This window comes from Dermochelys coriacea, chromosome 1 (genome assembly GCF_009764565.3).
Source record: "Dermochelys coriacea isolate rDerCor1 chromosome 1, rDerCor1.pri.v4, whole genome shotgun sequence".
In the NCBI taxonomy this organism is placed as follows: domain Eukaryota; kingdom Metazoa; phylum Chordata; order Testudines; family Dermochelyidae; genus Dermochelys; species Dermochelys coriacea.
The window spans coordinates 96,387,077-96,609,873 of NC_050068.2; the positions used below are offsets into that span (position 1 = coordinate 96,387,077).

Below are 222,797 nucleotides of genomic sequence, written 5' to 3' on the forward strand. Positions count from 1 at the left end.
GGAGAGATTTATATACACACACACACACACAGAGAACATGAAACAATGGGTTTATCATACACACTGTAAGGAGAGTGATCCCTTAAGATAAGCCATCACCAGCAGCGGGGGGGGGGGGGGGGAAGGAGGAAAACCTTTCATGGTGACAAGCAAGGTAGGCTAATTCCAGCAGTTAACAAGAATATCAGAGGAACAGTGGCGGGGGGAGGGAGAAATACAAGTGTTCTCCAACAGAACCACTAACCCAGGAACCTATCTTTGCAACAAAGCCCGTTGCCAACTCTGTCCACATATCTATTCAGGGGATACCATCATAGGGCCTAATCACATCAGCCACACTATCAGAGGCTCGTTCATCTGCGCATCTACCAATGTGATATATGCCATCATGTGCCAGCAATGCCCCTCTGCCATGTACATTGGCCAAACTGGACAGTCTCTACGTAAAAGAATGAATGGACACAAATCAGACGTCAAGAATTATAACATTCAAAAACCAGTTGGAGAACACTTCAATCTCTCTGGTCACTCGATCACAGACCTAAGAGTGGCTATACTTCAACAAAAAAGCTTCAAAAACAGACTCCAACGAGAGACTGCTGAATTGGAATTAATTTGCAAACTGGATACAATTAACTTAGGCTTGAATAGAGACTGGGAATGGATGAGTCATTACACAAAGTCAGGTTTCAGAGTAGCAGCCGTGTTAGTCTGTATTCGCAAAAAGAAAAGGAGTACTTGTGGCACCTTAGAGACTAACAAATTTATTAGAGCATAAGCTTTCGTGAGCTACAGCTCACTTCACTCTCCTTACAGTGTGTATGATAAACCCATTGTTTCATGTTCTCTGTGTGTGTGTATATAAATCTCTCCTCTGCTTTTTCCACCAAATGCATCCGATGAAGTGAGCTGTAGCTCACGAAAGCTTATGCTCTAATAAATTTGTTAGTCTCTAAGGTGCCACGGGTACTCCTTTTCTTTTTACTGTAAGGAGAGTGATCACTTAAGATAAGCCATCACCAGCAGCAGGGGGGGGAAAGGAGGAAAACCTTTCATGGTGACAAGCAAGGTAGGCTAATTCCAGCAGTTAACAAGAATATCAGAGGAACAGTGGGGGGTGGGGTGGGGGGGGAGAAATACCATGGGGAAATAGTTTTACTTTGTGTAATGACTCATCCATTCCCAGTCTCTATTCAAGCCTAAGTTAATTGTATCCAGTTTGCAAATTAATTCCAATTCAGCAGTCTCTCGTTGGAGTCTGTTTTTGAAGCTTTTTTCTTGAAGGATAGCCACTCTTAGGTCTGTAATCGAGTGACCAGAGAGATTGAAGTGTTCTCCAACTGGTTTTTGAATGTTATAAATCTTGACCTCTGATTTGTGTCCATTCATTCTTTTACGTAGAGACTGTCCAGTTTGGCCAATGTACATGGCAGAGGGGCATTGAACCAGTTGGAGAACACTTCAATCTCTCTGGTCACTCGACTGACTGCTGAATTGGAATTAATTTGCAAACTGGATACAATTAACTTAGGCTTGAATAGAGACTGGGAATGGATGAGTCATTACACAAAGTAAAACTATTTCCCCATGGTATTTCTCTCCCCCACCCCACCCCCCACTGTTCCTCTGATATTCTTGTTAACTGCTGGAATTAGCCTACCTTGATTGTCACCATGAAAGGTTTTCCTCCTTTCCCCCCCCTGCTGCTGGTGATGGCTTATCTTAAGTGATCACTCTCCTTACAGTGTGTATGATAAACCCATTGTTTCATGTTCTCTGTGTGTGTATATAAATCTCTCCTCTGTTTTTTCCACCAAATGCATCCGATGAAGTGAGCTGTAGCTCACGAAAGCTTATGCTCTAATAAATTTGTTAGTCTCTAAGGTGCCACAAGTACTCCTTTTCTTTTTGCAATGATTTCTGATTCATTTCCAGGGGCAATTTAAGGTGTTGGTTATATATTATAAACTTAAATGGTTTGAGTCCTGGGTCACCTCAAAGTCATTTCTCACTGTACCACAACCACAGCCATTAAGAGGACCTGAAGTCCTTGATCTAACAACTCCCGGTCTTGAGGGAGCTGGACACAGAGCATTTTCAGTGAGGGGTTCTCAGCGGAATACATTTTCTGCTTTCCCTTGTCCAACCCTGATTTTTTTGAATTTCATGTTATGCTGCAAGGTCCAGTTATTGTCTTCCCAGGCTTTTCCTAAAAGTGAGGGAAAGAAGAGGAGGGGCATCAGTAGTAGAGTTCTGGTTTTGGAGACCTCCAGAAGATCTGAGAAGTCTCAGCTATTTAGACAAGGGTTGTATAATGTTGCACTTTTGTATGCTTGTGCCCAGAGCATGATTTGGGTATATTTAAAAACCCTAAATAGATATAAAAAATTAAGTTAAATTCTGTCAAGAAACATGCGTGTCCAGCTCCACATGACATCAAGCGTATTTAAACCAGGGAGCGATGCGGGCCTAGGGATGTGCTGACCGCCGCTTCCCACAGCCCCCATTGGCCTGTAACGGTGAACCGTGGCCAGTGGGAGCTGCGATCAGCCTAACCTCCGGACGCGGCAGGTAAACAAACCAGCCCAGCCCGCCAGGAGGCTTATCCTGGCGGGCCACTGGCCAAAGTTTGCCTATCCCTGATTTAAACACTTATCTGAGAGAGATTGCTTTGGTCCTTGATTATTGTATTTGTGTGTTTAAAAGACTGCAAGTATGAATGCAAGCTCAAGAGAAATTCAAAGCAGAATGAAGATATGTATGCATTTAAAAAGCGATCATAATTTATGGTTTCCACGATTGGCCCAGTCAATGGACACCTTTTTTGCACAATGAGTTGATTTAATCAGTATGTTCTTAGGCCCATTTCAAGTGTGCCTGGTGATATTTCTTAAGTTCTTTTTTTACTAATGTGATCAAGCATAGTTAAAAATAAACCTAAAGATAACCCTCAAGATAAAATTACTTGCTTGTTCTTTACCAGTCTGATTATCTGTGCCACACAGAACATTGTATGTTCATTATATATAATCATTAGGAGTGTGTGCAGTAATTTAATTTAGACTCCTTTTGGGGGGGCATGCTCTCCCCCCACCCATCATCCTGGCAGGAGGTTGCTCTTCCTTCCCCCCCACCCTGGCCCAGCAGGAAGTCGCTTGTCCTTCCCCTGCCCTGCAGCTCCCGGGGCTGGGAGGAGTTCTGTGCCCCCAACGTTTATGGAGGGTCATGCCCCTGCATACCCCACCTTGCACACGCTGCTGCTTATCTAGTTCCACAAATTTATAGAGCACTTCATAAACAAAAAAAGATATGATAGTAACAATAAAAGCGTTGGTATCCAACAAATGGTGTGAAAATGCACATGGGTTGGTTTTAGTTTTTATTAAACATATCTTTGAATAATGTAATAAAATGAAATAGGGAATAGTAATTGTTTATATAGGATTTTTTAATGTACTCATTTAACAATCCTAATATAGTTAAGTTGATTTTATCATGTATACACATGATCACCAGAGTAGTCAGTTTTATCTGAATTTAGCCATTTTTGCATGAAAATTGTTTTAATCCACCCTGGCAAACATTACTACAGTAAAAATGTTAGAGTCAATAGTATGTTTTTACTGAACTCTTCATTTTAGGTTAAAGAGATTAATTTATATCAATATACAAAATATAAAAGTCAGACTATTAATTGCCCATATAAACTTTAATAGCTTTCTGCAAAACAAGTTCAGTTGCCAACTATATTTTAGGAATTGGCATTGGTATGCTTTTATACGAGCATGCCTGTAGCAATAGCAGTATTTCATGTTGTTCACATGATTTTCAATTAAGTTCCATAGGATTACATATTTCATGTGATTAATGATTTGTCTATTTGAAGTTTTAGATCCATAGTGTAATACAGATCAGGATCTGTGCTCTGATGTTTCCTTCCCTTTTTGTTTGGAAATTCAGTAAGCTATCAGGACAAAGTTCTCTTCCAACAGTTATGTCTGTTCAGTTACAAAGAAGACAAACATCAGCATTTTCCAAGATGTTAACAGATTAACTTTTAATTCTGCCTTGAACTTCTTAAATAACTGATTAACTTTTTCCTCAGAGCTTAACTTCAGAAATGTTACCTATCAGCTCTGTGTTCTTGGGTACCAGGGTGCAGTACCCAGCCTGTCTGACTCACAAAAGACCTCACCCTCCTTCCCTGCCTCTGCTTGAACCAAAGCTGATCAGAAGGAAGACTTACAAAAAGCAATGAAAAGGCAGCGGGAGACACACTTAAACCCCTGGGACAAGGATTAAGGAAACTCCCCTAGCCTCATCTGCATCGAAGATGGGACAGAGAGGCATCTCCATTAACATACAGAATGGAGAATAGCGATTCCAAGGCAAGAACCGCATCGAACTCTGGGACCAGAAAAGCAGGGAAGCACTGCATGATGGGGGATCTCTGCTTCAGATGTTAATGAACCCACGCCTGCACACACCCAGCTCAGTAGTCATCAGACCAATTCTAGTAATAAATCCTTTATTAGTATCCAAAATAGTGAAGCTCCCTAATTGCATTGTGAGCTCCGTCCAAGGAACACTGCCCATAGGCGGGAATGATCAGTTCCTATTGTCTAGCCTGAACAAAACGTTGGTATACTCCCTTGAGCCATCAGTTTACCCATAAAAAAAATCTTGTGTTCTCTTTTGAACCATTGTTGTTTCCCTACAAAAATCCCTACCAATGCTCAAGTAAGAGCTCTGATGCCTGGATCCAAAATCTGCATCAGTTCCATTGGGACTTCATCTTCTCCTGACTGATCGTGCTGGGGGGTTCTGCCTGTCTCCAGCACTCCGGACCACTCCGAACCACCACCAGAAGGGAACCCAGATCGATTTAAGCTTCACAGAGTGGTGAGAACCCATCTCTCTCTCTCTCTCTCTCTCTCTCTCTCGGTATAGCCTTCTGACCCTGACTTGGTTGATCAGTTATAGTTTTCTAAACCTGACTTTTATAATCAAATTTAAGTTAGATTTAATATTATAAATGTTTCGTTTGTTTGGTTCCCCTATGGTTATTACCTGGCAATAAATAACTTTTATGGTTAAGCTGGTTGCTTCTCTCTCTCTCTCCCTTGAGTGGCTTTTCTGGCTTCCTCATTCGCTCTGCAGCAATGCTCCTCATACCTAAGTGAAAGATTCCTGCAGCGCCCAAAAATACTGTAGGGTTTGCTCATCAAGTGGGTTACTACCAGAACAATTGTAATGTGAAATCGGGGATAGGGACATGGTGAACCTGGGACATATGAGGGTGGCAGCTTGGAAATGCTGCTCGACCCAATCTACTGAGTCCAAGGACATATAAGGATCAGCTTGGGAGTGCGGATTAACCCGGTTTTGAGTGAGTGAGTGAGTGAGTGAGTGAGTGAGTGAGTGAGTGAGTGAGTGAGTGAGTGAGTGAGAGAGATTCTGGGGCTAGAAGAACCCTGCCCTGGGGAACCTAGGTCTTGCAGGATAGCTCCATTGGGAGGGAACTGTGAGAAGTAGAGTGCTGTATGAGAACACAAGTGACACAAGAAGAACATTGATAGAATTACAGAACACCCCCCCTCCCGCCAAAAAAGTAACCCTAATAAATGTGTGTCCGAAAATAATGGGCAAATCTGGTAACAGAAATGAAGGCACAAAATAGGATTGTTTATTTCTTACCACTTCTCACAAACACTTAATAAGGACACATTCTTGTTACCATGAACTCAGTGAAATTACTTACAACAGGGTAAAAATCACCATTAAATAGAGGATCAGCATCAAAGCTTATGAGCCAATTAAGTTCCACTTAAGGCCTTAGAATGCAGTTTGGGATTTAAATGGAACATAAGACTTGTGCAGGCCTGCAGTGAATATCAGTCAGATGATGGTGTATTCTGCACTCAGCAGAAAGGGCTAGATGCACAAAGACTTATTTAGGTAACACCTAACCCCCAGGCACCCTGCCACCAAGAAGAATCCACAGCTCTGAATTAGGCACCCAGGATGCTTGTGGTGAGTTAGACACCTAAGGAAGGGTCCTCAGAAGCCAGTTAGCTGAGCAGGGAGCTGCCTAAACTCGCCAGGAGTGAAATACAGAGAAAAGGGGCAGGATGTATTTAGGTATCTAGCTCCCACTGGTCTGGTCCTCTAGGCACCTGACTGACATGCCAGAGGGAGGCACTTCTCTCTGCTCAAGATTCCAGGAGAAGGTTCATGGCTGAGAGTTAGGCACCAAAGCCAGGTCAGCTGCTGAGATAGAGGCCTGCTAGGGCATGGGCTCTCATGAAAAGCTAGAGAAAGCACCAATTATAGCCAATAATCCAGTGGTCAGCAGTACCGGATTTACCATGGCGCCGGGCCCACGGTCCAAAGGGGGCCTGGCCCACTCTTCTCCGCCCCCTGCTCTCTCCTGTGGGGGCAGAAGCTTGATGCTGCCAGCTCCTGCTGCAGCAGGGCAGGCTCCGCCAGCAGCCAAGCTCCTCCCCTGCCTCTTCCCACAGCGTGCTACGTTCCTTCCCCTCCCCGTCTCCCTGCGGCCGATCAGCTGTTTGCTGGCAAAAGGGAGGGGGAAGAGCAGAGCCTCATCATGCTCACCGCTCCAGGGAGGAGGTGGAGAAGAGGCAGGGGCGGGGCCTTGGGGAAGGGGCTGGAATTGGGGCATACCCCCTTCAGCCCCCTGCCGTGAGCATCCCCATGACCCCAGCCCACCCTGACCGCTGCACCCCCTCACACCTCCCCAGCCCCATGCCCTAACTCCTGCACCCCCCACATCCCCACCCCCATCCTGAGCACCAAACGGGAGCTCCTGCATCCCCCCCATTCCCACCTGTACCCCTCGCACCAAACAGGGGCTGCCCCAGGTAAGCGATCCACACCCCAACCTCCTGAGCCCCCTCCCTCACCCTAGCTCCTGGCCAGACCCTGCACCGCAACGTTTTTTTTACAATATTTGGAAAGATCATTACATGGTCCGTCGAGACCCTCAGCGTTTTTCAATTTTCGATTTTCCCTCTGTGGAAAAAATAAGTTAGATTACAAAAACAACCAAGGTACCTCACTTTATTTTCATTTACTTGCTATTACTTATAGGAGGAGGATGAAGAAAAAAAGAATGAAAAACGGGGGTGGAGGGAGATAAGAGAAAATGCTCTTTTTCTTGGCTGGGTCCCAAGGAAGGCCCCAAAAATGAAACTGAGCACAGGGCCGGGGGCCCCACTAACTCTAAATCCACCACTGGCTGTCACATCACCTGGGCTGGGGATACTGTGTCGACTGATCCCCACGGTCTCCAACCTACCTGGGCAGTACAGCAGACATGGCCCTGTGGGAGGAGGGGCAGCTCAGTGCAGAGAGAGACAAAGAGAATGGGCTAGAACCAAGTAGGTACCCACTCTATGTGGGCAGGGGCAGTGGGGGGATTCTGTTTATCCCCTCCCCAGCCCTGCTGTGCTTGCAGTTACCGCGACCCCCTCCCTTGCTCCAGGGACCAACCCTAGCTGCCACCCCACTGTGCTTTTGCCCCCAGCCCCTTTTACAATCATTCCCCAGGGAGGCCCACAAATATGTTTGGCGCCGAGCCCACAAAAGGTTAATCCGGCCCTGGTGGTCGGGGCACTCCCCTGAAGCGTGGGAGATGTGGTTTCAAATCCTTGATCTGCCTGCTTTGGAGCAGAGACTTGAATCCACATCTCCCACCACCCAGGTAAGTGTCCAAGCCACCAGGCTACTGGGTATTGCAGGGCGGGCTATCACTCTCTCCTGTTGGAGCTGTTCTACTTCGTATAAATAATTAAATATTAATTAGGCCAGAGAGAGAGAAAATGACTAGTCCAGTGGTTAGGGCATTCAGGTGGGATGTGGGAGAGACAAAGAGACCTACCCCCAAAACACTCGATATTCTAGTGGGCTAGGGCACTGACTGGGGGGTCGAAGATGTGAATAAAAGTCCCTGCTTCAAATCAGGCAGAGCAGGGATTTGAATTTGGGCCACCTACATTCATAGATTCCAAGGCCAGAGGGGCCCATTGTCATCTCCTGCTCTGACCTCCTGTATAAGACAGGCCATAGGACTTCCCCAAAATAATTCTTGTTTGAACTAGAGCAGACGTTTTAGAAAAACGTCCAGTCTTAATTTAAAAATGGTCAGTGATTGGAGAATCCACCACTGGTAAATTGTTCTCATCGTTAAGTATCCTCATGGTTAAAAATTTACATCTTATTTCCAGTCTGAATTCATCTAGCTTCAACTTCCAGCCAGTGGATCGTGCTATACTTTTCTCTGCTAGATTGAAGAGCACATTATTAAATATTTGTTCTCCATGTAGTTACCTATGTATACGTCCCTGGTGAGTGCCTTACCCAGTAGGCCACCAGATGTGCACAATTGCCCCCAACTCGGTTTTATGACCAATATAATATTTTAGGTGGGCTTTGAGAATGCCTTTGGGATTGGGCCCCACTGGAGAGAGAGGCAAGGGAACACCTAGTTTAAGAATCCCTCTTTGGACGGCAGGGGCTTCATCTTTATCTTTCTAAGCCCTTGTTACATGTGGGGCAGTATCAGCACTTAGGTGGCTTTGCACATGCCTACTGGCTGAAACTTTTACTCCTATGGGACTTGGGCATCTCTGGGGTTAGGTGGCAGCTGAGCAGTGATTTTGAGAATGTCAGTATTGCATAAATGGTTGATTTAGGCACCTAAAGGAGCAGTTAGACACACAATACCTTTGTGGATCTGGCCCAAAGTGTTTACAGGACTGGGCTCCAGTAAGTTGTCATCTTGCTGTGGAAAGGGGTAGGAAGGCATTTCTAGTTGTTTTAAGTTCATCTTAGTTATAAACAGTAAATGCAACATCTCTTACCTGTGATAACTGGTTAGATAAGTATGGAAACTAGTGAGGCAACATCTGTGCCTTCAGCATCTATATTGACTACTTCACTAAAGAATGGACAACCATTAATGTAGAATAGCTTGTTGCTTTGGGGAAAAAAAAAGACATCTCAGGTCCTGAAGATACATCTTCATTGGTTCTCTCAAGTCCCTGCAAGAATCAATATAGTCCCTAAGAAAAGGTGAAAACCTAATAGTTTTGTATGGCCTAGATAGATCAGTAACATAATATTTATCCCCAAGGATCTATTCAGTGATGGCATATTTAAATAGTCTCCTCTATTCCATTAGCATTGCAATGCAGAAGAATATGCATAATTTTTAAAGGTATACTTATCTTATGGCACATAGCCTATTATTGTATTATCTGACAGTGAGGTGGAATTGAATTCTTCCTGTCTAAATTTACTCATCCTCACTGTTAGAACAATCTGTTATAGGATGTTATTTTTGTATTCAATGGCAATGCTGTCTGTCATCTCTTTAAAAGTAGGTATATTAATAAATACTTTCCATTTGTACTTGGAGTCTGGCAGGTTAATCTATTCATAAGTCAAGAAGGAATCCATTCTCACAGTTTAATTCTGTGTACAGATTTTTCATCTTCCAAAATACAAAGGTGCAAACACAGTGCCTGCCCCAAAGACTTCACAATCTTAAAGACAGAGCTACCAGTTCAACTACTGCTGACAAGTTAATTTATTTTAGACTCTTAAAATGTTTTGCTACATCTGCTAATGAGTACTGAACAATTTGGACTCTGCACTTTTTTCTAGGGTTGTTAAGTTTCCAATTAACTAAAAATTAAGCATTAACTAGAATACCAGAAATGAGAAAAAATATAAAAAAATGAAGTTCATTTTTAAAATTAAAAATTAATTTATTGATTTGTAACATCCATCACTAATTATCTAAAAGAAAAAAATCACCCTTTTTGTTTCTCTCTAAATGTCTATGGTGCCTGGCAAATGCATGAAAAATGTCTTGTCCCCATATTAACTTTCTGCAACACTTGTTTAAGTGTAATTTGCTTGTGTTGTACCTATTGCTTACCCAGATGACTGAAGTACTCTCCACTTACCACACATTGACATTGCTAATTGTCCAGGATATAGTGAAAGTCAAGAAGGATGTTAGGGATACAGATTTTAGCTTTGATATTTTGCTTTGGTGGAATAGGAGCTGTTATTGCTGCCACTGCGTCAAATGAGTGGAAAGTAACCAGCAGAGCAACATCAGTTATCACTGCAACTTGGGTTTTCCAGGGTCTTTGGATGAACTGTGCAGGAAATGCACTGGGTGCTTTTCATTGCAGACCTCATTTTACCATCTTCAGACTAGAAGGTAAGTAGAGGTAATTTTACTCAAACTATGACAGTGCATGAAGAACTACATCAGTACAGGGTGATTAAGTAACATTTACAAATAATTCTGAGAATTTCAAGATGTGAGCCTCAGGAGGAAGAGAATGATTTTGGTTTGTACAACAGGGTATAACTAGAAACAAGGGTATAACTTTAACAAAAGGAAAATATAAAATTAATATTGGAAATAATTTCCTGACAGTAACATGCATTCCTCTCCTGAGGAAAGATGTAATTCCACTAAGAAAGACATTATAAAAAAACCAAAACACTCCATACTGGGCAGAATTCTGGCAAATATACTTTTGGTAACAAACTTCTGTTGGCAGAGGTGGACTAGACTACCTAGTAGAAATTGGAGATGAAAAAGGCCTATGTGAAACTAAATATACTGCTGACCAGAGGGGGTAAGTTATGACAGGATCTCTGACACTTACCAGAACTTCTTACAATAATTAGGGGCCTGGTCCAATGGTGCATTTGTATATATTCTTCACTATAAGCACATGAGTGTAATGGAACTATGGACGTGCTTAGAGCTAAGCACCTAAACACCTATGTGTTTCCAGGATTGGGACATGACATTTTACATTTTAAGTTATAAAGCAGGATACTGTAGAAGGTGAGTTAGAGAGAGAGATGTATTGTACATCATCTATTGATTTGTAAAAAAGTAAATGTAGGCAGCTCAACTACTGAGTGAAGATGGGAGGGGGGTTTTCTCTGTATAGAACAGCATATGGAGAAGCATTTGGTTTAAAATATATGTAGTACTAGTTAAACTTTGAGACACTAAACAATAAAGTCCTTTCTAGAATTTGCATAGTAGAACTACTCAGCTACCAGCAATCATGCTCCTTCTTTCCCTTGAGGACAAGGGCAAAGGAATTTGCTGAACCTGGGCTCTCCTGGATGACTGGGGCAAATGAACAAGGTGGAGTAGGTCCATCATAATCCAGTGTGTGGTGGGGGACGGTACTAAAAAAAAAGACACCATTAGTAATTTCATGGAATCAGGGAAGAAATCCAGGCCAGAGGCAACATTGCAAATTCCTCAATGAGAGCTACAAGAATCACTAGTGGGAGTCACTCGTGGCCTGTGGGTCATACAGGTCAATTCCTGGACCTACTGAAGTCAGAAGTTTTGCTGTAGACCTCAGTAGAACCAAAATTTGGCCCATCATGAGTACCTATGAGTTTATACATCTACTCTGCCTTCAGAGCATTTATCTGCTTTGAATACTAGAAATCCATAAAGGTAAAGTTGATTTTCAAAATGACATTATGATGATGATGCAATTATGGGCTTGATGTTGCAGTCTTGGTATAGGCAAAGCTCCCAGTAAGATCAATGGAACATTTATGTCTCTTTGTACATATTTTATCAGACAGTCCTCAGAACTGCAAAAAATCATGTACTAATTATCTGAATCAGTGAGAAACCTTTAACTTATGTTACAATGTAGCTAAAATTAATCAAAAATGGAAAAGCGCTATAAAAACTCAAGCGTACTATTTAAAAATCTGTTCTCTTCTTTTTGAATAGTTGTTTATGGAGTGTAATGCTTATTTTTTCTTGACTTTTTTTAAAAGAAGAACACTTTCCTTTCAGGAGTATAAGTTAAATCTGTCCTTTAAGTACTTCAGTGACTATAAACTCTCATTATTATAATAATTGTTGGGAAAGTTATTTTCAATATAATCAATCACATTTGTGACTTAAAATTTTACTGCTTTGAACCATTTAATCATTGACTGACTGCAACTGGCATAATAAATATGATATGAATATGTATGAATTTTTTAAACAATGTATGTACAAATCCCAATAAGCTTTTATAAGTAGTTTATAATAATACAGATATGAAATTAACAGCTTTGAGCAACATGTTCTTATTAAAATGAGATGGCAGCAATAATATGAATTGACATTTAGGAAAACTAATTTTAATCAGCCAGTGCAAGCACCTCCAAGGTGTCATATTACATGCAGAGAAAAATATATATGCAAAAATAATGAAGCATTTTGTTTTGTAAAATTACTTACCATCATGATACTTTGAAGAAAACAAGAAATTTGCTGGAAGAGCTTTGCACATAGTGCTATATTGTAAAATATTAATCCACTATTATTCCAAAAGTAACAAAAACTGCTAATGTGTCTTCCAGAGCCCAGTGGTGCTGGAACAATTTTTATAATTGGGGTGCTGAAGGTGGAAACCATGAATTTGGGTTATTATTACTACTTCAAACCAGAGGGTGTGGCTGTACCCTTAATTCCAGCACCTATGCCAGAGCCTCTATATATCATCATAATTGTTAAAATAGTGACTGTGGGCAGGGACTAAGAAATAGCTTTACTATTGCTCACTTATTTTATAACATTTATTTGCAGTTTGTTATAGCATAAAATACTAAACTGGCTATGCAAGCTCTTCATTTCTTTAGTAATCTTTAGACAATTGGATGGGGGATCAGGAAGAAACAATGCGTTCTAGTCCAAGCTCTTCTTGGTATTAATAAACTTCATGGCCTTATCATTTAGCAAGGTGTCTTCTTTCTAAATTAAAAGGCAGGCAAGTATCTTTCCACCATTTTACAGATGGTATAGCTGAGAAGTTCCAGAACTGGAAACTAAATCCTATCTGTAGCATAGCAGACCCAGTTCTCATTCACAGCTATACTGTCTTTCAGAATGGAATTGCCAAACTTATGTGTATGGCAGAGATGTCTGTAACCGTTTTTACTGCCATCATCTCTGCAGCGAGGAATAGTACCCAGGAATCTTGACTGCCAGTGTTCCACTAGGGATCACCAAATGAAATTAATAGGCAGCAGGTTTAAAGCAAACAAAAGGAAGTATTTTTTCACACAATACACAATCAACCTGTGGAACTCCCTGCCAGAGGATGTTGTGAAGGCCAAGACTATAACAGGGTTAAAAAAAGAACTAGATAAATTCATGGAGGATAGGTCCATTAATGGCTATTAGCCAAGATGAGGAGGGATGGTGCCAGAATCTGGGAATGGGCGACAGGGGATGCATCACTTGATGATTACCTGCTCTGTTTATTCCCTCTGGGGCACCTGGCATTGGCCACTTTCAGAAGACAGGATACTGGGCTGGATGGACCTGACTCAATATGGCCGTTCTTATGTACTGGCTAGCAAATAGTTGTTTAAACCACTGGTATAGTATGTACATGTATGTATCTCCTTCTTGTGACTAGTTTACCTTGAGGATAATAGCCTACTATTACTACCAGGTACTCCATTAGCTCAAGTGGTAGATGTCTGTGTAACTCATGTAACGGTTCTGGGGTTCATAACTTGAACTCATTTTGGTTTAAATATTAGTTATTTAAAAAACATATGTTTAAAAAACATTAAGGTTGCAATCAAGCACTGAAAACCTTAGTTCAGCCCCATTATGGAGTATGGGTTTGTCTAATTACACAATCACATGCTTTCTGATCTACTGGATTCCTGCTTCACCCAGTGCACAAGATGGACAGTGAATGAGGCAGAGGGTTGCAAGAAGGACAGGGATGTTCTCTTGTGGTTAAGGCACTGGAATAAAACACAAGAGAGCTGGGTACTTTTCCTGGCTCTGTCACATCTTTGTACTGTATATGAGGTTGGGCAAAACTCTATCATACACAAGCATTAGAAAGTCTAGAACTTAACAGAGAAGGCCCTGATCCAGCAGAGCACTTAAGCACTGAAATAATTTAATGCAATTCTCACTCTCCCCAACTTACGCTACTTGTCTATGTTTGCCCCTTAGCATATGCAATGGTTAAAATAACAAATCACTATGAGATTACTAAGTACCATTTCCAATAATCTTCTAGTAACAAGTAAAATTAAGTATGTAGAATTTTTGTAAAGAAAACGTAACATTGGTCTGAGATATTAGCTGGATACCACTGAAACACTCTTGCAGCTTTAATTTGTTCATAACAAAGGTATTTTGGGTTTTTTGGGGGGAGGTGGGGATTGGTTTTCTTTTAATACTATGCTAAGCTCCACATTCTGTATTATTGATTCTTCTGCTGTGTTAAAGTCTCCTGATAAATCCTTGCTTTTGTTCATTAGGGTGTACTATTTTATACCATAAAGTAGATATTTTATTAATCTTATGTAGCAACATTTTCCTTGAAGACCCAGAAGTCTTCTGTTGAAGTTTTAACTTCTAGCTCCTAATTTTTGAAAAGGCGAATCGTGAAGATTTAGCTAGTTCAAACCAATGGATTTCAACAGCTAAATCCACCCACAACTTACAGTTAAGTGCAGTTATTCTTCTCAACTGGAAAGCCTTCTATGAGGTTTTCCCCACATGCTTTCAATTTTTTAAAATATTCCATGTTGTTCTACATAAATCAGTGACACCAACATGCATAACTGTTGATATTTTCATAACAAAGGAAATCAACTAAAATGTGGTATCTTATTTAACGTGAGGCTCTTCTTCTACAGCTGACAATCAGATTCAAGACATGTCTAAGATTTATATTTGGTTACACAGTACGTTTGTTCAAAGTGATGAACACTGATTCATATTTCCAAAGGAAATGTGAACTTAGGAGTTCTGTATTTCTTTTCCCGGATGGAGATGTTCCAAAATGCTCTCCTATTTGTAGACTGCTTTTCCTTTCTCCAAAAGTGACATTATGATAAGACAGAATGAAAACTACTTCTACTGACATCAATACCCTGTATACAGCAGAAATAGGAGAACAAGTCACACCAAAAAATAGTGAAAAGTGACTCACTGACCCCATTTTAACATGTATTTAATTGACCTACCAGCCAGATTCATCTTTCACAGGGACATAAGCACCCTCTCAGCTACAAGGCTGGCCGAAAAAACAAACAAAACAAAGAGCTGTTCAGAGTCCAGCCTCCAGGGCAAGCCTTGCAATGCACAGGTCAGCTCTATTTTAAATTCCAGAAGTGGCACAAGCTAGGGGAGGATAATTAATTAAAAGAACAACACATACTACCACCACCACCTAGCTCTAATAGAGTGCTTTTCATCCAGAGATCTCAAAGTACATTACAAAGGAGGTAACACCATTATTGACAGTGGGTTCAGAGGGAGACACAATTTATGGTCTGATTTTACTTCCTTCCCGCATCTTTGGGCTTCACAAAACCTAAGGCCAGCCCTGCTCTGTTGCTATGAAATAGCTTCTCATATCCTGGTTACATAATATTTTCGCTAATGCCCCAGATGCTTGCATTTAATCTATACAAAAATTAATGATTTTACAGTTAAGCATCCTCCTTTGTAATTTGACAACAATTCAAGGACTGTGTTCTGGATCTGCCAGCAATGCAATAGCAGTGTAACACACCTCCTCTATAACATAAAGTCTCTGAATTACTCACAGCCACATGGATATGGATACTCATGTGCATGAAGGGGTTCTACCTGAGGGGTAAATTCTGCCTACAAAATAAACTTCATCTATTCAAAAAGCCAAAATGAGACACCATTCCCAGCAGATGGTACAGATGTTCTGTGCACTCCAGTGGGTAGACTTGGGCAAAAAAAATTCAGCAAAAAGTAAATTCACCCCACAAAAACTGCATTTTTCTGCGAACAGTTTCAGCTGAAAAACAAAACATGCAAAAATGTTGAAACAGTTTGTTTTAGCCATTTCAAAAGGAAATGTTTTGACTTTTCATTCTTGAAATGGCATTTGTTTTCAAAAGTTACTAAGAAGAAGTGAAAGCCACTGAAAACAACCTGAAATAAAGCACCAAAAGAGTTGTTTTGGGTCAAACAAAATGTTTCATTTGACCCAAAATGATTTTTTTTTCATTTCAGCAAGAAAAAACAAAAAAATTCCATTTGGGTTTGGACAGAATAATCAATTATTTGCTCAACTCTACTACTGGGCTCCCCTCAGTGTGGTTTGGAGGGCCACAGGGCCCAGAAACTGCACATGGCTGCCCTGTTGTCCTTCTTGGTAACATAGTTATTCTTCCATTGACTGCCTTCTTTCCTATCTGTGCAGCAGCAGCTTCAAAGAGCATGAAGAGGCAGCTAACGCTATCTGGAACAGCATTAACTCCCAATCACCCACTCAGATATCTAGGTGGGTTGCAGGAAAGCAGACTGGAAAGAGTAACTGCTCCCCTATAGCCCTGTGTAGGACTATTTTTTAATCTCGCTCCTGTCCCATCCCACCCCACAATACCCACTCCCACCTGCATTGTTTCTTGCATTTTTTCCCCACTCCCACCTGCAAAAATCTTAGATCCCACAAATCCCGCAAGAGAGACAAATTTCCCCATGCTACTAAAAACTAAAACCAAACAAACAGGTTGATTAATATATTAGATATATAAACGGAATTCAGAATCAACTTTTACCAATAAAAGAATAAAACAAATCTTGCTTAAACCATGTAAAAAAATACTTCAACTCCTGTTATAACAGAAATCTAGTCTTTCTATCCCTCACTATAATTTAAGTATTAAAAACTTTATTTAAAAAAAAGAAAAACTTGCTTTACATTACTGAAAGTCTATTTATGACAAACTGATGAGTGATGTTGTGGTTTCCCACAAAATTACCGCTGTCTAGTTTTTTGCATATCCAATCCCGCCCAAAGAGACGATGCTGGGGAGCGGGGAGGTGGGAAGGGTTGGCCACCTGCCCTCCCCAGAAGCCTGCTCGGAGCACTTGACTCAGTAGCCAGCCCCAGCTGGGGAGAGGAAGGGGCGGGGCCAGAACCCGAAGGGAAAGCGGGGCCAGAGCCTGTCCTCTTCCGGCCATGCTGCCCAGTGCAGCGCAGCGGCTGCCCTGGGGCTCAGCTTCTCTAGGGACAGTGGCTGAGCAAGCCGGAGCCCTCCCCGGCATGCTCAGAGTCAGCTCCTGTCCCCAGAAGCTGAGGCTGGGCAAGGCAGGGAGCGGCGACAGCGGCAGTTCTCTCCCTGCCCAGGCTCAGCTTCTGGGGACAGGAGCCAACTCTGAGCATGCAGCGGAGGGTGGGGGGACTCTGGCTTGCTTGGCCACTGTCACCAGAAGCTGAGCCTGGGGCGGCCTGCGGGTTAGGGTTAGGGTTAGGGCTAGGGCATGGCTCCAGAGCCTGGCTGCCAGAAGAGTAGCCAAACAGCCAGAGGAAGCCAGGCCGGCACAGCAGGAGTACAGAGCCCAGGTAAAGTGGGATGGGGAGTATGGGACACGGAAAGTGTGGGGGCCCCGACCTGGGGGCAGTGCAGGGAAGAGTCACGTGGGGGTGTCACCTGCCCCCCCTTAGCTGGTGCCCCCCTTTGTGTCCCTCCCACTAGTCACCTCTGCCTGCCCATAACAAACTATATTTTATCCATTCCCACTATTATAGCAGTGGATCCTGCAGGACCCACAGGATTCCAATCCCACTGCAGGGCTCTACTCCCCTGCTCAGCTCTCTCCCTAGAGAACGACATCTTATCCCTGCAGTTGACCGAGGGCTCATAAAATACTTCTAAAGAGTAATTTTTTGCTTTAGGAATGCATCATATGGCGGGTATTTTCCAAAAAAACTTCCAGAGATCTTCACTCTCCTCCCCCACTTCAGTCTGTGCAAGCTGAACTCTGTGTGCTATCGTATCAATACAGTCACTGTATTTTACAGGAACAAAGTAGAAACATTTCCAGCAAATGTACTTAATACAAGTGTGTTTGCCAAGTGACTCTGCAGCCTTCTTTGGTTATGATTTGGAGAGGTGTTTTTGTTTAAATGAGAAACCAAATGGAAAGGTTTCCTATTCCCTCACCCTTCCTGTCTGCAAATACTTGCTTCCTTGGTACACAATCATTATAAGATATGGGAGAAAATAGTGTGATCCTGTTGGTAAAATGCTGGCAGTAAGTACTTCACTTGCTTATCGTCCACATTCCTGTCTATCATGTAGCTTAAAATAAGAAAATGTTCAACTATCCCCTTTAGGATCATGGATTAATATATCCCCTGCAGGGTCACTATGGAGACCCTTCCCGCTCCCAAATGATCTTAAGAACGACAATGGGGAGCAGGAGAAAGATGTAGGTCAGTGGCCTGGGCCATCAGATCAGATTCACACCCATTCTAAGACCTTAAGGAGCCAGTGTCAGTGGTGATTAGCCTAAATGGAAGCAAAGCCAGGAAGAAGGTAGGATCAACTTCCTCCCCTTCTCCTATTTACCTGGAATTTAATAGGTCATGGTCTGGTGGAATATGTGGCAACAAGTAGTTCCAATGTGGAACCACTTGGGCAAGAGATCATGAGACTGAGCTAGCAGAGAATGTACACAGCAGCAGCTACTTGAGAGCAAATTGGGTAGCCTTACTGCAGTGTGAAATTAAGAGACTGGGGAAATTAAAAGGCTGAGTCACATGGAACCTGAGAAAAATGTGGGGGGGGGGGGAAGCAGGGAGTAGAGCAGGCCCAGACAAGACCTCTGCAGATCTATGGATGGAATCAGAACTGGGACTCAGTGATTAGAAAAGCTGTCCAAGCAGAGCAGTGGTAACTAGCCTGGAGTCGGGGCAGAGGCAGCACTGGGAGGCAGGCACGGTCCAGAGGAGTATTACCCCACTAATGTATCCAGCCCCTGGTGCTCTGTTCACTAATGTTTGTAGTTGGTAAAAGGAAGTAGAGGAGATCTGGGAAGCAACTCATGTATTAGTATTAGTGTTATGGTGCACTCTCACCTCTAGAAAAAAGAAAAGGAGGACTTGTGGCACCTTAGAGACTAACAAATTTATTTGAGCATAAGCTTTCATGAGCTACAGCTCACTTCATTGGATGTATCTGATGAAGTGAGCTGTAGCTCACGAAAGCTTATGCTCTAATAAATTTGTTAGTCTCTAAGGTGCCACAAGTCCTCCTTTTCTTTTTGCAGATACAGACTAACACAGCTGCTATTCTGAAACCTCTCACCTCTAGGGAGCTCCTAATACCTGTTACAAGGAACTTCACCTCTTTTGACCACTTTTGACCCTGGAGTGGCCTGTCTCTCTCCAAATCTTCCATGGCCTGGCCCTCCAGCCAGGTCACCTTTTAAGTGCTTTAAAGTGCAAGCCAGCCAGCAACAGCCATTTCAAATTGTGACTATTGTCTCAGTGCTGCTCCCACTGAAATGACTTTTTTTTTGCCACTAGGCTCACTCCTGTTCCTGTTGAAATCAAAGTTCTGTCTACAATCTTAGCAAAGGCTAAATATTAAAACAGCAAAAGTTAGACCATTTAAAAGAATTTTTGATATTTTTATTAATGAAAAGCAGAAAAGTCTAAAACAACCGAGAGAACACGGTCAAGGTATTTTCAATACTTTATCTTCATTTTTTAAACTTTATGTCCTCAGGGAGTTTGAAACAAAAATCTGTAGGAACAAAAAATGTAGCCCATACTTATACAATGGGACTATCTGCAAAGCAGTGACTCTGAAATAGGATTTGGGGTCATAATGAATCATCAGCTGACCAGGAGTTTCCAGTATTGAGATCACATAGGCTAATCTGACCTTTGGATGTGTAAGCTGCAGAATCTTGAGTTGGAGTAGGGAGTTTAGATTACCTCTGTATTTGGCACTGGGACAATCGCTGCTAAAACACCATGTTTTGGTGTCCACAATTCAAGAAGGATGTTTATAAACTGGCAACAGTTCAGAGAAGAGCCAGGAGAATGTTTGCAATTTCAGAAAATATGCCTTATTGTGATAGAGTGAGCTCCTTGAGTTTATTTTGCTTAACAGAGACAAAGTTCAGGGGTGACTTGATCAGTCTATAAGTACATATGTGGGGAGAACAAATTTGATAACAGAGCGCTCTTCAATTTAGCAGAGAAAGATCAACATGATCCAATGGCTGGAAGTAGATGCTCGGCAAATTCAAAATTGTTTTTCTAAAAGATATGCTCTCATTAAAACAGAAATTAATTCCGGCAAGTTTTATGGCTTATGTTATACAGAAGGTCAGACTAGATCATCACAATGGTCCCTTCTGTCTTTATAATCTATGAATTTACAACAACAGAACTCCATGTATGATGACCTTTCTGTGAAGATGAAAAGTCTGTTTCTAACCAAGAATAGTTGTTGCTGTGCGTGAGTCATAGAGAGTTACTTCCTGAGACAGAGACTTTATTGGCAAACTTCACTTCTCTCCACTAAGGAAAAACAATAGTATTGTTCACCAAAAGGAAACAAAATATGCTCTTTTAGGTCTTAAGTGTTTTGTCTCTTGTTTGCTTTTATTTTAATTTTACTAATTAGCCGATTTTCTATATAGCTTTATAGTTTTCTTTCATTTTCTTTGTTCCATGAAGCTGTGTACTAGTCATCGTTAAGCAACTGTGAAATTTTACTATCCATGCCAAAAACCTCACAAGCTACCACCCAAAGTTTAACCTCCTTTTTCTAAGTAAGTTAGTCAAGAAGCCAGCAAAACCACCTTTCAGCACCATCTGTCAGCATTATGGATTCTTTGAGGCAGGCTTCAGGCCAGGGCATGATACAAAGACAGCACTTGTTGCTCTGGTGGATGGTCTCTTCCTGTCCATAGACAAGGGAAGTACATCCATGTTCATCCTGTTGGACCTCTCTGTACCATTTGATAATGCAATGCTGATCACTATATTCTCCCGACCCATTCCCAAGCAGGAGCAAACAGAGTACCCTGAAATGGTATTCTAGTTCTTCCACCTCCAAAGCGCTCATCTCCAGCATCCCATAGGACACTGTCCTCTCCTTCAGATAATCAGCATCTATATGAAGTAATTGGGAGAGCTGGTGAGCCAGCGTGAGCAGAAGTGCCAGTAGACATCTTCTTTATGTGTAGAATTAGATTGGTATCGGTAAATGTTGATTCCACCATTCACACACACAAACCAATGGACAAATATTTCCATTGATAACAATAGAAATCTACAGATAAGCAAAGAAGGAAAAAAGTCTGCTTAACAACTTTAGTTAGGGTTTGATTTAAGGCTAAAATGTTGACATATGATGTTGACAATTTGTTGTAACTGTTATCAAGCTTTAAGTTGTTGAATCTCAGCATCCGTTCTCATTAAATAATTATTGTCTCATCCCCTCCCCATTGTCTGACCCTCCATAATTTCCCACAACTGTAAAAATTTAAATATATAAAAATTGGGAAAAAAAACCTTAAAAACAAAGATCAATATTATCTGTCAAAAATACAAATCTAATTCTACCAAGCCTATTTATATCAACCATAAACAGCACCATCTCCCTGCTCTATCAGGGTTTAACTAAAGTCAGCTCCTGGATAATGAGAAGCTGGTTAAACCTGAAGTCAGACATAATTAAAGTGATGCTGGTAAACCTGAGACAGAGAAACACCTACAAGATCTTTATCAAGAATTCTTAAAACTACAATAGGGGAAGTGAGGAAACAGATTGACAGAGCAAGATGGGTACCCAGAAGTCACCTACTGCAGGACAGGCCCAACAAGGAAAATAACAGAACACCAATGGCCATCACATACAGCCCCCAGCTAAAACCTCTCCAGCGCATCATCAACGATCTACAGCCTATCCTGGAAAATGATCCCTCACTCTCACAGACCTATGAGACAGGCCAGACCTCGCTTACAGACAGCCCCCCAACCGAAGCAAATACTCACCAGCAACTACACACCACACCACAGAAACACTAACCCAGGAATCAATCTCTGTAGCAAACCCCATTGCCTACTCTGTCCCCATATTTACTGTAGCGACACCATCAGAGGACCCAACATCAGCCACACCATCAGGGGCTCATTCACCTGCACATCTACTAATGTGATATATGCCATGTGCCAGCAATGCCCCTCTGCCATGTACATTGGCCAAACTGGACAGTCTCTACGTAAAAGAATAAATGGACACAAATGAGACATCGGGAATGGTAACATACAAAAGCCAGTAGAAGAACACTTCAATCTCCCTGGACATTCAATAACAGATTTAAAAGTAGCCATATTTCAATAACAAAAAGAACTTCAAAAACAGACTTTAAAAAGAAACGACAGAGCTACAGGTTTCAGAGTAGCAGCCGTGTTAGTCAATATTTGCAAAAAGAAAAGGAGTACTTGTGGCACCTTAGAGACTAACACATTTATTTGAGCATAAGCTTTCGTGAGCTACAGCTCCGTCCAATGAAGTGAGCTGTAGCTCACGAAAGCTTATGCTCAAATAAATGTGTTAGTCTCTAAGGTGCCACAAGTACTCCTTTTCTTTTGGCAGAGCTACAATTTATTTGCAAACTTAACACCATTAATTTGGGCTTGAATAGGGACTGGGAATGGTTGGCTCACTACAAAAGCAATTTTCCCTCTCTTGGTATTGACACCTCCTCCTCAGTTATTGAGACTGGACCACATCCACCCTGACTGAATGGGCCTTGTCAACACTGGTTCTCCACTTGTAAGGTAACTCCCTTCTCTTCATGGGTCAGTATATCTATACCTGTATCTGTAATTTTCACTCCATGCATCTGAAGAAGTGGGGTTTTTTACCCACGAAAGCTTATGCCCAAATAAATCTGTTAGTCTTTAGGGTGCCACCGGACTCCTCTTTGTTTTCGTGGATACAGACTAACACGGCACCCCTCTGATACTTGCAACCAAGAAGGGAAGGCCCATGAGTACAGGAGACAGACCTTTGATGGAAACTGAACATAGACTAGAGAATTCACTTCTGCAAGAGGGCACTGCCTGCTCCCAGAACTGAATGTGTAACTCATTTCTCTTACACAACTTTTCTGTGGTACATTCACTATATACACAAACAAAAGCTCTATAAACTGATCAAGTTTCTCCTACAGGCTAGGACGGAAGGAAATTGTTATTTTTATTTCTATTCCTGAAAGGTACTCCAATATGATGGGGATGGGACACACCACCACACAGCCACTGGATGCTCCTTCCACTACCATGCATTCCAACAGCACATAAGGAGAAGGAAGAAGTGGTAGAAGGACAAAGTTGCTACAATGCTGAAAGGTAGCCATGTAGAGGCTCCAACCTCCTCTCTTCTCTGCCAGTACCTGCCTGCCTACTCAGCTCCAGCCTGGACTTTGAAGCACTGTTACTGAGCCTCCTCAGGCCCTTCGTTACCAGCACTCCCAGCTATCTTCGAGACACCACTGACTTCCTGAGGAAACTACAGTCCATTGGTGATCTTCCTAAAAACACCATCCTAGCCACTATGGATGTAGAAGCCCTCTACACCAACATTCCACACAAAGATGGACTACAAGCCAACAGGAACAGTATCCCCGATACTGTCACGGCTAACCTGGTGGCTGAACTTTGTGACTTTGTCCTCACCCATAACTATTTCACATTTGGGGACAATGTATACCTTCAAATCAGCGGCACTGCAATGGGTACCCGCATGACCCCACAGTATGCCAACATTTTTATGGCTGACTTAGAACAACGCTTCCTCAGCTCTCGTCCCCAATGCCCCTACTCTACTTGCGCTACATTGATGACATCTTCATCATCTGGACCCATGGAAAAGAAGCTCTTGAGGAATTCCACCATGATTTCAACAATTTCCATCCCACCATCAACCTCAGCCTGGACCAGTCCACACAAGAGATCCACTTCCTGGACACTACAGTGCTAATAAGCGATGGTCACATAAACACCACCCTATATCGGAAACCTACTGACCGCTATTCCTACCTACATGCCTCTAGCTTTCATCCAGATCATACCACTCGATCCATTGTCTACAGCCAAGTTCTACAATATAACCGCATTTGCTCCAACCCCTCAGACAGAGACAAACATCTACAAGATCTCTATCATGCATTCCTACAACTACAATACCCACCTGCTGAAGTGAAGAAACAGATTGACAGAGCCAGAAGAGTACACAGAAGTCACCTACTACAGGACAGGCCCAACAAAGAAAATAACAGAACGCCACTAGCCATCACCTTCAGCCCCCAACTAAAACCTCTCCAACGCATCATCAAGGATCTACAACCTATCCTGAAGGACGACCCATCACTCTCACAGATCTTGGGAGACAGGCCAGTACTTGCTTACAGACAGCCCCCCAATCTGAAGCAAATACTCACCAGCAACCACACACCACACAACAGAACCACTACCCCAGGAACCTATCCTTGCAACAAAGCCCGTTGTCAACTTTGTCCACATATCAAGTACTGCTTTTCTTTTTGCGAATACAGACTAACACAGCTGCTACTCTGAAACCTGAGAGTGAGCCTGAAACCCTACTATCCCTTAAGCACCATCATCCATGAGATACACACTCCACAGGACCTACCCCATCACCAAGGGCAATCACCTACAGTCTAGAAAGCTCCACCCATTCTACAAAAAACAAAGGGAGCCTGCTCTCTACTTGACCAATTCTCCCACAGCCAGAGGTCACAGGGAAACCCCTCTGATACCACAGAGGCCAGCCCCACCGCTCCAGTGCGGAGCAGCTGACAAGTAGGGGAGTTCCATGGCAAGGACTCTTAGAGGTAGTGAGTAGGGGGATGAAAGAATGTATGGATTGGGGTGGGAAGTGATGGAGCACAGAATGGATGGACTTTTGGGGGGGAGTGTTTAACTTTCAGAATGTCACAGGCTGACACTGAACATTTTTGAAGGAGTGCATTGTTCAGATTTTGGCAGCATTTCCCTGGTTAGCATCAAATAAATTATTCATAGTAGCTAAGATAATGATAACAAGATAAACAGAATTTTTCGGTCAAGTCTGCAACTAAATGATCAGCAAGCCTCATTTAAAATCCCTCAGTGTAACTGAGGCATAATTACATTTCTAATCTTACTGTGAGTGAGCAATTCAGTCATAGGTGATGAGTAAGTTACACTGTATAAAGAAAAAGGGATCTCTGGGTGTAATTCAAAATTATTTTTGAATTGCTGGTTCCAAGAACCCAATGGCAAAACTCTAGAGATTCTGAGCCTGATCAGTCACTGAATTGCTCCAGTTTTATGCCAAGGAAACTCCAGTTTTGATAGAGTCAAACCAGCCTACAGCGGAAGTAAAGAACTGGTAAATCCGGCCCTTATAGGCTCGGGAAGTAGGAGTGCAGGGGGTGCTGCAGCACCCCCAGGTTTTATGCAGGTTCCCGGCTGTGCACATGGGGTCCACTACTGGCCTCACACCTGCCCCCAGCCTCGGCCCCCTTATCCCTGTCCATGTCCCTCAACCCCCACACTTGGAGATATGGCCCTGCTCCTGGCCTCAGCTACAGGGAGGGCAGGGGAAGGGGGGAGAACGGAGGACGACGAGGTGAAACATTTGGGGATAATTTTGCTGGCTTTCAGCACCACCACTATAAAAAGCATTCCAGCCTCAGACTACAGAACTACTTAACTGCTATTTGAAACAGTAGTGTTGCCAAATATTTTAGAAGAGGGGTTTGGGATCTGTTTATAGAAGAATAAACATTCTTAACAAGGTGATCTAATCATACTCTTTCACTTAGGACAGATTGTCAGCAACTAGTCCCTGCTTGATTGCTTTATTCCAGTTATCAAATGTACTTCCCAAAATAAGATACATTTCTAAATTAAAAATAACTTCAAACTACCTTTATCATTTTCCTAGCTTTGAAGTACAGAAAAAGAATACTAATTGCCGTCTGATAATCTGACACATTATTTGCTACTTCTTTCTGATTATCCCAATCACACCTTATGTAAGTGATGTGGGAGGGAGGGGCGAGGCGGGGTATTCTTTTAACATTACTTAAATCTACCCAATGTGAATATTATATTTCCCCGCACTTTTTGATAACTAGTGAACGGTCAAAGGGGGAGGTTCAAAGAGGGGAGTAGTAGGGGAAGGGAATGTTGCCAAAGGGTGGAATGATCTGACCAAACTATGAAGCTGCAGTTCATAAGAGAGATACAGAAAACTTTTCAAGAGTTGAGCAAGTTATATATGGTACCAGAAAACTTCATTCATTAGTTATTTACTTCTCCTGGTCAATAATCTAAGGCCAACATTTTCAAGGTTGGGTGCTCAAAGTTGGGCATCTAAATCCATATTTAGGCACCAGAACAAGTGGCCTGGTTTCTGGGGTGCTGAGCATTCATAGCTTCCACTGTCATTTGTGGGAGAGAGCAGCATCTCTGAAATCAGGCCACTTTATACTGATACTTATATATGAATTCGGGAACCTAAATCACATTTAGACTGGGGCTATTTTAAGGCCCTTTTGTGCTTCCAGAGCAGTGTAAATATACTTTACGCCCACATAAAGGCTCCTTTAACACTGCCAGAGTGGTTTAAAGTGGCTTTAGCATAAATAAGAATCAAGTCCTCATGACATAATTTCAGGCACCCAAGTTTTAAACTTTGGCCTAGGGTCTCGCTCTCTTGGTTGAATTGTGTCTTCTCTGCACTGGCGTACCCAAGCGGGTGCAGTAAGCTTCGCCCACCCAAGGAATCCACACAGACCCAGACAGAATGGGATAGAGTACCCTTTCATCTTAGAAGGCCACAGGGAATATGATTTTCATATTCAAATTTGGCAAGCTAGCCGACAGACCCCTCAAATTACTACACCCACATACTTGGATGTGACTTGTGCACACACATCAGGCAGTTAGATCTCTATGCATTTTACTTTTTTGTGTCAGTTTGTACTGATCATTGAAGGTGAGTTCCTGATGGATACAATAGTTATTACTTTTTAAGAGCCAGATTGTGACTCCTCCTCCCTTACACTGCTGAGCAGTTGCTCACATGAATTGTCCCACTGAAGTCAAATAGGAGTTCTTATGTAACTAAGAAATGTGTGTAGGACACCTCATAGCCCAAGAATAAGGGACAGATTCTGTGACCTACAGTACGCTCATGTTGAGTGGTGCCTTACACCCACAGGTAATCCCAGTGAAGTCATTAGTAAGGACAGTAGAATCTAGCCCTAAATAAATACTTTTTAGAAAGTACAGGATGCGTAAGCTCCCACTTATGTGGTCATGCAGAGAGAGGCCTGGTTGAGACCATATTGAAAAACTGGCCAATAAAGTGTCCAAAAGTAAACTTCTATTACAAATCACTTCTGATGGTTTGTTATCTTCCCTTTTACAGTCTCCTGTATCTTCCATATATTTTCATTCCAGCACTAAGTGCCAGTATCCTTCCTGGAAGGGAGAGAATCAACTTGAAATCCTATTTCCATCTGAAAGTGTTGTGCAATACCTCATTATTACAAGTAACCACTAAGACTTTGAAAAAGGTTAGAGGAAATATTTTTGTTATTTCAGTTTGTTTTCTTTGTGTATTTGGCATCATTTTGTGTAATTATTTTCACTGTTCTGCAATGTGTCATAGGCTGCAAGGATGATGTTTTCATGCACTGCTCTGTAGGGGAACTGACATTCATGCTCTGCACCACATTCTGCAAGACGGCATTTAATAGGAACTGCAGCAGTGACACTGAGACTGGCATGTCATTTATTATTTGTATTGTTGTAGCACCCAGGTGCCCCTATAATGGAGGAGGGCCCCATTGTGCTAGGCACTGTACAAACACGGAACAAAAAGTTAGTCCCTTCCCCAAGGTGCTTACAATCTAAGTAATAAACTTATGAAACGTCAGGCAGGCATATTCATAGAGAATGGGGGAAGGGAAGGAAGAGCAGGTCCAAGCTTGTTAGGTAATGTTGCTCTAAACATCAGCAGAGGAGAGAAATTCTCTATTTTTAAAGAGTCAGGATATACTATTTAAAGATGCTCTAACCCACTGACAGAATTCCTTCCAATACTGTATGCAAGCTACTTCAGCCATCTTAAGATCCCCTAAACCTACTCAGATCTTTGGGAAGCTGTTGCTTCAAATTTTTGGGATGTACTTCATCTGGCTCCACTGCTTTCCCCCTCCCCCCCACCCAACTTTTAATTATTTTGGTCTAGTATCTAGTATTATGCAAATACAATACCTAGCCCTTCCTTTTTAAAGGTATTTTACATTGCTTGGATATCCTGTGTCTAGAAAAAATGAGTTAGAATGACAAGTCAGGCTGCACCCAAAAGCTAAGAGGTAAGAGAGCTATTTGCAACATTCAGTACCATAGGTGCTGACTTTTATTTTTCCCTGGGGGAGCTCCATCCCGAGACCCTGCTCCCATCCCACCTCTTCCCCCAAGGTCCTGCCCTCAGTCTGCCTCTTCCTGCCTACTCTGCCCCCTCTCACCCTCTGAGGGCTCTGCTCTCTTCCTGAGGCCCCCACCTGCTGCTCTCCATCCTCCCCCAAACCTCTCTCTAAGCCACCGATCAGCTTGTTGGTGGTGCCCCCGATCAGCTGATCGGTGGCAGTGCCGAACAGCTGTGGCTGGTGGGTGCTGAGCACCCACTATTTTTTTTCCCATGGATGGTCCAGCCCTGCAGCACTCAGGGAATTAGCACTTATGTTCAGACAGGAACTGCCAGATAGGATACAGTATGTACAGTAGCCGTGCTCTGTTGCATCACATGGGAGTTCAGAGTGTGCTCCCTAGGACTAGTCATTAGCCTTGAAGGCTTTGGTGGTGTAGCGTTAGCGGTTTAAACTGCTATGTAGAAAACCTGCATTTCATTCCAAGTCCTCTTCTTACTTAACTATAGTTTCTACCGGGTGCACACAATCTTGAGGCATTTCAGTAAGGGCCTGAACTGAGGCATAGATTTTGTCCTAGCCTTCTGTGCAGGGTTGAATTTTGCCAACATAGCCCATAGTCTTAAATGTTAGTATGAATTTTGTATGAACATCTTAATTTCCTTCGCCTGATGACTCGCATATGTAGTTATAAGGAACATTAGTTTGAGCAGGGATAGAAGCTCTTAATACAGCTGGTTGCACCTAAACAGATAGATAGTCTGCAGTACTTCACCCAGATGAATTAGAGGTTTGCTTTGGTGGCAGAGTTACATTTGATTTTAGCCTCTAGAAGTAACCACCAATCAGTTAGGGGATGTCTATACTACACAAAAACACCCTCAGTTGGCCCATGTCAGCAGGGCTGTTAGGCTATAAAAGTGCAGTGTAGACAGGGCTTGGGCTGCAATTTTATAGCCCCCAGCACTAGCCCCATGAGCCCACCTCAGATGACACGTCCAACCATGTTTGTTTTACTGCAGTATAGATTTAACCTTGTGTCCCTACTTAATGTCCATTGTTCTTTTTTCTATTTGTGTCCACTGCTAGAAAAAGATCATTCAAACAAACATCAGTGAAAGGAGAATCCATGCAGAGAGGTGTCAGCAACATTCCAAATCCAATGTAATAATGCTGTGTCATTTCTTATTCTTAGAGTAATCAAGATAAAAAGGCTAGTAGGTCTCTGAGACATTCAGCAGCTTAATGTTAAAGAAGAGTTCATTAATTCTGAGTCAGTGACAATGGTGGCTGTAGAGAAAAGTTAATTTGCATGAGACGTTGAGCCCAGTTTAAAAAAAAAAATCACTAACTAGAATTGCAGAGCATCCCCCTCTCTTCAAACACCATTTCAAGATCCAAGCTGATGCAACGAACCCATTCTTATGTAATCCTGGAGAAGGGCCTCTCATTCAAAATGGTTCTTGATAAATAGCAATTATTTTATAAAACTAACAGCCCTAAGGTAGAGCAAATTTACAGCAACATGAATCAGCGACCTATAAAGGCCAGATTTGCATTCTAAACAGACAACACTTGTAAATAAGAGCAGAGTTTAAAAAAACCTGCATAATTACAATACCTGTTTTGTAGACTGTCAGCAACAAAGTAGTTTCTATTTGCTACTTAGTTCTACAACCTGAAATGAATGACTTAAAACTGTTTAGAGAAATTCGAAGTGTCCTTGTAGATGCTAAAGAGAACAGGAGAGTGGCGATAACCCAGGGCTAGAAGAATAACTAACGTTCATTTGTGATATGCAGTGTAGTTGTAGCAATGAAAAAGAGCTCTTTATAAACTCAAAAGCTTGTATCTCTCACCAATAGAATATTTCCTCACCCACCTTGTCTCTCTTATGTTCATTTGAGATACAGTTGGGGCCTCCCTGTAATAAATTGCCTATAATATCTGAGCTAAACACTCCGTAATAGCTTATATTTATGCTATTCCAAAAGAATCCAATGGTTTTCTATTCCAAAGGAACCCAATGTCTTTGGAGCACTTCGGGATGATCCTGCTATCTTTACTGCCACAGAATTCTCAATGAATTGGGATGTGTCCACTGAATGAGAGTTTCTCATGAGAAATACTGCAGGACCAGGCCTTATAGATAGAATAGATGGGATAGACACACAAAGGAATCACTTCACCCACCGCTGAAGTGCAGCTACCTTGGGAGTGGAGCACTATACAAGTAGTAGCTATGGTGCCTGCTGTCAAATCTCAGAGAGTCCACAAGGTTATTTTTCGAGAAATCGTTACAGCGACAAATAACTCACTATGCTAGCGGCCGCAAAAGGGAGTGTGCAAACTCCCATTTTTTCCACATCACTCTCATTTGCTCCATAACTTATGCCCCAACTCAGGAAATCAGAAAAGAACATGTTTAAACTTTCAGCATACGCTTAAGTCTCATTGATTTTTATGGACTTAAGTTCATGCATGAAGCTAAGCACATGCTTAAGCGCTTTCTTGAATCTAGGCCTCACTGTCCTCTTTCCTGCTTTTTCAATCCTTCCTTGCATCTTTTATCCCATTTTCCATATAAAGAATGTGAGAATGTATTTAATGGTCATGGCAGATGCACGAGGGCACTTGGCAAGCCAAAAGGCCTCTGGCTTAAATATTGCTCCTTGTGGTTTGGTTAAATTATCACATCAGAATAGGGGAACTTTATGAAAGGCCGTCTCCCCTTTTTTCTGATGCCCTCTGCAGTGTTGAGTGCTAGGAATGCTATTTCAATACTAATGCTACCAACAGGCCCATCTTGCTGCACTATCAACAACCCTGGCTCATCTCTCCATTACACACACACACAAATATCAATGAAAAGGTACTCTCTGGAATTTGAGGCCTGCTTGGCTGAACTATTGGATCCGGTCTTAATCTATCACTCCCAATGTCCTGTGCCAAAGGATTTCTGACCTCCCAGTGGCAGGATTATGCATCTTTTGGGTTAAAGTTGGTCACTGTGGAATTAGGACTATTTAATGTGCTCTTACTGGTGCAACAATGTGGGGATAGGATAACAAATAACTTTTCTTGACTGCATGTGCACTTTTGGTGGGGGAAGGCTGTTTTGAAACCCTGGCAGCTCTAGAAGTGATCACCAGGCCATAATAATAAGACATCCTGTCAGCTTTCCTAGTTAACGGAATTGGAGATTCCTGCTTTCATTTCTGTTCACCTCCCCACCCCCACTAAGCCATACTGATAATAAGTGCTGACAGCACTCTATGGCTCTGATTCAGCAAACCACTTTAAGCATGTGCTTAAGCTGGTCCCTATTCTACAAAGCAATTGAGCAATGATTTAAATGGGCTCAAGCACATACTTTAACGCTTTGCCAAATCGGGATGGACTTAACCACATGCTGCCTACATGAACTGGCAATGGCACCCAAGAGACTGTCTGCCAGACAGCACCACTCTCCAGTCACTCCTCCTCCCCATCACTGATGTGCCGTTCCCGGCTGACTACATGGTCCGTATACCTGGGGCTGCAGGGAGTGTGGTATAGAAGCCCACTACCCTGGTTGTGTGCCTCTGGGGAGTTAGTCACTTTCTATACAGAGGAGGGCAGAGAATCTTGTCCAGGAGGTTTTTGCTGTGAGAACACAGGGAGAAACTGTAGTAACTTCAAACACCACAAACTAAATACAAATAGTAAAATTATTTGAACAACTTTATTGTGTGTGTTAGAATTAAAAATAAAAGTAAAAGTACTTGCTACTTTGGATAGTTACCCTGAATAAATACATTTTGAAATTGTTCTCCATTCTAGAAGATTGCTTCAAAAGATTATTTTCCATATGATTTTCTTTGAACTATGTAAAATCTAAAAACTACCTGCCCAATGAGACTTTTGTGTTTTTCCAAGGAAAGAACCTGGCCTTAATCTTTCTATTTGACTTTTAAAGACAGGACCAGATCATCCCCTTTACAGGTAAAAGTCATGCAGGGCCCAGGAAGTTTCAACTCACAGATTTTCCTTCAAACTGTTCTATCTAAGCAGGGAGGGGGAATGTAGATCCTGCGGGTCTTAGAGTATCAACAGCTCCACTGCACCCTACCACCCTCAATCACACCTTCCTCCAAAGCTATGCTCCCATGGCTCTCTGCCACTCCAAAACCCTTCTCTTAGAGGGGTTTCTATATGTGGAGGAAGAATTATTTTGGGGAGTTCTATGGCCTGTGTTATACAGGAAGTCAGACGAGATGAATACAACAGTCCTTTCTGGCCTTGGAATCTATGAATCCCTGAAAGATAATGCAGAAAGCTTTTCCTACATTGGCAACTTATGATAACTTGCTTCTGACTTTTGTTGTGTGAGGGCTTTCATTCTAGAATGAATGAAGAAGATGCTCATATTTGGAATGCTATGGTCCAAAATAGCGAAGGGGCAAGGAAGTCAGGTATGGTTCAGGAATTTGGTTGGTTGGAGATCTTAAGTTCTCTTGACATAACATTTCTTCCATCTCCTACATAAAGGCATCCTTTGGATCTGCTTCCCCCTAATGGCCATGTAAGTTATTGTAATACGTACGGCTACTAGTAATAACATTCAGGTCTCAATAATAAACAAGTCAATATTTGTGTGCATTATTTGGGTTCTTGGGGGCGGGGGTTTCTAAGAAATACAGAAGCAAGTGTTTAAAGTTTAGGGTGACCTGATTGTATAGGGACAGACCCGATATTTGGGGCTTTGACTTATATAGGCGCCCGTTACCCCGCCCCGATTTTTCACACTTGCTGTCTGGTCACCCTATTAAAGTTAGTCTTTTATAAGAAAAAAGAAGGAAAAGGATTTACATCAAGTACCAGATTTAAGTAGAGTTTAGTAGTGTGTAACACTTTTTATCATGAAAATACTTCCAAAAAACATGATTTAATTAATTCATACTCCTTATGCAGCAGTATCCCTATTTTATAGAAAGGGAAACTGAATCAAAAGGTGACATATTTGTCCCAGGTAGAAGAAGTCATTAACATCACCAGACTTAAAATTAAGGTGTTCCTGATTTTAAGTCTTGTGCTCAAACCATTAGGTAATATCATTCTATGTACTTTTCAATGTCTTCATAGTGTTTGGCTGGGAAGTACATAGCAATAATACTATTCCAGTTTGTGTGTGTCATTTTAAGTAAGGAAGTTTTTTGTATACACTTTGGGAGGAGTGTACCTGACCTCAGATGTCAGAAAAAGAAGGGTTTTCTGTCACAGATGTTAAATAGAACTATACCCAGGATGTTAAGTTAGGGCAAAAATATCAGAAATAGATGCAATAAGCTGAAAAACATTTCTCTACTGGAAAGTGACTGGCAACCAAGATACCTCACTATAATAATAGCATAATATAATGACACAGGGAAACTGATAAGTTATACCCCTACTACGGCATCAATGATGGAGAAATATAGGATGGGATTTTCAAAAGCACCTAAGTCACTTAGTCACGAGCCACAGTTTGGCCACCCCCGGTCTATAAAACCACGAATGGTATGGGGAAAGTTAATAGGGAAATGTTATTAATAGAACACAAGAACCAGGGGTCCCCAATGAAATTAATAGGCAGAAGATTTAAAACAAAGATAAGGAAGTACTTCTTCACACAATGCATGGTCAGCCTGTGGAACTCATTGCCAGGGTATGAAATAAAGGCCAAAAGGATAACTGGGTTAAAAAAAGAATGAGATCCACCAATGGCTATTAGCCAAGATGGTCAGAGATGCAACCCGATGCTCTGGGTGTCCCTAAACCTCCAACTGCAAGAATCTGGGCCTGGACTACAAGGGATGGGTCATCCAATAATTTCCCTGTTCTGTTCATTCCCTCTGAAACAGTTGGTACTGACCACTTTCAGAAGAGAGGATACTGAGATAGACAGATCATTTGTCTTACCCAGTATGGCTGTTCTTATGTTATGGTCTTAGGCACTCCAAAGGAGCCATAGTGCACCAGAGGATCTTGCTGACTATTGTTATTGCCCAACAGCTTCAGTCTTCATCACCACCATCTCAAATCCCTGCCATATCTGACAGCACCAATACAGTGTAATGGTGAGGACATAAACACAAAGAGCCATGCTTTAAGCAGCAATTAGAAAACTCCCTAACCAGGATGTTCCTACATTTGTTAAGCTCTTCGCTGCAACACATCCTGGTCCTCTCTGATAACTGTGGAGGTCCAGGAGCTCTATAACGACTCTAAGTTTTAATCTTTTATTACAAAGAAAGGGAGATGTAAAGTATAAACCAATGTATGTACACAGACGAGTTCAATATAAAAACTTATAATTCCTTAAAGCTATTTCCATAGTCCTGAGCAGTATTCAAAGACCTGATCTTTAGAAGGTCTCTGATCAATCTTCCAGACCATGAACTCACTTCTGTTGAGTTTGTGCATCAAACTTCCCTGTGGAGGGGACTTATTTCCTGACCGAGTACGTTTAGGTCCCAGATCCTATCTTCATTGTACTTGGAAATATTGAAGATGAACCTGATTCCTCCAGAGAAGTTCTTTTAGAGTCTCCACTAGGTAGGATATGGGAGTTTAACAGTTCCAGATGTCTGGGAGCCTTTGAGCCAAACTTTGTCCCATGGTCTCAGCTCAGGTAGTGCTTAGTTCTGTGCCAAACAAAAGTTTTCTTGTTGCCGAATTTTTATTTTCCATTTTTGAAATTCCTTCGGTTTAAGCTGTATCAGTGCCACAGCTAAAGGAATCCTTAGTTGTCTTAGACAGTCCAGACACAAGTGGTGTTGACTATATGCAGGCGTGCTTTATATTGGTCCACTGATTTTTGCAGAAGTCAATGTTTAAAATCAAAGTCCAGAACAAATGCTAGGAATGTTACAGAGGTAAAATGAGGCCTATTATCAGATGGGTATATGTACACAGAAGTCTTCCTAAGTGTGGTCGTTCTAGAAAAACAAGTTTGTGGCTACTTGCTGCAAACATGTGTCAGGTAGCTTGAGAGAGTAACGGTTGGCAATTGTTTTGGGGATTTTCTCCCCTGTTACATATCTTGCACCCCTTACTATGGTCTGAATTTGCCGACTCAGTCCAGCCCACCATATAGATTGCTGTGCTCATGCCACATTGTTTATACCCTCTCTTTTTTGAGGTTCACAGGGATAAGAATGCATAGTCCTTTCAGAAACAGGCCTTCAGCCATGTAAAGCTTATTTTGATAGGTGGTCTGTTGGAAGTTCGCTCCTTCGAGCACACCCTTTTTGGCAGAGCTGAGTCAGTTTCTGGCAAGTCTCATCTTTTAGTTGTTCATCTCTAATTTGCTGAAGTTGGCATATGCTAGAATTGATGCCAGAACAAGGTCAGTGTAGGCTTTGACATCTCTCTCTAAAACTTTTTCTTTTTCCATTGGTGAATGCTCAACTGGGGCTCAAGACAGAGTGCTTTTCCTGGTATGAGTTCAGTGGTGAAAGAAAAAAAATCACATCAGCCATAGTCAAAAATCTTTGAATCCTAGATTGAAGGTTATCCAGTGGTTTTCAACCCATAATGCCAGAACTGTCCCTTGGGTACGGCAAATCAGGGCAACTGCCCCGGATCCCACACTTTGATAAAATCGCGAAGAGGCAGGTGGGGAGGTGAGACGAGAGGGTGGGGTAAAGAGGCGAACGGGGAGGCAAGTGGTGGATGCGCGGGGGGGTGTAAGGAGGATCGCCCTACCAGAACCTTCCTCTCCCCCCCAGCACCTCCTGCCCATTGGTGGGCCCCGCTGATCAGTGCCTCCCCCCCTCTCAGTGCCTGCCAAGGATCAGCTGTTTCATGGCATCAGGAGGCACTGGGGGGAAGGGAGAAGAGTGAGGGCGCAGCGTGATTGAGTGAGGGGGCAGAACTGGGCAGGGAAGAGGCGGGGCGGGAAGAAGCAGGGCAGTGGTGAGGCTTTGGGGGAAGGGATGGAGTGGGCGCATGGCCTGTGTGGAGCCAAGGGGGAGCACCCTCTCGGCAGATTAGAAAGTTGGTGCCTAGGTCCCGGGCCCTACACCCTCCTAGGGATGGTCCTGCATAATGCCACTAAGGGCTGGTGGTTGGTTTCTATGTCAAAATTCAAGCCGAATAGATATGCACGGAGCTGTTCACAGGCCCAAGTGACTGCTAGCGTTTCCTTTTCTACTTGAGTCTACCACTGCTTGGTTTCTATGAGGCTTCTTGCTATGAATGCAAAAGGTTCTGGTCTCCTCCTGGCTGCTTTTGTGTGAACACTGCTCTGAACCACATAAAGATGCATCTGCTAGTACGGTTGTCGGATAATTTACTGAATATTGTGCCTGATCACGTGGAGATGTCAGTAGTCCTTTTGTTTTATTGTGTGTGTTTTATTGTGTGCTCCCTACATCATATTGTGACCATTCAGAAGATCACTTAAGGGTTTTGTTAGAGGAGCTAAATTTGGTAAGAATTTCCCAAAATGATTTGTCAAGCCCAGAAATCTTCTTACAGCAAACATATCTTTGGATTCAGGTAAGGTAATTAATACTTCCAATTTGTCTGAAGCTGGCTGAGTTTGCTAATTATGTGTTCTACATATTTGATCTGCTCCTTTCCAAATTCACATTTCTCATTCTGAGTGAGGCCAGCTTGTTGGAAGTATCACAAAACAGCATGCAGTCACTCATGTTCATTTTTATCTCTGCCATATACCAAACACCTCATCTATATAGCAAAAGATGCCAGGCAAACCTGACAAGATCTGAGAGATTCTCAGTTGAAGATAAGGAGTACTTGTGGCACCTTAGAGACTAACAAATGTTAGTCTCTAAGGTGCCACAAGTACTCCTTTTCTTTTTGCGAATACAGACTAACATGGCTGCTACTCTGAAACCTGTCAGTTGAAGATGTTCTGATGCTGAAGATATGCCAAATGGAAGATGGTTGAAATAGTACCATCCAAATGGGGTGATAAACGTAGTTAATAGTACAGATTCTTTAGCAAGGGGGAATTTGCCAGAAGCCTGCTATAGCACCAAACTTTAAGTCTTTAGCTTCTGATAACTGAGCGAATGACTCATCAACTGCAGAAAGCTGGCATCTTTCTCTTTTTATTAAGTTGTGTACAGTCCACACAAATCCAGATTCTGTCATTGGGTGACTGTGATCCCCCACACACCAGTCAGTGGGTCTTTCTGTTATGGGAAATAACCCTCATATCTTCCATTTTCTTTAATTCTTCTTTGACTTTCCCTAGCAGGGACGTTGCACTCCATATGTTTTATGAAAATATGTTTATAAGTGTGAATATGATGTAACTGGAATATACTTCATGCAAAAGATCTCTTGTAAGGTATCATTACAAATCTTATAATCTACTGAGTGTGTTAATCCTATTTGTATGAATGTATCATTCTTGTATATGAAGCGAGAAATATGAATTAGTATTCTGAAGTCCTATTGTAACTATGCAAAGTGTGAGCCATTAATGGTGGCTTGAAATCTTGATGGCTCCCATTAACTAGGACAATTGGTTGTAAATGGCTCTTTTTACTTGCAAGCCTTCCTGTATACATGGGTGCCATCCAGTGAGTAATGAAGTCTCACAGGACATGTGAATATGTCACATGATACTGAAATCCCTCTTAAACCTGGTGCTTTTCCATTTAGAAGGAAGGCTGAGAACCCAGAGAGAGACAAAGGATTCCCGTCTTGTGACAAAGATATAAAAGGGAGTGGAACAGAACAAAGTGGGCTGCCAGTCATGAGAAATCCCCTAGTTACCATCTGAGCTGGAACTAACAAGAACTGTACCAGGGGAAAGGGACTGGGCCCAGACTAAGAAGAAGTCTGGTCTGTGAAAGGTTACTGGAACATCTCTGAGGGCAAAATTTACCTGTATTCAGTTTCTTAGATGTATTAAGCTTAGACTTGCGTGCTTTGTTTTATTTTGCTTAGTAACTTACGTTGTTCTGTCTGTTATTACTTGAAACCACATACATCCTACTTTTAATACTTAATAAAATCACTTTTGTTTATTTGTAAACCCAGATTAATACCTGGGGGAGTAAACAGTTGTGTGCATATGTCTCTATCAGTGTTACAGAGGGCGGACAATTTATGAGCTTACCCTGTCTAAGCTTTATACAGAGTAAAACAGATTTATTTGGGGTTTGGATCCCATTGGGAGCTGGATGCTGGAGATAGGTGACTTGCTGAGCAGTTTTTGGTTAAAGTCTGCAGCTTTGGGGGCATGGACCTGACCTGGGTCTGTGTTGCAGCAGGCTAGTGTGTCTGGCTCAACAAGGCAGGGTTCTGAAGTCCCAAGCTATCAGAGAAAACGGGCTCAGAGGTAGTCTCAGCACATCAGGTGACAGTCCCAAGGGGGTCTCTGTGACCAAACCTGTTACAATGTCATTGATGGCACCAGTTTTATTTTATATTCCCCTAGTCACTTTCCTAGCCATGTGAAGATATCTCTTCAGTTTGCTTTTTTCCATTAACACATTCCAGTTTCTCTGCTAGGTGTAGTCCTTCTATTGCTGGAACCTAGAGGGGGAGTCATCAGTCCTTGCATTAGATATCTTGTTTGGTGAAGAACTTTCCATCCTTTCTCCAGTTTCCCAAGGAACTGGCCACAAACATCCAAAGTAGTGTTGCAACCTCCCCATAGAATCTTATTTGGTTTTTGCAGTTCTCTATCTTGGGAACAACTTATAATTTTGTTTTTTGGGCAATTCCAGTGATTTCTGTCCCAGCATCACTTTTAAATTTAATGTTTTTGACCATTTAGATTCATGCTTGTGTATTAAGGTGATCATAGAAGATTAGGGTTGGAAGAGACCTCAGAAGGTCATCTAGTCCAACTCCCTGCTCAAGGCAGAACCAACACCAACTAAATCTTCCCAGCCAATCTTTCTATTGAGAACATAGTCCTTAGAACTGTGGACTCATCATCTGATAACATGTCCTCTTGGTTTGTTTCCACTACTCTTAGTGACCTGCATGTTACTGTCACCTTTTGGGGCATCTCCTATATTCTGCCTCTTAGCTGCACAACCTTAGTAGTTGTGGCTGGGTGTCTTACCACATCTACCACAGATTTTCCAATCTTCCCTCTTATTAAGTTTCATTGGTCTCCCACTTTCTAACTAAGCACTGTTCTTAAATTGTAAGTTTGGTCTGACTGCTCTTTTCACATTTGTGATTTCTCTTTACTGATCAATATTGGCTGATTCATTTTCCCCTATGCTGCTAGCACGTAAGGCACAATGCCAACTCCTTATGGTTTCTTGCATTCCCATTTCTGCTATAGCTTTTGCGAGAGTGAAACCTGGGTCTAACTGAAGTGATGATGATAAGTTGGTGTGTGACAGGGCAATACTCTGTTCCCATCTTCTGATGCCCCAAAAATTACTCAGATCCACTTTCTTTCAGCGTTCAGTCTGTATTTTATTCCAAACCGTTTCACCCTTTCTTCCAATAGTGGGCAACAGCACGGTTTCTAATCCCCATGTCTTTCAGCCCTTCTTTAATCAGGGCCTTAGCGGGAGAGATTGCCCTGTTTTGGGAGTTGTTTGGGTCTTCACTCAGCTAGCCCTGACCTCTTTCCCCCCCCCCCCCCAACACTTCCTTCCTGGCTTTTATCAGGTTAGCCAGTTGAGGGCTAATTAGTTCCTTACCTCCCCAGTCTCTGCTGATTAGCAAATTGCTCCATCAGCTGTCACTGGGGAAACTAATTGAGGCTACAGTGATCAGAGATCTGACCTGTCAGGCCTCAGCAATCTGTCATACAGCGTCTCTTATACTAACAGCTATCCTGTCTCTTATTCATACTTCTTTTCACATTTCATGTTTGCAATGGTTAGCAAGAACATGAAGATCAGTAACAAGTCTAAGCTGTTTCTCCTTTTTCCCAGCATCTCCTTTTAAAGCTGACTCTTTCATATACAATATTCTGTCTGCCTATGAAATGGGTATCACAAACCTCTTTCACTCTGGAGCATTCTCGCTTTTCCTCCTGAGTGAGGGGGAGAGCAGCAGCAGCAGCATTACCCCTGGCAAATATTAGGGCATTTTCCTGGTATTCCCATGCTTTCTCTGTTAAACCAGAAGCCATCTGGAATTGCTCAAATCTACAGATGCAGCAAGGCCAACTGCCTGAGTTGCAAAAACAAAACAACCCACACACCACACTTCTCTAACAAAGCCATTTGTGCTGTGGGTGCCATTGTTGCACTGAGACAGGGACCTTCCTCCTTCAGGCTGCAGCTTTCACATATTTCCTCCCTCATTTTCTGCTTTCCTCACTCAGTAACTGCTCTGGTGGTCTGGGGTGTGTGGTCTTTTCTTAACTTCTTTTTTTAGGAGAGGGAGTCACTCACTTCTGACCATGTCATGTGAAGACAGAGATACAAAGAGCTGTGCTTTAAGCAGTGTCTACAGAACTCCTTAACCAGGCAGTTCCCCCATCTATTAAGTTCCCTGCTACAACAGGGTCCTCTCTGGTAACTGTGGAGGACCAGAACTCTGAAACCTACAGTATGGGGTCTCATACCTCCCTTAGTGTACACACATTATTTCCATGAACACAATAGGAGTTACACATCTATTAAAAGGAAATAGGCTTTAAAAAGAAATTATTTCTTCGCTCTGTGAATGAGTCCGTTGTCATCCTGCAGAGTCTCCTAAGGCAGACAGAAACAGCTGAATTTTAAACCACCTCTTGCAGTTTATAATGCCTCTTTGCACCAGCTCAGAATTTGCCCTAGTTGGTTATGTCTGAATATTAGCCCCTTTTTATTGAAGATGTACCTTTTTAGTCAGTTACTCTGCCTCTCTCCCTTAAACCACTCCCAGTGTAAGCCCTCTTAAACCTGTTTCTGCTTTGTTACACACGGCTCGCCAGCTGCATTGCAACTTTCTGCACCTACTGCCACTGTTACAGAGGATGTTGCTTCATGCACCTCACTTCTGGATCTAGCCCATAGATGTAAAGCCCAGACAAGCAACAAAACATCACAAATATAGGAAGATTTTCCAGTATTGGTGAGTCAGAATTTTTTACCAAAGGCGTTTTGGAACAGCTACAAACCAGTTTTGCAAGAATTCTGTCCAAGCTATTCACACAGACAAATAGCCTTGTCACCGGTAAGAGGAGAACACAATGTTAAGTAAAGTGAGATATCCTTATTTAAAGTAAGTATTATTTTACAAAAAGCATTATGTGTTTTCTGTATGTAATGAGTAAAATTTACATTAAAAGTAGGAATGTACAACCAGATAAGATTCTTTTCCAAGAAGGAAAAGTAGCTCAAAGAAAAAAAACCCACCACAGAAACAAAGAAATATTTCCAACCAGATCTTGCCACTAATTTCTGTAGGAAAAGGATCCTGCACTGAAAAAAACAGTTTAGAAACTGGCTTATTTGAAACACATTGTTTTTAACAAGAATTTTAGACTCTATTCTCAAAGATGTTTGTGCATTAGATTTTATTCTGATTACTAACGGTTAACGGTTCAGTGATTTTCTTGTTTGACTGAATGTAAATAGATTGCAACTAGATTTTTCCCTTCTGTTCCTTATCAGATAGGCCATTGTTCTACAAATATGAAAGAGAATTCTTTCTTTCTAAGTAAATTTTATATGATTGGAAGATACCAGATTGGTTGGAAAGCTAGTCTGTGTCTATTTTGCGGATAAATAGGGAACTTCTGTCTTCTGGGGAGAAAGTCATGCCACTGTGCTTCAATCCTGCTCCATCTAGACCACCTCTGGAAGGGAGAAGTTAGATAAGTTTCCATGCCCAGCAAGACTGGTAGTCAGGTGCTGTGGATCTCAAATACTTGACAATCCCACTAACCTGTAAGAGTCTTACCCTCTCCACCACAAGGTCAGACAAGGGAACTGAAACTAATAGTTCACAACCAGAGGCTACATCCACCAATTCAGCAGGATCACATGACAATCAGCAGTTTGCTGATTGGACATCACTTAATATAAAGCTTCCTTTTCTTGCCCCGCCTCTTTTCTGAGCAACTCATCTTTTGGCCTGTTGCTGCCCAGACCCTTTGAGACCAAAAACTGCTGCTGCCCAAGCCAGTCTTTTGACCTGGCTGTACCCCATCCTGACCAGCCTGTCCCTGCATCTTGCCTGTTCAGCCATCCTCCCATGACTGATATCCTGGCTGCTGAACATGCCTATACCCTGGACTATGAAATCTGGCTCACTCTTCAAACTACCATCCCTCCTTGATCTCTTGGCAAGGTCCAACTAATCTCTGACCAAGCGCATCAGCAACACCCACCAGCCACATAGCCTCAGCCCCTAATCTTGAACCCCAGGGCCCTGTTTGCTCATAACAGGCCATGTCACCAGAATATCAAATGAGTGGTTTTTACAGTGATGGTTAGGGATAGCTGGTCATGTGTGTTGTTGATCCAGTTCAAATAATTGTATGTCTGATCTGAAAGGACTAATTCTACGGCCTAGATGTTCTGCTCCCTTTCTGCGGTGCCATGAGAGTGGCTGGGTTGTTAAATCTGGAGCATTAGTTAGGATGAAGGAATTGGGATGCCTAATTTTTGTAAGTCTTTCGAGCTAGTTAAGTGCCTGAGAGTCCACGACCATAGCTGACTACTTGACAAAGCTGAGGACAGAGGGGCACTTTGTTCTTCCCTAATCCTGGGGTCACCCTATATTAGGCCAGTTCCCCAGCACATTAGAGTAATTTACACCATCTGCCAATGGCCCTGGCAACTGGGAACTGCTGGGGCAGAGGGGAGCCCTGGCCACAGAACCTTCCCCCAAGCATGCCCCCTCCTTGGCAGCTGGTATAGGGATAAGAAGAAGAGTGTAATAAAAGTTGCTTCCGTAACTATGCCACTCCAGGATCCCCCTCTCATGGGATTTGGGGCCACTTTGCAAAAGTGGAGTGGCAAAAAGTTCAGTGCAGTTCAGGAATGGGATGTTTTAAACTCATATTGCTCTGCAGGTGTCTTTTGTTCTTATCAGTGCCTATAAAGAACACAGATTTCAGAACTAAAGCACTGATTGGTCCATAGACAGCCATGGGGCGTGTGTTTATGAAGGAGTGTTGGGGTATCATTCTTAAAATCCAGTCTATTAAATATTTTAGGGCAGCTACCAGATACTTGATGAAGTTTAGGAAGTCAGAGATATTGTGGCCTTTGAGAAAGATGTATTGACAGGGAAAAGATTAATCTGAAATTAATTTAAAAGAGCTGAAAAAAATGTTGAGTAGTGCATTCTAAATGGCATATGGCTCAGATGTGTGAAAAGGGAGACAGGATAATATAGAATTAGGGAAAGAAAATGTTTCCAAGTAGTAAATATTCTTAAATTGTGTTGATAGGCTAGAAAAAACCACCACCACCACTGGAGAGGTGCTGCTTGGAAGATTGAATACTGGAGATCTAGAGTGGAGTTATATCCCAACATTAAGACTCATATAAGCCTCTAAAAATTAGCAAGAGAGTTAGACTAATTGTCTAGCTGGAAAAATTGGAGAGACAAGGTAGGTAAAGTAATATCTTTTATTGGACCAACTTCTAATGGTGAGAGAGACAAACTTTTGAACGTACTCAGTGTCACAGCTAAATACGAGGTTTCTCTTTGAAGAAGAAGAAGAAGAAGAGCTCTGTGTAAGCTCAAAAGCTTTTCTGTCTCAAAAACAGAATTTGGTAATATCTTTTATTTTATCACCCACTTTGTCTCTCTAATATCCTGGGAGCAACAGCTACAACACCACTGCATGGAAAAAATTGAGTGGATGTAACAAATTGGTAATATATTGTACACAGACCCATGTTAAGCATTTCACCACGGCTGGAGACAAACTCAAGCAGAGAATTTACCCCCCCAGAAGGGAGGAGTGTCAGAGACTTATAGGGGTAGTCCACTAGGGAATTTGTTCTGGCTGTCAATTTTACATGGAGGTTCTCAGATACTACAGTGATGGGTGGCAGTAGAAGAACTTAAGAAAACTAATCAAATAGCCATTTTAGGCTAACGTCAGCTACCCTCATCAAAAGGAGACTGAATCTCCACCTGTAGCAAACTCTCACAATCTTCTAACAAATAGAATGCATCTGAGACTGATGAAACCTCAGGGGTAGAAAACAATTTTCCTTGTAATGGACAACATTTGAAAAAAATTGCAGTACAGTCAAAGAAAACTGGGTGGTTTGAGGTAGAGAAACTGATTCAAAGACAATTTTGAAATGGTAAAGCCAAAGTTGGGCAAGCTAGTATTAAGAGGAGACCTGATACAGATCCTTGATTAAGGAATCAGCTTTATAGTAGGAGAGAAATGATGTACTAAATATACAGGAAAAACAAAATGGCCTTGTCATGGGATGGTCCCCTGAAAGTCATTTCAGGCCTTAATCAGAGACCATAACCACTCCAGGTCTCTTTCACCACCACTGTGTTTTACTGTATTCTTTCAGCAGGCTACAACCTTTAGTGTTATTTACAGGCCATAGCCAGCTTCCCCACTTTCTTCTAGGGAAGGCAACAGTACTAGCAGCAACCAGGCCAACCTACCCCTACCTTCCTTCAGGCTCCCAACTCTTCCTCCTATACTTCCTTCCAGTCGCTTATATGGACCTAGCTGCTGGGGTTACTTCCACCAGTTTTGACCGTCAAATGTATCCCCACTCAGTTAACTGGCCTCCTGTGCCAACTGCCTGTCTTTCAGCCAGACTTCAATTAGTGTGGACAGGTGGGAATTTGAGTAATAGGGTATTGAGTTAACTCCTCAATCAGCACACCCTGGTGCAAGCCTACAAAAAGATAAAAAGTAGGCTGGAAAGGAGCAAAGGATATCAGGTGAAATGCAGTGAGGAATCTTAAAAGATATCCAGCAACCTAGTATCTACCAACCCCACAGAGATGCTATGAGGCTTACTTAGTGAGCGTTCATAAAGCACAATGAGGTAATTTAATTGAAGAGCGCTGTCTAGGCCTGATCAACAAAGGTGCACCATCCATTAACTTCCTGGGACTCGCTACATAAATGAGAATAACTCACATGAGTAAGGTTTGCAGGAACAGAAAGACAGAAGTAAAAAAAAAATTATTCTTGTTTTTGACAAGACTGTATGCATTGGGACTCCCACAATAGCTGCATGTCAAACAAATACACAAAATGGATGCTTCCACAAGCATGACTAAGTGCATTGAATAAGTCTGCTTTAGAAACTCTAGTATTTAATCCTGCTGTTTAAATGAGAAAGATATGGCAGTGTATTAATAAATTGTGGGGGCAGGGGTGTCAAAGCTACAGTATAGTAATCTGATAATGGAGCTACTTCAGGTGTGAAGCTTAATGGGGTTTAATTACCTCCCAGAGCACCTTTCATCATCCCCCCTACCTCTCCACAAGGGTGGCAGGGAAGAGTTAGGAGAACCAGCCCCAGGAGCATGAGCCTCCCATTACCCCTCACTTAATGGGAGGAGAGCAGCTAGAGCTACACCAGATGGCAGGTGGGAGAGGTGCCATGGTAAACATATTCAGTATGGTTTGCAATAGAGTGAAATTTAGATGCACACTGTACATTACTATCAAATATCATAGAGCGTCATAGATTTGCCTGGCATCTTACAAATATACAGTAAAACACATTCTTTGCTGCAGATAGCATGTAAGCCTCTCAGGAAACTGGAGAAGAAGTAGTAAAATAAAATAAACCAAAACAAAACAAAAACAAAAAAACCCCCACACAAACACAGATGCTCCTTCGCACTGATGCGCAATCTGCAGGATTTCTACCTTAAAGGATAAAAGGATTATCTGTTGTTCCATGTGCCATCTGCAAGGGACAAGAAAGATATGTAAAAGGCATGTGGTTTTGCAGAAAGCATATGTATGCCCAGCACAGATAACTTTCATAAACCACGAGCAGTAAAGGGTGATATACATTTTTTTTGCATACACCTGTTCTATCTGTCCTGACGGCATGACTGATGCGTTAAAACTTATCTAGCTCTGAAGTGCAGGGAGATGTGGGTAGTACTGTGGGATATCAGAATTACTAACAGCCAAATCCTGCCATCCTTATTCAGGTTGAAAAATACCTGACTCTGCAAGTAGTCCCATTGAGTTCAATAGCACTCCTTCTGGAATAAAGTATTACTCAATGTGAATGAGATTGGCAGAACATGACCCTAAGGGTATGTCTATATGACAATTGAGAGGTGTGTCTGTAGCCTGTGTAGGCATATCAGAGCCATCTTTGATCAAGGCAGCTGCTAAAAATAGTGTCGTCACAGTGGCACAGGCCAGTCGTCAAAGTATGTGCCCAGATTCCTGGGCAAGATGATACTCAGGCCTATGCTGCTGCAGCTGCCCTGCTATTCTTAGTGAGCTGGCTTGATGAAAGCTAGCTCAGGTCTGAGCTATCCATGTGGCCATTGCCCCTCCCAGTTGCAGTGTGGACATACCAAAAGCGGGTGAAGTGTTTAGGCCTCTGGCACATAAATCACAGGTTTCAAATCTTATGTCATGCATAGTTCCTTGCTACAAAGTGACCAACTCTCATTTCCATTGTGCCTCCCTGGCTACACACCATAAGAGGCGGAGGTGCTGCATGGACAGCAACCATCCCCAAACGGGTCCATTTGGCATATTATACACAAAATAATAATATCACTAAATGAGAAAGATATGGCAGTGTATAATTGCTGGCGGTGACACAATACAGTGCAGCAAGAAGCTAACATGCCAATATAAGAGTCACTAATCCTCTCTACATATGTATTGAAAACACTATCATTGCTACTAACCTACTCACTTACTGTCCTGCCCTCATGAGTGTCCCTGACACAAGCTGTCTGCTGTGGCACAGTGCACCACTAATCTTGCTGCCCTTGTGAACACCCGGGCAGAGATCATCACTTCCTTTGTGCCTACTCCTATGTATCATGTTTATGGTGTTTCTGCTGGTGCTTAATGCCACCCCACAGTGGTGTTGCACAGTAGAAAGCCACTCACTCAGCTTTCCCAATGGACCAATGCTTCCCCCCTTGCAATCTCTTTCCCCCAGGCCTTTTTTCACTCCCCGCTGAATTCCCCTTCTCCCCATTAGAACCTCTGCGCATACACACGCACACACCTTCCATGCAGACCAATGAGATATGAAAAAATTCCTAATTCGCTTTCATTGCTAGATAGGGAGGGCTTTCTGATGCAACGCTGCTACAGAGGATTCATTTCCCAATGAAAGTGTACCTCTTGTCAATGGAAAGTCTGGCTACACCACTATGGAAAGCACGTGCTTTAAAGCATGGGAATCCTAAAATAGTTTAATTAGCAAGCAAACCAAAACAGACTTCTCTTACCCAGGAAAGCCCGTCATGCAGCACTAACCATTGATGCTTGCCATATCCAACTGATGAATTTCTCATTCAGATGCTTCAGAGTAAAGAATATGAACTTCCAAACTACATCATTAAAAACTCTATCAGCTGGTAGAAAGAAAGAGGCAGACATTGAGACAAAAGGTACCGAACAAGTGCAACAGGGATAGTTAACTTCACAAAACAGATCTCACTTGTTTTTAACCAGAAAAGTTTGTCTTTATACTGAAACTAAATTGATTGGAGTGGACTGGACTGATTATTTCAGTGACCTTTTTCAGGTCACTAGCCAAGATTTGGGCCAACATGTTAGTGTCAATGTTAATATATATTGTTGGCGTATAAGAGGTACAAACAGTAGTTTGGCATCTCTTCTTTTTTCAAATACAATAAGGTCATTTGTTGACATATGTGGTTAGCCAACATGTGCATTTGAGCGATCAAATATTCAACAAGTGGCCATGTAGCACAAGGGAAAACAAAAGACATTATAAAAACCTATATTGAGATCATGGGAACCAAGAGCTTTGAGGGCTAATTACTTCCTTTGATTTTTTTTACTATGTAAATAAGGATGCTAACTAAGCAACAACACATGATTATAATTCAGACAAGGTCAATTTTGAGAACAGGATTTAGACTACAGCCAAATTCCCCCTTCTTGCACAAAAGTTTGGGGACTCAGAGGATGTATTAGGTGATTCTTAATGTAGCATACATGGGGCACAAGGTACCTAAAATGTTGTCCCATGTATCTGTTCTGCACCTGTTGAAGTTCGGGACAGTCGATGTTGGGACTGAAATAATATTGTTTCCTGCTGCAAAAGTACAGAGGCTTCAGTATGGAAAGGGTTAATTGCTTATTTATTGATAACGAGTTTAACATTTTAAAAGCTGAAATTATCACCATCTATTTGTCTGGCATTGCTTTACTGAAAAAGGCCCTACCTGACATATTTGAACCTGTTTACTGAAGTAAATATGTGATGTAGCCCTAGCAGATGACAGTTCTTCCTACAACTGAAGGGACAAACCAGTGCCTTTTTACTTGCTTGTCATTGCATATTACCTCTGATTATGAGCTCGGAACTATGTAATTCAAAACTAGGTCCGTGGAAGCCAGCTGAATTATGCCACCGTAAAACTGATGTGAGATCATATTCAAACCCATCAGATCACTTGCTCTCTCAGCTAAGCAAGCAGGTGATGGTTCTTTTTTCTTCATTGTGCATTAATTGTCCCTAAGAGGATTCACTTCAGGGTCACATTCACTGAGATCCTAGACAAATTATAAACATCTGGGGAGTTAGCTGCTAACGATTTGGAAGTACAAAATACTAGTATTCATAGAACATCAAAGTGCAGGAAATAAATTAAGGGTGGGATCCATGAAGGTACTTAGGCATCAAAGTCTCAGGTTTAGGTGTCTAATTCCCAGTTTTGGCTCCACTGCAATCCACAAAATGCCAAACTCTGTAAGTGTTTAAACTCACTTGGTGCCTAAATTTTTCAAAGTAAAAGTTCCCTAGCTACCCATGTTCCTGATTCTGGGCATGCACCCTGCTGCCTCACTCTAGGCATCCATGTGCCTAGCTCTTATCTAAGCCTTAGACCGCATCCCATTGCTACTGCTGCATCTGTCACCCCTTCAGTAATTTTTAGCCCTGTTGTTAGAGTACTTGCCTGGGATGTGGGAAAGCCCTGTTCAATTCCCCTCACTCTCTGCTTGAGGGGGAAAAAGGATTTGAACAGGGGTCTCCCACCTCTCACAAAAGTTCTCCAACCATTGAACCATGGGATAGTTTCAGAGGGGCCTCCCTCAATTTCCCTGTTGAAGGAGTTGCACTCTGGATAAATAATGAAAGAGTGGTTAGAGCAGGGAGATTGAACCCAGGGTCTCACACATGGGTGCCCTGCCCACTGAGCTACAGAGTCATCTCATTCTCTTACTCTGTCTTGCCCAAGTATCTATCCACAGGGGAATACTCATTGAGAGGGAGAGAATGAGGTAATTATTTAGATGTTCTAACTGATTTTTCCAGAAGAGGACGCAAATTTCATATATATTAATATTAAGTGTGTTGCTACTGGCAGATGTTTACATTTAGCAAACAGCAATAAGAATGGTTTGGTTTGGGTTTTCAGCACTGGAATGGCAGTGGAACATGGTGTGTCTTGTTGCCTTTTGTCAGATTCAACCCCATTTTATTTACTGCCGCTCAGGAGTAGTTTAATTGTGGCTAAACTAAGTATAACTGAACAGTTACTATAATTTTAGGATTAGGTTTTCAAGAGCGCTCAGCTCTCATTCAGAAATCTAAATGACATGCTCAGGGCACTTGCGTAAGCTGTTCTAAGAAGTCTGGCCACTTTCTTTAGGTACCTAAATAAGAGCTGAGCTCTTTTGAACATTTGGCCCCAACTGCAGATGCCGGCCCTTATGATTTTATTGTTCTTTTACTGGAGAATCACTGTGATGAGACTCTTTCAAAATTCAACCTGTTTTGGTGTGCAAATCAAGGTACAGAATAGTATTTCAGACTCCAGTGTAAAAGGATAATCTAGCTTGTGTTTACATAATTGCTGTGGCTGAGGCCTTGCCTTCTGTGTCATTAGTAAGTCCGAGTTCCTACACAAGGTTCAGATTTCAACTTATCCACATATACTGTTTTTTAAGGCAAAGATCTTTATGCCAATGTCAAGCCTGAGTAGCTCTGCAGGGCAGGGGGCAAATGCTCTGGGAAGATGGAAGACAATGCTCCTTCCATACCACCTCATTGAAGCAACACAGCCTCCTACACACACACACACACACATACGCATTCCTTGTGCAGCACAGATGGGAGCAGCATTTGCCCCTGGGTGTGTAGTGCGCTGCAAGCGAAAAAGTAATTATCCACTTGTTAAAAAATATAAATTAGAATAAACTTTTGAATGTCCTAATTACTTCATGGTTATTAATAGTGCCCAGCGGTCCTAGTCAGGATGAAGTGTCCCTTTGTGTGACACATTTTACAAGAAGATACTAGGGATTGTAACAAACAATAGGAAGGGAAGGGGGAGGGAGTATGAGAACAACATGATTGGAATATCCTGTGACAAGGTCTGCTATTGCATAACCCGGTGGGTTCAAATCATTATGAGAGAGAGAGAGAGAGAGAGAGTGTGTGTGTGTGTGTGAGTGTGTGTGTGAGTGTGTATATAAAAGGAAACACACACACAGCCCCTTTACTTAGCCATTATCAGTAGGCACTTTCTTTTAGACTTCACGGTACAAGTGGATCTTGAGGAAGGGTTTGACATTTGCATTCGATTCTCCTCCTAATTAATGTTTCCTCATGACTATTCACAAAGAAAGAACGATCATTCATGGGGTGATTATTCAGAAGAGTGATTCATTTTCAAAGAGTGTATGTGCCGTGCAGAGAGTATCATCTCAGTTTTAGGCGATGTAATCTTCAGTTCCTACAGTAGCTTTATGATTTATATCCGCACATGGCTTTCAACTTGAAGTTATAACCCTGACCTTTAAACAAATGTACTGTATACCCTAAGGGGCTACACAATAGTCATCCACCAAAAATGCTTCTATAATGTGGCTCTCCCATGCAAGTTACACCAGACTGGTGTGCAGAATATGCTGCACATTTTTGGCCACATTCAAGTAAAGTGAGCAGGTTACATAGTTGTACTCTCCTTTTGCGATATTGGGGGAGCGGGGAATACTTTGCATTTCTATAGTGTCTCCCATCCAAAGACATAAATGAGTTTGGCCTCAAAACACTCCTGGGAACTAGTCATTATCGGCAACTATTTAGTAATGGAGCATTTAAAATAAAATTATAAACAATGAAGACTTACATACATACACACACAAAAACATGTCCAGGAATATCTGTATGTATATAGCAAATTCATCCCTAATTTGTCACAATTTAATGCTTCACTCAGAATACTGCTTGACGACAGTAGAGACCGGCATTGGTATGTTTGGGAGGCAAAAAGTTGTCACAGAAGCATCTGCATTGAAATATCTGTTGATGCAGGTTCACATGTGAGTTGGGATTGCCCTTCAAAGTGATTACTCACTGGCATTTGGTTCCAAAGCACAGTACCAACCCACTAGAACCATACACAGACTTATAAAGAAATGCTGGTAATTAGTTTTGATAGTGAATGGTTTAATTAATAGGTTTAATGGGCAGAAATCAAACAAGGTAGACCATCAATCACTGGAAGCTATATTACAGAAATCACTGTTAAAACCACAATCTACACTTCAGAAGATGATAATCAAATTGGAAAATTATAAATCAAGTATGAAATTAAGGCCTGCTAAGGAGCGTCTTATAGCAAACGTGATTTCAAGAGTACCAGTACCCAGTGAAAGAAAGGACTTCCAGAAAGATTAATTTGAAGTTAATATGAACCAGGTAGTCCCCACAATATTGTTAACCTCATGTGCTCAAAAAAAAAAAAAATCAAGGGCCTGGCAAAAAAAAAAAAGAATCACAACATTTCAAAAATAATATATTTTAGGTTCTTTTTATTTGCCTTCTGTTTTTTTGTTTTTTTTTTGTTTTGTTTGTTTTGTTTTTACTTTTTAGGATAAAACTTGGGTCACATTTTTAATTTTTTCTCTGGGCTAGAAAGAAAGAAAGAAAGAAAGAAAGAGATTCTCATGAAATAACATTACTCCAGGAGCTGAGGCTTTAAGAAAAACACTAGATATCATAAGACTCGCAATAAAATCCCAAGAGTTGACAACACTATGACCATTTCTGAAACAAACTCTGACAACTTCAAATAAGAAACACAAAATGGCCTAACCTTACAAGAGTGTAAAAGATTAATTTTAGGTGGCTGACAGAAAAAGCTCAGGCACTTCGAAGCATAAAAGGATATTGGGATGACAGCGATAAAACCCCTCATTGCATATGATGGATTCTGTACACAGAACATTAGATCACAGCATGAGGTCAGAAATGCAAAACATAATCCATAGCATCCATCTAGGTGTTAAGAAGTGTGAGAACATTAAGATGTATGTATTAACATTATGAAGTCCCATTCTGGCCTGGCACGAATGCTACCATTACAGAGAAGCAATCCAAATGTAAATTCTGCAATAAACATTGGAAAGAATATAAGAGACTCACTGAAATCACATGAAATACCTCATTGGGCAAAGGTCAATTAGAAACAAATGGGGAGAAATACCTCTTAGTGGACTATTACTCAATATTTAAAAAAAAAATCGAGCTGTTGCAAAAGCTATCCAACTAGCAATACAAACAACACATTGTGGAATTTTGAAACTGCAGTTTACAGGAGTTAACAGACAATAGCCCACAATTCAGAAGTGGCTGATTTTGGCAATTCTCTTTGCTATACAAGCTCCCACTATGTACAGTCAAATAGGTTAGCAGAAATGTCAAGGCAAATATCAAAGAACTTGATAAAAATCAAGCCTTGGTAGTTGATGGAATCTATATTTAGCATTGTTAGAGTATCGCAACACACTTGAAGTATAGACAATTCACCCTGAAGCAGTGACAAACAATATGCCAGGACACTAAAACTGAAGAAATACTGATAAGAATGCCAACCAATTGCTTTCTACTCTCCCCTTGCAAGTGCTAGATTTCAAAGTGGATGCCCCCCAGCCAAGGTTACAGTTATACCATCCACATCAAGATCTTGCACTGTAATGACACCTGCAAGTCAGACCAGCAGGAAGAACAAGAGACATCCAAACAAAAATGGTGATGCCACTGTCTGTTTCTTTAGATCATCCAAAATGCTACTGACAGATCTCATGCACCAGCAGAAGTAATATGTCCAACCAGTCACAAACAGACAAAGAAACCAGGAGCAGCAAACACAGGCTCTAGATGACAGATCTACCTCAGCTGATGAACAGGCCATTGCAGAAGTATTCTGGGGTGCGTCTCTCTCAATCTCCACTTTTGAGACTGTTCCACAATAATATTAATTGTGCCAGAAAGCAAGTAAGAATACCCAATAGCCTGGTGGTAAGGGTATTCACTTGGGTCATGGGAGGCTTGAGTTCAAATCCCTGCTTAAATCAGGTAGAGTAGGGATTTGAACAGAGATTTCCTATCTCTCAAGCGAGTGATCTAACCACAGAGCTATGGAGTATAAGGGACCATTGCTGAGTATTATGCGGTTTAAGCATGCTTAGAGCACACCTACCAACTCACACCCCCTGGACAGGGGAACATCTAGTTCAAGGGTCTCAAACTCAATTTACCTTAGTGCCAGTCCTCAAATCCTCCTCCAGCGGGCCAATAATGTCACTGAAGATGGTGTTCAGAAAAGAAAACATTTATATTATATTTTTTATTTCAAATTTCTTAGAAATAATAATTCTTCACCTGCCAGAGAGTTTTTAATGTTTGCCAGACACCTGGCAGCACCTCAGTTCTGTCAGTTTGTTGTTGTTCGACCTCAGTGACTGAGCAGTTGAAACCTGCAGGATTGCAGCAAGGTGGGCATCAGGTAGTTGTGTTCAGTATTTTGACTTGTTTATATTCATTGTGGAAAAAAGTGACGCTGCCTTCACGGTTGACTCTGTCCAGCAACTAATGATGGCATTTCTGTCCCTCTCTCCCAGCCAATGGGAGCTGTGGAAGGTGGCACCTGCAGCAGACATTGTCGGCAGTGTGTCTGCCTGCGTCTCTCCTCCGCAGTAGGGAGGTTCTTAGGCTCCAGATAGCCCATGGGCCGGGAGTTTGAGACCCCTGGTCTAGTTTGTGAATCCTGCTGGGTCTTAAATATGACTAAGGCACCGAGCAGCTCAGCAGTGTCAGGACTTCTTATGGCTTTGTATGTGGTACTTAGGTTCCTACAGGATTAGGTGGCCAACTGAATGGTGGTTTTATGAATGCCAGTCATACCTAAATTTTAGCTTGAGACACCTAAAGTGGCAGTCAGGTGCTTAAGTCCCTCTTGCAAATCTGACCCATAATAGTCACAGATATGTCTAACAAGAGAGAAGAATCCTTTCATCTGTCCAAAGAATTTGAGTTGTCCACCCTCACCTCACCTGCATCCTAAGCATACGTGTATTTCCTTCCTTCTGTTTCACTAATTGACTGTGTCCATTTGTGGTCATTGTTTTTGGGTTTTTCTGTTTGATTTTCATTTTTTAAAGAGGGAAGATGTAACAGTAGCAACCAGAATTAGTGGATAATGACCTCTGTGTCAATGATATAAACTTCTTGTAATTTGGACTCATATCATGTGCCTGGGACCAGGAAATAAAGACCTGTCTCTCACCAGCCCTTCTGTGTGTCACAACCTTTATTACAACATAGACTGACGCTTTGGTATTTTGTTTTCAGGCTCTTTTAGAGATTTTTTTCTTAATGGTGGTTTGCTTTTCAGTCTGCTTTAAAGTTAGGGGGCAAAACTTTGCTCTCAGCGATGCTCATGCTAACCTAATGACTTTAGTAAGTTTGCATGTATGTACCACCAGAATTTGTCTCCATATATTGAATGATGCATGTCCCACATAAAGGGATAAGGATGATTTCGTAGAATGATCAGTATGTGGCATGAATCATCCCATTAAGCATAGCTATCATTTCTGGTGTATTTGAAGGAAGTCTCCACACAGTTTGCTCAGTACAGTAAACTTATAGTTCTGAAGTTCAGACACACTTCTCACCAGAAGTTATCTGTGAATTTGAAAACATCCAAAAAAAAAAACCCCACCTAAACGGTGCCTGAAAAACTTGCTAGTATACCCATTGCACACACAACATTCATATTTATGAGTGCAAAATGGACAGTTGCAGGCAAACAGGTATTTATGTGCAAAACATTTAATTTAACAGAATTTGTTAGTGCAAGTGTAAATTATACAACAACATATTAGCCAAATTATCAAAAATTAGAATAATATTTTTTAATCTCATTTGGAATTTCAGAACCTTGCTGCTGGTGGAGGGTAAAAAGATCATTTGTGATACTGGCCTTGGTAGAGACTTACTTTAGAGCTATAGAAAGCAATCTGCATCTCTCACACACACACACAAGTGGTAGTCTTCCTGATATCAATGGATACCTGGTCCATTGGGAAAGGGGCTAAAATCAACAACTTATTTCATGCAGGCCACCAGTCATCAGATGTCAACAATTTTCTATTACTATGGATCTGGCCTGTATCTTACCTACATCACTGGTGTGTGAATCAGCTAGTTATGTTCACAAAGAACGCCTTTGGGATCCCAAAACTCCACTGCTAGACTTGAAAAAGATCTCACTGATTTTTCCTAAAGATGACAGTTTGCTCAGGGTTTCCCTTAGAGCAGCCTGCAGCTTTATTTTTAAGAGGAAAGTTTGCAGCTATGGGGAGATTTTACAATGTTGCCATTCCCCAGGTACTGTTGATGATTCTAGGGTTGCCATGGACTTCCTCCCAGATGGCTGTGCTAACTCCTCTGTCAAGGAGGAAGTATGATCCCTGCCTGTCTTACAGTTTTGTAGTGGTGACTATCACCATAGTATCTGAGCACCTCCTGTATTTATTAGATTGGAATGATGAAATTCCTAACAGACTCCATCCTCAAGCTCTTCTCCCTGCTGGTTACAGAGAGGTCTGCTTGAGGAAGGGTTTTTCTTGGGGTGGGAGGTAGGGAGGAGAGATGTCCAGGAAAAGTGGTCACAGATTCTATATTTACACAGACCCAGTGTATCTACTGCATCTCTGGAAGGTGCCCAGATAGCGCACTCATAGCCACAGTACAGGAATATACAAAGAATAGTGATCCCAGCACATACCACAATTGACCTTGAAAGGCTGTCCTCCATTCAGAGGATGGATGTTTACCTGCATTTCGCTCATCTTCTCAGCCTGTGCACTTTCCAGAGATACACTATATGTATTGGACCTGTGTAAATGTGAAACCAGTTATTTGGGCTTTATGCAGGTGAAATGAATTTTATCCAGGGTCTCTTTTACATTTTGTATTTATCAGTGAAATATGTGAAGCATTTTACGTTAGTAATAAATACATAAAAATACATTTGAATCTGTGTTTTTAAATTTGTATTGTACTTTAAAACATATTCAGTAGCACAACTGTGGCTGCTGCTGTTTATGTGCCTGATCCACCTCGTACTGAAGTTCCACAGGAGCTGCATCCTTTTGTGGTGGATTGTAGTGATACAGGCAAGTACAGTTTCCCCTTTAGTCCCCACAGTCAATCAAGTTGCCCATCTTCACCACTATGGATCAAACCAATGGCCACCTCCCCCAGGAAAGGAATGTTCTCCCTCTCAGAATCCAGTTTAATCCCTGCTTCTGGCAGATTCCTCAAAGTGAGACCCTTCTCAAAACGCTAAAATAAAACAGATTAAAATTCAGCAGTTCTTCATACCCTTCAAGGGTCACCTTCAGCAGGCTACTCACCCAACATCCACTCTGTTCTTCAGTTCCTCTGCCCCTATTCCAGGGCCACACTCTCCAGGTGATCTGCCTGCCTCAGCAGTCCCTCTTCAATTCCTGCACCCCTTCTTCAGGGCCTCCAGACATCTGGCAATTATCTATGCTTCTTACAACTCTTCTTCCACAGCCCTCACCTCAGGGCTTCTGCAAGCAGGCTCCTATAGTGTTCCACCCCCCATGTGGAATCCTACCCCTGCTGGGCTCCTTCTCATAGGAACCATTTTCCAGAATCAACCCTCTTTTTCCTCGGCTCAGACTCACCAGTTGTTCTCCTCCTTTGCCTAGGAACCTCTGTATGAGCCTTCTACTCAGCAGGGTTCCCTAGGTCTGGCCAATTCATCCGTTCTCTCTCTATAGTATCTCTCTTTCACCACCATCTCTCAAGTACTGCAGTTGCCAGTCTCATGCAGGGCTCTAAAAACAACTCCCACCATTTCCTTCCTTCTCACCTTTCTCAACTGCTGACTGGATCTTAATAGGGGCCAGATGGCCTCAATCTGGCCCCATCAGGAGGCAACTAACTAGTCACAAGTGAACTGAACCCATTCAGTCTTAAAGAGACCATCAGTAACAGAGTCTTTCTATTGACTTCAGTGGGCATCTGACTGGGTCTTATGAGAATGATGGGGTAAAGTACTAGTGTACCACTTTTTTAGCCCTAAAAATTAGGGGATTTTCCCCATATATACATTAAAAAGTAAATACTCTCCATGGTACAGCAAAAATACCTTGTTACGCTGTACATCCTAAGGAACACCTTTTTAAAAGAGCTTTCACTTCAAGTTCCACTTTAGCAGCCACCATTACTTGTGGGCACAAAAGTCATATTTCAATATCTAGCTAGTAATTACACTGGTCATCATTAAAATCATTTTTCCAACAGTTACCATAAAGTGCTGTCAGACACCAAAGACAATTGCTATGGCAAGCATAGTGGAAACAGTGGTATCTCAAATAGCTGTTGGCATTTTGTTGTCTTATTGTTATTGTTCAATCTACAGACCACATTGCTGGTTCACCATGAGACTCCTGAAATACATGAATTTATTGCCAGGATCATTTCTGATTCTACTTCCATGTGACACATATGATGGCCCAACTAAAAAGGATATGCAGAAATTTCTGTTGTTGAGAAGAATGATTATTTTATTTTCTCATTCTCCTACACAATGCTACAATAATGCTGCAGGGAAAGGTTTACATTCAAACAAATGACTGTTATGATAAAAAAAAGAAAATGTACATGGGTTTTGTAAAACTTTCCCTTCCATTTTTAAAAAACTGAAATTGAGCCAAATCTATTTGAGAATCTCCCTTTTTGTGATTCATGGAAAATATTTTAAGTTTTAATTGGATTTAATACAAAACCTCTTAATGTGAGGGTTAGTCAATCTCCTCTAAATCCAGAGTTAAATTCAGGAATCCAGAACTGATTCCAGAGTGATAATCCTCATTCAAAACTTTTTTCATCTAGAGAATGAAATGTGAATAATCAGGAATCAGAAAGAAAAGAGAAAAAAATACAGCATGATTCTGAAAATATATGGTCATTGGCAAAACTGTTTCTCTTTCTCATGGACAAGAACAAAATGAAACTACTGTAATAATGGAGGAACATTATAAGCAGTACATGAAAATCATACTGAAATTGTAACTATTTAAGTAAAGATCAGTTGGATTACTCACAATATGTAACTTAAGCATGTGCATAAGTCCTTGCTGGATCAGAGCCCTAATGAAAACCAACATATGCCACAAAGTGCTAATAATTTAAATGATTTGATTTAATGATTTAAATTACAATTATAGAGGGGCATACTCAAGAATATAAAGATAAAGATTGGATAAAGATTCTGAAGTGGAACTTTCCCTATCTTTGTGTGTTCCATTTCAAGGTTTCTATTACAAATATAGACCTATGTCATGAAGTTTGACCATTCCACATTCACAAATACAGCATTTCATTAAAACAACTTCATAAACATCACCCAGAATTCATAAATTGTACAGACAGATTCCCCACATTTTCACATCTGTACACCTACTCTCTCTACTGTTTATATTTCTAATATGCCCATCACTGTAAAATCTAGGCACCAAACACAAGGATCAAAGGAAGTATTACTGCTGAAGGGTCAAACGTACATTAATTTTCAAATGAACCTTAGTCTGCACTGGACTCACACATTTAAACAATTGTTTTGCATAATTTCCATAGTCTCTCTTGTTTCCAATCTGAGAATGTGATTCTAAGTCAAATGTTAACTCCCCTTTGTCACTGTAAAGCTGCATGCAGTGACTGAGAGCATGGGTACCAACCTCAGGGCAGACTGTTAGGAACCAGGGCACAAACCCCAAATTAGTTGTGAATTCTGTATTTAGATTTCATCAACCAATTAACAAGTGTAAACTCCTCAGGCCTAAACATGGAGTTACAGTCCCCTTCGGTACTCTGCTCTATTTTGCCATCCAGTTGAGCATACCTTTGTGATAGATGGTCCCTTACACCAAGGATCACAACATTATTCAGGTTACTTCCAGTTCCAAAAGACCAGTTACTTACCCCAGGTCCATTGCATCTTAGATGTCACACTAAAGACAACGCTTGTAGCCAATCATATAATAAACTATATAAAGATTTATAAAATAGCAAAAGGAAATTAGAGAGTTACTTACAAGGTTAAAGCAGCCAAAAATATATGCACAAATGAGTTACAAACTTAAGTTTCAAAAAGTAATAGATGCTTCTATAATAAGTAAGTTTTATTGTCCTTTAGGACTAACCTAGGCTAAGACACTGGGGCTCTCTTGCTTATGCCTAGTATATCTTGTCCATCAGAATCCAAGCAGCATAGAGATACAGTTTCTTCTTGTTAGGGGGTTTTATCCCCCTCTTCTTTTGTGCTCTGATCATCAAATTCAGCTGATGGGAGGAATCCCCTTGCATGATTCATCCTTATGGCGTGCGGAGGGAAAAACAACCAACCATCTTTTGTCCTCTTTATCATCCCTCAATAGTCCGTCTGGTGTCAATAGACCTTTCCTGTCGGGCAGGACAATAACGCCTTCTGTTGGAGATCAGCACTTCACACTAGTTAATGTCTCTCTCCTGTCTGGTGATTTACACAGTCACAGAGGCTCAGAATACAACTGCTCAAATATTACCTTACAATATGGGATACAGATATTATAAGTGAGATTAATGCACGCAGCAACTCACAAACCTTCAATAAAGTCTAAACACATTCTTATAATTCTAATACCTATTTTAACACATAAGTGAGCCAGACTGATTCCAGCTGTGTATTAGTCAGTGTTCAGTTGAGACATGGGGACCTTGGCATAAGCTGGCACGTGGTCTGCTGGCATCAGTCACTGTAACTATTCTGAGCCCAGCCAGACCAAATTCAGATTAAGTCACTGTGCTCAAGGTTTTTGTTATAATGTGCTGGAAGGACCATGTTCTGTACTATTAACAGTGGCAGCTGATGCCCAACATCAGCAGTGGGGCTGAAGGTATCAGTCGATAACCCCCGCCTCCCCTGACTGATCATTTTCAAAGTGAAAAATGGGGACATTGTGGTTGTGAGGGTGGTGGATGGGAGGTCACAGGGAAGCACTTTGTTTGGGCATATGGGAGGTACTATCCCCTCCCCTTTTCAGAATGAAAAACTGGACACGTAGTAAAGGGCAGGTTGTGAGAAAACAATATTAATCTCTGCTAGCCCTTCACCAGTCACTCCTATTTCTTACCTCTCCCTTGTCAATCTAGCCTCTGCCGTACCATCCCCTCACCACACACGCCACCAATTCACTCACAACCTTATTCGGTAATTGACCCTATCCCACTTGCGCTCAACCCAAGCCATCTCCCTCCCAGCTCAACACCTCCCCAAACCACCTTGGCTCCCTCTAACTCAAGCCACAGTTACACAGAAACTTCCACTATCTATCTCACAAGGCTGAGAACCCACCTCTCTAGAGCTTGGATCCACCCCCTTCAGCGCTGAACCCTATGTCACCCAACATCCCTAGGCTCAGAACCACCCCCCACCATACAGGCCCAACTCTCCAGGCTCAGAGCCTTTCCCACTCCTACCTGAGCCCCCACCCACTACCTCACTCAGAAGCCTCCTACTCTGCCCGCCCCCACCACAAACACACAGGCCAGAAGCACTTTTGAAGTAGCCGGTTATAGCCTCCAGGGCCTGAAGGAGGCATAGTCCTACCAGGAGCTCCCAGTGGCAGCAAGTGGTACTGCGCCCTACAGTACATTGGCCATTCTACATGCTTGTGACATTAGTGGTGAAACTTAACCTACTTAGCCCCTAATGGATAGCCATGCCTGACCATACAGGGCAAAGTCTAAAAAATGACGATCGATCCTTCAGTAACAACTTCCGAAGTTGGCCCTATCTTTGTAGTCCATTGGGAAGCTATTTGATTACATATGTTTCATTATAATTTTTTACACTGACTTCACTTAGATTTATTTTTAATTTCCTAGTTGTTCTGACACTTCCTATGGTAGCATCCTCCAGAGTTTGGTCAAATATGTAGAAACCAGCCAAAAGGTGTGGGGGAGGGGATTCATAGGAAATACAATAATTACTTGAAGGTGCCTTTTAGAAATAGTTTTGTCGGCTTATAAACTGATATTTGATTTTGTTTAATCAACTGTATATCAACCTTTTCCTGTTCTTCAAAGAAAAGGCAACAGGTTATAAATCTGTGCAGCTTTCAACTAGCTTGAACCAGCATTTAGTGATTGTTCTTGCAATGTCATACAAATATCTCATTATTTTCTAATGGTGCTCTGTTGCCTTTAGAAAACTAATATATTGATTAGATCTCCAGTGAAGAACATCTACAGTATAATCAGTTCAGGGGAGATTAGTTGAATGGCTAATATCCATACAGCCTTATATTCTTAGAAAGGTTCCTGGTACCAGGAAGCCTAAGGGTGCGGTAACCTCAGGTAAAGCTACGCTTCTCATGCTTTGACTCTCCAAATCTGTTATTAATTCTCAATTGACACTAGGAGCATTTATGTCTTAAGTATATTACACTCAATTAACTTCCTAGGTTTCCCCTGTCCCAATGCCGCAATTCAGACTGTAGGACTCAATAGCATTAAATCCACCTGGAGAAGGGGAACAGTGCCATGAGCCCCTGAATCCCCCACCTCAGCACTGACAGTGGAGAGGACAACCCAGGAAGGGTCAGGGCCAGGCCAATCAGGAAAAGTACTGATTCAATCTCTTTCCCAGGCAGCCTACCCCAGCAGGACTCCTGTGGAGGCACAGACAGAAGGTGTGAAGTCTCCTCTGGAGCAGCCACCTGCACATTCCACCTCCACGCATTCCTGGCTGAAAGAAGGCTATTCTTTTGATATACTTCGCTGCTCACCTGAGACATTCAGAGACAGCTCCTTTGCTGGATAAAAGGCCTATATGCTCCCTCCTCCTTTCATTTTTTTAAAATATAAAAAAAATACTGTCAAAAATGGTTGATCACAAAGAAACAAGCAATAGCTCCATGTGAGAAAACAAAATGTTCCTTTTAAAACAATTATGAATTGGCATAGTCTGCTATAAATAGAAACATTTTAAATATGGGTGAAACAATTTGAAAACTGGAATGATCTTTTCCTATATGCAATCACATCCAGTGTTTTGCAAGACAAGATTTTATAGTTGTTATCATTAGTGCAAAATGTGTTCACTCTGAAAACAAAAATACAGTAGTCCAAATTCATTCCCTGTGGAACTCCATTGACTTTAATGAAGTAACCCAAGGGATGAATTTGGCCCAGTTACTTTCTCTGGGTGACCTTTTGTTCAAAATGCTCACTATTTGGTTCTGACCCACTACATTTCTGTAAAGACCAGCTTTTTACTCACAGGTCCCTATATTAGAAGTGATGACTGGCTGTAGTAAGTGTAAAACAAGCAGTAAGCAAGGTTTATAACATGCAGCTTGAAAATTAGAATGACTACCTACCAAAGAAATTGTTCCTATAGTCATGTCCCTTTTTAAATTATGTTACAAGGCATAACAATGAGCCAACCAGATCTAAATTCAGACTTTTCCCTTAAATCTATTGTACTGGGGGATATTTGTAAGGAAGAACACTTGTAACTGATGCAACCCCAGTTATTTTACTCTACTGCTCCATACAGGAGTTATTTATAAGAGGAGTTAACTTGGCTTTTAGCAAAGACACCCTGAATTTTCTGCCTCTGAGTTGTGCCTCCAGAGACATTTACCAGTTATTATCTTGTAAGTCATTTCTATTTTAAAGTCATTTCTGTTTTTAAAGTTAATGTAGTGCTCAGGAAAGACACCAGATTGCTAGCCCTGCCCATTTATCTATGTGCTGCCATAGGAATTGAGGTTAGTAATTGCATATGAAACAACAGGCCTGGGGTTGGTGGCAGGGTATTCTCAGGAGAAGCTCCTCAGCTCTGGAATTCAACTACCCCACTGATCAGCATCAAAATCAGTTGACCTTTAGGACACATTATAAGGATCATCTCATGTTTCCGGAGGTTGGTAACTTCATATGGGCAATTGTGGGGGTTTTTGCGGCAGTGAAATACCCTATTTTCTTGTATGAGGCATTTTGTACATGCATTCTAACCCATGTTACATAGGATGTATTTTATAAATCAGTCAGTCAATAGATAAAATATTTCATCTGGGCTTATAGATTGTGATCTGCTTGGGTGTAGCAAGACCAAATTTTATGGTGAGAAAACTTCTGAAAACTATACTTGTGTTGTTTGCCAGGTGGAATGCACATCACGTAAAGCAAGAGATATATTTCTGCAGATTTCCTGTTCAGTTTGTTGAACAGGTTATCTATTTTTAAAAGCCTTGTATTTAAAAAGTTCTGGGAGAAACCCATGCTCTTTTGAACCAAGTAAGGCAAGCTGTAAAAAAAAATTAATGCATTAATCCTAGTGTCAAGGACTGAAGTCTTTCACTTCAAAATAGACTGTACAGCATGCAAAATGGGATGGAAGGAAATTTAGCAACTTTTATGAAATCTCATTTTTAACTGTTTCTAAATCTTTTATTTTATCATTTTCAGTTAAGTTTAATCTTTGCTATGTAATATATGGACAATGTAACTGTAATCATTCTTGTCCTAATAGTTTATAAAATAAGAATGTCTACTTTAACATATGTTTTAGGATAATTTATCTTCTGATAGTGTAAAAAAACAATAGAAGTGGCCCTGTACAAACAAGAGTTGTTGATTGTTAGCTGATGGTTAAAATACTGTATTTCAGTTTGCTCCCACTATGAAGGATCTCGAAGCCGCACAACAAAGATTAAAGTAGGAAAGTCACTAATTTGACAAGACTCCTTTAGAGAGCTCTGCTTATATCTTCCTTCATTTTGGGAAGGGAGGATGTTTTCACTTTACAGAATAGCTTCCACTGGAAAACCTGCATAGTAGAATAGAATTTATGTATAGACAGCATAGTCTCTAGCCCGAGCTCTTGGACTGTTAAGGGTGGAATCTCCAGCTCCAAGACATCTCGTAGATCTTTCACTCTGACCTTAACCAGCAGGCTACACTAATGAGTCAGATTTCATTTCCTGCATTTCTGATTTCCCTTTTCAATACTCAATTCTTCAGAAGCACTCCAGAATACAAGGAGGCTTACTCCCCAGTACTGCACAAATAATATTTTTCTGTTTTCTTTGATCAGGTGCTCCAAATGCACCTTGAAAACCATGTCACAGGAAACAGTTTGAAGTGGCCCAGCTTAAAGACCGTAAAACTAAAAGAAAAACTTATCTGGTACACAGGTATGACGACCTTAATCTGTTTATACTGGCTAAAGAACAAATAATGCTATCATCCACTATTTAATTTATGAGTCAATAATAGTTGCTTGTGATTTTACTCTGCAAAAGTTTAAATGTAACTGTACTTCAGACTTGGCAACAAAAGTGTTTCTGACAGACTCCTCCATGCAAGGTAATACAATATTATTTTGTATATCATGCAAAACTATCAAACTGTTTCCGTCATTTGCAATCTATATGTAACAATAATCATATATTGTCTATGACACCTTTAACAAGAAATCAATAACAGTGCCTGATTATTTAAAAAGGAGACTGCACACTGCATACACAATATATGTGTAATCTACAGATACAGTTTTTACAACTGTGTATGTAAATGGAATAAATATATATATGTAAATGACTGTGGAAATGTACTAATGCAATTTTTGTGCAAATCAGACACAAACTATATACCTAACTTTTTAAAAAAATTGGCCCATAATTTGTCATAGCAATAGCAATTTACCCTCAAAACAGTGATAGCTTATCTACAATAGAAAGTTTTACCAGCAAAACTTCTGCCAGCATACTGCTATTGACATACCTGTTTTGGAAGAGTGCATTCATGTTTGATTGCCTTTGCCAGTGCAGTGTGTCCACACAACACCAGGTGGTCTTGGCAGAAGATGTGCAGCACTGTATCGGCATGCCAGTGTCGCCCAAACCACCATCCAGCACACAAGCTAGTGACAGATTTGCATATGTTACACAATACCAGCACTGTGATGGGAAAATCCTACAATCCCTCTGTTCCATCCCATAATCTACTTTTTTGCACTGGTTTTCAATCTCTCCACCATCTTGCCATCAAAAACATGGATGCTGAACAGATCAGCAGAGCTCTCTGGTCTGTTTCAGAGACAGGGCAAGTGATTCTTTTGTATTTGTGGAACTGCAACAACTACCAAGGCCATGCAGCAGGAAACTGAGAATACTGAGGAGGAATGGATGATATGGACAATGAATGAAACTGGCCAGCTGTGGCAGGTATTGCTGTACATTGGGGATAGACAATATTGGGCTTATGAAATGAGCACCGAGTGGTGGAATTAGCTCATGATGCAAACCTGGGACAACCAGGAGTCCTGCAGGATTTTCAGATGTGGATGGCCAGTTTGCTGAAGTCAGACAGTGTGATGCTTTGTTTTGCTGCAATACAGAGTAATTAGCTGGTGCATGAATTATTTCTTTGCTTAGGGGAGCTACTGATTTGTGGGGTTTGCATCTCTGTATTGTAAGACAAAGAGAATAAATCCTGGTTTTCACAAAATAGAATTGTATTATGCAACAATAAACAACACATAAACTACTAAAAAAGAACGTGCAAGATGCTAACAGCTCAGAGGCGCATCACAGATCACAGTAGGTGTATTCACAGCAGTTCTCCTTATTGTCCGCCGGGGCTGAGCTAAGGCATACTGCTTCAGGGAATGCTGGTGCCTTGAGGAGAAAGGTGTAGGGGAGATGAGGGTGGCCTTGGCCCCAGGAAGAAGGAATTGTTGTCCATGCAGTATATTGGCTGCTGGAGTGTACACTGTGGGTGCTCTACTCTTAATGCTTCAGAGCATCCAAATTTGATATCTGAGGAACTGCATGATGTGTGGGTGCACCTGTCCTTTCTCCAACATTCAGTCCCAGCAGTCTCCTGGGCTCTAGTCTCAGCAGTCTGGAGCAGTCCTGAGAACCTGTCTTCTCTTGTCTGTTTCTCTTTCCTGCCTATCATGGTGAGTCTCTCAGTGGGTGTAGAAGGGGCAGCCCTCAAGGATTCCACAACCGAGGTCACTGAAGACTACCAGGCAGAGAGCCACTGTTAGATGTAAGGAGTTAGCTGGCAGCACAAGATAATTAGTGCAACTCCCTAAATTTTTTCTCATATATGTAACCCTTCTGCCCATCAGAGTTGGCAGGAACAAGGGCCGGGTTCAGTATCTAGGGGTTCCATTCCAATAATACAATGCAAAACTGGCTCGAGCCCCCACCCAGTAACCTGGGACAAATATATACCATCCCCGCTGGGCGCCTCCAAGAGGCAATACTTCCCCTCTCACAAGCACATAGTCTGAGTGTAGCAAAAAGCCTTTTAATAAAGAGAGAAACAATGTGGCATTATGTTGGGGAAGCACCACCAACAGGATTCATACACAACCCATGAGCAAAAAAAAAAAACCCACCCCAAGCAAATTGGGCCGTGTTCTTTCTCTTTGGTTCTTGAGTCCAGCAACCCAAAATCACCCAAAGTCCCAAAAGTCCAATGACCCAAAAGTCTCTGTCCCTAGTCAGGGCAGCCCCAGAGTTTGAAAATTTATCTGCAGAGTTTTGCCTCCCAACCTGGGTGGAGATGGGGGGGGGGGTTAAGGGGCACCTTACATGGTCCAAAGCTGATTGCCCCACCTCTCCATGGGGCTCTGCTGTGCCAGCCGCCCCCATGAGCTGCTCCAGGCATCAGACAAACTGCTCTGCTCGCCATCCCGCAAACTGCTCTGCCATATATCTTCAGGCTCCCCCCCTACTTAACACAACACTCAGTAATTTCGGCTCTTAGTAAGTTTAGCTCTTTTGTGATTTCAGCTTGTAGCAGGGGAGCCTCAGTGCTGGTGCACTATTAGCCCAAAGTGAATTCAGCTCAGCAGCCTGTAACTAGACTCCTAATGGAATCAAAATTAGCTCTGATATTTCACAGTGGAGAGAGGAGGAATTGCAATTAGCATGTAAAGCCCTCAACAGAGGACCCATGCCACCAAGCATTAATACCTGTCCCAAGCCTCTCTCTATTCACTAGGTTTTGGAACCCATGACCCTTGCCTAGCGAGTACTGCTTAGTTGATGGTGAGTCCCTCCAGCATAACAAAAGTCCAAGTACAGTTCCACTGTCTTTGATTCACATAATCAGGATAATAGCAGTTTATTCCTGACCCAATAACATAGAAACTGGGGCTCCTACAGCAGTCAAAGTGACCATCTAGGCAGCGTGGGTGTGCCTATGCAAATGAGATCAGCCCCTGAAGTTCTTTTCCACAACCCACCATGACTCATACCAGATGTCAGGGAAGAGCTCATCCTGACTCTGCATAAAAAATATGTACAGGTCCACAGTCACTACCACTTAACAATACCCAGCATGGTGAGTACATGGGGTCACTTTTCAATCCCCCTATGTGAGGTGTGAACAGGACCTGGGGAACTTTAGGGACAGTGTAGTAAACATTGATTAACTTGTTACAGGCAGTGGTGATGTCAGCGGATCTATCACTCATGAGAATACTAAAGGCCCAGAGAAGGCAGCTGTTCAAGAGGATCTGTGGTTACTCGGAGCCATATGCTGCTGGGTTTTTCACAGCAATGGTCACCCAGAGCACCTTTGCAGAGTGGGATGGGAAGATGTCCTACCTGGTGGTAGAAAGAAGACTGCTCTGCCTAGGAATGTCTGGGCAAAGATCAAACACAACCTGCTCAAAAAGTTCTGTGAAATTGTCCCAGGACCAGGAAGCTGTTGGGGCCAAGATAAACCAGGGGCTCCATATGCAGCAGATTATGACTGCTGAATAGAGTTGTGAATCTGTCCAAGCCAAGATCTAACTACATACTGTTTCTATCTCTTTCCTGAAGCTAATCACAACATACAAGTGATGAGTTTTGGACTTGAAAACCACAAGTTTGAACAGCATGTGTAATGTGCTTTACACTTGAAAATCTGCACACTACAAGTGTACAATGCATTTTCTGAAAAAGCATAGTCAGAATGCCCAGTTGCTACTATTTTCTATTTTTAGTATATTTAATTTTATTGGTTAGCAGGCAAGCACTGTCTCCATATGTATCTGAATTCTCAGGTATTAGTTTGCACGTAACTTACAAGTGCTGGAAGCTTTTTTTTTTTTTTTTGTCTGTTTGCAATGTATAGAATTTTATTTGGTTACCTTCCCTGCAAAACTACATACTTTGAAAGCAAAATTATTTGCCGGCATTATGTATTTGTGAATGTTTCTGGCTGCTTTTCCCTGTTTTCTTTCTGTCAGTTTTGCCTAGTAAGGCCAGTGCATGCTCTTAAAATAAACCAGCTACTTTAAAGCAGAATTCCTTTGTTCCTTGTTCGCATGTGGTCAGCTGCCATTTTGAGAGGGGAAGAAGAGAAGTTTGGGAGACCCTGAAGAAAGTAAAACAAATGGCATTCATTAATGAGACCAGTGACTTATACCCACCTGAATTCCTTTCTCCTTCCTCAGTGGAGTTCAACCAAGTCTTGAGAAAGTCTTCACTCTCCATCAGCGCTGCATCATACATATCCCCCTCTTCAAAGAGTTTATCGTTTGTGTGCAGTTCAAGGGTTCCTTCTTCTGGACGTCATGAGACGTCCCCTGCCCATCGCGTAGAGCTCTACATAATAGCAGAAGCTGTGGGAGACAGCACTAGATTTTTTGTTGCTCTCCTTTGTCTTTTGGTAGGATTGCCACAGCTCATTCACCTTTGCCCACCATCGGAAATTATCTCTGTCGTACCCCAGCTTCTGCAACCTCTATGCAATATCTGCATAAACATCTTTATTCCAGTGGGAATTCCGCAGCTGTGCCTGCACTGCTCCTTCTCCCACAAACCCAGGGCATTCAAGACTTTGTTTCTGGACCAGTCAGCAGCACAAGGCTTAGCTGGAGTTTTCCATGGAGCTATACCTGTTGGCTAGCAAAGGTCGGCTAGTAGGAAAAGAGACATTGCCAAAACACTCTGGGGATTTTAAGCTGGGGGGCAGGCATGGGCTACTGGTCTTTGTGAACCCTTGGCAGCAAAAATTCAACCAGAGCAGTCACTCCCATGGGCACAATGGCATTGTAAACTTGTTGCTGGAGGACTGCTTGTACTGGTACCGGTATGTCAGCGTCCACACTGTGGTGTGGCACTGTGCTGGTCGAACACTGCTGCTAGAGGCCTTATGTCACTTGCGGAACTTGTTTAACTTTCACTGGCAAGAATTCAGAGTTTTGTTGGCAGGACTGAAAATTCAGGGTGGATACATGCCAGTAAAATTTTACAGTACAAACCAGGCCTAAGAGTAGAAGCAAAGTAAATCCCAAAATCCCATACTATATACAATAAATAGAGTCCCACAACAGTAGTACTAATAAGGAAACAAACGCCTGAACCATGATGGAAGGATGTAGAGGAGAAAAGAATTCCAGAATTGTAGACCACTGATTCCAATCCATTCCACATTTTACCTAGGAAAAACCAGGAGGGAAGGGATGAGCCAGTGCAGTGTGGAAAGATTGAAGTTGGAAGATTTGTGACTTAAAAAGGCCATAACTGAGGAAGTTTTAGCATCCCAGAGAAGATGTGATGAATAACTGGTAAGAGGAAAAAAAGAAATGTATAAAGAAATCACCCCTTAAAAGAATAGGATGAATAGTATCATGAAATATTTAATATTTATATCAACCAAGTAATGTATGAAAAATACAAACACCAATGGGAGGAATACCTATTGTAACTGGCCCCCTCCTCCTCAGCTCAGAGAGGGGAGGAACACAAAGGGGAACTGGTTGCTGTTAACTGGTTGCCAATCTCAGTGATTTTATTCTGGATTTACACCAGTGTAATTGAGATAGTCTCACCCATTGTCTCTATCTATATTTTTTTAAAAAGACAAAGATAATAAAGTTCTTATTATTATCTCCAAATATTTTTCAGAAGAGATTTTTTTTGTAGAACAGAATATTCAGTTGAACAGAGGAAAATTGTTTCTTACAAACATCTGGGGAAAAAGTAACTACCTATATCAAAGAATGCAGATTGCCTTTAATAATTGTTCTGCCACATTCTGGACTAGCTTTGGCTTCTGAAAGGTCTTAAATTGTAGCCTCAAGTGGCGTGCATCACAGTAGTTTAATCTCAAGGTGCAAAGACACAGAAAAATGTCACCAGGTCCACATCTGAAACAAGACATCTATGACAGAGTGCTGGACAACAGCAACTGATTAACCACTCTGATCACTGCAACTTCAATTAGTTTCCCAGTGCTCACCTGAATATGGGAACTGTATCAAACTGATCAATTGGCAATAGGCTGAAAAGAGTAAAAAGCTAATTACCTCATTAACTCAGAGGGTAAAAAGGCACAGGAAGGAAGCACAAAAGGGAGAGAGAAAGTGAAGGAGCTGAAGGCTGATAGAGCTAGGGCCACAGAAGGTCTCTGCCTTACAGCCCCAGGATACTATTAAAGCTGCTGCACGATCTATAAAGGTGGTGGGAATGAACTTTGTAAATAAATAACTAGGTGTTTGACTTGAAGAAAGTCTCTGAATAGTTTGCTTGTCTTGAAAGAGGCAAGAGTGGAGCATGTCCCTGCCACAAAGTTATACAATTTAGCAAGCAAAGATGGAAAAAGGTGTTCTTCAGGGCCAGTATCAGGGCACACAGTAATAGCTTTGGGTCTAATTAGACCACTAAGTTGTGAAATTAATTCACAATCAATGGCTGCACAGTCGGTTTGCCATGCTGATATAATTCTAGTCAATTCTTGTGTTGCTTTCCCAAACCTACTAATGTTATCTCAGCCTTATCCAGGCTGAGCCTCAACCAGCTGGTCCTCATTCAGGACCCAGTCTCCTGGTCATCCATTACCCTGCACCAAAGGAATCAGCTGTAAGGAGAAATAAAGCTGGGTAACATTCACCTAGTGCAGACATTATATGCAGCCCACAATCTCTTTATTAACCTTCCTAAAGGTGTAATACACATATTGAAAAAATGGGTGAGCAATACAGCAGAACCCTGCAGTTCCTAGCACGAGAGAGTCTTTGGGATGGATGAACAATCCCTTTCTGGTTCCTCTCTGATATTAAGAAACAAAGCTAATTCAGCAGTTCCATCCATTTCTACTAAGGACCATGGCATTGTCATCAGCACCTCATGATCAACCATATCAAAGACAAGGGACAAACAAATAAAGTCACCATGGACATTGTGGGCCTGGTTCTCATTTCACTGTCATTGTAAAACAGACCTTAAAATATGGATAATTTACATTTATACTCATTTTGAGGACTATTTACTCTGCCACAGTGATGTAATAAATAAAAAAGAATCAGATCTAGTATACAGAAGAATCAGATCTATTATGTTCATCTATAAGCCGGAGATCATTGACCAGTGCCTGCAGTTTTTGTCCCATACCCAAGTCTAAATCCAGATTTACTAGCAAGAAGAAAATCTTAATACTGGTAACATTGCCATAGCTGCTTCATCACCATCTTCTTAATGATCAACTCCCACAAAGCGGGAGAGCCAATACCAATAATGTGTTGGTGAGACCATCAGAAACATGAGTTGATTTCTTGAGTAAAAGCCTCACTGACGCATCTTTGAACACACCTAGCATCCAACCCTCACACAACAAAGCAATGATAATTTCCTCCAACAAAGGACCCGCTCTCTCACTACTGGCCTTTACCAGCCTGGAGTGACATAGTTCCCAATGCCCAGGAGGAGGCCCAAAGGACCCTGAACACTTCCACACCTTCAGGGAGAAACACTGACCAAAGCACAAAGAATGATCTGCATTTGTCTTCCCCAAACCTTATCCTGCATCCATGAATTCAACAAGCTGCATCTACAGCCAATAATTTTATCAACATAGTAATCAGCAAATTCCTTACAACAAAGAAAAGATTCGATTCAGTTTCCAAGTGTGGGTTGGAATCCACACTTAATCCAAGTGTGGATTAACCAAGCAATCCACTACCCAAAACAATTCAAATGTGCATAACACTACAGTACTATGATGGAGATAAAACTTACCCTCTCCTGCACAGCTTCCAAATAAGATCTTTTAAAAATGATTTATGTCATATAGATCAGACTTAGTCTAGGACTTTGTCCACTGGTATTATAACCTTCTTCCCTCTCCTTTCATCCTCTGCAAGTCATCTGTGAACCACTGTGACCTGGAAGGGCAAAGTCAGAGCAAGGGCATTCAGGAACCATTGTATCAGTAGCTGTGGACATAGATCTTGATAATATCCCCAGACCATCAATACAGTGGGAAACTGGCAACAGAGTACACTCCCTCAGAGACTTTCTGAAACATGTCTGCCTACCTAACTGTTGCAGGCTTTTTAAACTGCTATATATCAATGAAGTAATTAAGTTAATGTTAATAACCACTTGGTGAAAAGCAAAAGAACACTCATTATAAAAGAAAGACGTAAAGGCTTGTTCTTTCCCTACAACCACTTCCTGTTTGGCAAAAACATAAAAGATAATGTAACAATTGTTTCAAAACAAATAAGAGAAAAGACAAATTAACTTGTGTTCTTTTCATGTCAACTCCAAAGGCATTGTTGAGCTTTCAGAGGGAAAATAAATAACTATTGACCATAGGAGAAACCAGGATGTAGAATTATATTAATGCAAATGCTGTCTTGTGGAATATCATTCTGTTAATTAAAAAATTTGCAGGTAGAAAGTTACAAGTTCATCACATAATTAAAAAGTTGGGACAACAATATTAAAATGTCTGGCATCTAAGCTCGTTTTCAGAAAAATCAGTAATAGAAGGGAAACAATTCAAATTGGGGGCTATTTTTAAAATGTTTCTATGAGTTTATACATGTTGCCTTAGCATTGCCCTGGAAAACAAGTTATTCTTTATGCTTGATAAACACATATTTTTACATGCAATGTTTGAAACCATATTTTATTCAAATGTACACTGGCAAGGATTTTTCTCTGTGTATGTTGTGTATGATTAAATGGAGAAATACATATCCATATATTTCATTAAAATATAGATTAGGTTGCTATATGGAGTATAGGAATGCTCTTGTTTCCCATAGCTAATAAATAAGGCTTGTCAAAGGGCAAAAAACCTTTGGCACCAATTCAGATATTTCTTGTGGGGAGGGCAAATTCTGGTTCCCCCTCCTTTCCCCTGGCAGGGATCCCGGGCACCCACTTGACTTCCCCACTCCTTCAGGGACCCCAGGTATCCTTTGGCCAGGGAGTCTCCCGTCTCTGTTAACCACTCACAATGCATGAGCCAGTGCCACCAGGAGCCAAATTCTCTGTGGATTCCCCTGTGCTCTACTGTACAGTACAGGAACAGAGTGTCCGCATGCCAGGGCATAGCACTGTTTGATCCAGCTGCCCTTCCATCAGTACGGAGGGGCAGCTGGTCAGATTTCTGTGGCATTGTGACCACCCATTTGGAGTGTCACTTCAGACTGCTCCGGCAGCAGCTGCACAGACTTAGTACAGGACCTCTGCTTAACAGTGGCTCCACAGCCAATGCAAAAACCTTGGGGGTGGCACTTGCACCATGCACCATGCCCCACCCCCAACTAGCACTACTGCAACAAACAAAGCTAGAAACTAAACTGCTGAGAAAATATTAAGAAATCTCCCCACCTACTATCATAGAATATCAGGGTTAGAAGGGACCTCAGGAGGTCATCTAGTCCAACCCCCTGCTCAAAGCAGGACCAATCCCCAATTTTTGCCCTGATCCCTAAATGGCCCCCTCAAGGATTGAACTCACAACCCTGGGTTTAGCAGGCCAATGCTCAAACCACTGAGCTATCCCTCCCCCACCCCGTTAGTGACAGCCCCCCTATGTCTGCTAGTGAGAGCCCCCAAAACTCTCATATTCACAAGAGAATACAAAATGTGATTTCCGAAAGTGTTTCTCCTGGTCTTTTTCATTATTATAAAGAACAACCCCCTTCCACCTCCCCCCACCCAAAGAAACCCTCCAAACAAATCAACAAAACACCCTCTTATAATCGTTTCCATCCAACAATTAGACTTTGCCTATCCAAACTACAGCAGAGCATTACAAAGCCTTGATTAGAAATGCTGGATAGACAGGAATGTTTCAATGGATCTACAACCCCTCCTCTAAAGCCTTGTCGACTAGCCAAAATTGAGAGGAATAGCTACTGCGAAATAAGATATAAACACATCCCACAAACAAATTACTCTCCATAGGAGAGATGAGCGTATATACATTGCACTGTCACCAATCCTAGCGCCTTCTCGCTATCTATAGGCTAGCAGCTCAATACCACATTAGTGTTTGCCCTTACTAATCAAAGGAAGACCATAGCTCTGCCTAACCTATGTGGGCAGGCAGGCGGACAAAGAGCATAAGGTATAAGAAGCCCCAGAAGCTGGCGCAGAGCATGATGCATCCTGATACAACAATATTCTGGTGTTTTGGGATCTGGATTATTCTGGTGGACTAGCAGAAACTGTCTATGGACTGGTTTCAGAGTAGCAGCCGTGTTAGTCTGTATTCGCAAAAAGAAAAGGAGGACTTGGGGCACCTTAGAGACTAACACATTTATTAGAGCATAAGCTTTCACGAGCTGCATCCGATGAAGTGAGCTGTAGCTCACGAAAGCTTATGCTCTAATAAATGTGTTAGTCTCTAAGGTGCCCCAAGTGCTCCTTTTCTTTTTGTCTATGGTCTAAATTTTAGATGTTAAGAATGGAGGGTAAGTGGCCAACAGATATCCAGATCCTATAGGACACAGATGGCAAAGCGGAGCGTTGACTCCAGAATATGCTGGGTGCCCACTGTTTGGTGGAATAGTAGAAACAGCCATTACTGGGTTTGTGGCCACGATCTGGCAGGATCCAGATGCCACATCCAAGTTTTTGCAGCAGGGTTGCACTGGGGTGCAGCCGGGCCCTGATTGAAACACAGGCTAAACACCTTCTGCTCTCCATCTAGGCCGTGGGATCGGTGGGCTCCCAGTGCCTGCGTCAGCTCCAGCTGCCAGACCCGAGGGTCGGCGGGGCTGTCATGCTGGGCGGCGTCACGGCCCAGTTTGTACTGGTGCAATCGGAGCGTCTACCCGTCTCCTCTATTTAGCCATTAGCCCGGGGGGGGGGGTCGTGGGTTCAAACGCTGGCAGGGATCCGGCGCGGTCGGTCCCTTTGTGGTTTAAAAGCAACACTCCCCCCCCCACCCCCCAGCGCAGCCGCGGCTGCTGAGAGCAAAGGGAGGGCTGGGAGGAAAGTTAGGGCGAGCGGCGACGAGAGCGGGAGAAAAGGGGCGGGAAGGGGCGCCGGCCTCCCGGCGCGGCAGGGGGAAGGCGCGAAGCTCGCCCCGGCCAGGGTTTCGCGGGCAGGGGGGAGGATGCTCCGCGGGCGGCAGGGGTGGGGTCTCTGGGGCGGCAGCTCCCTCTGCTGCTGCGGCTGCGGCTGCCAAGCGGGGCGGCGGCCGGGCCAGGGTGCTCTGTGCACTTCCTCCCGCGGGCGCCTGCTGCTTCGGGACCGCTCCCCGCTCGCTCAGCGTCCCCCATGGCCAGCCTGGCTGCGGAGATCGTCGCCTTCCTGCTGGCCGTCTCGGGCTGGGTGCTGGTCTCCTCCACGCTGCCCACGGACTACTGGAAGGTCTCCTCCATCGACGGCACCGTCATCACCACCGCCACCTTCTGGGCCAACCTCTGGAAGACCTGCGTGACCGACTCCACCGGCGTGTCCAACTGCAAGGACTTCCCCTCCATGCTGGCGCTGGACGGTCTGCACCGGCCCCGGCTGGGGCTTCTTATCCCCCTTTGCTTCTCTCTCTCTCTGTCTGCCTGCCTGCCTGTCTGTCCGCCCGCCCGCCGGCCAGCCGCGGGGCTGGGGTAGGCGTCCAGAGGCCCCCCCCCCACCCCCGGCTTGTAAGCAGACCCCCCCCCCAAATACTGGCCTCCAGCGAACAGGGGCTAAGGCTCGTTGTGTGAACTATACGCATCCCCAGCTGCAACACAGCTGGCGAGGCGTCCGAGAGGGGTTGCCGATGAGAGGAGCTGGCATTGAGGTGACCCGCTCTAGCCAGCCTCTCTAGTGAGCTGCTACAGTTCGGGAGGCAAGAGGTTAATGATTTGGTGGGAGAGGTTACGGGGCTTTGTTTGCTGGGGTCGGGAGCGTGCTCTTGATTACAATGAAATAGACCAGAAGAAACCCTTTCAGAAACCATATTTTGGCCTCTTCAGCTTCTGAATGGGAGAGTTTGGGGGGATGACAGTAGCAGCCTTGGTTAATGGAGGGATTTCTCAGAATATTCTCAGCAGTTTAATCTCTATTTGGTGCACTTCCAGTCTGTTTTTGGCCCTTCAACAAGTCTTACTTACCTGCCATAGGAAGCATTCTTTTTCTTGGCATATCAGCATAATCTGTATTTTAATTCAGTGCATCAACATACTATCTATATAGAGGGAAACAATCCTTGCCAATTTACAGTTGAATAAAATATGGTTTCAAACACTGCATGTAAAAATACCTGTTTATCAACCATAAAGAATGCGCTTGTTTCCCAGGAGAGTAGGGAAGCAAGTTTTATACACACATTGGAACATTTTTAAAATAGCCCCCAGTATGAATTGTTTCCCTTCTATTATTATTTTGCTGGAAATTAGACCTTAAATGCAAATTTTAAATATTACTTGATAAACTTGTAACTTTCCTCCGGCAACTTTTTAAATTAACAGAAAGATATTTTGCTAGATACAGTTTATATTAATATAATTCTACATCCTGCTTTCTCCTGTTATCAAGAATTATTTATTTTCCACTTGGAAGCTCAACAGTGCATCTAGAGTTGATAAGAATTATTATTATTTCTATTCTCTTATTTGTTTTTAAACTAATGCTATATTTTCCTTTATGTTTTTTGCAGAGATTGGAGGGAAAGAATCTAATTCTTCTGTAATTAATGTTCTTTTCCTTTTTATTAAGTGGTTTTAAACTCAGATGTAATTACTTCACTGATATATAGTGGTTTAAAAGCTTGCAACAGGTAGGTAGGCACAAATTGCTTAGTTTTGAAGGGATCAGCAATACAGAATCAAAACTTTCAATTTGAACACAGTGTTTAAAGCTAAATATTACTTTATTGCTGCAAATCTCTACTTTTGTGTAATTTAAGAGGAATCATATACACTCTTTAGGCAGGAAGGATTTTTCTTAAAAAACCTTTACACCATGTTGAGTAAACTGTATAGACAATATGTTGGTTGCTACATTACTTGTTTCAGTGCTTAATCTATTGCCTGGGTTATATTTAACTGTTGCTCAACTTTTTATTTGAAAGGTTGAAAATGATGCAGGAAATTTAGGCAATTTCTGAAGTTCTAATGACATGCTTATTATCACAGTGCAATGGTCAGACAATGTATCCCACCAACACTACAGATAATCTCTGAGATAACCTGCTGATATTCAAAAAACAGAAAGTGTTAAAACAGGCATGATCATTTCTGTAAAACAAATTAGGATCGACAGGTTTCAGAGTAGCAGCCGTGTTAGTCTGTATTCGCAAAAAGAAAAGGAGTACTTGTGGCACCTTAGAGACTAACAAATTTATTTGAGCATAAGCTTTCGTGAGCTACAGCTCACTTCATCGGATGCATTTGGTGGAAAATACAGAGGGGAGATTGATATACACACACAGAGAACATGAAACAATGGGTTTTATCATACACACTGTAAGGAGAGTGATCACTTAAGATAAGCCAAATGCATCCGATGAAGTGAGCTGTAGCTCACGAAAGCTTATGCTCAAATAAATTTGTTAGGATCTACAGTATTTGGTATATTAGCACTCCCCCTTTTGACATGTGGCTGTGAGAGAAGGTAATAATATTTCTGATGTGAAAACTGCCTTTTTAAAAATTATTGGGAGCTGAATGGCTATAAGGGATTAATAATGAGATATAAAACCTTTAGCTTATGTCTCCTATAAAAGGTATCTCTAAAGCTGATCAGAGATACAGTGCCAGGTTAATGTAGGTCACCTTGAACTACTCTTGCTTATGCTGTTCCTCATTTATGGACAAATAGAGGAGTTCACACTCGAATCCTGCCACTTGTTCCATGCGAGCAGACCACAGCACCTGTGTAGAGTCAGTGGGCCAGATCCTCAGATACTGTAATTTGTCTTGGCTCCATTGATTTAAATGATGCCAGGATAAATTACATCAGTTGTGGATATGGCTCACTGACTTCAGTAGGGTTTGGCATTGGTGCTGTGATCCTCCTCATTGGAGTCAGTTGGAGGATCATATTCAAAGGCTGCAGCCATTCGGTCATCTTTAAAAATTACTAGGGCTGTCAAGAGATTAAAGAAGTTAATCGTGATTAATCGCACAATTAAAAAATTACTAGCACTGTTTAACAATAATAGAATACCATTCATTTAAATATTTGGGGATGTTTTCTACATTTTCAAATATATTGATTTCAATTACAACACAGAATACACAGTATACAGTGCTCACTTTAGATTTATTTTTTATTACAAATATTTGCATTGTGTGATACAGCATGGCCAGAGGGCAGCAGGAGAGTGTTAGAAGGGAGCCTTATTCCCTGTAGAGGGATGAAAGTTTGCTATAAATTAATTAAAGCACCTGAAGCCAGTTAGAGCACCTGAAGCCAGTCACATGATAAAACCCCCCCTGCTTCAATCAGACAGGAGGAGTTGAAGCACAGTTGATTGGTGTTGGAGCAGAGAGCAGTTTGGAGGAGTTGAAGTAGAGTGGATTGGTGTTGGAACGGAGAGCAGTTTGGCGGGAAGCAGAGGAGAGTTTGGAGAAGTGCTGTGGTGGGCTAAGAAGACCAAGACCCTAGGTAAAGGGACTTCTGGTTTGTGCAGAGAGAGGGCAGGAAGCCCCACAAGCTGAAGAGCAGGAGAGGGAAGTAGACCGAGGAAGGAACTGCTAGTTCTAGTGGTTTACTGCTATCCCTAGGGCCCCTGGGATGGGACCTGGAGTAGATGGTGGGCCTGGGTCACTCCCCCTCCACTCCCCTCCTCTAGGACATTAGTGGGACAGTTAATACCCCAGTTCAGGGGCAAGAAATGGTGCCCTTAATCACCCCTCCCCCCCCGAGAAGAGAAAGCATGAGACCCATCATAGTAGTGCTGGCAACTTGCCACAATTGTAAAAAACAAAATAATTGTTTATTTCAACTTACCTAATGGAAGTACTGTAGTGGAATCTCTTTATCATGAAAATTGAACTTACAAATATAGAAGTATGTAAAAAAAAAAAAAACAACAACCCTACATTAAAAAATAAAATAATGTAAAACTTTAGAGCCTACAAGTCCACTCAGTCCTACTTCTTGTTCAGCCAATCGCTCAGACAAACAAGTTTGTTTACGTTTGCAGGAGATAATGGTGCCCGCATCTTGTTTACAATGTCACCTGAAAGTGAGAACAGGCATTCTCATGGAACTGTTGTAGCCAATGTCACAAGATATATACATGCCAGATGCACTAAAGATTCATATGTCCCTTCATACTTCAACCACCATTCCAGAGGGTATGCATCCATGCTGATGATGGATTCTGCTCAATACTGATCCACAGAAGTGCGGACCAATGCATGTTCATTTTCATCATCTGAGTCAGATGCCACCAGCGGAAGGCTGATTTTCTTTTTTGGTGGTTCGGATTCTGTAGTTTCCGCATCGGAATGTTGCTCTTTTAAGATTTCTAAAAGCATGCTCCACACCTCGTCCCGCTCAGATTTTGAAAGGCACTTCAGATTCTTAAACCTTGGGTCAAGCGCTGTAGCTATCTTTAAAAATCTCACATTGGTATCTGCTTTGCATTTTGTTAAATCTCCAGTGAAAGTGTTCTTAAAATGAACAACATGTGTTGGGTCATTATCCAAGACAGCTATAACATGAAATATATGGTAGAATGTGGGTAAAACAGAACAGGAGACATACAGTTCTCCCCCCAAGTTCAGTCACAAATTTAATTAACACATGATTTTTTTAACGAGCGTCATCATCATGGAAACGTCCTCTGGAATGGTGGACAAAGCATAAAAGGATATGTGAATGTTCAGCACATCTGGTGTGTAAATACCTTGCAATGCTGGCTACAAAAGTGCCATGCAAATGTCTGTTCTCACTTTCAGGTGACATTGTAAAAAATAAGTGGGCGGGCAGCATTATCTCCTGTAAATGTAAACAAGCTTGTTTCTTTTAGCAATTTCCTGAACAAGTAATAGGACTGAGAAGATTTGTACGCTCTACAGTTTTCCATTGTTTTGTTTTTGAGTGAAGTTATGTAACAAAAAAAATCATGCAATTTACAAATGTAGTTCATGATAGAGAGATTGCACTACAGTACTTGTATGCGGTGAATTGAAAAATACTATTTCTTTTATTTATCATTTCTACAGTGCGAATATTTGTAATAAAAATAATAATAATAAAGTGAGCACTGTACACTTTGTTTTCTGTATTGTAATTGAAATCAATATATTTGAAAATGTAGAAAAATATTCAAAAAATATTTAATAAATTCCAATTGGTATTCCATTGTTTAATAGTGTGATTAAAACTCTGATTAATTGTGATTCATTTTTTAAATTGCGATTAACTTTTTTCAGTTAATTGCGTAAGTTAACTGCAATTAATCAACAGCCCTAAAGATTACTAAATCCTCCTTTTTAACTGGGTATTTAGATCCAGGCTTACTTTTTATTAAGGTATGTAAAATCAACAATAAAGCTTGTGGGATCAGGAATATTTGGTCAATCAGAATTCCAAAGGGGAGAAAAGATAGGACAGAAAGAAAAATTTAAAATACAAGATCAAGAAAACATGGACTATCAGGTAGTTTGCTTCACTCTCCCTAGCAAGCGCAGTTCAAATTAACTGATCTGCAGCTGAACGTTTAGTTTTTATTATGTAGCTACAGCTCACTTGGGCACAAACTAGTTTGAAATGAAAAACTTACAAGGCCTGATCTGGTCAACATGACAAAATTAATAACTTAGAGAGGAGCAGGAATGCAGTCAATAGCTTTAATAATAAACAACATAGGGTCAAATCCTGGTTGCAGGACACAACGTGAGTGAATGACAGGGAGTGTTAGGAGTGGCATCGTGCCTCAAAGCCAGGGCAGGATGTGGAGTGGCTGAGGAGCAGCTATATAAGTCTAAGGTTCAGCACATGGATCTGAGTAGCAATGGATGCAGCAGCCAAACCTATGCCCACATTCCCCTTCTGTGGGGGGCTGGAGAATCTGCCAAGGATCTGTGTTCCATAGTGGCAGGGGTATGCGTTCCCCCTCCCAACAAAGCAGAAGTGCACAGGCTGTACTGCACTTTGGATATCCCATGGGTCAGGAAGGTTTCTGCCTCAACATAAAGTCAAATTCTGCCTAGCTCTTAGGATATGTCTACTCTGCACTGTAAGCCCAGAGTTAGTAGAACTCGAGTTAGTAGACCCTGGATTTGTGAACCTAGGCCTTGAGTATCTACACTTATTTGTAACTCAAGTTAGGAATTGTTGAACCCTGGGTCCCAGAGTCTACACTGCATTATGCATGCCGGAGTACAACCACACATATTCCAGACTTCCTAGTTCCTAAAATGTGGCCACTGAGACCTTATGTTCATGGTGCAGTGTGCAAACCAACCTGTAGACTTTCAAGCCCTAAGTTAACAAACCCAGGATCTTCTAATTCAAGTTCTACTAACCCTCGGCTTACCTTGCAACATAGACAAACCCACAGAGTCAACACCTTAGGCTAAGGACTTCCTAAATGTTGTTTAATTTTAAGACTGTTTTGATAACTAAAATTATTGAAAGAACAGGAGTGTCTGTGGGATTGATGGACTCCCAGAACTTGAGGCTGTGTCTATACTGCAAAGCAATAGGTCTTCAGCCCTGGGTCCTGACTTGACTCAGGCTTGAGCCCTCCACCCCCATGGAGCCCTGGGACCCAGGGTTTGAACTATGAGTTAGTGCAATTTGTGTGTAGATGGGAGGGGAGTTAGGCTTGAGCCTGAGTTCAAACCCTGGACTTCCATTGCAGTTAGGCATACGCTTAGAGAGCTTCCCCCCATCTGCCCTTGCACGGCCTTCCTAAGACTAAACTGAATTCCAGTTCCTATGATCAAGACAATCTAGGAACTGCATCCTCCCTATTCTCCTGGGTAGGGAAGCATGAGGGAGTGAGGAAGAAAGGAGGTGGATCAATTGCTCCATCACCATTGCCCGGCTCTAGCAAGCAGAGCTACCCAGCCCCATGAAGAGAGAATGTGCTGCACTCTCCATGAAGGTGGGTAGCAGTGTCCATGCTCCCCATGCACTAACTGTGTGTGTGCATGTGTGTAAAGAAGAGATTAGCGTTGGGGGAGTCTGGGAAGAACACCTTTGCTTTCCTTTGGGACAATGCAGCTCCATAATGCCTCTTGCTAGGCCCTATGTATAATGGGCACAATATAGTCCATCGTGTTTAAGCGCCCAATCTGACACTTCTTACACGGGCAAAATCATCATGTGGTGTGGAGTGGAGGATTGCCTGAGTAAGGAAGGCACAAACAGGCCTTTAATTTACCACCGTTTTAATTTTGTGTGTTGCTGGTCACAGACACACAAACAATAATATTATATAATAATGATCTTTTTATATCAATAATATAAACAATAATAACACAACTAAACAACATCAGCATATCATTTACAGCATTCCACACCAGTGGATCAAATGACAAGTTAAAATAACGTAGCTGAACAAGTATGTACTTATGAAATAAAAGGGGCATTAGAGCTTAGAACCACAAATGCTATAGGTGTGTGTTTGAAAAGGGAATCTGTGCAATATCTATAAAGCAATCTCACCGTTTCAAATGATGCAGTCTTAATGATACCACAGCAAGTATTTATTTTATTTATTGAAAGCACGCATCCCCAGAGCATTGTACATTTTTCCGTGTATTATACTTAATAGATGTGTGAGCTCCACATAACTTTTTGTCACACATGACGGCAATGAGACACTAAAGATCATTACCTAACGAGATTCTTTGGAATGTGAGACAAATCATATTTGTTTAAAAAAAAAAAAAAGCCTGAAATAGTTTTCTATCGGAATGTTGCTGAACATGTACAATGTAGTGAAAACTTGTTAGATGCTCCTAATAACTATTTTGTTTCTACTCTATTTAAAAAGTGTCACTTTCAGTCTGTTTTGGCTCTTGTTTATTTGGATGCCCAACAGATGGTATATAATTATACCCCAGTGCCAAATAATTCATGGTGACAATATGCGTGTGGAAACAGTGGATTTCTGGCCTTCACTAGAAGATACTGAAGAAGTACACCTTGGCAATCTCCTCTTTGACTTGTTTGGCCTTTCTACATTTTATTGAGCAATGTCATGGTCATCTTAGCTAGTTTGTGTCTAAGAAAAAATCAAGAAAGCAAAAGATGTGTCACTGTTGTAACCAAACACATTCATATGCAATACGTTTAACTCTGGTCCAAGCAAGCAGAAGTTGGACTTGATAAAATGATCATTACCCTGGTTCTCATTTCCAAGTCAATCTCTAACACATCTTCTGCAGCTAGCTACATGTTTTGCAGTTTTCTATATCACCCAGCACCACAGTAACTAGGTAACTCCCAGGTAAATTAGAGCTGTATAATGAGGTCTCTAGTGGAACTCATGGAATCTTCTCCCCGGCTCCCTTGTTTCGTTTACATTGTCAAAATTTTATTTTCTAAATTCTGCATTAAAAAACACCCTAATTGGATGATTTCTTTGTTGTGCTGAACTGAACTCAGAGTCTAGTTGGCCTACAAAACTGAGAACTTTTGGGCAACAGATTCCAGTGATATTCCAAGTCATGGTATTTCTGCTAATTGAAACTGCTTCCTTGTTTGAGTGAGTTAATTATTTCTTGCAGTCTCACTACCCTCTATTATTTCCAAAGTGTGCTTTGACATTTACTAAGGAATGAATCTCAGCCATGTTGGTTTTTTTTGCATAGGCTAGTTATTTTTGGTAAATGTTTAATATTTCTCCTTGGAGATTTAGCCATAAATTAAGCTTTAGAGTACCTCTGGGTAAATAAATCCATGCTTCAGCACCTTAATATGTTAATTAGCAACTAACAGTGGCAGTAAATTGTACCTGTCAAAAATAATGGCTTCCTTGGCCAGTTTTCACCTACTGCTTTACTAAAGGGTGTTACCGCAAAAACATTTCCAAAACAAGGAAAATAAGGTGATGAGAGATTATGAATAGTTATATTGCTACAGTTAAAAAATGAAGCATCTTATTAGCTACATATGTACATAATTGTGTATTTTTTTAAAGGACCAGATTCTGAAGTTCCTGTTAAAACTTCACTCCTACTAACATCATTGTCAGCTTTGCTTGAGTAAAGAGTGAATAAGAATGCAGGATTTGGCATAAAAACAGGAAGTTCATTATCAGTGGAATAGGAATTGAAACAATTTTAGACTCTCATTCTCCTTTTCTCCTGGCATTCTACTACTAATAAAATTTCACTCTATCCAAGTCAAGTATATGTGACTTTTACTACATAAACCCTCCCACAAGTGGGCAAGCCTTTTACAATATGTGCCAGCGCAGTCTAGAAAATAATTCAAATTACTCACTGTTAGGCATACCCAAATAGTTTGGTTCATTCTCATAACTTTTAGTCACTAACTTCTTTCTGGGTTTTGGGAACAACCCTAAACATTTGGAGGTGCTCCTATGCTCTATTCAATAGTGGTTTAGCACTGATCATATTGAAAGAATTTCTCCTCTAAGGCTCAATAGAGCTGTATGTGGGAATTTGATTGCATTCTTAGCTCTACCTACATTTGCTGATGAACTCCATCAATACTAAACATCTTCTATAGTTACTTTGAGTCAAATGTGTGTATGTGAAGCAGACGGGAGAGATGAGAGGCAATGGCACTCTGGCTCTTGAGTGAGCTGCGTTGCCAGGAGGGTGGGGCTGGGGAGATAAGAGAGGGGTAGAGCCCTGCACAGATACAAAATTTGTATCCACATCTGATCCACAAAAATGGTCCATGGATAGCCACAGATTTGCAGGGCTCTACAGAGTGGCTCTCTCAGAACATCCTACAGGATCTGCAGAGCTGGAACCAGTTTTTCCACTTTCCTCAGGCTCTAAAGGTTTCAGGGAACATCGCTTATCCTCCCTGGATGGTCATTAACTCTATCCCCAGAGGAGAATATCTCTTAGGTCTTCTGTCCACTTTTTAGTATCTGCCGCTTTTCTGCAGATAGGGGAAAGGGGAGAAAATAGACCTTACTTTAAAAAAAAAAAAAAACCCTCTGCTCCATCTTAAAATGCAACATGTTCTGCACATAGGAATTCCAGAAGCAAACTAGAAAAATGATATGTGAGTATCCAGCTATTTCACAGTAATGTAGGTGTAACTACTCTGGTAGCAAGCTAAAATGTCTGGGGTATGCTTTTTTATGCATTGACTTTTTTTATACATTTACTTTGCCACATTTATACATGTGTATACATGACTTATCATATATCAGATGTTTGTAAATAGTTCAGATTTATTCAGATTAATACTGTTTTCCTTCAGTAGACATTTTTCACAGGAATGCTATATAAATAAGAGATAACTATGTTATAGGCAGGGCTGGTATAGCACCATTTATTTGCCTGGCAGTTCCCATTATAAAATCCTGTTTTCAGGTATAATTTTGCCAAACTTTAACTGTGTCTACCTCACAAGTATTTGGGGGAGGCAGAGGGGACTAAAAGATAGGGAATTTCAGCCAGAACAATTCAAATATTTCTTAGAATGAGGCTAGGGAAAAATACATTGTTTTGCAACATTAAAAAAATTCTGGGAATTTTTTCTTTAAGAAGTTTTAGTACTGCCATGCATTGGAGCACGGACTTGAAAGGTGGCAGGGGAGTGGCCTTTGTTTCAGGGATGTTCATCTTGTTATCCCTGTAAAAACCAGCCCACACTGTGATTGAAAAAAATCACAGTTCACACATGCTCAGTCGAGACTTCTTATAGTTTAGTAAGTTAAATCGCTGAAGACTCTTCCCTCGCTAATCATGCTCCAGCATCTCACAGCTACTAAGCTAGTGCTGACATGACTGCATGCATCAGTCCTACAGAGTAGGTTCCCTCCATCCTAAGGCTACAGGGGCAAAGCCACACTTCCCCTGCTTTTGGCTGGTTGGGGCCGGGGTGGGACCAGACATTAGAACTGAGAACAGGGAAATTGTCTCTCCTGTGCTGTCAGTGACCACCCGGCTGGTGCTCAGGCACATTGGAGGAGGAAGCCACCTGATTTGAATGCAGAAGGCATAGGCGCCGACTCTGTGGGTTCTCCAATAGTGGGTGCTCAGCACCCATCATCAGCTCCACGGATCAGTTCCTCCTCCTCCCTCCCAGCCCTCCCACCTGCCAGTGGGCCCTGCCAATCAACTCTTCCCCCTCCCTCCCAATGCCTCCCGCCCGCTGTGATCAGCTGTTCAGCAGCATGCAGGAGACACTGGGGGAGGGGTGGGGGGGAGGAGTGGGGGCAGGAAGAGGCAGGGTGGGGGCAGGAACAACAAATAGATGTGAAACCTACTGGCAAGGTATCCGAGCCCTTTCTCCTACTGGGCCAATTCGAGAATAACTCCCTACTGCTACTGTTCACTCCTTTAGCTCAAGAGGCAGACGTCTATGCAGTGGATCTAAAGGTTCTAACCCTGCTAATGATCCATGTAGGTGTCAATATGATACCACATGATGGAATTTGTTTTTTCAGTTTACTTTTTTTTTAAAAATTGCCTTAAAAATACATTATTAAGATTGCAAAGTCAAGCACTCAAAAGATAGGAAATATCAGAAATAAAGTTGTCTATGCAACCTTAACTTGGCTCCTTTGTGCATATGTATTACGATACATGATTACATGATCTTTATTGACATGATCACATCTTTTTTCTACCTTATTCTGGGGCTGAATCATAGTAGTATATCGAAAGATGTCTTGAGGACCCCATCTCATTTGTTTCAGAAGTTGGAACGTCTGTAGTGAGTTAGTCAGTGGACTGCAGAAAGAGAAAGGATGATGTCATAGTCAAGTAGAAAAGGAGTACTTGTGGCACCTTAGAGAATAACAAATTTATTTGAACATAAGCTTTCGTGAGCTACAGCTCACTTCATAGTCAAGTAGGGTTGCCAGTTTGGTTGGACATATTCCTAGAGGTTTTCTCAGATGGCATAATCTTTAATTAAAGATTAATCTTTAATTCCTGTAGACTCAAGGACAATCCTGGAGGGTTGGCAACCCTATCAAGGCAGCTGCGTGCTACTCTAGAGCATTGGATTCTATCTCTGATTCTGTCACACAGTTCCTAAGGAATGCTAAGGAAGTCATTTAACCCAGACTTTTCACAGGTTGTCACTAATTGTGGGTGCCTCGTTTTCTTGGTGTCCAATACAAGTCTCTAGGGTCTGATTAGCAGAAGGGCTAAGGACTCACAGATGCAACTGAAGTCAATACGCGTTGAACATACTGAGCTATATAAAAAAAAATGAGGGCTTAAGTGTCTCAAATTGGGCACCAAAAATTAGTGGATATTTTGGATATTAATCTCATTGTGCCTCAGTTCCCCAGCTGTAAAATGGATTAATAATATCCCCTCATCTCATAGCGGTGTTGTGCAAGTAAATCCATTAATGTTTGTGAAATGCTCAGATACTGTAGTGATGACCACCATAGAACACCCTATGAAGAAAATTAATAATTCTGTCTTCAGAGAAGGATTTGAAAAGTGTACAGTAAATAAGGCCAGGGGCCACACACTGAACAATGAGGAGAAAATAAAGTATTTAATAGTTGTTCATTAAATGAGCACTGTCTCTCTCTTGTGCATCAAATAAGGCAGGGTCTTGTGAAAAAAATATGTGATCACATCATTATAGACTGTGTCATAATGCATACAGACAAGAAGATCCAATTAAGTTTTCCCAGGCAACTTAACTTCTGCCATTTCCTAACTTTTGAGTGTGTGACTTTGCAATCTTACTAATATTCTTTTAATATAGCTTTTTCATGTTTAAGGTATATAAATAGTGAATAGATAATTGCCATTAGCTGGTTTTCAAGACTACATAGGATAGTTCCTGAGTTCTGTAGGATCAATAAAACTTGGTGTACACTGCAAATGGCTTCTTGTGTGTTACTTTTTACATGGAGCTCTAACCAATAAGCTTTTAAAATATTTTGATGAATGCATGTTCCATTAATTATGTACTTTTATACAGGTTTCCTGTTTATTTGGTATATATCATTAAGAAATCTATTAAGGCTGTGAGGGAATGGATAAAGTGTAGCATGTTCGAATAGTAATAGAACCAGAAATGTTTCACACACACACACTGCCCCCCTGGTATCAAGATGAAATAAATAAAACTAATGCAAGTGTATATTCATTTTAAATGAAAGCCATAATATGTTATGAGGAATAATCTCTTATGGTGATTACTTAACTGTACAATATTGCATTGCCCACCCAATAATTACAGAACTGTTTATCACAATATGTCAACTATAATTAATTTTTGGAAGGTAGAAAATAGTACTCAGTCTATCCAGTTCAAGGGCCTTACCTCTGTGAGGTACTGGGTGTCCTCAACTGCCACTGAAGAAAGGCCCTCATTCAACAAGGTACTTAAGCATATACCTAACTTAAAGCATACGAGTAGTTCCACTGAAATCAATACTCTGGTGCTTAAAGATAGGCACATACTTCAATATTTTGCTAAATCAGGGTCTTCGGCCCAGCTTCTCACAGGTAGGTAGACTCCTAATTTCCACTGAAATCAATGGAAGTTAGGAACCTAAATACCTTTGTGGATCTGGGCCTTACTGCTTGATCCAAAGCCCATTGCACTCAATGGGAGTATTTCCATTGATTTCAATGGGATTTGGATCAAACTTTAATGAAGATGAAGGGACTGATCATCTTGTAGGTAGTATACAGTACCCTGTATGGCCATGCTCAAAAATGAGATTAAATCACAAAAAAAGCCAGGCCCTAATTCTGCTTGCAGTTATTCCTGCACAACCATGGGCAGAGTCAACCAAAGGCACTACAGTGAAAATCATTAGTTAATGCTATTTTAATAACAGGATTACACATTGTGATTACAGGTTATATCCAAGCCTGCAGAGGACTCATGATTGCTGCTGTCAGTCTTGGATTCTTTGGCTCCATATTTGCACTGGTTGGGATGAAGTGTACGAAAGTTGGAGGCTCAGATCAGACTAAAGCTAAAGTCGCTTGTTTAGCTGGGATGATTTTCATACTTTCTGGTAAATATGCAATTCTAACTTTAAATATATATTTGAAGTCACATAAGCCCTCATCCTACTCCCAAAGAAATCAGTGGCACAGTTCCCAGTGGCTTCACTGGCAGTAGCAGGGGCAGCAGGTTTGTATAATTTTTGGTGGTGCCCAGAACAGGTCCAAGTCCTGCCCCCACACACCTGCCTTGTAAACTGATATATATTTTTTAAAATAATGTAAAAATGTGAGGGCTCTGGAGTGGGGCTGGGGATGAGGCATTTGGGGCGTGGGAGGGGCTCGGGCAGAGGGTTGGGGTGTGGGGATGAGGGCTGAGGCTGGGGATGAGGGGATCATGGTGCAGGAGGGGGCTCAGGGCTGAGGCAGAGGGTTGGGGTCAGGAGGGGTAGGGCTCTGGCTGGGGGTGCGGGCTCTGGGGTGGGGCTGGGGATGAGGGGTTCATGGTGCAGGAGGTGGCTCAGGGCTGAGGCAGATGGTTGGGCTGTGGGGGGCATGGACTCTGGGGTGGGGTGGGGCCAGGGATGAGGAGTTTGAGGTGCAGGCAGGCTACCCCGGGGAAGGGGCCAGAGAGGAGGACTCCCCCGCAGCCCTCTCCCCCCACGGCAGCACACTTACCTCACACCGTTGTCACTGCATGTGCTCCTAGGGCCCCTCTCAGGTCCAGGAAGCCCCCTCGCCTTCCCTGTGGTGGTGCCGGGGAGGGCTGCCATCATGTGTGCACCTCCTCCCCCTCACTGTAGCCTCACTGGGGGTGGGGGATGGAGCTGCCCTTGCCCAAAGTGAGGCAGGAGCAGTGACTGTGGGCGGCGGGGGGGGGCTGTGCTGGTGAAGGGTCCCGCTGAAAAGGGAAGGGTTCGTCCGTCCGAGGCAGAAGGGCAGGGGCAGGGTCAGCCTGGGTCAGCCTGCCCTGGCACTAGTGGTTAGGAGGCACTAGGACCCTGTGGCAGCAGTTGATCCCGGGAGCTGGTAGAATGCAGCACAGCGCCAGCTGCAGGAGGCAGCTGCCCAGGGCGCAGAGGGGAGGCACGCAGGGGTGGGCGGCGGGGCCGGGGGAGAAACCCAGCCCTGAACATTGGTGGAGCTGGGTCCCCGGGCCCTGAATATTGCTTGAGCACAGGCACCACGGGCCCATATAACTTACCGCCCCTGGGCAGTACAGTCAGGCCCATAATTATTATACTGATTCCACTGAATGATTTATTCATCTGGTGCATTTTAGGGTTGTGCTCTATGACTGGTTGCTCCCTGTACGCGAACAGAATTACATCTGAATTCTTTGATCCTACTTTCATTGCCCAAAAGTAAGTACTTTTTTATGCCTGTGAATTTTTCAAACAAATTAGGCCTTAGATTGTTTAAAACACATACCAAAGTATGTTTGTAAAAGGAAGTAGATGTTCCCAGTCCCAGACATAAGAGAAATGTTGGGTCTGTAACTTTCTTTCCTCTTATTACTCAAATCAAAAGTATGAAATTGTACATAGGAAACTTATTGGTGAGTTTAATGAACTAACAAAAACAATTTCTTATGTCAAGCCTTCCCATATCACTAGTAAAGCAACCATATTTCTCTGCCTAAAGGCATAAATATGTTCTACAGCAGGTGCAGAGGACTGATTCAATTTAGCTGAGCTGATTCATATGTTTATATTTGTCACTAATTCAGAAGAAAAATTTCTGAAGATTTATGAGAAGACAGAGATGCCCATTGAGTAGATAATTCAATATTCATCAACAGATGGAACAGAAATGCTCTTTCATGAACATTTCATAGAAAGTATCATTTTCACAAAGGGATAAAACCTTATCATAAATTCTAAATCATCTTGCAAATATTTTCTAAAAGTATTCTCCAGGGCAAATTTTTTCAATCCTGAGTGCCTAAAATTTGGCTTATAAATCCTTATTTAGGCCATGATCCTATAATCACTAACTTATATATTTAATAGGGCTGTTGATTAATTGCAATTAACTCAAAAAATTAATTGTGATTAAAAAAATTAATCTCAATTAATTGCAGTTTTAATTGCACTGTTAAAAATAGAATTCCAATTGAAATATATTAAATACTTTGGATGATCTTCTACATTTTCATATATATTTTATTCTGTGTTGTAATTGAAATCAAAGTGTATAGTATTTTTGATTACAAATATTTGCACTGTAAAAATGATAAAAGAAATCATATTTTTCAATTCACCTCATACAAGTACTGTAGTGCAATCTCTTTGTCATGAAAGTGCAACTTACAAATGTAGATTTTTTTTTGTTACATAATTGCGTTCCAAAACAAAACAATGTAAAACTTCAGAGCCTACAAGTCCAGTTAGTCCTATTACTTATTCAGCCAATTGCTAAGACAAACAAGTTTGTTTACATTTACAGGAGATAATGCTGCCCTCTTCTTATTTATAATGTCACCAGAAAGTGAGAATAGATATTTGTATGGCACTTTTGTAGCTGGCATTGTAAGGTATTTACATGCTAGATATGCTAAACATTTGTATGCCCTATCATGCTTTGGCCACCATTCCAGAGGATATGCTTCCATGCTGGTGATCCTCATTGAAAAATAATATGTTAATTAAATTTGTGACTGAACTCCTTGGGGAGAACTGTATGTCTCCTGCTCTGTTTTACACACATTCTGCCATATATTTCATATTATAACAGTCTCGGATGATGACCCAGCACATGTTGTTTGTTTTAAGAACACTTTCACTGCAGATCTGACAAAACACAAAGAAAGTTTAAAGTCAATCCAATGTTTAAGAATCTGAAGTGCCTTCCAAAATGTGAGGGATGAGGCATGCTTTCAGAAGTCTTAAAAGAGCAACACTACAATGAGGAAACTACAGAACCCAAACCACCAAAAAAGAAAATCAACCTTGTGCTGGTGGCATCTGACTATGAAAATGAAAATGAACATGCATCAGCCTGCACTGCTTTGGATTGTTATTAAGCAGAATCCGTCATCAGCATGACCCTTGGAATGGTGGTTGAAGCATGAAAGGACATATGAATCTTTAGCGCATTTGGCACAAAAATATCTTGCAATGCCAGCTACAACAGTGCCATGAGAATGCCTGTTCTCACTTTCAGGTGACATTGTAAATAAAAAGAAGGCAGCATTATCTCCTGCAAATATAAACAAAGTTGTTTGTCTGAGCAATTGGCTGAACAAGAAGTGGTACTGAGTGGACTTGCAGGTTCTAAAATTTTACATTGTTTTATTTTTGAATGCAGTTGTTTTTGTACATAATTCTATGTTTGTAAAATCAACTTTCATGATAAAGAGATTGAACTACAGTACTTGTATTAGGTGAATTGAAAAATACTATTTCTGTTTTTTTACAGTGCAAATACTTGTAATACAAATAAATATAAAGTGAGCACTGTACAGTTTGTATTCTGCATTGTAATTGAAATCAATATATTTGAAAATGTAGAAAACATGCAAAAATATTTAAATAAATGTTGTTCTATTATTGTTTACAGTGCAATTAATTGCATGTTTAATCACTATTAGTTTTTTTAATAACACAATTGTGATTAAATTTTTTAGTCGCTTGACAGCCCTAATATTTAATTTTAAATCAGTGGGACTATTTGTGGTCTTAAAGTTACACAAGTGTGTTTTTGTAGGAGTGGGACATAAGGCACCTAAATATAAGTGACCTGATTATCAGAAGTGATCTAAAAATTCCCATTTAAGACAATGGGCATTGCATGTGCTCAGCACCTTTGAAAATCAGGCAATTTATAGTTAGATATCTAAGTATGGATTAAGCAGCCAAATTTTAGACACTCAGATTTGAAAATGTTGACCTTAAATTATGTCTTATAGATTTTTCATCATTTTCATTTTCCTTTGTAATTTAACTTTATACTTAAAAACAAGAATTTCAAAAACCCTTTGCAGTGTTTCCAGTTTAGTTTCATGAGCAGTCACTGATTTTTCGAGCAACTCAACAGAAATCTTCCTACTTCCCAGCCTATATTCCATTTTGCAAAAGGAATGCTGAACATTCTCTGTCTTCTTGGTAAATACCTCATCCTTATTTTAGCTAACTTACTTAAAATCTTTAATGAGATCTGTGTCAGTACTAGGATTTCCACTCATTGTTCCTTTTTTCTTGATGAGTTAATATTGTTTTTTTTAAATTTCTGCCTCATCCAAAAACTGCTGAAATCAATGGGAGCCTATGCCACTGGCAGTACGATGGAGTGCTGGCTGGATAGCCCTGTGATAATTGTCCGTCAGACTCACACATACTAAGGAGAAACATCCTTCTTATTTCCAGAATTCCCATAAAAGGATGTTGCAAAGGCAATCCTGGCAAGTCAACAGGAACTGCCTGTGTAGGTGTTTTCTTCTAGAGGCAGGCAGATTTTCTGGTGGGACGTATGCAATGCATATTTGCACCTGTCAAAACCATTGTCTCCCTTGTGTGCAGCAGGTTGTTTTCATCATTCATAGCTCTCCATGAAGTTTTAAGGGTGATGGCATCCTGTCAAAGTTTTGGATGAGCTATAAGAGCCAACATACATAAATTAGATGTTAATGTGTGGGTAAGACAGCCACTAATGACATGGAGACTGTATTCAACTATAAATCAACGAGATGTGGGTGCCAACTTCTGCTCCCAAACTGCTGCATAATATTTCAGTGGAGCAAATACCAGCTCCAGTACTGAGGTTCAGAGCACATTTGCCTCTCCTTCTCAGGAGATTCCTGCTAGCTTCTGGATCAAGGCCGTGCAGGAAGCAATTTTTTTCTTTATATTTTCTAGATAAGGCCAGTATGTTAGGCTGTGATCCAGTTTGACTTCTTAGTAAGTGACAACTGTCTGGCAAGGGAGTGGATGATCCTCAGCATAGGATGTAAGGGGTTGATTACCAGGTGATTGTTGAGATGGAAAGTTGTGGCCATCATCTTAAACTTTCTTAGTATAAATCTCCACTGAGAAAGGTAAGTAGCCATGTCCTGGCTGAGTGAGCCTTTGATATCATGTAGGTCATTACACACATGAGAAAGACCGATCTCATCTGCATATACATACTTACTGGCCTTCGTTGTTGATAGGTCATAATGATATATGTTAAAAAGGGGAGGAGCTAGAATGGATCCTTGCAGGAATCCATTACAAAGACACCTTGGCTAGCTGACTTTTTCTCCAGTTTGCAAGATGAAGTTATGATTCATGATGACTTTCATGATGAACCAAACCAGGGGCCTCCAAGGAATAGTCTGCAGCAATGTGGCAGTCAGCCACATGCCAGACAGTGTCATATGCAACTGATAAGTACACCAGAACAGCACCAACGTTCTTGCTCTTCTCAAATGTCATCAATGTCTTGTGTTAGGCAAATGACTTGATCTTGGGCCAACCTGAACAAACGGCAGTTGTGGTTTGATAATTTTGCTGATTCACATCAGATTCAATCTATCCATAAACTTATATGTAACACAAAGGAGAGAGCTGGGTTGACAGCCCTTAGGATCTTCCAGCAGTTTTTCTGGTTTCACAATGACTACAACCTTTGCCTGCACCAGATTTTTGGGGATTCATTTGTCCTGGAAACATCGATTTGAGTAACTGAAGCAGACAGCTTTTCTTTTTTGGGCCTAGGTGAATGTTATCCAGGCCTGGCTCCTGTTCTCATAAGCTTCATGGTCAGGTATAGCTCTTTGTCTGAAAAGGGAGCTTTCAGGTTTGAATATGCACTCAAAGCCTACCACCTCTCTGTGATCTCAGTTTTGACTACACGACTGAATGACTTATCCAAGTTCTATGTACAGCCACTAGCTAGGACGCAACAACATTTTCAGTGACTAGAAACTCCTTTTTGACAAGGCTGGAATCTCCAGATAGACTGCCAGGCTTTCTGACTAGAATGAGTAAAGATTATCTTTGTGACTGTCTCTCTTCATTGAGCACACCTGATTTGATCCAACAATTGAATGAGTTCCTCTCTCTTATTAATGGCCTCCTGTTCATAACCAGCAGATGTGAATTCCTGTTTCCTCTTGTGACCACCCAGGAAAATCCTGTTGGCAATAGCCTCTGATTGATAACCTAATTCATGGAAAGTTTGGTAGGAATCATTTATGTTAGCTGGACATACTTGTCAAGATAACTAACTGACATCTCTAGTTCTTCGTGAAAGACCTGCCACCAACCTTTCCAAAAATTCCACTGCGCCTTCTGTAGACTGTTTGTTGTTGGTATCCACTAGCCCATGTGATCAAAGACAGCTGAGGCTAAAACTCTGAAAAAGCTTGAAACACATTTTGCTCCATGACCACTGGCAGCAATTGCCCGAAAGATGAAAAGGAGGTGTTAAGTGAAGAGTCAGCACACAAATCATCACATGTAAAGGGGAAGGCTGAGGGATACCAGAATAAAGCCAGTAAGGTTAGTTTTGTTTTAGAGTATGACTAGTGTGTCAGTTGACTGCCCTCTCTCCCTTTGCAACAGGTTTTGGTATTCTTTCCTTAAACATTCTTTCCTCTGTATATACTTGCATACCTGGGCCTCAGTAATTATTATTCTGCTGTTACAGGATGGCTGTGTGACTTCCTACTCTTCATTCCAGTGCCTAAAGTCTATCCCATCAATGTCTGTCGTATCATGCTTATCTGTCTCCTAATGGACAGCATTCAACCTATCAAGTTTTTATTTTTGTGTATTTATTGCTGTCCTACTATTTTTCTGCCTTTAAAGTGGTTTTGTTTTTTATTCACCTTCTTAGCATGATCCACACCCTAAACCATTTAAAATATACTTATCCGAATTTACTTGGCATACAAGCTTTTCCCATTTCTCTTTAAGCTGTGTATTGATTACCAGGCTAGAAAGGTTTAGTGATGTTGGACCATACTTTAAGGCTGTAAGAACCTGCAGGGGTGGAACCTAGGAACATAAAGACTCTGGGCTGCTAACACCTCTGCAGCACTAGTAGAGGCTTAGGCTTGGCTTCCACAGGCGGACCCTATGAGGCTGGGCTCAGCAGGTTGTACTTCCCAGCACGAGCTGAGTGGTGGCCTCATAGAGCCCACTGATTAGCCTGTGCCAATACTTAAACCAGGAAGTCATGAAGGGGAGCTGTCTGAGCAATAGCACCGAGTGCCTATCTGTCTCTGCTCCAGACCCTGTTTGTGATTAAACCCTAGGCGCTGGCTTGTCCTTGACTTTGCTCTTTGATTGCTTTCTGTAACCTAGTGCCTGACCCCAAGCTCCTGGTAAACTGACCCTGCCTGCCTCCTGCTGCCTGCTGTGACCATTAGGTCTGACTGCCCATGTCCTGGTTGTGTCAGATACCTTGCTGATGTAAGCCAGGCCTGAATTTGCTTTCTCCTGACATCTAGTGATGAACTGGGGGGAAAAGACTTCAGGAGCAGACCATGTTTAGATAGACACACCTACTCTGCCTGGGTGCTCAGCATGACAGAGCTGCTTTGCCAAAATGATCACTTTTGGCCGGTTTTGGGTTTCAAATCACTTAAGTATTGGGAGTGGGTGGGTAATGAAATTTGTTATCCTTATTGTGTGAGTAAAGGGCAACAGAACTGTACTTGCACCTCCACTTGCTCTCTGGAGTGGCCCTTGATCAGCCAGTCATCGAGGTATGGAAACTCCTGAACCTGTCACCCACGCAGGAAAGCGGCCACGACTGCCATGCATTTGGTAAACACTTGAGGCGCCACTGAGAGGCTGAACAGATGACTGTGAATTGGTAATGAATGTGGTTTACCACAAATCTGAGGTACCTCCTGTGGGACAGAGTGATTGCGGTTGAAAATAAGTGTCTTTTAGGTCGAGGGTGGCATACCAGTCCCCTCCACGGAAGGGCTGATGGAGGCCAAGGAGACCATGTGAAACTTCAGTTTCTTCATGAACTTGTTGAGATCTCTAAAGCCTGCCCTTGGCTTTCAGTATTAGGAAATACTGGGCCCTTAGCTCCTGAGGAACCTCTTCCATTGGCCCCAGCGATAGGAGTAAGTGCACCTCCTGTATGAGGAGTTGCTCATGAGAAGGGTCCCTGAAGAGAGACGGGGAACGGGGGTGGGAGGGGCGAGAATTGGAGGGAGTATCCCCTTTCTACTGTGCCAAGCACCAAATGGTCCAATGTAATATGGGCTTATGCAGGGTAGAAATGGGATATTTGGCACAAGAAGGTAAGATGGGGAGGATCCAGTGTTCGTATTGGTGCACCATCCTTGAATGTGCCTTCAAAAGGCCTGTTTTTGGCCTGAAAATGGCTTCAACTGGCCAGAACCCTGGCCTGAAGAAGGATGAGGTCTCTTTCTGGAGTTCCTTTTCCTCTATCGGGAGCTGTCTTGCCTGTTATGCGGCATGTAAAACCATGGCAGAGGTTGCAGCCTAACAGTCCTTGAGATGACTCTCTCCCAGCCACTTCAAACACAAAGCGTGCGGGTCGCTCTTGGGCATAGACTTACCACAGTCCTCACAGGCTTTAAAACTCGGGGGGGGACCAAGGCATGCCCTGGTGCTGGGAGAGAAAGGTGAAGGGGGGGATACCCCGAACTAAGTCTATAGACAACAAACTAATACTAACTGCTAACTATATGCAGAACAGGAAAAAGTTCACTGCTAAAGTGGGGAAGCTTGCCGAAGCAAGAGAACAAACATTCCAGCTAACCGTCACTGGCAGTAAGACAGAACTAAGGGGTGGTGGGTCTGCAGGGCTTTCTATTGAGCACCATGAAGGTGTGACCCCAGGGAGTGCCCAGGCTAACCCGACAGATACTGCTAGGGGAAAACTTTTCCGGCTGCTGTGCATGCAGCGCGCGCACACCTGATTGGAATTGACATGGGCAAGGACTCGAAGAAGAACTCTGTTGCTTAGGAATTCACTCCTGCTACACATTCCTCCCCTGAAATTGTACAGTTCTGTCTGTGACAAGGCAGTTGGTGCTGGGGGGGAGGACTGTGATACCATTAACTAAAAATTATGACACCGGGTGAGGAATAAGCAACATCATTTGAACTGGAAGAGCCTCACTCTATTCTTCTGCACTTCAGCAGTGTAATAGGTAGCGGGGTTCATAACAATCGCATACAGTGATGCAGGGACTGTGTTGACCCATCTTGATAGTAGGAAACAGAAACCTGCATAAAGCTGCTGGGTACCTTCTGCTGACTTACTGTGGTAGATACAGCTTGTTACTTCCAGCAGCATAGAGAGGTGGGCACAAATCTCTGGTCAGAGAGACTTAGTGGCAGAGACACCAAGGTCCTGCAGGAAGCCCCAGGAACAGCCTTGCTTAGGGAGAAACCTCATGCTGAGTTATGTTCTGATCATGTGATTATTTGCATTACCAATGAAGTCAAACTCTAGAAGAGGGTAAAAGTCTGACCTTCTAGGGCATGTGTAGACTGTTTGGAGCAGAATGTGACAGCAATCTGTGCACGGGCAAGGTTGATTGAACTTTTCCTAAGCCATCTCCAATAGATGGATCTCCCTCTATATCTGTAATAATGATGTTTCCACAGCTGATTTTTCTAATGTTTACACCAAATATTCCTTGTTGCAGTTTAAGTTCTACATCTCTAGCTGTTCTTATTGACTAAGGAGAATAGCTTATCTGAATCCTCAGTACAACTTCACTTTTCATATTTATAGAGTTGTCTCCCCTTAGCCTTCTTTTCTCTATACTGATTATGCACCATACTCTTAATTTTCTTCTTCACAGGTCTTCTTTTTCAAACCTTGTATCATGTTTGATGCTCTCCTCTGAGCTTGCTCTAATTTACCTGTTGGTTTTTTTAAATGTGGTGCTCAGCTTCAATGGAATATTCCAAGAGTAATAGTCAGTAATGAGTGAGCAGAATAATTAGCCTGCTTGTTTGCACATCCCTATTACAGCCCAGCACAGCTTTTGCCTTTTTTCCAACAGCACTGCATTGTTGATTCTCTCAGTTTACATAATTCAGATCTTTCTTTGAAGTCCTACTGTTCCAAGAATCATTCCCCATTTTATAGTTCTGAATTTAATCATTTCTTTCTGTACCAACCATATTTGCATTTGCCTTTAATTGCCTTTGCCTTTAGTTTACTGATTTGAATCTATTTCTCAATTTCTTTTTTAATTAAAATGATTTTATTAAAAAGGTGAGAGTATTACGTTTCTCCCCCTCCCCGTTTTTCTTTGAAACTGCTTAAGGCAAAGATAATAAAACCTACTACGCCAAATATTTATTACTTATTCAAGACCAGATTATCATTCAAAGAAACTGGCTAAAGATTCTGGCTTGCTCACTGCGGAGCATGCCTCATCTGGATACATTTTTCTTTGCTTGATTTAATCCTATATTAACTAGTCCTACCTTCTTGATTACATTAAATCTCTCGTTTTGAACACTTGAGGATGGTTTTCAGTTCATGACACTATTTACTGTAGCTTTTTCGTCAAGCTCTAGCTTTTTCATTCTTTTAATTTTTCTGCAAAAAGTCAGTGCTTCCAGCCCCTTAAACACTTTATTGCTCTTCTCTGAATTGTTCTTCACCAATTTCTCAGCAAACTGTATCAAGGTTATTTGTATTAGGGCCTGATCGAGCTCTCATTGAAGTCACTTGAAAGACTGCCATTGATTTCAGTGGAAGTTGGATTGGGCCCTTACGAAGCCAGCTAGTTTAATTTCTAAAGAACAAAGATCCTTTTTCATTTAAATATTCTTAACAACAAAACAAAAGGAAGGAAAACCAAAAATATTGAGAACTGTTTGTAAAGAAAGTGTTTTCAAAAATATTCAAGAGGCAACAAGGTATGTAATGAGTTTTAATATGGTACATAATGGATTTTGGATGGCAAGCTTTGAGGCTGGTTACTTAAGCACTGAAAAAAATGGATTAGATAAAATTCATTGTTCTGTATAGAGGTTGAGAGGATAGATCTTCCTTTTCCAACTAATTTCAAATAGGAGGAAGGTAAATGGCATTGAAAATTAGGTAGAAATGACTTAATACCAAATACTGGTGTAAGTCAAAAGAACTCTACTTTTGTAGGAAGTAGCGAAAGAATTTGGGGAAAATGCATTTTGTAACTAGAGATGAGGGATTAAATGGAAATATCAGAAAACATTAGTGAGGAGACTAAAATAATTTGTATAAAGCCACATTGCACTATTGTGCCACCCTTTGGACAGAAAAGAAACCGTCTATTAGTTAAATGTAGGGGAGAAAAAGTTCTATTCCTCTTTTGGGCAAAAGTGGAGGAAGATATCAGTAAAAGAAATTACCACATACAGACAAACTATATGGATTGAAATCTTAGAGGAAAGCCGGAAAAGCAACTGCTGTATCCTTGAACTTAAAGTGATGCACAATCATAATGTTAATGACTGGAATGTAGGCAGTCTTGCCAAGTAGTCAGGGCAGGAGTCAGGTCTAGTGGGCGGAGCAGGCATCCAGGTTGAGGAATGAAGCTAAGGGTCAGCACCATAATCAATTGCTAGTTACCAGAGCCAGGGGTCAAGCCAGAGACAGAACCAGGAATTGAAGCGGAGGATCAGAGCAGAGGTCAGCTGTCAAATACCAGAGCCAAGGGTCAACTGAGGTCGGAGGACAGGCAAGGGTCAAGCACAGAGCAGTAGCACGGTGGAAACCGGAGCAAAGGCAGGAGCAGAGCAGGAATCAGGAACAGAGTTGATGTAGGAAGCACAGTCCAATGCAGCCATAATCAGAAACCACCTTCTTGCAAAAAGAAAAGGAGTACTAGTGGCACCTTAGAGACTAACAAATTTATAATTTGGTAATCCCAAGCTTAGAAAGCTTAGAGCATAAGCTTTCGTGAGCTACAGATCACTTCATCGGATGCATTTGGTGGAAAAAATGGAGGGGAGATTGATATACACACACAGAGAACATGAAACAATGGGTTTATCATACACACTGCAAGGAGAGTGTGTATGGATGGGACAGCTGTCTGGCGACTACCAGGCCTGGATTCAAATCTTAGGACATCACCCATAAAATGTTTAGCGTCTATCAGCTCTTTTAATGGTGATGAGACAGACCAAAGACATTAAACCCCCCAAGTGGTGGTGTCAGATTTATTAAAGCACACATTTCCAATTCTAGACCTGATATGTTGTTGGATTGTGGGGGTCTGTAGTCAGCATGTTAATTGTACAAAACAACTGAAGCAATATGTGTCTGAATTTTAAAGTACTGATTTAGTTTTAAACCCCATTTTAGATTTTTATTACAATTTTTTCACTGTTTAGAAATATTTAAGTGCAAGATATCAAGAAATGTATTTAACTGTCTTGAAACAAAATAAACTTAATGTCTTGCATAAATTAGTTTTCTCTTTTTACTGGATGGCTAATGATATCGATATGACAGAAAGTGTGTTTGGCTTTTTATCACGAGTGCCATAAGATGAGGAGTATAATTGCACTAGCACATATTATATTGATTTCAAGTGTCTTTTCCATCATACAGAATATTTATCAAGTAAACAAGTTCTTACTATAGGTGTCAATTCTGGGTTGCACTGTTGCAGCTGAAATTTGGATATAATGTGACATTTCTACAATCAGCTTGATACTTAATGGGAGGAAGGACAGAAGCAATAATATAAGGATGATGAAAGGGAGATGTCAAAGGTCTAACCATTCCTTCATCCTCAATCATACCTGTTGATGGCCTGCTCTTGCTTCCCAGCTCTTCAAGGGAACGTCGGCTCTTCCTCCACCATTTTTGCAGGGGGAAAGACAAGGAAGTACCACCATGCCCTAGGTGGTATTTTAGACTCTGGATAACTTGTCTTTCCCAGTTCTCAGTTTTCAGCACTGAAACTCAGAAATGTTCCTCTGGGTCCTGCTATGGTCCTTTAACTTTAAAGCATGCAGGGGCTCAGGTGCCCTTGAGTGCACAGTGCTATTTACACATTTCCATTCCCACACAAGGGAGTCTTAAGAAAAACATCTTCACAAACAAGGGAAGGGATTACCAAATGCAGCACTAAAACCCACAAATATGAAACCAGCAAAGCAGCAGACAATAACTTAAAGAGGAACAATTCCATGTGGTACAAAAAACAAACAAAAAGGTGGGCGAATTTAGATATGCCACCTGGCCACTTTCCATTTTGAACTGCTGCTGCTGTAGTTTTCTTTCGTAACAACTTACCATTATAAATCTGGTAAGAACATTAATGCTGACATTCTTCTGTGTTAAATATCTGTGCTATACCTTACATAATCTAAGTTTTGATTAGCATTCTTAAGTGCCAGTGTAAGACTGACAGACCCTAGTTGTCAGCAGGCAGGATTGAACCTGGGCCCTCTGGAGCTAAATGCATAAGCCTCTACTGCATGAGTGGAAAGCCACATGGCTCTTAGCTAAAGCTATAGCAGATTCATTAACCTCTAAGTGGTCTCAGTGCCAGTAGAGGGGCCAGAACACCACACCCAGGAGGTAGGTGGGTTACACTATTGTAATAACAACACATTTATAAAAACATTCAGGAGCTTCACAGAACAGTTTAAGGGTGTTCTCAGCAGTATGTTTCACTTCATATTAAAGTAGGCATTGTTGACATGGAAATAGTATTCAGAATTAAAGCAAAAGTGTGCTGTCTCTAAACTTTCCTCTGCTTCACATCAAACAGGGGTTTCTATTGAACTGCCCTATTCATCAATGCAGATTTATGATAAGCGGCTCACACGTACTTCTCAAACATATAATCCGGTTACCACAGCAGTATTGTCAAGAGGGGAGGAGGGGGAAGGTAGGTTGTGGATGGGGAGGTCCCTATTCCCTGTTCTGAGCCCTGAGGTTGGGATGTAGGTTTTTAGGGCTCTCCATGGAAGATTTGAAAGTTATAACGTTCGCCCTGAGCCTGGTGGAGAAGCAGAAGTATCAACTGGGAAGGGATGAGGAGACCACTGAGCCTGCAGCCTTTCTGAGCCAGATCATCTTAACGAAGAGGCCAGCCTTGGACTGAGAAATAGGGAAGTGGAGGATGAGCAACCAGGGGTAGCAACTCTAATCTACTGCTCATCCTGACAGTTCAATATGGTTTTAAATTGGTAAAGCCCCCAGAGGAGTAGAGAAGGCGGTTTTCTTCCTAGATTCAGCTATCAGTAGGATCGGCTAGTAGCCTTTGGGAGATCAAGGGTCAAAAGATACTTGGCGGCCCCAGTCTATTCAGCAGCTCGTCTACCCAGAGCATCAGATAGGCATCAAATTTTGAAATGGCATCCACCTTCCAAAAGTCAATACAAAAACGGGGTAACCTGTCAGGTTTTGGCACCAACATGATGGGACTCCACCATTCGCTCTTGGATTCTTCAACTACCCTGATTTCCAACATAGCCTTCAGCTCCTGGCAGACCATTTCCCACATCTTCTGCGGTAGAGTGTGGGTTCTCCTGAACCTTCCTCCGCAGCTCAGAGGCTATGTGGTGCTGTACTACATCAGCCCTGACCAGTTGACATTCAGGGCAGGAGGTGCAATAACCTTTGACCTCCACATGCACCCCCCCAACCAGTAAAACCTGAGCCCCACTCAGTCCAGGGTCTTCTCAAGCCCAAGGTGCCACCCCAGAGGGTATCGTATTGGCCACATGCAGCACCTGCCCCCAGAACCTCTTGGGGGCCAGTAGTTGAGCTTGGGTCTTGCCTGTTTGTGCATGTTGGGTCATCTGATAACCGTTTCTCCTGCAATTCAAAATAGGACCATAACCACCTCGCCTACTGGGGATTAACTACCTCCCCATATATTTTGGTATGCTGTTCATAGGCCTGGCTCAGCGTTGGGTCCTCCTTCTGGGTGCTGATAAAGTCCATCTCCGTAGTCAGTTCCTCCCAATTTTGGGGTTTGTGAGCCTCTGCCTCCCTTTTGGTGACTCTAGGGCTGAGCGGCCTTCTCCAAGGTCATCATCATCATCCCTTCCTTGATCCAGGTTTCCTGCCTCTGGAGGGTCTGGTGACCTTCTTCTTCTCTGAATTTTTCAATCTCCCTGAATTCCTCCAGATCCTGCCCCAGGATAACTTGGTACATGTGGGTCTGTGAGACCCCCAACCAGGATGGATTTGATTTAAGTCACTAGTCAGATCATGGATTTCTACATAAATCATGGATTTCTACATAAAGTGCATTCTTGTTGCTTGTTATAACTTTAATACGTAGTCTTCACAACTCAGATAGATATAGGTTTCATTTTTAGAAGGTACACACTATACATATTTAAAGTGATTGATTTTGAAAACTTTTCAGAATAGTTTTACAGCAATATCAGAAAATGAATGATTGTTTGGTTATTTCATTTACCAAAGGTAATTGAAGCAGATAGTTCACCTCCCAATGATTTCATAAATATCTCCAATTCAACAGGTTAATCATTAATATTTGGAGGAGGATTTTCTTGCCATGCTGTATTTGGAGGAGAACATCACCAGACAGACATTTAAATTGTTTTATTTAACTAAAACAACAACGTTATGTGTTCTGGATTTTTTTCTTCAACAGCAAACATAATATTTTAACAAAACAAGCATATGAATTTTTGAATTTAGTTAAACATTCAAATTTTTTAACTTCAGGTTTGTTTTTGTTAAAATTGATTTTAACTAAAATAGTTAAATGAAATACTAAAAAAAAATTAAATCAGCTAGGTCAGCCAGGTCAACATGAGAAACTTAAAATATTGGCTTCTGCTGCTAACTCAGTTGTCTTCACCTTCATTTTCCTGTTTGTTCATAATCTGGAAAAGAAAAACAAGCTTTCCTGCTTTTTCAGGTCCCAAACCATTTCTCAACTTGGAATGAATTAGTCCAAAGAAAGACAATATTCTTGTCACACTGGCAGAAGAAGCTACTGCTGTTAAAAGTGAGATTATCACTTCAACGGTCTCTGAATCCAAGTGCTCAAGTGACTTCCACCAGTTCACTGGTGTGACTTTCTTTAAAACATCATCAGCAAACATATATTTCTTGAACGGTTCTTATTCCCTAACTGGGTTTCTTTTACGGCCTGCTGCCATTATAGGTTTTCCCTTCTAGTGAGAGAATGGTATGGTAGATCTCAAATCAATGAAGGCTACACTCAGAAAGACCTCGACTTCTGGAATATGCTGCTCAAACAGATTTGCTGGAATATGCTGCTTAAACAGTTTCACTTTTGTTTCTATTGCCTGTCCCTCCCTTCTCACATTTATCTCCAGACTTCTTCTCCTTGTCCAGATCTATTCCGCCCCCAACAATCTTCTATTCATTGAACTTTTTGAAATCTATACAGAAGCCTGGGGAATCCCATAAGATTGGGTCCCTAATCCACAAACTATTGGAACTCATTTACAAAACTTTCCTTGAACATTACATAAATATATTGTCTCACACTATAGAATTAGAATTTATAATCCCTATTCCATGATGAGATATCTTTGAGCTATAATGTATCATCTTATCAAAAAAATCCAATTTAAATTAAAAAATCCAATTTTTTTGATTTTTTTAAATAAATCATTGATTTTTGTCCACCCAGCCCCAAACCCATACTATCTGGACATGCCCCCTTATCTCAAGTTCTACGGCCCTCACGGGATACAGGTACACATCACCCTGGATGTGGGGTAAATCATATCCACAACATTTCCCTTTTCTACCAGCTGTCTCCAACCATGGTCCGACTGCACCTTGAGTCAATTAGCGTTGTCATGGACACTCCATTGACCCACACCGGGATGGTCTATTTGGCAATCCCTTTCTTCCTGACCTCACTAAAAGCCATATCCCACTATGGGGCAGCAGCCTTCCTCACAGCAGGGGACAAATCCACATTAGTAGGGGAGGGACAAAAGCTACACTAGATATATGGGCCAAAGCTAGGGAAGCACAGAGCATCTGAAATCAGAGAGAAGCCTGGGCTTGGGGCTTACACTGGCGACTATGGTGTGGAGCAGAACTCTTGTCACTCAGACCCATGTAGTCTAAAGCAGTATTTCTCAACCTTTTTGATATCAGGAACTGGCTTGCTGCTTTCCTAAACTGTGTCAGGAACGTCTCAGGGACTGGCACCAGTCCATAGACTGGTCATTGAGCAATGCTGGTCTACAAAGACCTACCTGGGCGAGGCATTCTCGGGCTGGCTGTGCAGACTGAAAAGTGTTGCCGTAGGCTGAACACTCATTCACTGAATTAAAGGAAAATACGTGAGAAGAGACTCGGTATTTGTGGTTAGTTTGTTGTTCATTTTGCAATTATATCTGTGTCATGTATTGAAAGTTATTTAGCAAAATATGTTCATTTATTTAGCTTGTTTGTATGTCTCACACACAGTTAAACTTAGTTTATATCCTGAGAAAACAATGTATTAATATATTTATGACTTTCCTGCAGGTATGAATTAGGAGCAGCTTTATTCATTGGATGGGCTGGAGCATCACTTTGCATAATTGGTGGAAGTATATTCTGCTTCTCAATAGCTGAAAACAGTAAATCCCCAAGGTACAGAACCCAAGTGGTTGCACTTATTTTATTGAAATAAATCAATATATTAGCAAATTTGTGATTATTAAATGTATAGAAAGGTAAACTATACAGCTGGAGTTTGATTATGCTTTCAAAACAATTCTACAACCAGCTTTTGAAAAAGATTGTGCAAAAAAATAGAATTTAAAGTTAATGTTTTTCTTTTAAGAAGTCACTACCAACATTCAGGAAAACCATGGTTTCAGATTACATGTACTTATAAAGTTGCTGTCATGTGTCAGAAACTAATGGAAAAGCAATCAGTTGCATAGTACAGCCAACATACCATATATGCATTCTGAACAGATGCATGTTGCCCCTTCATAACAGAAGTAACCCTAAGTTACTTGACTGTTAGACAATGTACACCAGGATTCTGCAACCTTTGGCACACGGCCTATCAGTGTAATCCACTGGTGGGCTGCGAGACATTTTGTGTACGTTGACCGTCTGCAGGCACAGCCCCCTGCAGTTCCCACTGGCCTCAGTTCACCGTTCCCGGCCAATGGGAGCTGCAGGAAGCGGCGCTGGCTGCAGGGACGTGTTGGCTGCCGCTTCCCGCAGCTCCCATTGGCCAGGAACGGTGAACCGTGCCACTGGGAGCTCTGGGGGGCTGTGCCTGCAGATGGTCAACATCAGCGAAATGTCTTGCAGCCTGCAATCAGATTACCATGATGAGCTGCATGCCGAAGGTTGCCAACCACTGAAGTACACATTATAAGGAGGTGGACTGAAGAAGAGGAAGATGTTGGAGGGGAAACTATGAAAAGTAGTAATTAGATTGAAATAGATGAGGTTTACATTAGGGAGCAGGAGTCTCTGCTGTCCTAAACAGAAGGTTTTAAATGCATAGCCACTGAGGTGTTGGTCTTGTTTGCTCCTCCTCTGCTGGTGAGAGGTGGCAAAGTGAAATTGATAATAGGTCTGTTTTTTGCTGGGAGAAAGCACGTGTTTTTTTCCTAGTTTGAATATTTTTTTTACACTCACACGTATAATTGTTACCTGTTCATAGAATGAGCCGTAAATGGATAGCTTTTTGTCTTTCAGAATGGGGTACACATACAATGGAGCCACATCTGTGATGTCTTCTAGGACAAAGGTCCACAATAGTGCAGCAGATTTTAAATCACCAAAAGGCCCTCCAAAGCACTTTGACAAGAATGCTTATGTTTAATTGTACTGTTCTATGATACAAAGCCAGTTTTCAAATCAGTTTGTACAGTTCATTCACAGAGTGATTTCCAGAAGAGTACCAGCATAATCACCACCAGGACAATGAATTTTTAAAATATTAACTTGCAGCATTTTACGTATTGATGATGTAAATTTTCTTATACAATATTTTGAGATTTATGTTGGTGTTATACATAAATTATATATCTGTAAATCACTTGCTGTTTTTGCTTTCTACAAAAAAATAAATCGGATATTTACAGATAACAGTATGTCACCTACTTCATTTGTATGATATCAAACGCACAGTATCTAATGCAGTACATCACAGCAGCAGCAGAGAAGCAGGTTCCAAAATAGGTTTAGTATTTGGAGACAGAAGTCAAGTTTTGTGCAGCTCCCTAAGTGAAATTTTTCACCAGTGAGAAACAAATCACTTAGAGCCTGATTTTCAGAAGTGCTAAGCACCTTGCAAGTCCAATTGAAGTCAACAGGGGCTGAGGTGATCAGCAGCTCTGAAAATCAGGTCCTCGTTTCTCCCTCAGGGTGCCAGTGAACAGAGGAACAGTGTGGAGGGAGGCTAGAGCTAATCATTCACATCCCACAGAAGCAAGAGAGGGAGACAGTTAGCAAGAGTTCAGGGGCTGGGGGAACCAGGGCTGATGAGGGAGCCTAGAGAAGAGAGTTGTGACCAGGATATTGGAGGGAGTCAGGGCAGACTGTGGGAGAGTGGTGTGTTGAGTCTAAGGCAACTTGAAAGGAAATTTTGGGGGACAGAGTGACAGCACCTGAAGTCTTGGGGATTTGTGTGGAGGGCTGGGGCAAGCTCCTCCATTCTGCTCCTCCCCACTTCAGCTTGTATCCTTTGATCCTGCCGCCATCCTTCCTCCAGTCTACCACTACCCCACCTGCCCCCCCTCTGTTTGTCTCTGTTCCCCTTTCGTTCCTTACTGCAGCTGCTAGCAAGCCATTTGTTCTGCCATTTGCTTACTCCTCCTGCAGACTGACTAGGTTCCAGGCACCAGAATGGCCCCCAGCAGCCACAAGAAGTGTTTACAGGAAAAATCTTTGCCAATGCCTGCAGACGACTTTGCAGATTCCAGGATGGCTATGGGAATGCATAAGAGGGCCACCAAATGCATGAATGGCACATGTAATTATGTGACACGTGGTAGCCCTGCTGGATGATCTTGAATTAGGCAAAAATTTCTAAGATCTCAGTTAAGAGGGGGAGAGTGAGCAGCACTGTTTTTCTTTCCACTTGGAACTGTGACAATTTTCAAACAGTTATCTGTATGATGATTCAATGAGTCAGATTTATCTAAGAGATTATGAATGACCACAGCACACCTTTTGGACATATGCCCTATAATTAAGGCTCCGTATCTGTCACGGAGGTCATGGAAGTTATGGATTCCCTGACTTCTGCAGCGGCCGGTGCGCCTGGCCAGAAGGCCGCCTGAGCAGCTCGGGCATCCCCCGGCCAGGTGCACTGGCCGTTGCCAGGGCAGTCTTTGGCGCCACCCCCCCCAGCAGCAGGAGTTTGGGTGTGGGGGGGCTCAGGGTTGGTGTGTAGGGCAGTGCTTATGTGGGGGGGCTCCCTGGAAGGGCAACAGGATCTCCCCATCCCTCAGCTCCTAGCTCCACTTGCTGTCTCCATCTGCAGGCACCGCCCCTGAAGCTCCCATTGGCTGCAGTTCCCAGCCAAGGGAGCTTGCAGAACCGGGGCTCTGAGCAGAGCAGAGGCAGCATGTGGAGCTAGGAGCTGGGGTCGCTGCTTCCCAGGAGGCTGGTAGGGAGCCTGCCCCAGCCAACATTACTCCTCCTGCCCCGAGCTCCCGCACCCCCCCACCCCCGGCACCTGCAATGCCCCCCGGGCCACATCCCAAGTTTTAGTCAGGGGTATATAGTAAAAGTCATGGACAGGTCATGGGCCATGAATTTTTGTTTATTGCTCGTGACCTCTGCATGACTTTTACTAAAAATACCAATGACTAAAATGTAGCCTTACCTATAATGAATTATAGTTTCTTCTTAAAAAAATCAAACCCATACCCTTCTTGAGGTTTGAACAGGCAGAATGGCTAATTTTGATCTATATCATTTGCAGCCATCTGTATTTTCCTTTTTCTCCAAGGTTTTTTTCATATCAAAGTAGGTAGGCATTAGTTTCAGCTATGCGGTTCACATTCAATCCACAACGATCTCGTTTCATGTGAAGCTTACTTATAAGATGTTCTTCATGACACTGGGGCCACTCCTGCAATCCTTTATTCAGGTTAGGACTTATTCTCATTAACAGCTCTACTGAAGCAAATGGAACTGACGTGACTACAGAGTATGGGTGACTCATAAGTAAGTGTCTGCAGTGTTAGGTGCACATTTAGAAGTGCCTTTAAATGATTATGCCAGCAATGGGGCCAAAGTCTGTCCTGATTTGCTCCCTGTGCAACCCCAAGAAAGATGGAGCCCCAACTTACTGCCACTGAAGTCAATAGCAAAATTCCCATTGAATTAAATAAGAGCAGGACTGGGTGTAGGATAAATCAGTCATTACCTATTGCAGCGGTCCCCCAACTTTTCATATGGTGCCCCCTTGTCCCTGTCTGCACCACCTCCTGGGAGCCGGTCTGTGACCTGGGGGAAAGGGGAAATGGGGGAAAGGTGACTGAGGCTGGGGATGGGTCTGGGGCCAGGAGTAGAGCCACAGCTAAGGGCGGGATTGGGGGCAGAGGAGGGCAGGGCTGGGAGCAGAGCAGGGCTGGGGTGGTGCTCCCTCCGAGGGAGCTGGCCCGGGCCTTGCTCCGCATCCTTGAACATTCCCCCGCGCCTCCTTAGGGGGCGCGTCCCACAGTTTGGGGACCACTGACTTATTGAGATGTACTGATTCTCCAAGATGAAGTCACCAACAATAACAAAAAATGAAGACCTTCAGAATTTCGGTGAACCAATTTTGGGAGGCAAGAGGATAAATATATAAAATATATCCTCAACAATCCTAGTTTTTAAAACTCAACATAATAGAAAAGGAATAGCTTGTATTACATTGTAATTAAATAAAAATAGGACACATCTAAAAATACAGTACTAATCATTCAAGCTTTTTTAAATTTAGTGTTTTATTACTATTTAAATTCAAAAGCAGCTAAGTCTTTTTTTATGAAGGCAGCTACCTTGGGAAATTAATGCAACTGCAAGAGCAAAAGTTTATTGAATATAAAAACAAAAAAATACAATTAAGTGTTCAATATCACATCTGTACCTTTCTTGTTCCCGTTCAAGTTGTCTAGATATATTTTTATAATTTGTAGTTTTATATGAATACACATTAAAACCTATTCTAATAAGTAAAGCAGAAACACTTTCCCAGTATTAAGTTTCAAGGCATACACCAACAAATCTGTAAACTATATCATTTTTCAGCCTTTGACACTTACTTTAAATCAGTGGTTCCCAAACTCGTTCCGCCGCTTGTGCAGGGAAAGCCCCAGGTGGGCCAGGCCGGTTTGTTTACCTGCCGCATCCGCAGCTTCGGCCGATCGCGGCTCCCAGTGGCCGCGGTTCGCTGCTCCAGGCTAATGGGAGCTGCTGGAAGCGGCGGCCAGTAAGTCCCTTGGCCCGCACCGCTTCTAGCAGCTCCCATTAGCCTGGAGCAGTGAACCGCGGCCACTGGGAGCCGCAATTGGCCAAACCTGCTTGCGGCAGGTAAACAAACCGGCCCGGCCGATCAGGGGCTCTCCCTGCACAAGCGGCGGAACAAGTTTGGGAACTAGTGCTTTAAATCATGCTGGGAAATGTTAATATTTTAATACAAAGAAAAAGTTTATTTAAAATGTTCACATTTTTATATAAAGTTCAGGATAAAATATTAAAAAATTACACATTGTTTAAAAGGCTTTAAAAATACTGATAAGTAACATTCTGCAGGAAACGGTTTATTAGTTAATGCTTCTGGGCTTTTCTAGAAACTGGTTTCAGTCTTACAAAGAAACACTAGGGTGAAATCCTGGCCCTAGTGAAGTTCGTGGGAGTTTTGCCATTGACTTCAATTCAGCCAGGATTTCACCCCAAGTTTCTAAATACTGAAGGGCTGGTTACATGTATGTAAATCCCCTTGTAAACTGTTCAAGGTTAAAACACAAACATTTTGTAAACAATCTTCCTTATTATTAATGTACAATTGAAAAAAAATGAATAAGAGTCAGAATCTTTTAGACAGGGTCTTTAAATCTGTATTATGATCTAACAGAAATGTCTGCCATTTTGAATTGAACAGTTATATATCTGAAGAGTCACTCCAATCAGTTACAGTGACTAAGCTGCTTTTTAATGTGCTTGTTGTATCAGCATCATTAAACCCTGTTAACAAAATAAATGAAAAAAATGAATTAGATGATAAAAACTAAACTATAATCAATCATAATTCAGCATTATTTTCCTTCTAACTGACACACAGGGTGAAATAAGGCCCCACTGAAATCAATTACAAAACTTCTATTGACTTCAACGGGGCCAGGACTTCACCCACAGGAGGAAAGTTATAAATAGCTATATATGAAGACTGCTTCCCTCATTACAGTAGGGACCATGATACTAGCTGTCAGTGCTAATATTGCAGGCCTTTCTGAAAATGACTTAAGTATCTTTTCTACACATAAAAATGACCATTTTAAAGTCCAACATCTTGGAACAGTCTAGGGCTAGAAGCAATTGTTTGTATCCCCCACAGGAAATATAAGAAGCTTTCCTTTCCAATGGTATAAAGCTCCCTTTTCAGCCTGAGTCACAACATATAAATCTTAAACTGCCAGAGGTCAAAGATTTAATATTATTCTCAAACCAGGTAATTTAGGGGGGAAATTCCACATTTGGGAGGGGAATGAGACATTTTTTTTCAGACAGGTTATTTTAAAAAGATGGCAGCAGCTTAAAGGTTCTCAGAGTCTTGGAATCTTAGAATCAATTTTGCATATTTTATATATACTTGTGACAAAATGTTTTAAGAAGTTATTTACATTCCATTGTAATTAGATATTGTGACTAAAACATTTTTATACTACACTTAAGTTTTTCTTTAACTATATCAGGTGCTTAAATCCAATTTTCCCCTCAAATACTGTAAATGTTTGAATATGTTACCTTCCTCTTTAGGAATATTTGCCTTAGGAACACCCCAGGCATGTACCATTGATGCGGTATTTGATTCATTATTCTTGTGAACTGCAGTTCCCTTCTGCCCTCTCTCGTCTTTTGCTAATAAGCAATTTTCTTCTTCTACAGATGATATATCCCAGTCATCATCATCAACTTCTGTGAACTAATAGGAAAAGAAAAAAACATGAGGGTTTTTTTTTTGTGAAGGAAGGGTTTTTTATTTTTATTTTTTATTTTCTGGAGTTCTTCTAAAGGTAAAATTGTTCATAAATCTACTTATGCAGATTTAGGAGCAGATTTAGGAAGGGGGACTGTCATAAATACAAAGGGAAGGGTAACCACTGTGTGGAAGTAAAACCCTTCTAAAAGGTCCCCTAGTGCACATGCATCAAGCGCTGTATAGTCCTGTGTCATAGCACCTTACTTTTATGTTTCCTTTCTTTTTAAGCCTACATACATACATACACACACACACACACACACTTTTAACCTATGAATATGCTGAATGCAGAAAGTTATGTTAATTCACTGTTAGAGTTGCACAATTAAAAATAATAAAAAGTGAAAAGAACTGCAAAAGTTAAAGGGCTAAATGCTAAACTAGTGGAAATCGCACAGTTCCATTGTATGAAGCTACATTGATTCACACCAGCTGAGGACCTAATGCAAAGATCACACTACAATGTTAGCTTAACAACAATGCATATCAAGTGTGTTTTATGGTATACCAGGGCTAACATAATGGGACCCTGATCCTTGACTAGGATTCGTAGGCACTACCATAATATAAATACTTCATTATTAATAAATAGCATATTAATTTAAATATTAGATTATATTACTTATAAGAAAAACAAATGAACATATTATATGCTATACATGCAACTTGGCAGAGTTTAGATTCCTGCAGAAACTTATTTGCTCTTCTTGACTTCTTGTTTTTCAATTATGCAACCTTAACAATGTGTGAAGGGCTTTTTAACATTTAAATTCCTTTATTTAAAGGGAAATAGGGGGGAAAGAGTGTTGAGAAAAAAGAGGGGGGGAAGGATTAAACATAACTGGGTTAAATAGTCACAGGACTTCTCTTTATCTAAATTTTGGCATGAAGCCTATCTTTGTGGTATCTTCCCTCCCTAAGAATTAAAAACACACACAATACCAATCTCTCCCTTGCTTCCTCACAGGTAGGAGTTTGGGTTTTTTTATTAGAATGCTGGGCTTGACAAATAGGGAGGAATTGGTTGTGAATCTGAAGGTGGAAAGCAATGTGGGTGAAAGTGATCATGATATGATAGATTTAATGACTGTAAGAAAAGGGAAAAAAAGTGAGAGCAGCAGAATAAGGAGAATGATTTTAAAAAAGCAGACTTTAATAAACCCAGAAAACTAGTAGGTAAGGTCCCACAGGAAGAAAATTGAAAGGAAAAAGGAGTTGAGGAGAGCTGGCAGTTTCTCAAGGAGACAATATTAAAGGCACAACTGCAAACTGGAAAAATAGGAAGGAAAAATAGGAAAAATAAGAAGAAGAATAAGGGGGCAATATGGCTCCATGAGGAGCTCTTTAGCGACTTGAAAATCAAAAACAAATCCTATGAAAAGTGGAAACATGGACAAAATCAGAAAGTTAAGGGACAAAATGAGTTAAACCTAGCAAGAGGCAGAAAAGGCAATAAGAAGAGGTTCTATAATACATTTGGAGCAACAGAAAGTCTAAGGAAAATATACATCTGCTATTTATCAGGGAAGAAGAGCTAATAACTAATGAAATCAAGAAGGATGAGATGTTTAATGCCTATTTTGCTTCACTAAAAAGGTTAATGGTGATCAGATACTCAACATAATTAATATTAACAATAAGTCAAAATAGGGAAAGAACAGGTTAAAGAGTATTTAGATAAGTGTGATCAGATACTCAACATAATTAATATTAACAATAAGTCAAAAGAGGAAAGAACAGGCTAAAGAGTATTTAGATAAGTGTGATCAGATACTCAACATAATATTATTAATATTGTTAATATTAACAATAAGTCAAAATAGGGAAAGAACAGGTTAAAGAGTATTTAGATAAGTTAACTTAAGAACATAAGAATGGACATACTAGGTCACACCAAATATCCATGTAGCCCAGGATCCTGTCTACTGTCCAATGCCAGGTGACCCAGAGGTAATGAATGGAACAGGTAATCATCAAGTGATCCATTCCCTGTCAACCATTCCCAGCTTCTGGCAAACAGAGGGTAGAGACACCATCCCTGCCCATCCTGGCTAACAGCCATTGATGGACCTATCCTCCATGAATTTATCTAGTTCTTTTTTGAACCCAGTTATTGTCTTGACCTTCACAACATCCTCTGGCAAAGAGTTCCACAGGTTGACTGTGAATTGTGTGAAGAAATACTTCCTTTTGTTTGTTTTAAACCTGCTGTCTATTAAATTCCTTTGGTGACCCCTAGTTCTTGTGTTACGAGGAGGAGTAAACAGCTGAATTAAGTCAGCAGAGCCTGATAAATTCATACCCTAGGATGAATTGTAAGGAATTTAAGAAATTAAGGAATTAGCTGAAGCAATCTCGGAACCATTAGTGATTATCTTTGAGAACTCCTGGAAGATGGGTAAGGTCCCATTGGACTGGAGAAGGGCAAACATAGTATCTATCTTTAAAAAGGGGAACACAGAGGACGTGGGGAATTACTGACCCATCAGCCTAACTTTGATACCTGGAAAGCTACTGGAGCAAATTATTAAACTATCAATTTCTAAGCACCTCGAGGACAATAGAATAATAAGGAATAGCTATCATGGATTTGTCAAGAACAAATCATGCCAAACCAACTTAATTTCCTTCTTTGACGGGGTTACTTGTCTAGTGGATAGGTGGGAAGCAGCAGACGTGATATATCTTAATTTTCGTAAGGCAATCCCACATGACATTCTCATAAGCAAACAAGGGAAATGTGGTCTAGATGAAATTACTATATGGTGGGTGCACAACTGGTTGAAAGACTGTATTCAAAGACTAGTTATCAATAGTTTGCTGTCAAATTGGGAGGTTGTATCTAGTGGGGTCTCGCAGAGGTCAGTCCTGGGTCCAGAACTATTCAATATTTTCATTAATTACTTGAATAATGGAATCAATAATGCAGCTGACACCAAGCTGGGAGGGACTGCAAGCATTTTGGAGGACAGAACTAGAATTCAAAATGACCTTGACAAATTGGACAACTGGTCTGAATTCAGCAAGCTGAAATTCAATAAAGACAAGTGCAAAGTACTTTACTTGGGAAGGAAAAATCAAATGCATAACCAGAAAATGGGGAATAGCTTGTAAGGTGGCAGTATATCTGGAAAAGATCTGGCAGTTACAGTGCATCACAAATTGAATGAGAGTCCTCAATATGATGCACTTGCTAATATCATTCTGGTGTGTATTAACAGGAGTGCAGTATGTAAGACATGGGAGATAAGAGTTCCTCTCTACTCAGCACTGGTGTGTCCAATTCTGGGCACCGTTCTTTAGGAAAGAAGTGGACAAACTGGAGACAGTCCGGATGAGAGCAAAAAAAATGATAAAAGGTTTAGCAACTCTGACCTATGAGGAAAAGTTAAAAAAATTGGACATGTTTAGTCTTGAGAAAAGAAGACTGAGGGGGACTTGATAACAATTTTCAAATATGTTAAGATCTGTTATAAAAAAGACTGTGATCAATTCTTCTCTGTGACCACTGATGGTAAGAAAATAAGTAATGGGCTTTATCAGCAGCAAGGGAAATTTAGGTTAGAGAGTAGCAAAAATTTCAAACTACAAGGGTAGTTAAGCTCTGGAATAGGTTTCCAATAGGAGGTTGTGGAGTCCCCATCACTGGAGCTTTTTACAAACAGGTTGGATAAACACCTGTAAGTGATGGTGCAGGTTTACTTGGTCCTGCTTCAGTGCAGTGGGCTGGGCTTCATGACTTCTCAAGATCTTTTCCAGTCCTATATTTCTATAAGAGGAACTTACTGAGAAAAAGCCAAGTCAAAAAGATGACATTGTACTTCATTCTGGATGCTGTAAGGTTCGTGATCATTCTTATCTCTTTGGCTAGGGAGTTACACAGTCTAAGACCAACTCCTAAAAAAAATTCTGTCTCTTGTGCTCACAGGTATTCCCCTATTTATCAACAGTTGTGTGGTTCTGTGCTGGAAATGTAGCTGTCATTGGAGGGCACAGCTGTGGGGGAGAGAGGTGATTTCTCACATAGCACGAATCCCATGAGGCACTCTGAATGTCCCCCCACAGAAAATGAATTCAGTGGCTTAGTTAGGCCAGTACCCATTTTGTTAAAAAGCAAGAGTTAGAAGCTATTCGCCAACAATTAAAGATGCATACAGTAAGAAAAAACCCACATGCAGTGCACCTCTCTCGAAATGCAAAGTCTGATGTAGTGCCATTTTTTGTAACGTCAGCTAAGCAACTTTTAACATTCATAACTTTGTTACTTTCAAGCCAATAGTTTTCAGTGTGACAGATCTGCTCACTGTGCTGTATTAACATACCAAATTTCAGTGTGTGTGAAAATGGTATGGTAATAATGGGAAAAGTGTATTCAGACAAATTCGGAACTGGCTGAGTAGATTTTCCTCAAATATTCATTCCCTTCAACCCCATACAGTCACATCCATAGTATTCAGGAAGTCTGGCTACAGGCAAAAACAAATGTAAAATAGGATCATTTTAACTGTAAAACATTTCTAAAATAGTTTCTGCAAAATGACACGTACAGAATAATAATAGTGTGGTGTAGTATAAAGGCCTAGCAGTACTCATTTGGGATTAACTACACCATTCATTAGTGCAGCCACCCCAAACTTATGTTGATAAAGGTAGGATTTTCAGAAGGACCTAAGGGAATTAGACACCCAATTCCTAGTGACATTTCAGTAAGCCCCGGGTGCCTAACTCTCATAGCCTCCTTTGAAAACCACAGCCAAAATTTAAATCATGCAATACCATCATGTGTATTCATACATATACAGCTAGAGAGAGACACACATGCATGAACACACATAACCACACAGGAGTATGGAATATATAAAGAGTCTGGGACAACTACAAAAGTGACAAAGCCCTGTGTAAGTCAGGCAGCTCATTGTAAATTTGTGCCAGTAAAAAGTTTATACCACAATTCACCAACAGGTGTTCAGTATATGCCAAATATGTTACAGAAAAACTAATTTCCAAAAGCTCTAGAGTGTTTTAAATGTTTGTTACAGGAATTATTTTTCTACATCCCTTTGCTTCTCAAGCCAAACTTCCCTAGGATTACATCTAATGGGACAGGGCTCTGTACAAGGACTTAAAAACCTTTAAATATACCCTAACTTAGCTTTTCGATACCCCAACTGTGATGATTTTATGCTCTAATATATTGGGCCCTTGCAGGACTAGCCCTATTAAACTGGAAACACACTTTGGAAATAACATTGGGCACTTTCTTCAACATTACCTCATCCAGACAGATGGTAGTGAAGGGGAATACATGACAGACTGCAAATTCTCCAACCTACAGGCAGAGACAATTGAATAAAAGACCATCTTCATGGTCACTCATAATAAGGGAACTAATCCTAAGGGTTTGGAATAAAGAGGTAAAGTTGCCTCAGTATCAATTTTAAATATTAGGAGGGAAGCCTATTCGTGGTCTAGACCATCCATTTCCATATCACCATGAAGAATCTACACAATAAAGGAATGGGAACCTATAGACTGAGACTCAATTTTCTCCTGAATGGCTCAGCATCCTGAAGTCTGCCCTGTAGGGATACTCTAAGCCAATTCATTTTCCGCCCTATCCACCCAATTAATTTTAGGATCTGAGATGTCAGAAAGACCTAGCCTCATACACTTTTGAGAAGCACCATTTGGAGAACATCCTCCAGGAATGGTAGAAAAAACGGTTACTAACCTTTCTGTAACTGTTTTTTGAGATGTGTTGCACACATCCACTCCAATATAGGTGTGTGCATGCTCCGAGCACAATTGCTGGCATTTTTTCCCTTCGTGGTATCTGTTGGATCAGCTCTAGTGCCCCCTGGCATCGCATGATCATAGCATTGGTATAAAGAGTCATGCCGATCCTGCTCCTCTTCAATTTCTTCTTGCTGACCATCTCTGAGAGAGGGGATGGAGGGAGGGTTTTAGAATGGTCATGTGCAACACATCTCAAAGAACAACAGTTACAGAAAGGTTAGTAGCAATTTTTTCTTCTTTGAGTACTTGCCCATGTCCATTCCAATGTAGGTAACTCACAAGCAGCTGCATTGGAGGTGGGTTCAGAGATTAAGGACATGCCGACTGTAACACAGCTTGGCCGAAGCCAGCATCGTCTCTGGTCTGTTGCATAATAGCGTAGTATGTCTTGAACCTGTGAACTGACAACCAAGTTGCCACCCTGAAGATGTCCTGAATTGGAACTAGTGCCAAAAAAGCGACAGAGGAGGCTTGAGACCTTGTAGAATGTGCCATTAGGTTAGCAGGGGGCATAATATGCGCGAGCTCATAATATGCTCTGATACATGAGGTAATTCACGACCAGAGTTTCTGTGCAGAAATGGGGAGATCTTTCATTCTTTCTGCAATTGCTATGAATAGCTGAGTGGATCTGCAGAATAGTTTGGTTCTTTATATGTAAAAAGACAGGGAATGCTGAACATCCAATGAATGGAGACGCTGTTCTTCTCTATTCGCACGTGGCTTAGGATAGAACATTGGCAGAAAAATAGCTTGACTGCAATGGAATTGTGAGGCCACTTTGGAATGAATGACGGTTGTGGTCTCAACTGGTGACATTACAATCCCCTACGTTTTGGATCCAGTTTATCCCCGTTTGAGGCATCCAGGAAATAGGAAAGGCAGTTGGAGAACAGGAAGGTAAGCCACATCCAAAACATAGGGGATTGTGATTTCAACCTCAAGCGTCTCATCAAAATAAGTGGTTGGATGACCTGAAGTGTTTGGGGGCCGACTGCATTGGGCCTGTCGAGGAATATTGGGAAGGAATTGGGATGTTCCTCCTTACGGGTTCCAGAAGAGCCACTGCATGGTAGGCAGACCCCATAACTATGATGGCCGAGCGCCCAGTGGTACTGAAGAACTCTGTGCCGACGTGGGGTAAGAATGGCCTGAGGAGCAGCTAGGTTGGCTGCGTCTACGGGGGAATATGATCCCTCTTCGAAGTCCAATGATTATGAGCTGCACTGCAGAGACCAGGTTCCGTGCCACTCAGTGCCGGAGAGGGTTGCGAGGAGATCATGCAGCTGTCAGTGAGTGTTTTCCCTTGAAAAGCAGTCATAGTACCAGGTGAGGAGCTGGTGTTGATTCCTTTACAACTGGGGGCACCAGTGGTGTTGAGTCCTGACTGTCTGGTGAGTCTAGTACTGGTAGGGTTAGAAGGTCCCTTGTCACAATGAAGGGTTTGGGAGTCAATGGCACCATAAACTGGCTGGTGTGCTGATCCAAAGTAAGCGTCACAGAGTGCTGCAGTGGTTTGGGTGTGGGTACCTGATGGTTAGGCTTCAAGGATGAAGAGTGGCCTGCCATGGGGTCTCGCTTTCTCCTTAGTCCTTCGGCATCCTAAATCTGCTCATCTTCTGGTGCTTGTAGTGTTTCTTCTTGCGCACCAAGGAAGATGATTGGTGCCAGGAGACCAGGATTGATGGAGAATACTCTGCACTGAGGCCGAGGTACTCGGTGCAGAGTCCCAGTGCAGCTCCAAGGCTGGTTTTAGGGCCGCCTCCATGAGGAGGACCTTCAGTCGAACAGCTTAGTTGTTCTGAATCTGGGGCTTAAACTCCTTGCAAATTTAGCAGTGGTCTTTCCTATGAGCTTCCCCTTAGCACTTGACGCAGCTCGAGTGTGGGTCACTCAAAGGCATAGATTTACTGCACAAAGCGCAAGGCTTGAACTCTGTGATCAAGGCATGACTTAGCATTGGGACAGTGGACAACCCCGCTATTTAAGAGCAGAGAAGCCCAAACTATCTAGAAACTACTAAAACTACACTAGCTACTAAAAACAACAACAACTATTTACACTAAAAACTGAGATGAAAACCACTAAGAGGAGGATTGCCTAGGCAATGAGGGTTCCAACAACCATCATGGGCAGCAAGAAGGAACTGAAGGGGAGTGGGGTCCGCAGGGCCCTTTATACCAACGTTATGAATGCACGACATCAGGGGGCACTACAGATAACACAAAGGGAAAAAGTTCTGGCAACTGTGCTTGGGATGCACACACACCTATACTGGAATTGATATGTGTAAGCACTCAAAGAAGAACTTACCTTCACATTATTGACTTTCAATAAGTGAAAAGAATTTGGATTACCCCAGCTGTTAAGTTCAGGTGAGCTACAGGTTTCAGAGTAGCAGCCATGTTAGTCTGTATTCGCAAAAAAGAAAAGGAGTATTTGTGGCACCTTAGAGACTAACAAATTTATTTGAGCATAAGCTTTCGTGAGCTGCAGCTCACTTCACCGTTCATCACTTCATCATTCATCAGGAATGCATCCGATGAAGTGAGCTGTAGCTCACAAAAGCTTATGCTCAAATAAATTTGTTAGTCTCTAAGGTGCCACAAGTACTCCTTTTCTTTTTTACGTGAGCTACAGAGACCCTTTCAAGAACCAGATTTTCAGGATTAGTTTTTGTGGGGCACTATAAAGAAGCTGTAGGCAGGATAGAAGTTTGGAGGACTGGGAAACTTCTGATTTATTTTTGTGCAAAGGTGTTACTCAGTTTTCCCTTTCTCTTTGTATTGTTAGCAACTGGGTGTGAAAGGGTTATGTTCTTTCAGGAAACAGAAGCAATTCATGACTCAGGGGGAAGTGTGGATATCCTTAAGGAGGTCACAAAGGAGTCAGAGGTGCAATTACCTCAGGAACTATGACAAGAAGGCCTGGTTTGATGTGGTCTTTGGCTTGGCAAGGTCAGTGAATGGGAACGAAGTCCACAGACTCTGGATGAAAAATGCTTTCAATGCCCAGGCTGCCATCTCTGAATCTGTTGCAAAACTCATGCTACTGAGTATTGCTCTTCAACTTGGCATATCTGATAAAACAATATTTTTTAATGACCACTCTCCTACTTGCTTCCCCAGTAAGTGAGATACCCACAAAGCTTGGATATGGCATTCTGCCCATAGCCTGAATTCTGATGACCCCTCAGCTCCCCAGAGTTTATTGATATAAGCAACATGTGCCATGCTGTCTGCTCGCATCAAGACAGAAAGAGTGCATACATGATCCCTCATATATGATCCCTCCCACTTGGTCAAGGTCTCTTAAGCTGATTCCGATTGTATTGTTGTTACACAATAACTGCAATTAAAGCGAGAAGGAAAACATGTGGAACAAGAGTTCATTAACAGTAACCACTTCAGGAAATGGAATTCCCATTCATTTCAGGGAGGAGTGATACAGTGTCCAAAGAAAATGTTGGATCTTAAACTTCCTCCTTTCAGACTCCACTGAGCTAGGAAGGAAGTGTTACTAAGCTCCATGGCACTAGTTTAATGATGAATAACATGATCCCTTGCATATGTATCTCTGTGAAGGGACATGCCCACCCACTAACCAGGAGGGGGTTGTTCATAAGCTCCTCTGGGCCTGTGCTACACTAATGAAGCCCAGCTGCACAGCTTGTTCCTCCTGAAGGAGGAGGAGGGGCTTAAAAGGGGAAACTTACAATAGGAAAGGGCAATGACCATGAAGTAGGCTGCTCCACGCAGAGACTGGTAGTAACAGAGGCAGGCCAGTCAAGGAGGAGACACCCACAAAACACACCACTTCCAGAGCTGCCTCAGCTGACAGCCAAGCAGCACACCCGAGGAAGAGTGGTAGGAGGAAACCCTGCAAAGGGGCAACAGACTTCAGAAACTGAGTCCATAAAGCCCTATCAAGGGCTGTCTGAGAGGCTGACCCCTGTTCCAGCCAGACTCTCCTCTCTTGAAGGGGAAGGGAGGAAGAAGAACCAGCCCTCTGCCAGGAAGCAACTGCCCCAGAGAACTTCCTACAAGTGCAGCCACTAGGGGAGTAGAGAGGGTAAATCTCCCTTGCCAAAGCTTAGAAAACACTGTGATTTGAGCTGCCAGAACTATTGTCTTGGTATCTTCTCCAAGTTGATCACAAATCCCAAGCTTGAAATAAGTGACATTCCAATATCTACTGCTGATTTTTTCCTTAGAGTAACTTGGGATCTCACTAAACAGTTTTTTGGATAAAGACCATTGTGTATCAGAGCTTTCATTCCACTACAAAGTATGACTGGGAAGACTTGGAATTGACGAAAGCCCGAAGGGCAAAGATCAGCACTGATAATGGTCTGGAGCTTGGACAAACTGCAGAGACAGCACACTGATATCAGTGAGAGATCTGCTGGAGTTTGAGCATGGCATGTAGTTCTAAATATCTATACCAACGTATAGATAATAATTAGAAAAGAAATTCAGTCCTCTTCAGAGAATGAGTTTGACACCTCTATACCCGACAAAGTTCTAGAAACAAAAATAGTTTAGCCTATGATGTAATCAAACAGATCTTTCCAAGCTCTCATTTCTAAGAACAAATGTGACTTTGTGGAAAAACAAGTAAAGAGAGACCCAACTTAGGTAAAACTCTGCAAGCGCATCGGGGATGAAATTTTTACTGCATCAGATTAATTTTACTTCTCCTAACATGGAATACAAACAGTAGCAAAAACAACAACAATAATAACTGAAGCGTGTCTTGGTATAGATAAATTTAATTAACAAATAATGTAATACCTTCAGTTCTTGTGCATCTTCTTTTTTAATAAATGCCTGGGTGACATTAATTCCTCCAGCTGGCTTATTCTTATTTCCATGGCTAGAAAGAGTCTTTTCAACTTGTTCAGTCAGTTTTTGGATAAGTGCACCTAAACAATCATTAAAAAAATTACAGGGATATCGTCAGTTTAAAAGAAGGGTATTTTAAAAATATCCCCCTTCTGTGTCACTGAGCAAGTCTTAGATTAATGAATGAAAGATATTAAAAACATGAATTTACTTTTCATCATTTATTATTATTTTTTTAAATTTCTACAGTACGGCAGTTTTTAAAAAAACAACAACAAAACCAGCAATTCTATTCAGAAAGGCGACTAAAGATGGTACTGAGGTTCCATGTTTATTGTTTCTCAATCATTAGGACATATAATATGCTCACTTTACAAATAAAGATGTTGTTTTCTACCTGCTGGTATGCAAATTCAGTCCAGGACATCTAAGTCAAGTTGGGTTCCTTCCTTAACGGAAGTAGTAACAAAAATTCTGGAAGCCAAATTATGCTCAGTGATATTGCAGTAATCTTATTGCTTTTTATGGGATTGCATAGGTGTAAATGATTGGTCCTGTAATTAAATGATTTCTTCCTTAATTGGAATTTAGTAAACAATTGTGTTGATGACACAAAAGAAGTAACACACACCAGCCCCCTCACCTATAGCCGTATTAACTCTGAAGGGCTAACAGGTGTAAAGCAGTAAAAATTCATTTTTGTCACTTCAACTTCCAGCCATTGGATTGTGTTGTGCTTTTTTCTGCTAGATTGAAGAGCCCATTATTATATTTGTTCCTCATGTAGATACCTATAAACTGTAATGAAGTCATGCCTTAACCTTTTCTTTGTTATGCTAAATAGACTGAGCTCTTTCGTGGCTCTTGAGAATAAGGTTATGTATTTAGGTGCCTAAACATGGGTATAAGAATGTAATTTTAAACACTACAAACTAAACACCAAAGCAAAAAACCCCAAACAACAATACATGTAACTGTAAACTCTGTCAATTAATCCCCATCTTGGTTTGCTTGTATATTATGACTACAGCAGTGTGTTTTTTGCAAATGCAAAATAATACAAAATAAAACAAAAAGCAACCTATAAAATGAAAAAATTGTATCATGACAGCACCTGCAGCTCCTGTTCTGAGGGTCTGGCCTGGCTCCCCACTCTGGAAGTTGCAACCTGGTACATGAGGTTGCAGCGCCCGCTCAGGTTTAGCTGAGCTAGGTCTCAATTATGATGGAGGGGAGGATGACCAAATTTGGGTGAGTGGTGCTGTGACTCTGTGCCCCAGGTCGCCCAACTCACCCCAACCACCAGGGCTAATCCCTCTCCCCAGAGCCTCCCACAGTAAAACAGAATTCCCAAAAAACAAAACAATTACAAAAAAGAATTTTACAGGGCTCTAGTTATAACCTCATCTCCAACTTTTTGTTTGTTTGTGTCTTTTCAACTGTAGGCCGTTCGAGGTTGGCACTGTCTCTCTATTAGCGTAAGTAGGGTCTGAGTGAGCCCTCTCCTGCTCTCTATTGATGAAATGGGCAAAAAGACCACAGAAGCAGATTGTATTTGCATAGACACACCTATTTTGCCGAGGTGATCAGCAGACAGACCTGCTTTGCCCAAGTAATCAAGTTTGGCTGTTTTGGGTTAAAATTCACTTTAGTCTTGGACACAGGAGCAATGAAATATTATTATTCTTATTGTATGACTAAAGGGCAGCAGAACTGTCCTTAAAGTCACCCTAACTTTAAACTAACTTGCTGAGTGTGGGGTAGCAATGCCAATGCCACATGGAAGCCTGAGGGGATGGAGACAAGGGTTCCAACCTATTGATGTGGCCTCTGTTTAAAGAGTCCTATATACCATTTGACCCTTCCCCTCCAGTGTTTAAGACAGATGTTCACACTCAGTTGAGAGTCCTTGTTTCTGCTCAGTAATCACTAGAGCAGCAATCACTGATGAACACGTCGAAGGGATGAATCTTAGAGTTGGTATGGAGACAGTGGTGTGATGAAAGTCAATGCAGAGGATGCAGCAGAGAGGTTCTCCCACTACCCAGTGAAATCACTAAGAACTGGGCTAAGTGGTAGAACCTCACAACACAGCATTACAGTGAGAGACAGAGTTGTGGAAGCGAGCAGAGCAGCAAGTGGTGGCAGAGACAGTAATGAACAGTAGCGAAGGTGCCAGTGGCAAGCAGTGCACAAATGACAGTGGTGGACAGCTACAGCAGCAAAGGCATTGTTTGACCCCACATTTCCCCTCTAAAGGTGTGGGAGGTGAACCCATCTGAATAGACCCCTGTATTCTGGGACTTTGCTGACTTTAGACAATCAGCTGTGAGTTGGGTGCAGCAGAGGGAAGGGGAGTGGTGTGTTAAAGGGACATTCATCCATTGGACTGTCACACCACAAAGTGGGGAACTGAGGCAAAGGGCTACTGCCCAAGATACCATGAGGTGGGTGTTTACTTATGGTTTGCATCCTTTTGAATCACTGTTGTGGTGTTTTCATAGAAGTTTTCTTTTGTTAGTCACATACTCAGAGTTTGTGAGTATGGAAATATTGCCTCTTACAAGCACCCAGGAGTGGTGTTTAGTTTTCCAAGATTTCTGGGGGTGGGCTCAAAAGCCCATTCTGTTTTGTAATGTTAAGTGGAACCCCTAGATATTGAATCTGGCCTTTGTTGCTGCCAGTACAACCTGGCAGAAGCATTACATCTGCGTTCAGACAGTGCACAGCACAATTGGGGTCTGATCTCAGTTGGGGCCTCTGAGTACTTCAGTAATATTAACAAAAGCAAAATAATAATATGTTATGAACTTGCATAGAGAGGAATATGCACAATAATGTATATTCTAGCTTTAAAGTGTTTTGTAACATATTGATTTTGTCACCTATTAGCTATTTTAAAATCATTTATACGTGTTATCTTAAATTATTACTCATCTACACAAAAATAATGATAAACCTTTTGAAGGCTTGGAAGGTGTCACAATGTCCTCCATTTCACTTTCTTCAGTCCAGTCCATATCACTTTTGCCTGTAACCATACCACAGTTACTCATGCTGTTGCGGGATGTTTTTAGCTGCAATAATTCTGGTGATATGTAAGAGTGCATAATATCATCATCATCCACTTCCTCTTCTGAGCTGAATGGTGGAGTGCTAAAACAAAAAAGAGTGTCAGATGAGGATTTAATGGGTTTTAGTATTAAACAGATGTGCACAACTTTGAGCTTCCTGTATTTTTTCCAATAAATTTATGCATTTTTCTATTTGAAAAAAAATCACCTACAGTAACCTGGAGTGCATATACAACTATTTAAAAATGTGAAATTATTAAATAACAAACTGACAACCCAAAATCATCCCCAAATGAATGTACTTATAACCTCAAATGCAAACATCCTCCCAAAAACAAAAGCCAGAGTATATAGTCAATCTTGCAAGATCAACAAAATGCTTTCATGGATCAACAGAGAAAACAAAGTTCAGGGTCAAAGATTTTCCACTAAGAAAATTCTGCTCCTGGTTCCTCCCAGTTAAAAAAATTAGGGACTGTTAGCAGCAGCTTTCTAGTTTATCTCAACTGGTCATCAGGCACCCACAGAAAAAGTGAATTCTGAGATAATGAGTATTCAGTCTATTTAGGACTTTACAAATCAAGCTTAATATCTTGAATGGCATTCAGAGACAAATTGGCAGCTAGAGCAATTTACAGAGTACGGGTGCAATATACATGACATGAAAAGCACCCAGAATACTGTGTTCAACTATGTACATATTGACAAAATGGAACAAAAATATTAGCAACAAAGTCTTTAAAAATTAAGGTCTCAACAGGCCAAGACATAATATGAGACAGACCAAAAAAAGTGACATCACCTCATGGTACTTTATGCTCCGCCTGCTCAATTATTAAGAATACACATGCTCAAATCAGAGCATGATCTCTGTTAGGGATTATAACAATGGACTCAATAGGTATTATACTTTAAGAAAAAAATATATGATTAATGTAGAGCTTTGATTTCAGCTTCATGTTTTTTGTGTATTAGCAATTTCAATGTCCAGTCAAGGGCAGTTCACTAGAAAACAATTTCTTCAAGACCAGAAATGAGTAAAACTTACCCAATACTAGATGTTTTTCTGGAAACCCCCTCTCGAAAAACATGCATCCTGGGTCTATAACAAACAAAACAAGGTTTTTTCTAGAATCCAACTGCCAACTACATATACAGTGAGAAATCTATTCCTTCATATATAAAAACAGTAATTCTGTGGCTAATTCCCACTAAATACTAGCCAGAAATGTTCACATCAACCCTCTTGTACATGAAAGGAGAAATAAACCTATAACTCTATTAGAAGAACACTAATGAGTTATTTATGGCATAAGTGCTAGGAAGTGCTGTCTCTTACTTTGGTGTAGATGTATTCTCAGCAGAAGTCATTCTTTGTCCAGCTGGGCATTCAGCTGTAGAAGTCTGCTTTGCTGGTTTTGGCTGCACTGTTGATGAGGAAGTTGCCATGTGAACCATCTTCTGTTTATCTATAAGAGAAGTTATGTTATCAATATGAATATTAAAAAGAAATGTAGATGTTGTTGCTCATCAAAAATCTTAAGTGAATTTGTGGCTATAAAAAAAACAACCTCTGAATGCTGCTCAAAGCAGCCATTGATTTTCTCCATTATTAGACAGAGACACTGCTTCTGTAATCAAATAAAAAGTAGAGGGCTTTTTAAGTGGTGTAGTGTAGCTGGCAGCTAAAACAGCTATTTATGTAAAAGATTACAAACACAACCATAAATAAATGCACACACAACTTTTACTTTAGGGACTATCGTACACAAACAGAATTATTTCAAAAAACCTGGTACCAGTAAAAAATAAAATAATTCTGAAATTTATCCAACCTTCTGAAGCAAGACGAGAGCTGGAAACAAGTCTATTACAAGACGATGATGATCTCTCCTCAATCCTGAAGCTAACTTGGCGTTCAAGATGCTCTCGAATTAGTTGAATGTCAGGCACTTGTTTCTCTTTCTCTTCTCTGGCATATTCAACAGAAACTAAGACTTTGTTGAAGTGGTCACTTGGGATACCACGAACACCCTGAAGAAATACTACAAGTTACTGTTTGATGGACAGCATAACTAACATAAAAACACAGTTTATAAACCATTGGCTTAGACTTTTTGACTACATCTAGTTTAAACCTTTCGTCTTCACACCTTCAAGGCCCTGTATAATCCCTGGAGGATTCTCTGCACCTTGAAGCCTTTAAACCATGATTTGAGGACTTCAATAGCTCAGACATAGGTGAGAGGTTTATCGCAGGAGTGGGTGGGTGAGATTCTGTGGCCTGTGTTGTGCAGGAGGTCAGACGAGATGATCATAATGGTCCCTTCTGGCCTTAATATCTATGAATCTATATCTCCTTTTCTCCTTCAGGTTTTACCATATCGCTTTCTACACTGTTGCTCCACCAATGATGCCATCCTCAATGCCTATTTGTCAGCTTCTGATTACCTTTTATGTAACCAACAGAAAACAATACTTTTCTAAATATATAGGTTGTAAAATACTTTTTTTAATGGCTTAGCAGCTGTTTTATAAACAATGCATTACTAGGGCATATTCTGTTGTCATTCAGAACAGAATGCTAATGCATATGTGAACTCTGGGATATCTCTTATCCTCTCAAGTGGAAGACACAGAAACCTTTCAGAAAAAGACATTTGACAATTGCTGAGACACAACAGGTCTCATATATTGTATGGGAATGGAAGTCAAAAACAGTTCTTGATTCCACAGTCTAAAACCTAATGAAACTTATTTAAAGGATGGTCCCTACATGTGTATATTGCTACAACTACTTATTTCCTGAATACCAACAGTATACTTGGTACTGTATGAACATATAACATGATACAGTCCATGATCCAAGGATTAACCACAATCCAATTCATACACAGACAAGGGAATTTACACACATAAAATGCACTCGGTGACTGCTCAAACTGTAAGAGAATCAGATCCCGTTTAGAAAACACCATTGAATGTTTTTGTAGAAGTGCATTTTAAGGAGGATTTGAAAGAAGAGAGGAAGATCATTTAGCAAGTGAGAATAGTGAGGGAGTGCCAAAGATAAGTTCCCCCACAAAAGAAAATGAAAGACAAAAGTGAGCAGAGGATACAAAAGGGGTGCTAGGAAGAAGGGAGGTAATGAGAATAAAGAACACAGGTGGAGGCAAAGCGACACAGGGCCTTTTATATAGTACTGCGAACTCAAAGAATTAAAAACCATGAGTTGGACCCCCAATATCATGAGTTTTTTCAAAATAATAAATTTTGGATTCTTTTTCTTTGCCTTCTACAGTAAGTCCTCACTTAACGTTGTAGTTATGTTCCTGAAAAATGCAATTTTAAGTGAAATGATGTTAAACAAATCCAATTTTCCCATAAGATTTAATGTAAATGTGGGGGGGCTAGGTTCCAAGGAAATTTTTGGGGGGCAGATAAAAGGCATTATATACTGTACAGTACTGTACTGTAGTTGGGAAGTGCCCCTGGCTTACCCCACACAGGTACAGGACGCTAGGAAGCACCTTCACAGCAGCAGTAGCAGCTTACCTGGAGAAGAACAGGTGCTGACTTTGCTGGGGGATGCTCCAGGCCCGCCTCTTCCCGTCCCTGCTCCACTCCAGGCCCACCTTTTCCCACCCCCACTCCACCTCCTCTCCGGAGCATGCTGCATCCCCGCTCCTTCCCTGTCCCCAGAAAGTCCTAAGCGCTGCCAAACAGCTGTTTGGCGGGCTTAGGACTTGCTGAGAGGGAGGGGGAGGAGTGGAGATGTGGCACTTCCCCACTCCTCTCCCTCCCTCCCAGAAAGTCCTAAGTGCCACCAAACAGCTGTTTGGTGGTGGGGGAAGTGCTGAGAGGGAGGGGGAGGAGGCGGAGAAGAGGAACTTGTGCAATGCTCCCTTGTAAATTCGCTGCTCTTCCACAAAAAATTTACAAGCACTGTACAGACCAGGCAGCCAAACAACATTATAAGGGAGCATTGCACAACTTTAAATGAGCACATTCCCTAATTGAGCAGCGACATAACTTTGAAACAACATTAAGCGGGAAGATGTTAAGTGAGGAGTTACTGTAGTTTCTGAACTTCTTAGGTGCACTCATTTCACTTTTTCAAGCACTGTTCAGAACCATTAGGGCTAGAAACTCTTTTTTTAAATGAGATTATCACACATCTTGATTCCAGCAGCTGCAAGCATTGACAGACACTCCAAATATCATGAGACTTGCAATGAAATCAAAAAAGTTCAACTGGCCAAGAGGACCAGATCCTTTGCCGAGTAAACTGGTGTAGTTCCACTGAAGTCAATGGAGCTATGATGACTTACACCAGCTGGGGATCCACCCCAGGAATCACTAGATGGATTCTGAATGAGAAAGGAAGTCAGCAAAGGGATTCAAAGAAAAAAGGGGATCCTCTGTGAAGGGAGAGATACATTATTTCAGCAGCAGAATTTTGATAAGATTGGTTGGAGGAGGGATGAAATGAGATGTGGGAATGGTAGAAGGAGGCTGTGTTGGTTTAGTTTAGAGATTACCAAGGTGCTTGCAAGCAGGTTTGTAGAAATTTTGGTGATGCCCAGAACACTCAGACCCGCCCCCCTGCAAACTCCCCACACACACCTGCCTAAGGCTCTGGGAGGGAGTTTGGGTGGGGGAGCGGGTCTGGGGTTCAGGCGATTGGGCTGCATGAGGGGATGGGGATGCAGGTTCTGAGAGGGAGTTTGGGTGCAGGAGGTGTGAGAGGTCAGGCTCTGGGAAAGAGTTTGGTGGGGGACGGGGTCTGGTGTGCAGGCTCTGGGATGGAGTTTGGGTGCAGGCTCTGGACTGGGGCAGGGGATTGGGGTGCAGGAGGGGTGAGAGGTTGGGCTCTGGGAGGGAGTTTGGGTGGAGGAGGGGGTCTGAGGTGCAGGCCCTGGGAATGAGTTTGGGTGCTGGGTGAAGGCTCTGGGCAGGGGTGTAGGAGGGGGTGGGTGTGCAGTCTCTGGAAGGGAGTTTGGGGACAAAAGTAGGTGCAGGGGAGGGGTGGGAGTGCAAGAGGGAGTTGGGGGAGGGGGTGTGGGGTGCAGGATGGGGGTGCAGGAGGGATGAGGGGTGCAGGCTCTGGGACGGAGTTTGGGGGCGAGAGTGAGTGCAGGGGTGGGGATGCAGGAGCAAATTTGGGGGCCAAAGGGTGTGTTTGCAGAGGGGGTTGGGGTGCAGGCTCTGGAAGTGGATTGGGGAGGTTCGATGCTAACCTGGGGCACCTGCTCCAGCAGCGGTGGGGCAGGCTGGGTGGGGTCTCCTCACGCTGCTGTCTCCAGGCACCGCCCCTGCAGCTTCCCATTGGCCACAGGGGCATTTGGGACAGGGGCAGTGCGCAGCAGCATAACCCCCTCACACAGGCTGCAAGCACCTGCCAGCAGCCACATGGAACGAGCGCGCGGGAAGCCGCTCAGCCCCGCTGCGCTGCTGGGTGGCGGTGGGAGCTTTCAGGCTGTTGTAAATCGTGCGGGGGCGGTAGGTGGGACCGGGGGAAGCGCGGGGGGAGTGTGTGTGCGTGTGGGGGAGGTGGGAAACTTTGCTGGAGCTGGGACAGGAATATTCCTGGTGCCTGGGCACCAAGGGCCCATAGAACTCGCTGCCCATGCTTGCAAGGGTTTAGTGGAATGGGTAGAGTACAAAGGACAGATTTCTCAGATTCCGCACAGGAAGAAACAGCATGGTTTGGCACCAACCTGGATGCAAGGGAAGATGACGGGGTGGAGAGAGAAACTGAATATACTGCTGAGGTTGAGAGTCTGGGTTATGGAAAGGATAGAGTAATGGAGAAGGAAGGGAGAGAAATGAGCAGGGAATAAAACTGGGCTGGTTTTAAGTTTGTTGTAGGATTTCAAGGATCATTCAGTTTAGTTTCTCTTAAAAGGCCACCACAAGTGTCACACCTCCCAGGATGAAGAATCCAGTGCTCAGTGAGAGCTTTAGCTTGGACCCAGTCAGTGCTTGGCTAATCATTGACGCTGAAAGGAGGCAGAAGATTCAGTTTCTTCTTCACTGTACTACAATAGCCTCTAAGCCTTGGGAGGAGAGCGGGGAAAATGCCTTCAGAGCTCAGACTGTGCATCTTTGTGACTGCCTGCAGCAGGACAAGGAAGGGCTCTAACCACCTCAGTTCTTTGGCCAGTGAGGATGAGGCCTGGGTTGCACAGTTTTAGTATTGATATGACTATGATAGGGGTATGACTCTTTTTTTTTTAACACTGATAATTACTAGTGCAAACAATTGTACTGGAATAAAGATGCCTTATACTAGTATAGCTTATTCCCTTTTCTATACAAGAGCAAGCTATACTAGTATAAGCACATTTATAACTATACTGGTATAGTTAAAGTGGTACAATTTGTGTGTGTAGACAAGGCCGAAGTGCTAGAAGATTGTGGGAAACTGAGAACCTGTTCTCTCTCAGGGGTGCTAGACATAAGTTACTATCTAGCAATGAAGTGTGAGCTGATTGAGATAAGCAGGGGAGCAACAAATGGGAACCTACTCTAGGAATCAGATGAACTCATTCTAGGTGGGGACCAACCAGGGCTTGTTAAAAAAATATGAGGTGAAGAGATACATCAAAATGCTGGGGACCCTGAAAAATCCCAGGATGGCAGAGGCATGCAGGGGAAGAGAGAGAAGTTAATTGTCTGCAATTCAGATTGCACTGGCAGCCACTGTAATCCTCAATCAATTAAACAACGTTGGCAGCCAAAAGAAAGTCAGAAATAAAACATTCTGCCTAAATTTTTTGAAACTCTTCCCACCTACACAAATTTAAATGCAATCTCCTTTCCCATGCAGAGACAAAAGTGAAACTGAGGTCCCAAGACAAGAGAAAGATTTTGTACTTGAGGATGGATACGTGGACCTTAGACTTTCTGCTAAAGCATTCAGTGACAGAAGAGCACAAGGAAAACACAGTGGATGTAAAGTAAGGGCCAATTCTCAAAGCAGCCCCAGGGACAAAGAGGAGGAAGACTAAGCCATATGTGAAATCTTTAATTTATAAGATCTAACTTGAAGAAAGGGGAGACCCTCAATTGTGAGGTACAACTAGGGTGATCAGATAGCAAGTGTGAAAAATCGGGACGTGTGTGTGTAAGTAATAGGGTTCTATGAGAGAGGGGTAATAGGATCCTATATAAGAGAAACCCTATAATATCAGGACAGTCCCAAGAATACGAAGGCAACTTGTCACCCTAGGCACAACTGGGTAAATAGGTAAATAGGTAAATATTCAGGGTAAATAGGCCAAATCCCCTGAGATGGGATATTAGATGGATGGGATCTGATTTACTATAGAAAATTCTTTCCTGGGTATCTGGCTGGTGAATCTTGCCCATGTGCTCAGGGTTTGGCTGATTGCCATGTTTGGGGTCAGGAGGGAGTTTTCCTCCAGGGCAGATTGGAGAGGCCCTGGAGGTTTTTTTTGCCTTCCTCTGTAGCATGGGGCATGGTTGACTGGAGGGAGGCTTCTCTGCTCCTTGAAGTTTTGAACCATGATTTGAGGACTTCAATAGCTCAGACATGGGTGAGGTTTTTCATAGGAGTGGTGGGTGACATTCTGTGGCCTGCGCTGTGCAGGAGGTCGGACTAGATGATCAGAGTGGTCCCTTCTGACCTTAGTATCTATGAATCTATGAATCTATGAAACTGCACCAAGGCAGCTCCAGATTGATTCTTGAAGGAATCTTGAATCCAAGCAGTCACACTGCCTTGGATGTGGCTGCCTGAATTGTAGTCAAGGAGCACTTGCATTGTGGCAAGTATTAGATCTAAGGTTTTAATTGAGAACCCCATATCACTTAACCTTATGATAATAAATAAGTTATTTATGAGTATTATAGTAGTATTAGTGAAGTTTACACAACTGGAGAGAAGTTAGCCCTGGAATACACATGTTAAACTACCAATACATACATACTGGTTCTGATTTTTCTTTATCGCAGGGAAAAAAGATAAAAAGCATTGTGAAAGAGTATATCAGGCCCTTTGAGGCCCCCTGCTGGAGGCCTTGCAGTCCTACCACACCCTGCCCTAAGAAAGGAGCAATGAAGGTGGGTCCTCCAGGCCCACCTACAAAGGCTGCAGGGAAGCAGCTAATCAGAGCACAGCCAACAGAGTTTGCCTCCTGCACCCAAACTCCCTCCCAGAGCCTGACCAATGAGAGGAAAGAGTGCAGGATCGTACCCAGCCAACAGGAGGCACTTACAAGAGGTGAGTGCACCCTGTCATAAGCATTATTGTGGGGTGTACATATTAGAACATCATTAAAACACCCACTATAATTTCCCTATAGGAACTACGGAAACATCCAACCTTCAATTAATGGGCATTAAAGATAAAATACATGATCTTGAAGATGAAGGGACATTTCACACTGGTCTCTAGCAACCACCTCTGGCTGACAAGGAGAGTGTCCTTCCTCTCAGGGGTGATATTTGGACATAATGGTCATTGAGAGTTGTCGTAGGCAAGTGAAGGGGAAGTGAAAAAAGGTGGGACAAAGGACCTTCTCCACCACTTAATGAAAAATAATCATTTAAAATAACCTTACTGCTTTAATTCCCAAGGATTCCAACTTCTCCACCAGGGTCTGCTCCAAAACCATTCGTAATTCTTTAGTTAATGAAGGATTAGTCTTCAAAGCATTTATTAAATGTTGCTTACTTCTGCCTGTTTTGTGTTCATTTTTTTCTATTTCTGTAATATGATAGGAAAATTACATTAACAAGTTATATTTTAAAAATGCAAAGTATCAATACACAGGATGAGACAAAAAGACAAAACTGAACCATGCGTTTTTTTATTTTAAAATATACATATGTGTATGATATTTTCTTTGTGTAGTGGTATTTTGTCTGCTCAATGCTGCCTTTTTCTTTTAACAAAATCTGGAACTAATTTACAGAAACATAGATCTACTTATTTCAGAGTAGCAGCCGTGTTAGTCTGTATTCACAAAAAGAAAAGGAGTACTTGTGGCACCTTAGAGACTAACAAATTTATTAGAGCATAAGCTTTCGTGAGCTACAGCTCACTTCATCGGATGCATTTGGTGGAAAAAACAGAGGAGAGATTTATATACACACACACAGAGAACATGAAACAATGGGTTTATCATACACACTGTAAGGAGAGTGATCACTTAAGATAAGCCATCACCAACAGCAGGGGGGGGAAAGGAGGAAAACCTTTCATGGTGACAAGCAGGTAGGCTAATTCCAGCAGTTAACAAGAATATCAGAGGAACAGTGGGGGGTGGGGTGGGAGGGAGAAATACCATGGGGAAATAGTTTTACTTTGTGTAATGACTCATCCATTCCCAGTCTCTATTCAAGCCTAAGTTAATTGTATCCAGTTTGCAAATTAATTCCAATTCAGCAGTCTCTCGTTGGAGTCTGTTTTTGAAGCTTTTTTGTTGAAGTATAGCCACTCTTAGGTCTGTGATCGAGTGACCAGAGAGATTGAAGTGTTCTCCAACTGGTTTTTGAATGTTATAATTCTTGACGTCTGATTTGTGTCCATTCATTCTTTTACGTAGAGACTGTCCAGTTTGGCCAATGTACATGGCAGAGGGGCATTGCTGGCACATGATGGCATATATCACGTTGGTAGATGCGCAGGTGAACGAGCCTCTGATAGTGTGGCTGATGTGATTAGGCCCTATGATGGTATCCCCTGAATAGATATGTGGACAGAGTTGGCAACGGGCTTTGTTGCAAGGATAGGTTCCTGGGTTAGTGGTTCTGTTGTGTGGTGTGTGGTTGCTGGTGAGTATTTGCTTCAGATTGGGGGGCTGTCTGTAAGCAAGGACTGGTCTGTCTCCCAAGATCTGAGAGAGCGATGGCTCGTCCTTCAGGATAGGTTGTAGATCCTTGATGATGCGTTGGAGGGGTTTTAGTTGGGGGCTGAAGGTGATGGCTAGTGGCGTTCTGTTGTTTTCTTTGTTGGGCCTGTCCTGTAGTAGGTGACTTCTGGGTACTCTTCTGGCTCTGTCAATCTGTTTCTTCACTTCAGCAGGTGGGTACTGTAGTTGTAGGAATGCATGATAGAGATCTTGTAGGTGTTTGTCTCTGTCTGAGGGGTTGGAGCAAATGCGGTTATATCGTAGCGCTTGGCTGTAGACAATGGATCGAGTGGTATGATCTGGATGAAAGCTAGAGGCATGTAGGTAGGAATAGCGGTCAGTAGGTTTCCGATATAGGGTGGTGGTTATGTGACCATCGCTTATTAGCACCGTAGTGTCCAGGAAGTGGATCTCTTGTGTGGACTGGTCCAGGCTGAGGCTGATGGTGGGATGGAAATTGTTGAAATCATGGTGGAATTCCTCAAGAGCTTCTTTTCCATGGGTCCAGATGATGAAGATGTCATCAATGTAGCGCAAGTAGAGTAGGGGCATTAGGGAACGAGAGCTGAGGAAGCGTTGTTCTAAGTCAGCCATAAAAATGTTGGCATACTGTGGGGCCATGCGGGTACCCATCGCAGTGCCGCTGATTTGAAGGTATACATTGTCACCAAATGTGAAATAGTTATGGGTCAGGACAAAGTCACAAAGTTCTGCCACCAGGTTAGCCGTGACAGTATCGGGGATACTGTTCCTGACGGCTTGTAGTCCATCTTTGTGTGGAATGTTGGTGTAGAGGGCTTCTACATCCATAGTGGCTAGGATGGTGTTTTTAGGAAGATCACCAATGGACTGTAGTTTCCTCAGGAAATCGGTGGTGTCTCGAAGATAGCTGGGAGTGCTGGTAACGAAGGGCCCTCCCACCCCACCCCCCACTGTTCCTCTGATATTCTTGTTAACTGCTGGAATTAGCCTACCTGCTTGTCACCATGAAAGGTTTTCCTCCTTTCCCCCCCCTGCTGTTGGTGATGGCTTATCTTAAGTGATCACTCTCCTTACAGTGTGTATGATAAACCCATTGTTTCATGTTCTCTGTGTGTGTGTATATAAATCTCTCCTCTGTTTTTTCCACCAAATGCATCCGATGAAGTGAGCTGTAGCTCACGAAAGCTTATGCTCTAATAAATTTGTTAGTCTCTAAGGTGCCACAAGTACTCCTTTTCTTTTTATAGATCTACTTAGAATCCACCACTTAAATAAACTTTAAGCAATCACTCTCTCTTGATTGACAATGCTTTTTCATACTATATCTATGTTGTAAAGATAGAAGCATGAATATGGAACTATGGAGAGTACTGTATGCACTTCTTGGAAAGGAAAATTATTTTGTGATAATTAAGTTCTCTAAAAGTAATATTTGAGGACAAAGCCAAACTCTGTGTCATGTCTACTAGCTTGTCAAATTTCCAATCAGAAATTTTTCTCATCTCCTTCAGAGTTCCCCAAACATTAAAACATTCTCCAATAAGGCATCAGACAATAACTCTTTCTTAACCTTTTGGAAGTGAAAAGGTGAATTTAAATATGTTAGTAAATACAAAAATATGGTCTGAATTATCAAATTAACAGAATACACATGATAAATATTGCATGTCTTAAAATCCCCTAGACCTGAATACAGGATTTTTTTTTCCTTCGAGGGCTGATGGCATCACACACACTTAAAGTAGCAAAGGTAAGCTGTATTTTTCATTCTTGCACTAGATGTCATTGAGACTCTTGCAGGAGAAATACAAACATCCTCAAATCAGACCCTGGCAGACAAGTAAAAGATTAAGGGCTAGATTTTCCCAGGTCCTACATGGCCACACAAAGGAGTTAAGGGAAGCAAAGCTCACCCCACCTGCCAGAAATGTAAAATCTGCCTGGATTGTGGCTTTGGCACAATAGGAACATTACTGGATACCTCTGACCTTCCCTCTGACCAAGTGGGAGGGGACCATGGCACCTACCTCCATCCTGCACTGGCCAACAATGCTGATAGGGCATTCAAGTGGAGCATATAACACCCCAGAAAGGGAATCAATTTGGACTATAGACTAAATGCAAGATTTTCAAAGACGAGCAGTGACTTTGGCTGCCCAACATGAGACATCTTAAAGGGGCCTGATTTTCAGTGGTGGTTGCTGAGCACTTTCTGCAATTCGGGTTCCTTTAAGGTGGCTCAGGCTTGGCATTCAAAAGTTGATGCACTTAAAATCATTAATTACTTCTGAAAATCTTGCCCTAAATGCATGTGAAACTGCAGCTAGTAGAAAATTAATTTACTAAAACCTACTTTTGATAATTTAGAGAACAATATTTTATACTCACCTTGCTTGTTATTCAATCTTATATCTTATTTAATAATTTTATATCTGATCTTGTCCTCAATAATTTATTCTGAATCCCTTTGTTTCTGTATTAATATTGTTTCTTAAAAGTATTCATTAACTTGCTGTTACTGTGGCTTAGAGCTATTTCCATTCTTATGCCTGAATGGAAACTTTATAATCCATAAAAAACAAAAATCTTTTAGGTACATTGCATAATCAGGGAATGGGGAAACCACAAAAAGTCTGCAAATTGTAAATTATTTCAAATCCTTGTTTAAACTTCTTGTTTGCTTCAATTTTCAGCTCTTCTGACACTCTCTGTGGACTCATTGTCCCAGAAACTTGCTGAAGCCAAGAACTCAGAAAGATTCAAAAAGGGACTGGACGTTTATAGGGGAATTAGAGGGGTTTCAGAGTAGCCGCTGTGTTAGTCTGTATTCGCAAAAAGAAAAGGAGTACTTGTGGCACCTTAGAGACTAATACATCCGATGAAGTGAGCTGTAGCTCACGAAAGCTTATGCTCAAATAAATTTGTTAGTCTCTAAGGTGCCACAAGTACTCCTTTTCTTTTTAGGGGAATTAGAGTATCCAGAATTGTTGTAATTAATTTGGAAGGGATACTAAACCTCATGGTTCAACAATTAAACCAATCTCTAATTGAGACGAGGATTATATTTATTGTGGATGGCAGATTTCCCCACATCTTCCCATTGTGGGGTTCTCACACTTTCGTCTGAAATATCTGGTGTTGACAACTGTCAGACAGGATACTGGACTAGATGAACCTTGAGTCTAATACTGTCAGGCAATTTCTATGTTCCTGTCAAAAAGTAATCTTTATGCCCAGCAATTTTCACACTCTCCCACACAGATGTCTGTGACTGAAAACAAGAACATACTGACCTTTCTGTCTTTTCAGACTGTTCTCTTTCTTTGATTTTAGTATTGCACGATGTGCTTTTGGGCAGATCAAAGGACTCAAGAATAATCGGTCAAGATAGAAGATCTTTTATTGGACCAACTTCTGTTCGTGAGAGAGAAAAACTTTCAACCTTTCACAGAAGTCCAGACCTGAAGAAGAGCTCTGTGTAAGCTCGAAAGCTTGTCTAACAGAAGTTAGTCCAATAAAAGATACTTCACCCACCTTGTCTCTCTAATATCCTGGGACTGACATAACTACAACAACACAGCATACAAGACAGAAGATAGCAGACAGGAGCAGGAGATGGACTCAGGGAAAGGAAGGAGAAAATGCAAGCTAGCTCTACTAAAAATGGGTGAGGGCAGCTGGTTTCCTTTGAAAATCTCTCACTGAAGCATTGTACAGAAGTATTAACATTTTTCACATCATATCTCTTCCTTCAGGATTTAAACTGATTGCTTGTGAGGGTCAAGAAGGATTTTTCCTTTAATGTACAGTTCTGCAAAACTGTCTGTGTATTAAATATGCAATATGACATGAGAGAGGTGGTGTTGCCTTCCTCTGAAATATCAGGTACTGGCCACTGCCAGGGGCAGGATCCCATAGTAGGTGTTTGTTCTAGCATGGTAAATCCAAGGGCCCTGATTCTCCATTTATCCAAGCTGCACTCAGATGGAGTGGAGGAGCTGCCACAGACAGTGGGGTTTGGTACGATAATTCAGAGTTGCCTAGGCCTGGCTCGAGTTAGTGCTCCACAGGAGCAGCGCTCACTTCACTAATTGCAAAAAGTCTCTGGGGTCTTAGGACAGTAGAGGACAGGGCACCTCAGAGCTCAACTCCACCACCAAGTTCCCACTTCCCATTCTGCTCACTCCTCACCCCCCATCACCTTATGTGGAGGGTAGAAAAGTTATTAACATAGAACGCAGCAGCACTGCCCTCACCAGATTTAAACCTCTGGAGAGTTCCCCTCCATGAACCATCACTGCCCACTTTAAGCTTATGCAAAGTGGTCTTAGCAAACCAGAGAACATTGCCTTATGATCTTTTATTAATTAATCTGATACTAGGTTATTTTGGTTAGTTAATATTGCTGTTTTACAAATATACAAAGAGCTTAATAAGAATGTATTTATTTGTGTAAAACTAAAACATCCAGATACCTAGAGAGATGTATGGAATATGCTTATTGCATAATTTTTTTGATCCCCATCAGACTATACTGAATCCGGATAGAGAAATTATATTTTACAAGCACGCACAACAAATGGGATAGTCATACATCTTGCTCAAATTACATAAAGCATGTTCGAAACTACAGACAAATATTGTAAGTATCAAACAATGTTATCCATTTTTATTTTCAAATAAAATATTTACAAGTAATGCCCACTACATTTTTGACTGATCCCATCGTTACCTTTTTCCTCTTCTGAAAGCTCCTCTATGGGCTCCAGCATATGCACCAAGAGTGCCTTTTCTAATAATGAGGAAAAATAGGAATAGCAGACAAACAGGATAGAAAACGGTCAAGATCGAGGTCCAAAAGGGGAAAGTTATATAAAAGAATATATGGAGATGTCATTTTTGCCTTTTTTCCCCCGACTGCTGATAACCTACCTCACAGGTCCATAAACTGAGCGCCCTATTCAATGTGACTGTTCATAGTAACAAACATTACATTTGGTAGGATAGGATTAATACAATAATCACTTAATTTCTGATTGAGCTGTTTCTTAATTTAGATGTTACAACTGCCAAGTATAAAATGTACTGCAACAATGTAACAAAGTTTATTTGCAGTTGATATGCTAGTAAGGGTTTACAAAAAGAAAATGTAAAGAGCAAGATGCATTAGTCCAAACACAGAAGTCCTCAAAAACATAATGCAAAAAAAATGTATAAATGAGTATAGTTAATTAAATTGGAGAGATATTAAATTTGCCAATGTGTACATCCAAAGGGGGGAAGAAGTTTTATAGACAAATGCAAAAAGACGGGTTGAAATCATGGCCCCATTGGAATCAGTGACAAAACGCACATTGACTTCAGTGTAGCCAGGATCTCACCCAGGGTCCCTGCCTCAAAGAGTTTATAAAGTGTCCTCATTTCATCTGATGAACATGGTGCTCCCACAACAAACTGAAGTGATTCTTCCAAAGATGGACAGATTTCACTTGCATCCTCCTGCCTCTGAAATGTTTTACACAAATTAGGCCAGGTCACAGGATTTTTTTTAATATTATAGATTTAAAAATACTACATTATCTGATTTAATAAGAGAAGTATGAGGGCATGGAAATATATTCTGTAAAATATGAGTATTCACACTGCATTAACTAAGTTCTTACTTAAACAAAAATGAGAACCTCTCTTCTCCCATTCTTAATAGTCAAAAGATAAAGTAATTAGGTATTTATCTTAACAGGTTTTGCTGTATTTGCTTATATTTTGGTATCAGTGCATGGATTTTTTTTAATAGGTATTCATTTAGGGGCAAATCTGCCCCTGCATCCACAAAAGGTCCCCTAGCACCAGAACTGGTTGTTCCACTGCTTAAGAAGTGGAGGAGGAGAGCTTCACTTTAAGGCAAATATCCCCATTCCCTCATGGTTCCTGCATATCAGGGAGCAGAGGGCAGATGGAGATATGCTAGGCCACAGGTGGGCAAGGGGAAGGATGTGACTGGAGTCATAGAAGACACATCTATTGCACAAACCCTCCAAACCTCTCTCTGTGGAGGGGTTGAGTGAGGTTGCTGTACAGGCTTCTGAAGATGCTTCAATAAGGTAGCTACTCTTCCCATGTTCCCTAACTTTAAGGATGTGTTCAGCCCCTGATCTGGTTACTCACACAGAGAACTAGATTTAAGATTTACCCCTTAATTTGTCTCCCATATAATCTGCAACAAATCACAATTGCTGAGAAAGCTTCTTACTTACTGTACTGACGCAGGATGAGAATGTGATTCCACAGACAGTATACTTCACAAGACCACTTAAAAGCAAAACTCTGCTGAGAGACTGCTTGGCCAGAAGCCTACTTTGCTGGCTAGCACTCGTTGGAATCTGCTACTGAGCTAGTTACTATGTAATTGAATTAAAATATTCCCATAATGTCTATACTTTCCTAAATGCAATCTGCTTAAGTGTTTCATGTCATCATGACACAATGCCTTGTCAGTTAGTTAGACTGTAACAGGAAATCCCAATTCCCAGCATCGAGGGTTTAAAATCTGCCACTCTACTTTATGGCTATCTGTTTCTCCCTCTCAGTATACTAGAATAGCTTTGAAGCTAAAATCAACAATATATGCAATAGTAATAGTGGTGAGAGCCATAAACCTAACTGTGCTATCCATAGCATCTTTGGTCATTCATTGCTGACACCAGAGATCAAACCCTGCATGGTGGTGGAGAGGGGGAGTTGGGGTGGGGAGGGGAGGAAGAAACAAAAACACAACAAACCAAACCAAAAAGTATTTCTCTTTGAGATAAGCTCTGCTTTGGACACTGGTATGCACAAGTTTTAAGAAAAAAAAAAGCAAACTCTATTACATAAACATAGAATCCAATATAAGAAAACATGAGTTGATCTGTATCAGGGGGTAGCCGTGTTAGTCTGTATCCACAAAAACAACAAGGAGTCCGGTGGCACCTTAAAGACTAACAGATTTATTTGAGTTGATCTGCAACTCAGCTTTCTAACAAATGGGTGTGAGATCAGCCTGCTCAGAAATGTTTCCTCTCTGATTACCAAAGAGAAACAAAGTTACCTGGATTCCCTTTGAGTGCTTGATTGGGCCCCTCAGCTCCACATATTTACTCACCCAGACCCAGTACATCTGTGTGAAAACTAAACAAAGGGCTAACTGTATGTTTGCTGGGAATAATATAGCGTCTCTAAACGAAGTCTCAGACCCTGGCATAAACTCTTTCCCTCAAAAATTATAAATATTTGTTGGAGAAGCATTTGAATTAATTCAGCATCCCCATCTCCACCCCATCACAATAAATATGCCCCTTAATTAAATGCAGTTTTGATGGTTACAAGTAAGGCATCTCTTGCTAAAAAACTAAAAAAACCTTTCCTGCACAAAAATAAAAAAGTCTAGCTCCACCATATCACCTAGGCAAAAAGAAGGAGGATTTTGCAATATTCCCTGAAGTGAAAAAACTCAGCCTCTTTTGGAATCATGGGTAAAGCAAGTTACAGAGTCAAAGACCCTCCTCACCACTGAAAACATCCTGTCGCTAGAACCCTGCCCCTGATTTTAAATCTGTAGCCTATCAGGAAGTGCATTCCAAGATAATTTCAGCGTGCAAGATGGAATATAGAGAGGCAGTCTCAGAGAACAAGAACTTACACCATGCTGAGCTTTGCAGATCACCTTGAATTGCATCAGAAAACAAAACTGGAAGTCAGTTCAGTTGACATAATACACTCCCGGAGAGAAGCACTTCTTCATTCAGACATATTCTGCACTAGCTGAGGTTTCTGATTGTCTCACAATTGAGTTACATTTCAATAATCCAAATGTGTGGGTGTTGATCACAAATGTATGGATAACTGCAGTGAGGTTTGCATCTAAAAATAAGATTATAATTTCTCCCAAGTAAAGAACATAAAAGGACACTTGGCTGTTTCTTCTTAGAAATCCTGAAACCAGCTGGGATCCAACAGGGCTTCTACACTGCAAACTGTGTTAACATAACTTCCTCCACTGAGGGAGAAGAAAATCAAAGCTGAAAAATATAAGCAGCATAAAAAAAAATTCCAATATGATTCTTTGAAAGATCTACACTTCACAGATTAGAATGAACTTTCTGATTCAGCATCCAAAAATGCAGGTAAATCCCACAATGGCCTTTTTCTAAATAACACCTCAAGACAGACCAAAATAAAATAAAATCAAGCTGTAGGGATACAATTAGCTCAGAAAGAGGTGAACTGAACCTCTGGAAAATTCTGCCAGTTGAAGAAAAAATAAAGCCCATTATTCTACTAAAAAAAAAACCTTAGAACAAAAATTCAGATGGAAATTCTGAGTAGTCTGCTGAATAGCCAGTTATTGAAAACTGATCATTTCCAGAAGAAAATCAGATGTGTGAATGAAAAGTTAGCAGTCACAATTCAAATGCTAACTTTTGAAAATGTCTCTCTCTCCGGCTGAATGCAAAACTAAAGACTCCTGCCTTTTGCACATATTGGCTTTGAAAATTTTTTGAAACTTCATACAGATTATCAAGGATTATTAGAAAAAACCTGAAAGGTCTATTTTTAGACTCAAAGGATTCATCATATGAAGGACATTGCAATTTTGCACAAACTAACTGTAGCTCATAACAACTTGCACAAACTAACTGTAAACTAACTATAATTGTAACTAATTGCAATTTGTATAAACTAACCTCCATAATAAGTGAGCAGTATGATCAGTAGTAGATGGTGTTCTATGATTATATCAACATGCAAGAATATATCTGCTCTTGATGACTTCTAGAACCATGTATCTGTATTCTTTTGTGTCCTCCCAACTGTTCTCCTTTGCAACTTATTTTATTTTATTTTATTTTATTTTATGGGAGTTACCAGATATAAAGGATGCCTAAATTTCTTCATTGGACAGTTACCACTAAAAGAAAAAAAATAGAATCATGTTTCAGAGGGATAAATACCAGGGAGAGAGAGGAGTTATTTAAGTTAAGCACCAATGCAGACACGAACAAATGGATATAAACTGGCCATCAACAAGTTTAGGCTCGAAATTAGGCAAAGGTTTCTAACCATCAGAGGAGTGAAGTTCTGGAACAGCCTTGCAAGGGGAGCAGTGGGGGTAAAAAAAGCTCACTTGCTTCAAGACTGCTATGAATTCCAGCTGTTGCATGGGGTCAAAGTGGACGTATGGGCATTTAGTTGTTCTCCTAGTTACAGGAATAGATCTATAGCAGGGGTAGGCAACCTATGGCACATGTGCCAAAGGCGGCATGCGAGCTGATTTTCAGTGGCACTCACACTGCCCAGGTCCTGGCCACTGATCCGGGGGGACTCTGCATTTTAATTTTAAATGAAGCTACTTAAACATTTTTAAAAACTTATTTACTTTATGTAACTAAACTATTATAACTAAACTAAACTATTATTGTATGTATTATAGACTTATAGAAAGAGACCCTCTGAAAACGTTAAAATGTATTACTGGCACACAAAACCTTAAATTAGAGTAAATAAATGAAGACTCAGCACACCTCTTCTGAACAGTTGCTGACCCCTGATCCATAGTCTTTCATGTGTCTTTAAAGGCATCGCTGAAGGTATGTGCTTTGAGCAAACAATCGTCTAGATATGGCAATAACAAAATGCCTTGTTTGTGAAGGTGCCTCACTAACACAAAAATGACCTTCAAGAACACCCTAGGTGCCAAAGATAGACCGAATGGGAATTTGTATTGGAATTATCTTGACCCAGAGTGAACCTTAGGAAGTTCCTGAGGGATGGGTGGATTTTGATATGAAAGTAATTGTCTTGTGGCTCAAGGGCCGAGAACCTGTCCCCCTGGTAAAGAGATGGGTTTACTGCTGCCATGGTAACCATCTTGAAACGTTGTATTTTTACAAATTTGTTGAGTGCCCTTAGATCCAGAATGGGTCTCCAATCACCATTCTTTTTCCGTATCAGGAAGTAATTGGAATAGAAACCCTTCCCTCTGTGTTGGGTGCAAACTGGTTCTACAGCACCTAGTTTTAGGAGGTAGTTTGTTTCCTCACATAAAAGGCACTCATGAGAAAAGTCCCTGAAGAGGGATGGGGGAAGGGAGGGTCGAGGGGGGGGTATGATGAGGAAGGTAAAGTAGATTGAATATCCCTGGGTAATGATCTCTAGTACCTACTTGTCTGAGGTTATACACTCAGGGTTTTGATAAAAAGGAGTACGGCGGTCGCCAAATTGGTGGAGATGTTCGTGTTGTTGTAGCAAATGAGACTGAGATAACTCAGGGCCTTGACCAGCACATCAGAATTGTTGTTTGGATGTAGAAGTTTGTGATGTCAATTATTGTGGGGCAGTCAGTCTCCATTTTTGTAATCTCTGCTTCTTCCTTTGAGGATCATAATGTCTCTGGGGAGGAGAACAGTAAGTAGGCTGGGATCTCTGTGCTATCTGGTACTTACTAGGTCGTCTTCTTTGGGCAGGAATGTCAATACCCACAGAATGTAATGTGGCCGTAGAATCTTTTAGTGTGTGGAGGGATTCATCTGTTCTTTGTTCAAACAATTTAGATCCCTTAAAAGGGAAAGCCAGAGTAATGAAGCCAAGATGCTCTCCTCATGACAATTTCCAGAGAGATGGAATCAGCAGCAATATGTGAAATATCCAGAGACGCCTGCAATGCTGTCCTTGCAAGGAGCTGACCCTCAGCAATGATTGCCTGAAATTGCTTTTTCTGATGCAACAGGAGGTGTTCAATAAAGGCGTTTAATTTAGAATAATTCGTAGGGTCGTATTTTGCCCTGAGGGCTTGATAGTTAACGATCTTAAATTGTAGGGTTGCTGAAGAATAGGATTTATGTCCAAATAAATCCAGTCACTTCCAGTCCTTATCATATGGGTGTCATTTTAACATGGTGTTGTCTGCCATGTTCATTAACAGTGTCAACAACTAGTAAATTTGGGGAAGGGTGAGAAAATAGTAAGTCCCTGTCTTTAGAGGGCACATAATATTTTTGTCCACCTTTTTGCACATTGGGGGTATTGCGGTTGGTGTCTGCCATATAGTTTTCACTGGATCAAGCAGCACCTCGTTAATGGGGAGTGCAATCTTTGTTGATGATGACATCTGCAGGATGTCTAGCAATTTATGCTGTGACTCTGACTTCTTCAAGCGGGATTTGCAGGGAATCCACTACCTTCTTAAAGAGGCCTTGAAATTGCTTGAAGTTGTCTGCTATAGTTGGTGGGGGAGGCATGCCTGTGTAATCAGGAGATGATGAAAAAATGTTGGTCACCGGAGTATCTCCTCCTGTTCCTCAAAGGACTCCTCTTGAGGATCAGGAGATCTGGCTATTGAAGTTGAAGGAGATTGCCTTCCTTTATCCCTCTGGGTGATGCTAGAGGTCCTCAAAAATTATTGTCTATATGCCACTCCAGGGTTCCAGTATGGCCACTGAGGTGGTGGAAAGGGCATCGAAGGGTATCCATATCAACTGGGTGGGTGTCTTCTACTCTGGTGGTAGATTGAAGGTACCCGAGTTTCTACACGGCTAGCTCCCTGGTGTGGTAATGGAGAACTTGGGACAGAGACTGAGTATAGGTCATCCCCATCATCTTCCTTGTAGTTGCCTGATGGGGTGGCACAGTCATGGATGGTGAAGTAGAATGTCTCAGTACTGAATGTAAGTCCAGGGATGTAGACATATTCATATCGCGCTTATGTTGGTGCCTAGTAAGGTTATGGACCGTGCCGGGGACCTCTTTCTCTTAGGTGATTCCCTACTTGGGGAACTTGTGACTTGCTTTTTCAAGATTTCCTAAGATGAATCCAAGGATTTCCTCTTTGAAGTCATTGGATAGTATTCAGACTAATCCCATCAACATCATTGGATCGGTCTCAACGGGGACTGCTGTCCATGGGAGGTCCCAGGCCTGGGGTTGGAGGCTGGTGGGAGTGAGCTTTCCATCATAAGCAGTCTTAATTTTAGCACATGGCTCTTTCTGGTTCTGGATTTTAATTTGAGACAAAACATGCACTTCTGAGACACGTGTGCCTCTCCGAGGCGGTGAATGCAGCAGGAACGGCCATCACTGACAGGAATGGATTCCCAAAAGGAAAGGCAGCATTTAAACCCAGGAGAGCCAGGCTTTCCTTTTTTTAGGGTTCACTTCCCAAATGGAAAGAACTAGGGGGAAGCTAATTTACACTCAGGAGATAACTATAACCATTTTTTTTAAGAAATGAAAAGAGAAGAAGGAATTATTAACATTAACTAATAAAAGTTTTATTACTACTATGGAAAATGAGTAAGAAAAAACATTAAGAAGAATCTCTGTCAATGGCTTCTGCTAAGGCTACGCCTCAGGCCAGGGCAGTGGAGAAGGAACTGAGAGCGGTTTGTCCTCACAGTGCTATATAGCAGCAAAACAGAGCATGAGACTGGGAGAAGACATGTGTGGGCCAAATGGACACTGCTACCAAAAATCTCCAATCTGAGGCGCAGGGACATGAAAACACCTAGAGTAGAGCAACCATAGGAACACTACTTGAAGAAGAACCAGGGAAAGCATAGTTAAGGTTGCAGGGGCATGGGACCATGCAACCCTAATTCTGCCTCTTTCAGCAATGCCCCAATATGTCCTGTTAGCACACATACCTTTACTATGCCAATCCTACAGCTTGTGGACATGAACAAGCTCTTCACATCCTTTTACAGTCCATTCACTCTCACCTACAAGACTCCATCTAACACTATTGAATGATAAAAAAATGGAAAAAAAGGTTGCCCACACTACCTTCCCTCTGTTTCCCCCAGAGCGGGCAATAGCCAATGGAATTATCTGAATACACTCCAGGTGCACTCAGGGTGGCAGGTTACCTACACCAGTTGTTCTCAATCTATTTATCATTATGGGCCGCATATTCAGCTCTCTCTGTGTTATGTGGGCCACAGCCACACAATAAATAAATATATATAGTGACAAAGCTCTGTCCTTGCCTCCGTGGGTCCCGTGTTTCCTGGCGGATTTCACTAGCCTCAGAGGATCACTGTGACCCTCCACGTAACCCTTTTTTCTCTAGAGATAAGGGTCACAGTCTACTGAGCCATTTTCATCATAAGCTAGTGAGGGAGGTGAGGAAAAGTTATCCTTCCTTGCACAATCTCTGTTGTCTCCCAGTCTCAGTGATTAAACAGGGGGCAAAGGTGGGGGGGGGGCCAGGCCCACCCTCTACTCCGAGCTCCAGCCCAGGGACCCTAATGGTATCAGCTATGGTAGCTGACCTTTTAGAAACATGACATGTACAATTCCCTGGGCTATTTCCCCCACAGCAGCCCTCACTTCCTCAAGCTCCACTTCACCCTTACCTCAGGACCTCCTTCCTGGTGCCTGATATGGTGTGTACTACTCAGCCTCTCCAACAGCACAACTTCTTCCCATAGCTCCTGATATGCCCACGCACCTGACTGACTGGGAGGCTTTTAACTAGATTCAGCCAGCCCCTGATTGGCTTCCCAATCAACATAGCATTCTCCCTGCCTTCTGGAAAGTTCTTAATTGGCCCCAGGTGTCTTAATTGACCTGGAGCAGCTGCCATTTCACTTAACCTGGTACCAGGGATTTGTTTAGCCTGGAGCTAATATATATCTCCCACTACTTTTCTATAGCCATCTGCCTTGCCCCGTCACAATATACACACACACATACTACCTGGTATGGTTCTCAGGACGTCACCTGGGCCATGGGTGCTGATTGGGCCATTTTAAGAACCACTGGCCCACACTAAATGTTGGAGGCAGTAGTTGGTAAAGGTGTGTTTGTGTTATGAGGACATATGTGGATTACTTTGAGGTGTGTGACAGAGCTGTGATTAAAAAATGAGAAGATCTGTTTAACAATCTTCCATATGAGCAAGTAAAAGAAAGAGCTGCATATGTACCTTTAGGATGTTATGTAATTAGCAGGGCACAGAGGTTATACTAGAAAGGGTACTATCGATAGGAAGCTGGGAAATGAGAGCAATCAAAGCATTCATTATCTTCATGCACTTCAGGTAAAGAGAGTGTGATCAGTGTCTGGTGTAGCTGTACTGAATGGTGGAGGAAATAGTGAGTCCTGCTTGGTAGAGATGTGTTTGTGAGATTTGTAGATTACTCTGAGGTGTGTGACGAGTTGTGATTGTGATAGGAGGAGATCTGTTTTTCACCCTCTGTGTGTAAGGAGAGGAAAGGGAACAGGTGCCCGAGTACCTTTAAGGTGCAGTATGCATCCTTTCTATGACAAATTGTGTAAGTTATATCAGTAGCAGGCCTTGGTGCTTTTATGACAAAAGGATATTGTCAGCAGTGAGGTGGAATATGAGAAGATTCTAAAGCTTTAATGATGGTTAAATGAAATAGTAGTTTCAGATGGTATCCTATATAAAATATACACCAGGAATAAGGCCCAGCCCATTTCTGCCCAAGTGAATTATTGCAATCTCTGGTAGATCATAACCAGTTAAGATATTGCAGAGTGGACAAAACATGATGCCACTGCGGGCCACCTCTCTCCACCCAATCAGCCTGTGGACAGTAATCCCCATGTCATGATGTATTCCTTGCTGTCCTGCAAATTTCTGTAACTTTGTGACCCAGGAATCACCCAGAAACCACACACTGACAACCCTAGCAGCATATTTCCCTGAGCTGTCAAAGTACCTGCACTATCAGTTCCAAAACTGTGCACTATGTATCTATGAACACCACATTAATCTGTCCTGAGATCAGGATGTAGCCACTTGTGGCCTGCCCCACCAGGGCTAGTAAAATATAGATTTTCTCAAACAACCAGTCCAAGGTTTACCTATCACCCATCCTTATTTCCTGCCCCTTCTGCAGCCACAACCCCCTCTCCTCCTATCCTATCCCGCCCCCACACACAAAGTCTTCTGCCGTTGGTTCCTTCCCACCCGATATAACAAATATTTTGGGTAGACCGGCTGCTGACTATTTTGCTGAGTTCTCAGTAAACCTCCTCATACAATAAAAACATATTATAACAGAAACTACTTGTAGCAAGAAACATTAGTTATTAAAGCTTTACTGCAGAGCTGTACAAAGGTTTGGACAAGAAAACATCAATGAAGGGGTGTTCACCAGGGGAAACGGCATTAGCAACACACTTGAATACCCAGACAAGCATAAGGTGGCTGCACAGAAGCCATCTCACACTTTTTTTTCTTTGTTGAGGCATGCGCAGGGTAATCCTTCCAGACTACACATCTATACAAGTGAAGAAGTGATCACATTCTTAAATACAATTCACTATTTGGGTGCCCCAAAGGCTTAGTGGGTGCCAGGCACTACTTTGGGAAAAACTGACAGATTGAGACCATTTCGACCCATATCACAGCTATAGAGTGATCTCCAGCTCTGTGCAAAAAAAACAGAAAACAGCCACTCAAAATTTTTTGAAAAATGTCTATTTTTTGGAAGGAGGTGGGAGAGTCTTATATCTCCACAACTCCTAGTTCAAAGAACCCAAATTTGAGTGTCTAATCTTGCCCTGCACCTTCTTAAAATACACCAAATTTCAAAGAAATCTGATTAAGCATGTTGAAATTAGAGGGCGTAAACAGGTCAACCTTTAACCAGAGTTGTAACACACCCTTAACTATAGTGGCACATGTAGTGGCAATGTAATTAAAAGACAATCCTTGCCATATGTTCCAGCCAAATTCAAAATGAAAAGGAAGTATAAAACCTGAAAACTCTTTTGCTGTAAACTGACATTGTTGGTGAATGTAATATATTCAAAACTCATTCCTTTACCCTTGTTCTCATGTGTACCTATTCTCTGAAACGTCACTCTTTTAGGGATCCCAGTATCACATCTGATGTCAATAAGCAATCTGTCCAAGTTAGAGACTCATAAACTACCGATTAGATAAATTAGTTTAGCTCCTTAACAATTTAGGATTGTCAGAACACCTCACCATGTATGCACAGTAAAATAAACACATTTAATTATTTCTCCATTATTTCACACATACAAATCACATTTCACAAAGGAGTGTCAGATGCAGACTGTGATGCATGCATATTTTAAATAGATATATTGTATATCAGTTCACTTCTAGAAATCACATATTGCACATGAGCAGTCTGATTATATGCTTAAAATTTGATTAATTTTAAACCTAAATATGTCAAATGAACATGTTTTCAATTATGACTAAGTCCAAATCAGATTTACTTCATTTTAAGTTTTGACTGTACCAACTAATGAATGCACTGATAGAGAAAGAGAGAGACTCTACTGCCTAGTGGTTAGGGAACTCACCTAGGATTTGGGAGAACCAAATTCAAGTCTCTGCTCAAAATGAATATTTAATTACTTATACAAAGTGAAACAGCTCCAGCAAGAGAGACTGAGAAAGGTCCACCCAAGAATACCCAATAATCTGGTGGTAAGGGCACTCACCTGGAATATGGGCTCAGGTCCCTGCTCTGCTCATTGCAATCCAGGAGCATGCCCTAACCACCAAGGTATTGACTGTAATTAGGGGTCTACTTAAATTGCAGAGAAATCACACATTTTTGGTGGGCTGATCATGGCATAAACAGCAAATTCCGCAAAATGTGTTACACATGCATGAAATTTGCTATTTATGCCTTGACCAACAGCATTTCTCGCACTGTGGGTCCCGACCCAAAAGTGGGTGGCAAGCCTATTGTACAGGGATCGCTGTATTGCCACCCTCACTTCTGCATTGCCTTCAAAGTTTGGCGGCCGAAAAGCAGCAGTTGCTAACTGGGTGCCCAGCACTGAAGGCAGAGCTACTGCCAGCAGCAGTGGAGAAGCAAGGGTGGTATGGTATGGTATTGCCACCCTTACTGCTGTGCTGCTGCCGGCGGCAGCTCTGCCTCCAGAGCTGGGTGCCCGGCCAGAAGCAGCCACTCTCTGCGGCTGCCCAGCTCTGAAGACAGCGCAGAAGTGAGAGTGGCAATACGGCGATCCGCATACAATAGGCTTGTGACCCACTTGTGGGTTGGGGTCCCCAGTTTGAGAAACACTGTGTACTTTTGTATACTTTTACCCTATAGTATAAGCAGATTTCACGGTCTGTAATGCAGTTTTCACGGCTGAGAATTTGGTAGACCCCTAGCTATGATAGGATCTCTCCCTCTCTCGTTCTTCCACAAGAACGGTCTGGGTTTTGGGGATAGGCTGACCTGGCTTATTGCCTAACTCCAAGAAGGGGTTCAAGTGGAGGGTAGCACCTCCCTCCAGACTGTCAGACACTTAAGGCCTAGATCAATGGCAGTAAGGTGACTAAACACCTTTGAGGATCTGGACCTAAGCCTCACCCCTTTCCTCTGCATTTCACTCATGTCTAATTTAGATGGCTCCCCACACAGCTTGCTGGCTTCTCATAATCCCTTCCGTAGGCACCTAACTGTCTCCATGCATTGTATGGGGAGTCTGAGTGCCGTACTTGGGACTAAGGATTCCAATAGGTGATAGGGCACTTAGGGCTTAGGTGTTGCAACACTGAGTGAAGTTCCTCTGTGGATTTAGCCCTAACTGCCTAAGTCACTTTTGAAAATGAAGTTCAGACTTCTAAATGAGGTTTAGGCACTTTTGAAAATTTTATCCAAGATTACACTTTCCAGAAGTAATTCTATCAAAAAAAAGTAATAGTCTGGGTATTACAGATATGGGCAACTGCTTTGATCGGAATATGATAGATCTTCTGATTTTAAAATGGTCTGATTCGAGGAATGGAAAACTTGTCTTATGAAAGGAGACTTAAGGAGCTTGGCTTGTTTAGCCTAACTAAAAGAAGGTTGAGGGGAGATATGATTGCTCTCTATAAATATATCAGAGGGATAAATACAGGAGAGGGAGAGGAATTATTTAAGCTCAGCACCAATGTGGACACAAAAACAAATGGGTATAAACTGGCCACCAGGAAATTTAGACTTGAAATTAGACGAAGGTTCCTAACCATCAGAGGAGTGAAGTTTTGGAATAGCCTTCCAAGGGAAGCAGTGGGGGCAAAAGATCTATCTGATTTTAAGATTCTACTCGATAAGTTTATGGAGGAAATGGTATGATGGGATAATGGGATTTTGGTAAGTAATTGATCTTTAAATATTCAGGGTAAATAGGACTAATCCCCTGAGATGGGATATTAGATGGATGGGATCTGAGTTACCCAGGAAAGAATTTTCTGTAGTATCTGGCTGGTGAATCTTGCCCATATGCTCAGGGTTTAGCTGATCACCATATTTGGGGTCAGGAAGGAATTTTCCTCCAGGGCAGATTGGAGAGGCCCTGGAGGTTTTTCGCCTTCCTCTGTAGCATGGGGCACGGGTCACTTGAGGAAGGCTTCTCTGCTCCTTGAAGTCTTTAAACCACGATTTGAGGACTTCAATAGCTCAGACATAGGTGAGGTTTTTCGTAGAAGTGGGTGGGTGAGATTCTGTGGCCCGCGCTGTGCAGGAGGTCGGACTAGATGATCAGAATGGTCCTTTTTGACCTTAGTATCTATGAATCTAATAAAAAACAAAGCAGTAGTATTTATTCAAATTGCTAGGAAACACAGATATTTTCAGAATGACATTAGAGGTAGCTACATTGCATCCTTTGGTTATACAACTAGTTCCCATGAAAATCTTTGAAAAGTTAGGGGAAGGCTCTAGTTTCCACTAACCTTTATAAGCAGAAATTTGGAATCTTAATGATAAAAAAAAATGCAGAAGGGAGGAAAGTAGAGGGGGAGACAGAGAGAGACCTGCAGAGATAAATAAAACGATCATCAGCAAAATCATGCAAAGTCAGCACTCTCATTGGGGTTTCATTAGTAAACAACATTGAAACTTCTGTATACTGAAAAAGAGCAATCTTTTTCTATGTTGAGAAGTGTTATAAAATGCAACAGAATCCACAAGAGCAGAGAAATGAGGAGAACATGATCCTTGAAACTGCTGATGTAAATGAGCAAGTCAGAGAACTAAAAGTAATTAATATTAAAAAAAAATTTCTCCTACTGCAGATGAAAAAGGAAAAAAATGGACTGGTTAAAATAATGCTTTATGTTATTTTACAATTATGAACATTGTGGAGTTATACCTGAAGAAGCACACCCTCTTGACAATCCTTGAACTCTGATTCCATATCTAAATTACTTAAGACTTTCCTTCCCCTTCCCATCTTGGTGTATAAGAAGTTGCTTGAGTGTAAAAAGATAGAAAATTTATAAATATGTTTTTATCATTACTTTTCCACTCCATTTAAAAAATGTATTTCACTAAACTATTGCCGACTATAGGTTAGTAATAAATGTTACTTTAATATTATTTGAATACTACTACTTTGTAATATATAAAAAGCCCTTGAAGGCTAATTAATTTATTATTTCCAATCACAGCATATCTTTTCAAATCAATATTTTAGTTTCAGTTGCTCATTCCTGATTAAGTTGTCTAAAACTTTCATAACATGTGGAACCTTTTTTCCACTCTCTATTTTTGGATACCTCTGAACTTTAATTTTTCTAGCTTGACAATAAAAGTTTTAGAAGCTTCTCTGAGAAGCATTAAAATTTCCTCTCTCTGTGGTGTTTATTACAAAAGGTTTGTTTAGAAATAAAATTTAATTTAATAATTTTAGATTTTTTTTTTCAAAATTAATTCACACTGCATGCATAGTAATATTTATAATACATAAAAACCTAACACGACACCCACAACTCTATCACTTTACTATTTGAAATGTTATTCAGAAAAGAATCTTATTGATCACTGAAGATTTCCAGCTATCATGGTAACAGTATTAGTCATTGTTTTAAAAGTTGAAACCCACTGGAAACTATTTTGATATTCTCAACAACAAAATATTGCTTTTGTATAAAAAGAAAAAAATCAAAGCAATAAGACATGATACAGTATGATGATACATTCTTAGACATATCACTGCACTCAAAGTAGGATGATTGAATACTATGTCAATGTAGATTTTTTCCAGTATTAGACATCAGAACATTGTGGACTAGTAAACCAAAATATTAACCTACAGTACGCAAAGACAATAATCCCAACAGGAGAGTTGTAGCTTCCTGATTATTTCTGTTGTATTTTCCCTTCAACTAATGATTGAAACCAGATGAAAAAAATATTTTTTTCCAAGACTTACAGCAAACAAACAACTTCACACGCACTCTTTAGGCAAACACTGGTTTGTTAACTGTTAGTGAAAAAGAAAGTCACAATTTTGCTTCCCCTCCACTATTAGTTCCAATGATCAGTTGGAAAAACAAATTACATAGAATACACCAGGAAGGTAAAAATCATCTGTCTTCTGGGAATCACTCTCAAAGCAGTCATTTTTTATACCTATCCACCTCCATAGTGTCCCGTTAGATGTCTTTTAGAACAATGTTTAATGTGAGAATTAAAACACAGCTAATTAAATTGTATTCTCCATTGAATTTAAGTATTGTCATAGAAATGATCCCTCAGGTGATAAATTGTGAAGACTGAGTATTAGATTTACATGTACTGAAACTGAGTCTATTACAGAACTTACCATGTGCGTGTGGTAGTCTTGATTTAGGTTCTACAACATGCTGTGCTGGAACATTCACTAAAACAGCACAAAAGAAAGAAGCTAACAACAAATGTCTTACAGTACACAATAACAGATGTATACATTCAAATATAGCAGATATTTACTTATACAGTAGAACCTCAGAGTGACAAACACTAGAGTTATGAACTGACCAGTCAACCACACACCTCATTTGGAACCAGAAGTACGCATTCAGGGAGCAGCAGAGGCCAAAGGGGGGAGGTGGGGAAGCAAATACAGTACAGTTCTGTGTTAAACGTAAACTACTAAAAAAAAATAGAGGGAAAGCAGCATTTTTCTTCTACATAGTACAGTTTCAAAGCTGTATTAAGTCAATGTTCAGTTGTAAACTTTTGAAAGAATCACCATAATGTTTTGTTCAGAGTTACAAACATTTCAGCATTACGAACAACCTACATGCCCAAAGTATTTGTAACTCTGAGGTTCTACTGCAGCACATTTATAAATTAATTACGGAACATATTTCAAGGGAAAGACAACATTTTATACCAACAGAGTTTCCAAAATAGTAAAAGGTTGCTTTATTAAGGAATTGAAGTGACACTATTATCAAGTTGCTGGAGATGGGAGAGGTAAACCTGAAATCCTGCTCTGCCACTGAGTTGTAGGTGTAAACCTGGCCACGTCACTTAACCTGTTTTTGTCTCTGTTTTCTAATGTGTGAAATGCTTCCTGTAATAGCATAGTTTGTCCCTTGTGACAGCAGTGAGGGCCCAGGGCTAGATGATTCCAATGCATGGCTCCTTTAAGAACAAGTAATTCTGGGAAAGCTCCCCAGACCAAGATGGGAATGGTGGCCAGAAGTCATGCTGCTGAATGTTATTAAAGCTCTTAGCTCAGTCAAAAGCAAACCTGGAGTCAGGAGAAGATTGTAGGGAGAATCTCCTGCGGTGAGCCACGATGATGATGGGCTATGAAACCCTACCAGGATTCAAAAAGGCTGGGCTGTGAAAACTCTGCCCCAAGGGAAGGAAAAATTTGAGTCCAGGGACCAGGGCTAGGAAAAGACCTGGGAGGGAAGATGAGGGGGAAAGAGGTTTCACCAGAGAGGCTCAGGAGCCAGAGTGGGACTCGCAGAGAGTCTCAAGTAGAGATGAAACTGGGGATCCAAGAAAGAGCCAGAGTCAGAAGCCCTGAAACAGGGGTAAATTGGAAACCCTGACTAAACAAGGGTAGAAGCCTGAACTGGCCAAAGGAATCATGTGTTTATTTTGTGAGGACTTAATAAATCAGGCCCTAAGAGGGAGGAATGTTATGTTTCTTGGAATTCTCTTGGAGACCTTTCTACTCAGCTTATCCACAACACCTCGTCCAGTTCTGGAAGAACACTTCGTGTTCAGCTTTGTGCCTTGTAAAACCTTAAGGTTGCAAATCTGTGCAGGTTTGACACACAACAGAAAAGAGGCAAGGAACCAGCAGCACTGACACAATATGAAGTACAGTTACATTGCAAGTGCTGATTTGATTTTTAAAATTAAATTTGTGAAGTTCACATATCAATTTGTAATGTACTATACCATTTGTACTAGGATAACTGTATTTTAGCATTTTGTATTAGGATAACTGAACCAAAATGTTAGACTCAGAAGTAAAATAAACCTAATTTATAGTCTTTTCTTATAGCCTGCACTTACCATCATGTGGTTTGACGCTTATTAGTGATTTTGTAGACAATTCTTTTAACTGAAACAGAAAAATTTACAATAAGGTGAGGACACAGTTAGAAATAGATGCAATAAGGCTGAATAAAATAATTGTCCTCAAATACAAAGCCTCAACTGAAAATAATTATTGAAGTATATAAAGCCTAACAAAATTTCCACTATTGCCAAAAGACTGGATGACAGGAATGATTATTTAAAATGCTACCTAGATGAAGAAATTTTGTTTTCATTGGACTCCACTTCATTCAACACTCAAGCTGCATGGTGCACAGTGAAGGAGGACCCTGCAATGCAGGAGGGACTCAGAGCTCGGGCTTCAGCCCCAGCACAGAAATCTACACAGCAATGAAACAGCCCCATAGCCCTAGACCCATGAGCCCAATTCAGCTGGCATGGGTCAGCTGGGGGTTTCTCTCTGCTCTGTAGACATACCTTTTATACCCTTCGACTATGCAGTGAAATAGGCAGTGGTCCTATGGGTGCCTGTATCGTTTACTACATGCTGTATTTCCAACTTCTGCCGTGGGGCTTGAAGTCCAGCCCCAATCCAACAAAGCACTTAAGCAGATACTTAATTTTAAGAGTATGAAAAGTCCCATTGACTTCCTCTGGTCCCCAACCATATTCACTGCACAGTTCAGCCTGTGCAATGAACAAAGACGGGGTTCTGCAGAAAAACATTTAGATAATAATTAAGGTTAAGATTTTGTCATGGGTATTTTTAGTAAAAGTCAAGGGAAGGTCACAGGCAATAAACAACATTTCACAGAAGCCTGAGACCCGTCCCTGACTTTTACTAAAAAAATCCTGGTGTGGTGGGGGACTAACAGTTGAGCACTGCCGGGGGCTGATCTTCGGAGCTGCTCCAGCATCATGGCTGCTCCTGCAGCAGTAGCTGACTGCCGCTGCTCCAACTACAGAGGGCTGACCCAACCCCAGCCGCTGCTTCAGCCCTGGGGCTTCTGCTCAGGCGGCCCAAGGGCTGACTGCCAGCTGCTGCTCCAGAGGCCCCTGCTCTGGCATCCCTGGGGCTGACAGTTGCTCCAGCCCTGCCCCTGCGGAAGCAATTGTGGAGGTTCTGGACAGTCACGGAATCTGTGACCTCCATGACAGAACCATACGCTTAATAATCATATAATTTAAAAGATGTCCTGGGGCCCAATTGAGCAAAGCACTTAAGCCTGTGTCATATTTAATGTATAAGCAAATCAGATCAAAATTTGCTCAGGTACATAAAGGTTGAACACATATAGCAAGAGTTCTTCAAGATGGTCTCTGCAAATTCCCACTCTTGGGATGTGCTGATGGTGCTTAGTGCACCCCATGCATGGGAATGTGCAGAGATTGCTTGAAGAACCATAACTTTTCTAGACTTTTGAGGCCTTCATTATCTATCTTGTATCACAGTTCTTTGCAAGGAACTTCTTAGGTTTTTAATTTATTTTTTGCATTTAGAAACAAATTTTATCATTTATAAAGACTTATGCGTAGAGACTTGCGTAGGGGATACCATCATAGGGCCTAATCACATCAGCCACACAATCAGAGGCTCGTTCACCTGCGCATCTACCAATGTGATATATGCCATCATGTGCCAGCAATGCCCCTCTGCCATGTACATTGGCCAAACTGGACAGTCTCTACGCAAAAGAATGAATGGACACAAATCAGATGTCAAGAATTATAACATTCAAAAACCAGTTGGAGAACACTTCAATCTCTCTGGTCACTCGATCACAGACCTAAGAGTGGCTATACTTCAACAAAAAAGCTTCAAAAACAGACTCCAACGAGAGACTGCTGAATTGGAATTAATTTGCAAACTGGATACAATTAACTTAGGCTTGAATAGAGACTGGGAATGGATGAGTCATTACACAAAGTAAAACTATTTCCCCATGGTATTTCTCCCTCCCACCCCACCCCCCACTGTTCCTCTGATATTCTTGTTAACTGCTGGAATTAGCCTACCTTGCTTGTCACCATGAAAGGTTTTCCTCCTTTCCCCCCCCTGCTGCTGGTGATGGCTTATCTTAAGTGATCACTCTCCTTACAGTGTGTATGATAAACCCATTGTTTCATGTTCTCTGTGTGTGTGTATATAAATCTCTCCTCTGTTTTTTCCACCAAATGCATCCGATGAAGTGAGCTGTAGCTCACGAAAGCTTATGCTCTAATAAATTTGTTAGTCTCTAAGGTGCCACAAGTACTCATTTTCTTTTTGCGAATACAGACTAACACGGCTGCTACTCTGAAACCTGTCAACTCATAGTGTGTCACCTGAATGGTATCTCCTTTCATGATCTATCCAGTCTAGCTTTCAGTTTCTCTCAGCAATCTCATCTGCTGTTCAAGCCCTTCCACTTTGAGGAACTCTGACCTTCATAGTTGCCTTTCAGAAAAGGAGCCTTGAGATCCTTTATGAGACATTTTATAACCCAGGTAATGCTGATTTCACTCCAAAAGTGATTTGGAGATGTCACTTTTCTTGTATGGAGTTTGTCTGAGACTAAGTACTCTTCTACATCTCCTTCTCTGAATATACTATTTAATTGTATTTTATTTATTGATCAGTAGATTTCTGACTCTCAGTTGTAATTTTTTGTTATGGAAGATGACTTAAGAGTTGCTACTGGCTAACCAGCCATACAAATCTTGGCCCCCCATTGTGCAAAGACTTACGCATGTGCTTAAAATTAAACACTTTCTGAAGTCTGCAAAATCAGACTCTGGTTGATAAGCACACACAATTTAACACATAGATACATTAATAGATTTTTAAAGCCAGAAGGGACCATTATGATGATCTAGACCAGAGGTGGGCAAACTAGTGGCCCGTGGGACCCTTCTACCTGGCCCCTGAACTCCTGGTCCGGGAGGCTAGCCCCCAGCCCATTCCCCTTTCCCCGCAGCCTCAGCTCACTGCACTGCCAGCGCAATGCTCTGGGCAGTGGGGCTGCAAGCTCCTGGGACAGCACAGCTGCAGAGCCCGGCCTGACCCAGCGCTCTGTGCTGCGCGATGGCGTGGCTGGCTCCAGCTGTGTGGCACGGCTGTAGCGCTGCCAGCCATCAGTGCTCCAGGCAGAACAGTATGGGGGCAGGGAATGGGGTTTGGATAGAGGGCAGGGAAGTTCGGGGGGGAGTGGTCAGGGGGGTGGATAGGGGTCATGGCAGTCAGAGGGCGGGGAATGGGAGGGTTGAATGGGGGCAGTGGTCCGGGGGGGGGGCAGTCAGAGGACAGGGAGAAGGGGTAGTTGGATCGGGGGGGCAGTCAGGAATGAGAGGAGAGGTTGGATGGGGCGGTAGCGGGCAGTCAGGGGTGGAGTTCCGGGGGCAGTCAGGGGACAGGAGGCGTGGATGGGGCAGGAGTCGGGGGGCCGTTAGGGGGTGAAGGCTGAGCCACACCTGGCTGTTTTGGGAGGCACAGCCTCCCCTAACCAGCCCTCCATACAATTTCCGAAACCCGATGCAGCCCTCAGGCCAAAAAAAGTTTGCCCACCCCTGATCTAGACTGATCTCCTGCATAACACAGGCCATACAACCTCACCCAGTAATTTCTGCATCAAGCCCATAAACTGTTTGAACTATAATATCTCTTTTAGAAATCTATCCAGTCTTGATTTAAAGACCTGACGTGATGGAGAATCCATCACATTCCTAGGTTAGCTGTTTCAATGATTAATTATCCTCATGGTCAAAAAATTGTGTCGTATTTCTAGTCTGAATTTGTCTAGCTTCAGTTCTAGCTATTAGATCTTGTTATGCCCTTTTCTCATAAATTAGAACAGTGTCTACACTCAGAAATCTCTGCCCAAGTAGATACTTGTAGACCATAATGAAGTCAACTCTTAACCTTGTCTTGAATAAACTAAATAGACTGAGCTTATTAAGTCTCTCATTGTGAAGTGTGTTTTCCAGACCTCAAATCACTACTGTTGATCTTTCCTGAACCCTTTCCAATTTGATAAATCTATGAATGGGATTATTTGATGGGGTTGACTGCAACAATAGAAGATTAAATTTGATGGCCCAGGCGGACCCTTTTAGAAGTACGGCCATCAAAACTGGATACAGTATTCCAGTAATGATCTCACCAATGCTACTTACAGAGGTAATACACCAATTCGAGTTTTAGGAGAATATTGGTTTATAAAAATTGGAAATTCATCCACAGATTACCGAATTTAAAAAAAAATCTCTTCTCACATGCCCCCCAGGTTTTAGATACCCAAGAATACTTTATAAAACAGACCTGCAGTTTTTGAGAAATAATCAGCTCGTTCTGTTCCTGAAGCCTCTGCCCTAGCTCCTCTATCCTTTTCTTATAGAAGATGTTACTTGCATTTAGGTCCTCTGTCATTGATGATTTAAGCTTCTCAATCTGTGACAGTAGCTACAAAACAAACCATTGAAAAGTAACTAATTGTTAATATTAAATAAATTAGGGTTGTTGATTAATCACAGTTAACTACAGCAATTAACTAAAACAATTAATTGTGATTAAAATAATTAATCTCGATTAATTACAGTTTTAATCGCACTATTAAATAATAGAGTACCAATTGAAACATATTTTGGATGTTAGCTCAGTGGTTTGAGCATTGGCCTGGTAAACCCAGGGTTGTGAGTTCAATCCTTGAAGGGGCCATTTAGGGATCTGGGGCAGATACTGGGGATTGGTCCTGCTTTGAGCAGGGGGTTGGACTAGATGATCTCCTGAGGTCCCTTCCACCCCTGATATTCTATGATCTATGATCTATGTTCTTCTACATTTTCATATATATTGTATTCCGTGTTGTAATTGAAATCAAAGTGTATATTTTTGATTACAAATATTTGCACTGTAAAAATGATAAACAAAAGAAACAGTATTTTTCAATTCACCTTATACAAGTACTGCAATCTCTTTACTGTGAAAGTGCAATTTACAAATGTGGCTTTTTTTTTGTTATGTAACTGCACTCAAAAACTAAACAATGTAAAACTTCAGAGCCTACAAGTCCATTCAGCCAATTGCTAAGACAAACAAGTTTGTTTACATTAATGAGAGATAATGCTGCCCTCTTCTTATTTACAATGTCACCAGAAAATGAGAACAGGCATTTGCATGGCACTTTTGTAGCTGGCATTGCAAGGTATTTACATGCCAGATACGCTAAACATTCCTATGCCTGTTCATGCTTTGGCCACCATTCCAGAGGACATGCTTCCATGCTGATGATGCTTGTTAAAAAAATAATGCATTAATTAAATTTGTGACTGAACTCCTTGGGGAGAACTGTATGTCTCCTGCTCTGTTTTACCTGCATTCTGCCATATATTTCATGTTATAGCAGTCTCGGATGATGCCCCAGCACATCTTGTTCATTTTAAGAACACTTTCTCGGCAGATTTCACAAAACACAAAGAAGATACTAATATGAGATTTCTAAAGATAGCTATAGCACTTGACCCAAGGTTTAAGAATCTGAAGTGCCCTTCAAAATCTGAGAGAGACGAGGTGTGGGGCATGCTTTCAGAATTCTTAAAAGAGCAACACTCAGATGCAGAAACTACAGAACCCAAACCACCAAAAAAGAAAATCAACCTTCCGCTGGTGGCATCTGAGTCAGATAATGAAAATGAACAGGCATTGGTCGGCACTGCTTTGGATAGTTATCGAGCAGAACCCATCATCGACAGGGACACATATCCCCTGGAATGGTGGTTGAAGCATGAAGGGACATATGAATTTTTAGCACATCTGGCACATAAATATCTTGCGACACTGGCTACACCAGTGCCATGTGAATGCCTGTTCTCACTTTCAGGTGATATTGTAAATAAGAAGCAGGCAGCATTATCTCCTGCAAATGTAAACAAACTTTTTTGTCTGAGTGATTGGCTGAACAAGAAGTGGGACTGAGTGGACTTGCAGGCTCTAAAATTTTACACAGTTTTGTTTTTGAATGTAGGTTTTTTTGTACATAATTCTACATTTGTAAGTTCAATTTTCATGATAAAGAGATTGCACTACAGTACTTGTATTAGGTGAATTGAAAAATACTGTTTCTTTTATTTTTTTACAGTGCAAATACTTGTGATCAAAAATAAAGTGAGCATTGTACACTTTGTATTCTGTGTTGTAATTGAAATCAATATATTTGAAAATGTAGAAAACATCCAAAATATTTAAAGAAATGGTATTCTATTATTGTTTAACAGTGCAATTAATCCTGTAATTAATCACGATTAATTTTTTTAATCTCTTGACAGCCTTACATAAAATATTTTGTTATATTGTTTACACAAGCAAGGTTTTGGTTCAAATCCTTCTCTTCGTGGCCCCGTGTAAATGAGTTTCTCTAGGGTGCCCCTTCTACTCTACTCTAGCCATTCCCTTCTCTGGGCTTCCCCCTGCTTGACTAAAGCACCCTCTTTTTAAAGCTCCCCATTCCTATCATGCATGATTGGCGGGGAGGAGGGACAGGGTTACTTTAGAACACTCAGCCTCTGTAGCCCTAGTGATGGGTTTGAGCACTCTGTCACACCCTAATTCAAGAAAGTATTTAAGCATGTGTGATTTCAATGGGGCTCATGCATGTGTTGCGGTACTTTCCTGAATAGGAGATGTTCTTTCTAAATCAGGGCCTATAACATTTTTCATTTACACACAAAGTATTAAAAAACACAGAACACAGTGAGGGATGTGCGTATACATTATGGACATGGTCTGAAAATAAGACCTACAGGGAAATGTATATGACTAGATAAAGAAAATTATTTAGTTACCCATGATAGCAAATAATGCTATTTTAGAAAGAATAGATGGGAATCTGGGCAATGAACACAAAAATGGGCTTGATTCAGGATCAGCAATGAGTATGGGGCAGAATGCAGTGACAACCCCCATAAGGAACACAGACAATTTCACCTGTCCCTTACTCTTGTACCCAGTTTGTGTGTGTGTGTAAGTAATTTACTATATCCCTTTTCAGGGTGTTGCATGACTCTTCCCTGCTGCTTGCTTGCTGGGGGTGAAATAGTAATAGCCATGCAGCCCCTGATCTTCCCATTTTTGGTCTGGACAGTTCTGAATCATGGCTATGTTGCCGAATGAGACATGAAGGGAGGAGGAGGAAGGAAAGATAGAAACTTAGAGCAGGAAGGAGAGGAAAAAATAACTAGAAGAAAAAAAGATAAAGACTGAAGAAGAGAAAGAAAAAGTAAAATATGAGAATTAATAGAGAAATCAAATTCCATTTTAATGTTTTTCCTGGAACAAGAAAAGCTCAAAGGATTCAGGACTAGAGAGACCCAATGGGGGAAAAAAGGGGAGGATGCAGGGAGGAATTTGAGATTCATGTCTGGAAATCCGCCCCCATTGGCCCATCAGGATAAATGAGAGCTATACATTGCCATTTTATTTTGTACATTATATTAACTACCTAGTATGCAAACATACTATATAGTACATTCTGCACATAGCTGAAAAAACATTAAACTCTTCAGACCATGGACTCAGTCTCTCTGTGTTTCTAAAGGTTCTTTAACAACAGGACCCTGATCCTGACTGCTATCTCTGGGCACTACCGTAAAAGAAATAGAGAAATAATAAATAATTCTATATACTAAAAGAATGTATTTTGAACATAAATTCTGATTATCTATGATTTCTAATCTGCCAGATGTTGAAAACTGTATTAGTAGCATTGTCAGAGTGTGGTGCTTGCTTTTATTTCACTGGCTTAAAAATAGGTTGTTGGTATAAATACATTGCTAGGCAATCTTACCTGGCACCTTTCTTTTTCATGTTCTTGATGAAGGGCTTGTATTCTGGAAGTCCACTTACCCTCCTATAATGAAAGTAAATGTTCATTGAAAATATTTTGTTTGTATTAAAAACTGGTTAGTAATGAAGCTGAATTACATTATATCAGCGTAAAAGATTATTAATACTGGAGCATTTCAGTAACCCCTTCCTTATGACTTAAAGAGTAATTGAAGTGTCTCATATGTTTGAGTGTAATTGTTATATGTTATTAATCATACTGGAAATTATGTATTCATAGGATCCTGGACATGTAAGTCCTGGCTCTCAGTTAACAAAATATAAAGTTACCATGATATATTTCATTTCGCTAATAACAAACATATGAGTAGTCTTTTTTCTAAATAACATAAGTTCAAACACTGGTTAATGGAGCGTTGTTTATAGTGCCAATGAAATAAAACACCTTAACTTGTGAAAGATGGAGTATACTTCCGTTTGCGGGAAAAACTGAACAAATTCCACCATGAATTTTCTTCGATTAAAAGAAAGAGGGGAGGGGAGAGAACAACCCATCACTAAAAGTTTCTAACATCTCAGAGTTTCTTTCATTTGTTCAATTTTTAAATGTATTTTTCCAAAGCAACACCAGGATGAAGGTGGCACAAATGATTCCTTCTGCCAATAAACTCCACCCAGAACATATAGGGCATAAGTGAGAATTCCAGGCCAATGCGTCTAAATCCCTCTTCAGCAAGTCACACTGGGAATAATTTCTATTACAGAAATTACAAATGATATTTAGTAGATAGCAGTGAATCAGAAAAGAAAAAAATACTTTAGAAAATGAGAATTACGGGAAATTTACTCTGAATTTTACAATCTTATTTATAGAAGTACAAACACAAAGACTAGCAGTAGTGATCACTATATTGTATGTTCATCTTTACATCAGAGTACTACCTGTTTTTCAAGAAGTTGCATCATATTCTGATAATCCTGATCATTCTGAGGTCTCTCTTCTGTAAATTCATGGCTGTCTTTTAAAGTGCCTAAATTGGATTTCAGTTGCATATTGGACTTCTGTAATTCTAACAATTGCTAAGAGGAAAAATATCTGTTAAAAACCCAGCATATATTCAAGAAAATTATAGGACTGCAGTTTAATATGCAATTTGGTTTAAATTATAACTGGTTAAAGAGTTGGCATATGCATCAGACTCTCCCCACAAATGCTTCTAAGCAGTAAAACATTTATCAGTTTTATTGTGATTACAAGGACGCAGATTAGGAACTAGCACCAACAAAATAAAAGCAATTCTACTAAATTCATGCACATTGCTTTTCTGATGTGCCTGAACACTCACAGCTGTATCCATAGTCAGAAAACTTGGAAATGCAACTTTCTATCTTTGTGACAACACCCCAGGCAGTTCTACTCTCTCAGGACCTTGCTACGGAGGCTATTCCTCCTCATCTATGTCACTCATAATCACCTATACTTGGTAGGTGCCACCAGACAGTAATGACAAAATACTAACCAATTGCAAAATAAGAACTCAGTGGTTCAGGATTAAGAAAAGAGTAAACATGTAACTTGTAGGCAGGATTCCTTCATACAAATGAGTGCAATTCAGAAAAGAACTGAAAATATTTTGGAATTAAGGAGACAATACCAGAATATAACCATTAATTGATTAACTAATTTTTTTTAAGTTTTATACAGCTCTTCTAATGTTAACATCATGATACTGACTCCCTTTGTAAAGAGCTTTGAGATTTGCTAATGGAAAGCATTATATAAGAGCTAGGTATTATTATGATATGTTTCAAATAATAAACCACGATCAGTTCTTTACAGACAATATTAACAGAAATTCCATATTTAAATCACTTACATTTTCTAATGCAGTATTCTTTGTAGCTAATTCTTTAAACTCCTTCATAAACATCTCTTTTACTTTCTCTATTTCATCAGCCAATTTCTCTTTTTCTTCCTCTTTCCATTTATGAAAAGATTGCAGAATTTCTTCTTCTTTTGATCTTTGATGTTCATATTCCTGAAATTATTTTAAAATGTTACCCTAAGAATTCTCTCACTCTGTTCTCACATGCAAAACAATGCAACATTAAAAATAGCAAAGGTAATAGCTAAGTTATATGAGTCAAATAGTTGCAATATTGTGACAACAATTTTTAAGCAGAACTTCTGAGTGAAACCAATTATTTGAACCAGTATTTTTTCCCTTCTCTAAATAAACAACTGCAGCTCCTACAGGCACTTGCGTAAAGAATTTTGCCTAAAGACTGCATCACATTCCTCTCTTAAGTCTCAACCTGTAAGCTTTTGTTTTGCATTTATCACTCATACTGTCCTTAACTCTTGTCTAAATAAGTCAATGGGAAGTTCTGCCTAAAAATTAAGGTCCATTTCCTTCTAATATATTGAAATTAATACAAGTTAAAAAAACAAAAACAACCACAAAAGTTTAAGGCTACAAAGCCTTACCAATTTGCATATTTTACAGATTTGTAAAAACATATTCATATTACTTGGCTGGTTCTTGCTTACATGCTCAGAGTCTAACTGATTATGATATTTTCCCCCAGCTCTGACTGGCAGGAATCTGGTGGGGTTTTCACATTACCCTGCAGCACGGAGTACGAGTTACTTGCTTGTGTTATCTGGGTATATCTCACTTGGTCAATTCCCTGCCACTGCATGGGCCTCTTGCACTGGTGCACCTTGGCCCCTCCTATTCTCTGCCCATGGCACATGATAGTTTAATCTCCCATGGTCTCTAATGAGTGGATCTAATTTCAGTTGTTGGGGTTATTATATGGGTACTGGCTGATACCAGTGGCCTGTGATATACAGGAGGTCAGACTAGATAATTTAGTGGTCCCTTCTGACCTTGAAGTAAGCTAAACGTGAGTCAACAAAGTAATATGGTTGCAAAAAAAGCAAACATCATTCTGGGATGTATTAGTAGGAGTGTTGTACCCAACCTACGAGAAGGAATTCTTCCACTCTACTCTGAGCTGATTAGGCCTCAACTAGCGTACTGTGTCCTGTTCTGGGCACCACATTCCAGGAAAGATGTGGACAAATTGGAGAAAGTCCAGAGAAGAGCAACAAAAATGATTAAAGGTCTAGAAAACATGATCTATGAGGGAAGATTGAAAAAAATGGGTTTGTTTAGTCTGGAGAAAAGAATACTGAGAGGGGACATGATAACAGTTTTCAAGTACATAAAAGGTTGTTATAAGAAGGAGGGAAAAAATTGTTCTCTTTAACCTCTGAGGATAGGACAAGAAGCAGTGGGCTTAAATTGCAGCAAAGGAGGTTTGGATTGGACATTAGGAAAAACTTTCTAACTGTCAGGATTGTTAAGCACTGGAATAAATTGCCTATGGAGGTTGTGGAATCTCCATCACCGGAGATTTTTAAGAGCAGGTTAGACAAATACCTGCCACGGATGATCTATTTAATACTTAGCCCTGCCATGAATGCAGGGGACTGGATTAGATGACCTCTCAAGGTTCCTTCCAGAATTCTATGATTCTATGACTCTGTGGATTCAACTGTTACTATGTTATCAAGCAAACTATAACCCAATATTAATGAATCACACTACAAGAAAAAAACATGTAATCAATCCATCAGAACCATCAAAATAAAAGCAAAAATAACGGCAGTGAGTAGTCATCATTCCCTTGATGTGGAGTCCTATGAAATCCACATTTTTACAGCAAAAGCTCACAAAAGGTGCCCTCACAACTTTAAGTGAGAAAAATAAAAATTTAAAAAAAAATATACAAAAGAATTGGGCTAAACAGGGTAATTCTGGCTATCAGTAAATATAGTTGTCACTCATATATACAGATTGTAAGGAAGGGGGAATTTGAAATCTTGGGCTTGATAATGGCTTATACAGATTTTCAACTTAATGTCATTACTTTTAACACAGTACTAGGAGAATAGTGAACAAAAAAGCAATCACTATCTGGTAGCTTTTAGTGCTTACTGTATATGAAACAAACTGGTGGGCTGAGTGTTGTTAGTGGCCAAGTGCCCTCCAACACTTGCTTCTAGGGGATATCAAGGCAATGACTGCAAGGATAGTAGAAATGACAGAAATAGATCATAATGAGAAAAGTGTGTTCTTCTGGTACTGCACATACCATGATGTTCTCTGTTCTTCTCTACTAACAAGGACAGTTTCAAGGCTGGTGCATTCATCTTGAGGCAGTTGTTAGATATGATTAATGTGGGGAAAGCCTTGAGAAGGACTGGAAGTCCCCTACCTCCATGTTGCTGATATCCTGGAATTCCTCCTCAGAAATAAGGTTCTCTTCTTTCATAAGATCTGGATTGTTCTGGGCAGACCCTCTCATTCCACTGGTGTCAGTAGGGGGGCTACTGGAGAGGGATGTAGGCCCCTAGTTCAGAGTTACTTCTGTTCCCACTCAATATGGCTTGTCAGAACCCCACATGGAAGTGGGGGGAGGGGCAGCACCCTCTGAGCAGAACAGCCTCACTATTGGGGCAGTACTGGAGCTGAGCAGGAAGGGGATTTCTTCCCTTTCCTCCGTGGTATTTTTAGCCTTTCATATTGCTTCTTCTGCTCCATGGGAACTCTGGTGCCATCTAAAGCCCAGAAATTAAGATATCACTTCACAGAAAAGATGCCAGCTGCAGCTACCCAGCAGGGGCATGATACCTGGGCACGTTCTTGTGAGCCTACAGATGGAATCAGGGATGAAGACAAAAATCTTCATTCTGGATTGGTTTTCACCTGGCAGAGTGACGAAAGAGGACACACACCCAGCATCATGGAAACTATACTGCCACCTTCAGGGGATTAAACTTATTTTAGGCCATTTTTATTGCTTTTTATGAAGTAGCTTCCTTCCACCGTAAAGTTTCTAATTACTTTGTTAGTATAGTTGGGTGAATTTTACTGAGGTGGGTAAAATAATTCAACAAATCAGTATATGTTCTGTTATTCTACTCACTATCCTTGTGCCTTACATATCAAATGCAACTTTGCTTTCTCAGTATTACTCTAACAGTCCTTGTTTCAAAGGTATAAACAAACAGGGAACTGAATAGCTGAATAGTGGATTTTCTAATGGTTAAGCTAAAATATTTATCTATAGAAATGACGTTATTAAATGCATATTGGGAGCATCATTAACTTAAGGTCCCACATACCTTGTAATAGGATTGACCTAATTATACAGGAAAACCCACAACTGTTGTTTCTGAAGTATTCTGATATGACAGACTGGAAATTTTACTGCAGCTCCAAGTAATTTTTTTAATGGATTACTATTAATTTAAAATAAAAACAAATCATACTATCCAATCAGTACCATTGGTGCTATTTAATTTGGTATTAAAAATGGGTATTTTATTGCTGCCCCTTACATTTTTGTTTTTTTTTGTACACTGCAGAATTTTGTACCAAACATAAAAAACTACATTCTAGAAGTTCTCAGGGGAACCTGAATGTTTAAGTAAAAGACAGACAGGGCTTTTGGCACTTGGGAAGGCATAGCAGATAGTTTGGGGTTGCAAGATAAGCACATTATAGGAAGAAATAGTTAACAACAATGACATTTTAAACTATTGTCACTGGATTTCAGAGCTAAATGGGGCAATTCTCATGTCTCCAGAGCTATTGTTTTAGGCTGTCTGCAGACTCAGGCAGATATCCCTAACACAGTTACACAGTCTCATTTAAAAATTCTCACTGCAATCACTTGGCTAGAAATTTAATTTAAAAAAATGAAAGCTTAAATTCATGAGGAAATTATGTGGTAAATTCTATATCTGCAAATTCATGAGGTATGTGTGTACTATATTTAAAAAGTAATAAATTTAGTTCCAACAATGTCAGGAATTGTGCAATTGCAAAATATAAATATACAAATTAACAACTGGAAAATGGGTGATTCAGGAAATTAGTACTGAGTATGAAGCCATTTGGTTGACTCTGCAAACAGTAGTAATGACTAAAAGTTGTTAGTCTTTGGTGGACATTTGGCAACCTCTGCTGAAGGAGTCCAGTTGCAAGTGGAAAACGAAGGCAAAGACATAATCAGAGTTAGTATAATTGGTAGTAGTCTAGCAACATACATTTATTTGGCCTCCATTTTCCTTCCACACTGTTGTCAGTTTGTGGATAAATTTTAGGCTTAAATTTTTAGAAATATGAGCACAGTCCCCTTCACAGGGAAAAGAAAAAACAGGCAATAGTAAGGATTTAAAGGGCCTAAGAAGAAATGTCAATTTCCCCCCCTTCATTCTATTTTTTCCACCAATATTGCCCCATATTCCTCCTGTTTCCCCTTAGACCTCATATCAAGCCTCTGATATCAGGGCTTATGTCTCAGGTTCTCTTCCTATTACAATAGGGACAGAGGGCAAGTAAGGCCAGCAGCGGGCTTCAAAGGTCTCCCCTTTTTATTGTAAGGTTATTTAGTTAAGAAAATGATGGTTCATCTGCTAGGATAGGAAAGAGTTACCCCTACTGAAGAGAGGGATATCTGGGGTGACAATGGGGATCAGTCACAGTGGCAGGATGTACTCAGCCAGCCCCTCCACATCTCTGTCTCTATACTTTCCCCCCCAGTCATCCCATGACAGCCTGAATATTGTCAGGGGAAAGAGCTAGAGAGAGGCTCTTGCCAGTGTAAGCATGAATTTCAGAACTTCTCAGGCAGCTCCCTAGCTAAGACACATGTAGTTTCAAAGGATGTGTTTTGGGTGCATCAAGATGTCTGTGGTGGACTACCGGGATTGCTGTGTGTTCTGTGCCATAAGGAAGACAATGCTTTAGCTGCATGAGCCATCTGTTCAAGCACTTGAACTATCAAATATGGACAGACTGGCTAGCATATCCAGCACATGCCCATGTTAGTTCAGGTCCATTGTGCTGACATGAGAAATGTTCTTCAGCAACCTAGGATCAAAGATTCACATTGACGGGAATCAGAACCATGTTCCAAAGCAAGCTTTTCATAATGCTTTATTTATTTATTTAAAGATAACAGGCTTTGAGTTACTGTACTACAGCTCCTCACAGTCATGCTGATGACTGCATGATGACTGAGAAATAGCCTCTCACTCCAAGAATATCTGACCTTACAAACCCAGTCTAGTACAGATAAGAAGTTGTGTGGAGGTGATTCATATCAAAAGTTGGGCAGCAACTTCTCTCGGGAAAAGAGCTTCACATCAAGGCTGCTTTAAAGCTGAATATTTTAAAACTTCATTCTAATAATAAGATAAAGACCAAATTTAGTCTGATTTTTAAAGCTACATTTAAAAAGTCTTATTTACAATTTAATGTTACCTATATTTAGTTCTCCTTGACTTTTTTACTCATTGCCAGTAAACAAATCATTCTCTTTCCCCTTCTGATAACGATCTTTCAGTTTCCTATAGGGAATCTGACTAAGGCCATGTCTATGCTAGAGTGCTTACAGCAGCACATCTATACAGATACAGCTGAGCTGCTGTAAGATCGCTCGTGTAGCTGCTCTGTGCTGACGGGAGAGAGCTCTCCCACCGACATAGCACTGTTCACACCAGCATTTCTGCTGGAGTAACTTATGTTGCTCTGGTGTGTTTTTCACACCCCTGAGCGACATAAGCTATACCGACAAAAGTGGTAGTGTAGACATGCCAAAGGCTCTGTCTACTCAGCAGCTGAGAGGTTTAATTTCCAGCTCAATTAGATGTACATGTTAGCTCTGCTCAAGCTCGCACCTAAAAATAGCAGGATGGCAGGAGTGCAACCGGCAGCAGCCTGGGATAGCAGCCTGAACACAATCCTGCCTGAAAGCCTGGGTACATATTCGGCAGCTAACCCAAGCCACTGCAGATACAATGCTATCTTTAGGCACTAGCTCAATTAGTTGTTGTACAAGCTGAGAATTACACCTCAGAGCTGTTGTATAGATATACATACCTATTGCTACAGTACAGTGAAGGGGAAGGGAGCCCTTGAAGTTAGAAAAAGAAGATTTCAAATAACCTACAACTATGTATAGACCCCCAACTTGCATAAGGCATCGGGGGGCAAAACACCCAGGGCATCAGAGACTTGCAGCTAGTATGGCAAATAGGGAATGGAAAACCAGTGTAAAGAAATCCACCTTTATCCACCTGCATAAACTTCCAAGCACCTGCTCCACTGGTTCCTTTATGCTACTGCAGAGAGGAGAGGACAGGTAACTCACAGTATATAGCAATTTGCAGGGACAAAAAGCTCAGACACTGGGAACAATGCAGGAGACAACCAGTTAGCTGTGTCTTTCCACAGCTACTCACTCCCCAAGCCAGCTCTGGGTCTCTTGGAAACAGCTGGCTGCTGGTCTTTTTGACTCCATGAGAGAGTCTCCCCTTGATTCTTCTATTTGCATTAAACTTTTTTCAGCATCAAGGGCTGCTCTACCCTTGTTTTCTTTGCATAGTCTCTTGTACAAAACAATGGTTTCTACTGTGAGGTCAGCAGTAGAAGTAAAGGGAACTTTATAACCATGCTATGCAGAAAAAAGTTACAAAATATTAGGAAAAGTGGGACAATTTACAATGCAATTTTAAAACTGAATTACATTTATAAAATTTAAATCAAGATTAGTCTTTAACTAAGTCTGTCTTATTTAAAAACCAACTCCACACTGCCCCTTATTCATAGAATGCACTTCTTGAAGTTATCTGTTAGGCCTCTATCCTCTCCTCCTTAAAATCCATCCTAAAAACTCACCTCTCTTGTGATATTGACAGGATAGCTGATTTTATTTATTTGCAAGATGATTTGGAACGATCAGAAATTATCAACTTGTGCAGTAGCTTAACTATATAACCACATTATTTTTTTATTTCTTTGTTACACCTATTCTATCTTCCCCGCTTATAGATGCTATTGCAATTCACATTAATAACAACAGTAATAAAATAAAGCCCTTGCATGTAACTACCCACTAAAGCAATATTATTGCTTTTAAATTTTTTCACTTTCCACTTTTGCTCCATCTCTTGTCAACCCTCCACAATGGCTGAGGCTACCTACTGCTTCAAGCCTACTGAAAGCCTTTGGCTGTCTGCTTATCTAGGGTTCAAAGGCTAACATACAAGTTGAAGTGATATTCCTTGCATTTTCTCACCATTACCCTCTTCTTGCTCTCCCTTCCTTAAACTATTAACTCATGTCTTGCCTATGTTAGATTGAAGTTCTCATGGCAAAGAACATCTTACTGTTTATAAACCATCAATTAAACTTACAGAGCCGTATCTAGCAAGTGTCCAATTACCATAGCGTCTAGGCACTATATGATATTTTAAATAATAAATAGTATTATAATACTCTGCATTCTATCTGCTCCAATAAGAGCTTTTTGCCATTCTGATGACTGGCAGGTGCTAATAATAGCAGTGCCTTTCATATTGGTTCCCAAATACATACAAGAAGTGACAGTGGAAGGTAACAAATAGGGCTTTTAAAATTGCAGAAGGGGATACTGATGTGGCACAGGAACAATGCTGCTACACAAAAAAATCTTATTTAAGTTTTCATTCAGTTCTATTAACCTCATTTGCAAGCTACATGGTCAGTGAACACAGTCCAGAATATTGATTCTTGTAGGATGTTGTTAATACTTAATATATACTACCTTAGAAAATCTGGCCATGTGAGCTTGTTGTTCAGCTTCTAGGAGGGACTTGGTGAGCTGTAACTGCTCCTTCAACTTATCGATCTCACCCTGTAATTTATCTGTCTTTGCTTTCCTCTTTTGTTCTGCTTGAAAGAAATAGACATTTGCAAAATGTTAATTATATTTTTGGGAAATGTGATTTTTCCCACAGATGTCTTTTTTAGATGCTTCTCCAACCTTTTCATTCTGTGAACCACTACTCTCACAGATCATTTTTCCTCCCAATATCACAATTCCTCACAGATTGCTTCTCAAAATAATGCATTCTCTGGACTATTAGAATAAGATCCACGGGCCATAGGTTGACTGCCATTGTCTTATTGAAAATATAGCATGTGAAATAAGTTTATGAAATATTTAATATTAAAAATGAACTAATTTGACATAGATAACATAATCTAATTTCAACGTGTTTTATAGGTATATTAGGGGCAGAAGGTCAAAGAAGGAATGAAAGGCATGACTCCCAAATATATAATTCTGCAAGATTCATTAGAGGATGTTAATTAGTCAATTTCTTTATCAGTCCATATTGAGATACAACTTTGATTATTCAACCAGGGTGCTAAACTCAGCAATCAGGTATAATAATCGTTGTTACACTACCTTATTTGGTAGATTATTGTAAAATAATTTTCTTAAAAATAATACTGCAGATCAGGAAGTAGAATTATATCAGGATACCTGCACTTCAAATTGTTCAAGGCACGTGGCCTTTGGCCTTGTGATTCACAACATTAAATATGCACGAGTTAGCAATACAGTATACATGGTTAGAGGTGTATGGTAAAGACACTTTGTCAGGCTGCTTCAGAGGAATTTGCATGTACAGAGTACTGCTACATTTTTATTCTTGTCAGCATGAATGATGAATTTAGGGATTTTCTTCTCTGCCTCTTCTGCTTTGTGTCAACTGAAAAATATTTATAGAGTGAAAGACATTCTTCATATTTTTGCTTGTTTTACCCCAATATATTTTTCTCACCACCTGTGTGATTCATTGTTGCTGGGAGCTGGTGTTCTTTAGCAATGGGAAAGGTGTTAGGGGAGGAAAGTGAGGGATGGTGGGCCAGAGAGGTTGGCAATGGAGCAGGAGCAGGAGCAGCTGGATAGCGGTGGTCAGGAAGGAAGAGTGGCTGGGAGCAAGAGAAATGGGCTAGTGGGAATGATATAGGATGGAGACAGGGTTCGAACACTAGCCTGAGAGGCCAATAAAATAGCAGTAGCACTGAAGGAACTGAAAGAATATGTTGATAAATTGGTAGAGGAAAGCAGCTATCATGTGCTTGGAAAGAGAGGGTAATGGGAGGAATGGCAGCCAATTGAGCTGGATTCATTCTGTATTAGCAAGAAGAATTACTGTGTGAGGGGAGTGCTCCAAGTCTTTGAACACTTAGGGTATGTCTACACTGCAATAAGACACCCACAGCTATGCCAGCTGACTTGGGCTTGTGGGGCTCGAGCTAAGGGGCTGTTTAATTGTAGTATAGATGTTCAGGCTCAGGCTGGAATCTGGGCTCTAGGATCCTTCCCCCGCATAGAGTCCTAGAGCCCGATCTCCAGCCCAAGCCTGAACATTTACACCGCAATTAAACATCCGCTTAGACTGAGCTCCTTAGCCAGCTGTGGGTTTTTAATTACTGTGTAGACACATCCACAGTTACTCCCATTGTTCTGTTATGTACTCAGATACCACAGTGATGGGCAAACTTATAAAAACCTAGATAGATTTATAAAGTGGCATGTCAAGATTAAAGATGGATACATTTTTGAGTGTACATTTTAAACAATTTTTTGACAGAGACCCTTAAAATGAAATTCTGGGAACACAAGTTTCACCTTTCTAACTCTAAACAAATTCGTAAGTTTCCCTGTAACTATCACATTGTACTATCACTGTTAATTTATTGTGGGCTTGATCCAACTCTTGCTAACTTCACTGGAGGTGGAGTGGATCCTATAATGATAACAAAGCCTTTTTTATAAAATTTATTTTTCCATGGTACATCCTGTTCAGAGGCAATAATACCCACATTTTCACAGTTTTCATATACTCAAAGGAAGCCATTGCTCTGAATTCTGCCACTGGCAAAGGTATTCAGCAGGAACTCAGTTTGAAAAATGATTCTGAACATGGCAGCATGCTGTTCCATGTTTATAATCTTTCAGTGAAATGACTGCCATATCACATTTGGTCAGTTTACGTGATTTGTCTGTCAAATGTACAAACTCACTCTGGGGCTTATAAGGAGGCTTCCTTCTGGGTCACACAAAATCCAAATTGCATATCCTGAATATATTTTACATATTTCTAGATCAGCTTAACTTTCCTGATAGTGTGAAAGTACTCACCAGTGTGAGATTCTTCCTTATGGCGTCGTTGCATATGACTTTGTAGAAAGGAATAGTTCATAAAAGCCTTATCACAAAACTGACACTACAAAATACAGATAGATATTTGTCTTAGGTAACAACATTAAGTGCTGGTCTTTTTAATTATAACAGTTAACATTTTTTGAATTTGCCTATTACATTTCTCTGTACAGTAGCCCATTCTTGTACATGGCAACACTGTAATACAGATTTGAATTCCAACATTATTCAATTTAAATGACATAGCATGCTGGTGGTAACTGATGAAATATTCAAGCTTGAGTAGTTATGTTAGGAATCATATCCTCTGTAAGATTACGCCACTAGGAAGTGATAAGGTCATAGACACTTGAGAATGTCTGGCATTCTATTCAAGAGAAGGCAATGGTTGACAATATTGTGAGAAAAGACACAAACACACTTTCTAATTAATGCTATAATTAGAGTGGAAAACAAGTTTAAATTTAAAGTTTGTTTCGTGTTCTCTCTGTGTGTGTATATAAATCTCTCCTCTGCTTTTTCCACCAAATGCATCCGATGAAGTGAGCTGTAGCTCACGAAAGCTTATGCTCTAATAAATTTGTTAGTCTCTAAGGTGCCACGGGTACTCCTTTTCTTTTTGCGAATACAGACTAACACGGCTGCTACTCTGAAACAAGTTTAAATTATTACCCTTATTATCACTCACTCTTAACTTTAAAATAAAATCTCCATTTCGGCTGAAATGCTCCAAGTTTGGTTTTAAAAACCATGAAATATGAGGAATATCCATGCCACTATTTTGGATTTCAAAAACTGAAAAGAAAAATACATGTACTTTTCCCATTGTGAAATTGTATTGCCACACTTTCTCTCCTTCCAACATATATAACTCAACAATAGCTGAACGGAGAAATTTGGCATTTAACAGTGCACACTTTGAAGTATATCCATGTTGGGATGGGGGGAAGGGGGAGGTTGAATTATAAAATACCATAGGTCATCCAGGCAATCTGGTAGTGTAAGATTACTTCTGCTTTGTGGAGTCTAGTTTTAAACGTGCCAAGAAATGGGGATTCCATCCCTACTTTTGATAAATCATTATATATGAAAACCTTCTTTTACTATGCTAAAATTCTTCTATTCTGCATATTGTTATTGGGACACATCCCACCCCTTAATCTATGGTTGCCAACTTTATAATGTTTTAAAACTGGACACTCCGGCAAGAGTGCCAGAACATCCCCCACTCTGTCCTCTTCCCCTGCCCCAGACCCTACCTCTGTCCCACCTCTTCACACCCGCTCCCAAGGCACAGCACCCCATTCGCTTCTCTTCCTCTCTCTCCCCCGTCACTCGCTGCTTTTCTTCTCTGCCCAGGTCAGGAGGGACTCACCTGCGGAGCCAGGCTGGGAGTTGCAGTCGCCCAACACAGATAGGAGGCGGCCCCAACTGAATAGGGGCTGGCATGGGTAATGATCCAGCGCCTCCCTGCCTCCCCGGCCTTCAGTAACCGGACTTTCCAGTCGAAAACCGGACACCTGGCAACCCTACCTTAATCACCAGGCAGTCAAGGCATATCTCTATTATGGCTCTGATCCTGCATCAGGTTCCACTAATGCGGAGTCCCATTGACTTTAGCAGATTCTAATGCAGGATCAGGGCCCTAGCCTTTTCTCATAAATCAATCTCCCTAGCCCTCAAAGGTCTTCTGTAGCTCATCCACACTCCTCTGAATTAATGAAATTCCCAGAAATTAAAAGCAAATCCAGGTGTGATGGTGCCAGACCTATGTAAATATTTATTAGCTCCCGATCCCAGGATTCAATGTTTGCAGCCCAAAATTGCATTGACTTTTTGTTTCCTTCCCATATTATACTGAAAACTCTAATGAAATTTGAAGAAACCTACTATCCTTAGACTTTTTTAGCATTACTGCTTTTCAGGACACTTAGAAAGGGAATGAGATAAGGAAAAGTAGAGTTGTGGGGGAATCATGCTGGAGAGGATAATAGGGAGGAGGAGCTGGAGCAAGAAAGGGGGACAGTTGCAGATAAATAAAAGCAATGTTTATTAGGATCCAAATTAATAACAAAATACAGCAGAAACTCACTGATTCATATAGCACAAACCTTCAAGAATCTGCCTCCCACCCAACCTTTCAGGAAAAAATATAATAGCAGAGGAGGTAGTAAGGTGCCAAATTACATACTTTGTTTTTTTATACAAAATATACTACAGAAGAGTTACACATTCTTTATGATTTGTCCTGCCTCTAATGTGTGTATTTAACACACTCATTTACACTCATCTTTTATAAATGTAGATATGTATTTTATCAAATTTGGATCCTGTTGGTATATTTGTAAAGCTTTTTAATTCATCCTTAAAGTACATTTTGCCCATTTTAAGAGTGATAAACAGAAGACCTACTATAAAACATGAACAAAATGTACAGCTGTTGAAAGTGATTGACCAGGTTGTGAATCAAAACCCCTCATTTCTTTCATAAGGTCTGATGGTTAACTATCCTTGGCTATCATATGTTTCAAAACATACAAATCTGCTTGAGGGAGCCACAACTACACACTTAAGTAAGTCAGTCACACTGATGTGATATGAATGTAAAAGATAATTTCAAACTTGCGCAGCAGATTTAAAATCTGTTCATTATAGTCAAATTCCCAGGTCTCATCTAGAATTTAAAATTCTACTACTGATGGCTAGTGTGATATTAAATATATATGTCTTGTAACCACCACTAAAACCATTAATAATTAAGTTACATTTTGTTGGATACATGCAAGGAACTACTGACATAAAACCTAGATAGAGAAGGCATAGTATGGCAGCAAAGCAAAGAACCATCGGGGATCTTACACTATAACAGATTGCGCATGATTTATGGTATTAAATTGGCTGTGAAATACTATTATCCATTCAAGCACTAAACTCATGTAGTAAAAGCAAGCTCTTATTCAACAGACAAGTGATATGTCATTGTTGGCTACTAGACAGCCTGCACTTACAAATACTATAGTCCTTCAAGTTCAGACCCAAAATGCTCACACCATTTTACAGATATTATTCAATATCATTTTCTGAATTCACCCCTCACTAAATCTGTCTAATTCTTAGAGATAATAATTTACTCCAAAGCATAAAAGGGGGAGAAAGAACTTTTTATTTTATATGACCTTAAATGGAAAACGAGACAAATGCCAGTGAACAGAAGAAGGAAGATGAACTATATTCCAAGCCTAGTATTTTGCTTGATTCTTCTTCCGGCTCCACTCAGCCAGATATGGCCTAAATGTATTTTGAAGAGAATGCACATATTTGTGCTCTCAAATACAATAAGGTGATTACTTGACATTCAGTTGAGTTTAAAATTCAACTGATGCAGGGGCTCACTTTTTTCCATTTTCAACCCAGGTCAGATACTCTGGTCAAACAAGACATCTAGTGCTTTTGAAATGCGAAGCACATCAGCAGCTTCTCCTTAAGGCCCCGATCCTGCAGCTGAATCCACAAGGACTCTGCATTTGCACTGTGTCCTAATGAATTCTGCCCACATGGATACCATTACAAGACCGGGGCCTAAGTGAGGGAAACATACAACAAATAGCATAATTTACTTTTAAAAATACAGAATTTTGGACAAAAAATATATATCTTCCTATTGAACGCAAGATGGAATTTTTTCTTAGTCAAGACATCTTAGAAACAAAACTTTTCCTAGCCCACTGACATGCATCATGGTGTTCCCTCTAATCAGGGTTGAAACACATTGGTGGCACAGCATGGGAAAGCTTGCATTCCTCCTACCTATGCTGTACCTATTATTTGGATAAACAGAAACTTTGACTTTCAGGAGTGTCAGGCTAAAGAGCATCTTTCAGTAGAGTTAAATCAACTTTAAAAACACACACACACAAACACACAAAGTTGGCCCAAGGTCATGTTTGCCAAGTTTAAGCCCAGTATAGTCTTTAAATTTCAGAACACCTTTTCAGGCAGTTATAAATTCCCAAAATAGTTGTTGGAAAAAATGGGAAAGTTGATACACCCTTAAACTGTTAATCTTTCTAATACTTAATGTGCCCTATTCTCCCTTGTCTGCCTTCCACCTTGCCTAATCATTTGCTTCAGAGTCCCTTTAGACATGTCACACAGGATGAATACAAGGAAATGAATACACGCCTGAAAAAAGCTCATCAGTAAATAGGATTAGCTGGAAATCAAACACCTCCTCTCTGAAGCTGTATGAGATTCTGGCCCTAGAGTGCTGGGAATGAAACCGCAGCTTCTGGTGTATTTTGTTGGGGACAAAGAACAAGGAGTACTTGTGGCACCTTACAGACAAACAAATTTATTTGAGCTCATATAAATTTGTTAGTCTCTAAGGTGCCACAAGTACTCCTCCTTTTTGCTGATACAGACTAACACGGGCTACCACTCTGAAACTTGATGGGGAAAGGAGTGAGGGGAAAGGGGGGGCGATCCGCAAGGTAAGAAAGTTTCCTGCCCGCCCTGCGCTCGCACCACGGGAGGGGGTGAGCACCAGCAGCGGCTAGAAGAGCGTCTCACCTGGTGATAGCTGGCTCTAGCCTCCAGCATCATCTGCTGGGTGCTGATCATCATCTTCTTCCGCCGCCGGCACTCCTCCTTCAGCAGCTTCATCTCCTGGGCGTGCCGGGCCGCCTCCTTGCCCACCTCACCAAGCTGGGCGTCGGCCGCCCGCAGCGCCTGCTCGCGGCCCCGCAGCTGGGCACCCAGGTGCTGCTGGCAGTGCAGCAGGTACTCGATGGAGAGCTGCGCCAGGCGCACCAGCTTGAGCAGCAGCGGGTCAGCAGGGCCCCGGCAATGTGGGCAGCGCAGTCGCTCGGCGCTGCAGAAAGTGACGTGGCCGAGGTGCTCCTGCAACGCTGCCACATCCAGCTCGCCCGCCACCCGCTCCACATCCACGGCGCTCAGCCGGCGCCAGTCCGGGCTCCCGTGCCGCGGCCGGAACTGGAAGGCGGGCAGGGGGTCCGGCGCGGCGGCGCTGCCCATCCCGGCCGGGCTGCAGGGGGAGCGGGAGGCACCGCTGGGCGCGGGGCCCTGAGTCCCGCCACCAGGCGTCTGGCCCTGGCCTCAGGCTCTGACCGTGAGCCGGGCCGCGGAGCCCGGAGCCCCCGCCCGGCGTCTGCCGCGTTGCTATGGCAGCTGCGGGGAGAGAGCGAGAGTGAGACGCCGGGTACCTCCCCCGCCCCCCATCCACACACAGTTCACTTCCTTAACCCCCTTCCCAAACACCTCCCACCCCCACCCACCTGACCCCCCCAACCCCCTTTCCAAACACCTTCCCACCCCCACCCACCTGACCCCCCATTCACGTCCTCAGCCCCCTTCCCAAACACCTTCCCACCCCCACCCACCTGACCCCCCCCACTTCCTCAGCCCCCTTCCCAAACACCTTTCCACCCCCACCCACCTGACCCCCCCATTCACTTCCTCAGCCCCCTTCCCAAACACCTTCCCACCCCCACCCACCTGACCCCTCATTCACTTCCTCAGTCCCCTTCCCAAACACCTTCCCACCCCCACCCACCTGACCCCTCATTCACTTCCTCAGTCCCCTTCCCAAACACCTTCCCACTCCCACCCACCTGACCCCCCCACTTCCTCATTCCCCATCCCAAACACCTTCCCACACCCCTTGACTTCCTCATCCCCCATCCTAAACACCTTTCCACCTCCACAGCCTCACCCCCTTCACTTCCTCATCCCCTTTCCCAAACACCTTCCCGCCCCCACCCACCTGACCCCCCACCCTTATCCATACCGCCTCACCCCCCATCCATACACACTGCACCTCCTCACTCCCCTCGTCCCCAAACACCTCACCCCCATATCCCTCACCACCTCACTCACCCATCCGTTACCACCTCACCCCCATAATCCTTATCCTCCCATCTTCAAATACTTCCTCACCCCCATACCCCTCACTGCCTCACTCTTCCATCCCCAAACACCTCACCCCATCCTCACCACTCTATCCCCAAACACCTTGTCCCCCCACACCATCCTTCCTCACCCCCCAACACCTTGCACCCCTCCATACACAGCTCAGCTTCTCATCCTTCCAGTCATTTCCAAACACATCCCATATCACCCCCTCCCCAGGCACCCCTACACAACTCACATTGTATACACACCCCACTGTACACCCTCCTCATCCTCACAGTCACCCCTGTATTCTATACACATTCCACATAGCATTCACCCCACGAACACATCCTACATTTCTTCCCCTCCAGCCATTTCCTATGAACATCACACAACCCCTTCCAGTACACCTCACCCACTAGTCATACATTTCACATCTCCCATTTCCAATATACACCCCTGTATAATTCATCCCCATAAACAACCAAAATCTACTTCCATACACATAAAATGCACATCTACTCCCATACAGAAGGACAGAGAGAGAGAGCACATGCATGCACACATGAGATTAGGGTCTTGTTTTTATTCAAAGTTGCACAGCTTTAATTAAAGGTGTGATTTTTTTAAACCAATTTTGGTAAACCAGATAGTTTATGTAAGTGCTTCATTTGTTCAATCTATATTAAACCAAGTTTAGGAGTGTTCACAGGGTTTTGAACTGGTTTAAATAAGGCCTGGTCTATGCTACAAACTTAGATTGACGTAAGTTGCCCTGCGTCGACCTATTCCTTCATGTATCTACACTCAAATTTGTCTCCAGCCAATGTAAGCACCATGTTACAGCGATGCCGTAAAACCACCTCCCCAAACGGCATAGAGCAGGAGTGGGCAAACTTTTTGGCCCAAGGGCCACATCTGGGAATGGAAATTGTATGGCAGGCCATGAATGCTCACAAATTGGAGTTGGAGTGTGTGTGTGGAGGGGTGTGAGGGCTCTCGTTGGGGGTGTGGGCTCTGGGCTGGGATCAAGAGGAGCACAATAGATCTAGTACTGCGCTGCAGACCTGACACTTCTACAAGGAACTGAATGCCAAACTGCGTGGAGATCCCACTAGCACCAGCAGACCACTGTGGATATCTTGGAGGAACCTGAGACAGAGACCTCTGCAGTGAACACCAAGGAGGCGTAGGAGGGAAGATGCAATGGGTGACTCCAGCCATGCCACGAGCTGGGACCTGTTTGAGACCGTGCCACAATCTAACTAGTCCCACCAGGTGAAATGCAGATGAGCATGATCAAGGAGAAGGGAACTTGCGTAAGTGTGTAAGGCAAATTGCATACACAATGTTTAAATTTAAAGATGACGCTCAGTCTATCCCCAAGTTAACAAGACAAAGATATCGACTTTTGATTGTTTTATTTGTAGGAGAAGAGGTAGGGGTACAACAAAGAGCAGAGTTGCATCTGATTTTCATTCCCCTGTTGGTTAGGCTAGGGAGGGAGGGATGTAGAGCATAGGGATGTCCCTTTTATCCACCAAAGAGATCTTGATGAAACTTTCATGTAGATACTCCACAATCTTCTCCGGAAGATTTCTAGAGATGGCTGCCTTATTTCTTCTTCCATGATAGCGCACTTTCTTATGCCGCTCTGTGATGAGTTTGGCTAGCACCATTGCAGTAAACAGGCTAATGGCATACAGGCCAGGGCGGGTTCAGAACATCAGCAACTGTGCTCTCTGTGCCTTTGTTACCCTCAGGAGTGAGATATCAGCTAAGATCACCAGAACCTGTGGAAAATAGTGCCAATATTCAGTGCCATTGCTCTATACTCTTACCCATGGAATAGAGACTGAAATTTTATAGCTTTGTGAAACAGAAAATCCTTCCCACCTCGCCCTTGGTGGGCTGTATTCATCGTGGCTGGGGCTGGAGAGCAGTGCTATGCAGAGGTGTTCTAAAGCTGAAATGTTAATAAGCATTTCTTATTAAAAGTGTTTTAGAGAATAACGGAAGGGAGTTTTGAAATTTATCTTTCCCTTGTGATTGTAAATCCTGGAGTACATCTGTCTGTTTTTATCAGCAGCTTCTGGCATGGCGGCCTTAAGGGGAGCCCTCTCCCCATCTGCAGAATGCCTGACCCTGATGAGGAGGAGAAAGATGAAGGAGGACATGTTCTGCAAGATCCTACAAGCCAGTGCTGCAACAGACTGTGAACAAAGGGCTTGGAATGCCAATATGACTGATACCATGGAAAAAGACAGAGAAGACAGACCCAGAAGTCCCACCAGGACATAATGAGTCTTCTCAGGCTGCAAACCCAAATACTGCAGACTGTGATGGACCTACAGGTTTAAAAATCTTGGACTCTCCACCTTTTTCAGTCCTTGAAGAACTCCGTGGTCGCTTCCCCCTATGCTCCAACATACAATGCACAACATACAACATACAATCCAATATATGGCACATTGTTACCCTTGCTACTCCAAGCCGGGGACAGCAAGGAAAACCACAGCTTCACATACACTGACCTGTGAGAACTACGGTGCATGTACGTGTAGCCACAACTGTCTATATTTGTGCACTGAAGTGGACATATATGTTTACTTCCTTTATAATAGTAAATTTTCAGCCCAATAAGTTATGTTAAAAATGTGGATAGCATCACCTGTGGGGTTTTTTGCACACTGATTTTTTGTGCTGTTCCCCCCCCCGGCATTCAATAAAGTTCTACTTCGGATTATCAAATCATCTTTATTGCATCACAACAAATATTGTAGAATGCATAGCGATACTCAAAGCAAACTACTTATAAATGCATACCAAACACCAATAATTCATAGCTTCAGGAAAACACCCAGTCATATTTATAAATGTACAGTAAGCACTACACAGTTCTTAGTGACATCCAGAGCTCCAGGCACAGAGACCAGTCCACCAGAGAACACTACTGTGGCTGGCCATTAAAATGCTCTTTCAAAGCCTCCCTCAACTGCGTAGCTCCACGTTGAGCTCTTGTAATAGTTCTTGTGTTTGGCTATTCAGAGTCAGCAGACAGCCATTCCACCTTCAGCCTATATCTGGCATCATCTTTTTCCCTTTGCCTCACAGATATGCAGGACAAAACAGGAAGCTATAACCACTGGAATATTTTTTTTACTGAGAATCAATCTAGTGACTAAAGCAAGCACTTCCAGTGTCTCTTCAATCTGCCAATAGCACATTCAACAGTCATTCTGCACCCGCTGAGCTGTTAGCTGCACCTTGCTGTTGAGGTGGTCAATGAATAGCTTCATGAGCCAGGGGAGCAAAGTGTAGGCTGTGTCCCCTAGAAACAGCATCAGCATTTCAGTATAGCCAATGGTAATTCTTTGGTCAGGAAAGCCAGCAGGTTTCTGAACAGTCCCGTGTTCTTAAAGATATGAGTGTCATGCACTTTCCCTGACTAGCCAATTTTCATATCAGTGAAGCATCCCCAGAGATCCGCCAACAGTTGTATAACCATGGAAAAATAACCCTTTCTGTTGATGTACTCTGTGGCAAGGTGGGTTGGTGTCAAAATAGTGATATGTATGCCATCTATCATCCTACCAGTTCAGGAACCCCACTGTTGCATATACATCCACTATTTCCTGCACATTGTCGAGTGTCACTGTCCTTTGTAGCAGGATACAATTCATGGACCTACACACTTGTACAACATCAGTCCTCATTGTGGATTTTCCAAATCCAAAATTATTTCCCACTGACCAGTTGCAATCTTGTGTTGCAAGCTTCCAGAGTGCAATCACCACTTGCTTCTCCACTGGCAATGTAGCTCTCATTCTGGTGTCCATTGCTGGAGGATTGCTGCAAGCTTGGCACACTGATCCAGGAATGTGGCCTTCTACAGCCAAAAGTTCTGCAGCCATTGCTGATTGCCCCACCAGCATTACGATGCAATATCAGCAGTCAGCTTTTGTTTCTCAGATCCACAACCAGTGTTCCATGAAGGCCACCAACAACCTTGAATTATTTTCGCCATGTCCCTCAGCAAACTGTCCTCAAAGAAATCCTCATGTCCCCAGTTATTGCGGGTCCTGAGGATACAGGAAATCCAGGAGAACCTTGCATCCTGTATTTTCAATGTTCATGAGAATAGTGTGTAACCCATGTGCCTAATAAGGAGATATCTCTTTAAGAGGCCCCTATGGAAGGTAAAAGAGATTTGTGTCTGGGGACTTCATTGTTTCTGACCTTCCACATCCGCATGTGGTTCTGGTAGTTTGGGGTATGCTCCAATAGGTTCCCTGTTGCTGGCGTCAGACTCCATGAGGGCAAGAAGTCAGGGCAGCTGCTTTACAAAAGGCCATGTGCTCTGTGTGAGTTGGGAGAAGTTGAGCCCGGGAGCAGAAAGCAAGCTGTTTCCCCTAACCCTGAAGCAATTTGCAGCAGGTTAGTGATATTGTTAACCCTCTAACATGTAAGCATGGGTAATGTTAATTACAGAAAGGAGAAATGGGGAGGAAAAAATAATTTCTTCTATTTTAATTGTATACTTTGAATGTTTTTTTTTTATTTTAGCCAAACTGTTTTAGTTAAATTGTCTCAACTATTCAACTACGAATCATCAACGTTTTCTTTAAATGTAGTAATGGAGAACAAGTCATTTATATTTTGCTATTCTCAGTTTTGTATCTTCTGTAACAGGTTGGTTTGTTTTTTTAAAATCTGTACACTTAACTGAGTGGTTGGTTAATCAGTTCGCTGACTGGCTAACAGTGATTTTAACAGAGGAAGAGTCTGCATGGATTCCATGAAGATTCCTATAAGCAAATGGAGGGAAGATGATGTTTTAGACTCAGCAAACTGTATAGATTTGGTGATCAAAGACTCTGAGACTCAGGTGAACTCAGCCTAAACTTTTGGGAGCTCTTCTTCTTCTTCTCACTGTGGGGACTGAACTGTTGAGATTTTAATTTGTTTTCTTTATTTATGTATAACTATGAAAATAATCTATGTAGATTATAAAATAGCCATGTTATGTTGTAAAAATTAAATTATTGTTATTTGTTTCTTTATCATAAGTTTTTATAAAGTTGTTAGTTAATTAAATTCATTTCTTTAGTTTCTTTGGGGATATGAATGTGGGGAAGTTGACCCTGTGCAATCCTTGCTGAAAATCCTTAGAGATTGAATTCTGGGTCTCCAGCTACTTTTCTATGGGAATTGGGGTTTTTTTAGGTACTGGAGAAGGGCCATGAAGGGAACTCTAGTCCACCCAAAGGTTACAAGCGCACAGATCTGCGCATTCCATACTTCTGTCAGAGATGGCAGAGACCAAAGAGTGCCATGCAGGTTTGTGGGATTATTTTAAAGGGGCACAAAAATTATGGATATGGATGACATTATGGGATGGAGAAAGTTGCATGCTGGAACTTGACCCCTAGCTCCCAGAGATCCCTGGACAAAGCAGTACTATCCCACAAAACACTGCAAAAATGTCCCAGAAGGCACTGTGTAGGATGGCAGCAGTTGGCATACTGGGACACCTAACAACAATGCACTGCACTTTATATCTACACAAGCGCTCCTGGTGAATATGCTCACTGCCGATGCAAGCAGCATGTATGCATGCATAAGCAGCAGGTGAAGCTTCCCCTTGCGGAGGCTAGCCCTGAGGCCCTGTCCCTGCCTGCTGCTCTCAGCCAACCCCCACGGACCCGGCTGGGGCTGAGAGTTCGATTGGGGACCCAGCTGGCATGCCAGCAGAGCTCTTGGCCCTCGCCAGAGCCAGGGCTGCAGTGGTGGGGCTCTGGGCTCCCCCGTTCCACCCCTTCTGCCCATGGCCCTGGCCCCCACTCCACCTCTTTCCCCCCAGGCTCCACCCCCATTCCTTTCCACACACCCCTGCTGCAGCCCCGAGACCAGAAAAGCTCTGTGCCCCTGCTGCAGCCCTGCAAGAGGTCCTGCAGCCCCGTGGCTGTGGTGGGGGGAGCGGCCTTTTCTGGGGGCCCCTAACTGGCTGAGGTAATGTGCCACTCTTAGAGTGACCAGATAGCAAGTGTGAAAAATTGGGACAGGTTGTGGGGGTAATTGGCACCTATATAAGAAAAAGCCCCAAATATCGGGACTGTCTCTATAATATCGGGACATCTGGTCACCTTAGCCACTCTCCCGCACCCCCGAGGCATGAGGTCTAAAGAGGCTTAGCCGATGCCTGCACATGCACGAGTGATATACAAACTTTGATGGCTGTATACTGACGTAACGCGAAATGGTCAATGTTTGTAGTGTAGACATGGCCTAAATCTGTTTTAAATTTAAAGCAGTGCAACTTTGAAGACAGGCACTAAAGGAGACATTAGAAGTAGCTATGGGACCTTTCCAGGCGGCTTTCTTACACATGTTCAGATAGTGAGGGGAGTTAGCTGCTGAAAGGAAACTGTGGGGAGGCAGACTCAATCAAAAGTGGGGGAAAAGTCTGCGCTATTCTGTCACCGAGATCAGTGGAAGCAACAACAACAAAGTGACACTGGGCACTACATTTCTAAAAAGACTCATTTTAAACTTATTTTAGTTCCTAAACACATTAACAGATTTCCTTTTAAGTGCTCTGAACATTGATACTTGCACCCAAAGAGTCGTTTTGGAAGGACATAATGTATTTTTAATCCACAATAAAGAGGCCGGAAACCCGTTTTAAGTGCAAAATTTAAACTGGACTGTAGCACTGACTGGTGCCTCCAATCATTTGTTTACATTGCAGTGGTACCCATAGGCCCAATCCGGATTGGAGCCCCATGGTAGTGCGCGGCTGCTCGTTCCAAAATGCTGCTTTAGGCTAAATGACCAACAAAACCCGGACAGTTATTCACAGCCCGCCCCGCTCGTCGGAGCCGAGCCGAGCCAACGCGAGGGAGGCGGCCGGGTGACTCGGGAGAGGAGGAGGAGAAGGCGAGTCTAGCTGGGCCTGGCTGGAGAGGGTCCTGCACCGGGCTCCCTCCATCAGCGAAGCCCGGGGCTCTGCGAAGCCCGATCTCGCCCTCCCCAATGTGGGGCCCCGGCAGCCGCCGAGGCCGGCGAAGCCCCGCTGGCTGCGGCGGACGCCCGGCGGGACCGAGAGCTCCCAAACCAGCCCAGCGGGGGCGCCACGGGCGGGCCCGGCCCGAAGGCTGGTTACAGACCCGTACTCGCGCGCAACAGGAGAGAAAAGACGGAGGGCGGCATCCCAGCCCCTGCCTCGCTGCTCTCACCTCAGGCGGCGGCCGCGGCGCAGCAGGGTCCCCGCGCGGCGCCTCCTCCGCCCGCCGGCTCCGCGGTAGCTGCAGCCCGGCAGGGCGACTCCGGCTGCGCCAGGAGAGGGGAGCGAGCCGCGGGGGTGACCGCGCTGCTGCTGCTGCTGCTGCTGCTCCCCGCCCGCCTCCAGCGGCCCCAGAGCACCGTCTGCCCGCCCCCTCCGCGGCGGCCCCTGCTCCCTGTCATAGAGGGGCTGGCAGCTCCCCCTCCTCCCCGCTCCCGCCTTCCTTCCCGCCTATCCCCAGGCTCTCAGGCGCGGACACGCCTCCGCTCTCAGATGCCGGGAGAATGGGGAGACGGGTCAGGGAGGGCGGAGGGGGCGGCAGCGGGAACACAGGCAGCCCTCGCCCGGCGACGGGGCGGGAATATCAAGGAGCGAAGAGGTTGTGGCTCAGCCGGCCGCGATCTGCCCGCACAACTCCACCGCCTTTCCGTCTCCAGAGCCCTCAGAGCCCCAGCTCACGTCTCAGCGTGAGGGTTGTCACACCCCCGTTAAGCTTACAAAAAGAAAAGGAGCACTTGGGGCACCTTAGAGACTAACACATTTATTTGAACATAAGCTTTCGTGAGCTACAGCTCACTTCATCCGATGCATCCGGTGGAAAATACAGAGGGGAGATTGATATACACGCACACAGAGAACATGAAACAATGGGCTTATCATACACACTGTAAGGAGAGTGATCACTTAAGATAAGCCAAATGCATCCGATGAAGTGAGCTGTAGCTCACGAAAGCTTATGCTCTAATAAATGTGTTAGTCTCTAAGGTGCCCCAAGTCCTCCTTTTCTTTATGCGGATACAGACTAACACGGCTGCGACTCTGAAACCTGTTAAGGTTACAGAAGAGCTTCCTCGCCAGACCGCTAATTTTCAGCGCGCTGTAGCGGTCTCACAGACTTGTGTTTGGTTTCTGGTACTTAGCCCAGAGCTGACTGCTGATTTTCCTCGCACTCGAGGGGGAAAAAAAGGGGGGAAGATCAAGGTTTTATGAATTAGGAGACGCTGTTAAAAAAAGTTGTAGTTTAAGATATTTTTCTTGGCACTCAGAAAATGACTACAAATGATTTATGGCATGGAGAGCAAACTTACAGAGTTTGTGGATAATTTCAAGCTGGGAAGGGTTGCAGCTGCTTTGGAATCCAGCATGATGTGCATGGGTGGTGGGTATAAGAGGCTAGGGGAGGCTAAGCCTCCCTTTTGGAGGTGCGCCCTTCCAACCTTAAGTTGGCCCTTGTTCACCAGTGCCCTATATGCCCTGTTAACTGCCAATCCTATGGTGGCTGAAATTTGCAAGTCCTTTATGTCCTTTTGCAACTCATTCTCTCTCACCCATAGGATTCCATCTAACACTATTAAAGGACAGAAAGGGGAGGGGGGGAAAAGGTTGCTCACGCCTCTACCCTCTTTGAGCAGTGTCTCACTATGCACATATTCATGGTGGTCTTTTGCATTATAAGATTCAGGACAGACCAAGGCAAATTAGATCATTCTGTTGAGATGGGAGTCAATGGTAGATGACTTTTAGCTCCTTTAATAATGAATGGATATTTGAATCTCTGCTATGATTTCACAATCCTTATTCTTAAAAGATGCTTTGTTAGCTGAATAGTAAAGATTTTCCTTGCTGGTGGTAAAGTAAGGAGTAGTTAGTCAGTAGCTGTTTCTAACACAAAATTTGAGAAAAGGCACTAAAGAGCCCAGACTCTCAAGGATATTTAGGTGCTTAATTCCCACTGAAATCAACAAGAATTTTATTTAAGGAACTGGGCCTACCAGCTCCAAAAGATGTTTATTAGATGCTTAACTAAGCACCTCTCTCACTAGTTTGGTGATTGGTCTTCTACATCACTTGAGTTCAACATACCTTTGAATTTATTTTGACCCAAAGGAAGGCACACAAAGAAATTTTTGTCAGAGCTGTCTGACCAATTTAGTTCATATTAAATTAACTTAAGCCATAAAAGCTGCTGTATTCTCAAGGAAGCAAAGCAGGGAGTCTCAACCGACATAATAGATTTTTACCTCATCAAGGGAATAAGTAAAAGTGGAGTTCATGTCTTACTCAGAGTCCTTAAACTCTATATTGTATTTATGCCAAACTGCATATCTACTGTAAATATTCAGAGGCTTTGAGTTCAATTTCACTCTTTGGTCCTGGTGTTACCCTAAATTTTAGACACCAATTAATTAGCCTACAGTAGCACTTCTAATTTAAGGAAAGGGTAACAAGGTTGTGGCCCTAAAGGAATTGCCAGGGTGTTACCAGGGGGCTTGTCTCCAACCTGCAGAGGGCTCCCCAGAGCAAGCTAGTCTTGCTAACCCCTGAAAGGACACGGATACAGCTGTGTTCCCTCTAAGCTGTTTGGTCACCCAGTAGCGATTCAAGTGCTGTGTACTTGATTAGCAGAGCCACGCACATCCAGCAGCATGTGTTCAGTTTCCCCTCCCTTCGCTGCTTTGCAGCCACGTTGCCCCTGCAGTTGTTCCCGGGACCCTCCTGCTAGCTCTGCAGAGTGTGTGGGGTAAAGGGGTGCTGATGTCAGGGTGTCCCACGCCCCCCACCCCTGTACCCTATCTCCACCCAGCAGGGGAGAGGAGACAGGACTCAGGACTCCTAGCAGAAGAGAGCCGCTGCCTTCTGAGGTCTGAATGAGCCTTCCAGGCGGTGAGTGAGTGCCTTAGAGACAGCGCATAGTTTCTGAGACTTCCCCAGAAGCCAGCTCTCTCTCTCTCTCTCACACACACACAGTGTCTCCCCCTCCACCCTGCCTTTGTACCCCAGCTCCACAGAGTGGGGAAGGGGAGACAGGGCTCAGGACCAGGAGAGCTTTCAGTGAGTGCCTTAAAGGGACAGTGCTTGGCATGTCTCAGAAAATTCCCCAGCAGCCAGCACACACACACAATCTCTGTGTCACACACAATCTTTCACACCCACCTTCCAGCACATACTTGTATTATGGTTGTTGGTACTACTTGGTACTTTCTGCAATGCACATATATTCTCTGTAATTTTCTTCTTTCAAAGTGCGTTATTTTAGTTTGACTGATCTATGCATTTCATAATTTTTATTTCTCTTACACTTAAATTTAATTCTTTGAATAGTGAGTTCTAATATGCCTAACCTGTCTTGGCTACATTAATTATACCTATGGTAACTTTAAAAAAATTATATCTAGGTTTTTTGTTTCTAAGGTGGCACACATCCACACATACCTCAGTGCACATAAAATTTATTCTGTGTAAGAATGGAAAAAATTAGAGGGAAAATTGAGACACAGCCTTCTGCTCAAGGACTAACACACACACAAACAGAAAGTCTTCAAAAACATAAGCATTATTTATTTTAAAAAATAAGTAAGTACAGTATTTTTAATAGAAGCAAAAAAGAATACATAAAATACAAAAGAATTATATCTAGGAATGAAGTGGGGCAGCAAAATAAAAGACACGGACGACACGGAATATGTAGATCATATAACAGTTACAATGTAATACATGTGTATATATTGTGACAGGGTTGGGTCAGATGGCTATAGGAAAGTAATCCTATTGGGATCCGGGAAGTGGGCGGGCGAAGCCCATCCACTGCTAAAGGATCCCCCCCCAGCCTAAAAAGGGGATCCACAGGACCTAGATACCAAATAATTCCAGGGGACAACTAATGAAATAAACAGGAACAGGAGTGTGGTCAAAGGGTCAAATTAAGGGAACTGGATGGGGACACTGAGCAGAGAACCCCGGACAGAACCCACTGCTGCTCAAAAGCGTCAAGGGAGTCAGAGGACGCCGCCCAGAGGAACTCTGCCCGGAAACATGAATGGACCGAGGATCGGAAATAAGCCCCACAGTCACAGGAGACTCCATCGACCAACCTCCTCACTCTGGTTTTATAGATGGCCATTTTAGCTAGGGCCAGGAGAAGGCTGACCACGAGATCCCGTGACTTTGTGGGGCCACGGATAGGGAGTGCATAAAAAAGAAGGTGAGGGGAAAAGTGCAACCAAAAACATAAGAAAATATTGGTGAGGAGCCGGAATAGAGTCTGCAGCCTGGCACATTCCAGGTATGTGTGTGCCAGGGTTTCCCTCACGCTGCAAAAGGGGCAGGTGTCTGGGATTGAGGTGAACCGCACCAAGAACACGCCCATGCTCACGGCTCCATGAAGGAGCCACCAACTGACATCCCTGGCGGGCCTCGGGACTAAGGTGGAATATAGGCTGGCCCACCGGTGCTGCTCACCCTCCAAAGGTGGCAGGAGGTCCCGCCATTTTGTATCGGGGCAGGACACAAGGGTGAGGGCATGAAGGGTGTGGAGCACGAGTGTGTATAGATGTTTTCTTGGCGCGGTTTGAAAGCAGACCGGCTGCAGTGTAGCTGGCTTACAATGAAGGGGTGAGGGGGTCGGTTGGGTCCAGGGGTCCAATTAAAAGGTCCAGCGGGCCTGGGGTAGAGGGTGGGCGGAGCATGCCCTTGTGCAGGACCCGGTCAAGATAAACCCGAGCAGCGGGCGGCAAAGCGGCCTTCACCTCCTGAAGTATGTGCCAGGGAGTACAAGGTCTGGAGAACCCCATGTGCTGAGCGAGCGTCAGGGGATCCAGCCAGTCTCCCCCGTTGCAGTCCAGGAGGTCTCCGACTCTTGTGACTTCTGCCAGACCAACCTCTGGCGCACCGAGTGCGACTCCGCCACCTGCACATGGAGCTGGGGGTTGTGTAGCAGGGGCTCCGCGAGGAGATCTGCCCCCTCGGTGGCTGCCACGGACCTGGTTGTTGAAAACAGTTTCCAGGTCCAGAGGAGGTCCTGGTAGAAGACCGGCAGCCCGGAGAGGTCTCGCAGAAGACCTCTCGGATGGAGATAAAGGAGCTGCCGGTCGTATCGGAGCCCTCGGAAGCGGCGCAGGAAGGCGTGTGCCAGTATGCTCCACGCCGGACTACCTGCACCATAAAGGAGCCTCTGCAGGGTCTGGAGGCGGAAGACATGGACCTGAGTGTGCAGACACTTCAGGCCCTGCCCTCCCTCCTCCAGAGGTAGATGGAGAACCCCTGCAGGGACCCAGTGCAGTCCTGACCAAAAGAACTCCAGAATTGATGTCCGGAGGTTGGCCAGGAATCCCGGGGCCGGGACCAGGGTGTTGAGCCGGTACAAGAGCATGGACAGGACTAGTTGATTAAGCACCAGCACTCTCCCTCGAAGGGAGAGGCACCGGAGTAGTCCTGTCCATTTCTGGAGCCGCTCTGTCACCCCACCCTCTAAATTCTGCCAGTTCTCCGGCGGAGAGGGATACGTGGCAGAAAGGGGAAATGCCAAGATAGAGCAGCGGACCCGTGCTCCACCGGATGGCCTGAAGCACGGGTGGGAGGGAGTTCGCCTGCCACCAGTCCCCTACCACCAAGCCAGAGCTCTTGACCCAGTTGACCCGCATGGAGGAGGCTGATGAATAGATGGCCTGGCAAGCCTCCACCCGCGCCAAGGCGCCCGGGTCCTGGACCACAAGGAGCATGTCATCAGTGTACACCGACAGGACCAGCTGCAGCTCCGGCTCCCGCAGCACCAACCCTGTCAATCTCCTTCGGAGGAGACAGAGGAAGGGCTCGATCGCCAGAACATACAGCTGGCCTGAGAGGGGGCACCCCTGCCGTACTCCTCGCCCGAAGCTGACCGGTTCGGTCAGGGTCCAGTTGAGCCTGACCAGACACTCTGTGGAAGCGTACAGCGCCCGGAGAAAACCAAAAAATTGGGGTCCAAAGCCAAACGCTTGCAGAGTGCTCAGGAGATACCCGTGACCCACTCTGTTGAATGCCTTCTCCTGATCTAAGGACAGGAGGGTGAACGACAGACCATCTCTACACCCGAGTTCCAAAAGGTCCCGGACCAAATATAGGTTGTTGAAGATGCTGCTGCCCGGGACGGTGTAGGTATGGTCTGGGTGGATCACGTCCGCCAGCACGGACCCTAGCCGCAGCGAGATTGCTTTTGCCATGACTTTGTAGTCTGTGCTGAGGAGCGAGACGGGACGCCAATTTTGTAAATCACGGAGGTCTCCCTTCTTGGGCAATAAGGCGAGCACGGCTCGCCTGCATGAAAAAGGGAGGACCCCGCTCTGCAAAGACTCTGCCCAAACAGTGACTAGGTCTGGGCCGAGGACGTCCCAGGACACGTGGTAGAACTCCATGATCAGCCTATCCATGCCCGGAGATTTATTGGTGGGCATGTGACGGAGGGCTTCCAAGAACTCGGCCAGAGTGAGAGGCAGCTCTAGCCGGTCTCAGTCACCCACGCTGACCATAGGGAGCTCCTCCCAGAGCACTCTGCAAGTGTTAGGATCGGTCGGATCCGGGGAGAAAAGGCTTGCGTAGAAGGCTCTCGCCCTCCCGCACATCTCCACCGGATCCGTGAGGGGGATGCCATCTTCTGCCAGAAGGCAGATGACATGTTTCTTGATCCCCCTCTTTTTCTCCAGGGCGTAGAAAAAGCGGGAGCCGCAATCCATCTCCCGAAGGAGACGGATGCGGGATCGAACAAAGGCACCTCGGGCCCGATGGTCCTCGAGGGCCCGGAGCTCCTCCCGCTTCTCCCGGCACGCTCCGCAGAGGGGCAGATCCTCGGGGCTGGCAGCCAGACGCCTCTCCAGCTCTAAGACCTCCCGTTCCAACTGCTCTATCGCTGCATCCCTCTGTCGGCTGGCGCCCAGGGTGTAGTCATGGCAGAAGAGCTGGGCACGCACCTTCCCTAGGTCCCACCACCACCGTGCCGAGGGAAAGGCACACCACTGCCCTCGCCAGGCCAGCAAGAACTCCCGGAAGGACGCCACGAAGCCTGCGTCCTCCAGCAAGCTGTTGTTGAAATGCCAATAGGCCGGCCCCGGCCTCTCCGCGCAGAGGGAGGCCGTCATGGTGGCTAAATGATGGTCAGAAAATGGGGCCGGCCGGATGCTGGAGGAGTGGGCTCGTGAAAGATGGAAGCATGATAAATAAATGTGGTCCAACCGGGAGTGGCGTGACTGATGGGCCTCCACCCAGACAAAGGTGAACGTGGAACTGTTATCGGGTGGTGGTCATGCCAGATGTCCACCAGGGAGTGGTGTTCAACTATCTCCTGGAGGATGGCGGCGGCGGCCAGGCTCTGCTCGGTCCCCGAGCGGTCCCGTTCCTTGAGAGTGATGTTGAAGTCCCCTCCCAAGACCAGGCACTCATGAGGATCCAAGGTCCCGAGGAAGCCGGACGCCTGCTGATAGAATTGCAGCTGCTCCGGGCTCGCTGCAGGGGCATAGATGTTAACGAGGTTGACTACGAGCTCCTCCATGCGGACCTGGAGGTGCAGCAGGCGGCCCGGCACAGCCTCAGCGACCCCCAGCACCTCGGGCCGTAGGTTGGGCGAGAACAGGGTCACCACTCCAGCCGTACCAACTGTGAGATGGCTAAAGTAGACCCTGTCCCCCCAATCCAGCCGCCAGCTGTCTTTGGCAGTCAGATCTGTATGGGTCTCCTGCAGGAAAACCACAGAGTACCCCCCTTCGCAAAGGAAGGAGAGCACCTGGGACCTGCGGAGACCCATCCTACAGCCGTGGGTGTTCAATGTTGTGATGGTAAGAGGTGCCATGAGGAGCGCTGGGGGGAGCCTCACCGGCAGGGACGCTCAAGGCTCCCGACGGGCCGCGCAGCAGTCTGTGACCTACCCCGTAGGTGAGTAAGAAGTCACGGAAGAGGCGGACCCACTGGTAGGCTACGGCACCCTGCTTCCCGGTCCTTTTACCCTCCCCCATGAGGGCCCTTGCAGCCTGGAGGATTTGATGAAAGTCCCCCCATCGCTGGAGAGCAAGCTGTACTTTGTTGCAGGAGCCACGGATGTCTTCTAAAAACTCCTGCAACTCCTCTCGCAGCGCATGGGGAGGTGAGGTTATGGTCTCCTGGTTTCTCCCCGACGGGGCCCTTGGTACAGCCCCGTGGCCCACCGAGATGGGCAGACAGGGTGCGGACTCCCGACGGGGCTCCTGATGGGTTGGCGCCAGTAGGCCAGCCTCGAACCCTGGGGCGATAGGGGACGGCGGAGGGAGGATAGCAGCCCCTGGTGGGTCGGGATGGGTAAACACAAAGGCCGCTCCCTGGGGGTCATCCATTGGAAAAGGGAAGGAGACAGCCCCAGGGGCGGCAATAACATCTCGGAAGGTAGACGGGATAGTGACAAGGGCAGGGACAGGGTTAGAGGCGAGATTCTGGGCGGGGAGAGGGCTCTCAGTGATGCCGGGCACTGGCTCTATGGTGGATTTGGCAGCCACAGCATCAGGAGGTGGACTCTCTTCTGTAGGGTCCCCTCCCGGGAAGGAGGTCGAATGTTCCTCACCAATGAGGGGTGCCCCTGGTGTCTCGGGTCCCGGCCGTGTGGCACTGGCTGTCGCCTCAACAGGCTCGGTGGCCCTCAGCGGGGTGCCATCTGCAGCCAGGTTGATGGAGGAGTCCAGGGGCTCCTCGGAGGTGGGAGTGGAAGCAACAGTTAGGGGGAGGGAGCATAGGGAAAGGGGGGCTGGCGTGAAGTCGCCCAGATCGAGGCCCGCTGGCATAGGGTCATCCTCCCCCTGGGTGACCTGGGTCAGACCCAGGGCCTCGATCTCCTCATATATGGACAGGAAATCATTTTCTGCCATCCCGGGATTCTCCCTGCCGGCACCTGACGCGACAGTCGCCTCGGGGCACACTGAGGTTTCAGATGGCACCAGGGCAGGGGGGGCTCCCTCGGGGGCCTCGGAGGGGAGGGGAGATACTGCCTTCCAGTGCTGCCACGTCTTCCCCAGCCGGCTCTGGTGGATGGAACACACCCGTGGGTAGAGCGGAAGGCTCGGCATCAGTGCCCCCCTTCCTGGTCTTCCAGGGGGCCTCCGCGTCAGATGGGAGGAGCGGAGCTCGAGCCTTCCGCTTGCCCCGCTTCCCCTGGACTAGGGCCCAGCCCTCCATGGCATCATCTGGCGGCTGGCTAGCAGGGGTCGTGTCAGGGGGCAGAAGCGATGGCTCAGGAACTTCGAGGGGATAACAGTGGGGCAGAACAAGGGATGGAAGATTCCCCTTGGGGTGGGCCCTCTCCCATGGCCAGTGGTGTCCCTGCCACACCCTCCTCCACAGGTCCCGCCAGATTGCAAGCAGCAGGAGCGGGGCTCTCCTGCTCGTCTGGGCATAGTTGTGGAGGTGCCCCTTGGGCCCGAGCGGGAGCAATGGTGGACTGGGAAGGAGGAGGGGTGGTTTCGGGCACCGGGCAGCCAGGGGCGCCGGTGATGACAGGGCCGGTGCCTGCTGGGGCTCAGGAGTCCCGGATGCCCCTCCTTGCCGGGCTAAGGGGCAGTCCCTCCGGATGTGCCCCATCGCCCGTCAGAGGTAGCACCGGACCTCCCCCGTGGAGTAGTGCACCCGGTAATGGGTCCCCTGGTAGGGGACTAGGAAGGACCCTTCCAGCACCTCTCCGTCACGCGCCGCCAGCGGCAGTTGAAGCTGCACTTGCCGGTAGAACGAGAGGACGTGACGGAGGGCGGGGTCTTTGCAGCCCAACAGGAGAGGGCTGATGACAGAGATGGGTTTCCCCAGGGTAGAGAGGGCGGGTAACAGGGTGGCATTGGAAAGAAAGGGAGGGATGGAAGTCAGGACCAGGCAGACGCTCAGGTCCTATAGCGGCTCCAGTGGGATGAACACGCCCCCTGGCACCAGGCCCTTCTCCACCGCCTCCTGGGCAGCGGCCTCTGATGCTAAGAAGACGACGACCTTGCAATACATTTTGGAGGCTGCCACAATGGCCGTGGGCCCCACCACCCTCGCCAACGCCCGCACATAGGTCTCCACATGGGGTGAGGCGGGCACCAGGAGGCAATGGTCATGGTGGGAAAGGGGCCCCGGCCGCTATAGATGGTAGCGGAGGTGGTGGGCAGGAGAGATGACGTAGCGGCGGGGGGGGGGCTGCCGCCACATGGGCGTACACCCTAGGGGCTGGGGGAGGGACACCCGCAGAGCTGGTGGAGGGAACAGTGGGGAGGGATGCCACAGCCGGTGGTGGGGCCAGGGCAGTAGGGGCAGTCCCGGCCATGGAGGGCCTGGTCTTTTTAGCGGGGCCCTTCCCACCAGCTGGGGGGGCTCCCCCAGAATCTGAGGGGGGGAAGGATGTGGCAGCAGCGGAGGTCATCCCGGTTCCCGTCGCTGCTGGTGCCCCAGCGGGGGCGGTGGCAGATGGTTCGGCAGCGGAGGTAGAGGCTTGGGGGGGTGACGGAGGGGCAGGCGGGGGAGGGGTAGCTGGGGCTGCTGGAGGGGCCCCACCCGTCTCGTCCCCCGCCATCGTGAGCAGGGAGGAAAGGGGAGACACCAGAAGGAGGAGGGGAAAGGGGAAGCAGGTCGACCACTCCTCCCCGCTAGGCTGCAGGCAGGGGAGGAGGGCGCCAAAAGGGGTGGGCTGGACGGGGGCAATCAGGGGTTAGGGGTCAGTCGCAGACATGAGATGGAATTCCGGCTCCTCTAGCTGCACTGGCGGGGGGAGGATTCAACAGCATTGGGGGTGCAGTGAAGAGGGTTGAAACTAAAATGGGGAGTTGCACAAGCGCATGGGAGGGGGCATGGGCACACGGAGCAAGGGGCTAAGCTGGCTGGAGTTAGGGCTGGGAAACCAAGGGGCTAGCTTCAGAGGCTAGGGCAGGGCAAACAAACAAAGGCTGCAGAAGGAAATGGGCGGGGCAGGCAAACAAATTGAAGCTAGTAAGGCGGGGCTGGGGCATAAGCGGGGGCAAAAGCTGCAAAGGGCAAATGGGGCTAGTTGCAAGGACAAAGCTGTGAGGTAGGCAGTCGGGGGGGGGAATACATGCGCCCACGTGCGCTTGCACAAAGTCTGTTTAGGCTGATTGCTGCTTCTGGGCCAAAGGGTGGAATCAGGGCATGGCAAGCCAAGCAAGCAGCTGAGTCTAGAGGCAGGAGCTGAGGCACATGGTATACAGCCAGTGGGGGTGGTGGAGGGGGCAACGGTGGTAGTGATGGGTGTTGGGGGGATACAGATGGATCGGGGGCAGCTCCACGCCACACCCCATGTGTCCCTGGAAACACGGTCAAGACCCCCACCACAAGAGTACAGTTTGAAAGTTACTCAGTCTTAAGGCCCCCTTCACGGTGGTCTGCAAAGTCTCTAGGTGCTCCCATCACAGGTAGATGGTCCTATTCTTCTCCTCCTCGGGGCTTCAGCAGCTCCAGACAGCAGACTCTGCAGCAGCAGCTCCAGGAACTCCAGATGGTGGTCCAGGCAGGCAGGGAGGACCTCTCTCAGGTGGTGGGTTTGGTGGTGTCCACAGCAGCAACGGCTGGGGTGGGGTCTCTCACTCCTCCCCCTCTGGGGAGTAGGCCAGCAGGCCCCCCCAAGGGGCTGCAGTTGGAGCAGTAGCAGCACCCAAGGGTGGGGGGTCCAGCAATTGGCCAGCAACCAGGTAACAGAGAAGGGGGGTGGTATCTGGCCTAGCCAGGGGAGCAGCTGGAGTAGCAACAGCAGCAAGGAGAGCCCAGGGCCTAGCAGCAGCACCAGCAGCAGCCCTCTCCCTCCTTCTTCCTCCAGGCCAGAGGGCTACAGGAGAGTAATCCTATTGGGATCCGGGAAGTGGGCGGGCGAAGCCCATCCACTGCTAAAGGATCCCCCCCCAGCCTAAAAGGGGAATCCACAGGACCTAGATACCAAATAATTCCAGGGGACAACTAATGAAATAACAGGAACAGGAGTGCGGTCAAAGGGTGAAACGAAGGGAACCGGACGGAGACACCGAGCAGAGAACCCCGGACAGCGCCCACTGCTCCTCAAAGGCATCAAGGGAGTCAGAGGACGCCGCCCAGAGGAACTCTGCCCGGATACGTGAATGGACCAAGGATCGGAAATAGGCCCCACAGTCACAGGAGACTCCATCAGCCAACCTCCTCACTCTGGTTTTATAGATGGCCATTTTAGCTAGGGCCAGGAGGAGGTTGACCAGAAGATCCCGTGACTTTGTGGGGCCATGGATAGGGAGTGCATAAATAAGAAGGTGAGGGGAAAAGTGCAACCAAAAGCATAATAAAATATTGGTGAGGAGCTGGAATAGGGTTTGCAGCCTGGCACACTCCAGGTATGTGCATGCCAGGGTTTCCCTCATGCCGCAAAAGGGACAGGTGTCTGGGATTGAGGTGAACAGCGCCAAGAACTATAGGAAAGTAATCAAAGGAAGAGCTATTGGTTCCCCTTTAACCAGGTCCCTTTTCCCTGGGTAAGGGAACAGGGAAGGTTCCAGAACAATCAGGAACCTTCTGGAGAGAATTAAGGCAGACAGGCTGATTAGAACACCTGCAGCCAATCAAGAAGCTGCTAGAATCAATTAAGGCAGGCTAATCAAGGCACCTGAGTTTAAAAAGGAGCTCACCTCAGTTTGTGGTGCACGTGTGAGGAATGGGGAGCAAGAGGTACTAGGAGATGAGAACTGAGGAATACAAGTATTTTCAGACACCAGGAGGAAGGTCCTATGGTGAGGAGAAAGAAGGTGTTGGGAGGAGGCCAGGGGGAAGTAGCCCAGGGAGTTGTAGCTGTCACACAGCTGTTCCAAGAGGCACTCTAGACAGCTGCATTCCACAGGACTCTAGGCTGGAACCTGGAGTAGAAGGCGGACCCAGGTTCCCTCCCAACTCCTGGTCAGAAACAGGAGGAGTTGACCTCGACTACGGGTTCATGAAAATGGCCAAGTTGAGGGCTGCCGTGAAGCTCCAAGGCGAGCAAATCCGTCAATAAGTGCAAGACCCACCAAGGTAGAGGAGGAACTTTGTTACAACTGGTGTTTGAAGTGGGATCTGGCATGCACAGTGCGGCAGAAGAAGGAGGGTGTCTGGAGAAAAGGGGGGAAAAAAAGGAGAGGGTTTATTTTTTTCACCACAACGAAGGATGTAGTGCGGGCACTGATACAAGCCACAGCTGCCCCACGTGAGGCTACTTGTGTCCAGGCAGCCGCCCAACAGGAGGCAGTGCGGCTGCAGCTAAAGACTAATCGCCTGCTGATGGACCAGGCTGCTCAAGACTGGGTATGTTGTGGGAACTAGTAAACCAGGTAAAGGCCCTTACAGAGCTGAACCGTGGCCATGATGGGACACAGATCATGCGGGCCAGCAATTGGCTGCAGAAAATGAAGCGAGAGGATGATATAGAGGCATACTTCCTGGCCTTTGAGAGGACAGCCCTGCGGGAGGCTTGGCCCCGAGAACAGTGGTCTGGCATCCTTGCTCCATTCTTGTGTGGGGAGGCCCAGAAGGCCTATTATGATTTGCCTAAAGAGGCTGCGGCAGACTACCCCCAGCTGAAAACAGAGATCCTGGCCAGATCTGGGGTAATGACCGCAGCGCGGGCCCAGCGATATCATGAGTGGAGGAATGAGGAAAACAAAACCCCGTGGTCCCAATTATATGACCTCATCCATCTCACATGAAAGTGGTTACGAACTGAGTCCTGAAGTCTGGAGGAGATGCTAGAGTTCTTGTCATCCACAAGTACTCCTTTTCTTTTTGTCATCGACTGGTACATGAGAGGACTACTGCCAGACCTTCGTGCCTGGGTAAACCAGAACGACCCCTCCACCTACAATGAGGTTGTCGCGCTGGTAGGAAGGTGAAGGACGGCAAGGGAGCTGACCCGACCAGTTAAGGAAGAAGCACCCTGGCTTAAACTAGTAGCACAAAGCCCTAGAGCTCAGGTGACTGGGCCACCTGGAGAGCCCAGGTGGAAAAAGAAAGGGGCTGAAGGTCCACCAGAAGTCAGAGTCAGAGCACTGAGGGGAAAGAGGATTGTGATAAACTGCCCAAACCAAGAGACCGAGGAACACCTGGGGCTCCATACAGATGTTACACCTGCAGGGAGTGGGGATGCATAGCTGCACAGTATCCCAATGCCAAGGAGCTTATGCAGTGTAACCTGGGGAACTGGGCAGACCCATGCTCCCTACTCCACCTTGTGGGGGTCTCACTAACCCCACATACATACACTAGACGAGTGAAGCTAAATGGGGTAGAGACTACAGCACTGGTTGATTCAGGGAGTGCTATCACTCTTGTTTTGGGGAAGCTCGTGAAGCGTAGTCAGCTGCTGTGGGCTAAGTGTACGGGGATAACATGCATCCATGGGACAGTTGGTTATTACCCCACCATCCCAGTAAAAATTGAGATTCAGGGGAACACTACTGAGGTAGCAGCAGGTGTAGTCCCTAAACTCCCATACCCAGTGCTCATAGAGAGGGACTTCCCAGGGTTTGAAGACTTACTCCTGGTAGGGCAATTGGGGGAAGCTCTGAAAGTAGTGAGGCATCCACAGTAGACTGTCAGCCCCCAACCTTTTCAGAAATATCCCCAAATTTGTTCTCCACTCCCAGACGGCATAGAAAGACGAAAAGGGAAAGAAGGAAAGCTAAGGCCTTGGGAACCCAAATACTGGCCCAAGCCAGAGGGTCGCTCTCGTAGGTAGGCAGACCCGAGCAGCTGAAAAGGAGGCCACCCAGGAGGGAGAAGCACCCGAGTCTGACCCACACCCTAATGCCTCTGAACCAGTAGAGGCAACAGAGTCTGGCCCCCTAGATCTCAGGCAGATTAGCCCCGGGAGGGGAAATTTTGGACGGTCCCAGGCTGAAGACCCAAGGTACGACAACTTTAGGAAGGAGGTGACCAAAACAGATGGGGTACCCATGGAAGGGAAAACTCAGGGACCAGGACCCTACTTCATAATGAAGAAGAATCTCTTATACCAGGTTGTACCAGTACAGGGGCAGAAGATACAGCAGATCCTAGTACCTCAAAAACACCAGAATGCTGTATTAAGTCTGGCCCATAGTCATCCTTTTGGGGGGCATTTGGGGGTAGAGAAGACTCTGGCATGGGTTTTGCGATGATTCTTCTGGCCCGGAATACATGAAGAAGTGCGGAGGTACTGTGCAGCCTGCCCGGAGTGTCAGCCGCACAGTCCCCGTCCCCACTTGAGGGCACCTTTAGTACCGCTTCCCATCATAGAGGTCCCCTTCGAGCGAATAGCCATGGACTGGTGGGACCCCTGGAGAAGACAGCCTGGGGCCACCAGTATATACTTATTGTTCTGGATTATGCTACTCGCTACCCAGAAGCCACCCCCCTGCAGAACATGGCCTCTAAAACGATAGGTAAAGAGTTAGTGGGGATCTTTGCTTGAGTGGGGCTACCAAAGGAGATATTAACAGACAAGGTACCCCATTTATGTCAAAGCTAATGAAGGACCTCTGTATGCTGCTCCATATACATACCCTGAGAACTTCAATCCATCATCCACAGATTGATGGGCTGGTAGAAAGGTTTAACTGAACCCTCAAGGCAATGATAAGGAAAATGGTAAGTTGGGATGGGAAGGACTGGGACACCCTACTACCCTACCTCATGTTTGCAATCCGGGAGGTACCTCAGGCTTCAACTGGATTTTCCCCCTTTGAATTATTATATGGATGCCACCCCCGTGGCATACTAGATATTGCAAAAGAAATCTGGGAAGAGGAACCCAATGAGGGGAGAAATATAATTGACCACATGTTGCAGATGTGAGAATGGATAGCCCGGGTCACTCCTATCGTACAGGAACACTTGGAAAAGGTGCAGCAGGCCCAGAAAACCCATTACAATCGCCAGGCAAAAGTCCGACAGTTCCAACCAGGAGATCGGGTGATGGTGTTGGTACCCATGACAGAAAGCAAGCTTTTGGCCCAAGGGCAAGGGCCCTATGAGGTTGTTGAACCTGTGGGGGAAGTAACCTACAAGGTGTGTCAGCCAGGACACCGGAAAGAAGAACAAATTTATCACATTAACCTCTTAAAGCCTTGGCACAACGAGAGGCGTGTGTAGTGGCCCTATCACTAATTACTATTTATCTAACGTCTTATTCTTAAAACTAACTGCTGTTTTATGTAAGTCAAAGTGTCCCGATACGGTCACCATCTTAATTATATCAATGGGGAGAGGTGAAATTTTTACGATAATTAAACTCCCTTTCCAATTTTTCTCTATCAAGATGCTGCAAGGTTTTTCAAAACAGCTAAAAGCAAAATCTCTCCTTACGCTGGATTGATGTGAATACCTCTGAACATTCAGAGGAGAAATTACACTTCTCTCTCACAAGATGTGAAGAGGTGTATAGATGGGACTTAAGGTAATATCAATTAAAACCAAGATTTTAGGATAAAATAATGAAGGCTTGACACTGTATGGTAATGTGTTCCTGGCAACCGATGGGGCACTTTTTTTTTTTTTTTTTGCAGTGCTTTTCTAAAGAGCCTCACAATAGGATACCAGGCTTTTGAAAGCACGATCCCCTTTTCATTGATGGGGGCTCAGCTGCACAGGAATTTCCCTAAACCTGTAAGGAGAGACTTTGCCAAATCAGTAAAGTGCCTGAAACCACTATGGCTTATTGCTAAAAGCAGCCAAGGCAGCAGGCTGTAAATTGGCCATTTGGCAGTCTCAGTTTAAGCCGGGGGGGTTGGGTGCCACAGAGAGGGCAGCTTGACCCCTGTCCTTCCTGGTAAGAATTGTGTTGAAGTTGCTGATACATGCATTTTAGAAGAGCAGGATGTGTCCCAGGAATGTCTATTGGGGCCTCAAGGCTGCTAACTGTGGAAAAACCCACACCTGGTTAATCAATAATCAGAAGAGAGCCTCTTACTTGACAAGTTTTCTTTAGGGGACATGTCATTCTATTACTAACTTATAAATAAAGGGGGAAAGTTTGAGGTGGGGGGGACTCTTCAAGACTGGACTCTCCCTCTGGATGCACCTTGTGTTCCCCAGCAGCAGATAGGCTGCCGCTGTGCCACTCAAGAGCCACACTCAGCTTTGGTAATTATCAAAGGTTGGGGGTGTTTTACGAACCTGTTGTGGACGTGTGTATAAATGCTGTGTGTAAGTATGTGAGACTAAGTAAAGTTTAGCTTTAAGTGAAAGCACTCTTGTGTTGTCTTGTTTATGCCAGCCATCTAATCGGTTGGATGACTGTCTCCCCTGATTTATTTCCTGACACCACCTCGCAGAGTAAAAGTTACCAAGAGTTTTGGGTTGAAAGAAGCCCAAGTAACAAACCCTCCTCCTCCTCCTGAATTTCTCTAGACTCCCTAGTGGTCAGCTAGGTACATTAGAACCTCAGAGTTATGAACTTGGGAATGGAGGTTATTCATAACTCCGAAATGTTTGTAATTCTGAACAAAATGTTATCGCTGTTCTTTCAAAGGGTTACAGCTGAACATTGACTTAATATAGATTTGAAACTTTACTATGCAGAAGAGGGCTTCTTTTAATCATCTTAATTGACATGAAACAAGCACAGAAAAGAGTTTCCTTAGCTTGTCAAATCTCTCTTTTTAGTAGTTTACATTTACTACAGTACTGAACCCCCCCCCCCCTTGGTCTCTTCTGGTGCCTGATCAGAACTGAAGTGCTACTCTACATGCAACATTCCCAGTATAGTTATTTTCCAACCCCACCCTCTGTAAATTCAAACAACCCCTCTAATTTCAGGACATTCCGGACTGTTCTGGTGATAGCTAAGTCCACTTAATGTCTCGGGGAAAGAGTGGGTGCAAGTAGCAATTTTACTGGTCAGCACAAGTAAAAATGGAATCCCCTGGAAGTTGATACAATATCATCAATGGTCTCCAATTATTTATGTACCTATGAGGGAGCTCTTCCACTTGGCATCAATCAGAACCCAAACATACAATGCATGTCTAGAGAGAGAAAGGGGCATGAAAAAGCTAGAGCCCCAAGTCTGCTTTCCATTACACTGGCACAGCCCCATTGATGAGTAGGATTTGGCCCTGGGAATGGAGAGCATTGACTACAGTGAGAGACCCAGCAAAATGCAGGAACATTCCTTGAAGATGTGACTAGGAACCTCTTTGTAACCAACTGGCAAGGGGCACTGAAGGGATGCATGGGTGTTACAGGAATCTCGTGACTCAGTATGTGCATTCTAGTTCACTAAAGAATGTGAGGTCTCATAAAAGTGTCTCACAAGTCATCAATATCATTGTGAAATATATATATGTATGTATGTATGTATGTATGTATACAATGAAAATGTTCTTACAGTCTAGGTCACAGTTCAGAGCAACTGCTCCTGTATTTCCTCTTAGTGGTCCAGCAAGAGCACCCACATTCAGGCTTCCAACTCTCCAGCTGTCGCCTTCCTGGGTGAAGACCCGCATGTGTCTCCTTTCTGACCAGAGTAGTTCCAGGCTGCACAGTTCCCTGCCCTCACTGAGTTATTCCCAGCACAGACAGAGGGCCTAAGGACACCTACTTGCTTTCCTTTCAGAGATGGCTAACAGGTGTAATTGTTCTGATTATAAGTACTATTCACCTCTTTCTATATAAGCCTATGTTATTCTTAAGGTAAAAAATACAGGAAAAAACGACAACAAAAGAATCCATATGCACGCTAATAAGCTTACCAGAGTTCACCCCAGTCCTAACATGGATTCTGGCAGAAGCAGTCCTTGTGTCCACAAGGAATCCCGTTGGGGATGGGTCAAGTTAATCACAGCCTCAATTTAGACTTAGCACACTAACATGTTTAGTCCACCCTTCTATACAGTCCAGGGGGGTCTATGATCTGGAGTTTCCAGGAGCAAGTAGACAATGGGTTTTCCTTCCCATAGCATAGCTTCAAAAGGGTGAATTTGAGATGGGTCAGTTGTTTTCGCCAAGTATTGTCCCCAAAATTCCTTTGAAGTTCCTAATATCTTCAGAGAAAGTATATACATATAATACCATACCATAACACATACGTAATTGCATTTTAATACAACGAACCCCAGCAATGTTAAACTTAATTCAATAAAGTTTGTCTAGGAAGTTGTCAGTCTATCACAGTCTGTGTGTAGGGATTGGTCGCCAGCAAAGGTGAAAAAACAGGTTCTTTCAGGTAAGAGATATCTATCCATCTATCTGTTTAGATGTAAATTGAATATTGTCTCTAACATTTGACTTAAACTGGTGAGTGATGACCCATTGTGAATGAAGAACTGGCAGGGAATTCAGAAAGAAAGAGGAAAATAGCAGGAGAGGAGAACCATATCTGAGTAACAGTGGGTGAGTGGGGTGGGGGGGAGAAATACCATGGGGAAATAGTTTTCCTTTGTGTAATGACCCATCCACTCCCAGGCTCTATTCAAGCCTAAGTTAATTGTATCCAGTTTGCAAATTAATTCCAATTCAATTCAATGCATTCTTACAACTACAAAACCCACCTGCTGAAGTGAAGAAACAGATTGACAGAGCCAGAAGAGTACCCAGAAGTCACCTACTACAGGACAGGCCCAACAAAGAAAATAACAGAACGCCATTAGCCATCACCTTCAGCCCCCAACTAAAACCTCTCCAACGCATCATCAAGGATCTACAACCTATCCTGAAGGACGACCCATCACTCTCACAGATCTTGGGAGACAGGCCAGTCCTTGCTTACAGACAGCCCCCCAACCTGAAGCAAATACTCACCAGCAACCACACACCACACAACAGAACCACTAACCCAGGAACCTATCTTTGCAACAAAGCCCGTTGCCAACTCTGTCCACATATCTATTCAGGCGACACAATCATATGGCCTAATCACATCAGCCACACTATCAGAGGCTCATTCACCTGCGCATCTACCAATGTGATATATGCCATCATGTGCCAGCAATGCCCATCTGCCATGTACATTGGCCAAACTGGACAGTCTCTACGTAAAAGAATCAATGGACACAAATCAGACGTCAAGAATTATAACATTCAAAAACCAGTCGGAGAACACTTCAATCTCTCTGGTCACTCAATTACAGACCTGAGAGTGGCTATCCTTCAACAAAAAAAATCTTCAGAAACAGACTCCAACGAGAGACTGCTGAATTGGAATTAATTTGCAAACTGGATACAATTAACTTAGGTTTGAATAGAGACTGGGAGTGGATTGGTCATTACACAAAGTAAAACTATTTCCCCATGTTATTCCCCCCCCCCACTGTTCCTCAGACATTCTTGTTAACTGCTGGAAATGGCCCACCTTGATTATCACCACAAAAGGTTTTCTCCCCCTCCCCCCTTCCTGCTGGTAATAGCTCATCTTAAGTGATCACTCTCCTTACAATGTGTATGATAAAACCCATTGTTTCATGTTCTCTGTGTGTGTATATAAATCTCCCCACTGTATTTTCCATTGAATGCATCTGATGAAGTGAGCTGTAGCTCACAAAAGCTTATGCTCAAATAAATTTGTCAGTCTCTAAGGTGCCACAAGTCCTCCTTTTCATCTTTAGAGAGGACATTCAACTGTTAGTGAGGAAGAATGTTAGAAACATGGTGTTGCATATAAAACAAAACCATAACATGCTTTCTAGAGTCTAAGCTATCACCAGAATCTGTTCTTTGATTAGAAACTTATTATTGTTTTCACAAATATATTTAAGTGCTGTGGTGTTAACTGAAGTGATGATCCTTGGTTGACTCCTACAAGCTGGTGTGTACTATTCTGAGAGTACCCAGTAATTCTGAGGGTGTTCAAGTGGATCGGGGGGCTGGACACTGCAGGGAATGCTCAGAAGACTCAGGGAGTGGTATGTGCCTATCACTACCTGTATAGAGACAGCAAGCCCAGCAGGGGCCTGGAAGGCAATGCTTGTGTTGCCTAGGGTTGCCAGGCGTCCAGTTTTTGACTCTGGTCAGCACTGCTGACCGGGCCATTAAAAGTCCAGGTGGCAGTGCTGCTGGTTCAGTGGGGCTGGCAGGCTCCCTACCTGGCTCCCAGGAAGCTGCTGGCACAGGGGCAGTCAAGGGGGCTTCACCACCCTGGATATTTCTTGGAAGCATTAAAAAAGTAATTTCAGCAGCCCCTCCGTACTGTCATTGACTGCTATTTATCCTAGGAGTAGATGTTACTAACACTGGCTCCTTTTGTGCACTCCCACACTTTGTCATGTTTTTTGGCTAAAATTTGCTAAACAGAACTGTGAGCTCCTGGACTCCCCTGTGCCCCTTTTTTCTTGTGAGCTCCTACCTTGTTACAGGTAAATTCCTGACCAACATGAAACCGTTACTGCCCTACTTTATCTGCCAGAGCTTTTCAAATAGCATCTGTCTCCTTAATTTAAGCCACACAAATTCCTTCTCCCTTGTTGTTAAGCAGCACCTGAGGTTTCCAGGCAGATATGGTGAAAGACCCCTAATGAATGAACACATTTCACTATGCTAGTCCAAAAGGGGGTATTTGAGCGGCTGAAATCAAGTAAGACTCAAATTTTGTTGATCTAAAATGCAGAGGTTAGTGTTAACATTTGGAATTTTTCATGTACTCAGTGCCTCACAATCAACGTGCATCAAGTGTGAGGAGTCTAGCTCAGTGGGAATATAGAAATTGTCAGAAAATTGACTCCTAGTCTGTATCGTATTTTATAAACCGCCAATATTAGTGATGGCAGCCTACTTTTCTCATCCAGTCTAGTTTTCCTGCACCTATGTCAAGTGGAGCTGGAAGTATAAAGGGTTGGTGATAAAGGTGGTAGGCCTGTAGGGCGTGTTAGGAATTGTAGGGGCCAGGCCTCAGAAGGATTGGAACCATAGGCCGTGGTCTACTCTGGAGTCAGAGAATTGCTAGGTCAAGTTTTGGAGCAGGATTAGAAAGACCTGGAAGCTTTGCTTGGAAGCACTGGATTTCTGGTTTCTGGGGTTACACGAGAAGATTGATTATGAGCAAAAGCAAGATTGACAGTGGTATAGCTGTTTAAGTTCAAGAAACCTTTTAGGTACAAAAAGAAAAAGGAGTACTTGTGGCATCTTACAGACTAACAAATTTATATGGAGCATAAACTTTCATGAGCTACAGCTCACTTCATCGGATTTGTTAGTCTCTAAAGGTGCCACAAGTACTCCTTTTCTTTTTGCGAATACAGACTAACACGGCTGCTACTCTGAAACCTGTCTGATAGGTACAGTGACACTGGTAGGCTAGGTGCCAGCTCTTGCCAAAGCTATAGGTGTGTCAGCTGAGTATTGACAAATTCATTGCTGGAAACCAGACCAGTTCACCTATATATTAGGTATCGTTCAAGATAAGTGTTAGACTTCTAAGAATGTGTTTAGACTATAAAACGCTTGTAAATTGCTGCATGCATAATCTGACTTGTAATGTCTGTATCCCATGCTATAAAGGTAATATGAAAGTTGTTTTATAAGTGTAAAAATACCTGCCCTGAACTTGTGAACAGGCAGAAAGGGGTTCCCTGCCCAAAGAGGACTATCAAGACTAAATGGGCCAATGTAGGATGAAAACGTCATTGATTTCCCCATCCACCCATGAAGAAGTTGGTGCAGAGTGCAATACTGTCTTTGGTGTGAGATTTAGGGTACCAATTGATCTGGGACAAGTGACTGGGAACAATTTGAATATTGTGTGATTTTTTGGAGCAAGTGACCATTTAATCACTAAGTCCAGCTGGCCTGGGTGACAAGATAGATTGGAATGCCCAAAGGGACTATCTGACTCCATGGTAAGACTAATACAGTAATCCAGGAGTTCACATTTGTTACTGGGTTGGTGAAATCTAATTATAGAACACAGCCAGTTAAAAGTGTCTGCCTCCTTTTTTTGTGGGTCTTCCCTGAGGATGGTACTCATGGTCATGAGCCACTCGAGACTGCATGACAGGTACAATTCTCCAAGTAAATTTGGGTGTCTGGGGTATACCACATCTCTAGATGCCAGAGGATAATGCATATAATCTAATGAATTAGGTATTTTAAAAAATGTTTCTCTTAAATGTTAGGGCCTCTAAACGTTTGGGATAAACACCTAGAAGACACATGAAGTAGCAACTCATTCTGTACTGAGCCATTTAGAGCCCAGATCTGCATTTTCCTAATTTCACTGGATCTAAAAATGTCTACTTGGCTTGAGCTAAGGTTTAGTCAACCTTCCTTAGCAGTTTGTAATTCAGGCCCTGATAAGCATGCAGACAGAGGGTTCTGCCCTAATGGAGGAAGCTACAGGTTTGCAGGCTTGGTCACTTATAGCTAAGTCTGCCTGTGTCACAGATTCTGCAACTTTCCGTGACTTCTGAAGCTGAGCACCACATGGGCCAGCAGCAGCAGTTTGGATGTGGGAGGGGGCTCATGGCTGGGGGTTGAGGTGCAGAGGAGGTGCTTACCTGGGGAGGGTCCCTGGCTCCCACTGACATATCCCTGCAGCTCCTAGGCGGAGGGGCTCCGCATACTGCCTGCGCCTGCAGGCACCGCCCCCCAAGCTCCCATTGGCTGTGGTTCCTGGTCAATGTGAGTGATGCCTGCGGAGCCAGCGCTTGTGTCAGAAGCGGCACGCGGAGCCCTCCTGACCAGAGCTGCGGGGACATGCAAAGCCCCACCATGCAGAGCCTGCGAGCCCCACCAACCCCCTTCCCCCAGCACCAGCAGGGGCCTGCCCCCACCCTAGAGCACCCATGGGGGTCCCCCACCATAGCACTCCCAGGCCAAGTTTTAGTAAGAGTCATAGACCAGTCACGAACCATTAATTTTTCTTTACTGCCCGTGACCAGTCCATGACTTTTACTAAAAATACCCAAGACTAAAACGTAGCCTTATTTATAGGTAGTCACGATTTTCCAGATTCACAACTTTAAGTTTAAAGCTAGTCCCATATGCATCAAGTGAATCAAATTTCCGATGCTTTATATGAATAAAACAAATGTTACTTGTATGTAAAGTCTTGTTGACTAAAATCTCCAAGTTTATCTAAAAAGTTGTATCAAAACTTCAGTTTTCCTTCTCTTACTATATTACTTTAAAGCTGCTGGGTCTGCCATGAGGAAAACTGTCATTGCCTACACTATCTATAGCCTCTGTGGCAATGAAACAAATTTAAAATTGTTGTGATTTATATCAGCTTGTTACAGAATGGTGTGCAATCCAGACCAGTGAACAATTTGTCATCTCTTACCCTATAATCCTTAAGTGCATTAAAGCTTTGCTACTGTAGCTCTTTGCCTGGGATGGCCACAGTCCACAACAAGCATGCACTCTATGTCAATATATTTGGCAGCCTTCAATACCACAGACTTCTACTTGTCTCCACCAGAACAGGCAGGGTGACTCCACACTCTCCTCAGTCCCAAATTTTCCCCAAAACATGTGTTCTGAAATGCCCAGCCCCGGTCCCGGAATAATCAGAGGAATGTTAAGGTTTGTTGTTCCTTTAAAGAGTCAACTTCCAAAAGTTTGTAACTTTAACTGGCGTTACCAAACAGTTCAGTTCAAACACAGCACTGGACTGGTTTAGATTAAAAATAAAACAAGTTAATCTATCTCTCTGGAACTAAATAAAGAGAGTACAAGTATAAGGATCAAAGACAGAAATGGTTACAAAAAATAAAGATAAAATGCTTTCTAATAGCTAAACCTTAAGAAAAATTAGACACAAGGTAAAATCCTCACTACGTTTCCATCAAGATGGCTGACAAACTCTGGGCCAAGCTCCATATCCCAAAGTCAAAGGGCTGGTACCTTTGTCTTAGGTGAAATATATATAACTTGTGGTTTCTTTGCCTCTCTCTTATGGTCAATGGTGCTGGAACAATTTTTATATTGGGGGTGCTGAAGGCAGAAATGACGTATTTGGGTTATTATTGCTTCAGGCTGGGTGTGTAGTAGTAACCCCAGCACCTATGTTTATAGTCCAGTGACCATTTAAAATGGAGTCTTCTGAGGGTTACGCCTGGATAAAGCTCATTCAAGCCATGAGAAAGGTTACCTGGAGTCTCCTGGTGGAGAAGTTTCCTGCTGGAGTTATCTGCTAAAATGCAAGTTTTTTTTTAAATTTTGTTTCTGTCCCCTCTGCATGAACATTAAACATGTGATTGTCAGTCTCCTCCCCCACCATGATGGTGTGAGGTTTACTTTGGCATTAACTCCCAGGTGAAAAAAACAAAACAAAATATACACTCCTTGGTCCAGTGCGGAGCAACTCCTGCATGGCTGGCAAACACATTTTAAGAATTATAATTTCAGATCAATTGCTTGTGCCTACATTACACAATAACCAGTGAGTCATGAGCTTTTTACGGACATCTTGAATGACACCTACCAGAAATATTTCAAGACATTAATGAACTGGGGTACACTTGAACTGGTTATACCAGCTCCAATACATTAGCAGCTATCTGACTGCCCTTTGCCCTTGTGCCGTTCTAAATGTCAACGGTTTCTTTGTAAAGCCTGAGAATTTGGAGAAAGTAACTATTCTACTTTCATTGGATATAATTTCTCCCATCAATAGTGTTTAGCAAAGTCCTGAGGAGTCCAGTTTGTCAGGAGGGGAGACAACACATGTCTACTAACTGCATAGACACCAAGCTCACTCACTCCATTTAGGTTTCTGGAAATATTTTGGTTCACATTAGGCATGCTCAGAAGTTTAACAGATATTTGTTAACATGATATCCTATCATTAGATAGTATTGGTATGAGCACACAACACAGGGGCCAAGATTTTCAAAAGCAAGTAGAAATTTTTAGTGTTTCAATTTTGGGGTGCCCTACTTGATACACCTTGAAGGTGTCAAAGTTTTAGAAAGTGAGTGTTCTTAAGTTCCAATACACAGGTACTCTCACTGGTCACTTTTGAAATCTTGTCTGTTAGCTGAAATGTAGTATAAAAAAAGACGAGCACATGGGGACAGGGATAAAGAAAAGTGTGGGAGCACAGAGAACTCTGAAGATGGAATGCTCTTATTGTTACACCCTGATCTTGGCTAACGGTAGGTAGCAAAAGGGGGAAGGCCAGAACTAAAAGCATAAATCTCCATAGCTTGTGTTAAAGAGTTAGGCTCTACAGGTGGGAGATATAACAGACTCACATCCTCTGTTACTCAGGCTTAGAGGGGGATGCATAACACTGACCACTGGATTATATAATCAATTGGAATACATTACTTTCATTGAGAGACTATTCCTGTGGTGGAGCTGGCAGGGTCAGATACACCACCTGGTGCTGTGATTTGCCCAAGTGGAGGCCATTTCCTTCCAGAAAGCTTCTGTAAATAAGCTGTGTCCACATAGGTACCTCAGATCTCTAGTTCTCAGCTCTGACCCCCAGGCCCTTCATTCTTCTCATTTCCCAAACTCTAATATCCTTGTTCTTTTACTACTTTACAGAAGTGCATTTAAAATATACTCTGCCCATTAAGTGGCATTAAAGTTCACCCCAGCACTACAGTTACATTCCTCAGTTTAGTAATTTTAGAAAAAAGAAAAAGTCAATGCCACTACTTATCGGAACTCATTAGATTGTGTGGATTTGGGGACCTCTAGTGGCAGTATAAAAGCATTACTGGTATATTAAATTGTTTTGAGGTAGCTGCTGTTGTAGGTTTTTCCACACTCTTTGAATTTCTTGAAGTGTTGAACACTTGTACTATTTTAACAACAATAATGCAGATGAGAGAAGTTGAGTAATTGATTGTGTGGTTGAGGGTAGGGAAGTTCATTTTATCAGGGGAATGAATGGTTGCGAGGAAAGCTATGAGTCTTGCGGCTAAGAACTGAGGGAACAAATATGTGTTGAGCAAGACAATTTAGCTCCAGCGAGGTAAAATCAGTGTGTTGCATGTATAAATTATTTATGAGGTTTATGAAGTATATTCTCAGCTAGCAAACAGTGTTGTGTGCGGTTTTGGGGTGTGCGCGTGTGTAGACTGGGAGAATTTTTTAGGGCCTGGGAAATTTATCTTGCTAGTAGTGGGGGAGGGTGGTTTTTTACATTGAAAAGGGTTGAATAAAAGTTATTTGTACATTCTGTGGAAAAGAGGATGTTATCTGTCTTATAAAAGATTTTTTCTTATGTTAAATGGAGAACATTGAGTCATCTTGGGCTGTGTGTCTGCACTGAATGCATAAAGTAAGCAAATTGAAAAATAGTTTGTAGCCTTTCATTTATATAATTTTAGGTGTGACTTGTAATAATAAACAACTCCTGTTGCAGGTCTGAGCCAGACATGCACTACAGACATATTAAAAAGAGTCCAGTCAGATTCTCAGTTGGATTAATGCCCCTCCCCTTTTCAATTTTAACACCTTTAGTTACTTCATTCTTTCAGTCTCTCCCTCACTTGCATGGAGAAAGAAACTACAGTATATTTTTTTCTACTTCAGGATATTACTGCTACTCAGTTTACACTAGGAAAATTCTACTGTGACTCAGTTTCTCAGGGCTTATTTGTTATCAGAGTGAGTCCAATACACTCCCAGCTTTCTTTCCCATCATACAGTTCACAAACAAGTGCAAAAAGCAAAACTTCAGTTTGAAGAGAAGATGACAGATCTACAGTCCCTGGGAAAGAGGGGAGCAAGTGGATATTGAGGCCCTCTGGATGTCACTAGTAAGTAAACAAAACCTTCCAGGAGTCCAAGGGCTAGTTAAACCCTCAGAAAAATCCTGGATTTAAAGAATTTTTTAAAAAGTAAATTGACTAATATGTCAATATTTTGCTGTGATTTATGATTTATAGAAAGGATGAAGACTACACTACTTAACATTGGATACCTTTGTACAATAATTTGAGGGGAAATGTCCCTTCTCCCCCAGCACTGGGCCTGCTTTAAACTTCTCTGCAACTAGATCCTCTTTTTCTAAGGCCCAAGTGACTTTTCAAGGCTTGTTTTCAGTTAAAGTCAGCTGACCTTAGGGAGTCAACAATAAAGCTCAGCTGCTGGGCATTTCCTCACTCTCAGACATGCCAGAGAGGGAGGCAATTTCCATTTATTTTTCAGAAGCATCTTGCAGAAGACTTGAGAGTTTTAATTTGGGATTTCATACCTAGATATTAGTGATTGATCCATCAGAAGTGTTTTGCTTCCAGGGACTATGTCAGCAAAATCTGGAGTTAAAGCAAGATTTGTTATGAAGCCTGTATTTCCTGGGAGTAGCAGGGCCAGTGTTTTCTGGCAATAAAAACAGTAATTTTCAAAGCTGTATATTTTGGAAATTTCAGATATGCATTGTAGTAATACAAAAGAATATTGTATTGTAATACTGAGGGCAAGAGCCAGCTGTGTGCTGGGGGGAAAGAGAGCAGGGGAGAAGCACTATGGATGCTGCCAAGAGCAGGTGCAAGTGCCATCTGCTCTGCAGCAAGGCGAGGGAGCCTGGTATCAGAGTCTGGTGCCCTGACCACCACGGGGAAGTTCTGCTGTGGTTTTGCCAAGTCCAGGCCTGTATGAGGAGGGGAGAAGTTGGCAGCAAGTCTCACCAGCAGCCAGCCCCCAGCCTCTGCCCTGCACCCTGGAGAGGGGGAGTCAGGTGTCATCACTTAAAAGCTAACCCAACCTATTTATTGAAACAAAGTAGTGGGTGCTGGAAGGTGTGCATATATTGGGAGGGGGGTATTTGGAGGGAGTACCTGAAGCCTCACACTCAAGGTGGAGGGGCAGTCATGTTCCCTGTCACGGTGGCAAGTGCAGACCTGGGACGCAGCACCAGCCCATCAGTCAGTACCTCCTTATGGGCCTCTCCTCCTCCCCAGGACAGGAAGCCAGGGCTTGGCCTGTCACCTTTCAGGCAGAAATCAGGAGGGGTGGGGAAAGAGAATGAAGTGACCCTGCATGCTCCGCCCCTGTGTTGCCTCTGTCCCAACCTGTCCCGCACCCTGTCTCCAGGCAGAAATCTGGGGTTGTGGGCATGGCCCCACATGACCCACCCACCTCTTGACTGGGGATTCTGGAAATGAAGAGTCATTTTGTTGGTGGTGGGGGGGTGGGGTGGGGGCGGGGAAAGGGTGTCAATAGCACCAATTTCCAGAAGACACCAGCCCTACTTGGGAGGGTCCCTGTGCCATGACTGGTATTCGTCCTGACATCTACAAGAATGACAGGGAATTAAAGAAATTTAGAACAGGAAGAGCAATACGAGTGAACCCCAATGGGCGAATACTATTGGATTCCTGAGATTTTTTCTGTCTTATTTCGCCATCCTATTGAATATCTGTTTCCAGATCCCCCCTACTCCATGTTTCATACTTTAAACTTTTACAGGTTGACCCTTAGTTACTTCACACTAGGGTTGCCAACCTCCCAGATTGGCTGGAAGTCTACTGAAATTGGCTTCAATCTCCTGGTGACTACTGAAAGCAATCCAGGAAATTTTAATAAGTACAGTAATTTGACATTACATCATGCTGGGGGGGTGCGGGGGCAAGGGGAATCTCCCGGTATAGTTTCAGTCAGCGTTGGCAACCCTAAGCATGAAGTCTAGAATGAGGCAGAAGAGAAAGAGTGAGTAATCTCCTGGAGGGAGAAGTCTAGATTATCAGTGTTACTGTAGTGCCTAGGAGCCCTAGCTATGATGCTGATATAGAGCACACTAGCAGGAAGAGTTAGTGGCTGATCATAAAAGTGGCTTTTCTGTTTCTTCTTAACAAGAAGAACTAACTAGACCTTGATGTTTGTATTCCTCTTGTTGAAGAAGAAAATTGCTATGCCCAAGATTCCATGGCTCATACAGAGTGAGTAACCTGTGTAATGTACACATTCCTTTGTAGCTCAAAACTTGACATGTATTGTAT

The 222,797-nt window shown here is 42.7% G+C and overlaps 2 protein-coding genes across 7 annotated transcripts; one reads left to right on the forward strand and one right to left on the reverse strand.

The window, feature by feature from the left end:
- The first annotated feature begins 4,446 nt into the window (after positions 1-4,446).
- CLDN10 (claudin 10) lies at positions 4,447-109,137 on the forward strand. Of its 3 annotated transcripts, XM_043504672.1 has the most exons (6): positions 4,447-4,902; positions 10,091-10,255; positions 90,043-90,204; positions 91,416-91,497; positions 107,573-107,680; positions 108,752-109,137. In XM_043504672.1, exons 2-6 carry the CDS (start codon positions 10,186-10,188, stop codon positions 108,876-108,878), a joined length of 549 nt encoding a protein of 182 aa, XP_043360607.1. In that variant the 5' UTR covers positions 4,447-4,902; positions 10,091-10,185; the 3' UTR covers positions 108,879-109,137. The 3 variants fall into 3 exon arrangements, with proteins under 3 accessions (XP_043360607.1, XP_038229991.1, XP_038229987.1); XM_038374063.2 differs by lacking the exon at positions 4,447-4,902 and having other exon boundaries at positions 9,940-10,255; XM_038374059.2 differs by lacking the exons at positions 4,447-4,902; positions 10,091-10,255 and adding an exon at positions 76,254-76,596.
- Positions 109,138-112,068: 2,931 nt separating this feature from the next.
- DZIP1 (DAZ interacting zinc finger protein 1) lies at positions 112,069-193,357 on the reverse strand. Of its 4 annotated transcripts, XM_043504673.1 has the most exons (19): positions 193,151-193,356; positions 184,572-185,189; positions 179,982-180,066; positions 177,588-177,715; positions 169,799-169,960; positions 168,864-169,001; positions 167,923-167,985; positions 164,403-164,543; positions 160,121-160,169; positions 158,424-158,480; positions 142,561-142,620; positions 136,554-136,699; positions 129,801-129,999; positions 129,305-129,434; positions 129,014-129,067; positions 127,851-128,047; positions 124,841-124,971; positions 114,017-114,194; positions 112,069-113,236 (listed from the first exon to the last, which is right to left on the reverse strand). In XM_043504673.1, exons 2-19 carry the CDS (start codon positions 185,034-185,036, stop codon positions 113,154-113,156), a joined length of 2,466 nt encoding a protein of 821 aa, XP_043360608.1. In that variant the 5' UTR covers positions 185,037-185,189; positions 193,151-193,356; the 3' UTR covers positions 112,069-113,153. The 4 variants fall into 4 exon arrangements, with proteins under 4 accessions (XP_043360608.1, XP_038243829.1, XP_038243828.1 ...); XM_038387901.2 differs by lacking the exon at positions 142,561-142,620 and having other exon boundaries at positions 177,588-177,712; positions 193,151-193,355; XM_038387900.2 differs by lacking the exon at positions 142,561-142,620 and having other exon boundaries at positions 193,151-193,355.
- Between the last annotated feature and the right edge of the window lie 29,440 nt (positions 193,358-222,797).

Coding starts and splice junctions, on each gene's coding strand:
- CLDN10 (XM_038374059.2), top strand. CDS start 76,377: ATGGCCAGCCTGGCTGCGGAGATCGTCGCCTTCCTGCTGGCCGTCTCG. Junction 76,597..90,042: donor CTCCATGCTGGCGCTGGACG/GTCTGCACCGGC, acceptor TTGTGATTACAG/GTTATATCCAAGCCTGCAGA. Junction 107,681..108,751: donor GAAAACAGTAAATCCCCAAG/GTACAGAACCCA, acceptor TTTGTCTTTCAG/AATGGGGTACACATACAATG.
- DZIP1 (XM_043504673.1), bottom strand. CDS start 185,036: ATGGGCAGCGCCGCCGCGCCGGACCCCCTGCCCGCCTTCCAGTTCCGG. Junction 158,481..160,120: donor AAGCGTCAAACCACATGATG/GTAAGTGCAGGC, acceptor GTGCTGTTTTAG/TGAATGTTCCAGCACAGCAT. Junction 128,048..129,013: donor AGAAAAACATCTAGTATTGG/GTAAGTTTTACT, acceptor TTTTTGTTTTAG/CACTCCACCATTCAGCTCAG.